We start from the raw sequence: 265059 nt of genomic DNA, 5'->3' as shown, positions 1-265059 counted from the left end.
AAACACGTACACATTTCCTTTCAATTTCTGACATGGATAAATAATGCATTTTTTATCATTTAGTTGTTATTTTTCTTTGCAATTAGGCTGTACACATTAATTAAAAATTGCAAACATAAAAACAAGTTTTGCTCTCCATTAATGAGCCAAGGATTTAAATGTGTGATTAAAATTTAAATGGATTAAGAGTTTTTTTTATCTCACTTTAACCTGGATAAAATAACATTAGATTGACCTACTTAAACAAGGCCCATCACAAACTGCAGGTGTTTCCCTGGCAATTAGCCAACAAAGAGTGTGTTGCTAGGTTACACTTTCAATTTCTGATAGTGGCAGAGATGGGAACAGATACAGGTCTAGTGAGACTGAATAAGCAAGTCTGTGCCTGAGCATGTATTTTACTTAATGTTCCTTGAAATGGGATGCTGTTCTCTGTAAGAAAGCAACAGGACTCAGGGTAACTCTTAATTTTAATATGAAACAAGCTGAATTCTATCCAGAAGCCAGTGATGATAATACTGTGACAACAGATCTGTAGAAATAACAGTGATTAACTCCTTAGATAAGTGACAAGATGTAACTTGCCAGTCAGAGCCTGTCCCTTGATAGAAGTCTAGCATCATTCTCAATTACTAATAATAAAATATATGAAAGAGACTGATATGTCATTTTTTTCAAGCTGGACTACTAAAAGGAAGAATTATACCGTAATTCCAAACAAATAATTTTTAAAAGGAAGTGTAGTGTCACGGACGTCCAAAGGGACAAACCGTGGGGAGCAGGAGAGCGGAAAAAGACCCATATGCGTAGCGGCGAGACGGGAAAAAGGCCCGGGCTCATAGTGCAAAGAGTTCAGGATTGCCGTATAGAAACCTATGCCCTCAGGGAGCGGACGTGGGGCGCCCTGGTGCTAGGCGGGTCTCAGGACATCCGAACGTCAAGGCTGAGCAAGGACAGAGTGCAAGACCCGGAAATATATAGCCCAAGGGAAAGAGAGGGACAGGAAGGACAGCAGACCGGAAACTAGGGACAGGACAGAGAAGGAGCGCCCTCTGGCTGCAGAGGGCGTGACATGTAGATTGCTACTGTGTGTTAATGTGGCTTTTGCAGAATTCTGCTGCTAGTCATAACTGTGTCTCCTGAAAATATATTTGCTCTAATTCAATGTAGAGAATCTGTAAGTAAGAGTCTGATGAAAATAAAAAGTGCTCAGAATTTGAGCTTAAAATGTCTTCTTAATTAATTGCAGTTTTATTTGCTTTGGTCGTGTTAGGTTTCTCGAACAAGGCTCGTTAACCCTGTGACCGGACAACACATTCAACTGCTTCACGTTTCTTAGTAGCATACATTGTCATTAAAAAGCAAGTGTTACAAGCCTGAAATATACAGTACAGCAGCATATAAAAATATTATTTCTATACAGATGATTAATTAAAAAATCTGTAATTCTTATTTTGCCATCTGCAGTTGCTGGAGGAACACGTTTCTACACACTTTGAAGGAAATATTGCCATTTCTCCAGCACCCAAGAGAAGCAGTGATTTAAGGACATCTTCCACTCTTCCAAAGCATATTAACATCTTGAAAGCAAATGCAATGAACACATAGGTTTATGCAGTGATCAGCATTGTGAGCAACAGACAGAACAATTACAGGCCCATTTCTGAAGTAGTTGAACCAACATATAGCGATGTACAAACCTTTCTTTTCCAGAAGGCTGCAACATTCTGAGCTGAGTGCCCACAGTAATGTAAACAAATTAGGAATTTAATCAGCAAACATATTAAATAATATTCTTCTATTCAATGACAGGAACTGCATGGTTAAGATCTTACAGTGCTGTGCTAAGCATATTGTTGTATTTTATAGATTTTGTTTTTCTTTTTGTAGATATATATTAAGAACACCAGGTTGAGTAATACAATATGTACAATATGTATGGGGAAAAAATGGGGAAAGAATGAAAATATATATTTGCAATAATATCTTTAATTGGAGTCTAAAATGCACAGTCTATCACAGGCTGTCATGAAGAAAATTATTGTTGTAACACCGATTTGAGAATAGAAAGTTTTATTCTACCAATCAAATCAAATCGAAATGGTTATATACAGTACATTTACAGTAAGTTATATATATGTAAGAGACATATTCTGGGCATTATTCTGTATTGATAAAATAAAAGTAACTTGAAAAAAACAGAAAAGTAAGCATTAAACTGAACACTAGTGTCTCTCTGACTTAAGAGGGCCAGAGAAGAGTTCAGTTTGCATGAAAATGACAAATGCACCACACCTCTTAGAAAGTGAGTTTTTCAGCTGCTGCCAAACACAGATCACACAATGACCACTTCTCAAGAAAACAACTATGATAGAAAAAAAAATCATATTGTATCACTTTTTTCATTTTTGAGTATGGTGTGTTCCCACATACCCGTAACAGTACACATTCACAGAAATAAGGTAGACATTATTCCAGACACACAAACAGAAATTAAATGGGAAATAAAATGGTCAAATGGTATCCTTTGGTAAAAATGTAGGGGTTGCTTCTGCAGCCTGGCAGTTTGTAACAGTACAACAGCTAAGAGAATGATAAGAAGGCTCTATTTTCAAGGATGGTTTGACTTCAGCCCCTCTAATTTCAGGGAAGTTTCAGAGCCATAACTGTATCAGACAGCATGTATAAAACTGAGGGGAAAGGAAGATTAAAAGCAGAAGAGTTTTTCCTTCAAGAGTGATCCTCTGCTACTGTTTTTTGTGTACTTCACCATCTTCCCAAATAGATCTTAAAAGTTCAAGGCCCAGAAAAAAAAAGATTTATTTTTGTTTTTATGACTATAGTAGCTCTTTCTCATGCTTCTGTGAGCCTGCAACATTGATTTGTCCATTGCTTCCAAATCTCTTGTATGTTACTCATTGTGTGCTATGATGCATTATGAGACAACTCGTGCTATCGAACAGAGCTGCACACAAACTCCTCTTCTTGGAAATGAACCCAATTTCAAATGTCTCCTGGAGAAACATTGGTTCTCCAGGGTTGTTTGTGTTTTTACACTCCCTGTGTAAGATAAAACCTGTAACAGATTCACCAGAAGTCTTACAGTGTATATGCACTTTCAATTTTATTTAAAGTAGACCTTCATAACATTGTTCTCTTGATACACTAGGGAAAGACACTGAATAATGCAAAGCCTCAGCTCCAATGACACCCCAGCATTAATAAAGGATTACTTTCCAGTGAGAAACACTGCTACATAAATTATGGACACTCTTATGAAAACCATTAAGATGTAAAAGGACCTACTCAGCAAAACATGGTACAGACCACTTAGGTAAAGAGAGTGAATTCTCTGCCTATGCACTTTCTTTAATACTCTTTTGTACTATAGTGTATTTTTTACTAGTTCTTGAAAATAATATACAGCACAAAACTGCTGATTCAACTTATTTTAATTACTTTTTAGAATAATATTCCAACTATACTGCATGCACACAAAGATTAAAACTGTTTGTCCAAATGTGTTGATTAAAAGTGCATAATTTAGGCAACAAGCATCCACTACAAAGCAAATGTTACCTAGATGTTTCACAAAATCTGTAGGAAAACAAGGAAAAAAGAACACACTGACATGTTTTAAGCAATAATTAGAAATGATAGCATCAAACATACAGTGATTAGTGGAGGTCTGTAAAACTACACCTTTGAACAGCTTTATTCCTTCAATCCCTTTCAGCAGAATCATCTGGGAAATCCAGCAGATAGGCTTTCTGTTCCTGGTGTAAGCCTTTAGCTTCATCAAGAAGCATCCCGTGACAGGTTTTGACAGCCTGTGACTTGGTTAAATTACTCTACAAAGCGACCACTGGAGATTGCTTCTGACAAGAGTTATTTTTACATAGAAAAAATGGCATTTGATTGAATAAAAAATACACATACGTGCATGAATATTTTATTTACAGCACAAGTATAGATCTGTATCTGTTTTTAGTTTGCAAAACACGCTTATTGTAGAAAAGCAATTACAGAAATAAACAGTTTACAGGAATGAAATACAACTCAGACTGGTATTACATTATCATTGCAGGTAAAATTAAATACTGCATAATAGGATAGTTCAGTCTGATAACTGAAATGCATGTGTGAGGGATGATTAAACAGTACCTGGTTATCCTATTTATACACACATACAGTTGTGTTGTGCTCTGCAAAGGATACTTGCCAATGTCCCTGCAATGTGAGCCAGCTGCCAGTGAGCTTTCAGTGGCAGGGTGAGAAGGAGCCCAGTGCCATGTACTTTTGCAGTCCTTTCAAAGGGTACCATCTCTAACAGTGACCAGGAGGGGAAGCTGCTTTTTCAGAGAGTCAATGGTGAGTTGAATATTATTAATTGGTACTGAAACATTGATCTTAGAATTAATTAAACAATTTGTGTAAACAACATTTGACACTGATCAACTTTAGCGTTATTTCGGCGAGACCTGCTAGTAAAACCCTCCTCCCTCTTTTCCAGCTTCATTAAAACAGTTCTTGAAACATTTCTTCTTGAGTTAATTAAAATATGGGCTTTCAATTTCAAAACATATACATAAGAACATGGAAAATATATGGGGAAAGCTATAGTGAATTGAAGCATTACAATATTAAATGAGAATGTTTAATTCATAAATGAATGACCTAATTTTTCCAAATTTAAACAGTATTAATGTTTTAATAGAAAAGGAAGGCTTTCCAGCTTGTAAATAAAAACAGTCCTGGGTAAATGCTGTCCCCAGCTGGTACACACAAGCTATTACAAAGTTCTAAGCTCGCTTTGTATACTGTATAAACCCATGCAAGTCCTGCAAAAGCTCACCGTCCTATCACAGAACTGTACTTCTTTGCAATGAACAGCATTTATTCTAAAATATATTGTCAGGATTTCAATGCTAATTCATATCTAGAGGTTTGCTATGAAGTCTTGAATAAAATAGTTTGTTCTAAGATTTTTATTCAGAGCAATCTCTTCTAAAGACATATGTCCTGTGCTCAACACCGACCGCAAACCAGACCCCCAACAAGGGCTATTCTTGCTCAGTCCAGAACTGAAAGTGGTCACTTTCATTTGTGAGGTTGCTGTGAGGCGACAACTCATAATCAGCCCGGAAAATTATTTTAAGTAATGATTGACCGGTTGGCTTTAAATTACATTATGATTGCCAGAGGCCTGGTTCACGTTTCATCCACCATATCTTGGTCTGAGTACTGAAAGGTGCAGCCAGACAAAACAGGAAACTACGATTCTCAAGTTCCGACACTGGATAGTTCTCATACTGAGGCGGGATGTCAGCTCTGTGTTATTACTGTGCTCGGCTCTATGTTATATAGTTGCAATATTTATATCATGTATAGTACAATATCTATTTATCCAGATATTGGTATATAATGATTGCATGCATAAAACTAAGCTTATTTAATTATATTTGCTTTTATTCATGCATCATTTATTTTAAAAATGATATTCCTGAAAGGATCACACTTTCTCTCAAATGAATATATGAGTTGGGACAGGAAGCAATCAGGAACTGTTCCTTAATGACACAAAATCATGAGTACAAATACCAGTATATGAGATAATGTATTAAAACTATGCTATGACCATCTATGTATTCACTGTTCAATTCTAATCCAGAGAGCCTCACACACTCATATAACACATACAGTATACACTATACTCAAAGTATAGTAAAATCCTTGTATCTGTTTATATATATTTTACATTTTACATTTCTTACTGAAAAAAGTAATTTCAGTTTTGCACTTGTATTCATAATAATGTATAAGATTGAATGGACTTGTTTTAAGGATATTTAGAGTGATATAATAAGAGTAACCACTGTAACCCTGCATCAGAGTTAAGGGAATTCAACAAATAAAAATACCAATTTAAAAAAAATGAGAGCATTTTTCTCTTTCAGAAATGTTGATTGGTTAGGGGTCAGATAATGGCTTTTCTCCTGGATGAGCTGTCAGTTCCAGTTGTAATTGGTCAGTTGGGGTAGCTCTGTGGGAGATTGAATTTGCTTACTAGAGAAAACAAAAAGGCTTTATGGCTCTTTACCACCAGCTGTTAGCAGTAAATTTTATGTTTTATTGTGTTTCATCTAACCTGCCAGACCAGCATTTTACATTATAAAGGAAATCTTATACAGTACCTTGAAAAGCAACTCTTAGAGAAATGCCAATTGCTTTATTTTTATTTTGATTCCAGATTTAGAAAACAGAAATAAATATACACCTGAAAAACCCACACACCTGAAATACTATCTTTCTTTTTTTTTACTTTTGAGCATGAAATTAAACTCTACTTGTTCAGCAGAAATAAATACTGGAGTAATTACCATATACTACTTTGATTACTTTTTTACAATGTACTGTACAATTAAAGGGAAGATGGACAGTAAAAATAATTCTATTGGTAATACAAGCACACTGATAATATGATGGTCAAAGGGAACACTCATGGGCACTGAAGTGAAGTATGCTGGCAAACACTTTATTAACATACAGTCAACACTATATGTCGTTTGAATTACCGATGAACAGATCAGAAAAATACGTCTACTGAAGAATTACAAGAAACTTTAGATGGTCTAAAACAAAATTACAAAAAAAGAGGTGAATTATTAGTGATCCAAAAGCCTAATAAAATACTTTAACAGAAGATCCTTAAGCAGCAATAGATTTATTTCTATTTCTCTGAGCTGATAGCTTCTAAATCAGAAAGTTAAAAATATTAAATGCTGTAAAAATGTCAAATTAAAACACAAATTTAATAAAAAACATATTAGATGAAAAGACAAATTTTATATATATTACCTAAATAAGACATTTGGGACAAAAAATGTTTTTATATGATTATTCACAGAAATGCTATTTACTATGAAGTCTTCTAAATTGCCTAACAATTAAAGCATTGTAGCACCAGTAAAGCATTAAATAAAGTGTTTTGACAGAACACTGAATTTGGTATTTTGTCTCCATATATAGCTTTTTTAAAGAATTGTTAAAAGTTAGTCTCTGGGGTATGCCAACGAGTGGTTGCAGATAGCCAGTTAATATACTGAGCGGTGCATCAGTGGAACTCAAGTGGATGAAAACCCTCCTGATAATGAGAAGAATCTTACAGGGAAGCACACCAAAGAACAAAATATTCACAAAGACAAATTAACTGAATGAGGGGCTTTAAGTATAAGGCTATGAGATTAACAAAATAGAAAAGACAGTAAGGGGCCCACCGGCCTGGATTCAAGAAAACCAAATCTGAAATAAATGAGGAATAGGAAAGACAGAGAGGCCTTAGCTTTTGATAGTATTTTTCACATACAGAAAAATGTCAGATAAAATCAAGACACTATTTGTTGTTTTCTACCCAAACACAACACTTTCACAGACAGTGTGATTTGAAACATACTTCACTTTCTTATTGAAGTGCATGTCTCAGATTTACCATTGAAGAAAACAAAATATAAAATGGCCTGGGGAACTAGTGAATCTGTAGACATAAAATGAGAAAATCAATAACAATTAAAAAAAAACTTTATAACTCTTTAGCTCAGGATAGAAATGAGCTAACCCTATACCCTGTACCTATACCCAGGTACAGTATATAGATGTGTCCATCTCTGGTTTAGAATTAGGTCTCTAAAGCTTAATCAAAGCAATATATCTACATACAACTGACAGAGAAAAGAGTGATATTACCATATGAACAGATCAAAACTGATCAATTAGTTGTGATGGATAGATACTCAAATTTTCTTAAAGTTATTATAGTTATTGTATTGTTTATTTTATAGTTATTTTAATCTTCAGAGCAATATCCAGATACAATACAGGAACTTATTGTACATTTCTTAATATCTTTATTGATCATCTCTTAAACTTTAACCATAGGGATTCTGGAAGGCTATTTTCTTTGCAACACATCACCCCAATACTATGATAATATCATGTCCTTAAATAATTAATGTTATTGGCTGAAGCGAGAGATAGTAATACATTATTAAGTCAAATCCTAACATCTTTGGAGTCTTCCAAGTTTCATTACAGCTCCGTCAAACTATCCAGGGATTTTTCCAGATTTATATTTCCACATAAATGAGCAAACACTGCAACTTCTTGTGACATGCCTAAGTGTGCTCACATTAAATGGTTTTGGTCTTTAGTTCTAGGAAGCCTTTTCCCAAAAGAATCTAGAACTCACCAGATAGAGAAAAATATTTTGCTCCTGTATAGACTTCAATGCAGGCAGCTCTTAGCTTACAAGACATAGTCTTGCCTTAGCAATCAGCCATACCAGGATAAGGGAAGAAATGCAAGGGAAGAAATGCAATTTTACATAAGCGAGAGTCTAAAAGAGAGTATCCCTGAACTCAAACTGAAGATTTCTCATTTAATATTACATTAAGGCACTTTCATGAGAAAAGAGTGGAGCCGAAGATTGTTTGGAATTAGAATCCATTATTGAGTTTGTGGAAACTTAACAAGCTTATCAAGCTTGTATGTGGACCAACCTCTCAGCGATAGGACTGGGAGGCTAGGACACCCATGCCAGGTGAAAAGGCAACCAAGAAGCAGCTGCAAAGGTGGAGATGGAGTGGAGGAGGGATGCAAAATGAGTGACAAAAAAGAGAGGCTGATATGTGGTATAAATGGGAATCTGAGAAATTACTGTGCATCAGGATGAGCTGTGGGTTGCAGCAGCTGAGCTTAATAAGTCCGGCTGCCCTCATCCCTCCAGAACTTTCAATGAAACTCCACTAATGACACTCTGATCACTAAAGTAGATTGCTCAAAAAAAATTCTACACAGATAGGATTTCTGTGGTAATCAGGATTTACAAGAATATGTAGACAGCAATAAAATGTTATGATTTATGTGCGCTTAAATGTGAAGAACAGGAAGAATATCAGCTGACACTAGACATTGTTAAAGCATTTCAGGTGGGGAGCTGCATCAGCATGTGTAGGCTGCAAAGGAACAAGTAATAGGTTTATTCCATGCTGAAAAGAGAAGAAAGAAAACACAACGTTTGGGCTGTGGAGCCTTCTTCAGGGGTCAACCGGGTGGGTCAACCTGTTACTTGTTCCAGTGTTAAAGCATTTTAACTGCTAATGACCATTCAAAGCTAATTTCCTTGGTTGTCGTCATGTGATCATTTCATAAAATACAACAGGTGGTTATAGTCCTTCAAGAACCATTGCTTAACAGACTGGAGCATTTCCTATATAAACAGTACACAGGATGCCCCTGTGTTGCTGCTTTTGTCTATTTCCCAAGAGAGTACTTCTGCCAATCAAACCTTTCTCAAAGCCGTACCAGCAGGGCCTACATATGAGTGAGCACATTGTCTTTATTTTATGAAAGATGACAAGAATTAAACTTAAAATTAATTTAAATGACAAATTCCAATTATTTTTTGTGTCCAGGATATAAATTCAGAGTGCTGCCAATATAAATACTGAATCATTGAAGATGCTTTCAATGGTCTGTTTTCCAGAGTATATTTTGGAGCATTAATTAAATTCAAAAAGGAAAACCAGCATAACATGCCACAATTAGTATAGTGTTAATTCTAATGTATATGTAAGAAAAAATTTTTTTACCAGTTGCACCATGTTTTCATGTGCTCTAGAGTCATGTAATAAAGACACTAGTAGCCAGGAGTATCCTACAACAAAGGTACTGCCAATTACTACTTTTTACCTCCCAATTGATCAAATCAGAGAAAAAATGTGCTGTTTAAATGAAAAATGCAGAGCATAAGAGAGAGGCAAGTTAAAAGCTTTGAACGACATCTCCACAAAGCAAACCACTATATAAAGCTGTCAGCAGTCACAAACTAGGGATTATGGCTTATCCAGAACTGTATGTATAGGTTTGTGCCCAGTTATCCAAGTTAAAAGCAGTATGACAGACTAATGCCGTTTTTCCAGAGCGCTTGAACTATTAGCTTGAACAAGCACCATGCCTTGGTAAGCTGGGCTAACATATTGCCTTATTAGATGGTATGTTTGATTTGATTTCTCCATCATGTAGTTATGCTTTACTCTACCTCCCTCTCTCCAAGGTCTAATCCCCTGGTGCCTATTGACTCCCTGGCTACGTGGTCCTTAGCTGCTGCAGGAGTAAGAAACCATTCAATCTGAAAGTCTCTGTACATTTTAATGCCATTTTCACACTATTCCCTAGGCTTTAATATGCAGCCTGCTCTTGGAAGAACAATAAATTAGCAGAGCATTACAACAAAAGATCCCATTAGCAATGAATAATAACCAGCAAAATGTATTCATTGTTTTTTTTTCAATAGCACAGTGCAATAAAAAGACTAAAACAGTCTCTCAAATTGGTTCATTTGAATTACATTATAGATGTGAAGTGCAGAAGAGTTGAATTACATACACCATGTATGACTGATGTCTGTAGATCAAACCTTTTTTTCAAACAAAAGACAATACAGGGATTATTTTGCAGATAGAAAATACCATTTCTCCTCAGCCACAATTACTTTGCTTTTTTGATCCAGATACTGTTAAACACAATAGAATACAGGAATAATGGGCATGTTTTCTTTCCGTAATAAAACCCAGATTATAGCCCATTTCCCTGCTCAAACAATGAAAACAGATATTTGCTTAAGAAGAATAATTCAAATACCACAACTTCCACTTGTGTTTATCACTTGCTTTCATTTCCATTTAGGATGCTAATTACTTATCAACTTAAGTGAAGTGTGCTTTTCTTTATGTATCAAGATGTCTTCTTAAACCTTGTCTTGTTTTCTAAAATAAATAATCATGTCTCTTGTGTAGTGAACGATAAAAAAACAGCATTATATCAATGTGCCCTGCTTCAAGAATGCAAAGGTCATCTCAGCTTATCTTTCCAATCTATATTGTATAGCCAAGCTGTAACCTAAACCCAAGCTCATAAAAGCTGGGTATTGTCCTTTCTAAGTGTATGATTTCAGGTTTGATGTAAAATGTCAAGCTCAATTTTTTATGAACTAAGAAAGCAACATAGCCCTATGGGGAACCATCCAGGTAAACATAGCCTACATGCAACATTTCTTCTTGGGTCATCTATCAGTAATCTATTTATATCACCCTTCCTTCCGCCTCTCAGCATCCAATTGACCTGTCTGAGTTCTGTACACTTCACAGAACTTCGTAAGAGACATCAGTTCTAATTAGATACTTCTGGAAATTTACTTCACACAAAAAAATCTGGGACACTGTTGACAGCTATTTGTCAAAGTTGAATGTTTTTTATCTTTCATGGCATGGTTAGTTATTGTTTGACACAGAAGCTTCCAGAATTTATCTTGAAAGGGCATACTTTTCCTGTCCTTATTGCCACTACAGAGGACAGCGAAGTTCACTGTTTATCACTGTTTATGATGTTTAAACTCATACAGAATGAAATCCAGTCCAAACTCATACTTTTGCATTGTCTCTAGAGTTCTGAACTATAGGTGAACTGAGAACACTTTGTAAATAACTAAATACATGTCTTACAATACGTATGTGTTTCTTGATTTGTTAATGAGCTCCACATAAGTTTAATAATATTAATAATAATTGCTTACACTTATATAGCGCTTTTCTGGACACTCCACTCAAAGCGCTTTACAGGTAATGGGGTCTCCCCTCCACCACCACCAATGTGCAGCATCCACCTGGATGATGCAACAGTAGCCATAGTGCGCCAGGATGCTCACCACACATCAGCTATCAGTGGGGAGGAGAGCAGAGTAATGAAGCCAATTCATAGATGGGGATGATTGGTAAAGCATGATTGGTAAGGGCCAATGGGAAATTTGGCCAGGACGCCAGGGTTACACCCCTACTCTTTTCGAGAAATGCCCTGGGATTTTTAATGACCACAGAGAGTCAAGACCTCGGTTTAACGTCTCATCCGAAGGACAGCACCTGTTTACAGTATAGTGTCCCCGTCACTATACTGGGGCATTAGGACCCACACAGACTGCAGGGTGAGCGCCCCCTGCTGGCCCCACTAACACCTCTTCCAGCAGCAACCTTAGTTTTTCCCAGGAGGTCTCCCATCCAGGTACTGACCAGGCTCACACCTGCTTAGTTTATTCACATAATCACCTCGGCATCACTACAGATAGTTTTATTGCCTCCGGTAGTCTTTAGATAACATAAATGTATGATTTATTAGATCATCAAGTGAATGAAGGAGAAACGTAACTTTTTTGAAATTCATTTCTCTTTAAAACCATACACTTCCTTTTTAAAACAAAGTTTTGACAATCTTAGTATCATCATTGATAATGTTAATAATTAGCACCCAATGGTGATGACTAAACTGATAATGTCAATCCTGTGTAAAGTTCTACAGCATAATACATTACATTACAGTTAGTATTCCACGTCTTTCCTGCTTTATCTGTAGTAAATGCTTACAAATGCTGGTATCAGACATCTAGATGGGCAAGTTCTCCCTTCTAGATAATTTATGCCTGTCAGCTTTTGAAGCCATTCATCCATAGCTTCACCCCCATTCTCCAATGCCAAAGAGTAGGCTCTCCACACAAGATGTCACTGACAATCCCACATGGTCCATTTCACGCCAGAGTTAACTCAGTGCCACTTGATTTAGTTTGTCTGCAAAGGCAGTTCAATTTCCTGGAGCATTAAAATACAAATGGGATCAAATCAGCATGAGGTTATTTTAAATTGAAACAATAGCAAATAAGTACAGCTGAGAATGCAGTAAGCACTTAAGAACTGCTTTATTCTAACAATGTCACGGAATTCCACAATATTTTGTCCTCCCTGTCTTTTTCCTAGGGGCTATGTGTCAATAAATGCACATTCGTCTAACTGCATTGAAATGAGGAAATCTATACCATATCCACTATCACTCATCTCTTACATTGAGATGGATAACTAAAGAGGGCAGAGGAGAGAGAATCTAAAATGACACACTGTGCTATGGAGCTTTAGTGCTAGTGCTCTAGGTACTTCATCAAAATATTCAGTCACTAAAACATGATGTACGAGGGATACATTCCAGCTGTCAAAAAGCATTTAAAAGAAACAAGTAAAACCATCTCTTTCTCTGATCTACCATGAACTACAACACAAGTATGTTCACATCTATTGGGTATTATCTCAGGATATATTTCCTGAGATGTGTGTTACAGAAATCAAGTGAATTGTAATCTTGTAAGTACTTATAAGAAATTGTAGTTGTTTTATTTTTCCAATTTCGGTGCTCTTGCGGATCACAGCTAAGGCGTTGTAATTCGTGGATATAATTAAACAACTGCCATAGTTTACCTTTACATCTGTGGAAGACAGCAACGTATTTACTTCCATTTTAGAAATAAAATTTCATTGTAGCCTGTAGACGTGTAAGGAATACTTCAAAATGAGTTTTAGAAAGGCTGTATATTTTATAAAATGAAATGCAACCCTTTATAATGTTAGTATAATTTGCCAGATTCATACAAGAAAACAAGTGATTTCCCACAACAACAAAAAAAACAATATGAAAAACGGGTTCAACATATAACAACAACATACAAAATGAACAGTGCAAAGCGTAAAGATTTTTGATACACTACCTGCCAGCATTTAATTGCATACAGCATTCAAAAAGCAATACTTCCACCTAGAAAATTACAATTATAATTTCTAATAATATCTAATGCATCTTCTGTGGGCAAAAAGTAAAGCAAACAGAGATATGCTTCACAGACGTATTGCATCAGTAAAGTCTGAGAACTGACATGTCTCAATAAATCTTATGCATTGGAATAGTCCAGCTAAGCTACCAGATTGTGTCAAGGTCATGCATTTCTGACCTGCTTCCCGGGTCTTTTTTGCCCTTGTTTCACAGTATTTTCAGGGTCTTGAATTAATATGTTCTAGCTCATTCTCAGATCCAGTATAATTGTGCTGGCCAGTCTCCATAATGCAAAGCCAACTAATATCTACCCAATTCAGAACACAGATGGCAAAGCACCATCAAAAGAAACAAAGGCAAATCTGAGATGTTGCTTTTCAAGTGGCACACTTGAGGAAACAAATATCAAATGTGAATTCACTGGTTATATGGATAATTGTTTGGAGAGACATTCGCTTTTTTGATACTCAGAAGTATTTAAAAAACAAATAAGTGTGAGCATGAAATATCTTATGGGTTTTTAAAACACTGATTCATCTTAATTGTTACTTTAATTAACATAAAAATCATAAATTGAATCTTAAATTTGAACACTTAAATCTTCTGAAGTTAATATTTTAGAAATGTAACAAAAATATGATCGTTTTAATAAGATGGTGTTCTGTTTTTCTGGCAAAACATAATGGCACTAATCTCCTGTCTTCACCTAAGGTAAGCATTTTTAGGCGCAACAAGCATTACACATTACACTGAACTTCTGTGTGTGGGATTGTACATAGATTTTATTTTAAAGTAAAGTTAAAATCTTCCTTCTGTAGTTCATGGTCTAAGGTCTGCAGTCACTTGTATTTTAATGTTTATTCAGAATCCTAACAAATATCTTTGTTAAACGCTAAACAATATGGCTAATACAGGCCATATTACCCCATGAATCTTGCATAGACAAGATTCCGCAAATACAGAAAATTATTGGAAAAATGTAGTGCATCCACCTTTTTGGCATTAACTGTCACAGAGGCCTAGAAGAAGCCACATTCAATCCGCATGTGTGTAATGCATCAAGGCCCTGAGTCAATAAGAGCATGTTGGCTCCTTGGAGCTTAAGTGGTTGACATTGCCCAAAGAGTAGACAGGCACCAAGGAAAGGCAGGTGAATACACAGTTGTTGTTGCCCATGGAAAAGGCTATTCAGAGATGACGCATTACAGTACATCTGAATGAAATGGATGCCAGTCAGCTTAGCACTGGGACATCCAGAGAAAATCTAAACATTTAAACTGGAATGGAAAGGGGAAGAATTCAAAGAAAATCTGAAAGGGAGATACACAGGGTCATAAAAAACACTATCCTTTGACAATAACCACATAAACGTTTTTTTTAATGTTATCGTAAAACATCTGTTAGGAAAAATAAATTAGCATTTGTCTACTGACAAAGAAAATGTACCATCGTAACTTTGTGCTCAAGAACCCAAAATAGAGCCTCTTAAAATAACCACAAATTATTTTCCAGCAACTTTTCAGATATAAAATGCAAATAAATTAAACTAGCGAAATAACAATTCTATAGACAATGCAGCCCTGGCCTTCATAAGTGTAAATAATCCAATTTAGCTTCATTCAGGAAGGAGTACTAAATATGCAAGTCTTTAATCCAGTGCAGTTTGACTCCATTTCACAATTAAGAATTTGTTGTGTTTAAGGATTAAATACCATGTCACTACGGCTTGATATGACCATTAATCTTTATTTCTTACAGAGGAAAGAAGTATAGTCTAAATTGCACTTAATGAAGCTTGCAGTCTGTAGAGACTTATGATAATAAAGGAAAGAAAGAAAGGGCTATATTGTACATAATCAATTATGAAATCTGCATCAAGGTCAACAAAGCCCTATCTATCACATAAATCTCGCCCACAAATCAAACTCCTGCAATAATAAGCATGTTCTATGGATGACTGCAGTATGGCAGATTAAAACAGAAATTCTTTCAATATTTTTTGAAAAAACGCTTTAATCTGAAAGTAGAGGCAAAATCTATTTTATTACATATTCAAATTAAAGTTATCCTTTCCTTATGGTTGTCAAAGGTTTGATAAATTAAAACTAGGTTCCACTGCAAGCAATGATGTACTTTAATTTGGCAGTAAATTGTATGCCAGGATCATAACTTATTCTCTTGTTCAATGGAAGATACAGAAATAAGTCTATATTAAAAAATCTAATGTTTTTTTTTTACCTACTGCAGAGCAAACTAAACTATATAAGCAAAGAGAATGCACAATTAAATTTGCTTTGGCTGTTATATATATATATACAGTATACGTATCTGGGCTTATTCAGTAAGCATGTTGCAGTTACAACCACAAGGACACCCAGTGGTGCTGACTTGTCTTGTGAAAGAGGGTCATCTCTTTGGAACGTACTTCTGTTTGGGCAGTTCACTTTGGGGTTTGGGGTCAGGAATTGTAAAAGCCACCTGTTACACATGTTATCTATCTGTGGAATAAACCAACTGCAGGACAATTGAAAAATAAAGCACTTAAAAACAATAATAATCAATACTTGTCAATTAATTATATGCTTGGTTTGATTTCATTTGGCTTGAAAATGGTGGTATGGATAAGGAATCTGCAAAACATTGCTGTTCTCTAAGCCTTTTTTTTTCCAATTCCTGTGACATAAAACAGTTATAATTTTTGTCATTTCCCATTATATGTAGCAGATTTTCATTGTGAATAAAGTTTCATTTTTGGACTGGTAGATGGTGATCCCCCACTGATTTAAGTGCTTAAGCACTTAAGAGCCGCTTTCTCTTGCTCCCTAGAGGGAGCATGTTAACTGTCCTTTTTTTTCTGAAGCCACCTTTTAAAACCCAAAGTAGGACACAGGCGTACTCACAACTAACACAGTTTTTAACACATATTTCTGGAGCCTCCTAGAGGGATGTATTGGAGATGCAGCAAGTGATCTTTTGACCTCAAATCTGTCTCAAAGCAAATAGAAGCATAACACAAGCCATGTGAGAACTTAAAAAACTGTGTTGCAGTCTGAAACTTTGAGACTTGTGTCTCAATTGTGTGTAATTGTACTACATTGTTCAGACAGTGGTGTTTGTCATTCCTTGATTGGCGTGTTCAAAGCTTTCCATTCAGAGAAGTATCATTCCTTCCTTCTTACCCTTGACAGCACTAGCACTAGTTGCAAAGATGCTGAGGAGACCACAACTCTTATAGATCTGCAAAGTCACAAATGTTGGAATATTATTATCCATTATAATAGAAGAGCTGAAAAGGAGCTGGTCTCAAAAACAAACTGAAAAGCCTGAATAGTCAGGATTTTCCAGCTTTCACTATTACTCGTTACATAAAAATGTAGCTTTATGCAGCTTATATAAGACACGATTTGTAAACAAGCATTTAACAAATGTTATTTTAAAACCATCGGCTTATTTTCGTAACATAAATGTGCAGGATACTTCAGAAGAGAAAAAACGTCTGTTGATGGTTTTGTTTGTATTAATTTAGTACAGCCTATACACTAAGAATGAGAATCTCAATTGTTGACTGCATATAAAAATGTGATTGCATTCAATACAGAGACTCCAGCAATTGAAACTAAACCACATGGCATGATATATTTCAATTTTTGCAACACTTCTGATAAGATCCTCAATAAGAAGTAATTCTCAAATTATAAACTGGAGGAACTCTAAATTCTAATCTTTTCTCTTGGAATTCTATGTTCTATCTATTCTCTTGGATGAGGAACTGGCTAACAAACAGGAAGCAGGTCATCATCTTAAAGAGTAAAACCTTTAATTGGGCAGGTGAAAGCAGAGAACATTTTAACATTCATTACTTTTTCCTGAACCTTAAAAATTATATGGATTTGGATACAGTTATCATACTAGTTAAATCTGCAGATAAGACAACAAAGGGCAATATAGCAAACAGAAACAGCACCAAGAGAAGTACAAAATGACTTAAGACTAAATTTTGAATTGGCAAATGACATTTAACATTGATAAGTGATCCACTTGATGAAGAGGGAACATACACTATACACATATATGTGATTCTAAGCTGCAGGAAGCTATGCATGAATAATGCCGCTCATAGAACTACTTCACACATAGTAGTGACACAAGGACTCTGAGTTCTAATAAGAAACTAGAAAGGAACTAAATTAGAACAAATAATAAGAAACAGTCTTTACACAAAGAGTTGCGCATATTTCAAACAGCTCTCCTAGTCAGGCAGTTGAACCCCAAACAAAGGGCTCTTTCAACAAACAACTGTATTAAATGAAGGTCATGGAGAGCAAACATTTTCAGCTGATTAGTTTGAAGGAAACAGGTGCATATCATTCTCTTGATAATTATGTGATTTGTGGGCTTCAGGCACCAGTGAAGACAACACATTAACTCATACCACAAACATTACAAGCAACATTTTGAAACCTTCTTTGGCAAAATAGGATATCTGCACAATTAATCTGAATATAGGCTTGTATTAGCTGATCTTGTACAAGCATCTGATCTCCAGAGACTGGTCAGAGATATATCATATACAGTAGGTGCTCATTTATTTTATCAGACAATGGTCAAAGGAGATACTGCTTTCTAACACATATGAATAAGTTCGACATCAAATCTTTCTGATGTGTGCAGACTTCTGCTATTCTCATGTAATTTAGTTACTCTCCTCTACTATTTATCTCAGCGAACAAGTGCAGTGAACAAAAGCCCCACCCTGCAGTCACAACAGTACAACCACTCTGGACAGGAGACCAGTTGATTGCCAATATAATATAATAAATAACAGAAATATGAATAATTGGTGTCAGGTCCAGGAGATATTATGCTTGTGTCTACTGTCTGCCAGGTTGTGACCCTGTATTAGATTAAACAGCTTCTGAAAATGGAGGGAAAGGTACGTAAAAATATAAGAAAGGTTCCATGTAACCTATCCAGTGTATTTGGCAGTACGAAGCTAACCACCTAACCACGTTTGTATAAAAATATTGTATAAAAATGTTTATCCAGATGTTTTAGCAATATATAATCTCAAATGGAGTCATTTCCATCTCCTGTTAATATGACATAAAATTATGTCCTACTGAATTTTTTCATTCTGTACAAATGATTGAGGTGGAATGGTTGTAATCACAGAACCTTATTCATATGCATAGTGCTACCTTGCTCACTATTCTCCAAATGAGGCTGCCTTCGTTTGAAAAACAGTCTCCATCATTAACATGTTCAATTTAACCACTTTGCAAAAGATGAAGGTACTATATAACTTTATATCCACCATCACAAACACTTAAATGATAAGATAATAAATTACAAAGATTTAGCAGCTTGGCTGATGAATTCAGTCAGGCGTGTTAAATTATATCATATGATCATAGATTATTACATTTTTAGATGTGAAAGCTATTTCATGCATCACCTTGTTGTATGGCTTAGTATCTCAGCAATATATATGACACATTAGATGTAATTATGGATATTTGTTTTTGTAATATGTGTAAATATTTATAAAGTAAATGCTCCATGAACAACAAACTCATTATGAAAATTTGAATAACAGCATTGAGTCCATGGTGATTCAGTACCAAAGTGAGAAATGAACATAGTTTATTTAGAATTGCACGTGTCCAGTTTCTTTTTCTTAAATAATGTTTCGAAACATAGCATGCTAAGATCCCATCCTTTTTAATTTAACATTACAAAGTACTCTGTCAAGAACAGTAAGTGAAGCTGAATATTAATGTTTATCACGGAAGTAATAAAGTAGAATTTATTATTTTTGTTGTGGACCTTATCGACATCCACTCTCATGTTATATCAAGAATAAATATTTGCAAAAACAAAAATCCAAAATATTCTAAAAAAAACTGAAATTGTGAAAATGCGAAGTTTGTTCTGTTAAGATTTTTTAGAAAATATACTAAAACAGTAAGAGGAGACGCCTTCGATTCACCGCTAGATGGCAGCAAAAGCAACAAATCTCATAACATTAATGTAAAGTATGCTGCAGGTAGAGGTATAAGACCTATGTGTTACTCTGTATTTAAAGACAGAGTCTGTCAATTTTAAAGTAAAAGAGAATGACAATCAGCATCTAAAGGCCACGCTTTGTGTCTCTTACTCCTAGCCGCAAAATAACAAAACAGCAACTAAAAGCGTAAAACCCAGCTTTCTCTCCTTATCTAAATGACGCACTATAAAGTGACGCAGACATGTCATTTGTTCTCGGTAAAAAAGAGTATTGCTGATAATACAATTACTTTGCATATATCCACTTTCGAACTCTTTCGCTAATCGTTTATGTTTCTCTGAAAGGTGTTCTGCAGGGTCCTCCCACAAATTGGATACCTGAAAGCGCACAGTGAAGGGTGCGAGTCAAGTGTACTCAAAGGCCATTTAGCCGATAAAAGGTTGCAAGTTATCTTTTTGTGAGGCGGGATGTTTTCATAGAGACTACTCTAAACAGCTAGATTACTATTTCTTACCAAAGTGTCAAAATGTTCTCAGGCATTTCGTCCGCTAACTTAATGTAAAAGTGTATTTTGATGATACGGAGTATATCCTGATCCCTCACACATGTGTTTCGGGATTTGTTTTAAGAAGATGGTTTATATAAAGAGAACGCTTTACCCTAAAGTGGCGTTGCAACACAGTCTGTAAGGAGTTGCTTTCTTTGTAGGGATATTTTCTCAATTGACAGTAAAACGTGCACACACGCACAAATGCTATTCGGGAAGACGACAGTGAAATCAATATTGAAGGAGCGCAATATACAATTAAACCACTAGGTGGCATCCTAAGAAGGTTACTGGAGAAACCAGTTTTCAACTCTCCCACAGATCCGTGAAGTTAACCCAAAGCCAACCCAAAGCTCAGAAACGTGGTAATGTCAACGATAACTGACAATACTTGGAACGATTTGATTATTCCTCTTGCAAAAAAAAGTTTGAAAACATCAAGAAACCTAACAAACCTACAGTAATTTAAAAATTGTAATTTATTAGTAGCTGGAGCTAATCAAGTTATTTCTCGTGTCAATGTTGTTAAAATTACGTACTTTGAAGCTCGGATACACCGAAAACCTGGTGCAGGCTAGAACGAGAACTGAAAACACATCATCTGAACCTTCACCTGAACCGGAACTTTAATTCCAGTCTGTTTGGATTAATAAAAATACACCGAAAAAATGAATGCGTCATTGTAAATTATTAATTGCGTGGCTATATGTATACATTTTTATCTAAAAAATTACACATACCGTAATTAGTTTCAAATGTGACCATCTTCCTTCTCTCAAAATTAATCCCAACAAATTGCTTGTAACAAACAAGTTGTAATACACATACAATGCACACATTACCATAGCACATCCCAACAATTTAGAGCCTGCTTTACACATTTACATATACACATAAATGTAGTAACCACTTAAGTATTTTTAGTTTTTAAAATAATGTAAAAGGTTTTACGTATCGACTTACTACTCCTGCTTTTGTATGTCAAGACGGTGAGCGACCAGAGTTTGTTTACTAGTTCTTAACACTACAGACGAGGTCTGCTTCAAGCATCATAAACAGTTTGATCTGCCATTGATGTGGGGTTGTGAAAAGATACAGGCAGACTACGTCTTTCAGTTTTTTGTTCTTTTTTTAGATAAAATCCACAAGAGAAAATAGTGACAAAAAGTAAATGTATAAAGTGGTCATAACTGTAAATGTACGGTTAAATAAAAATAATAGGATTATAGAACACTCAACTGTTTTTATAAAGTCGGAAGACGAATTTTACTGCATTGAATAAGTGCACTGCTTTACGCGACGCATCCAAAAGGCACTGGAGTAATGTGAAGTTGGTGTGGGAGTGGACTACTGGGCTGTTACTAACACGGAAAAAGACTTAAAAAGAGTTTCAATTAGACTGTAGGCAATCCTGACTGCTATACACGTTCCGGTCGTCAACTATTGCAATATTAGCATACCGAGGCTCACATTGTGCCAAATTATATGAATAGTTTTTAGAATTATTATATCATCATTAAAGCAGCATATTTTACATCGGGAATGTAGTCTACATTTGTTTTTTTTTAATTAAAAAACAATTAATGATTGTTGTACAAGTACTTAAAATAAGATCATTTTTTGTTTTGAGTTAGTATAAAGTAATCCTGTGTGGTTCTGGGTCCTTTTGGTTAAGACAATACAAGTGGAGTGTGACGGTGTAAGGGGGTGTTGCCAAATTATTCATTCAAGCTACCTGTTCTTGAAGCTCACTATCACAGTGCGTGGAGCCATTACTTAAATGCGCCTCTCCACAGCGTGAGGGCTTATTCTTCAGAGAGAACCAGACGAAGAAGGATACTAGGTCGCCCTGCCTGATGTTGAGAGACGCTGCCCCCTGTTTAATCGTCACTGATCAGAACGGATTATGAACGCTTTTGGACAGCAGCCATCGAACTCTCAGTCTGCCCCACTTCAGCATCACAACGCGCAGGAGCTCCTAGATATGGCCGTGTACTGTGACAACTTCAGCATGTACCAGCAGAACTTACACCACCACCACTCTCAGAGGCCATCCACGCACCCCACGAGTTACGGACTCGGAGAATACTCCTCGCCAACGACCAACCCATACCTTTGGCTAAACAGCCCGGGCATCAATTCGTCTCCTTATCTCCCCGGCACAAATGGGGCTTCATATATTCCATCAAGTTACGGGGCGAATCAGAGACAGTTCCTGCCACCGCCCACAGGGTTTGGAGGAGCAGATCTAGGGTGGCTCTCACTCTCCAGTCAACAAGAACTTTTTAAGATGGTCAGGCCTCCGTACTCTTACTCGGCCCTGATTGCCATGGCGATCCAAAATGCTCAGGATAAGAAGCTGACTCTTAGCCAGATCTACCAGTATGTTGCTGAAAACTTTCCATTTTACAAAAAGAGTAAAGCCGGGTGGCAAAACTCCATTCGTCACAATCTGTCTTTAAATGACTGTTTCAAAAAGGTAGCACGGGACGAGGATGATCCTGGTAAGTAGAACCCGTCATTTATACTAAAATAAGGGGTTACTTGTGTATTGAAAAGTTTCTTAAATATTAAAGAAAAGACGACCATCCCCGACAAGGTACTGTGATGAACATAAAGAAAACACGTTTTTGCATGAACGTTTACACAACCCGGAAAAAAGGAAAATGATGTAGGACACAAAACCAAACTTTGTGCTTTGCTCTAATAATGTGTAGTTATTCGTTGCTGAAGGAGAGACGTCATAACTATTCCCTGGTTTACTATATTGCACAAATGCACGTGTATAATCCATAATAAACAAGCTTTTAAGAAATGCACAAGTTAAACTTGGGCTGGATAGCAAAGGGGGTGAATATACGTTTTGAACTTCATGTTTGGGTCAAAATACTTGAAGGGGTACTTTGTTTGTTTACAGGAAAAGGCAACTACTGGACCCTGGATCCCAACTGCGAGAAAATGTTCGACAACGGTAACTTCAGGAGAAAGAGGAAAAGGAGAGCAGACGCCAACGCAGGCAGCAACAACGGAATTTCCGAAAAAGTCGAAGACAACAGTGGCTCACTTAAGATTGCAGATACAGCCAGTCTCCTGAGCTCTCCATCCCCGAGCCTACAGAACTCCCCGGACTCGGGCAGCGAATCCAAGTCTTCACCACCGCCGCCTGCCATTGAGCCGGCTCCCTGCTTTAACAACTTCGTTTCCAGCATGAACTCGATGCTTCTTGGAAACAATGGCAGTAGGCAGTTTGGTTCCGGACTTTTGGGCGATTTGACTCAACACAGAGAAAACCTCTCCGGACTAAGTACTTACTCGTCAACAAGCAATACGCTACCGAACTCTGATGCAAGTCATCAAACCCACAACCGACTTAGCTACTACCCGACAAGTCAAGGAAGTGGCACATTGGGCAGCCCCATGCCCAGTCACTTTAGTGTCAACAATTTAATTTACAGTCGAGAAGGAACAGAAGTTTAAAAAATGACATGAGTCAAAATGAAAACAATGGGAGAATTAGAGCAAGACCATCAATTCCTCAATTCACCCAGCATTAAGGTGAAGATTGTATCAAGTGCTGTCAAGAAGGTGCCTTAACTAATAAGAATTATGTACATTAATACATAATAATAAATCACTGATGCAAAATGCTGCGCGTTCCTGCTTGCGAAGAGCGCTGGATGTCAAGTAAAAACATTATGTAAAGCATTGTTTCTTATAGATGTTTTTACTGCAACGATAATGCACAACTTGCCTATAGTGTACGCATTTTGAGTGAAGAGGAACCTGTGACCCCAACAAGCTTAATCTTTAAAGCATTTTAGTGCAGCCTCATTTGATCCAGGCCACGTTAAACGTATAAAGTCTTTCTTATGCAGTGTAACTTAACAATGTAAAACTGAATTTCAGTGCCTTATTTTGTAGTAGGCTGTTTTGTATTCTAAGTGTATTTTACTGTTTGGTACTGCACTCGATTAATAAATTTATTTCATGGTTGGAATCAGCTTGTTTTTTAATTGTCGCAAAGTTTGTTCTCATATTTGTTTTTTTTTTCTATAATAGGAGGTGGAGCACGAATGATGTACAAATTGCATTGTAACATCTTACATTTTGTATCACAAAATACAATACAGATAATGTGTAGAGGGAAGTGTTGTTGAAAATACCCGAGGAGATTACAGCACGTTTCCCAGGCGTAACCAAGCGGGAAATATACAAGAAAAATGATTGCAAATAATAAAGAATAGCAACGATAGAACTTCTTTGTTCTTACATGGTCTTACTCATTGTTTTTGGAGTATCCTGTTCGTTCGTTTATTCAAAACTTATTAGTGTTCTGAAAATGTAGCAAACTAATGTAAACTTGATTTTCGTGTGTGTGTGTGGGGGGGGGGGATAAAAGATTGGTTTATATAATAATTTCATTATTTCAAGACCTTTACGATTAATGGAGGGATGATTGTGAACAGCAATACACTGACGGACTGACGGTCTACTTGTTTATATATTATTTCAAATATACATTTTAATCGGTGGTTCTGAAAAGAGGTCATCTTAACAGACTCCAAAAGAAAACCAAGAGTTCTGTTTAGACGTAAACACCTCTTTCTTCTCTTTCCGAGCAAAAGATAATATTTAGAAGCCGATGCTGCTGACTATATATGACGAATTTCAAGTTTAATCGAGCGTTTGAATTAATCCAAACCCCCGCTGAGCGCCCCTTTAATTACACCTTTCAAACCCTCAGGGACTTAAGTTTAACTCTTCAGTCCAGACATTATAACTCTTTCCTCTTCCCATCTTTGGTTCAGATGCTGCCTGCTTTACATTAACTAGACTATCGTTAATGCCCATTAACTAGGCGATGCGTTTTGTGACCGATGAAGTAACTGTGTACGAATAGCAAAGTACTCTAGAGTTGACGGTCAAAAGTACATTTCAAAATAGCTGTTCAATTATTGAAATTTAAATGATAGTATTACGAGTTGAAAGCTTCTTTAGTTTTTAATTATTGCGGCATATGTAGCTATAGCCTTAAAAAAGTCTAGGTTCATTAACTCAAGTGTCTCTTCACGACTAGTGGAAAACAGAAGGTGAGACTTGAAACATTTTCCGCTTGTCACTTTGAATAAACCCGATTTCAACAAGTCATCACAGCTTTATTTCTACAAAGTTCAAAAGTTCAGTTTTTCGTCTGGTCCACTTTATTTATTCTCTGCTTATTTTACGGTAGATAAAAATGGTCTTATCAGTGGGTTTTATCGGCTGTACCAGATACTGCAAGAGCGTAACTACGCAGCAGCTGTAGTTCACTTGCCAGCAGCATCAAAATGCAGAAGACGCACAAAAGACCTAGGAGAGATTTTCGTGTTCTGAAGTTTACACAGCAGTGTGAGAATGGCTGGTAACTCATTGTTAAATTACTTATGAACTGTACAACAAAACGTTTCGGAATAAATAAAGGCCTCCATTGAACTGAATTACTGGCGCCTTTAAAATAACATATCTGGCATTGATGTATATGGACAGTTGTCCTTCGAGTTACAAACCAAGCGAACTTGTGATTTAAAAAATAGGGAAAGCTCCCACAGGGAAATATACGGCATTTTCCGCAGAACGCTCATGTAGTATTTGGAAACAGTAAACTGCATGCAGAAATCAAAGCAAGTAAATAAAAGGAAACACCTCTTAATTGGTTTATAATTGAATGCACTCTGGCGTTCTGTTGTCTGGAGCAAAACAGAATTGACAAGACTTTCGTGCTCCTGGTCGTGACACAATGGATGCTGGCAGCAATAAGAGATTCCCTCCTGTGCCCGAACGAAAACACCGTGACCTCAGATCTGGGAACAAATTATATCACTCAGACCACATTTTCTTCTTCTTATGAAGCAGAGACCTTAATCTAACAAAGAAAGCATTTTCTGTAAAACCGAAGCACTTCACACAGCGGCAAGTTTCCAACCTCTATTGTGATCAGCCCGGTCCAAGGATACGCTCTGAAATACAATAATGAAGCAAAATATAGCACATGTTTCATAATGTGAGTTCCCTCTCTACCAATAGACTAGGAGTGTGTAAGGATGTAACATGCAACGATGGTTTTCCCTTGAGGTTTTGCTTTAGTATTTTACTAGAAATTAACTTTTTTTTTACAGCGTTGCTGTTCTGTGTTGAACCACTATCTATTGTATAATCACAGTCATTTTTATACTGTCTCATCAACACTAATCATACACCTTGTAATGTAATATATTCTTGAGTGGCTGAATTGTTTGAAAGGCGTAAGTGTGTTTTTGATATCTCATTTTTGTAACAATGTGATTTTTTTCGTTCTCTAAACTCACAGAACTATTGCACTCTATAGAACACACAAAACGTTCTTAAACAGAGCAAGCCTTTCAAATATACAGTATTGTGCTCGATTGGCTCTCAATGTATTGATCTGAGGATCTCATCCAGTAGGTATTTGAAGGGGAATTGGCTTTAGAAGCCAATAACATGGATTGGCAGCTTCTTCCCAACACCCACCACTTTTCTTGTAATACAGCGCTTCCTGTTCTTTTTCTTCAGTTGTCATTTTGTATACGTGTGCTATTTATTTTTGGGAAACAATCTGCCTTATGATAAAATGGTTTCCCACAAGCCCTTCTCATATTTCTATTTAGAATAAAATGATAATCCGTATATTGATCAGATGCTTTAGCAAACTTATATCTAAACATGATAAAAATGTTTTATATGATCTAAAATTAATTGCAAAGTTTAATTATGACTCAATTTATTATATGTTATATAAAACGAACTTACAGTGTCTCATATTAGCTCCGACCGTTCTCTAAAAGCGAGATTTTAATGGTTCCTTTGATCACTAATGCCATTAATGTGTTACAAAATAATCAGTAGAAATATGTGTTTTCCTAGACCCTGAATGAGTGGGAGAAACCTTCAATGTTTTTATTCAATCAAACATTGAATAACATTTCAGGTGGGTAGCTGCGTCACCATGCGTAGGCTGCAAAGGAACAAGTAATAGGTTGATTCCATGCTGAAAAAAAGAAGAAAGAGAACACAACGTTTCGGCCGTGGAGGCTTGTTACATTGAATAATATTGAATAAAACACCTAAAGAAACACCTGAAGTATTCATGTTTGTTTATTTTTAGAATTTATAATATTTCCTTCTTCCCTGTGATCGTTTATCAATGGGGTTCGGTCTTTTTATATCGCATAGACTGGTATGTTTTGTTTTCGGAGGTTGGAAGCTGTTTCTCAAAGTCATGAGTTTTCTAATCAGGCGCTAAAGTGAATCGAAATTCGTTAATAACGGTAATGTCCCATAATCCCATAATCAGGAAGATACAGTATATAGTATATAGAGCGGCACTTTGAACATTCTTTAATACATGTAATTTTGCCTTGAAAATTGAAATACAGCACTACAGAAAAAGTTAAATTAAAAACTAATACGCAGTTCACAAAGTTATACTTAATGGATATTATTTGCGGTAGTTTATTGCTTATAAGAATGGACTAGTATGTAAAGGCAGTCATGTGAAATTAGTACAATTACTGCTTCATAGGCTCAATAAGAAAAAAACATTAAATTCAAATCACCATCTCGATGAGAAAAGCAGACTCCATAGATAAATTACTCTCATATGTATTATTAATTTATTATATTTGCTAATATAGAATATAATCAATACAATTTATTTTTGTAGTTTTAGTTTAGGAGTAGCCCTTTTTTCCTCAAAATCGATCACATTTTTATAAATAATCTAAAATGAAATTAATATTGTTTTTTTTTTCCTCTGGATGTGTATGTGGGAGAGCAACACAATCTTGGTTGGTGCAAGTATCATGTCACACACTGCTTCAATTCATATGTTACTGGTGTTTAATACAGAAAGAGTTCGGTAATCCTAAAAAGTCAACATTAGATGTCTTATACAATAGAAATGGGTCGCTGAACTAATAGCACTGATTCATCATAAATTGAATCATAGAGATGAGTCTGAATCAGAGATGAATCTGGAAAGAATATATTAGATGCATTACCTTTATTTGGAGGATAATCAATGGAGACTCACATGCCATAAAAGACCATCTTAAAATATTATAGTGCAGTGGTCTAACACTACACTAATGGTCAAACAGGTGCTTTCTATAATACAGAGAAGGACACACCAATAAGTCTAAAGGCACTCATTTTTTGTCTTATATTTTGAAAATGTAAATTAATGGAAAAACACAGATAGTCCTCTGAATGAAATAAAGAAACTGGTGTGACTTTTAAGTTTAACTTGGACCCAATAAAGTTATATTATTAAGCATAAAAAGAATGTCAATTCACATTATAGAAAATAAATAATCAGTAAGTGAAATAAAATTGCATTTGTCCTTATTCCACACTTATTTCATTATGTGCTTAATTTCAACACTTACAACCTAACATAACCATATATCATAATATATCATGCAAACAGAGCCATAACCACCAAATCCCCATCAGAAAAGGGCATAGTTCCCGTACAGTAATTCATCAGCCTTACTTTAGTTTTGCGCTGTACATGCACCAGTGCCCTTCACCAGCCCAAGGCAAATATTTACTTTAGCACCGGAATATGTCAGTGTGGCGAGGCTGATTGAACCCAGGCTCCCCTGACTGACCCCGGCACAGAGTGACAAGCCCCAGGGGCAGGGACTGGTCAATGTGCCTGCAAAGGGGACGTGCCCCATTGAGAGTCTGATGCTCTAAGACTATAATGAGAGGTTTCAAGCTCACTGGGTCAGTCTAAGGATGGGGATTCTTAATTAGAAGGCCCAGTTGTCCGAAGTTTAGAACCAGATTAATTTAATCCTATTTGACACAGCAGAAAAAGGAAATATTCTCCCTTTTCACTATGTTCATCTGTCCCTTGGCCCCAGAGACAAGGGAAACAACATTTCCTTAAAACTTTCTTCTAGAAAGCAAGACATTGGTCAACTAATATTTTCCTAGTTTTCTGTTCACTGGTCCAGTGTGAGAAAAGGCTTGCTCACATCTTCAGTTCTTGTCCTTAATTCGGCAACTAGGATGGAATTACTGGAAAAATAAAGTAACTTTAGCCTGATGTAGGACTATCGTTATCCCTGTGGGAATTTAATTTATAATATGGAAATTTAATGTTCAGTATCATTTAAAGGCAGTAATGTACAGAGATCTGACTTGTAATGTGATCTTCTTGAAAAATATATAAAACAGGGTAACTTAATTATTTCTTAACATTTCCTAGATTACTGTGTTTGTACACAAAATTGAAATAATATCATTCACTAGAAGAAGGACAAAACAAAACACCCACGGAGTTCTCTTTAGTATCATATTGCCTTCAGAACTATTAAGAACTAAGCTTGTGCTTTAATGCCTTAAGGCAAACAGCCGCTCAGTGAGTGACACAGGACTCAAGTGATGAATCACTGGTGTATAAAGTTGCACTCAGTAAGGTGTGAAACATTACTTCCATTAGCGTTTCTGAAGACATGAAGATCCTTTTAACTGATAATAAAAAGAACCTGTACTATTCTTGCACAACTCATAGAACAGAAATTGGGCAGAGCTCAATGCCTATGGTTCACATCACTGCTGGAATCTGCTGCTTATAAGTTTCGATACTTTAATTCAATCATCTACTGTTGAAGTGCAATTCTTCATACATAACTAAGCATTTTATGAAATGTCCTATAAGAGTGATATTAGGCATATAGTGTTCCAGAAGTTGCACAACCATTTTTCATGTCTTCTCCCTTTATTCTATAACTTCCAATTGAATTCTGGTCATAAGCTCCTTCAATATAATCCATGTGAAGTGCAGGAAATATTGTATGTGTTATTGTCCTGTAACAGTAATGTTATTTTAAGTTGTCGCATCTCCCAGATATGTAGTTCAAGAGTTGTATTTGGTCTGACAGTTTTGTGGTGACATAAGATAGAGAACCACATTTCAGCAGTTGACCGTATGTAATGTATTGGACTTGTTTAAGAACTGAACATTGGATATAAAAACTATAAAAGCACTCTCAAAATACTCCTCGAGCAATCCCTGCTTTTGCAATTCAAGTCTTTCCTGAAGGGAACAACAAATAGTTTGAGCTTGTAAACAGTTCAGCTTGTAACAGCTTTTAAACAGCCTCTTCCTAACCACCATGATTTTATTTACAGTTTTATTTCAGGCAAAACAAAATCTAATTTCTTCCAACTATGCAGTGTACATAACTCCATAACCCTTATGTCGTTTTCATTGTGGAAGACATGGGTTGTGCATGGGGGGGGTTTATAGCCTGGGTGTTGGAACAAGGACAAGGGCAACATGACATGACATTGTGTGTAACACAACACACACAACACAAAGGTTTTCCTTTATTTCCTTTTTCAAATAAATAATCATAAGCTATATACATGTTTGAGTAGCCACTAATACTAGTCAGTACCAATGGAATGTAAATTACTATGCAACATAAAGTAAATAGCTTTTGTAGTAGGGTAACGATAGTGATAGGCTAAACATCTAGTATATTTTTAAAAGACAGGGAAATGCATTCTTCAATCTTTCTGCAATATTCTAGATGTCTATTTACCCTTGCCACCCTTACTGCCCTGCTACACTATGAGCTTCCAGGCTCTTTAAAAATAAGCTCACATTCTTCAATTAATGCATTCAAAAACTAGTGGATTTTTTTCTTCTTTTTTACATACTAAAATTCAGCTTACATAACATTTTATTTTGCAAATACAATTAATTTATTCAGGCCTTTTAATATTGAAATCCGAATGCTTTCAAATCTTTTTAAAGGTTCTGTTCAGGACCAAGGTGAAGAGTATAGAATGAAGGTGTCAGCACGTAGAGTAAGAACTGAAAGGAAGAGAAGGAATTCAATGATTGGTTTGATAGAAAGATGTTGGCTTTCAACAACAACAACAACAAAAAGAAAAGATTAGCTTTTGTCACAAAGTAGCTTTTAAAGACAGAAGCCTTTTTTTAAGGAAAGCTGTTAGGTCAAATGAGTCCAAAGCTATTTGGGTTGGTTCGCATGGAAAAATGCTGTCCTGCAACAGTAAAAATATACATAACCTGTTTAGTGTTAATATTGAAAATAAATTGAATATTGACATAAAAAAATCCTCTTTTTTTGCTGGTATTTCATATATACCAGCACACCTAGAAATATTATATTGGGACTGACATGCAACCAGATAATTATATTATATATACTTTGTCTCCTTTCTTTACAACAGGTGACTCCCAGCTTAGTCCCATAATGCATAACAGATATATAAAGTTAATGATGCCATGCACTAAATACCCTCAGATAGACTGGGGACTAAGTCACTTAAATGATAAATTATACACAAAAATACTTTTCTGTGGTATACTTTATCTGTTTGATTAAAACAAAAGCATATGCTTCTGTATCTCTCAAATACAATAAAAAAAGAATGTTTACTGCAATAATGTTCATGGTTTCTTTGTGTTTTATAGGACACTAAAGGCAGTTGAGGCAGCATCTATAATCAGACTTTTGATACATTCAATAAGTTATGCATTCTCTGCTTAAGACAATAAAAATGAATTAGAATTTGGTAGGCGCTCTGTCCAAGTTATCTGGCTCAGAAAAAGCCCACCCCTGATTTCAGACACACCTCCCAAAAGGAATATGAGGCTATTCTTATATGACAGGAGTTTATTGGATCTTGATTTACACATGGAATGCTTCACAGAAAGTCTGTATATATGGAAAACATAATTTCTATATTTCGTTTCATTTACACAGTCATTACTTTTACAAATCCATTGCTTTAGTCAGTGACTCCAAAGTACCTTATCTTAGTACAAAAATGACAATTTGTAGGACAAGAAAAAACAACACCTGACATGAGAATTTGTCAAAAATGTCATTTCATTTGAAAGATGTAGCTTTTGAAATAGGGAACGTGTTAAACTCATCAAATTAGTTGTTTTCAGCATTAGACAGATTAACAGTTAAGCAAATAATTTAAAGCCTTGTAGATAAAATAAGATTTTAGTGGCGGACATGTTTCCACCGTACAAATATTGATGGATTTAAAAAATGAAAATAAAGAGTACTTTGTCATAAGAGATGGTAGACACTTTCTGAAAATTTTAAAAACATAGACAGCTTTGTTCTTTAAAATCTTTCCTGTCTTTTTATACTATCAATAAAGTGGTAAATATCAAAATCCCCATTTAATACCTCTATAACCAGATATGAGAGATTCTTAAGTATTCTACCATGCCACAAGTATTCACTGAACATAAAATAGGGAGAAATATTTGAAAAATGATATTTTTAAATCCAGGGGAAAAGAAGCTGCTTGGCTGTTTGACCTATTGAAGAATATGATAGGAAAGCCACTGAAAGGCTGATTATAAAGTCCCCTTTACCCTGAAATTTCACATCTGTTTGTACTAGTCAGCGAGATGAATTACAGAGAAATATCTTATATTACAGCTCAATCTCTTGAGGAAGCTAAATATTTAAGACTACAATATGATGACAGCTAAGGGCAGCTTCTAGCTGCTCAGGGTGGAAGAGACACTTTACTTCACAGCACTGTAAAAAGATGAAGAGTACATATGATAGCTGAGGCTAATGTCTTTCTATAGGCATGACTTGTATCAGTTACATCATCCTCCATACTGTGCTCATAAAAAGTGTAATGTATGGGGTGACAATGGTATGATGAGATACCTTTCCTGGGAACCAGCCATGTGGATAATTTAATACAAAAAAATATTGATCTCACAAAATGCTACAGCAGTTTAACTACAGTGTGAAAACACAGGAAAAGGTACCTAGCCTGAAACGTTTGCTCTACATACAGTAAGTATAACTATTGCACATGTCCTAATGCCCAGTGTCTCTTAGAGTGTCTCAAATGTGGTCTTCATTCTCCTTTGAATCATTTTTCAGAAATAAGTATGACATGACAAATTAACATATCCGTTTCTTATCTTCTCATGAGCAGTTCCGCTTCAAGATGTAAAGCAGAAATTAGCTTTTTTGTATGCAGTGCTTACATTCAATGAAAATGAGTCTCCTTTACTTTGTGATATCTTGTTTAAAACTTTTATTAGTGTTTTAATGTTATATTCACTCCTCCATCTGAACAAAGTGACCTGAAGAGATGTTCTTGCCTTTAAGGCAGAGTGAGTGCTAAGATCCTCTTTGTCAAGCCAGTTGTCCTTTTAAACACAGTAAACTGTGGCAGATCTTTACTGATCTACTGATAAGCATTTAAAGGGCCAGAACAGTTGGTCTGATTTCTGTTCCCAGAGGTTCCCTTCCACAGCTTGCAGGTGCCTAATAAGAAATGAAGGAAAACATCAAAAAAGGAACAAAATACCAAATTTTATGCGATCACAGGTCTCCTTCTCAGATTCTCATAGACGTGTAACATAGCAGAGAGACTGAAATAATGCTGTTTAATAATTTTCAGGCTGTCCCAACACACTGATTGCAGAATGCACTGAGATCAGTTTAATGTTTATAATTATGGGTAAGTCTCTGGCACTAGTGTTTCTACACAACGCTCCTCTTCAATATCCTAACTGATACCAGAGGCATAACTCAAATTGTATGACACTTTAGTAATGCAAGGTTTTTTTTAATACAAGTTTCACAGAATTGATAATTGCAAAAGTATTGTGAAGACTTAAGACTGCAATTGAGATCATTATCAATTAAATATTTTGATGAGTATATATATATCAGTATTGTGTAAGAAGCAATAACATACAAAATGTGTATAATTAAATAATCTGAAAGTAGAACTGTGGGTTCAAGCAGACAAATTAGTGTATTGGATAACAGGAAAACAATAAACAGTGAGATGTAAGTAAGATGTGTTTAAGAAATGATAGAAATCTAGTCTGTAAGCATTATGGACCTCTGTAACAAAAAGCAGTGAATTTCTTCATTGTTTCTCAAGCTGAGATGTGCCTTCAGAACCACGCACACTCTCCTATACAATCCAGTACGGTTATGTATTGTGACAGTTTTTAAAAGGAAATGACTTTGTTTCCACATTATTACATGTAGGCCAGCCACCATCTCAGCTGAGGTTAGAGGTTGTCACAACATCTAGTGTTGAAGTTTTAAACAGTACTTGGGACCCCACTAGGTGACAGCACTCCTCATCATCACTGTAAACCAGTGAAGTTATAGTGTGGAGTTCAGGGTTAGCTAAATATAACTACTTATCACTCTCATTCTGGCATTTACAGCTTTCAGCCTGTAGGACAGCAGTAACCGAGGATACTCTGGCGACATCTTAATCTGCAGTGATGCCTCCATTTTGGTCATCAGTTCACAACAATTATTTCAAGAGGTTGTCTGCAGCATGAAATAAAAGGGATGTGATTGCCGTGGACGTATGAGTGAAGCTCATTACTTCCATGAATGGAATGTTTTTCACCATCTCTTCATTCAATGACTGCTGGTAAGGTAACTATTTCTTTTTTTTTGTTTTAAAGAAAATTACCACAAGGCTTGAGAAACAAAATCAATAGTTCCACCAATCTAGAAATGAATGTGATAGTGTTTCTGCATATGTTAGTGCATTGGCTGTATTTTATGGAGATGTTAAAGGCACATATCATTGTCTAAAGAGGGGATGCCCTGACAGTACAAGAGAACGGTGGTCTGATTTTATTATTCTCCATCAACTCCATTATTTACTCTGCCTCGGCATAAATTTGTCAAAACAGTTTACAATTCTACTAAATACAAGTTAATCAGCACTAGAACCATGGCACGCAGCACAGAAAGTCAAGCCCATCAACTAATAGCATCCTGTACTTCCACTTCTGTGCTTTCAGATTGTTATAGAGAAAACAACATTCAAAATGCAATAAAAATGTAGCAGAGTTGTGAAATGCTTCAAAATATTTGGTCAAAATAAAGGAATACTTTAAAATGTAATCATACAAAAATATCCTAAAGGTTACTAGTTGTGCACAACCATCCATGACAAAGGTTTTACACTGGTGGCATCAACTCAACCCAGATGAAAGACTTGACCCATAAGCTGCTTGGGAAATCAAAGAGAAATGAAGCTACAGCAGTATTGCCAGCTGGCTTCAGCTCTTGTCTTTAATCCCTGAGAAGATGAATTTGATTCCGTTGCACAAATGATTATGGAAGATCCTCAGAACTTACAGAGGCATTGATTAATAACACCCTGCATCAGCCACCTGTGTTCTGTCATTACGCTCCCATTACAGACAGGAAGTGATGACAGGCTGCAGAGGAAGTAGATACCCCAGGGAGTTTACTTCTCCCACACTGCAGCTGAAGTCGACAGAACCTTTGAGAAGATTTGGAAAGTTCACAGCAAAAGCTTCTAGATCATTTAATATAGCAGTGCCTACTGTTTGTCCTGTATTTCATTAAAGGGTACATTAATTGTTAGACTATTAAATTTTCATATTATTTTTAGCTTTTGAACACGAGTGCTTTGAAAATGCCATTTAAAATAAAAATTATTAGTTAAAAACATATTTGTTAAAAAAACAGTCTAGTGTCACACAGTATTTTTTATTGAAGTGCTGTTACAGAATTGTGTAATCCCAAGTGAACACCTATAAGCATCATCTAAGGTCTACAAAGGGCAGTATGATGACATGTTTTAGGTCAGCAGCCATATCACTCTGCAACTCACAACTGGCAACCCACTGGAGCTAAGCAGGTGTGAGCCTGGTCAGTACCTGGATGGGAGACTTCTGGAAGAGGTGTTAGTGAGACCAGCAGGGGGCACTCACCTGGGTCCATATGGGTCCCAGTATAGTGACGGGGGCAGTATACTGTAAACAGGCGCTGTCCTTCGGATGAGACATAAAACCGAGGTCCTGACTCTTTGTGGTCATTAAAAATCCCAGGGCGTTTCTCCCAGGGGTGTAACCCTGGCATCCTGGCCAAATTTCCCATTGGCCCTTACCAATCATGGCCTCCTAATAATCCCCATCTATGAATTGGCTACATTACTCTGCTCTCCTCCCCACTGATAGCTGATGTGTGGTGAGCGTTCTGGCGCACTATGGCTGCCATTGCATCATCCAGGTGGATGCTGCACATTGGTAGTGGTGGAGGGGAGTCCGCATTACCTGTAAAGCGCTTTGAGTGGAGTGTCCAGAAATGTTCTATATTCTACATTCTATATTAATTAATTAATTATGTTTGTTAACATTACTGCCACATTGCCCCACAGTTCTGAGTTTGATTCCAACATGGAGCAGATGCATGCATTGTGTTTGAATGTTTATCCTGTGTTCATGTGATCCATTATTTTTGCCATGCAAAACCATACAGGTAAGGTCAGTCTGGATATTTCAGGTTATTTATTTCCTTATTTTCTTGGCTCAAGGGATTTCAAACTTGGAGGAATTGCTTATAGGACAACTTTAGAGAAATAGAACCAAATGAGCTTGATGGACTGAAAGTTCACATTTGTGGCCTTTCTATTCTATTATGCATGTACTGTATATCACATAGAGTGCTTCAGAATGCAGCACAACATAATCAATTCTATAAATACATTTGATTACACATAATAAATTCGATATAATCAAATGTATATGGCCATATATACAAATATTTATGTAATATTATGTATAGTCACCACAAACTTTCCATGTCAAGCAGACTGAAAATTGATATATATATATATTTAAAATCAGTTATGACATTTGCAGTATACATAGTGAGTCAACACAATAACACAACACAAAATAATCAAAAGTCATTAAGAGTCAGAAATGCCTTTAAACTAATTAGGCGCACCATACCATTTTACAAAGGAAAGCAATGTTTCAAGAGTCCATTTAAGCATGATACGTCAAAACTAAACAGAGCTAGACTGTTTAGTATGTATGATATGTAGGGATATAAACTTGTAAGCCATCAGGGCTGGAGAGATAAAACAGTAGCCGATCGCCTGCCTCTCAACAGTGTTATTCTGAATTATAAAGGTGACCCCCATGAAGTCTGACTTGTAGGCCAAGATGCCTCAGCACTTTCTCTTGTTGCTCTCTGGCATGGTGATTGCCCTGTGAGAATAGCACTAAATATCTGCCTAAGAATGCTGCCCCCTCCCCACTTCTTTAATGATGCCCCTTCCCTATTGTTTGACATGCATACCAGTGGGAGGGTTGTGGCTCCCATCCCTGTGCTGACAGACCACCACATCTCAATTGACTGTCCTCAGATTTCCACGGCTCCTGCAATCCAACAGTACTGTTTGATGGACAGAGTGGGTCTGATAGAAATCTCGAACTCGCCCTCTGTAAGCTGAAGATGATCTACGGCTGAAGGGACTAAATGATACCCTTTCAAAAGGACAGACATTCCCCCCCAACCTTCTTTTGTAGTTCTTCTTAATCCAGCCTTGGTTTCAAGGCAGCTGCTTCTAATTTAGAATGAAAAAAAAAACTTAGGTGACCTGTCTTTTTATGATAAAGTGATGCGTCAATAAAATTACCTTCCCCTGCATGTGTCAGCAATTACCACTTGCTTGATGGCATTCTGTCTTTCTTGATTATACACATCAAAGACTTCCAACAGACTATTACAAAGGGGATTTTTTTGCAGTATAGAAATAATTAGACGTAATTTCAACCATTTTTTCCCCCAACCGTCGTTTTGAAGTTTTCCATTTCTTTCCCCTCCAGAAAACCACCTTGCATTCTATGGAAACGTTCCAAATGTATACATCGTGGAGTGCATACAACTAGGATTTGTATACTTTTCATCAGTCCACATGATGGTTTAAAATGTCATGTGGGTAAATAAAAAGAAAATAAGAATCCCAATGAGAGGGAGAAGGAGAAGGATGGTGAAAAGCCCCCATTTGTTTCACATGAAATATTTTCCATTTAAAACACATATCAGAGCGCAGACTTAATGTATGTTCATATCAGTACATGACAAAAATGTCACATTGCCAGCTGGCAGTGTGGAGGCTATAAAACCAAACCAGAGCGCTTGTGTTAACTGTAAACATGAGACATGCGTTTCGCCTAGCTGTCTGAGCCACGAGATCCATGTCCTAAGCAAGGCAAGTTTCACACTAGGAAATCTTCAGCTGTTTGTACTTTCAATAAAGTTAATTAGAAAAATTAGAATCTCTTTAGTTCTTATCAATGGCAAACATGATGTCAAAGGTTGAGATCAGTGTTTTCACCATTTCCTTACAAGAATTATTTGTAGCGTAACTAACCCAAATTAATTTCTGAGATGGAATTTAGCTCCGGCTGTTCTAATATATTACTAGCAGTGTGGTTTGTTGGTTTACACTGAAGTGAATGGATTAATTTTATTCAATGAGCTCACAATGTCAAAGACCTGGTCAATGGGGTCCATATGAGATACTTACTGTACCTGCCAATTCTAGTTAGAGGAGGTGTGAATCAAAGCTAGCTGTAGACCCCTAAAGTTTTGATAAACCTTGTGACAGTTAAAAAACATATTATAATAGCTTCTTAATTTCCATTAAATAGAATACACTGAACAGAAAAATACAGATAAGGCATTAGTTCAATACCTTAATACACTTACATGTTTAGTCTTCATTTGTTTGTTTTTTCTGGCAATAACTACATGAACCTCCAACAGAACCTCCCATTAAGACTTTCAAACAATATTTTTCCAATACGTTACATTTAAAATGCGTTACATATAGAATGTACAAGACTGGACAGTGAATGGCATGGGAGCAATCTGAGCATCACAACCTATCTCTATCCATTTCTTTTAAACGTCTGGAACTACCATGCACTGCATTCCGGTTACAAATATCAGACTGCTGATTCAGCATTCCTGCATTGACATCACAACTGCAACGGAAATGCAATTGGATTCACAATCTATAGGGTTGTGTGTAAAATGTGCAAAAAACCCAAAGCACTCGGTCCCCGTCTTTCATTTGAGTGGTCACTTAAATTTGAATCAGTGAACCAACAGGAGCTATCTACAGGGGAGCCTGATTGTTATTCTAACCCCTGCCACTCACAGCATGGAATGACATGTAAAACAGTGGTCATCTGGTCAGGAACACAAACTACAAATGGTTCTCTTAGGATCTAGTAGTTTAGCCTGGGTTAGAAGTGAGTTGTGATTAGATAAGCTTCTTTATTTTGGAAAGCTTTTCACAAAAGTAATAAAGCACAGTAACATTCAAGAAATAATTATTGAAGCATTATTTGCATATTAAAGATTTTTAAAACTGGGTTCAAAACTTTTAGGAATAATAGCCTGAAGACATGTTTTTGACATGTTTTTTGTAATTTTGTTTTCATTTCGACATTTAATGATTTAGAAAGGGAAAATTAGTTTCACACGCTAAATCCAAGGGTTCACTTTTTCAAGGAAACTCCTTGAAATCACAAAATATAAAATATACAATATTTGTATATCACCTATTTGCAAACATCAGTCATAAAAGTAGCCTAAATCTGTGTCTTCTCTGCTGGTTTGAGGGTCTCTGTCTCAAAGAAAGAACTAAGTGTTTGTTTGGTACAATTAACAGATGAAGTTTTACTTGAACATTGTTTATCTATATTTAAGTACCATTTAACTTTTCCCCTAAAGAAGAGTTAACCAGCATGATTTTTAAGAGAGATATGCAGAAGCACTCATTAACATGATGATAAGTGTCTTTGAAGAGGGCAGCTCATGAATTGAGTAATTATTGTTCTCATGTATTCAATGCACAAACAGGTTCATAGCTGCATTTTTTTGTCTTGGAAACACAGTAAAGACCCCTGAGAAAAAAATAAGGAGAAGGAGAATATAAACCAAACTAGGTTTTACAGAAATTTTGTTAATATTGTAACATATTTTTCTGTATTTCTGTATAATTCAGTTTTAGGAAGCAAAGTCAAAACTTGTACATTCTACATATGCTGAGATCTATGAATGTTTAAAGAGCCAATAATGCTATAATGCATAAATATAGATTAGGATTGATTTTGGGATTGAAACTCTAATCCCAGAAACAAAACCATCAGACATGGAACTAAACAGAGGTATTCCAAGACTAGCACATATTTTTGATTAGTCCCCCAAAGATACCAGATGAAAGCAATGGCTTCTGCCCCTCCCTTAATAGATAGTGTAATTAGGCCATTCATAAAGTGCTCTTTCCAGTCACCTAATTGATTTTAAACTAAGGTGTCACTATCTTATCATTATGTTAATGACACCTGTGGCCAGCAATTAAAAAACAATGGGGACAGAAACAGTAGCCATCAAGCTAGCCAGCCTGTCTACTGAGAAAGGCCTTGCAGGGCCCTGCCTGTCTCCTGGCTAATGGTGCATAACATGTAAATGGTCCCACTACTCCAATTGCAAAGGAGGGGAATGCAAGCAGTGAAACATGACTGAAGGCAAATTTCATCTACATAAATAGATTTGCTGCTTTTAGGTTTCAGATATCCATAAGGTTTGGAAGAACCTATATGGGTAACTGTATGTTGTGGATGCTTAAACTTCTCTGAACAGAAGCAAATTAAAGGTTTCATTTAATAATGATAGCAAACCTTTAATTAGCAAATATTTAATTTGCCATACTGTCACCATACTTCACAAAGGCCTTGCTATACACAATAGGAAAGTGATATTAGCAAATATGTTGAAACCTTTGAACAAAATTGAAAATTGAAAATGACTTTCATGCACTTACAGTGAAATTCACCCAGGGTTTAATTGAATTCCTTGCATATTTGTAACTCTTGTCATCTCAATGTATCTCAATGGGATTTACATACAAATGTACATATCCACTTCATCTACCACTGAAATGCAGCACCCCTCTAGGTGATGTGCAGCAGCAATTATACCCCCGCAACACATCAGATAGAGAAGTGAGAAATTGCTTCACCAATTGAGTTTAAGGGCAATTTATGGAGACCAGATTGTATAAATTGAGAGCGGAATCTAGCCAGGTTAACACCCCTACTCATAACACAAACAGTGTTTAAGGGATCTTTAAAGGCCAAGCTGTCAGATCCTTGGTTTAATGTCTAACCTGAAGGAAGGCATTTCCTTTAACAAAGTGTCCTTGGTTACCATACTGGAGGATCCACTTTGGGAATTCAGGACCAGAGAGAAGAGATATGCTTACTTGTCCACTTCAAGGCAGTTTCCTTTTGAGGTCTTAGATTGCACTACAGACCAGAGCCAGCTTGGTTTAGCTACTGAAATCTGATGAGATCGGTCTAGAAGGTTTTAAAACTAATTTGTAATTAATGATTAGTTAAGAAATCTAAACATTTCAGTGTGGAAAAACTAACTGACAGAATAACTAGTGATGCATCATTAATATAATGATAGTTAAAATGCCTCTAAATTATATACACAACTTTATATCTACTAGGTATTGGCTTAAAATTTACTGATAAACAAGTTTTCAAACTAATTGGTGTGTTAAGAGTTAAAGCTATAGAAAGGATTCAATGGCTTATTTACATTTTACATTTAGCAAATGACTATAGTAAGATTTTAACAATGGCTATGTAATCTTTACAGCTTTTATTTCTTCTTTTGTAGCTGGATACTCGGCTTATTAAGCTTCTAGCCAATACTGTGTGGTTGTTACATTTTTTTATTCAATTAAAAATGCAGAATTTATAGTCATTGTTTTTTTCTGTAATCTAAATATTTCCTAAGATGCTAAATATAATCAGCATGGAAGACAGCATTTTCTTTATACATGTATTGTTCAAGTTACTTTGGCATCATTTTTATTAACTGGTCATTAGTTAATACTGAACATGAAATGCTCAAGCAACTTGACTGTTGCATAAGCACTCAATGTGATCTTTTACACCGAAGAAGGCCCCACAGCCAAAACATTGTGTTTCTATTCATCACTTTTCAGCACTGAATAAACCTATACTTGTTCCTAAACACTCCATCACCTTATTAGTGAAAGAGTTGATTGGGCACAAGTGATTTACCCATTGAATGAAAATCAAGAAAAAAAAGCACAGTAAGAAACCAACTGTTCAATTATTCATCTACCAAACACCTTCATGCCATCAGTACGTTGCAGACTAAGTCAAAATCGTTTGCTTTCCGGGGTGCTCAAGCTAGCAGCTCGCCAGACACTTAGCTGTACACGTCTGGCCAGCTAATGCCTGGTCGCTAAAGCACTACAATTGAATGGAATGATGGCAGCCTGACTATGTGGCCTACATTGTTGAAGTCTTGGGACCTTACTCACTGCCCTTCCTACAGGCTCATTCTGACTTGACAATATTCCAGCAGGATAACACATAACCTCATGCTGCTTATGTTAAAATGCCTTTCTTGTGAGATGTAAATGTGACAGTTATGCCTTGAAAGCCCTCCTCGCAACATTTAAGTCCCATTGAACATTTGTGACATGAGCTGGGACAACATGTTGCCTTGAACCACGATGCTTCATCAAGATCATTGTGGAGGTCTAGGTGGATTCCACCAGTTGCACTAACTGATGGCAACCTAACCGTATGGTGTAACATTGACCAGGTCTTGGGACTTCATTTGCTACTTGTCCTGCGTGCTCAGTACCAGGCCTCATGTTGCTCAGTTAACAGTTTTCTTGTGGAATGAAAATTAGTCTTAGTTTTGCTGTGGATACCCTTATTGGCAGATTTTAGGTCCATTGAATATCTGGTAGATCAGCTGGGATGAAATGTAGCACCTAACGGCACCTAGGCTCTCAAAGTAGAATGAGAAAGCTCATGTGTGTCCTAACTCTATGAGAAGTGCAAGGTGATCTAACCATTATAATGAGGAATTGGTGTAAAAAATTACCTTCAATATTGTGATAAATAATTATTCTAAACATGACTTGACCATCTAATGTCTTTGAACTACAATACAAGTACAAAAAAATATGGAAGTTAAAAAGGTCCCACTAATATTACTGTAACTCATGCTCACAATATAATTCAACATCTCTCATTGAAAGCAGTATGGTGGCATTTCAAGCCCAAATCCTTCTTTAATTCTGTCTGAAGAGCTCCAACTCTCAGTGTCAGTTGTGAGTTTCATAGAAGGGACTATTTCAAAGACATAATGTGAAAATACTGTAACGCAATGGGGGCTCAGGCGGGCGCCCTTGCCGCATTAGGTCGGCCCCCCACCATCGGGGGCTCGAACCCGGGACTCCCACATCACTCAACAGGGACCCAGCCCGGTGAGCTAAAGAGAGATCTCTTCACAGCCCAGTAGCTGTAGTCCTGCTATGACAGGGACGGGCGGTGACGTCACCTGCTCTGGTATGCCGGCTCTTATACAGTGCCTGTCGGCCGTAAGCATTACAATACCATTTGTCAGCTATTAGGAACACTAGGAATATGTTTAATGAGTCAAATGGTTTCCTTTCAAAAGTAGCATTTCTGTTTTTTTCTATTGTGCAAATGATAGGACAGAAATAATCACAATCTAATAAGCTGATCTGATGATTATTTGTGTTCCCCGTTAAGGCAACACTACAAGATAACACTTTCACAATAATCTACAAAGCATCTACAGCCCTTATTATATTAACTCCATATAAGCTAAATTCCATATTTTAGTTTCAGTCTTCAGCTGATCAAAGATGTCAATAAAGTTGAGAAATTGAGACATTGGTTTTATAATTAATGGTGGTCTAGTTAACCCACTTTATATTATTGAATGGTTTTAAAAGTTGTAAAAGATGTGACTATTTAAAATGTAATGTTATTAGCGAACATACAGAGAATGAAATACTACTGGTGAAACATTTTTATTGGATTGCAATTTTCAGAACCTTGATCAGCACAAAGACAACTCAAACAACAGAAAAAGGACCTACCATTCTCAGCAAATCTCCTGGATGACTCACATTTCACAGAGCACATCAAATTGCATGTGCACACTTGCAGAAGGTGTTCTTAGTGTCTAATTTTCAGAACTTGTCACCAAACGGAATGTCTTTGATCATCATTAAATGTAGATCCAAAGTGTGTCAAACATCACATCATAAAATTGCTATATATCATACTTCATCTGCTTTAATATATAGGTACATAATCTTTCACAATAGCAGTTTACAAACCCTAAAACACTGTTTCACCATAACAGTTAATGAGCAATAAAACACTCTTTCACAATAACAGTTAATCAGCAATAAAGTACTCTCTATACAAGTCTAGAAAGCAGTACTAAAAAGCAACTTCAGAACAAAGTGAAAAAGTGGCATTCAGAGGTTCCTACCTTAGAGGAGACGTTTTTGAGCCAAAAGAGCATCAATCAGTCCTACATTTAATAAAATATAATGATTATAAATCAGTGCATTCTCTTGATTTAATGAGTACTAATGGTATCAGAACTGACAGCATAATAGCTCGAACTCTGGAACTCTCTTATTACTGCTATATAAGTTCATGAGCCACACTCTAGTTAGCTTTGCCTCTCTAATCATCTCAACTTTTAGATGAATGCCTGCAAGTTAGAAGCTGCGGTTTATATTTAATGAAGAAAGCAATCAAAAGTAATTTACTCTTAATAAAATATCCACCCCCTAAATCCATCTCTGTAAAATATATATTTTTAATGGGTAGGCTATCATTTCACAAGTATGCATCCTTCCAAAATGGGTGCTTTTTCAAAAAGTGTACTAGAAAGAGCTCAAAACAGAGTAATAACCTTGAGCACATTATGCAAGTATATGTTACAACCATTTCAATAATAAATCAGATGTAACAGTGCATAAACCTTATGTTGAGCAACATATTAGTTTTACAACTCAATCTTTCATTCATCATTGATAATTATTGAAGAACCTGTAGGATTGAAGATATTTCGTTGGCAAAATACATATTGTTTTTGTGTCCTACTAAAATGTTATAATTAAAGAGCTCTAGATTTAATCAAACAAGGCCATGAAATAACCATGTTTCTGCCTGTTAAAGTACTTGTTGCAATCTTTACATAAACGCATTAAAAGAAACATTTTTTGTCTGGAAAGGGGAAGAGAGTCATGGAAATGTAAGTTTAGTGGTAAATAAAAGTGAATGGAAAGAGAGCAGGCCACAAACTGAAATAATGCTGCAGTTGTACAGTAACTCCCTAAACAGGGATGGCTGCAGATGAGAGTTCTCGCGCCTTTAATGTTGATTCTGAGTAAATGCCAATCTAATGCCAGACCAAGAGCACTGTTATGGCATTAAGTATTGTGAAAGGTAAGTGAAGCTTCAGGAGCAAACAATGCATCATTTATCACACCGCCTCCAGCAAAGTCCATATCGTATAACTAGAAATTTTCTTACAAAGCAATTGACACGATGCGTCAAATCGAATAGCCATTTAACAGTTTGAAAAAACGGTAATGAAATATGAACTTCTTGTACTGGGAAAAAAGAAGAATTGCTCTTTATAAAAAGTAAAAAATTACCCTTGTGATATTGCTGAGCTGCCTCTTATTCAAGTCTCTCAAGCTGTTATAAGCTTGGATTCATCTCTTTTGTCAGAATGAGTATAAAATAGTGGGGTTAGGATTGTGTGAATCTCAGAACATTCTTTGTTAATGGCGAAACCGGCAATACTAAAGCAGATGTAATATTATCAGAATAGAATCCACACTATATCTGCTATTAAAAACACATGATAAAAAACACAATATCCTTGTTTTACCATGGAACATATTCACCAAGATATAGACTGTATCTCTATTCAGTCAAGCACATGATATAAATGTAATGTAAAGAAAAAAAATGGAAGGATGAATTACACTTACTGTACTTATTATTTTTGTCCATTCATCATATGTTTTCATCTTTGTTGCAAAGGCCGAAATTGTTTTGACATAATATAAATCACTAAACAACAAATTAAGTTTAAGCAGTGCACAGAAGGAGCTACATAAAACAGCAGGGTTGGATTATTATATTACCTCACAACAAGATATCTCACTTTCATTCTTTTAAGCACATTGCCATGGCTTGAAGTAGCAGCTCATTTCTGATTACAGTAAACAAGGGGCATAAAGATTTGTTTAGGCTGGTCCTTTCTGCACCTTGAATCGTCAAGAGAAAACACCTGCTTACTCATTTCTGACTATCAGGTGTAAAAACTCTTTCCAGTGTTTACTGTCAATACACACTGATGTTTGGTTTTGTGTTGTAAGGAACATGCAGTCACTTTCACCAAGCACAAAAATACTATGCCGACTGTCAGTGCTGAATCGCTATATACTTGTTGTAGACTGAATGAATAACAGAACGAGACTAGTTGAGTATCTGACAAAATCACATCTCATAGAACTCATTTTTGATAACCTGAGACTAATACTAAAAACTATCTATAATTTGAACCAAATGACAAAGGTCAAGGTTATTCCTTCAGTTTTGCAAATCTGTGCTTGCAATTCATATGACCTCTGGTGTTCATTTGGTGAACTGATTATTTTGATGCCTGATGGCATTAAATTGTCTACCTGCAGCAGGACACGTTTAAGCATGGTGAAGATGTGTTTTGGCACAAAATGCATATATTACTTTTGGATTAAAAAGTCATGCTGAATTCCTGTTTTCATTTTTGTTTCTAACAGAATATGCTTTCCTTAGAACCTTGAAATTATGATAACAAATGCACACTTAATAGATTCGCATTCTATATTAGATAAATATTTTATCTTTATTGTTTTTTTTGCCTATTAGCATTTTACCTATTTTTCCAATCTGTATTTTTGGCTACCTATTTTACTTATATATGTATTAGATTTCCTTATATACTTAATGTTCAGTATAGAATCATATTCAAAATGCTAGTTACAGTGCACTGAGGAGTCCTGCTTCACCTCTGAGAACAATGGTCAATTTAAGTATATTTAATTGCAGCTTCATTGATTGAGCAGGCAATGCACTTCCCAAGACAAAGTAAAACCTGTCCTCTTTCAGGATCAGCAGTGAAAAAATGGTTAGATCTAAGTAATCTGACAGATTTATTTCAACAGGGCCAATTCCCATACCTCTCCAATTTTACTATGTTTCCACAAATCCCTCGTAATATGACTACAGATAGCATGGGTCATAATGCTTTTGTTTCTGCCTTTGAAAGTAGACAGTATTAGTCAGGTGTGGGACAAGCACAAAATACAGACATCTGCTGGATGTTTCTTGCTACTGCAATTTAATATAAGAGGAAAAAGTCAGTGTGTTAATCTCTAAGATGTCTTAATACTTTTGTCGCCATTAAAATGTAACTAATGACATCAACGAATACAATTTTTAAACTTTTAAAATTTGTAATGCTTTCCCAATATCTATTAAATAAAAAAATGCAAGAAACTCATATTATCAGAAATATACACTTTACAGTGATAAATAGTTTATTGTGAGTGAAAATAAAAAGAAAGTATACAATGTCTATTCTAAAATCTGCACCAAGCAATTACTTTTAATTAATCAATGCGAAGGAGCCCTTTGAAGGTGTTCATAGCCCTCAGACTGAACACAAAGTGTCTGGAGACTTCATACAGCATTATTAAATTACACAGCCATGAAATTCCTTTGACTATCCTGTTGCTAACAACCACTGGCCCATTTGTTATTTGTGAAACCATGAAATCATTTTTAAAAATCGATCTACAGAAATATAGAACCTTGAGAAAAGAGCATCTGCCTCTGACATGCTCTCTGGTCCAAGAGAAAAAAGGATGTTATAATAAAGGAGTCAAAAAAAGAAAAGGACCTCAGGCCAAACATAGTTTCGTGACTTAAAATGTTTTCTTTGCCTTTCTGCCAAAATATGTGCCACTGCCATTCATACATTCTATTCACTCAAGTGCCACTAAAAGGCATTCCTTGTGCCTTTTGAAAATACAACCTGAAAGAGGAGAAAGGTGTTACACAGAAAACATTCTGAAGAAGTAATTCATAAAATGGTGATAGGGGATTCACTTCATCCTTTAGCCTTTAGCGCAAAGTAGCAATGCGCACAGCTTTTGTAACAAAACACAGTAGTTTGGCTATGTTTAGTGATTGACTTTTTCAAGTCACTTATTCAAACAATATGCAGCACCAGCCGAATGTTAACCTTGATCCCCTACAATTTTCAGTTTCCAACAAATACATTTTAAGAACTTTTTTTCACCAGATGGTTTATTGATATTATGGCAAAAAACTTCCAATATTGACATAATCATTAATTACACATATCTGGATTTTTTTGTTGTTTGTGCTGCTGTTACACAATGATATTAGCAGCTTTACGTTCTTATATATTTATTAAATTAAAAAATATTTGGTAGCAAAAACTGTGATGATTTATAAAAACAACATTGTGATTTCATACTGGATTGTTGTTTGAAAAATGGCTATATCATACAATATATGCTAAGACCTGGCCTTTTGCAAAGTCTTTCTGTTTTAATTTGCTCTAATAATTCAGACCTTGCTGGTGTTGAGGGACAGAAATAAACTGCGCTGGGCTATCTGTCCTCAAGGCTGAAATAATCTAGTTTATTTAGAAAAATCACTCATGCACCCAGATTTCTGCGAGCTCCTATTGATACAATATTTAGCTAACACTTTTTATGTCATACTGTAGTTTTATCAAAATTGTTTAAAGCGCTTAAGTATTTGTCCTTTTTGGTTCACAAATCTAAAATAACAAGTTTCAATATAATTAGACTTTCTATGCATTGTTCCAGTACATAAAGAACAGTTGTACATAAATTCAAAATTGAAGTATTGATTTTCTCTCATTAACATCACATAAACACCTCCTCTTTCTCCATTGTTCTATAGATTGAATCCATGGGAAACTGTTTACTTCTGTTAATTGTTTTTTTGGCCAATGACAGTGGTTCACAGCAGTTAATAACAGAGTAGAAAATAGGTGCAATTAGTACAATGTGAGAACATAGTCATAATTCTGATCACACTTCTAGCAGAGTTTTCATATAGTAGTAGGCCTTAACATAGCTCTTCTGCTAAAGACCAAATAGCTTTATATACAATGCTGAAACTAACAATAAAAAATACAGAATACAATACAATATGTGTACAGGTTTAAGAAGATTATTTGGCATGAGTTAAAATACAATTTTTTTCAAATGAAAATAATATTTTTCAACTACCTGCAGTAAAATAAAAAGGAAAACGTGGTGCATGACATGTGAAAGCATAGTACTATATCCCACAGGGGTGAATAAACTGTATTGTCTTTTTAAATAAGGAGTGTGTGTTTAATTTATTGGTGTGTGAAATGACCATATGAATATGAAATGGAAACTCTTTAAGTTTCTATACAATATTAAGCCCTGTTATTTGTTTTGTTTACACAATTTAGATTTTTGTACAATGGAGGTGCACTTTCCAATGCAGAATTCCAAGCTCACACTGGCTTCAAAAAAAATAATAATTTTCTCGTGCTTCCCATTGTGTCTGCTGGCAGTGGGACCACAACACCACATAAAAGTATCCATACTGTTCAGGGCATATATTGCATTCTAACAGAAACAGTATTCCCATATCCTCCTAAGTACAATGTGACCAATGCTCAATGTTACATTTCCACCTGCCACAATATAGCCATGTTATGGTAGGAGTACAAAAGTGCACTGACTGTGTGGTATCCGGTGCACCCTTCCAATGAGACATTGATATATCACCGGTCTGTGTACGAGAGTGATTCTGAGCTACACGAAACGGAACTCCCTTGCTATTTCCAGTGTAATGGAGTGAGCCTGAGAGAGTGCTTTATTTGAGAAAGAATGTTAAGGAAATGAGTTTCCTCCAGGCAAATTGTTCATCATGGAGCATAGACAGGCAGCTCACAATGGGGCCAGAACAGAATGTTGCCCCAGGTGCTCTATACCCAACCTGATTGTTGACTTGGGTGGATCACTAAGTGCATTAAACGCAATTCCCAAGAACAAATTCAGCAAAATGATCTCGTCTCATCATCCTCACCTGTTGAATTGCCGCCACACATGCAGCCATTAGGTGACGGATTGATGGGCGATAGAATGAGCCCTGGGAGGTCATTCCTCTACATTTCTGATACATCTGTATTTTAATCATCCAGATGAGGCCTGTCTGTGCCGAGAGTTTACATGTCAAGTGTCCTTTTTCCCCTCCACCTTCATTCACACTCACTGTAGCTCTTTTTCAAATCATCCCATCACTCCTGAGCAGTAGGGATCTTATATACACAATAGACATATATACACAAATGCACACTTAAATAATAATATAGCACTTGGATTTATTTGAATATTTTGCACTTTGTAGATTGTGCATATGGAACATTTTACAAGAGGTAACACCAACGTTGTAAAAACATAACCAGCATAAAACTGTAAAAAAAGATCAAAAAGGTAAAAAAATAACATTTAGATTTTTAAATGAAGTATAAAGCATTTATTGTACATGTTTACACAGTACAAAAACATTGTTGTTTAAAATTCCTTATTTCCCAAATCGTGAATCATACAGTGGTAATTTACTCCAGAAAAGGAAAATTGAGGACAGCATTGCTGTTTGACAAGATATTTTGCCTTAACCATAAGTGATGTTTACGTGTTTGTTTGTTGCTTCTTAACATTTCCCAGCTCACATTATAACGCCAGTTGTTTTGTCACTGATATCAATATAACTTAAATATCTGACACTGTGGATGAAAGAGAACAATAATAAAATCACATCTTTAAATCAGAAATACAAATTGAGTAATATTAATCTTACACATCTTCTTAGAGCAAAGTCCTGTTTCAAAATAAAATGAAAACTGAGAAATTAGACTGGAGGGTGATGTGTGTAGATGGGTGATTAAAGCCTAACATCATATCGTTATTCACTACTAATTGTAATTCTTCAGCTGTGACTGAAGCCTTTTTGTTTCCATAGCTTAAGGTGCTGGTTCAGTTTAACTCAGCAGTGGAAACTATGTTCTCCTGGTAAGAGAATTAGGATGCCCTGGGTAAATTGTAAGCTATACTTTGCAACAAACAAGGCAATGATTGACAGCTTCATTATGGTGCACTACAAAGCCTTTAATCCTACAGTAATGTTCAATAGTAGGCACTTGATGCACTTTTTCAAGAACCTTGTGATCTGGCATACAGCAAAGGTTAAAAGACACTTGATGCTGTCTGAACCTGTAAAACGTGAAAGCAGGTTTTGATAACGTACTTCAGATAGATTGTGTGCATGTAGAGAATGTGGATAGGCCATGAAAAGTGTACAATTCAAAAATAACAGAGCAGTTGCTATCATATAAATTGTTAAAATTTATTTGAAAAAAACCCTGTACAGAAATATGGATTTATCTTGATCTTCAGCATCACTACTCTGGAGATTTTCATTCTTGGATTAACCTTTTTTAAATTGTAATCAAATTCTGGGTATTTTTTATGGTGCTGCGTTTATTTTTCAACAACACAATTTTTTTTTTCTGTCCATGATTATCATACTTTTTTCTTTGAAGGAAGTTAAGATGCTTTTTAACCATAAAGGAACAAGTAAAGGTTTATTCCATGCTGAAAAGAGAAGAAAAGAAACAATGTTTCGGCTCTGGTTCCTTCTTCAGGTGTGAAGCCACAACTGAAGAAGGCTCCATAGTCGAAACGTTGTGTTTCTTTCCTTCTCTTTTCAGCATGCAACAAACCTTTACTTGTTACTTTGCAGCCTATGCATGCTGACACAGCTACAGTACCTACTTGAACTCCTTCAGCTTTTTAATTATGAAGAGTTATCTTTATAGCCAGACCCGAAGCTAACATCATCTGTGGTCTAAGGACTGTAGTAATCGGGCATGTTCAGAATAGACTACAACTGAAAGGTCTCTTGTGTTTCCTTAAGAGGGTTGCACTTTTTATGCAATGGAGTTAAGAGTGTGCTGTGAACATTATAGTGTAATATATAGTAAACAAATAGAAAAGGTAAGATTGACGCTGAAAGGTAGAAAAAAGAAAAAATGTTTTAGCTTCTTCAGGTGAGAGGCTCACCTTCTTCTTTCCATTTTCAGAATTTGGAATTAACCTTTGGTTGTTCCTTTGCAGCCAATGCATGGTGACACAGCTCCCCATTTGAACCTATACAGTAGATATGATATATACTGTATTATATGTATTGTGCACTATAATATGTGTATGGTTCTTGCCTATGGGAATGCATGATTTCTCCTTTACACCAGGCTCCACTGTATGCTAAGTAATTGTGCTGGGCTATTTCTACTGTATGAAGTCATCTGCCATGTTTGCTATAATAGAAGTGGCAGTCATTATTATACTATTATTATACTGCGCTTCAGTATAAATCTTCAAATTATTAATTCAGTGTAGATCAGCAAAGACTCTTATCTATTTATGTACTGTATGCATTTTTAGAAATATTAAACTATATAGATTTTGGATATTGATTAAGTGATTCTGGCCATCACTCAAGTGCCTGTTGAGTGATGACTATTGTACAAGCACTAAATCAAATTATCAGTTCTAAAGTTGATTGGACACGAAGTGATTTAGCCTGTTGAATGTCAAGCTTGGTAAAGATTGCTAAGGAGAAATAGAAATGAACCAATATGCCTCTTTTAGGCAGAACAATGCCTTCAAGTCATTGGTAATAAATATTATATGGTAATAAATATGGATTAAATCAGCACACTATTGCATGTGTTCACATCTAGCAATTTCTACACGGTAAGATTTTAGAGCCAAACACAGTCTGTCAAAGACGCCGATCTTGGATACCACAAGTCACACCTGGGCACGGTCAATGGGGAGGTCCAGTTCTGATGGTAATCTGATTGTACAGTGCCTCATGGATCAGGTTTGGGGATCTCACTTGTTGCCCTTCCTGTGGGCTCATCCTGACTTGACAATATTCAGGTCATCATCTGACCTTATTCTGCTCATTTCTTCCTCAGGCAGAAAAATTAGGGGACTTTACAGATTGCTGGATTCTGCAAGCCCGAAGTGAAATTTAGTTAGGACACCAGGATTAAATACAACTCTTGCAATGACTGCCTTGGGATCTTAATTGACCACATAATCAGGATCTTGGTTTAATTACTCTATCTCATCTGAAAGAAGACACCTTCTGCAGCACAGTGGTCCCTGTTGTTATACGGGGGAGGTCCAGGCATCAGCAACCTGCTTTGCCATTACAGTCCTGGCTGATGAGAGCCGGTTTTGCTTAGCTTCGAACATCTGACATGATCAGCCTAGCAGGTGGTAATGCTGCTGTCTACTTGATTAATTCAAATTTCTTTGTATGAATTCATGCTACATTCACAAGAAATTGTAGATTCTTGCCTTTTTGAAAACACAGTTGTAACTAATTTTCTTCACACAATTACATTTTTTTTTGGGGGGGGAGCTCTGTCAGTAGCCCTCCCATTTCACAAAATCAGAGAAAAAATCTTCTCACCTTTATAAAGGGTTTTCTGATTATCACCCCTGTGTCAACTTCAAGATTGAATTTAAGATATGCTTGAGCCCTTTCGTATCATTATGCTACACTACTATTCACAGCCTTGAAACTCAGCAGTAGGGCTACATTTTGTGAGCCTATGCTCAGATCAGGGATTTTTACTAATTATCATTTGATTTCACTGGTGCAACATATCGGGAGTGTTTTTATAAGAAATGACTGCAGTAAGAACACCCGACAGGAATAAGTCAGAGGTTTACTATGTTGAAAATATGTGATCTCAATGCCAGAACACCTTGACTTGTGTTAAGTTTACATGACTATTTTAAAGTTCCTTTTAACTCTGGCATTAATAACATATTGTAGTAGAATAATGCGTCTGAGCTGGAAAAAACGTCTTTAAGCATTGCTCTTAAGATTTTATTTTATGCCTATCTGGAAAAAAAAACATCTGTATTTGAAAACTGACAATAAATAAAAGAGTTACCACTCTGTCGATAAAAGTTTCCCTTGTCGAATTCTGCAAGTCTATCACAGATACGAACTAAGAAAATCACACGCACTATCGTTAGCGCCTAAAGCCAAGGTGAAGAAATATTGCTTTAAAAATTATGCGCTCTGCCCAGATCAGCGTGTCTCTGAAATACCTCCTTTACAGCCATGCGAATTGAAGATCAGTCTGGCTTTCCTATTAAATCGCCTTCTCAGTTACCCAATAAAGCCTGTGATCTCTGGAGCTGCGAGACGCTCCTGTGGAACTATCTGTATTAGATACACATTCTACAGCCCAACAGGAGCTCAATTCGTTTGAAGGCGCCTGTAGTTTTCTATGCTTGCTCAAGTCCCTAATGCGTCTTTAAACAGCGTGGGTTGGTTTTCAGCGAAGACACTGTAATCTGTCCTTTAGATCAGAGCGTTGAATGGATATCATAAAGGCGAAAATTGATAGTTAATTTCAAAAGTACAAAGTATTTGTTAATGTATTTTTTCATTAAATTCAGAGTTCTGAAAAAATACATACTTGTAAATTGCTTAAACTACAGCAATGAATAAATTAGGGTTTACTAAATATTTTGAAAAATATTATTTTGTTGCTTTTTTCAATATCATTGTTAACTACTCAGACTACAATATAATAGTCATCAGGTGGAAGCTCATTGTTATTCCATTCTGGGACATTTATTCTAGATCAAGTAGGGAGCTGCGTCAGCATGCGTAGGCTGTAAAGGAGCAAGTAAAGGTTTATTCCATGCTGAAAAAAGAAGAAAGGAAACACAACGTTTCGGCTCCACAGCACAAAAACACAGAAGGCTCCACAGCCGAAACGTTTTGTTTCCCTTTTCAGCATTTTTTGTAGAGTAATATTATTAAATCCGACGTTAGTCTGAAAAATTAATTGTGCCACCTGCTGGTGAGAAAGAGGTACGACGGTCAACTTTGAGAAACCCAATTACATAAAGCTCCCAAGGAGATGGCCATAAGTATTAAGTGAGCGATGTCGGCATCAAAATTAATATTTGCACAGCTAAGCTTTATATCACAGAAAGGGTGAGTCAGCTGTATGAATTGTAGTCATGATGGCTTAGTTAACATCGTAATATAATCTAGTATTTTGTTTCTTAAATTCATTGGTCATTGTTTATCCTTCCGTTAAGGTTTACAATCATTAATTAGCATACTGCTGTATATCTTATTTATCGAGGAAAAGAAGTTTACTCAAAGATGTTGTTCTTAAATCTTTCCTGCTATTGTGTTCATTACAAAAACAACTTGTTGTGAAGCAAACCAATGTGATCTCAGCAGTGTTAACACATAAAAATAGCAATTACTTGAATACATTTTGAAATGTGATAGTTTTTTTATGATTTGAACCTAAAATTTGCACATAGATTTAATTTATTGCCAATGATCCTGTGTCTTAATTCCTGGTTCTAAAACAATCATGTGAATCATCTTGCTTAAGTACTAAGTGGTTTGAGTTATCTACTAATGTGATTAATATTCTTTAGACTGAACACACATGGTCTCTGTTTGATTAGTTTGTCTGAAGTGTTTTTCCAAGGTAGCATGAAGTTTAAAGTCTCTGCTTAGTTGTACAATGAAATAGACTAATTAATTTTAATTGGAACATCCTGCTATAAGAGGTTTTAGAGGTACCTTTCTGTTTTTTTTTATAATCTCCAATCATTTTTGTTTAATCATTTTTAATAAACCTCAAGCTGCCTATAATAATAATAATTTCACTAAACTTTTACTCTAGTATACTTTATCAGTGCAAAATATTTCTTATTCATTGTGTATTACAATTTACAGGGTTTTTTATTTCCTTTGTAATAGTTCAACTGGTAATGAATGGCTGTGTCAACTGTAGGTAGCAGACACTTGTGATATGTCAATCACCTCATCTAGATGGGTAGGTCCAAGTCTTGTAGTCTTCCCTTTCAGTTAACCACTATAATAGCCCATCATTGTCTGTGTGTTTCAGACCATATTGATGCAAGGTACACATAAATCTTTTTGTCTAGAAATATGCAGAAACAGCAACAGTTGCACATCGGTCTACAGTCATTTTGGTAAAGGTTATACCATTTGGAGATGTCTTTGACCAGAGCCTGTGAATAACCTAAGTGAACAGGAGAGAATATTTCAAGACAAAGTAAAGTAGAAAAATGGCTGCAGGTAGTTTGGAGAAGATGTTATCGGCCATTAACAGTTGGAAGGTACTATAATGGAAGGGCAGGCTACAATTACTTCTCTAGCCTCTTTCGTCTCTCAGTGACAAATTAAGATTAATGAGGAAGATAAATCAGGTTCTTGCTTGCCTTCAGAGTTAGAAAATATTAAGTAAATGTCAGCCCTAGAATGTTTCAGTGACTGACAAGATGTGAACCTCCATGAATGCTTACAAAAACCATTAAGATTGTGTAAGTGTATAATACAATAGTAATATAAAGTGAAATAGTAGCAAACATTGCAACATCAGATGGACATTATTTGCTTAATATGATCAGTGGGAAACATTATCATTCCAGATACGATGCACATAAGATTTATAAGTGCATGTTTAGCATTATTTATTTATTATTTAATAATTAAATGAGATCAAGCACTGTACCCATGCATGCAAGAAGACACAGGTTGCAGTGCTTGACAGTAAAGGTTATACCATCTGGAAATCACATTTATGGCTCTTTACACCAGTGAGTGTTGTTGCTACCTGAGAGATTATAAAGGGATTTCTGGCTTATATCCAAAAGGATTAATGATACAAAATCCATTCCAAATCTGTATTCCTATATCCCAGTGGATATGGAGTGCTACATTATGTGTGAAATCATGGATAGAGATGCTTGACTCAGCTTTGACAAGTTGTTGTGCTTGTCAGCTTCCTCTAATGCACTACACAGCACTTGTGAGGATAAGATTAACTTTACTGCTGTGACAAGAGATTGTGCAGATTTAAAAATGCTTATTTTTTTATTAATACTTCATTTTTTCTTTGTTGTTTCAAATAAAGTGGACTGCTGAACACAAAGAGATCAAATTGGAAGAAACTATTAAATGAAACTGGTGTTCTATTTCTCAGAACCATTTTTTCTGGAAGAATGGTTTTATTATTTTTTAGAAACCCTCTATCATTCACAACAACCTTGTTTTTAAAAAAATGCTGACAGGCTGACAGGTGAAGAAATGAGCTCAGTCCAAGAAAAACTGACCGTTTCCATTGACAACATTTCAACACAGGTCATGCCTGATTGTATCATCTCATGAATCATTCTTTGTCGTTTATCTGACAATTGCCAGATGCTGCATTCTTTCAGTTCCTGTTCCAGAAAATAATGCACCACATCACCATAAAGTGTTATTTTATTTTCACAATAAATGTAATTCAGATTTGATCACTTTATGACTGTATTTAATGAGAGAACAAAGACAAATAAACAGAAAAAAATAATCTTGCATTGTCAAGTTTGAATTTTGCATAACATCTAAAGAAATTTTGGAAAACTGAGAATAAACTATTTGAATTGACCGTTTAATAATTTGCACTCATGGGGTGTGGTACTTTTTTGCTCTGTACTGTACTTTAGATAAGGTGTAAATAAATCAGGCAGTGCTTTGTTTTGTGGTCATTTACAGCAGGTGGTCCATACACATCACGGTATACTCTTCAAAGCTGCTTCCCTGATAAGGCATCAGCAGGCTATCAGTGCTGACAGGACACAGAATGGTTGTACCACCCCTGCTGTCCATACTTCCTTGGCAGACATGTTTACAATCCTGTTTATATAGTCTTGGTGTGTAGTGTACTCAAAAAATAAAATTAAATCGATACCTTTCACCACAATATCATGAAAGCTGAAAAATGGCATACAGGATTTTGTTTTTTCAGTTATTTATAAAATATAATATAAGTCAATTGCTCAAATGATGTATCACTATCATGAAAAGAAGATTAAGTCCCAAGTGGAAATAATACATTTCTGAGGGTTACATGAAGCCATCCAGCAGAATCCTGAATCTACTTTTCATGTGAAACAAAATAAGACTAAAAAGAAACAAAAGATGAATGTATAATTGTTACGCACATTTACCCTCCATTTGTTAAGAAATAATCCTAGATCAGTAACACCTTAAGAAAGGAGGGATGGCTTGAACCATTCAGAAATAAATCCAGTGCTACTCAGCCTTTGCAATACCCTGAGTTATTGAGAGTGATGAAAGGTTCTAAAGTCGCAGTTAAAATGTCCCTTGCAAGGCTGCATCGCAACTCAGAAATATTGGTAATAGTAAAAATAAAATAAGAGTAATAAAGTAGTCTGAGGTTTTTCCAAATGCTTTCCAATGCACTAGGGAGGATGTCCAAGTCGTGCCTAAGCTATGCAAAGCTGGGACCCAACACCTCTTTCTAGAGTAAGGAAGAAAGTACCTAAATGGTTTGAGGCTATTTTCTATGTCCTCTCCCAAGTGTTTACTATAAAGCCAATCAAAATAGCCAGGATAAGGAAGATGTCCCTAAAGAGTTTTGGAATCATTCACTTTTTTGCAATATAGTTCCCTGTGTTATGAATCTACTAAACTGAGCACCATTCTCTTTGATGTTAAAAGGTCTTGCGAATAGTTTTGGATTCACTGACCACCAATTTTGAAAAACACGAGTAACAGAAAATAACAGTTTGGCTCTTGATGTTATTTTAGCTTCATTTACAAGTCGTAGTATATGACAAGGCTATTCAATATACAGGAAACTGAAGTGATCTGATTAAATGAAGAGTAGATACAGCAAAAAACTATCTGCCAAATATCCCAACAAATGTGTCTTAACCCTTGAAGGACCCACAAAATTAGAAAGTGCTAGGAGATCAAAGTCATTTCCACACCTTGTTCATTTTAGGCCTGTCTTCTTTAAGTCACTTAAGAAGAAGACCAGAAAAATGGAGGAAACATTTCACAAGTCACTGATACAAGATTAATCCATCTGCCAGAACTGTTTTGTCATTGGCAGTTCTTTGACAATAAAGGACAAAGAATCATAATAGTTTCCTAGCAAATAGTTTAAGCTCCACGGGTTATACAAGTGCTAACATTTCAAAATGAGTTTCATAAGGGTTGACCCCAAGGCAGCTGCAAATGCTGCAATAATGGAAGACAAAGAATGTGGCCTGTCTGCATTTGTCCTTGGAGCTATGGACTGCAATACTGAGAGGCCACCTTAGGCCAAGCTGCCCATGTTTCTGCAGGTATTCAGGGGATTGTCATGGGGACAGGGTCACATGCTAGAGGGCAAAGGCTGGAGGCCAGAAGGTGTGATTGAATTCTTAAATATATCAGAGATCTGATTAAAGTTAGGTGGTCACGTCCTGCATGCACCACGGATGCAGAGATAACCTAGAGCTAAGGTGTCCCAATCTTGTACCTTTCCAAAACATATTTGACTGTTTTGTCTGAAGAAATGTGTTTTCCTCTGACATATTTAAATGCAACATTAGATAGGTCTAGTATACACTTGCATGACGAACATATCTTCATAAAAGTAAACCTAGCATTTGTTTCAGAATTGAAATGTCTCAACAACTTTGCATTCCTTCCAAAACCTTGGTTTAGCTTTGAATGTTCTGGGTTCAGTCCAGTATAAGGTCATTATATACCTATTCCCTAGAAGCAGATCCAAAACTGTTTAGGACATCACAATTTCCTATGCTAGTAGACAATTGATCATTCCATATTCCTTAAATATTAGAAAATTATAGACTGTAATTTGGTTACAGACTGTAATAACAGAATGTATTGGTCTTACAAACTGGCAGAAAAGAAAAAAAAATCAATAAAAGAAAGAAGAATACAGACGCCGCCTGGTGAGAATTTTCCCCAGAAAGGAAAACTATCAATTTCTCAATTATTAATGTCAAAATCATGATCTATCTACAGTATATATATATCCATCCATCTTCTAACCACCATCCAATTCAGGGTCTCATCAAGCAAGGGGCACAGGGCAGAGTCCACCCTGCATGGAAAACCAGATACTTACATAAATGGCATATAATGTAAAATAAAATATAATTTTCTCGAATGGAAGATCTTGCAGACCGTACACATAATATAAGCAGAAATCAATCATACTGTGTCTAGTTTTCAGCCTAGATTTCTTAAAACTGTTTTAAGGGGATCTCTCTGAATCAACTGTGCCACTGACTTCTAATGTTTAAGTAAAAGGGCACCCCCATTTTCTATGAGTAAAATCAGGTCTACTGTCCTCTGGTCTTGGAATCTCTGTTCAGTTTGAATATGTCCTGCCCCGAAGTCACGGGTGTCCATTTCAAACTACCCAGCAAAGCAGTGCCTGAGAAAATAGGATTCCACAGGTACAAAGACTTCCCCTTTAAACCCTGTCAAACACCCAGAACAGAAGTCCCCTTTAGCTTTGCCTAATCCCTGCATTATCTTCAACAGAACTGAAGGGAAAAGAGGAAGAGATTAGTGCAGTATTTTGATTTTATTCAGCTTTTGTTGACAAACTAAACCAAAGAAGAACACTTGGATTGTCATTTAAATTTGCTGACTGCACGCTTCATGACAACTCACTAATCTGGAAGTATTGTAAAAATTATCTGCTAATTATCTTTTTTAAGACTATGTAATTAAGATTTAACTTTTTGAAGGATTTCTTCATCTCATCCCAAGTCTGTTTGTGCCTGTTACTGTCTTTGTGCAAGTGTAGAGCAGTGTATTTGTGAGAGGAAAAAGTATTCAAAGAAAAACAGACATTCTTTATTTTGGAAGTTAATATGTAGATGACAGTGCTGTTGAACCTAATTAATTGATTTTAAATAACCTCCTCAATTCATGTTGTATATTGACAGTTATATTTTTTTCTGTACCACATTTTAATATGGTAAACTTCACAATTTTTCATATTGTAATTGTAAACTACATATGATTGAAAATCTAACATACCAGTATCCATGTCCATGTCATCTATAATATCAATCTTCTATTGATCTCCTCCACTAGGCATTACCTCAGCTTTAAACACATTTTAATTGAAAAGAAAACATTTTGATTCTAATGACACAAACCATTCAAAACAACAATGAAGTTCTGCACAGACAAACATACAATACAGGATACATGGAATTTAAATTAGACTCTCATTCACACATAATCTGATGACAAAGTAATGTGTATGTTATATGATACATTAACATAATTGACAGCAATGTACAGTATTAGAAAATATGAATTAAACTATTGCAAGTGAACTAGCTCACTTGTAACCACTACTATAAATAAACTTGGAACTTTTAAATATTCTTGAATACCTCTGTTTATATTCATATGAGAACAGTCCTTGATCTGACAGCTACAAATAACTTAGCATTTTATGTGAATATGGGTTATTTGCTTCACTTTTAATCTACAATTTCCCATTAGTACACCTGCAGTGGTTTTTACTTTTGTAAGACTGGCAAGAGAAAACTGTTAAATTGAATTTAAGAAAAGTCTTTGAGGCTGTCACAATGTCTCTGCCTTTGTCTGGTACACATTAACATACCTAATTTTTTTTTGCCCTGTGGGAATTTTTACACATTTTAAGGTGCCTCAATTAAATGCTAAATGACAGAGGACATGAAAATCAAATCTATGTCCAAATGTCTGTTTAGTATCTATTCCCTTCACAAAACACCAAACGTTTAGCTTTCCTTTCTACTTCAAGACTAGGAAGAGCTGTCATAAAATAGAGAGGGGATTATACCTCTGCTTGCAATTTTAAAATCCAGATTAAAAATGTACTACAACAAATTAATGCATTTTATTAATTGTTGTTTTATCCACTTCTACTGTATCTGTCCTTGTTTTTTTCTCTATTCCTTTTTAATACAAGGAGCTTTGCTGTTATTTATTGCTATATCAAATTAAGTTTATTATTATTATTTCTGCAATTATGTTTTTAGTTATTTTCTGATGAGTTGAGTTGCTTTTTAATTACTTTTTGGTCTTTTTGGTTTTCTGTATTGTAACTTTGAAATGAAAACTACAGTGGTAGATTCCTTGTCTTGTAGCAAGATGTGTTGTTACAGTGTATTTGACATGGAGTTGAAAGGGAGAATGTGTTCTCCGTAGGTTCTGAGGCTGACAGAAAGTGCGGAAACAATGGAACAGTTTGTCCCAGGCAAATCATATAAATATATCACGAGCAAGTCTATGTTGTGGTAAAGACTTAAGCAATAATTTGGATACAATTGTTCTACAGAAAGGGACGTTTATTTTCGCTGTTAAAGTATTAAGAGTGAAATGCTGTATTTAAAAGCTTTAAAGCTGAAGTCTTTATAACTTACAATTCTTCTCTTTGAAAAGACAGAATATTAAATTAAATAGAAAATACCAGGCTACCCATTCCTTAAGACAATGTGAAAACCCCAATACACACACAACCCACGCGTACACAGTTTTTTATATGAAGGGTAACAATTGTCTACACAGATAAATTACAGCCAGGAGACTGGAGGTACAGGAAGGGTAGGAGTGCACAACAGTCTCGGCGGACAGCTCTCAGGGCTGGGCTGGCCATGCTACCGTGTTTGTTTTCCTGGTGTGGAGGGAAGGGTGCTGTCAGAGGCTGCCAGTGAGAGGGCATGTGGAGAATAGCACTGCCTGTGGCAATTGCCTTCACAGGCCATGCCACCCACAGAGACAATCCCTCTGGCTCCTGGCCAGATACAGGACACTCAGCAAAGTTGTTGACAGGCAACCTTGTGGCAAGTCACTGACATTTTTTTTGCTTTTTGCCACAACATCCTGTGAGTACAGCGCGGCTAATTGCTGGTCTGTGACCGGGTTGGAGGAAGCTGCACGACACTCCCAGGAGACGAGGTGATGTGAGATTTTTTCTCGGCCAGGAATTGGAAAGGATGTCGACAGTGGCTGGTGTATTAGCCACGGAAGAAAAGCAAAAACCTTTATCTAGTTATAGAGCTATCCAGTTTCAGGATCTATTTCAGTCAAATTTACATAAAATTTGAACCCTCTAAAAGCTCTTAATTGTTTGAAAGGTGAAGGCATGTACCATAGAAAGTAACATCTGGAAACATACTAGATGTACCATGATATCTTGTCAAAAGTAATTCATTTTAATTTTTATGGCAATTTTGTAGAAAAAGCATAGTATTGGTGAGTGTTTAGCGTTTCAATTGCATTGTCAAATCGACTTATTAACACTATGTGTTAAAATATGTTTCAGTGGGCCACTTCCATAATTAAACTTTATTTCTGATGGATCAGAAATTAGACTGACAGAATCTTCTAATACACTGTTCTTGCACAATGATATTTATTACTAAATAATATTTATTTAGAACATCCATATATTTTGTAATCAACCTTTAATTTTAAGAACTGCATTGCATTTCTGTAGAATTCATTAATAAATATTCAAGTAGTCCTTTTACACTTCAGCTTTGAGGTGCAGTGACACAGGAGTCAGAAGGAATTAAACTAAATGAGTGCTAAATTAATTAAAAAGATATTTCCTATACAACTCAAGATTACCTGAAAGCCATACCAATTATACCAGTTTAAAGCATTTCATGCAAATTTTTGAACTTCCTCTGTGATTTGTGATTGATTTTTACTATTGCTGAATGAATTATCAAAATTAAACATTTAGATACTGATAGATTAAACCCTTTGGTGTTCTCCTCAATAATCCGTCTTCTGGGTCTGCTGTTGAGCTACATTTGGCTTCTGTCCTTCTATAGTTCATCACACCAGAAGGCACTAGCAAAGGGTAATTGATCCCCATTGTGGACTCCATACAAGAACACTGAATTAAAATCCTGATTACAAAAAATAATGGAACAAATACACTTTATTGTCATATACTGTAGGTGCCAAATATGAAAGATTGACTATTTTCGTCAGGGAAGTACCTTTTTACTATCTATTCTTTTTTTGTTGTTATTTACTCACTGATAAATAAAGGGAATGACTAACATACCTACAATATAGTGCTGTTTTTCTTGGCCTGTCTTCAGCCAGGCTTCTTCTGTCTTTAATTCACAAATAATGTGAGAATAAATATATCAAGAACTTGTTTTCTTTTATTCACTGGGAAAAAAGCGCCGCTTGACTGTCTAGGTTTCTCATTCCTTTGTTGTGGTGTTTAATTCTCAAAGGGAGAGTAAATCCTTTCAGGGGATCTGCAGGGTGTCTTTCCTGGGCAGGAAGATGTAGAGAGGAACCTGTACAAACAGACTTCTGCATGGGTGATGAAACATAGGATTACATGGCAGACACATCCTCTTAATCCACTTCTATACAAAATGTACAGGAGGTTTGCACAGGAGGACAGGGACCAGAGTAGAGACATTTGTGAATTCATGAAAAATCTGCAGAAACGTATGACTTAATGAGTGTACAATGTGGGCTTTCAAATACTTCAATGGCCTTCAAGAAAGATAATGCAGATCCCGCGTAAAACTCTGTCATTCTCTTCTGGCGGACTTCCCACTTTCACATGGCTTTAACATGAATAGACCCTTGGAAGGATTTGATATGGATAAGCTGACATGCACCACTTAAGAAGGTGACTGGTGGAGAAGTAGGCTTATCTTTGTAATGCACTGTGTCTAAGAATTGCCAGGGTTTCGATATGGTTAACTTACAACTGAAAGCAGCATCCATCGTGGGAATATGCCAGTGTGGTGTAAACATCATGTGTCATTGCACAAATTGATCCTTCTGCAGGTAATTGCCCGATAGTCTGTTTCCAGTGATTTCTCATTTTTTCTTGACAGATACAGTGCAGGAAAAATTTTAAAGGAAAATCCATTTGTGAGAGGAGCATCTGTTCCTACATTTAATCAAAGGGAAAAATGTGTTTTACCATATACATCTACTGAAAGCAAGGAATGTCCCATAAGCTGTAAGTCAGATGTGGTGCAGTTTAAAAATTGCTTACAATTGCGTATTATTGAAAAACTGCCAGGAATTACTCAATTCTGTGTACACTGTAAAACAACATTTACTTCCTTCTTAAGATTTCAGTTTGCTAATAATTAATTAATAATTAATAATAATCTTTTCTTGGAGAACATGAAAAAATTGTAAGAGAAGTTATGAGAAGTAGGTATAGTATGTTATTCTTCTGTAGAGATCTGTAATGTACTGTATATGGGCTGAGCTAAAACTAATTTATAATAATTCCTTACACTTACATAATACGTTTCTGGACACTCCACTCAAAGCGCTTTACAGGTAGTGGGGACTCCCCTCCACCAATGTTTAGCCCCACCTGGATGATGCAATGGCAGCCAAAGTCTTCCAGTTCACCACACATCAGCAATCAGTGGGGAGGAGAACTGAATAATAAAACCAAATCATAAATGCGGATTATTAGGAGGTCTTGATTCTTGATTGGTAAAAGCTATAGGGAAATTCAACCAGGATGCCAGGGTAACACCAGTACTCTTTTCAAGAAACACCATGGGATTTTTTAATGACCACTGAAAGTCAGGACCTCAGTTTTACATCTTATCCACAAGATGGCTCCTTTTTTACAGTATAATATCCCCATGACTATACTCGGGTATTATGACCCACACAGATCATCAAATTTAATGTTGAACATCCCCTACTGGTCCAAGTAACAACTCTTCCAGCAGTGACCTTTGCTTTCCCAGAAGGTCTCCCATCCAGGTCTCCCATGGTCTCCCATCCTCACACCAGCTTAGCTTCAGTGGGTTGCCAGTTGTGACTTGCAGGGTGATATACTGTAGCTGCTGACACATATCGCTATTACACATTTTGTAGAATATATTTATTGTTTCAATTTCAAATATTATTTTTACTTAAAAATAATAGGCTGTGGCAGTAAAAAGCTAGTAGAACCTTCCAATACTTTCTTAATTCTACACTTCAGTGCTGGACATCTTGCTCAATTGCATTTTGTACTCTGGATCATAAGCAAACACTAGGGTTCTGCCAGAAGAGGGCAGCAGATAATTTGTTTTTTTTATTTCCTGAAAGACCATTGGAGTTACTATTGCACCCTAGTAACATACCTTAGTTACAAGTATTGTGTAAGCTTACTGCCATAATACGAGGATAGTTGCCCAAAATGTTGGTGATTAAAGAATGTTTTTCAAGGCCTCAATAAGTCTGTAAAGTTTGTAGTTTTCACTTTTTACAAACTGTATTCAAAAGCAACATAGAGAAATTCATGTTCTGCACACACACTCATGTAATTTTGACTTAATTATAGTGATTAAATCACAAAATCCAAGGGTCTTTTGAAATAAGATCAATAACACTTGTTTTTGAAGAATGTCTGCATCATATTGAGTTGTATGAAGTTTGAATGTTATAGTGTGAAGTCATACTAAGAGGAAATTGGCTGCAGCCTTCAGTTCTAATTTAAAAAAAAAGATCTATTGACACATTTCACCTCTGCTAATGGTATACATAGTAAGATATACATAGTAAGTAGCTTACATTTCTTCAGAATCAAGAGTGAAACATGAATCAGAAGACACAAGTGGAAAATACGTAGGACTGCATTTAAAACTGAGAACAGGAGGCACTTTTTTATCCAAAGGGCAATGGATAAAAAATACATGCAGCTCAGCCTTTTTGTTGAAGTCATTGCCCTGACTTCTTTCAGGTATGAGGTCCTTGGATCAGTGAGATATTAACTACCAAATAGTGTCAATGGGCCACATGGGATCCTTTAATTTCTAAACTTTCTAATATTCTTATGTAATTGTTTACACTTAAAGGAAGCTCATATTTCCCCCCTTGTGTCACATTAATAAACCTCTTCACATGTTGTGGTGTTAAGCTGTTAATGCTGTATAAGAATGCCATTCTTCAGGGATTTAAACGGCTCCTATGTGCATGCTTCCTAGTTCCCAGTACTGTTTGAGAAACAGTTTGTTTCCTCGAGCTTATGAAAAAAAACAACTGAGTACAATTTTACATTGGTATCTATATAAAAAAGAACAGAAAAGGCTAATTGTACCAGACAAGTGTTAACTTATCTAGTATGTTTGATTAAATTCCATTTCCAATTAAATGTGGACTTCTTTATAAATTGGTTTCTAAGAATATGTGAATAATATTTAGTCTCATCAAAAGGTTTAACCTCTCAGCTGTTCAACGTTAATTTGCACCAGAGGAGCAAACATAATTAAATGGTATGTTTTGAACACAGATTTAAATTCTTATCCCAGTAGAGAACAAATATATTTTCCTGGCACAAAATAAGCACATCTTACAAAAACTGGAAGTCCAGTAGATATCTAATCCTTAATTTTACAGAAAGGGAAATATTCCTGTATTGTCCAGAGCAGCTAAATACTTTAAAGAAGATCACCATTTTTAAATTGTGATTCATTAAATTCCAAAAGGACAACAAATATTTTTTAAGGTAAAATATTTTTTTAGATTTATAGCAATCCTATCTTAAAAGCAGCAACCATTACACACATGCATACACATGTGGTATTTGAACATCAAATTTAATGGCTTTCTTCTATAAGTGTAGCTTTTATAGCAGGATAAGTATTTACCTTTATACTCCCAGCAGTCAGATCTTACACACAACTTACATAAGAAAGCAACCAATACAATTATCATATTATCCAAGACTTCTATGAAAATGTTAATCAAATAGCTTAATGTTAAACTTATCCAACAATAAAAGGTCAGAAAGTCAACAACTCTAATGTGCATTTTGAAAAATTGTATGACGCAGAACATATTCTCCTGCATTTTTCTGTCATGCCACAACAGAGTATTTTCATGATCAAAGTCTATAGTCCTGTTCCAGAGTTCTATAAGGTTATATTAGTATGAAAATAAACTTGTAATCCTTTGAAAAGTGGTATCTTTGGTAACTTGTAAAATGGATTTTGGGTTTGGATAATGCTTTATAATCTACTCTCATGCAGAGGTCAAAAAGGAAATGTGCATTTTCTATGTTTTAAGATGAATTTGCACAAGAAAGATTGGACATCATTTTATACAAAAGTGAAAGAAGCTGCATGGTTTTTCTTTTTCTCACTTTGAACTCATTTTACATGGAGAACATAAATGCCTAATTCTTAATATTATAACTTTAAGAAAACAGACCAAATTTTTAAACAGGTGAGTACAGTACACAATAAGTTATAAAATAATTATAATCTTATTTACAAGAGCAACGAACAAATGACAATAACAAGACTCTTAAGAACTACATCTAAATCTGCAAGACGCTACAGTATGTTCCAATATGATTAGCAGTTTTTTTTATTTTCTGCAATAGAATGGATAGTGCTTGACCATAGTTACAGTTATCTGAAGCAAAATGGAAAAATGGTTCCTTTCTATGTTGTTGTGATTCATTAATATACTGATCGAAAAAAGAAATGCAACATTTTCTGGAATGAGAATACTATAGTTATAGCTTATGTACTTTCACAAAAAGTTGTCAGTTTGTTTTAAGCCCTCTGACCAGCAATACAGCTTGTGCAGTGAGGCATTGCAACTTGCTAATTTCATGAAAGCTCGTTAGGTTCACTTTTGCCGAACAAGGTCTTGGTGGAACAATGCCTGATCAGGTCACTTTTAAAAAACCCTTAATTCACAGCTTAGGTCACTGCAAGAAAAAGGCTACACTTGGTCAGTTTTCTGTGCATTCCATAATGCCTTGAATGTCACCCGAAGCAAGGGAGAGGGCCACTGGCATGCTGCAGGCAGGCATGTCATGTGCCAGCGTTGCCAGACACTATGGAGTAAGCCACTCTACTGTGTCCCGACTGCAGAGAAAGTTTCAGCAGACCGGCAGGACAGATGACCGTCCAAGATCCGGTCACCCTCAAGTGACCACACCAGAGCAGCACTGACACATCAGACTGGTTCATCTAAGAGATCGTTTCAGATCTGCCACCCATACTGCTGCTGAAACTGCCAGCAGACACAATGCCTGCATCAGTGACAGGACAGTGATGCTCCATGCTGCTGCCCTTAGAGCAAGGTGACCCATCAGAGGCCCTCAGCTCACACCTCCTAGACGTTACACCCAACTGGCTTGGGCCAGACAGAGGCTGTGATGGACTTGTCAGCAGTGGCATCAGGACCTCTTCATGGATGGGTCACTCTTCAGCCTGTTCCACGCAGATGGGAGTGCCAGAGGATGAGGTGTTGCATTTCTTTTTTCTATCAGTATATATAGTTTACAGAATATTCTAAAGTGTGATGTTTGATTTATATAAGAAATTAATTTGAGAACATGTTCTGAAAGTATCATTTTCATTTTAAAAGGTGTGAATTAATGAGAAAAATGTACTTAGTTATTGTAGTTTTGTACATTAGTTTTCCCAGGACACAAGTTCGTCTCTACAGTCTGACACGAAGAGGGGATGTAGGTGCAAAAAGACTAATGTAAATTCACACAAGTCTCTGCAATGTTGAACAAAGTCAAGCCCACTAATACATCATCACTTCCTTAGGAGCTTCCTCTGTGGGCCTCTCCTGTTTCTTCTTCTCAGTGTAACTGGCATGAGCATAGACGAAAATGATAACGATGGCACACAGAGAGCTGAGAAAGGCAGGAATCAGGAGGTAAAACGGGAAGTTCAGATTGTTCCGAATATTATAAAGTGAAATTTCATTCCTGATACCTATAATGATGGCAGCAGATACATTCTGCACTTCAACGTTCACCACAAACAAGATGAGTGCCAAAAAAATGAGGATACCTGAAAGAAATAAGATGATTAAAGAATTAATTTTTTTTTAAAAATAAACAAACATTCTTTTTCATCAATATCTGAAATGATACTGAATTTCGTCTTGTCTGCCACTGCAAATGGGTTGCTAATTTGTGCCAAGTGCAGGGTCAGTAAAAAATAACTATAATTAGAATTCTTCAGCATCTACAGTATACAGGACATACTTTTTCAGGATATTGTTAATTAAACATTCTGAAAAATGAGCTTTAATGGAAATGAACAGGAACACGGGACAGAGTTAGACTATGGTAGTGCAGAGATTCAGTGAGCATAGAAGTCACTGTCACTCAGATAGCCCTAATAATATGACAACATCCAGCACCCAGCTAACAAAAAAACTAATTCTGGTACAATGTGCAGCTTTAGCTTTTTACACCTCAGCCAAAGCCAATCACATTAGCCTACAATTCCCACAAGAACATGGTAAATTTGAAATGTTTTAGAGAAGTACCAAAACAATTATTGTTTAACAAGTCTGTATTTCACTTTTAAATGAATCACCTCACCTCCATTCTACTCCCTTTCTTTCAAAGGGATTCAGAGCTTCTAAATCTGGTGTTTTGATTTGTGAGCCTTGTCATAAATAGTCAATCTGATTAACTGGCAGTACTGCGGAAAGGACTAGAAAGACATGACTCTCACCACTAATGGAGCTGCAGGTGTACAGTCCCAAGGGTCCCAAATATGTCTCATAGGGGTTGCTGACGGAGTTGTACATGGTGATAATAAAGCTGCCCGCTGTGCTAATCAAGCTGATGATTAGGAATGACACAACCATGCAGTGCAGGATGTGTGGAACACCCTTTTGTTTTTCTAGTGCTTCCAAAACTGAGGAAAAAATGAGAGACAAACAGAGGCTTTCATGTTAGTGCTTGTTACAAAGTGATTTAATCAGGCCATCTTCAGTGTGGTTCCCCAGGTGGATGAAATGGAACATGCTAAACAGATTTAGAGCTCTGCCATGTCTTGTGTACCACTAATTTAGCAAAATGTTTTGTCATGCTCTAAATGGTAACTTTACTATGGTTCAGAGCAGTGAGAAAGTTAGCTAAAGAAATATTAATAAATTAAAAATCTGTAAATGTGTATCCATGTCTCAGTTTATTACTATTGCTGTTTTTGCCACTTGTCCATTTTAGACAAAGCCACAATTTAGCAAGAAGTATTACAAAAAATAAATATATCTTTAAAAATGCATGCTTCTCACAATGAAAAACCATTATGTACAATGGCACCTAAATTGCATACTCATCATTCATGACAATAGATCAAATGAATGGAAAATATTATTTGTGATCTAAGATATTTTTTTCTCTGCTCATGACTAGGTAAGCTTAACCCAGCACTCATCTATACATGTTCATAAACATTTGAAACCAAGCCAAAGTTAACATTTTTATTTTCTCACCAAGTACAGGGAGAGAAAGATGCTTTACCAGTTATCTTTATCATTTTGTGTGAGCCCAGCACATTAATGTCACAACACTCAATACAGGCATTAGCATAAATACTATTGACCTTGTCTGGGAAAGAGAAGGTTTAAGGTGTCTGCCTGATGTTTTGAGCATACTGACTGCTGGAACAGACCCTAAAATGAAGACTGACAGACTGCTTCCTGGATTATTAATGATAGGCACCTCTCAGCATAGCTCCAACTGACAACAGAGCACAGTAAGGTTTTGCTTTTGCTTTGGTCCCTGTACAGTAGTTTATATAGATATGATGAAAGTGTTGTCGCATGTCAGCTGTAGAGGTATATCCTCCTGTTGTATGACCTGTTCATACTATAATACATTTAGCAGGAAGCAGGATTAGTGTGATTCCTGCAGAACCTAAGGTAAAAATGTGTAAGCCTTATGTAAGGGATTACCCATTGTGGTAGCAGGCTCACAAGTGCTGGGACTTTGCCTTTGGGTCCCAGAGCTGTATACACCTCCTCAGTGCCTGGCTGTTTTCTCAAAATTACCAGAAAACATGGCTTTTCTGAACACTAACACCTGGACTCCCCAAGTGTACTGTAAACTAAGAGCTGCTGGGGTAGAGTTGTGATTAGTCAGCCAGCTCTCTGAACCTCCGGAGAAACAGTGACCCCTGCATCTGTGACTTGCAACTCTAACTATCCTGTACATCACTGCGAGGCTTGTAGCATGAATTATTTATGGACTGCGGATCAGATGAGCCTGTCTGTTCCTCCTCATTCCTGTTGCTCTCAGCTGAGATGTAAAGAAATAATTAGTGATACCAGGTGGGGTTTTTGGGAGGGGGTATAAGATAAAACCATCAGTGATTAAAATTTTACAAAATCACTGTTGCTCTATTACACAGTACTAAAATAATTATGGCCTTCTAAAATTCATTAAAATTGCAAAACAGTTTTATTCTCCTCTAGTCTTAGTATTATTCTTAATAGTAGAAGCCATTGCACAGTAAATATCTTTTTTCCAAATTTAAACAACCACAAACGATTTTGACCTTTTGATATAGTAACTAAGATTCCAAGCTTCCTGAGCCTGGGAGCCTATAATGACTGTTAGGATTTTTTTTTGTATTTCTTTTTTTTTTAAATTTTTATTTTATAAAAAATTACCAAGCGATATGGACCACCTGAGTGGCTCACCTGGTAAAGGTGCTCACCTGGTAAAAGCACAGGATGAGCTCTGTGATCACGGGTTCAAGCCTTTGTCATGTGACTAACTATTGCGACTGGGATTCCCCAAGTGGTTGCAACCAACTGGCACCCAGTGTTGTGCAGGATTACTCAACTCCCAGTGACACAGTGACCTCTGCAGTCTCCCTGTCACTGAAGGATGTGTCTCTCCTTGATTGGTGCTGTGTATCCTGTGGTACAGGGCTGTATTGCCCGTGATGTGTGAAAAGACACATGACTGGAAGGTGGGGGCATCACAGTAGTCTACACTTCCTCGTTCTCCCCTGTGTGTGTCTGCAGATGCCACAGCATGTAGCATTGAAGTCCAAACACACCATTTCAGATTGGGAGGTCATACCATACACATTTTTTACATTTATAGAAGAAAATGACCAAAAGTAACCAAAGCAATTCCTTTGCAATCAGGCTAATATCATTAATAACTCACATCACGTAAAGTCTCCAAATCCTACATTGCTCCAACAAATATGGATACCAAAAAGGCAGCCTCAATATTATCAAAGCACATCACAGTCTTCAAACTTTTTTGTCCCAAAAGAACACTGTCACGCCCTCTGCAGCCAGAGGGTGCTCCTTCTCTGTCCTGTCCCTAGTTTCTGGTCTGCTATCCTTCCGGTCCCTCTCTTTCCCTTGGGCTATATATTTCCGGGTCTTGCACTCTGTCCTGGCTCAGCATTGACGTTCGGATGTCCTGAGACCCGCCTAGCACCCCCACGTCCGCTACCTGAGGGCATAGGTTTCTATACGGCATTCCCGAACTCTTTGCACTAATGAGCCAGGGTCTTTTTCCCGTCTCGCCGCTATGCATATGGGTCTTTTTCCGCTCTCCTGCTCCCCACGGTTAGTCCCTTTGGACGTCCATGACAAACACATCATTCCTGAGATAACCAAACTGAAACATGGGAAAATTTGCTGTACAAATCTGTGAGTGTCTGACCTCTTTCTTTTTCTTCTCAAAATCTGTACTTCTTCTTCATATTATGAAACTGCTATACTACAATATTATAGTATACTAGTATACATACTAGAAAAACACCTCAGGAGATCAATTCCAAACTTACCAAGCCATGGGGATAACAGAATTCAGCCTCCTAAAATGAATAGAATCTTTCTGACTAACATACTAGAACTTAACTTAGACAACAATTGTATAAAGGTTTTGTCAAAACCAACATGCTTTGTTTCTGACAAATCCATACACATGAGAACTTCATTAAGAACAGGCATTAATAAGTCATTTTTCACAAATATACAACCAAATAGAGGCTTCACCGACGTTTTTCTTCTAATTTTCTTCCAACCTTTCTTTCTTTTTCTTCTGATGTTCAATAGTGTTTTTGTGAATATACAGTACTTAGATGGTCACCAGATGAAAGGCAATACAACTTACAATTAATCTAAAATATTGTTATTTTTAAAAAGCTAAACAGGACTAATTAAAATAAATAAGTTGGAAAACATAATCAAGAGGAGAAAAAACATAAAAAAGAAAAAAACTGAAAAACTTTTATAAGCTTCACGAATTTCAAAAGAAAATAAATTACCTTGTACATTCTCAAGGGAAGAACCAAAAATTGGACAAAAAGATAGTAGTCCTTTAGCTGTAAAAAGCCCATAGGTGATAGACGCACTGCTGGTACCATTGGGATTGGTACTGTTACTATTTATGCCTGAACAGTCCATTTCAGAAGAGACCCACTCAGTAGAGGACAGTGTATAGCACACTATTGAAAAGCAAACAGTGCTGGCAAGAGCTCCCGACAAGAAACAAATAGTTTTCCTTCTCGAAGGCATTTTTGCAGGGTTATTCTTTCGATGGTTTCAATGTGATGTTCAATTGTTTTATATTTTGCCTTTAAATGTGTGGCACCTTCCAACAGCAAAGAAGTGTCAGTGTTTCTTCTGCTACAGACTCTCTTACAGCAGGAAATAATAAAAGATGATCATTAAACTGAGAAAGAGCAATAAAGGGCATAATCAAGCATGTGAACTTTGATCAGGTGAAAATCGGTTACCATAGTGTTCATTTATTATCTAACATCATAAATAGGATGTAAGAAATTGCCCTTTCAACTATTTTTAGTGAGTTGTTAAACCTTTTGTATGGCATATTTTTGTGATAGGATGATAATTAGTATGATTCCCATCTGCAAACTTAAATGGTTACCTTATTCCCTGCCTTGCTGTATTGGAGATCTCCAGAGGTAATTCATAAACCTCATTATATTCATAAGACTATGGTAAAAGTTTTCCGGCCTTTCAGAACTAAATTACATTCAAATTGAGAGCATGTTGCACACATTTTTTCATTGACAGTGAGGACATTTTTGGACCATAAATAATTTATTGTATTTACATATCCCTCGATTCAAGAAGCGTTTTCCTGAAAAGACATTTGTAATACATGAATGTAACCACTGCAACAATGACATCAGTATAATGATGGAAAACCTGACAGGCACTGAAGTTACCTTACGTACAGTATTTATGATCATTATTGTACTAGGACCAAAGTCCAGACTTTTCCCCGAGAAAGGGGAAATATTTAAATATTTAAATATTTATACATAGCTAATGTATGCTGATTGGTGAGTCCAGGCTGTCAGTGTAGAGCTGGGCTAGAAATAGTTTAAGAACTCTGTGAATAAAACCATTCTGACAAAGAAAGAACTTCCTTAAAAGATTTACAAAACAAAATTCAGTTAAATATGGGACAATACTGCAAGCAGGGGCAAAAATATTATAGTAGAAAGATTGCAATGGAGCAATAAATGATAAAAGTTCATCCCCAGCATTACAATAGTAAAAGAATAGTAAAGGATGAAGTTAAGTTTCTCAGAATTCATTAAGAATGCTTAGATAATGAAAAGGGAAATGGCTAATAAATAAAATTAAGATTTCCACCAAGACAGGGGGGGTAATACCCATTGACTGGAAACTTGTTAATATAGCACCATCCATAAAAAGGATGAGAAATGCTTTAATTATAGACCAATACATCCTGCTTCTAATAAGTGTGAGGTTATAGAGGTGATGATAAGAATTAAACTAGAGGAATCTTTGTATCGTAATAAGATTCTAGGGCATAGTCAACAATGATTTAGAAGAGATACATAAGGTTTTGCTTAACTAACTTGTTGTTTTAACAAGAAACAACAAAAATGGATACAAACAGAATGTATTTGAGTTTTCAGAAGACTTCTGATGAAGTTCTGCATAAAGGTTACTTTTATAATTGTTGGCTATAGGCATTTAAGGTTATATGCTTTTTAGGTTGAGAACAGGTTAATGGATAAAAAACAGACAGTACAGATAAGAAGTGAATGATTATGAATTATCTGAACTAGGACTAATGCTCTTTCTAAATATATTTGGTGTTTGCTGTCCTAAAGATTATTCTTTGTTCCAGCATGTAACATTGATCATATCTGAATGGAAATAAACAAAAACCTTGTAACAGGGCCATGAGCTGTTATTTCTTCATAACTACCTTTCTTTTTGATAGACCAGTTTCACAGGTTAATCCTTAATCTGTCCAAGGGCATTTATTATAGTTTCTAGGAACTGAAATTGTCTTCTTTGCAAAGGTTTTGTCTTTGTTAGCTAATATTCCAAGTCATATGCACTCTGATTCTCCAGAGTTAAAACCATCAATTTCCTGTAACACTGTAGGGTGGCAATGTGGCACAGTGTCATAGCATTGTTGCCTCACAGCACTGGAACCTGGGTTCAATTTGGGACCCAGATTCCTATCAGCGTGGAGTTTAGATGTTCTCTCTATGCTCACTTGGGTTTCCTCCAGGTTCTTTGGTTTCATGTCACAGTCCTAGGACATACTGGTGTGTTAATTGTCTCCTGGGAATATTGGCCCTGAGTGAATGTGTCTCAGAGCAGTGTCTGCACTGTGATGGACTGATGTCCTGTCCAGAGTGTACCCTGCCTTCTGCCCTTTGCTTGCTGCCTGTTACTACAACCCTGAATTGGAAGACACAGTTAGAAAACTGATGGATAGACATACTGTAAAACTCCACAGGTTATCAATAGAATGAGGCATAAAATCCAGAGTCAAACTGTAAAACCCACAGTTATCGGCATAATAAAAGCAGACTGCCCCTCCCTTTCATTACCAAGACTGACCTTTGCTTTTCAGAGGACTTTCACTCATACAAGTAGGCTGTATAATGTATGAACTGTTCCAGTGTCAGATCTTCATGCCTTGTTGACAGATCAGATTTACAGGGACAAAATGGGTGGATAAGCAGACATGAAGTGAGAGGTGCTCTGATTTTAACAGCCTTGACTGGGGGCAGTAAAAAGACTTGCCTCTATGCATATAAATAATACCTCGGAAACCTTTCGCTTCTTGCAATGCAAATCCAGAACGCAGTAATTTGAAATGACAACCTGCTAATGATCAGTTTATCATTTGCTATGCTCCAAAATGTTTTTTTTTTAAAAAACATATCACTCATTTCTGACAGGTAATTGCATAGAGCACTCAACACAGAAGATACTATAAATCAAATCAGTATAATCCACCGTTCTATATGTATGACTATTTCTACATCTAAATAAACAGCAAGAATAGCATTTTGTCTTCGGTTCTGCTGTTAAAGATAAATGTCAGTCTTTGTTAGCCGCTATTATTTAACTGACGTCTTATCAAAGTCGACATATTCAAAACAATGAAAAAAAAGGTGTATGAATTACGGCTTTTCTAGTTGTTTAAACATAAATAAACCAGTTCACAAGTTTGTCTTTCATAATCTTTGGAAGTGTTATAAGAAGACCTTGGAATTTCTTTTTAACATCCAACAGTGCAAATCTAATTACATAATTTCAATTCAAGACAAAAATGAAAATACTTATTATGAACTGAATTCATAAGTAAGGTGTGTTAATATGCATATGAACTGAAATTAATTCATAAGAATTGTGGGTTTCATATTACCGAGAAAGAACAGTCGAGGCTTATTTCTTTAATCACAGCAGCTCCACATCTCCCTTAATATATTCTAGCGGCACCAGCATAGGGGTCTTGTTGTCGTCCTGTAATTGTTTCTTCTTATTTGGTTAAAGATAAATAAATTGAGACATAAAACAGTCTTGAAATCCTCTAACGTCGGTGAAATAATCATGTGCCTGACAAATTGTTTTACACAAGGCGAAATAGTTTATTTCGATGTATTATATTCTTGGTCATCCGCCTAAACGTGGCCTGAAAATACTAAATGAAAACTGACAGCTGATAAACTGATGTATGTATTTAGAATGCTATACAGAATGCCAATTGATCACAGAAACTGCTGATCACAGAAGCACTGTTAGCACTGTTACGAGATGTTAAGTGGCTTGACTGAGCCTAACCCTTTCCACACCTGTTTAGGGTTTTTTGATGCTGAAAATTAACGGTGCCCTACGATGATCTGTCTTATTTTTAAACGGAACAAATGCATACAAATTAATTTTGAGGAATCTAGATCAGGCATGACTCGGTGACGTGGAATGTTCTGTTTTGCTTGAATTAATTTCATTTTAATATCTTCCATGTAAACGTTTTAAATGAACGTGACGTACACGCGGTGGTTATTTTCAACATTTTTTATTATCGTGTAGGATTAGGAGGAGACGCAGTTTCCTCTTCAGTTGGGCAACTCGGACTCATATTTCCTGTGCCCTGCGGTGCCACTAAATACGTTCCTGCTGTTTCGAACTACAGCGCCAGGCGGCTCCCTCTCTCCTCCGTTTTATGGAAAGAGAAATCCAGGAAAGGTTATTCTGACAGCAGGCACAGAAACAAAATTTCCTGCCTCTTTCCGATAAATACCACGCTGGTCAGAAGCCCGGTAAATCCTTTCTCTTGTTGAAAAACACCGTGTCCGGATTTTTTTTCTGCTGGGTACTGACAGAGGAAGACCTCTGAAAGTTGTTGTCTACAGTACAATCAAGAATACAGCGGTAAGATTAAAATACCTTCTATGTGTGTGTTTTGTGTTTAATTTATATATTGTAGGCTACTATGTCGCTTTTGCAGTTCTACAACATTAATATCTGGTGCAATTGCTACTGTACATGCTTTCGGATATCAGAAGCTGGGGTTTATAGAATCAAAGCGTTCATCGCAGGTAGCTGGACTTGGGAAAATCCGCTCCGAACGGAACGCGGAAGGAATCGGAATCGATTTTATTTTCGTGGTCAAAAGCGTTTATTATTGTGTGTTTTCTGGTCAGAAAAAAACATCCTTGAAACAGGCGGCTACATGATTTTGTAATCTTAGGATGAATCAGAAGTGATGCACGACATACTGTACGCGACGGCTAGAAGACTAGAATTTATGTGCCACCTCCAAAACCCTGTCCAGTGCATATTCGGTATGTAGGTTACTAGAGTAGGGTCTAGCGTTCTACGCCGTAGTAACGAACCATTTTCTTTTAATGCGATATCCTAATATTCATGTGTAACAACACGTAATATTCCAACAACAAATCTAAAAGATGTCGACATTAACACTGAAAGAGCAAGTAACCTGGCTATTTCGCTGCATACAGTATATGTCTTATTATATGCCTATATGAAATGAGATTGTTTAAATGAAAGTACAGTACAGGCAAATATTGAAAACTCCTTTCTTCTTCCTTTTAAAGGAAATAAATCCAGAATGATAACCATTTCAGAATCTTATATTTTTAATGCGAAGAGTACTATAGTCTGAATCGTAATGTTACAGTACATGAATGTGCTGATGTAATTAACGTTTGCAGAATACATTAAAAATAGTTTATTGTATCTGAAAGGAATAGTGTTATGACGAAAAACAAAATATTTGGTTTCCAACAATATCTAAGTTGTGGGTTGGTTGGACTGACATTAAAGCTGTGCTGCAATCTGAGGACATTTCTATGGTTTAGGTCACTTTATTGTGAGTTCGCATAGAGGGAGCAAGTGCTTTATGGACCCCAGATAGTTGTAGTGTTTAAAACAGGACTCTAATCCCAACATGGAAATTGATTTTTGTTTTCACATACAGTACATATGTTCGCAGTATACTATAAAGCTTTTTTTTCTGAAAAGATAGTTTTCAGAAAAATAATCAAGGAATTGGATATAGGCTTACCCTTATTAGTTCAGGTGGGTAGCTGCGTCAGCATGCATAGGCTGCAAAGGAACAGTAATAGGTTTATTCCATGTTGAAAAAAAGAGGAAAGAAAACACCTTATTACCCTTATTATATTTCATTGTAAATAAAGCTAGGTTCTTATTTGACCCTTGACTTGTAAGTTAATTGGCAGCTATAATGAGTTTGTTTTTGCAGTTCTACAATATGCTAAATTCATTTAAAACTACTGTCTAAAACTTGATTTAATGGCTGCATTTTGGGTTAGGGTTAGTGTGCAGGGGTTTGTCCAGTGAGAGCCTTAACGAATTGCAGTAGATTAAATTGGAGTGAGCCTGCACATGATTAGACTTTTGTTTTATACTCTTTCATATTTTTCCAGGAGTTGTATTAAATTAATTGCATTATAAAAGTGCTCTAGTTAAATTTTTAAAAGTTACAGTGCTGCAGGCACAACAAGCACTGGTGCAAGGATCTCTCCAGCTATCAAGTATCAGGCTGCCAGAGAAGGTTCTCTTTCTCACAGGTTAGGCAAGGCAGTCACATCAGAGCAGGCCAGAAGTCTTTCACTGACGTGGTAAAAGCAAACACAAAGAAATGTGACATCAGTATTGACTTGTGGGAGATTTTGGCGCTTAACTAAACCAGATGGAGGGAGAATATCTGGGAAGGATCCCAGCACTTTGAGGCCCAAAGATGTCAGAACAAGGAAACCAAGCCAGAGCGTGATGGAGTGGATGGCACAGTACATGACCTGATATCTGTCACGAAACAGTTCTTTCCGGGCCCTATGCAGATGACACGATCCGGAATTGTGAAGATACACTGGGGAAAAGGTGATGCGGGAGAGGGTCTGGAGACAGGGGGCGTGTCCAAGGGGTGCAGGTGTCCAGGGGAAGTGAGTTCGGGGCGAACAATCCAAAACCCAGGGTAATCAAAAACAGAGGCAAAAGTCCATGGCCAGGCGATCCATCCGGGGGGATAAGGAACAGGAACTGGGTCGGAACCGGCAGGGGGAATCAGCAACAGAAAGTTAAAATCATAACGGAGCCAGACGCTGCAGGACCCGGGCTCTCACGAAACAGGATTCAATGAGGAACCCCGAATGATGTCAGCATCTGGCTTTTAAGGGAGAACAGAAATAAGAAGCAGGTGCAGGTAATGGGGCTAAACAAGGAAGGGCTGGATCGCCCTTAAAAGGAGGAGTAGCGATTGTGACAATATCGTCCAGAACAGCACATGCTCCACCTGCCAGAGAGTGTTCGCTGGTCTTATCGGTCACCTTTTGTATTGTGGAAGACAATTATCCTCAATCATGAGGGATGAATGACCAATGAATGGCTCAAGTTAGAAAATTCGGGTTGATGAAAATTATTTTGAAAAAATAAACATAATGGAAAGGATTGTATCAGAAAGGCCACATCCAGAACATCTGGGTCATTTTCTCTAAAACGCATTTTCTAGCGCTGGTTGTGCTGAAACAACCCCCACCCTCCCCCAAACTGCTGGAAAGGAACAATTTAAGGAGTGTGTGTGGAAGCTGGATGGAAACTGGAGCACCCAGCCAAAACACATGAACACTGAGAGGGAGAGCATGCAAGCTTCACATAGACTGGCATCCCAGTCTGAAATCTCTGGAGCTGAGACTTAGTGGTGCAAACCAGCATGTCACCCCCATTTCCTATTACACAAAAGTAGGCAACTGTATTTTCAATCCACGATGATGTCTTGGAGACATGTTTATGGCACATACATTTATACTAAAGTGATATTACGTAGCCATACATATGAATTGTTTTCCATTATGTAGAAAAGAATTCATAGATTTGATGATGCCTGACATTCTTCGGTAAGGACGTGAGGCTGGAAGGTTGTGTAGAAATGCTTTTAACTGTCTAAATGTAGCCAAAGGGTGTAATTTTCAGCACTTACTATCTGCAGCTCATGCTTTTGTGTTTTGTAACATATAATAATCCAGGACTAGTATATCAAGAATTCTTCTTATGTTTTTGTAGTAGAACTGCTCTTTCCATTTTAACACAAGGGATGTCTCATGATTCAAACTGCAGTGAATTAAAAATCTCTACTATAATAATGTGGTGCTTTTTTGTGAGCTTTAGATTTAAGTTTTTGAGCAGAAAATGTATTCAAGGTGTACCAAACGTGAATAATAAATGTTAGATATTCTTTGGATAAGGGCCGATAATGTCATTTTGCTTTATTTACTTTGCAGATGACTACATTTCCAAAATCTCAGATAATTCTTGGAAGTATTTTTATCTTATTAATATGCAAACCTAAATAGGTATACGATTTATATGTAGAGTAAACATCATCTCCTGATTTGCATTTGAACTGAAGCAGTACATTTTTGTGGACTAAAAGCCAGCTCATTTAGTTATTTTTTTCAGTGATGGCTAAGGAGGGTTAAATTACATTTTATTACAACTTGAAAATAACTTCTTTGTTACTTAAAATATTCATATGTTTAATTAACCTTCCTAGTTTAGACATTTGCTTTTAAAGGCTGCTATTTATGTTTGTCTAAACAGTTTTTTCAATAAAAAATGCTTATTTCTTCTTGGATGGAAATTAATCATTAATCACCCCAAATTCTACCTTTAATTACTATTCTTGAAATTCCATTAATTCAGACCCTTTACAGCAGTTTACAAGTCTCCAGCACCAACAAGCTCCTTAGTCAAATTTTCGTGATAGAAACCTGTGATTCAAATTTCTGATCTGAGGGCTTTAAGATGAAAGTAATGAGAAAAGAAGAGATTATAAAAAGGGAAATTTCCATCACGGTGATAACAAACCCAATTTGTATTCATTGTGGGGCTTTGCACAAAGCATGGGAGAGTGAAGAGTGAAGAAAAAAAAGAAAAGGCTGATTCTTTTACATTTGTGTAAAATACCGCAAGGGATTAGAAATTGTGACATATATGAAAATATTTGTAATAAATTTAAAAGTTTTTGAGCTAAACTTTATTTCTGAGTTGGTTATTTTAGAAACAGCATGATCTTAGAATACAGTATAAAAAAAGGATATGACCTCTTTATCTTGTCCTCAGACACACACTTGTCCTTTGTGTCTGGCTGATGAAGTGTGGGGGTTTTTGCTGTGTCAGAAACCTCACTTGAAAGAGTATTGCAACTAGAAAAGAGAAGAGAGAAGTAGAACAGAGGCTCACATTAGCTGAGGCCTAGAGTAGGCTTTTAAGGTGGAATTTTCAAGGTGCTTTCATTTATGGTATTTTAACGTCGTTTTACACATTGGATGGGATCTGAAAGGAGATGGAGCCCATGCTGTGCTTCACTGTGTTGTAGGTTAGGCTGTGATTAAGAGACTGTTTGATTTTATCCAGTTGCCCCCCCCCCCCAAAACCTTCATTTTATAGTATTACAGTGAAAAGCTGAACAGTTAGTATGTCTGAAACAAGTCTCTTATTTTTTACAGAACACTACAATATGTTATACTTGTCTCTCTAGATGTACAATGATGAACCCACTATCAATTTATAAAGATAACTAATCTTTATAAATAAAAAATAAAATAAAGCAAATTACAAGTGTTTTTTTTTACTTTACATAGCTGAATGATGTTAAGAAATAAAAAGTTCCCCAGTGAGTCAGTGTCATAATCAAGTCTGTGGCCTGTGTCCAAATGCTCAGGCAGACACTATTGTATTGCAGTGTGCTTCTGTGGTCTGAGGGCACATTCCTTTGTTCTTGAAATGTTTTGTGACAGTTATTCCGAAAGGACAACAGAAAACAAATTAAAAAAACAAAAAAAAAGATGATGATTGTTATTATTAAATCAAAATAAGTTCATCAGTCCAAACATTTTAAGGATTCAAGAATGGTGAAGTTACAGGCAAATTGTGCTAGAGTATTTACCTAAAAAGGAAGTTTTTAGAAGGAAAATTAAAGTAAAGTAAAGTAAAGTACAAATTTAAAGCACAGCATCTTTTTGGGTAAACTATATGATTTAATACAAAACCTTATACTGTACGTTTTATTCACAAGGGAAAAGGATTTTGTCTTAAAACATTAAAAAACATGTTAAACAATTACTATTTATTGTATTCTCTTATAGGTGTTTGCATAAGCCTCAGTCATGAAAACATGAATGTTTCCTCTCTTCTTTCAAAGGGTTGGTTACATTTACTACTTTCAAGAGATAATCTGGCATAAATCCTACATCTTCCTGTGATGATCCAGATATTCCCACCTGTAACACTTAACGTTTCCTCAGAAGTGACCTAGACTACTGAGTGAGGTCTTCCGTTTATTAGTTTTTTTATCTAGACTGTTCTTGCACACTATTCAACTAGAATAATTGTCCTACATATTCTCTATCATCAACTCATTGAGTACAATTTTATTATAAAAATAGCATAAGTGGATGAAAAGAAGCAAGTCCTTTTTATCTTCACATGTTCTTGTTTTGAAGTCAGTTTAGCCTGTGTGTTGTAAATGTTGATTTACAACCAAACAACCTTCAGTGATCAGGAAGCTGTATATTTCAATTTCAGGAGATGTGGTTTGTTTAAAAAGGATCTTGTTTGGTTTTACTAAGCTGCAAGATCACTGTTTAAAGTATTACTGTGACTGTTGTTTTTGGCTGTGAAATGGGCTTCTCATATTTGAATTATTCTAGTGCATGAAGGTCCAAAAGGTCATGTTTATCAGCTATTGGCAGATGTTTTCACTGCAATAACAGGGAATTGTCTTTTTGCCATTTAGCATGGTTTTCTTTGCTCCTTGCGTGAACACAAAAACATTATTTTTTATATATTTTTTTAGAATTTAGAATGAACATCCTGCTACCCCTCCCCATGCCATTTGAAATAGATTCCTGACTCGGCACCAGAAACCTACACCACATGTGGACAGGATACACATACACTCTGAAGTGCATGGTTGTCAAAGTGCCCCCTTTTTGTGCACTAAAGAATTCTAATAACAGGACTGTTCTATCAGGGGTGATGAAAGGCATGGCCCTAGTTTGTAACACCAGACAGTTTTGCAGCTGAGGTTGTTGCTGCACAGTAGACTGAAGATTCCCTAGTTAGCTCAAGTAACACTGACAGTTATTTGAGGGAAATCAATAGTATCATAATATCATTTTTTTGTGTTTCAAGAGTTTAGTAGAGCTTTAAAACAAAGGTTGCTGTGCATAACTGGACTATTTTCTTTTTCCATGGCATTATAGGAAACATCTGATCTTTCCTTTCATACTGCAATAGCAGATTTGTATAAAAGGGAGTGCCACAGAGTACTGTGAAGGCTTCCTTTTGTCCATAGAATAAATGGTTGTTGAAGAAAATAGCATCTGTACAAATGCAAGTACCCTTCAATGTTTAAGCTTAGGTAAAAATCTATTAAAACGGTGTGCTTTTTTAGCATACCACACTTTTGATGTTTGTTTTATTCACATTGTCATTCTGTCAGTTCAGATGCTGGCAAAAGGCACAAAATGTTTTGTCAGAAGAAATCTTTACCTGGAACAGTTTTAAAATGAAGCCTCACAAAGATTTTGCAGATTTTTACATTTCATATAATATTATTTTGTGTTACTCAGCCTAACCAGTATGCATTACAAGAGGACAGTAGAATTACATTTATAAGCAAGGTGTTAATTTATTTGATCGTTTTCATAATCGAAAGTTATAGTTAAAGTTATAATAAAATATATTTATTATTATTTTTGGCTGCAAAGGGTGAAAATCTTCAGGTTAGCTTTAGTAGGATTAAAACTAATGAAACTGATCCTCTGAAAAAAATATTACTGGTAGAATAAACTGCAAATTACCAGTATCTGTGCCGATATAGAATCCTCAATGGGTAGCTACAGTATATTAAAACAGTAGCTTTATAATTTTAGTTTTGTTTATCAACCACTAATTGGACATTAGCTGGCTCATCTACAGCAAACAGCATGTTGTGAGAAACAAAGTGGTTACCAGCCATTTGTGTTGAACCAATTTTTTGTGTAAAACCGCTTTCATATTTTCTTTTTTTTAATTTCCATGTACTCTACATAAGATTCTAGCTCAACCATGTTCAGAGAAAATGTGTTGTTTAACAAATAATAGGTTTGTAGAGGTAAAGATTTAAGTAATGTCAAGAAGATGTGTTGAGTCTGAAGTTTTTAGTTTATATTTTTCTGCAAGACATTGTAATTGTCTCTGTGACATCAATTCATCACTAACACTAGTAATGTGTTTTATAGGGATGTAGTAGCCAAGGACTACTGTATATACCGTATCTCACTTTTAAAGATAAAGTTTAATATATTTATTTATTGCACTATTCTTTTGCTTTTTCTGTAACAAGATTAATTTTCTGAAGGAGACTGTACGTGCTGCATTAAATAAAACATAGTCAAGCACTACTGTAACATGGCTAATATTGGAAAAAATAAAGGCATTTTAATGAAATCTGTACTAATTCAGGGTGGAACAGCTATATCACAGTTAGCTACTTCTCACCACTCCAGCACAGAGTTTCGTTTCAGCTGCAGCTGTCTGTATGTGCTCTTTCCGTGTTTTCTTCGGGTTTTTGTTCGGTTTGTTGCTCTGGACATCCTTCCAGACATCCTGCCTAGGTCTTATTGGCTACTCTAGATTGTCCCTTTCGCTGAGATCTGTGACCCCAAAATGGACTTACATCTTGATTAGTGGAGAGCAGTGTGTTTTATATATGCATACAATTTGTTCATAAAACGTGCGTTTATGGTGACAGCTGCAAAAGTAGATCCAAGACCATGTTACATTGATTTTTACCTGATGCATTTATCCAAAGTAACTTGCAATTGTACAGGACATTCTGGAGTGAATTACTTTGCTCAGGGATACAGCAGCAATTGCCCCACCTGTGATTTGAGCTCAGAACTGTCACTTTCCCAACAACTACTCTGCCTGCCTCTTTTAAGACGTAGATATTGTAAGGCTATACACCTCTGTCAGAAAATGAAAATGAAACATTTCTGACTATAAACAAAAAAAATGATCTTCATTTAAACCTCCTTCAGAGATGTTTTGTCATATGAATTATAAATGGTTTACCATTTGAAGGTTGGTGATGGTCCTTTTTCAGGACGGAAATAATTAGAGCTTGATAACCCACAGGGGGATTGAATGTAGGGTGGTGGTCAAATTGATTTCCTGATTACTTTTTGCTTTTGCCCGATTTACAAGCAGCAGCTTTAATTTTCTTAGCATTCAAGCTATAGGAATTTCTATAAGGTATTGCCTTCATCTGAATGGCATTTTAGAAAATAATAACTTGTTTTATTATATTGGAATCTATTTTTATGGTTTTGTGTGGATATTTCTTGTTAGCAGTACAATAAAGAACAATACTGTGTGTAATTGTCCTTTTATTTATATTTTTGTAAGAAACTTCCACAATATGCTGAGTTCTGGAGTGATAGAACAATTATTAATTTACATGTACTGTGTAGACAATCTAAATTTGAAGATACTTTGCAAATAAACTGTTTTGTAAATCATAGTTGTATGAATTCTGCATTTCTCCAAAATGCTAACTGTAATTATGTAAAAGGAGAGTATTAAGGAATTAAAAATGTTCAACATCTATTTTATATATATATATTATATCTACTGTGTATTGCTTCTCTGAAAATGAGATAGTACATGGTATACCAATCAAATTTAAGCCTGGAAACAAAAAAAAATGGTTTGCAAAATCCAGTCATCTAGTTAAAATTACTGTCCCCTGGGCAATTCCTTAACTAACTGCCTATGAATTCAGGACTTGTCCCTTTCTTCATTAGAGAGGTTCTGTTGCACTGCATAATGTACAGTATTTACTACTGGCAGGGCTTCCACACAGCACAGCAAGACTGTCTCAGAGCTGAGTTTTATAGCTCCGATGAGAAGCCATTGTGGAAAACAGGAAGTTTCAGAGTATCATGCTAAGTATAACAGTCTGTGCTTGGTTAGAAAGAGAGAGAGAAAATGGCTTGCTAAATCACAACAAATTCATTTTTGGGGGGTAGGGTAAGAAATCTGCAATGGAGCAATCATTTGTGAATACCAAAAACAGCATAATGTTGTCTGGGTCCTAATGCTTCATATTTCTGTCATGCAGGAGCAGTGAACAGTGCATTATTTAGACTGTGGGCATACGGTATCTGTGGCATGTGGATAAGTTGTGTTCTTCTGAATTAAAATACAGTTGAGCCTTTGACATTTGCAGGAGAGCAATGGCAGATTCTCCATATTGCAGTAGGCTCTAATAATATGTTGAATATCAGTGAGTAAAAAAAAACTATTCTTTATTTTGAATTACAATAATAATTTCTTATAAATATGAATATGACTTCATCTAATTAATTACATTTCTGAAGTTCTTTTAGCTTTAATGCAGTATGAGATTGCAGCTTTAGGTTCTTGACAGACTGGCTTAAAATTAGTTCGGTAGAATATCAAACAGGCATCTCCATTACAGGATTTGAATTTCCATTGGGAAGGAAACTATCTTTGCCTTCCTTTATAGTTTTATGTAAGTCTGCAAACTATTGACTGATTATTGTCTTCAGAGGAAGTGTTTTCAGGCAGAGTAAAACTGAACAAACAATGGCTTGGCTGTGCTATTAATGGTACTGGTGATGTACAAAAGTATCTGCTAAATAATATATGTATCGTCACAGCACGCAGATGTTCTTTTTCAATCACACAGACATTAGGAAGAAAGCTTTAAGATACAGTATTTACGTAGACATATAATTGTATCACAATGCTTATGTTCACATTAATTATTTAATTGCATTTTGGACTCATCATAAAAATAAGAGGAAAGCACATAATTGCCATATAAAGATCAGGAGTATGCAGTACAATACTGCATTTCATAACAACAAGCAGTACTGCAGCAGAGTCTTTTATCACTGAATCCAATAAATTCAAACCCAAGAGAAAAAACAAAGCTTATTCTTAGGTAATTGTGTTTCAGGCAGCACTTTAATATCAGGTTTACTTATCAGTGTTTTTATTACACTTATTTTAAAAATATGTATTTTAGTTCACAGTTCATAATTCTGTTTTGTGTTTGTGATAATTCTGTGAAAAAAGGTGGTTTACATTTTGTATGAATATAAGTTAATTTGTAAGAGCAATGGTGAGGACATAGTTACTGAATGCTGCAAAAGTTAATCAACCTATTTAGAAAAACTGTTGCATTGTGACTTGAAGAACAGGCTGTGTCACTCAAAACTGTCTTAAATGGTACTGTAACATGGGACTTCTAAACAGACAAGGCACTTCAAAAGCTCGCTTTTTTAATGTTTCATTCTTTAGCAGGTGAAAAAGAAGGCATGGTATTCTAAAGATAATCCAGTGAAAGTTTGATTGCGTCATTGTGTTGCAACAGCAAAACATTCCCTTCATAATGTATGTTAATATAAAATGTGAACTAAAGCCTACACATTCCTAGTGACATTTCAAAGATGGGTTAGATGAAAGTACATTGGATCTTCAGAAGAATGTTTACATACACTGGTGTAAATACAGCAGCAAATGTAAAATTTGTAAGGCTTTGGCACAATGAAAAGTGACAGCTGCATTTATTGCTATAGCCATATTACCATGACATAGAGGCCATACTTACCACTACACAGTTTATATGACTACAAATTAACAATAGTTTTCTCTATACTCTATAATTTCTCTATAGAAAAGAAGATAGTACAGTATATAGTTTTCTATATAATTTACATAAAAAATATAAATAAATGTACTAGACTGAAGTGTATCTTATTATAAGTAGAATATCAAACAAAGTAGGTATGCCTTAATCCTATATACAATGCTTTTCTTTGCAGGGACAGAGCTTTTGTGTATACCTATGATTTTACACAGCAAAATAACAGGTTCCAAAGCACAATAGTCTTTTTGTGCTAGCAAACGGTCTTTGCTGTATTTCTAGGTGGACAGATCCAAATGAATGTGACCAGATGCTGTCACATTGCAGTCACCAGCCAGTGCTATCACTGAACAACTAGGAGGCATGCACTGCATTTTGATACAGAAGCTCAGATGATTTTCTTATGCTGTACTTCACAGTTCTGATTTGCAAGCATTTGGACATTTTCATAAGTGATGCATTATTTGCATTAATGCAAAGTTTTAATAAGTTCTGAAATATACAAGAATATACCAAAAATATACTGTATTATAACATCACTTTATCAGCCCTATACAATTTCTTACATTAGGAATTCATCTTTTTGCATACCCCAGCTTGCTCTCCATGAGACACATTGACACACAGACAGGGAGAAAAGCCTGGGGTCAGAACACAGGGTCAGCTATTGTACAGCACCCCCGGAGCAGTTGGGGTTAAGGGCCTTGATCAGATTCCTCTGCCGGCTGCAGGATTTGAACCGGCAACCTTCCAGCCACAGGCACAGATCCTTAGCCACATTATACATTATACAGTATACAGTATACAGTATACAGTATACAGTTATGCATTTTATATACACTGTATATGTACAGTATACTGTACAGTATGTGTGTTTGAGTTGTGTTCTCCCTATGTTTGTGGTGGTTTTATCTGGTCATTCTGTATTGTGTATTTTTCTGCATTGCGTTTTTCAGCATTGTGTACTATTGGTTTTGAATACAGTATGTTAACCTTGGCAGCAGTGTTTTGTAAAAATAATAGCTAATGAAATGCTCTGTAGTGTATAGCAATTAGTAATTGGCTAATGTTTGCAGTTTACAGTTTGTGACGTTGTTATTAGAACAGTTTGAATTGTAGGTAGTTTTGAATTCTCTTAGGAATTACTGGGATATATTGGTTCAATAATGCATTGCATTTTATAGATAGAATTTATTATTTTGAAGTTAAGGAATAAATATTCTATCATATAAAATTGAAAATATTTTGAATAACTTTGCCTATGTGTTTGTTGCCTATGATTGCCTGTGATTATGATTTTTAATGGGAGCTTTAGTGTAAGAATAATACATAGGCTTATGCATCTTAAATTGTGATATTTAAGGCTCATACAAATACAATACTCATACATTTCTTGTTCCTGTTTTGAAAACAGCTAATACAATAATTAAGTGCTATAGGAATGCAATTACCTGTGAAGTAACCTGTTTACTTCACAAAATCACAGCATTTAACTGCCTGAGGCAAACCACTGTGGAGTATAGTTGAATGCTGAACAAAAAATCATTGAGAAAATTTAGCTATTTTGGTTTAAGATTAGTATGTAATGTATGTGGTGTATGTTTTACTGTAGTTGACCTGCTAACTGAATTTATAGGAACTGAAATGGAGAATTAGGGTTGGAATTTAAGATAAATGTCAAAGAATTCCAAAGCCTTAGCAAAACAATTTAAATATGTTGTTTTTTCAAATAAACAGGCTTCTTGTGTGGGGGTTAGGAGGACTCATCAAAATTCCTCATTGCTTCTGCTTAATGTTCTGTGTCTGTTTCCAAACAATTTGTTTGCAGTCTGTAACTGGACTATCACCTGTATTAAAGTGTTAGTAACTTTTGGGTCCCATTTTTATTATTCATTAATCTACAATGTAGACTGGCACAGCAGTAACTAGCAGCTAAACCCTAGCCTTGTCAAAAAATAAATGAACAACCAACTGAATGTATAACAGAAGCAGAATGCAAATGAATGGGAATAAGAAAGAGTGAGATTTTGGTTTGATGATTCTTTGCTGAAGTGCTGGCTCAGTTCCATCTAAGACATACTGTATACAGTAGGGTGAGTACCAGGCACCTCCTCTTTGTTCTCAGAGGAGGCCTCTTGTTTGTTAAAGTGAGCTGCAAGAGTCTGTGTCATCTAATGAAAGGATGTGAGCGAAAACAATGAGTTAAGCATAGTTTTGCCCAATCCCCTAAGTCCTAAAGTTGTGGGAGGAGGATGGCGTGCCAGAAAAAGAGTAGCAACATACTTTCCCTGTAATCATAATAATAGACTGTTTTTGAAATAAATACACCAGTGTTCCCCCTCTGCACTGAGGGGGAGGGATTGAATTTTGACTTCCATCTTGCCCAGTTAGCTACACTAGGAATTGTTCCTTTTCGTTTTTTCAGAACATCTGGAACTTGATAAGAAGACAAATATGTACTGTGTATATTTTTATCAGTGGGAATCTGGTACTCTCTGTTTTTCCAGGCTGTTTTATACAGTTTATTATAGTACAGTGCTTACTATCACAACACATCTTTTTTTTTTCTTGTAACAGACTTTCATTTTTGTTCTTCCTACTTTTTAAAAGGCATGCAAATTGATACTATGACATCTCCTTACATACATACAGTGCCTACATATTACTACAGGTTTGTATTGACTCTTTTTGTCTTGTTTCTGAGTAAAACAAATAATTACAGTTCTCTCTAAATCCACACTAAAACACTAAACCAGGGCCACAGCCTCATCGTCAGTGAAAAAAGGAAAACTGAGTCACTTAGCCCAAGCAGTGAGGTATCTGAAGGAAGTGCTCTTTCTTTTTAATGAGCCACACATCCTCCTCAGCACAAAAGGCCCTTTTCTGTGATACCCATCTTTCTTGAATGTTTATCCTTCATGAAAGATATGTTTTGTGGGACATATTCTCTTCCTTGAGTTGTTCCAGTAGCAGTGGAGGGTGACTCATGGCATAGCCTAAATTGTGAAACAAGTCTGAATAAGGATCAATCATCCAAGCTGAAACAGCATTCAAATACCAGAATATCTAGCAGTCTTGGGTTCAGTCTCTAAATCAGTTTGCAGTGATGTGAGTGAATTGGAAGGGAATCGCTGTTATTGAAAATACTGTGAGATGAGGGGAGAAGATTGGGTTTGATTTTAGGATACTTTGCTTTACAGTGTAGTCTATAAGCATGTGGCAGTTTAAAGCTTTATAAACTAAAGTATTAGAAAATTAGAGAAACTGAAACCTAAATTAATGTGAGGTAGGATTTTTATACCTGTCTATATTCTATACCTGTCATTTAAAAAACAAGCATAAAGTAATGTAATTCAATATATAGTTTCAACAGCTTGTACATTTTATTAATTCACAGTGCATTTCTTGTTCATTTCAAGCTATTTCTTAAAATCCTGAAATGTATATATGTAGCTCTTAATATTTGCAGAAATTTCACAGGCTATTTAGAGGCCGTCCATAGCTGTCATAGTCTGGCATTTCGTTTTTTGTGTGATGTGTACTGCACCTGACCTTGACATGTCATGTAATCACGCTCTATTACGGTATATCAATTGCATTTTAAAGGGGATAACAGAGACAGTGGTGAGTAAGATATTGAAAAATATTTTCCTGCATTCTTAAAGAACTCAGGAAAGAATGCAGGAAAATATTTTTCCATATTGGAGGGCTGATTATTTTTATTGCTTATTAATGTTGTAAACAAAAATTAAATTAGATTTTTGTAATCAAAACCTTGAACGGGATTTGTCACTTCATATTCAAAACATCCAGCCCCACCAATCCAGTAACATTCCGAAGTTGGGAGCTAAAAGGACTCCTGCCAAAAGATATTTTCACATGATGAAATGGAATTTTAAATTCCTTAATTTGCGTGTGCCCAATTAATTTTCCCTCAGATTTTCTCCTGTGTGCTTGATTTCTCTCTAATAGAGCATATTTGCATGACTGAAATGATTAAAGTCAATGAAGAACTCTATATTTTGTTTTTGCTCTGGGCATAAGCAGTCTGTATATTTATGAATTAGATAACATTTTGTAGAATTAGATTTTTTGGTATCCACTTTAATTATACTTGGTAACTGTTGCCTACAAATATCCAGCTTAACAAAATTAAATTAAACAGAACTTAACAAGATAAAGGGTAAACAGGAACTACAGGATATAAATCCCTGTTATGTGTCTTTCAGGGATAATTTTATAATAAAAGTCAATAAGGTAGGTATGAATCAGTTTTGATTTTGGCAGTATTTCTCTTTGCAATCGAAATTCCTTGTAAATGATATTGCTAGATGTGTTGCGTTTGTAAGTAGGTCTCAGAAGCTAAGCAAGCCTGGACCTGGTTGGATGGGAGATGTGGTGTAGGCCGACCCTCAGGCCAGAGTGTGTAACCCAGAGTAGCATGTCACCAGAGTATGTACTGTATGCGTTTGGGTAGTCTGTCACTGCTGGCCTGCACAACCCCTTTTGGGCTCCTAGAATGTACTGGTGGTCCCTTTTAGGAGATCACAGAGGTATTAGTCAGCAAAAAAAAAAAATCAAATTCAAATAAAATAAAAATCAGTTTCTTTTCCCATGTGGAACAATTTTACAGTCCTCTACTCCACTGGAAGATCTGGAACAGACATATTCTCAATTTCTCTACTTAGCAAAACATAAAGTTTTACTTTTCATTCCCTGTTACTCCTGGAACACTCACCTGTGCTCACCCATCCATAGCCAGTCCTCCCTTCACTGGAAGATACACGTTCCCTGTGTCATAAGACCTTCTGGTACGCCATACCTGCCTTAACCACAGGAGTCCTCCAGGGAAAGCCTGGCTGCTGCTATAGGTGGTGTTGGTGGACCACTAGATGATGCTTATCTCTCTGGACCAAAATTTTCAAACCAATGCCCAGAATGGTGACTGGGGACATGGTGCTGTAGGGTTGTCATTTCCAGTATCCTGACTCTGGTCCACTTTAGCATGCCTTTATTCATATGGTGGAGCAGCTTCTCCACCTGCTCTGCTGTGTAGTGGGGCTGCTGGATCAGTTTGACTGCCCAGGTAGGTGTTGCACATGGGTGCTGAATTCTTGTTATATGAAAGGTGCTTCTTTGGTTCACTTCAAGATTCTACAAGAAGAAAAATGCTATATAAATTTGCTATGTAAATCATTTCATAGTATTATAAAACTACTTAACATCCTTTTCACAGAATTTAGTGTCTCATATTGAATAACTACCATTCATCAAGAGTGAATGATATATATTACACATGCTTGTTGCGTACTATTGTGTAACAAAAGAGTCATGTATCCTTTTGTAACAAGATATAAACCAACAAATACAAAGAATTTCTGATTTGTAAAGTTTTCTAATCAGTTCAACAATCAGATTTATGTAACTACAGTGCTGTGTGAGTTTTGATTTTGTGTCCCTTGACCTGAATGTGTTATTTGGGGTTTTCTTATGTACGGGAATATTTGTTCTTCAAAAGATTAAAATAAAACAAATCCATAGCACTTCCTCTTGTAATGTTTTCAAAATACAAAATGTGTCTACTGAAACTGTAGATCTTTTATATGAGATACAATTAGTAAGGCAAGTAACTAATATTTATGTTATATGCGTTTCTTTGCCATTATTGGGAAGAGCCAATGTTAATTCAAATACACCTGTGGTTATGGTATTCTTTTACATGATATAATTAGCATAATTCTCTTGAGAAATATGAAAACCAAATCAATTAAGTTAAATGTGTAGCAGTTCATGGCATGCCTCAACATTTCAGACCTCCAAATGTTCAAGAATAATGAGTTAAATGGTGCTTTTCAAATACTGCCAGGTGTGTGTAGTAATGTGTAGTTATTTCTAAAAGGTGTATTTGGCCTTTTGTCATTTCACAATGCACACAAAGATACTCTTAGCTCTCACTTACTTCTGTGGTTGCCTTAAATCATTTAAAGAATGAAACTCTTTAAAAGCAAATATTTTTATTTTTATCAGCGTAAATGTAATGACTCATGCTTATGACAGCGTCTTTTTTCAGAAAATACCCTAAAACATGTACTAGTTGCCCTCACAGTTTCTGACGCAGTCACATAGAAAGGTTTTAAATGTTTTTGAGATGCTCAAATATTAAGACACATCTCTATTAAATTAATTAGGGATCGCTATGATGTATCATTGATCCAAGTATGATTTTTTAAATTGAAAATATAGCATCAAATTCAAAAAAGTATTTTTTTTATTTAAGAGTGTAAAGAATATAGATTTGTGTGCTCTGTCTCACATCATATCTCATGAACTAAACAGGAGATGAAACATAAACACGAAATTCTTATTTTCGTTGTGTTCTTTTGGGAAAAAAGTGCATGGATTGTACTATATTTGATATTATTTCAGTATTGCATACAGACTTTATGAATTTATGGTTCAGATTGCAGAGAATAGCCTGGTACTGTTTGGTGAATGTTTAGACCAGGAAAATCGCCAGTCTAGATATTATAGATATGTGTCCTGTTTTCACTGAGATACCATTCCTAACTGAGACCCAGCAAGAATCGCTGTATTTGCTTGGGCAATCCCAACTCTCCTTTAACACAGACTGATTGATTTTGTGAGGTCAGGTGGACACGTATGGATTAATCTAGGCTTTCTGCATTCTGTGTTCAGTAACATGGAAGCATATGTCAGCAGGGGTAATTTATAAGGGAAGTATCTGAGCCATTATCATGAGTCCACTGATTGGAAAGTTTTCTCATCTCACATGATTGCTGGTAGTATGGATGTATCTTGAGACTGGATGTGAAAAGGTGAGCACATACTGTACACAGAGCCAACTGGTACTCTGAACTCTACTCTGCAATTTGGGCATGTAAAAATGGGCCCCAAAATTAGATGTGAAAAATGGATTTGAAAATTGATATGATTGTCAAAAATATAATTTGAAATAATTAAATAAAAATGTATTTGAACATGAAAAGTGAAAAAAGAATCTCCACTTTCAATCAGATGTAAATTCAGGGGGATTTCATAGGCTGGAGTATCTGTTCTTAATCACTATCACTGAATATTGGCCTGTCAGCTTTCTGTATTGAATCGGCTGCTTCCCAGCTACAGAAATAATCCTCTCTGCTGGTGAAAATGCAGGATGGTTGCAATTCATCTTGGTGAGAGCTTGGGCTTGGAAATGAGCGTGATCCTGGGGCTGATGTATGCTTTAAATTGACTGAAAACCTAGGGAAACGATTGCACTAATTTAAATAACGTTTGTTTTTATAGCAGTAACAAATGCCACTGACATAGTATTTATAGCCTCTAGAAAATGTGGCCGACCAGACAGTTAGGTAGCACTTTAAGAATGTAAGACCTAATTGGAGTCTGTGTGGTGTATAAAATGTGTGCTGGATTTAGCTTGCTAACATGCACTTTTGAAGATGGTACTGTATATGTCAAAGCGTCTTCTCAACCCCTTTATTAAAAAGTAACTTCTCAGGGGGCTGCATATGCAAAATGTTTATTCTGTAAAGATCATACATTTTCAAATATTTCATTGTATAAAATGTAACCATTCTAACCATATGTAACCATATCCATTCTTATGTATTTTCAAATGAATGTCACAACAGCTCTGGTAAAGTGTGCTCACTGGTATCTTTAGTGGTTTCCATTTCTTATGGCTGATTATTAATGATATACACCCTTGATACACACCCTTGCTTCTGTAGAGTCACTGATTTACACTCTTAATAGCAAATTTCACTGGGGCCATCATTTCAACTTCCCACCATGGAGACATTGGAATAATCTATCAGGCTGAGACACATTTGAAAGTCATTTGGGAGCATGTCTTTGATTAGTATTGATGTTGTGTACTGTTCAGATTGATCCTTTGTTAAAAAGTGCTGAAAATGAACTTCATTTTTATGTAACAGCAGAAATGAGTAGCACATTTTCAGCTGTTGTTTTACAAAATTGCTTCTGTATTGCAAAGCTCTAAAACAAGTGTTGAGCATCATTAGCGACTACTGAAATGACATCGTTCTCTTGAGCCCTGCTAGGAAATAGCTTTTGTCTTCCCGAATACATAGAAAAGATACATTCTCTAAAATCCTTTAGCATTTTACCTTTTAAAAAATATATAACCCTTTTTAAAATGTATTTCTTAATTACTTTAATTACCTAAGGCTAATACTATTATTATGCAGTAGAAATAAAAATTATCTCCTGTCTGAAAATCGAGACTTAATTCAGTTTTATCATTACTGAGGTCATTTAGGCAGGGATCCCTTTGAGTGTGCGTAGACACTGGTTTACTCAGAGCCATGTCCCCTGCCTATAGCAAGTCTAGCCATAGAACTAGAACTGCCTTTTATAGAAAGTCTTTGTTGAAGCAGATAGAGCTTTAACAGAAAGTGAAGTCTGTCCTGTAGTGTATTGATTAAAGTTGGATTTGTCCCAATAAGTTTAATAGAGGATAAACAATAAACATTTAATTCCAAAGTGAGAACATTACCTGCATCAAAAGATAACAGCAGAAACAACTTTCTAAAATTTGGGAAATGCAGTTTTTCAAGATTTTGCAGTTGAGTGACCATATGTATTGTAATATAAAAATTGTATAAATGACTGTGATAAAAGTATTCTGATCATTAAGGTTTAAGGTGTCTTGAATGGTTTTGTCTTAGATTATTTCTGAGTATTTTACCAAAGACCTTTTTCTATACAAAAAGGTCACAGAAGCCTGCTTATATTGGATTTTTTTATCAGCTCTCCAGATGAAGAGAAGGTCACTGCTGAAAGGTTTGGGAGCTGTGGTGTTCGAGTTTGATGCAGACTACTGTTGCATTGTTGCACTTCTGTTCATTTTCTCTCTAAAATTCTAAGACTGATAAGAAGTCTTCCTTTTCCACATTCCTTCTTTTGAGATAAGATAATGTGGCTCTTCATTACATTCAAGTACAGCACACTGAAAACCTTTTCCTTGAGATACAAGAATACATTATAGCAGCATCTTTCTTGTGGAATTATAGGGAGTATATCTGTGGAAATTCTTTTGTTTTTGACCTTTGTAAGTTGTATAGTTTGAAATGATTTTCTGTCACATCTCTGCTGACTGCTGTAAATCAGTAGGCCTTGAGCTGGAGAAAACGTTTTTTTATGTTCCTTATTTCTAACCATCTTTAGAACATAGTCACTTTCATTAATGCAAAGAAACTGATATTTATATTTATCTAAAGTGGCTTTTTCCTGGCAAATATATTATTTACATTTAATTTGTTCTCTTAAATTAGTTTAATGTAGCATAGTTAAAATGAAGCAGTAATGAACAGCCCATGTATGAAATTAATTAACTTCAATTACGATGTTTAATGGAGGGCAGCATAGTGTAGTGGGTAAGTCTCTTGACTTAAAAGTGGATGGTTGTGGGTTCATGTTCCATACATCAGCAGTGTGCATGTAGACACTGCTATTGTATTTTGAGTAAGGTGGCTGTCCTGTCCACCCAGGCGTATAAATGAACCAGTATTACTATGGGTAGGTATTACTGTGATGAACCTGCATCCTATCCAGGATGTGAGTCATGTGTTCTTTGATCGCTTCACGCCCTAATCTAGGTAAAGCTCTTGCCCGATGAGCCATTATGTGTGGCTTCAATGAAATTACCAGCCTCCATTCTTTAATGTGAACAATTATAGCTTTTTTATAATCCCCAGGTCAAAATATGCTCCCATTTTTCGGAAGGATCAAGGTACAGATCTAGTAAAGGACAATATAGATGCAAAAAAAAAATTCAATTAAAAATAGTTTTGGACATTTTTCAGTTATTTAAAAATAAGAAACGTTAGAAAAAGATGGGGTAATTTGGCCCATCTAGCTTGTTTGGTAACTAGTAATTAGTAGTAGCTAGTAGTTAGCTACTAGAATGGATCACATCCAGTGTTGACAATGTTGCTTTCTTGTGAGCTAGAATCAATATTTTATTGGTACATGAAGGTGCACGGTCTTGGGGCATACAGTGCCAGGTGTTTTTTTAATAATAGCAAGGAAATATGAACCTGTCCTATTTGTTCTACCACATGCTGATGGAGAAACCACTATTCAGCAGTTACTGCACTTGTACTAGATAGGTGTGCAGAGGCCTATTTCATTTTGTTCAAAAATAACTGTCACTAGCTTCCTGTCCACAACAGCTGAAGCTCTTGAGAGGGCAACATCGTTTGCCCAAAGAGCCTCTGAGCGTGTTGAAACAGCTGGGTCTCTCCAGCACTGAAAACTAACCCACAGATCACACTGACCCAGTATGAGTCATTATTGCTGATGGACAGGTTTACTGATATGATTTATTTTTGCATGAAAAAGCCAAGAGTCACCATGGTTAATGTTGTGTTTGTAACAGAATGGAGGAGAAAAGAAACAAGCTGTAAGCTGGTGATAGCAGATCATATATTAATTACATTCCTTTGCTTTCTGCGTCTTGGGGGATTGTAGTGGTATTATTTGAGACCTTATTAAAGGCAGGAGGGTAGCATGGCAATGAGTACTGCTGCCACAGAGCTCCAAGGTAGTGGGATTGATTTTTGCCTCAGGAATTTTCACAGACAGATCTCCCCAAGTTCATGTTGGCTTTTCCCGGGTGCTCTAGTGCATTTCAGATCCCAGTAATACATGTAATACATGTAAATATTAAATATTAAAAGGTAAATATTCACAAGTACTAATTAATTTGTAGAAATTACTAACTAGACATTTGAAGTTTAAACATTTGTGTGTGTGTGAGATATTGCATAATTACAATTAAGGAATAACATTTACAATGCCTTACAAAAGTTCTTTTGCACCAACAACCCCAATAGATGACCTATGTTATAAATGTGACACAGAAGCCCATTTTCTTTTATTTGCACTGTAGTCAATGTTTCACAATCTATTCAAAGCTAGTGAAATATTTAGTTTTCAAGACACTGTCTATGTTTATAGTTCAAACATTAAAAGTAATTAAACCATTTGCGGATATTTGCATTGTATATCTCTTTTGCCATCTGATTTTAAAAGGAACATATTTTGTTTGTGTAGCATACAAAAGCGCTGCACTGTGTGCTGACACACTGAACCCAGGGATTGAGAAAAGTAATAGGATTTAAATAGGATTTAAGAACCCTAGCTACTGTAGTGGTTCTAGTCTGATCCTTTTGTGCTTTGCTGTTCCTGATGTCCACATGGTCCTGTTTTAACAAATGGTGGTGAAATTACACATCTAATTTTTAAGAGTACTAGTACACATCTCATGAACTACATCCTTCAAGTCTGTTGTGTAGCACGTTTCCCAAGAAAACTAGCAACACGATGCCCTTTTTCCTCCTCTGGCCATGACAGAATCCGATAGCACTAATAGGCTAACTGGTATTCCTGAAGCCATAATCTCAAAATCCTGTTTTTTTCCCCACTTCGTTTTCTGATACAGCCTTCTCTGGGTCTACTGCTCACCTAATCACGACTGACCTTATTTAGGAATGAGTGGGTCATTGTTACCAGCTGATTTGGTCATTGTTTTAGAACAAAAATCTTCATTGTCTTTTCTGTTTTCTGTGCTTATCATGATTGTAATCCTGGCTATGGAGCTCCTTTCCATAATCCAGATTTGATGTTAACGACAGATTAATTCATGAATTTCTAACCCACATAGAAAATAATCGTCGGTGTTGGCTGCTATTGATTGCTGTCCTCTGCATTGGGCTTTCTGCTAGCTTGCATTTGTTTAATAAAATTGTTTGCTTTGTATTAATTCCACTTTTAATGTGAGGTGAACCATTTAAATGTGGACATGTTCCTGTAAAATTATTAAAACTCAATGAAATATAACAATTTGTAGTTTTTTCTCAATACAGTCTTTTCTTGAGGAGAGATGTGTAAAATCTCCCCTCAGAGATGGACGCTTGCTGTTCTGAGTTCACGCAATATACAGTTCATACAGTTAATCACACCAGTCTGATATGCGGCAGTGTAACATGAATGGAAAAGGAATGGCACAAGTTACATCTCTACATCCACTTGAAGTCTGTATTTTTACTAAAAAAGCCCTTTGCTAACTACAGGATAATGCTCTGCAAATAACGTTTTTTGAAAATTAAATACTGATCTAAACAGTATCACTTAAAATTGTCTAGCCAGTTATAGCCTTACAAAAATGACACAGAAGATTGCATACGAAACTTGGAAGTGTTTCTCAATGTGATTTCTCTTATTTATCAATAAAGGACAGTGTATACCACATGGGTCTTTGTTTTCAAAGATTGCAATACTCTATAGAAATCCCCCATTTTTAAATAAAATTAAATAGAGATGTAAAACAGAAATGTCATGGTTAATCCTCTCTAAAACACAAAAATGGCTTTGAACAGCCCAGGTCCGGCAAATTGAGAGTTTTGAAAAGCATATGGGCTTAACAAAAAAATAATCTGAAATGATTCTGCATATAGTGCAATAAACAAAATATAAACAGGCGTAGCACATTCCACTTTGTGCTTTAGTTAATTTGAATACAAATGACTGTTAGAAAATGCGTTAAATTGTGTTGTACTCAAGTATGCAGAGAGCCCTGTGTATTTAATGATGGATTAATGATTGGAGAAAGATAATCATAACCTGTAAAATAACATTTACTCAGTATGATATAATAGTTTGATGTATTTGTGCTTTTTTAGTGGGATATCAGTCTTGGTAACGTATTTTATTAAAAAAAAATCCTCATAAATCAAATTCCTTTTAACCATTCCGGTTACTATTAAGAGTTCATATTGAATAATACTAGCACACATTTAATGGACGTAGTAAAGAATTTCTGAAATATTAAATAAACCTTCATACAATTTAACATCAATGACCCACAGCTCCCTTCAGTAATGTGTTTTCAACCAAATCTCTGTATGTATCTGCAGTATGAACGTATTGATGTAGGCAGGGATATAAATTAATCTTCCACAGTTCCACATGTACTGTGTGTCTACAGTATGTCTTTCATTGTAGCCATACTGGGTTTCAAAACTCTGAGAGGATGTGGATGTTCTAGATCATAGTTTTTGGTTCCATATTTCAGTGGTTTCTTGTTACAGTAGGGAAATTCACAATGCTGGCTTTGTCAAGATGTCAAGAATTAAATCCAGAGACTCCTTATGGGTGTTGTTACCTAAAAAACCAACGTGCTGTGTTTTAGTAAGAAAAAAGGTAAGGTTTTAAAGTCCTGTAAATTTGTGCAGGCCTGCCCACCATGGCCCCAGAAAGTCACTGTTCTTCTGGATCCAACTGGTTTCCAACTCTCATTTACTTATTAAAGCAAATCTTGACTTAATTATTCAAAATAAATATGGTCTTTAGCTAGTGATTAAAGACACTTTGGTTTATTCATATAAATGGTTGTCATTATTTAGGTATGTCTTGGAGCTGAATGTATAGTGATAAGACATCCTTATGGTCATCAGCTATAAAATATATTTTACCTGTATTTCATATGGAATGGTATTTAAAGATTTCTAAATACTTTTTATGACCTGGAAAACTGAATGAATGCACCTGAAGTTTCAGACTAGTGTTTTTAATTTATGTCACTACTTCACACATGAGTAAAATACTCCTTTTAATGTTAGTGCTGAAGCTGAAGACTCTGAGTAATTTATTGTGTAATGTATTTCCACAGCTGAACACATTGCATATAAAGGGAAATTCTGTATCTTTAAGGCATTCAGAGAGTTGTAAAATCACCATAATCCTTGCAACACCAATATTCCTGCCATCATTTTAAAGTTCAGGGTCTTTCTCGAAAGCCAGCTGCTGAAAATGGGCCTTCACTGTAATAGGAAGCAACTGGTTCAGGTTTATGTAAAGCTCTCACTATAAGTCAGGAGATGTGTGTGATGGGGAGTACAGTGGCATCCCAAACCTGAGCCCACAAGCAATCCAAACCTCAGCCCAACTCCACAGATTGGGACACTGTTGTGTTTTTGCTTTTCTTGCTAAAAAGTTGTTGGAATGGATTGTGAATGGTTTAGGTCATCAGAAGACCCAGTCCATCTGCAGTTACATTACCTCCAAAATGAAGAGTTAACTACTCATGTGATTTTCCTCCCTTCTTGGTAAACAGGCTTTTGTGTAGACTAATTTCAATTCCTCTTTCCATCTTTCAGTGGTCCTGGTTAGTATTGTTTGTCTAGGACAAGGTGATCAAAACATTGGTTATTAAGGCTGTTTTAAGTTTAATTTTCTCATTAAAATTATGACATAACCTACAATGTAGTTATGCTGTATTAAAATAAGCCACAAATCTGTTTTGAGTATGTATATAAAAACTTTTTAAACATTTGTGGATGTTTATAGGTGAGGTTAGTAAGAAGTTTATTTTAATCTGAGACTAGCCTAATATAATGTTTTTTAGTCACACCCAGTAATAAACCTACAGGATACAGAGTAGTTTCACTGTAATTATGTTTTCTTCTTCTTCATAGTGATTTTAACCATTAATTTGGATTTTTTTTTTATCTGGCTGAATTTGTTTTTTACACATCAGTATTTTAAATGTAGAGTATGTGATTGGTCAATGTCTATATCTTGTTAGTCCGAATTCTGTCTTTAATGATGTAATTAAATATATCATAAACTTGACCTGTGGGGCCTTTTATATTCTGTGTTTCTCCGCAAGACTTGGTTTACTGAATTCACAAGTCTTTATACAGTACATCGAATGTCTAAAGGAAGTAGTGTGACCTCATATCTCAGGCAGGTTTGTAACACCACTTCACTTTGACAGCAGGACTACCACACACACAGGATGTGATCTAATTTTGTTTCCTTTTATATGGTGAAAGGTTGTTGGGAATCTCATTCAGCTTTACAACAGTGACTAAGACAAATGTTTCCTAATGATTAAGAGCCAAAGTATTTATTGCAAGAAACACATGATTTAAAATAACCTGATGTGAAAATGTGATGAGAAGAACATTTAGCCCATCCCAACGTGTTAGGCAGCATGTTTTTGCTGACTCAATAAGGTGGTAACATTTCTTTAATTATATATTCAGAAGTTAAAATTTGAAAATGAAAGCATAAACACACAAGCAGTTTTACAAGTTGGATTCTACATGATACTGTAGGTAACAACAGATGCACTGTAAAGCGTTTGTTATAAACTATGCATTTTGGGTCTTTTAATCCCTCATATGCACAAAACGACCAACTTAAGAATATAGAAAATAGAAAATCTTATTTTTTAAATAGAAAGTTCCTTATTTTTTACATAATGTAGATGTATATTATTAGAAGACTGCTTTATATAGAGCTTACTGTATGTGTTTTTTTCTGTTTTTGTAAATGTTCTTGTCTTTTTTTCCCAATACTCTTAAGTTTTGCGTTGAAACTTTTTCTGGAGGATACTTCCAGTCCTCTGCTCTCAACCGGTGCTGTGTGAAAAGCTTCCTCTACTAGTTTCATTTTTGCTCAGCAGTGCTCTGAATGACTAATGTAACACAGATGGCCTAAAGACAGCCGTAGTCAGCCTACTTGCGTTAACCAATGATGTATTGATGATTGTTTGCCTACTCTTCCCTTGGTCCATATTGATGAAGGCATGCTAATAGTATAGAATGTTCTGGTGGTACATCTCTTGGGTTATATTATCAACATTTGTTTTTGTTTGTGGCAGAAAAAAATGTTTTTTCAAAGTGGTTCCAATGAATAGTCTTTTTTAAGCTGGTGTAAAAGTACACCTTACTCTGCAGATGTCCAGAATTCTGTAGCAATGTATAAGGAACTAGAAGATGCTAATGCCACACTAAACAGGAAAAGAGATTGAGCTACAGAATGTGGGCAGTTGAAACTGTGAATTTTACACTTTTACTGTTCACTGTGGAATTGACCTCTGCTTGTTCATTCTTGCAGCCTGCACACTAACCCCCTAGCCTATACTGTGTGCACACTGTTTACATCTCATTCAGAACTTGTAGACATTTATTTAAAGTTGTTTTTACTGCTTTTCAAAGTTAAAATTTCCAGGCAGTTTTTATTGACAGGTTTGGTATTAATTAAGTTGATCATTTTTTGTTGTAAACATATTCTCATATTCTACATGTTCAGTATTTTCAGTGGGTTTTTTCTAAATAGGCTTGATTGGTTTCTTCCAAACTCAGCAGGTTCAGCTTCTTCTCTGCATAAAAAGGAAGGAAGTTTTGCATAGATAAGGAACCAAAAACTGTGGTAACATTTTTCAGTAAATTGAAAGATTTGTGAAATTGCTCCAAACACCCTTTGTGCAGATCTGCCTTTGTGTTTAGCTTTTCTTATACTGTGTACTTGTTTGCTTTATACCAGAGCAAGACATTGAGTTTAAACACTGAGTTTAAATATCCTTGAAATAGTGTGTCAGTCATAGTTCTGATTCTCTTTTAATCTTTGATAGTTACATGCTTTTTTGCAAAAACCTCAATGACAGCAGGAAAATAACACTGTAACTCTTGTCCTTCTGAATGGCAATCAGAAAAAGTGATTTCACTTATTAGTGCCATTCACTCTTTTCAGTCTGTTGTGCCATCATGAGTTCAAGATTGTAACCTGCCGATATTCATTCTGATACCTGAGCAGGTGGAGAAGGACTGTAGCAAGTCTCCCCAAATTGTAGCACAGAACCTTCAAGCATTGTTTTCCAAAAGACAGAAATCGGATTGCATTTAATTCACCAGGTACAACAAGAATTGAATGCTTTGTGAATGTTTGGAATACTTGGTGAAATAGGTTTGGCTTTAACGCGCTTGGTTAACGGGTAGCCTTTCATTCATAGGCCAAGGAGTCTTGAACCTCCTTCAGAAGGAATGGGCGAGCAGCAAGGTGAAGATGCAGTGGAGGGAGGATGCTTGAGGTGAAAGCAAGGGGATCTGTTTGTGTTTGATATTTGTATACTGTAGCTAAGTTTCTAATGATGGTGATTAAATACAGCTGTGTGAGATTGACGTGTTGTTGTTATCCCTGCAGTACTTCAATTAATAACTTCCATTTGACAAAAAACATGATCGTTGTGATTGACACAAAAACAAGCCATAGTTAAGAATAATCCATGTCCAGTAGATTATACACATGAACTGTGCAGTAAATGTATGACTTTTTAAATCAAACAAAAATATTAGGTTTTTTTTGTATAAAGTAAGATTAGACATTTTTCCTGCAAATATTTTTGTTTAAAATTGGTCAAGACACAAGTTTTGAGAACATTGTGAATTTCTTGATTAACTGGTATTTATGAAATTTAAGTATTTTTTAATCAAAAACTGTCCCCAGATTCAAGGATGTTGTTCAGAACAAATTTTGATTTTTTCAGACTGTTGAATCAGACTGCAAACATGACATCTAATTTAGAGTTTGATCTAATTCACTTCTTTTCTTTCTTTAAATACCATACTTTGGAAACTTATATTAACTTGTGTAAGTTACACCAGTGAATATACTTTATGTGCAGTGGCTGATTGTGGTCCTTCTTTTCTGCTTTGAATCATTTCTGTTGTGCTCATGGTTTACATTTCCTTCAATAGTCAGCCTGCCTGTCTTTTGTATGCTATTGATTTCTGTGGCTTGATTAGCACGCAGTGTACTGTACTGTATATTCATAAAGGTTTTAATTCCTCCACTCGCACTAACAGTTTGGGTTTTGCCTTGCCTGGGCAAACGCAATATTTAAAACAGAAAATCTGGAGAAAAAAAAATTATAATTGCATTTGTATTGCACAAATTTGGGTAGCCCATTAACTGTTTCAGGTTTTATAGCTTAATATGTTATGAAATCAGCCTCTTTGAATTGCTGTTTTTAGCGTTTTCTCTATTACTGAATACTGCTTACAGTCATCCTCCATTTATAGTTGCGGGTACATTAGTCAATGTTCAAACTGCAAATTTGCAGCAGTGTTTTTTCAGGGAGAGCATGTCATGTAAGAGGTAAGCTAACTTTCTATACAACCAGCTATATTGTACGTTTTCCTAAATATGTTGTGTACTGTATCCATGTATTAAAACGTTAAAAAATGACTTTTGTTTTTACAAGTATTTATTGTTCCTGTGTATTTTAGAGATGCAGAAGGTCCCTAAAACTTTTAATTTTAGTAACTGGTTTTTAAACATCACTTTAATGCATCAATTTAACTGGATGTCTTGTGATGACACTTAGAAATTTTTAGCTTCGACTTTTTGAAAGCATGTCACTTTTGCAGCTCCCATGAACTGATACGGCCAGTCAGTTTTAAACCTTAAACAGTTCATTAAATGGGTTCTCTTTGTTAGTATCTGATTTTATAATTGGCAAGAGTAATAGTAAATTGAAATTGTGTAATTGCGGAGTCATTTTCCCCAATTCCAGGACTTTTTTAATGCTAGGACGGTATCATTTATTATGCATCCTATGCAGTTACAGTAGGTCAAAACATGCAGCCCAAAAGCACTTTAATTCATACAATTGCATTAATTAATTTACATTAAGAATTTTTATTCTTTGTCAGTAGGTATGAAGCAAGAGAACTTTAGTTTTTTTTAATTCTCAAAAAATTAAACCTTTTACTGACACAGCTGCGCAGGTCATGATTCATAACATTTTGAAAGTTCCTTGGCTTCACCTTTTCTGCATAAGATTCAAGCTCTAATAATTTGCTTGATTGAAGGTCTCTTCAGTGTTTCTGATTAGAGCTAGATATTTATACAGCTAGAAGACAGACAATGTGATATTCCTTTTCCCAGCTAGGTCACGCATGACCTCTTTTTGAGTTTATCTCCTTGGAATGATTTTTATGGCAGGCACTACAGAAATGATTAATCTAAAATCCCATGGCTGCTTCCTACTTAACTACCCACAAATACTTTTTGGGATATTCGGTTATACGACACACTCCATTTACAATGACTCATGTTGTTTTTAACTATGTTACGGAACATTTTGAGGGTGTGGATTACAAGTTAATAGCACTTTGGAGATACTACATATGCAGGTGCTGATATGTATTTTTTAATATTTCATACTACATTTCCCTAGGAACTTCATAGTTTACACATTAACTAAGGAAAATGTTTTAAAAACACTACAATAAGAAATGGAAACTAACCAATCTTAAATCAATGTTATTGAATTAGTGATATATTTTCTTGCTTTAACTTCACCAGCCATAGTTATGTATCAATTCACATTACTTTAGGTGCATTGAACTTATAAAAAGTTAATGCAATTATTTAATTACTAAAGTAAAACCATTGAGACATTCTCAGCTCATAATGTTAGAAGGATACATACTGAAACTAATTTTTATTTTTTATTTGAATGTTAACATTTATAAATGTAAGAATTAGAACATTAAAATGAATTTGTGCTAATCCTGCCTAAATTAGATTTTATACAACTCCCTCCTTTTCAGGTGCTATGTAATCATCAGGCCAGAGACCTAAAGTAATCCCTTGAATAACAAAGTCAATGAAGGACTTTCAAAGTAGGTCACTAGAGATTTCTCCAGTCCTCATTTTATTTTCAGAGACGTTCTGCCCTGTCTCTCTCTGGGACTTGCATTAGCCATCCTGGAGAACATATTCTCTGGCCCTGTGGAACGCATGTTAGAACCTGTGTTCATCTGACTTGTCAAGAAGCATGCTCTGCTCATGTGTGCCATAATCTGGAAAGAAGTCCTGTTTATGTATTTCTACATAAGGTATACTATATGTAATACACATACATCTTATACCTATTTACAGCACAGTGTCCCCAGTCACTGAATTCTTGGTTTGTCAATTATGGTTCAGAGGGAAGAGCACCACCTACTGGTCCATCTAACCCACTTACAACTTACTGCAACAAACATACTTATTACTTGCTGCAGCTGGGCTTGGTCAATACCCGGAAGGGTGACCTTTGTTTCTCAGATCTGACAAGATCAGGTTACAAAAAAGTAATATTGCTTTTATTGTAATTATGCTCACAACATAAAAAAATAAATTAATATTTTGTCTGTTTCCATGTTTTATATTTTGCTTATAGAAATCATGCAGATATAAAAAGAGTTGTGCTTTAGTCCTGTTCTTTAAAGGACACATACTGTCCCCCCATCACAGTCTAGGCAGATCATTTCATGAGAATGCTAGCCTGTTTTCCAAAGCCACATTTTTGTTCTGAAATGTCTTGGGTCTGTAGGAAACAAATGTCTATAAAAATATTTTGACTAAAAAAGAGATAATGAAACAGTTAAAAAAACATACTGCATACAGTCAGAGAGTTCACACATTGAAACAGATAAGTAAGGGAAATGTTTTTAGTTCTTCTATGTCTGTGAAAACAAAAACATTGGAAAATGTATAGCTATTTCTTTCTGCACAAGCTACATTGCATACGCAGGTAGCTTCAAATTAAATTATAAATCTATTTTTAAATTTATTAAATTTATTAAATTTTTTAAATCTATTAAGGTCATGCGAGCTGAAAAGCATGAAAGTTTGTTACATAATTTACACTATATTAAATTTATGTAATACAGGTATTCTTAAGGTAAACCTTTCAAATTAAAAAAAATCTCCATAAATATCTGTCATTATGTTTGATTAACTGTGCATTCAATACTTTTTATTTGGTTATTCAAAGTAATTTTATTATATTATTCACATAACTTGTACGTTGTATTGTTAATCCTAATAATCACTGTGATATAGTCAATTATGCAGTTAGGCGTTTTCCTAACTAGATTGTTGTGACAAACTCATACAAAAATTTTATGAGAAATTAATGTGTGCTTCACTTACAGCCACATTTCCTAAAACAGATTCCTGAATCTAGGTCTTTGTGATCTACTTTTGGTAAAATGGTGACACTTGATTAGCTGTGATATTTATGGAACTATCTGGGGAGACTGTTATCTAGATACTGTACGTAATGATGAACACAGAATTGAGCAGTGTTGCGCAGTAGCAAGGGAGAATCTCCTGAAGGGATTAAATGAGCAGCATACAGGTGCCTTTAACAGTGATGTGAAATGCTGATTCTGATAAGTATTTCTAGCTAACTTTATGGTAGTCTGAAATCTGTTACTGACCTGAAGTTTCAAGGTGGAATTTTGTTTAGCTTTGTTCTGTACTTTACCACTTTGTGTTGCCATACACTGAGTAATTAAGTAAAAATGTATTCGTACGTGCTGCTGCTGTAGTGTAGTATTTATGTTTATGAAGCTGTTATTATTCATAGGAATGCATCAATGCTGCCTGTACAACATTGGATTATCAGAAAAATTATAATTAATTTGCCAAGACTGTTGCTCTAAAAATATCTTTGCATAATATATACTGAACATCAAAAGAAACCTGTCTAGAAAGGTTCAGAAAAGCATAACCAGTGAACAGGCATATGCTTTCCTAGACTGTACGAGGTACTATATGTGCAGCTGATATTATTTCCAGCTGTGACTTTCACTACAGACCACCTTTTGATGACAAATGTTAATCAGTATAATGAGTTTACCTTTGTAATGCTTGATTAATAAAATGTCAGTGTGCACTAGAAATCCAATCGAGTACTTTTCCTAAAGCATAAACTTTTGAATTTTTCATAGCAATAAATGCTAAGTTTCCTTTCATACTTACAATATATTCAGTGCTTGGGTCAGTTAAAAAAAGCTTTTAAAAAAGCTTGCTTGGCATAATTGCTGTAACTGTAACTATGCATTGTGAATACACTTGGGCAAGAGGTCAGAATGAAAAGTCCCAGTGGAGAATACCAGCCTTCCCCTCTGTGTTGTCAAGGTCAAAGCAACATGAGGTGTCAGGTGGAATATTGCAAGATGCCAGGACACACCACCTGCTCTCTATTGCCCTTCTCCCTGAAGTGTTAGCTCACACAATTAGAACACCAGGGGTAGAGGAGAAGTAGGTGACCCTTATAATTGGATCTGAGGTTGTTTTACATGTATAAGTACTGTACTGTATATATAACCAGATTTCATTCACAGAGCTCTCAGCCAGGACTTCATCTTTTGTTTAAAGGCTAGGCTGCTGTTCATTGTGATTAACCATTCTGATTACACCCAACTTTCTCTACTTAGGGGATAATATATATATATATTACTTTCTTAGGGTACTGTGATTAATTCTTAGTGTAGATACACTAATGTAACAGGCTTCCACTAAACTATATTCAGGAAATAATATTAAATCACACATACTGTACCACCGTATCAGGCCAAAGTATTGGTGACTATGTGACAAAAGTAGAGCTGTAAATCTTCAAATCTTTCCTTTCGTGGCTATAATTATTGACATGCAGTTGATCAATAAATAGCCTACAGCAAGCCTAAGAACATATTAATTGCTATTGGTTTAGAAGGACATTTTCATACATCAAAGCAATTTTAGGTGAAAAAATATTAAAGTAAAGCTAAAGCTTTCTCTTTACACAATGTGATGAATGTTGCAGCATTGAGTATAGGTCATTTGTGAGAGGTACTGTATATGTTGATGCCTAGTGACAGATACATCTGTTCAGGACTAAAGTGTTACTTCCTCTTTAGCATCTCCAGCAGAGCCTGCATGCTTGGTCAGTTATGAAAAGACATTGCATAACTTATTGGCATCTGTCAATGATTGAGACATTTATCAAATTTTAAAATGGATAAGATCTGCATTATTATGTTCTTTATATATTATATTAATTATATTATATTATATGAATGTACAATGTATATTATTATACATAATGTCTAATCATTAATGTCTAATATATGATTATTATTATTATTAGATTATTTTTCTAAGGCATGTTATAGCCCGCTTCATTATTGATATGGCTATACCACATCTTCTGAAAAGGTGACTGGGCTCAGCACAATGTCTTATTGTCAGCTGATCGTAAGTTTTAGACATTTAGCCATGACAATTAAAAGTATAGATTATGGATATTGAGAATACTGATTTGGCAAACTTCTGTTATATTAGACCCTCTCCTGTACAAAAATACCTATACTCTCCTTCCTTATCTAGGCAGATTACATGCTACTGACTAATTACAAACATACAGTACGTACTATACGTATGCATACATCCCAAAATTAGCTCTCAACCTTCCTGTACTGTACTGACAGGGCCCTGGTGTGAAGCTAAGCTTCTTGCTCTAGCATTGTCAGCTCCTCCACCCTTGTTTGCTATCAGCAGTGTCATGTTAGTTAGTGCTGAGAAGACAGATTAACCTGCTGTCTCTTGGCCATCTGGAGTGAACACTGCTCTTTGAGGCATGGTGATAGTGTATACCAAAGACACTAATTTCTTTTGCATTAAAACTTTGATTACAAAGAGATGTCTTTCCTAGGTAGCCAAGGTATGGGCTAAAATTGAATAATCATTTTCTTAGCAATTAGCATCTTTGTTGATTCAAAATATGTTGGCTTTAGTTTCACCTTAAACTAGGATTTCTTAAGCTATAGCTGAAATGGGATATCCAATTGTCTATTTTATTGTACTCTGCATTTTGCATTTAAGCCATCATCTTGCCATTAAAAGTCATTTAACAATATAATTCACTAGCCACAACACATAACTGTGTTTTTCCAGCAATGCATTTTTAGTGAATTATCAATTTACCACACATGCCAGGTTACAAAACAAAAGACACTTAAATTTGCACTAGCATTTAAATTTGTATTAGAAATTCCAGAATTACCAATTATTATTTGTAATATCCCTACCTAATTTGTTGTATATTTTTCACCTTTTGACAACCAGTTGTGAACCCTGCCAACAGGTGAGAATGAGATATTGTAGACAGACTTCCCCGATCAGTCCACATTCAAGGTGCTCGTCTGTGAGCATCACAGGCAGCACAGCCCCAAACTGTCGATTTATCACAGAGTGGATGAGCGGCCTGTCCCTTACAAACAGCACCATGATCCTGGAAGCCACTGGGGTCAATGTGTCGTTGGGACTCAAGGAAACCATGGCCAATCTAATCCTACCCTACATTCAGTGGTACTCATAAAGTTGTGCTCTGCCAATAGGGGAATCCCAGTCACACTCACAGTCGGGGATGGCATGGCTCAGGCTTGGACCTGCAACACTCAGGTGAGGGGCTTTGTCAGCTGAGCCACTTGGATTCCCTGAGACAGATCAATCTGCCAGACACAGTGCCTTGTAATGTTCTTTTTAGAAGGTTTTAAATCAGTTTCATTTAAGCTTTTATGTACAGTACATACCATAGAAATCCTAAAGCATGAAACCTCATTTTATAAGACGTCATACTGTAGATTCTTAGTGCAGTGGTTTATTCCTTGAAGCTTGACTTTACTGGACAGCTTGTACGTAACAAAAGGAATCTGCCAGTCTTAAATGTTACTTCATTACCACCACAGTGAAAGCCAGTGCAAGCCCATCTCAGCCATGCTACACCATCACCATAGCAACTGCTTGGAATGCATGAGGGCTTGGATTCTTCTGCTGCAGAGTATTCTCAGGTAGATACATTGTGCTTTTTTCCCCCTCTCTCACACACTCTTTCTCTTAAGGGGACTGCAGAGATTAGACAGAGTATTGAAAGAAAGAATCCATCCATTTATATACATTTTTAAGGCAGAAATTGAAAATATCCAGCATCTGGGGTGTATATCCCCCCAAACACATCTGTAATATCTTGTTTCCTCAGAGATTAAAAATGAGAATGTACAAATAGTAATTTCAGAATTAGATCTTTACACATGATGATACTGTTATTTATTTCATGTAATAAATTACATATTCAGATTTTGTGTACATTTTTGTATTTTAATAAAAGACAATATGTGAAATGATATATGTTCATTACCATTTACCTGTATCCTACTTTGAAAATAACAAATTCAAAGATCAGAACATCTGATCAGTTCAATGCATTATTAATGTATTTTGATTCTCATTTTTCATTGATCAATAAAATGCTTACAGTATTTAGGCATATTGGAATTCAGTTATTGATTAAGCAATGCTAGCAAATTTCTCTGTTTTGTAGCAGCGTGGTTAAATCGATGAAACATATGTCTTGCTGAACTACCAGGGTTACCGAACATTCAGTTTAATTTCAAAATGTGCTTATACCCTGTTTCACCAATTACACCTTGCTGCTTAGCGTGCCTTGCTAGAAACCGGAGCATTGTTTTATAGGACTGGCAGATGAGCACATTACTTGAATTTGAAAGAGTCTCCCAGGAGGACCAAGAATCATCTCAGTATCTTGGCTCATGCTCTTTCAGGTTTACTGATTCTGTTTCCTCAAGCTAAAGCCTGTTCTCCTAGCTTGAGTCTGTGTGAGCTGCCTCATTGCAGCCCTGCCCTCTGCGCTGAGGCTGTGGTTTCTGCTGAGCTGTGTGAGAGAAGGAGGACCACATGCTTACGTGTGATGTAATTCATTATATACAATTTTCCTTCTGTCGTTTCACAGGTGCCTAGAAACCCTGTAAGCAATCTGCTAAACCGAAGTGGAAGATGCCTCATGAAGTAAGCCCGAAACTGAAATAGAACTATCAAGTCTCAGCTGGTGAAGCACAAAAATCTGCAGTTCCTGTTTTCCTCCAGGATAAAAAAACCCCAAATACTCCCAGACGGAGAAGCTACAGAGAGAAATAACTATGTGAATACACCAGACTTTTTGCTGGTTTGCTGTGAACATCCTGGAAGATTCGACTGAAAATACCTGGTTAAAGTATGTAATGGACTACAAGGTTTGCCTGCACTGAATCACTGAAGCCTGCCCAGTAATTGTAAGTACTTAATGATAAAATTTTGCAATCCAAAATGGTAGTATAACTACCTCCAGTCTCCATATCTCTGACATAAAATGTTTAACTTAATACTATGAAACGTCAAAACACATCTTTTGGTTTGTTCTGGTCTTCATGTTTCTTACGGGTTCTGCTCATGTGCATATTAAATCATCATGGTTGAATATTTCTGAAAAGATTTGCCCACAACTTATTCATAACTTTAGGAAATATCTGAAATTTGAATTGAGGCTGTTTTTTTCTGTGTTACATTTTGTTCTTGCAATTTAGTTGCTTAGGTAAGTTCATATGAGTAATGAGTTTATATTTGCATCACATTATTGGGTATTGATATTGTTAAGGCTGCTTAGGAATTTCATAAACTACTCATTTGCTAAAATATGAATCTAACTACAAACTGAAATAATGTACTGACTAAATAATATTGTTGTTTTTCTAAATTAAGAAACACTAGTATCCACTTCCTTAAGAGTAATTTACATTTGCAATGGAGTGGCTCTAAATCAGGGCACAACTTCAACCACATATTTTGTGAAACCTTTATATGGATCAGTCTTAAACTACATCTATATCTTGCAGTTTCAGCTGGGAAGTTGGTTAGTGTATGGTTGTGAGTTCAAGCCTCACCGGGACCTGTGTTAACATCCATCTTAGCAATTCTATAGCTCAGGTCTCGTAAACTAGGGGTCTTGAGTTCAAAACCTAGTCCAACATTACAATGTTTATTTCTTGGCTTCTTTTAAGATATGGCTGGATGAGCTCCTTAGATTAATTAACTAATGTCTGCCAATTGGGCTAAATGGGCTGGATGGCCTCCTCTCATTGGTAACCTTTCTCAAATAAGTTCCTTATATGTAAGATAATAGGTGACACTCTGAGTGCGGGTCAACCCACAGTATAAGGGCTGAATTAACAGTATGTGAGAATGGTGATACAGTATATGTTTCAAGGTGAGGGAACACAGTTTATTCAAAACATTTAACTACAGCAGATTATTGAAGTAATTGGAGAATAAGCACATTATCTCTTACAAGTAATTGAGTTTAATGATGGATTCAAGAGGAAAGTATTTGATTCATTTATACTATTGAGAAAGTGAGAAAAATGTATTGTTGGCTATGTAATAGGTTGGCTGTCATAGGTTTTCCAATCTTCTTTATCTCTATGTTTGATGAGCCTTCTACTAACTAATTCTGAGCCAATTAATCAGTTCTTTTTATTTCATGATGTTTTGCAGACATAAGCTAAAGCCAGGTCCTTTTGTGCATACTGCTTAGTTTCAGTTATCACTTTGTGTTAGGTATAACGTAGCTGGAGAATTTACATAGTATTTGCTCTTCAGTGTATCAGTCTGTTTTTATTTGTACAAAGTGAAATTATCTGAAATTGAATAATAGTTTATCAAGACTTGTTTCAGTGTACTGTGACTTTACATTTGGCTTTTTTGTTGATTATATTTATTTGAGGAAGGGATGTGTAGTATTATTGGTAAGTGCTCCAGGATTAATCCGTGATGAATGAATAGGGTTAAAGTCTGTGTTAGTCTGTTGGAAAGGGTTTGATCTGGGACCTGTTTGAGGTCCCTCTGCAACGTTTCCCTGTGGCACAGCACAGGAAGACTATCTTACTCTGTTCAGGAAACAGTCAGCACCACTGAGCAGATGGAGAGAAGCATTTGCTTATGTTGCAGAAAAAAACGAAAAAGAAAACCTTGAAGGAAGAGTGGATATGACTCAATCAGATGTCCCCAAAGTGCGTAAAGCACTGGTGGTGGAAGGAGAGTTATCCCTAAGTAAGCCAGAAAAAGATAAGGAAAGGACCTTTTTCAAATGCTAGGAAGTTCTTCTTTAGCAAAACTGTGATTGCAACCTTTGGGTTGCAGAAAAATAAACACGGACACCAGGAAGTTAAGGATTTTGTCTAGCACTGCTACACTGGTGGGTATGAGCTGAAAATTCTATAGTATATCGAATAGCTTTAAGGATTGAGTTGAAGACTTGCAAATATTTTAATACATTGCAGTTTACCAAATTTCTACTGTATCTTTTTAATTTCAATGCATTATCAGAATTTATTAAATTGTTATCACTATGCAGAATTTAAACGAAAGGACTCTTGGTGGATGGCCTATTTTTTTATAAATCATCAGCTATATGCAGAAAAGTCTTGAAAACTGGTATGAATAAATTAAAAATAGCTTTATTTTAGAGTACCTCAAAGTTGGTCAGATAATCTTGTCGACTGCCTATAACATTCCAGGACTTAATTCCAGACTCTGTAACCAAGAGCAGAGAACTGTTCAATCTGAAATCAAAATGTGAATATTTTTTGCTTACTTTCTGAGGTGATCATAGTTTTTTTGAGCCTCTTCATATCCCATATGGTAGTACAGAAATAATACTATTGTGAATTTTGTGGTGAATAAAGTTAGAATTACAATTCAATATTGGCTCCGGCCTGGTTAATTCAATTTTAAACTGAAGAAAGTTCATGTCCCATAAATAATAATAATAATAATAATAATAATAATAATAATAATAATAATAATAATAATAATATCATTATCATAATTTCTAATAGAGGGGAGCAAATCTGGGATCTTAAAATCAGAGGGTGTGTCTGAAATGAGAGAGTGTGCCTATTTTCTATCTGCCATCAATAATTCATACATAGCGTGTGGGCAAATAAAAATCATTTACTGCTTTTCTTAGTTTCTCAACTGCAAATTTAAATTGTAGCTTTCTGCAGTGACATTTTTAAAACACGCTGAGAAAACCATCAGGGAAACCACTCGGACCTATTTCAGTGTTTCCTGTTAAAACTTCGCCAGCAAGACCAGCCCTCTCATAATCAGCCTTATAGCAAAGCCCAGGTGCTGATTTGTTTCTGCAGTTTTGCATTGCATTTTCTTTCCTTGTTTAGTTCCATATAACAATATATTGTGTAACGTGTAATGTCTAGAACTCTATGCTGTCTTCCCTTGAAGCTTTTATTGAGCTGAATTATATCAAACAAATTTGCCCTAAACTATCAACTATATAAGTTACACAAAGTGTAAAGTTAACAACATGTCAGCATGAATCCAGTTAAAGTGCAATGTACTGTATAAAGCCGTCATGAATCCAAAGCTCCATGCACACTGCAAAGGTGTATTTGCTTTTCGAAAGTTATAAGACAGGGAGAGACTTAAAATCATACTGCCTTAATAGAAATATTTCAATTTCTAATATATCTTTATGCAGTTGCACAATTGTTTATTTTAAATACATGCAAAGATTTAAATATCAGTATCAGAGAAAAATGCTGGAAATACTATTTCATAACTAAATTTGCCTTTCTAGACAAACGAAGGTTGACTGAATGAAAAATCCGTTTTCTTAGATGAATGTAAAAGTTGCTGATACCTTTGCATAGAACATTATGTTATCAAGTTACTTCACATGATAATTTTCTGTTTTCTGTTACATGGCCGTTTTTATCCAAACAGTGGGAAAATCAACCTTTTAGAGCAGAAAGGCCTCCTCATCTATAAACTTAAACTTGTCGCCACTCATTAGCATATTGTTTACTGTACAGGAGGCTGCTGTACCAAGCAGCTGGGGTATTTCAGAGGCTTTACTGGCATGAGTAGGGGGTGGATAGAGTACATCCTGTTTCCAGTAGGATCCTGTTTATAATGTTGCTGAGGAACACAATAGCCTCAGCTGGAAGCCAAACTTTAAGTTTAGGCCTACAATCACTCTGGTGCTCTGAGCGCACTTGCCATGTGTTCAGATGACTGGATGCCACATTAAAATTCTGAAAAAGATAAGCCAGTTAAATAAAAAGTAATGTCATATACTGTATGTATATATAATTATCATCCTTATTCATATTAAACTATGAATATTTTTAATTTAAGTCTGATTATATTTTATTGCTAACCTGAAGAAGAATTATTCAGAAGGTATTTATAATATTTTTAAGTACACTTATCTTTTCAACTACAACATCAGATTGAAAATATTAATGTGCTGCATCCTCCTAAAATTTCATTCTGCCAATAAATGTTTTTGACATTATTTATTGCGCACAGACATTATTTGCTGCATAAAATTACTTTCTTTTCAAGAGCATGTATTAAGCATGTGGTTCACTGCTTTCATATTTATTTCTCTCCAGATGGTGGTTGTAACATTCACCATTTGATTTGATTTATTTATATATAACTACATAATACTGAAAATCTTTCTTATTCTGGTTGTAGAATGTGCACACAGAAAATTCTGAAATATATAATTCTGCTTAAAACTCTCACACTACAGAGCTTTACTCCTCTGTCATAGCTATCAATAAGCAATCTATTAACACGCTATTAATGATGATATAAATAGTTATACTGTTATGATTCTGGCAATGGTCAGGAGAAGGGATTTGTTAATGGAATCCAACTGATCTGCAGCAGAGTTATTTATTATCACATTTATCACTCATAATAATTTAAAAATAAATTTCAGTTCTGAAGCATTAAAATGTATTACAATAAATTTGCACCCCTTAAACTAACATGTTACCATTGAAGCTGAGTTGCAGGTTTACACATGTACTCTAGAAAGTCTCAGAGAACTTATTTCCTCTTTCTCTTATACAAGCTGGGTTAAAGCTTGCATTTTAAACAAATCCAGCATCCGCAGCAGATACACCGTGATATCCCAACCATTCTGAAATGCCCTATATATCTCTGACCAAACCACTCTGGTGTGTAGTGTGAGGGCTAAACACAAGAAGACAAGATAAATAAGCTTTTGATTAAAGGCCTACAAGGCTAAGCAATTTAGTTGTTGATTCTCAACTGGTTTCAAGTGCTTTGATCTGAGCCTCTTAATCTTGCAGTGTCTGGTTCATCCAGGCTGTAACTAATAAGAAAATGACGTCAAGGGTCTGGTTTGTGAATAGAGATGAAGGCCTTTATAAAGAAGATATAACTAGGATTACATTTCTAGTTTGTTTTATATCCATCAATTATCATAGAGCATATCCTGGGCACACGGAGTGCAAGTTGGGATAGCTTCCTGGATGAATGCCTGTTCATTAAGCACACACACAGTGACAATTCAGAGACTTCTGTCAGCTTCTGTCATGTCTTTTGAAGGTGGAAAAAAACCAGAGTACTCAGAGAAATTGTTTCATATACATACAATACTGTAATTATAATAGAATGTACTTTCTCAATCCCAGGCGGTTATAATTTGTACAGTTTGTGATATGGGGAAAAATCTCAGTTCCTTGACGTGAAATCACCCACAGTGCATCATATTTCAGACGTGGACACATGTCCGCAATATCAGCAGTGTCAGGGTCCTCCAGCAGGTGGCGTTGTACACCTGTCAGGTAGCTACTAGCCACTTTGAGTGCAAAACCTATAACAACATAATTTTATTAAGAATCTTGCTTTATACAGTATGTGGCAGTTTTTTTAAATATTTCTATTCATGTGCATATTCTAATTGTATGGACAGGAATCCCATTCCCAGGGTATAGTCCTACCATGTAAATCAGGTTCTGACTCACCGTGATCCTCTAAGGAAAAAGCGATTACTGAAAATGGATGGATGATGTTCTGAAATATATGTTTTGAGGGATTTGCTTTTATTGTTTCTGTTTAGGTTAGCAAGTAACAGAAAAGAAACTGTAAACGGTGCCATGAAATGTGGCAAAACCTGAGCACCAGGTGTATATCGAGTTTACAAGATAGTATACAGGCATACTAACCCTTCACAGCACTTACAGTGTCTGTTTTTTAAAAATAGGCATCACAAAAGTCTATAAAGGGGACTCACTCACTTCTTTCATTTAGCTGTTTTCGCCTGGAAGAAATCAGTATTTGTACCTGAGGGTTTCTTGTTAAGAAAGGGTTTTTATTTCCTATCAGTAGTAAATGATGCATTATTTATTTTATTTTGCATAACGCATTTTCCATTATGCAAAAAATCACAGCAGTAGGAAATATCAGTATTTGATACCATTTCCCAAACCAGAATGGAGTTTCGCGAGAAGGATGGCTTGGTGGGACAGTGGTTAGCATTTCTGTCTTGCAGGGTTCAATTCCTGGGGTGTTACCTGTATATTCTATAGTTTTGTGTGGGTTTTGCTCTAAGTGTTCTTGATTTCTTTTTACAGTCCAAAGATATTTAATTCTCATTCCTAGTGTTAATCCCGCATCAGCAGGGTCCACTTGTCGGCACGCCCGTCTCCATTTGGTGGTTTGAACCAAATCTTTGAGCTGACGTTGCCATTAATTGCGACCGAGAAATACTCCAACCGGCGGGTCGCTCCGCCTGCCGTCGGAGTGGGGAAGGAGAACAAAGTAATGTAGCCAATTCATAGAGGGGGATTATTAGGAGGCATGGGAAATTTGACCAGGATGCCGGGGTTACACCCCTACTCTTTTCGAGAAACACCCTGGGATTTTTAATGACCACAGAGAGTCAGGACCTCGGTTTTACATCTCATCCGAAAGAAAGCGCTTGTTTTAGAGTATAGTGTCAGTCCAAAGATATTTCATTAACTTCTATAAAACTGGCCTTGGTGTGAGTGTGTTCGTGTTTGTGTGTTTGTGCCCTGCATGGGTGTATGGGTGTATCCCACCTTGCTCTCTGTGCTTGCCAGGGTAGGCTCTGGCTCCCCCATGACCCTGTATTAGATAAAGCACTTAAGAAATGGATGGATGGATTTTTAGAGAATTGTATTCTATTGCTAATAATGCATTACATATTATTTAATAACTGTATTTACACAGAAAGCTGTGTAGCTGGGCTGGCATTACAGTTAATAGAAATGACAGATTCCTAGAACTACGTCACCTTCATGTGAAGAAAGGCCCCTTCATATATAACTTCAAAAGCAATAGTGATACATCCTCCGTGTAAAAATCCTTTGTGTTTGCGTTCAAGTTCCAATTCCTGGACTGTATTTGGATTTACCTGTTTATCCAATACAGGGTTGTGGGGGAGCTGGAGTCGATCCCAGCAAGAAATGGGCACAGATCAGGATACATCCTGTACAGGATGCCAGCCAATCACAGGCCACACACAGATGCACACACATACCAGGCCAGTTTTGAACCCAGGACTGAAGCCCCAGCTGTAAAGCAACAATACGGACTACTGTGTCACTGTGTTGCCCTGTTTGGATTCACGGCAAACCAAAAAATAGACAATAGCTCCTGCCATTGAGATGTGTTGTCACAGAATATAAATGAAAATATGCATCCTTTCTCAGAAAAGCAGCCACGTCCTCCAGGAAATTGTTAATATCAGATATTGTTAAATAGGATTTGTAGAAATACATAATTGTATGTAATCTTGATTGCTACCTAATGTATACTGTAAGATCATGACAGATTTATGGCTACGATCCTTCTTGGAAAGAAATTGCCTATCATTCTGTGACATCTTGAATACAGGAGCCTGAGATTATGCTTTGTCTTAGTTTTTGTTTTGTTTATTCTGATTTTCATAAATAATTACCACCAGATTATTGGGAGATCCAAGCACATTTGGAAACCTGTGAGAAGAAACTCACTGACAATTAGTCCTTTTTTATGTTGTCATGATTAATGCATAAAAAATAAATTGACAGACACACAAATTCCCAGATAAATTAAATGTAATCTTAATTCACATACTTTTAATGGAAATGGAGAAGTGCACCACTGTGTGCAAAACGTTACATAGTATACAGTAGTTTCTAGTCAGACAGTGGAGAAAAAACCCATCTTTACTATTAAGTTAATCTTGATTGTCACTCTTTACTTCAAGTTAAAAAGGGTATCCTTGTGTCTTTCTGAAAGAAAGTTTTGTCCAGATGCCTTGCAATCTGCTTGGCATCTTCATTCTTGAAAAACACACAGTATCAGTTGATTTTGTGCTGCAAACAATAAAAGATGGATGTTTATAGTACATGGGACAATGTACTGTATGCTGCCTGCTTTACTTTTTCATGGAATTGTGACTTCATTCCACTTGACTGCCCATTTCGGGCTTCCACTGACAGTCAGTGGGTCACAGGGTTAGGAGAGCAACACAGCTCATAATTACCGACCTGCTGGGATTACACAAGAAGATTACACTTCCTCGGCTTTCTGTTTTGTTCTCCACCTCCGTGTTGGCTTTACCATATCTTTTTTTCTTACCTTTTTTATGTGAAGTGATTTCACATAATGAAGAAAGCTGTACAGATGCAATCAATTGAACTTTCACACAGTATTCTCTATCCTTGTTATGTCTAAGGTATAGAGCGAACAGCACACTATGCCCCCTTTACCTCATTTTGAATAGAAGGTGATTAAAGCCTTACATTTGTTGTTAAAGTTTAATCAAAAGCAGCTTATAAATGTTCCTGTGTGTATTTGTACAGGTGGGCATTTGATTGGAGCAATCTAAATTAAGCACTTTGTTCAAGGGTTAATCAGCAGGTCCCCATCAAGGATTTGAACCCAACAACCTTCCAGTTACAGAGCCCTAACCTCTAATCCACACTGCCAGCACTGCTGTTGTTATTCCTAACATTCTAGCTGCAGCACAGAATACTGTAAAGGCTAGATACTCTAAGAGGTTTTGTTTCTTAGAGTAAGCTTTTCAGAATCATAGTTGATTAGTCAGCTTGTTGGTTTACCATTAGGTTATGTAATAGATTTCCTAAATAAAACTTTTTTTATAAGTAACAGTGGAATTTTTCTTTCACCTGTGGTTATAACTGAGTTTTGTTTTCACTTAGCATTGTGACTCTGAATTCCCTTTCAACTAAAGAAAGATTAAAAAGGGGAAGAAAATGTTTCACAGCATATGACTGTGCATCTCAGATACAATCTTTAATGCTTCCTTATAAATGTTTTGATTTACAGATTCAGTTCAGTTCCTAAATCAGATGGACTGGTGCTTTGCATGCTAAAATCAGGAATGTAAGTTCAGAATGAGCCTGTAGAAAAACTTTCTCAGGACACATTGAATTAATCTCTGGCATCTTAATACTGAGCTTGAATGACTTGATGGTAATACATTTCAGATAAAAAGAATCTTTCTAGAACTGCCTTTTTAAGGAGTTTCTTCTTGCATGCGTCCTTTTTGAATTTTAGCTTCTGTTGTGAACTTCTCGAGAGGCATGCAACACTCTTGACAGCTCAGTGCAAAGTGATTGGGGTGAATGCTATTTTTTAGTCCTGACATTGCCTTTTCAGGAGGCCTTATCTAAGGATGATGGGTGCCTTTGTAACAAACCTTTGTGTGGCTTTGCTGAAAAAGTTTTTTAACCCAGCTGACAATTTCAATAACATGATTAAAATGGCACCATTATTGTAGCCCCAGAGAGCTATTTTCTTTGTATGAGAACAGTTCTTAATGCACACCTCCAATTCTACTTTATTGTTAAAAGCAAAAACTACAGGCATTCTTTACTTATAAAAAGAGTATTATTTAGATTGTCAAATCACTAATATTTTTGTAGAAATTAGCATTCTTGGTTTCATCTGAATTTTGTATACTATTTCTTTCCTTGGCCATGATAATTAATTTATCATTTATTTACAATTGACATATTTTTAATAAAATGTTTAAAACCTATAATAATTGCTTACACTTATATAGCGCTTTTCTGGACATTCCACTCAAAGCACTTTACAGGTAATGGGGACTCCCCTCCACCACCACCAATGTGTAGCCCCACCTGGCATCAGAACACTCACCACACATCAGCTATCAGTGGGGAGGAGAGCAGAGTAATGAAGCCAATTCATAGATGGGGATTATTAGGAGGCCATGATTGGTAAAGTCCAATGGGAAATTTGACCAGGACACCAGGGTTACACCCCCGCTCTTTTCGAGAAATGCCCTGGGATTTTTAATGACCACAGAGAGTCAGGACCTCGGTTTTATGTCTCATCCGAAGGACGGCGCCTGTTTACAGTATAGTGTCCCCATCACTATACTGGGGCACTAGGACCCACATGGACCGCAGGGTGAGCGCCCCCTGCTGGCCCCACTAACACCTCTTCCAGCAGCAACCTTAGTTTTTCCCAGGAGGTCTCTCACCTAGGTAATGACCAGGCTTACACCTACTTAGCTTCAGTGGGTTGCCAGTTGTGAGTTGCAGGGTGATATTGGTGCTGGCATATGAAAGAAACCAAAGATATACCAAAGAAAAATGGGTTATTTTAATAAAAGCAATCAGTACCAAAATTAAATGTATATATGTTGAAGGATGTTCATTTCAAAATGCTGAGGTGGAAGGGCATATTTGAAATGAAGATAAAAGATATTAAGATACAAAACGTTATTCTGTAACATTGAACTATTAGATCTTTACTTTAGATACTATCAGTCCGATTATCTTATCTAATATATCATCACCACCAAAATAATTTGTGATTTTCTCTTTTTCTGAAACATTACTGAGTATGTGTAAAAATGTACTGTGCCTTTTGAGACCATTTCGCTTTCACACTACAAACTGTTATAATGCTAAGACCACAAGTTCTCCTTTACAAGTACAGTAAGTGCACACTGGCAAGTTAAAACATATATAGATCATCAGAAACAATTCCGTTTTTCAATGTTATGTGGTTTATTTGTTTTTCTGTGATACACATAAACACTGCCAAAAGCAGCTTTTGGAAGAGTGATGGAATAGGATGAAATGGGTTGGTGAGGGGTGGGGGCAAACATAACAAAATGTAATCATTTTTGTTTAATTTAGTTTTTTTTTTGTTGAGCATACTTAAAATTTGTTGGAAAAATTATTTGCACACAAACAGCAATTCAATTTTGTGAATACAAGCAATGAGATTGCTTATAGTACTCAAGTAACAATTAGTTTGTTTTTTTTTAAGAAGCAAAACCACTGCTCTCTCTATATTGGTTGAAAATATAGAATTAACATGAGTACAGTATAAAGGTCCTCCTTACAAAACAAACAACATTATCATTGATTCACCAAAGATTATTTTCTCCTGTTATATACTCAAATTTGCCTTTTGTCTTTCTCCTGCAACAAAAAGGGGATTTAGTGATTTGATTTTTCATTATCAGTATTGTTAATTAGACTTACGTTTTAAAATTTGAACAGAGGGTCACATCATGTTCATTTTCATAATTGTTTTACCATTTACATGTGAATTTCTGTTAATGTGTCACAGTGTTCAGCAGGGTTTCAACACTCGCCAGGGTTCAGTACAGAGAACCATTGTGATTAGCCAGATTTGCATACAGTATAACCAAGTCCACTCCTATACTATCGCATAATGCATTATATAGTATGTATGCAAAGGAACAAGTAATAGGTTTATTCCATGCTGAAAAAAGAAGAAAAAGAACACAAAGTTTCGGCCGTGGAGCCTTCTCACCTGAAGAAGGCTCCACGGCCGAAAAGTTGTGTTCTCTTTCTTCTTTTTTTCAGCATGGAATAAACCTATTACTTGTTCCTTTGCAGCCTACGCATGCTGACGCAGCTACCCACCTGAACATATAGTATGTATGGTTTAAAGACATAAGTAACCCTCCCTTATATGGTAATTCAAGTGTAACATTGTCTTTAAGTTATATGAAACAACTTGATCAACTAAATGAAACAACAGTTAACACAAACTAGTTATCAGTTGAAATCAACAACATGAATCCCTCTTCTGCGTCCAGCAGATTCCTGCTCTTTTTTGTCTTTACCTCCATCATTAGCATACTCCATTGTAATAAAAAGGGCAAGGTTGTTTCAGTGAGCCTGTAAGGTCATTCACCATGCTGCCGACAGAACCAAATGCATTTGTTACAATACAAAAACAGGCCCATGCTGGGATGTGGATGCTGGCCAGTGGGTGCTTGGGCAGGGAGCAGGGAGCAGGGCTAGATTCGCTCACTGGCTAGATTCATCTCACAATTCTAGTTTGTTGCAGCACTGAATTGTAAAGTTGCGCATAACAGCCAGTTTAATCGTTTAATCTCTGCTTTTTTTTTCATCCAAGACCCTGTGGACAGACCAAATTGAGGATAAGCGAATTCACGAATGTTAAATTCACAAATGTCGAGACCATAATGTATTCAGAATGTGAATTCCTGAATACAGTAGAGTATTTATGTGAGAGGGACAAAGTAAATCTTTAGGATTTTTCTTAATTACAGAAGAATGTAGGTGAGAAGGAAAATATATAAGCAGGTATTACAACATAATATAGTGTGAATTGACAATGATAAAATTAATTATTCAGGGTTGGTATTGAGTTTAGTTTGCTTTCCCACTGAATGAAAAATAAATGTATTTTAACTGTACCTATGTGTAGCCATTCATACCAAACTGTAACAAACCATCCTTATCTAAAGAATATCATACCATGTTAAATCATTTTGCTAATGTGATTTAGGCTTAATGTAGCTTCTATGTCCCTGACTCAGTAGGAATACACGGAATCAGAAAAAGTTACCCATTGACAAAGATGTTTGAAAGTAGAAACGATCAAGACGGCTTTGATATCTCACAGACGAGATGTCGTGAGGTTCTTTAAATCAGTAAGACTGCAAAATGCTTTAAAATTAAATAATGCAAACCATGCAAGAATCTTTCCAGTAATGAAATGCTGTGTAATACGTCTTCATTTCTGATCCAGATTGAATTGCTGACCTTTATCTCTTAATTTCTGAGATGGCACACAGCACGCTCTGAAGATTTAATGTTGTTTATATTTCTTGCATGTTACAGTAATGAAGAGTCACAGGCATACAAATCACTCTGACTGCTTTAAATGGGCAGATCTGGAATCTCTGGGATGAACCCAAGGCTACATGACTTCTTAGGAAAGGTGTATGGTATAACTACACCATTCGTAACTCATTTCTCTAGCTCCACTTTGAAGTGATTTTCTCAAGCATGGAGAATGGTGTTGGGTTCTCAGTGTTATTAAATAACAGATATCAATTTTCTAAAAAGCGTTTTCTTTCAATTTCACAGGATTTGATTTGAGTGTTTATGGGACAGGTCCGTGCTTGAACATGGTTGTGTAACTGTCCATTATATTTTTAATTCATTTTAATTTTTTTTTTTATTTGTTAGTATAATGTCAATTTGAAGATGTACAATGAATAACATTACATTAATGTTTTTATAACGTTAATTAAAAATGCTATAAATAAAAGAAAACAGAAAATTATACTACTAAGATGTTAGCTTTAACTTGAATGAAAGTGTTTAGAGTATCTAACTTGTTTATTCACTTTGTTTATAGATTTTTAAGGGCTATTGTTTCTAGGAAAATATTATTTTTTATCTTTGTCTTTTAAAAATATACTGTAATTCTGATTTGGTAATGAGCCCTAATTACAGTGTATCCTATCTAATATTATGCAGTCATCACACAAACATGCACCTCAAAGCTTTAATTATTTGTCATTGTTATTGAAATTCATCAACAAAAAGCAATACAAAATGAGGTGGATTTGGAAGCAATCATTTATGATTTTCATAGATTTTTGGTAAATTAAAGTTATACTGTTTAAAAATAAACTCTGGCGTGCTTGGATTTGGAATAGAAAGTGCCTTGGCTGACACTGGAGTTGAAGTGCATAACTGAAGCATGAATTCATCATCACAATGTGCCTGCCTTAAATTTTTATAATTGTGTTTATTGGAGCAAATTAAACTTTTACTACATGTTTGCAAGATCACTTAAATGCTTTGTTCGTGTCTTTTAGCCATGGCTTCCTTCTTGTCACTCTGCCATGTAGGCCAGCTTTGTGAAGTGAGTGGGATATTGTTGACTCATGGACATATGCTCCTACAGTATCTCAGCCAGTTTTCTTCTTGCCTGGCTTCTCAGTTTGGTGGGATAGCCTGATCCAGGCAGTGTCTGGATGGGATGATAAAGCTTCCACTTCTTAATGGTCAGCTTCATTGTGCTCAAAGGGATTGTCAGTGTCTTTGAATTTAAGTTTTTATACCCTTCTCCTGACCTCTGCCTTTCAACAACTGTATTCCTGACTGGTTTTGAAAGCTACCTGTTTTTTGTGGCTGAATCTTTGGTTGAAATTTAATACCTGACTGAGGTACATTATGGAGACAAGTGTATTTGTTCTGAAATAATCTATTAACTTTGTATGTATTATTTATACATACAAAGTGGAGCAGTGGTTATGTAGCTAAGGATCTGTGCCTGTGGCTGGAAGGTTGCTGGTTGAAATCCTGCAGCTGGCAGAGGAATCCTACTCTGTTGGGTCCCTGAGCAAGGCCCTTAACCCCAACTGCTCCAGGGGCGCTGTACTCTGTACGCTGTGCTCTGACCCCAGGCTTCTCTCCCTGTCTGTGTGTCTCATGAAGAGCCAACTGTAGTATGCAAAAAGATGAATTCCTAATGCAAGAAATTGTGTAGGGCTAATAAAGTTATGTTATGCCACAACTTATTAAGATCTCCTTGGTTTCAGTATTAGATTATTATTTGAATCCTTTGAAATAGCCTGAAGGGTTCCCACTGTACTGGATATGGTCTTGAGGTCTTTCCAGTGCTTTGCAAAAAAACAAGAGATGCTTCACCAGCCTGCTCCAGGCTTATCAACCCTTCTGTCACAACAGCCCCTCTTGATAAAGTAGTTAAAGGTTTGGAGATGGCTTCTGAATCTGGTTCACTTTTAGATTCCTTTCCTTTTACTCTAGCCATTGACATTTCTAAACCTGAGAAAAACAGTCGAGCTTCTTATTCAGTGAAGGTGCTCTGCTCTAACTTAAAAATCTGCCAGTCTTCTTCTAAATGGCTGAATTTGAATAATATCCCTGAAAAATACTATTCACTTGATCTTTCTGTTTTGAATAAGAGAGTATACAGAAAAGACTCATTACAGAGTATACAGAGGACTCATTACTAGCCCTTCGGTGTTTGCACCAAAAAGTTGCTTCAGTTTGTCAGAATAGTAGTTTTTGAAACATTCACAATCTGTAAAACAAAACTGCAGCTGTTTCTTTTACTGTGTCCCCTTCTTCAGTTACTTCTGCTAGTAATGCTAATGTTAATGCTGCATTTGGTCTTTAGAACTATTATTATGATGGTACAGTAGATACTGGTTGATGTTGTGAATACCATCCTTGAGTCCTTAATTAGCTGCATTGAAATTAATATTTTTTAATTAAAATATACTTGAATATCAATAGCCGGGTAATGTCAGTCGGGTAATGCCGGGTAATGCTGATATCTAATATTTTATGTAACAGGACCTTCATTGTTCTGTTTGATTTTACAATATAATTATGCATGAGATCATGATAGAAGGTTACATTTTTGCAAGCTATTATAAATGCATAGAATGGTCTGTTTGGATGAGGTCATCAAGGGCAGAACATGTAGGTCATTCAAGAAGTAATTAGAGGCTGTCCCGGTGGGGACATTGTTATAAATGCATGAGCTTCAACGGGCCAGACAACAGCTTCATATTGCCAAACATGTCAAGTATAAAAAATCCTTTATGAAAGCAGTTCCAGTCTGATGTTTACAATTAAGTAAAACAAATGTTGTTCTCTTTTCAACCCACCAAGTGCTTAGACTAAATATTCACAAAGCCTGCATAGAGCTTTCAAGTGCCTTGGAGCAGAATTTCACTTAGAGTGTGCTTTCAGACAAGAGATCCAGATGATAATAAATTACCGTAAAGCCTTAAAGAAGGTCGGATACTGTCTGATACTGCCATTTTTAAAATGTTTACCTGCAGCGCAATGTCTACACAGCACTCTGCTCTGTGTTTTTATCATGAAATGATTGACTTCTGAATAACCAGGCCTGCAGCTGTATTCCCTGCGTGAATGGTGTGGTTAGGAGAATTTTATGTATTGTTCTAACGTTCTCTGCTTCAGATTACAGTCTTCCTGCTATTTCCCAGTAAACCTGATTTCTTGGACTTTGTTCAGATCATAATAATATTTCTTTTGGTTCTGTTTATACAAAGGATCGCTACAATTCACCTACTTAACATGACTTTCACACAAGACCTTCAAAGCATACAAAACAAAGAAATACAGAGAAAACAAATACAAAGAAATACAGAGAAAATAAGATCGTATTGCCTGTCTATCAATTTCACCATGGGCCTCCTAGAAAAGATAAGAAATGTAAGGCAAAGCAAAACTTCCCATGAGAAACTGATTAAACCCTTAATACATTTCTCCTCAATTCACAGCTGTACAGAAGCGATTAAATTAGAATAGTTGATTTTTTAAGAGACAAAAATAATAGGGTCCTGTGGTTACAAGATACATACATTCTAAGAACATCTTGACTTAATTTCAGAGTGAAAGGTGTTTATATAAATAAGAGGCATAAACAATGAGCTCTCTGCCTAACCTTACGAAACCATTATAAAAGATTGTTACGATATATTCCTTGAATACTTATGCCAGACAGCAGTTTACAACAAAATTCGCTCAATGTACAGAACCCACTGCTGCAGTTACCTCATTTGTGAGTTTTATGCGCCCTCTGGTGGACTCTTTATGTGATTTTTATTAACTGCATGCAGCATGGGTGATGAACGTGCGTATAAACATTAGATGTACTGCGCACATAAAACTTGCAACTTATTTATGCTGATTTAGTTATTTTATATAGAGACACGGAAAATATTACATGAGGAAAGCAATCATATTTCAAATTGAAATGCAATTAAATGCAAAAACTAAAAATAGGATTTTTTTGCAGTTGCTGATTGTGTCGCATACATTTTAGATGTAATTAATCTCAAATTTAGGAACTGTAAATACAAAATTAGCATTTCAAATATAGAAATAGAAACAGACCACTCCCCCAGAGTTTGAGATTATCTGGCGTCATTGCATTTTTTGATTTGCAAATATTTTGATTTGTATGATAAAAAGACCTTTTCTTGCATAATGAAAATCAAAGCTTTTTAACAGTTACAAAATATCTATAACTAACAACAGCAAGATGTAGTGAAGAAATTTAGGTGAAATAGTCTACAAAACACACAAAATGTTTGTGAATATAAAATATAGCAATCCTAGTTTGTTCTGTGAAGTGAGTCACAAATGTGGACAGTTCAAGGACGTTATATGTTTTATATATTGTTTTATGTATTAGTTCAACTCTAATTCCATTCTCATGATCAGTGTACTATACTCTGCCATCATGCTAGTAGGTAAACCTGAAGTTATATAAATCTGGATCTTCTGGCCAGATTTTCACTGGTGAAATAAATGAGCACCGAGAGCTTCTTCAGAAATTACACTGATATTATTAAGAGGAGGGAGTAAGGTATGTAATGTGGATCGTAATAATGTTCCCAAAGGTTCTTGGGGGGGGTGTTGTTTCAGCATACTTTGCATATTTGTAGTTTAGTGGCAAATTGATCTAATGGTGTCTTGTTGCCGTTTCTAAAATGGTTTGAGATTCCACAATGTGCATTCCTTTGCGTAAAGAAGTTTCTGTTCCCAATTTTGAATCCATATATCCATTGTTTCCACTTGCTCCCCCCGGTTCGTGTTTCAGCATTAATTGCGAAGCCCACTGGATGAACATTTTCCATGTCTTTGAGGATTTTGAATCACTGTCCCCTGTCTTCTCTGATCCAGACTGAAAATTCAGTTATCTTAGCCAGTCATTGTAGAGATGTTTGTATATTTTGTATTGTGGTAACATACTGTATATTCTAAACAAGTATTTCTCAATTTAAACATATATTCCTTGATCTGAAACTCCAAACTTTTAACTATATATTCCATGATTTTGTCACACCTTTTAATCACGTACTGTATCACCTACAGTATGTGTTTCCTGTATTGTAATACATTTAGTTCTGGTTAAAGCTTCCAGTCCTGACATTCCAGTCAGTAAAAAAACTTCACCTTAGGTGGGATTTCTGTAAGATAAAATAGAAAAATATGTATATTTGCATTTCTGTTTCTTGGGCCCCAGGTTTTTCAACAGGAAACAGTAGAGAGATCCACTGACACATTCAGATTATATTTATCGACTGTGAAGTTGTGGTTTTAGTGGCTGGGGTATGTATTAATCTTACAGGATGAAATGATAAAATGTTCTCTAATTTTATCAATAACATAGATGGTAAACCCCCTGTCAATAGAATTGTATACAAGTCTGTACAAAGGCCACATATTTCATACTAATCTGAAGGTATGTTTGGTGTTTATGTAACATATCTCTAGATCTCTTATTGTAATTCTGAAGAAGTATGAATTCAAAACATTTATAATGTTCTCATCCAGGAATACATAATTTCTAAATCATTTATTAACATAATCTTGTTCCATCTTTTTGCAGTCATGATGGTCCCAGTACTGCTTGCTTGGGGGATTTATACCATGACTTCACCAACAGCACCAAGTAACACTACAGGTAAGTGCATTACATTTGTCTAATGTGACAGTCTTTGTTGTGTTACATGGATATAACTTTTAAAGTCTTACCAACCGAGTAGTTTCAAAATAAGTACTGATCTTATTCACAGACTGTGTGTGACTGAGTGACAAATACAGGAATCGGGAAATGGTCAAATTTCCTAACTCTTAGATTAGTATAAATAACCACATGGTTAATCACCACAAATGTGGAAGTACACCAGCGAAGCAAAGTACTGTTGAGATCTACAGGCACTGGAGGCACCATTGTGCTGCAATACAATGCTTGTGAACAGGAAACGGACTGTACTAGACATTTAAAAACATATATACTATGTTTTATTTGATGGCTTCCTTGGTCATAAACATCTAACCTCTAGCCAGTCAAAAGCTGCCATCATTGACTGGTTTTGAAATTTGTCAGTGTCAAGAATTTAGCTTTATTTTTTTAATTTTGGCCTACATTAAGGCATCACTGGAGGGTAATGCAAACAAGCAACAATTTACCTATGGTTTAGAAGAGAAAAGCAGCAACTGAAGGCAGATCTCCCCCACCAAGAGTAAATGAGTTGTTGTGTATGTTTTTAATTATTTTCTCAATTTTTCAAGGTATTAGATTTTAGTGTTTTCATATTTTTTCATTAGTTAAAACATTTAAAAGGCATTTGCTGACTCCTGTTTCTTATTTAGCAAATCAATTTAAATAGCAACATATGTATATTTTTTATAAACCCATAAATTACAGTTACTGTGGTGAGGAGGTGTATATTCAGGTGGTTAAGGTTCCATTTAGTCTGAGTATTTATCCTAACATATAGTCATCCAGATCATTTAATGGCAGTGAAACCTGTTGTTTCCATGACAGAAAACTGTCAGTGTGAACTAAATGTGACGTGTAAGTATTATTTTTAAAGAACCCAAGGAGGCAAAAGAGATTTCATGCTCCAGAGAAAACAGAAAGAAAAGAAGTGTGATACATTGTGTGATAACCAGTGCTATTCAACAGACATAACATTGCTGCAGCGTCTAATTAAGTCAGGTCACTGCACAAACATGTAATCATTGGCCAAGAGTATTACTTTCCATGACTTACTTACTGTACATTTCATGGGCTTGTAGAGGTAACAAGAAGCAGAGGGTGGTTGGTGTTATTTCATATGTTATCTGCTAATGTCAGATTTTCTAGCGCATATCATTGTTTTTTATTGCCTTAGAACCTGCGACAGGGATGGGAAAGGACTATATCCTGCCATCAGTCTTGGTGATATTCCTTCTGCTCATGATCATCGTTCTTTTGGCAGTTTACTTTCTCAGGTAAGAGCTCCGGCTGCCTGTGATTACACGGCTGACAGCTAGCAGGGAGGAGCCCATGACGCAGCTTGCCGTGGGGTGGGGCAAACATTAGTAACAGCTGCATTGAGCAAAAGTGAAACCAAACTGGGAGGAAGAGTACTGTAGGGCACGTTCAGAGCTAAAGTGTGTCTTCTGGGTAAGGCTGTGTGCGACCTGAATAAACCTGGATTTCTGATGAAAAAGAACAAGTTCTCAAGTTTTAGATGGTACGTACTGCTTTTGATTGCATGCTTCTTATTTATTCTGGGAATGTATCTGAGTAAGTGATGCTTTAAATCTTAAAATGTTATTGTTTTTTTCTTTTCCTATATACCTGTCAGGTTTAGAAACCAAGGGAAGGCGGTTGTGACTACTGTCGACAAAAAAATACCAAATGGCATTTTGGAAGAACAAGGTAATTTTTGGTTGGTAGTGCACACGCAAAGTTTTAAAACTGGATGTTTTTAAACTGAGTATTTATATAATCTAAAAGCTCTTTATTCAAATAAGCAAAAGCTCAGTTGAAGTACTACCAAATCACTTCCTGTGGGGTCTAGCTTATGCTTTACAGTATCATATAGCTCGGTGAGATTCAGTACAGAGGACACTCAGTTATAGAAGATAAAATCCCATATAGAACTAGGATTTATTGTTAAATTTCAATACAGATCTTTTTATATCGGTTCTAAAACGGAAAGAGAAGTAAATATCATAATAAAAAATGGAGTGCTCTAAATATACTTAAATATAAACAGTGTAACACATTCTTAACAGCTTAAACAGTCAGGTTTAATGATCCCAGCAGCTTAATGATAATGTATGTCATGTCATCAGTGAGAGCAACATTTTAACCTGTATCCCCCCATTTAAATATAATTCAGGGGAAAATGTTTTTTTTCTGATACAGATAGATTTTAGAAAGATGTTTAAACTATAGCTTTTTTTAACACAATATATGAAACAGCAACATGCAAACATGTTGCAACTTCTCTTTTTTTTATGACTTTTTTGGATTGCGACTTGGATTGGTCAGTATCCCCTAGGTGGCAAGTGTTTTAAATCTATTAAAAATACATTACTTAAATACTAATTGAATATAACATGGGAACTGGTGAGCATGGAAAAGTCGCCAGAATAGTCTATGCAGTAAGGAGACATCCTCACTAGATAAACTCTGTTCTCACTTACGTGCTAAAAAATCCTTGGCTTCATTGTTTGTGTTATGTTGTAGACCACATTAAAGTGCATGGAGGCTGTGCTGGACTGTTGAGCACATCTTCCTCACAAGGTCAGGTATATGGTAAAGATTCAGCTTTCACTTTGCCACTGACAAACCCTCTAAAACTCCTCCTGCTTGTTCCTATTTGATTTTTAATCTACACTTTCTAACAAGGTAGGGACTGCTTTTAATTGGGTTGCATGAGTTTTAGTTCAACACAGAAGGGACAGGCCCACGTCAGTTCAACAGAAACCATTTCCTGTGTTCATGATTCACTCCAAGGCACTTGTTTAGCCTTACCTATTTTAAATTAAATGCTTGCACTATAAACAGACCAGCTACAATGGCTATCTTCGTGCCATCTTCAGCTCCTACCCAAGGAGCCAAACTTTGTTAGTTCTTGGTGGCTCTAACATGCATGAGCATACAGGCATTAATAATTTCTCTTGCTTTATTGTTTTCATTTTTGTTCAACAGAAGGTTTTGTACTTATAGAACTTGTGTAAATAATTCTTTATTTGTAATATTATTTTAGAGTTGCATTGCAGTATCCTATTTTTTATAAAAGTAAAATTTTACTCTCTACACTTTGAAATGTGTATAGACTTCTATATCAAATTTAAAACATGCTTTGTTTTTAATTGTTAAATTCTGAGTGTTCCCAGGAGGTATTGAAAAAACAAGAGTAGAAATCCAGAACCTTGGGAGTAATCGGATTTTACTAATACAGTGTTCATGTAATCACATCATCAACAAATCATTGTAAACTAAAACCTTATTTAGTCCCGCAGTGGTGAAATGTTAAAACAAATTATGTTTTCTTAACCATATCAAAGTGGATACTAAACCAAAACAATTAAATTATGGTATATTTGGTTAAACCTGTCAAACCTGATACAGCATGATTCATAGAAACCTTAACAATCCTGGTCACTGTGCAGTAGACGTGAATGGTACCATATGTGACCAGTTTTGCTTGCTGTACATTGTAGGTCCACAGCCCTTCAGATCTTTTAGATCTCTTTAAGAGTAGTGGCTGACATCATGTTTATCTTGATTAATAAACCAACAACCAATTGATCTGGCTAAATCAGTGAAAGCTGAGGCCTGTAGTCATGTAAAAGTAGTTGAATCTGTGTGGTCATGCCTTACAGAACAACAGACTGTGGTCCTCCTCCCAAGATCCCCCTCTGTCTCTAAGAAGTACTTGCCCATTCCTGTGGACAGCCTGGAGGAGGAGTACAGGATACGATCAGCAGATGACGGCAAATTCTTTCGGGAGGAATTCAATGTATGTTTTCCTTCTTGTACTATCTCACCGCTTTGTGTCTTTTATTATTAGTCATAAGAAGATTGACAAATCAGAGGATGCTATTTGGCCCAACTAGCCTATTGGTAATTTGCAGACAATTGGTACAAACATCTTATCTATTATCTATTCTTTTCTTGAATTAAGTCAGGGTATCAACAACATGGATTGGTAGCTTGTTCCATACTCTCGTCTTTTGGTAAAATAAGTTATTTGGTTTTTTAATACAGTTTCACTTAGTTTCCACTCTGATTCATGTTTCCCTGTTCATTCTGAAGAATGCCATTGGATTGACTTTGTCAATGCCTCTGAAAATTTTGAATATTTACATCAGGTCTCCTCATAATCTTCTCTGTTCAAGAATAAAAAATTAGCACAGTCAATGCAGGTTATGGTCGATAATGTTTAAATACTTACACTTGCATTTCCTTTGTTCATGTCTAAGTGGCTGTCACTGTTTTGCATTTAGGCCTGAAAGGAAACAGCAGCCTTATGGCTGCTGTGGTTGCTTTGATCTGATCTCAGTGGTGGGAGATACTACTTTGACAAACTGCATACTCTGTTTCTGTGTTAATGTACATAATGTAGAAATGTAGCCACCGCCCCTAAGAGTCTCTTGGTCAAAGATGATTAATGTAATCTTGCAATGTATCATAGTTGCTTCATAGGAAATATAGCTATTTATTGTCAGCTGCCTATGTCATCTCTTTTCTTCTAAGTTAGCAATAGAACACTGGGTCAAATAGAAGTGTATGAACTGGATATTTAGGATCAATGTGGAGGAAGCATTTTTTTACTCAATGGTTTGTAGTGAAGGACAGCACAAAATGGGACCTTAAAGGAAAAGCTGAATGCGATCGAGTATTCCTATACTGTAGGGACATGAATGAGCTGTAGTGGGCTTAAAGGCATGTTCACATTCTTGTTTATTCAATAGGTATCCGTGTAACTGCAACTGGAGACATGCAATTCCTTCTGCTTTTTATAACAATTGTATCTTCAGATGAAATCCTGAGTAATTTGGTTGATTCAATCATGAAATTAAAAGTATACTGCAGTAAATAAAATGTTTTTTACTGCTACTGAATAATTCTGTTGTTTACTGTTGAGATTTTATTCTGTTCTATATATATTAGAGAATTAAAAAGAACATTACTTTAGAGAAAAATTCTAGCACCTGTAGTGTAATTTTGAAACATTTAATGTCATGTAAGTTGATCCCTGAATTTCTACAATCGCAGCTTAGCTGTCATTAAAAATGACAGAAGTACCATATAGGTTTGAGAATATAAATTTCAATATGGCTACAGTGGTTTGTGATCGCTGGTCTTTTCCTTCTTTCTACTATAAAACAAATTTGACAAAGGTCGTTATTTCTCCTTGAGTGATCTGTGATGTCATGTTGTGTTTCAGTCATTGCCCAGTGGCAACAGTCAAGGCTCATGTGAGGAGGCAAACAAGGAAGATAACAAAGAGAAAAACAGATATCCTAACATCCTTCCCTGTGAGTTATTATACCAATTAAGACCATCCTGAGGTAACATAGTGTGCTCAAAGGGGTGAAGTACTTACACTTAAATGCTATTTAAACTTAAAACCTTAAAACCTAAATGTTCTGATTCCTAATGCTACCAAAAATAAAAAAACAGGCTGACCATACAAATGCTTTAGACACCTTTTGAAAAATGTACCTGTATCATTTTTTAAAGTTTATTCATCCATCAGTTTCAGGTGATCAATTTACAATTTCAATTAAAAATGCAATAACTGATAAGTATTAAAGGTGGATCTTGGGAAAACACCAGGCATTTTGATTCATAACAATGGATGTGTGTCTTACTTCACATGTTCTGAGGATCACTTTTTCCATATTGACATGTGACTATTGCTATTCTTATTGTTCCCATTTTGAAAAATTAATGCAAGGCCATTTCGTATACCGAGAACATTCTCTATTTATAGGTACAGTGCTTTGGCAAAGGAAATGCATTGCAAGAGACTTGACATGACTTGAAAATATCTTCCTCTCTTGATTTTATATACCCTAGTCATCCAGAAATTACGCAATTTATTTTATCCAAATAGCCTTCCTTTTAGAAAAGTACAAAGTTGACCTCTTCCTGTAGAAAAAAGTTACCTTAGAGATTTTAAATACAAGTGCCCATCATGTTAGATTATCTTTTCACATATATATTTATATTTTATTCTGAACAGATGACCACTCCAGGGTGGTTTTGTCACAAGTTGATGGAAATTCCTGTTCAGACTACATAAATGCCAGTTACATTGATGTAAGTATTTAACCATAATATAATTAATAAGGTTATTTTTGAAGGTAAACATTTGTGCAAGTTTCTGTAGAAAAAAAACGTTTCTGATTTTTTCTTTGTTCAACAGGGCTACAAAGAAAAGAACAAATTTATAGCAGCACAAGGTAGAGTTCAGTTTATTTGCATGTTTTGTTTGTTTTCCTAAAACTAAGAAAAAACACCTTAAACAGGTACAAAAAGATAAAATATTAATGTCCTGCGTGAATAGCACTTTAGGGTTCCAACATACAGTTGAGTCAAGTCTAGTTTTGTAACTTGAACTTTCTTAATTAAAAATGTGATAATTAATGTTACTGCTATCCATAAGGAATCTCCTTTCCAATTGTTTTTTTGAAACTATATATATATATTTTTTTATAAATAACTATAAGTATGGGTGTCACAACAGCCCAGTAGTTAACATTACGGCCTCACAGTGCTGGGGCCCTTGCTTTCATTCTGGCCCTGGGGTGCTATCTGCGTGGAGTTTGTATGTTCTCCCTTTGTTTGTGTAGTTTGCGTTCAGGTTATCCCATTTTCCTCCCACAGTCCAAAACCATACTGGCAGGTTAATTGGCTACATGCGTGTCTGTGTCTGTGCGTGCCCTGCGGGACTGGTGTCCTGTCCTGGGTGTATCTAGCCTTGCTCCCGTTGCTTGCCGGCTCCGGCTCCGGCTCCCCTGTGACCTTGTATTGGATAGAGTTGTTGGAAAATGGGAGAATGGACTGTAAGAATAACTTTTTCTGGAATTGTCATCGGCAGTGTCATTGTAGAGGGTGATGTCCTAGTGTGTTGCTTGTAGCCAGCATAATGCCAATTGTCTGGTATATATGCAGCCAACAGATTTAAAATGGGTGACTTATCCAAAGTTGTTTTTTTTAGGCCCAAAGCAAGAAACAGTAGCTGACTTCTGGAGGATGATATGGGAGCAGAAATCGGCAACTATTGTGATGTTGACTAACTTAAAAGAAAGAAAAGAAGTAAGTTTTTAATGTATAAGTGTGCATTACCTTCTTCAGCTTATTATTAGTAGTAACAGTAACACTGACAATTTTATTCAGTTCAAAGCAACTTGCATTTTTGCATTTGTACCCTGGACAACAAAGGCAGTATGAGTTGAGTATCTTATTCTGGGACATAACATCTTTTCCTCTTATCTTCTCCCCTAATTCTGAACCCTAATCACTAATAAAAGGTTTTTTAAATTTGTCTTTGTTACATCAACGTCCATAACAAAATTCTGGTAAATAATGCTTAGGAACTTCCTTGTTAATTTCAGCCCCACCTGCTTATCTGAGCTCCTCAGTTCATACTCAGGGTGGAAGAAGTCATCTCTTTCTGCTGCCTTTTCTCTCTATAAAGCATTGTGGTGCAGTGGTTAGGGCCCTGTATTCTAGACCAGAGGGTCATCTGTTCAAACCCCTGATGAGATGCTGCTGTTGTACCCTTGAGCAGAGTGCTTCACTCAGACAACTCCAGTAAATGTCCTGTTGTATACAGTAAATGGGTCTCCAGTTCACCCTAGAAAATGAAAGTTTAAATAAAATCAATGAACTAATGTAAGGAGTTGAAAGGCCTCCCAGTGAATTTCTTTTGAAATTACATTTCAAAACACAGTTTGGAGAAGCCTGGCAATCAATAAAAATAGAATTGAAGTCAGATTAGAATGAGCTTTGGGGAGACTTGAAATCAATAATTAAATAAAGCTTTATACAGCCCTCTTTAGTTTTAACATAATTAAAAGCTAGCAATTTCTCATTAAATGGATTTATCCCTGATTTTCATGAAATGCACTACAGATTGAGTGGACATGTAAAAAAGCCACCTTTCAGATGATAATTTATACTACTAGCCACATCTCCCTTTTCTTCATAATTTTACACTCGTGTGTAGTAAATGTGATAATAACGCTCACATTTCTTTGTGTATCTAGCTTCATAATTCTTTGATATAATTATTGGTTATAAATGTACCATTTGATTTTAAGAACAAACAGGCAAGAGGGGAGAAATACTTTTATTCCCTTCCAAAGACATGTCTATTACAATGTATTGTTGCTTTTTTATCCCTTAATAACTCTCACTTTTGCTAAGTCTAATGCATGTTTTTTTTTAAAATGCAGTTATCATAATATTTATTGAAAATCTCATGGATTACACTATTAACATCTTCTTTATCTCTATCAGAAAGTACGTTTTTTCAGCCCACAACTATGCTGTTACCCTAAATATGCCATTACGTTATAACGTCATTCAAGTGTATTTCTGTCATGGTTTATTTGCAAGAAGGAAATTGCAATTTGCGTAATGGGAATAGATTTAAAAAAGGCCTTTTTTTTCTCCACAGGACAAGTGTTATCAGTACTGGCCCGATCAAGGTTGCTGGACTTACGGGAATATCCGAGTTTCTGTGGAAGACTTCACTGTTCTCGTGGACTATACAATACGAAAGTTTTGTGTGCAATATGTAAGTATGCTCCATAGGTGCAAGAAGTATTTAAACTGTCAGCTTTGCTAAAAAATAAACCAGCAAATGCATATGTTATTCACTTAATAGATAGACAAAATGTATGCGAAGAAGCATACAGTCATTTGCCAGGTGGAACTGAGAGCATGCATCTGTAGTTTAAGCAGCTGCTGTAGCAGTATTCTGTCACAGTCAAGTTAAATTATAGGAGGATTTGAACACTAGTTCCATTGTTTGGCTTTTTTTATTTTATCAGCCTGAGCACTTCCTTTTTGGTTGAATCAAATTTTCTGTATCACTGCACACCACAACCTTAAGAACATCTCACAAAAATGTATTTCTGTTTTCTGTGTTTTATTCCACAAGAACAAATGTAGATATACAGTATGGCCTATTGTAAACTTAATTTGGTCCCTCCGTTCATTGACAGCTTTAGTCAGATGGTAAGCACAGGGAATATAGTTTCATGAGGTAAAATAACTTTGAAAGTGCCCTGTTTAACATGTAGTATAGGACTGGTTTAAAAGTACCCAGAGCACTTCTTTCCTCCACAGTTTTGTGAATTACTAATTTATTTGGCGGAGGCTTTTTCCAAAACAACTTACATTTGCACCAATTTATTGCAGCTAGGTATATTAGTGGAGCAATTCTGGTGAAGGGTAAAAAAAGCACCGTTTCCCCTGTCATTCGACTCCCCAAAACAACCATCTAGTTATGAGTCCAGAATCTTAGGAAAATAGATGATGCCTTTTAAACAATTAAATGAAAATACAGAGAATTTTACGTTTACATTACCCTGGCAGATGGCTGCTACAAGCTGAAGAAGGGTGGGGGAGGGTCACATTACCATGTTCATCACAAGAATGAAATTCTTTGTTTTATACCACATGCAAAGGCTGCGACAATTTTGTTTTCAGGTCAGGTGAAGGTGTGAAATCTCATACTGTCAATCCAATCTTCCAGCAGTCGAGCGATGGCTCCAAGGCCCCCAGACTGGTCACCCAACTGCATTTCACCAGCTGGCCAGATTTCGGCGTGCCCTTCACCCCCATTGGCATGCTGAAGTTCCTTAAGAAAGTCAAGACCGTCAACCCTTCTTTTGTGGGTCCTATCGTTGTGCATTGCAGGTACAGAGGGCTTTAATAACGAAAAGCATCTTCCCGACCGAGTGATGAGTGTCGCAGATAAGTAAAGCGCAGCCATGTGTACTCATTTTTATGCACATACTTTAAATTACTTATGATATTCTTATTGAAATGTGGAAATCGAACTAGACTTAGGAGATGGACCCCCAAATGCTTCTCTCAGATGTGCACATTTTTTGTAGATGTATGCTCTGACTACATCATTTTAAATGATCTGTTTCAAATTGTTTTAAAATATTTTATAATTCATCGTTTGGTCATTAGTAGCCCACTATTTCTCTTCTAATTAATGAAACAGGTGTTTGTTGCAAGTTGTATTTTTTCAAAAGACAAAATACTATTAAATATAAAATCCATAAATTATTGACTTGACGGTGGCAATAAAATAGTTTAGCAGGTGCCGCTGTCTAAGACATCTCGTTTTTAAATGCAGCCCTTGGTTTAGTAGTTAGCATCATGGGCAGGAATTCCAGACTTCCCAAATGAAGTTTGAATTGAATGGTTCCATTGACAAGACTAAATCTTTGGCTCATATCCATCTGGACCAGTAACACCTGCCTGGGCACTGTAAGTCTGTCAGTCAGGAGTAGCAAACCACTTGGAAAGGGAGTAAGCTACAGCAACGGAAATGGCAGAAATATATGTGTGCCAGAAGGAAACGCTCATAGAGCTCATGTCAGCTCATGTCAGCTGAATGGTTTTCTGAACATTTGTGTTTTCAATGAGATTACATGTATGAAGCAGATTAACAATATTTTACCACAATGAGCAACAAATCCTTCTTTATTGTACGGTAGTATGTTTGAACATACAGTAGTCAAAAAATAACCTGTAGTGTTAAGAAAATCAAGTAAAAGGTGAAATTGATTTTAACCACAGGCATCATGAATACGATGCTTTGAAACTAGTGTGAAAGTAATTGTTTTTTTCTTGGTGCAGTCCTCTGTTGTATTTTTTGTGAGTAAATGTGCTGTGACTGTTTCTACATCCCTTTTTAGTTCTAAAGTATTCCAAAAAATGAATGTATTTTTCCATTATAATAGCTCTTAAAACACAAGCCAAACAGTAGATGTGATCACACTGGTGTGAGCTTTTCTCTTATCCTTTCTTCTTCTGCAGTGCTGGTGTAGGCAGGACTGGCACCTTCATCGTTATTGATGCCATGATTGACATGATGCATGCAGAGCAGAGAGTTGACGTCTTTGGGTTTGTGTCCAGAATACGAGAGCAGCGTTCCCAGCTTGTTCAGACTGATGTGAGTGCATCTGCACTGACAAACTAACTTCAGTTTTTATCCATGCCCATTTTTCATGAATTAAATTTGCATTTAAGTTGCAGATAAGGAGGACAAGTGTCAATTTTTTACCAGATACCAGAAATAAATGATTCTTTAATTTAATAAACTCACAGCAGATAATGTGAACTGTGATGCATGTCAGTTTTTCTATGTGGCTCTCTTCTGTCACCTAGAATTACACAGCCTTTTTTCTAAAAATGTCATTTAAACAAAATGTATTGAATTTGTTCTGTGAAAAACCCACTTTGAAGTAAACAGTTTATGTCAATTTGATTTAATTTGTTTTATGGAAACGTGCTTATTCATTTACATTCCTGTAGGGTTTTACTTTTGCATTAATAAAATGTGGTGCTTTTGCTTCACCACAGATGCAGTATTCGTTTATTTATCAAGCTCTGCTGGAATACTATCTATATGGAGACACCGAGCTTGATGTTTCTTCTTTGGAGGGACACTTGCAGAAACTACATAACACAACAGCCCCATCTGACAGAATTGGACTCGAAGAAGAATTCAAAGTAAGATCAGCATACATGTATAGACTTGCTTTTAGGACAAATAAACTACAGTTCTAGAGTGGAACTGCACTCATGTACAATGCTGAATCTGTTATTTAACAACTTTTCTCACAATATCCTCTATCCTAATTTACTAATTTAATATTTAATCAGATTTGTATAGGAAATAAAATGTAATTGGAAATGAGATGATTTACATCAGTCTTACTCAACATGTGTCCAATCCATCTAATCATAGCAGTTTAACAGAAACCACTCTGTAAGAAAGGTGAATCAGATGGGCCATGGGATGGAAAGCTGTTTTACACCTTATATACTATATACTGATGTACCCTACTAGTTTTAATGAGTCTTCGTTCTCATGTTTCAAGTTTATTTTACATGTACCTGAGTACAATGAAATGCTTACTTGTGTTTTTCATCATAAAATGATCTTAAATTGGTGGAGCTTGCATACTAACAACATAGTGGAAAGCAATAGTATTAAATACTAATAGCAGCATTATGCATAAACTTATGGTTACCAGCAGTATGCATGAGATTAGGACAGAATGTTGGTTTGCATACAATAGCAGACGTATACATTAGAAGAGTAACAACTTTCTAATCGTTCTTATTATAACTTTACTCGCAGAAACTTACTAATGTCCGAATTATGAAAGAGAACATGAGAACAGGGAACTTGCCAGCCAACATGAAGAAAAACCGTGTGCTTCAGATAATTCCATGTAAGTGTGCTCTGTTGCCATAAGTTAAACCAGGCACTTGGAGTTCTGTTTTCTTTTTCTTAAGGGTTGACATTATGACCTCTGTTATGTTAATATGCAGTATATACATTTTTAAATAGTCAAGATGCCCTGTTAAAAAAATAAACTTGCATTTTTTTTTGCAAAAATAGATAAAACATATTTCTTACATTTCTAGGTACATTCGGGTAAAAGCAAAATATTTTTATTTATTGGGTTTATTTCTTTCCTGCAGTCTTCCTACTAGGTCAATATGATCTGTGTTGAACTGTCAACAATTCAATGGAATGAGGAATAGACCTGTGATACTGCAGATCTGTCAAGACATGCTTCTGTTAATGATTCGTATGCATGTCTTCTGAGTACTGAAAGAAATGAATGAAGTTATTTATGTCTTTTCACTTTCAAGTGAGGAGGCTAGGTGTAAACCAGACACATTCTGTGGCATTAATATTTATATCCTGAGATGGGGAAAGACAGTGTCTATATACAGTATCTGCCTTGTTTTATTATATATTCATGTATTAAAGAAGGCCTTGATATGCATATGGTAAATGACCTTTAATTAAATTGGGTATTCTTCATGTTAAATAGGCTTTCATTATGTTATTTCATGCTTGCTTCCAATAAAACAGGTTACTTTTGTAAATGGAATACTCTAATCTTATTATTCAATATCTCACACATCTAATAAAACTGTGTATTGCTAATATATACTATACTGTAATGCAGTATAATTTGAAAGATTATGTTTGTCACTTTTTCAGTTAATTTTCCATTTTTGTCTTTGCATGTTTTGAAATTATCTTTTTTTTTTTTACAGATGACTTTAACAGAGTAATTCTGTCCATGAAAAGGGGGCAGGAATTTACAGATTATATAAATGCGTCCTTTATAGATGTAAGCACTTATATTCTTTCCTAAATATAAAATATTTTTAGTTGAAGGCTTACATATACTTTAGGTTTACCATGAGGAGAACATTTTCACTACAAATTTGACTATTTCCTCTCATCCATCTGTAATCAGAGAATTGCTTATTCCTTGTAAGGGTTGCAGCATCCCAGACCCTACCCAGGTAAATGTACAGACACCAATTAACCCAACCAGCAAATCACCCAAAAAAAAACACACACACAATAACAATAACTTTCGAATCAAATACCTTCAAACTGAGGACCAAAGAGCTGCGGGGCAGCAGGATTAACTGCAACGTGAGATTGTGGCCCTGTATTCCACTTCTGCCTATCACAAATCACCTGGTAGGCAGGCACAGACACGTAAGCTTTCATCGAATTCCTCTCTGTGGTGGAACGACAGGAACTAAAAACATTCACGCCTTTGTTCTGTGTTTCATTTCAGATGGCATCAGCTCAGGCTGGTTCCAACTTCTTTGAACTGTTACCTGTATAGTTCATCTTTACAGTCGTACTTTGGAAAAACACAGAGTTTCTGGAATATAGACTTGAATTAAGCCTTTAAACAGAAGGAGGTTGAAAGCTTTCTTGTTTAGGTTACGAATTTCTTACAACTCCCTCTGCAAGTGCAACTTCCTGTTCTGCTGCTCCACTTCCTAAAAATTAATTCACTAATCGTTACAAATGTACTATGTTAAGCTATTTTCACCTCTGGAGTTATATCTTACTCTTTGGTACAGTACATGTACAGTTTTTTTTGCAACAGGAAAGTAAGGAATTAAATTTGGCACAACCGGTTCTTGCTAAAATAACTTTTTTAATTATACTATAATATTAATATTCTGAATGACTCATGATCAACACTGATCATTAGTCATTGCAGTGAGTGCACTGTGTGTGGTTTAAGTCACGTGCCTGGCTTGTCCATGACTGCGGAAAGCCCCTTGGAGAGAGAGCCGTTCTCAGAGGAAAGGAAGGAATAACAAGAGAGGATAGATTCAGTTGTTGACACCGCAGCACCAATAACTGGAATTCCCTCCACTAATTCTAAGCATTGAACACATTCATAGCACATGGGTATGATGCTTGTCAGACTGGACACTGCTCAGTGAAAAACAATTTACCACATTAAGAAATGAAACTTTCCAGGGAGAAGAAAAGTATTAACTGAATAATAATGATACTAATTTCAGAAATAAAAGTCACATTTCACGTGTAAGAAAATCTACTTGAAACTTTTTTTAGAATCCCGTTTTATTTAGCTTGAGTTAATCCATTTTATCTAGACACTCTGACATAAATGTGGAAGGGAAGACACATTTTTTGCTTTTCGTTTAGGGATATCGGCAAAAAGATTACTTCATTGCGACCCAGGGGCCTATAGCGCACACAGTGGATGATTTCTGGAGGATGGTGTGGGAGTGGAAGTCTCACTCCATTGTGATGCTGACAGAGCTGCAGGAGAGGGAGCAGGTACTTTACATTCCATCTTACAACAGGATCAAAGACATGTGCCATGTCACACACTCTAATTAATCAGTTATGGTTCTTTGATGTGAAAGACAGCTTCCAGGTAGGATAAATCCATGTCAGTTTCATTAAGGAGGTCACTACATTGCTGTAAATAGTTCTGGGTAGTACAAAAAATGTATGACTTTCAGTAAGAAAGAAGACAAAATAAAGGAGCATAGAAAAAGAAAGTCATAAAAAGATACAAAAGATCAGACTTGATAAACTCAATTACCTTTCCACTGCATTTTTCAAAATCGTCTTATGAATTTTGGTAACTATTACATTAGGAAACAATTTAGCATATTGTAGGTAGATAAAAAAAGACCAAGAAAGTGAATTAAGCTGATCATTTGCCTCAAATGTTGCAGGACAAGTGCTTCCAGTATTGGCCACCAGAGGGCTCTGTCACATATAGCGACTATACGGTGGAAATAAAGGGTGAAACGCTTGTTGACACTTTCAGCGTGCGAGACTTTGTGCTTACGTACAAACCGGTGAGTTTTTTTAAACAGTTTTCTACGTAAACACTTGTCTGGATTGCTGCTGAATAGCAGTATTGAAAGACTGAAGGGTAGATATCCTTTTAAAGATGACATTGACTGGATTCACACTTCACATAGGCTTTGACTAAGGTCACACGCGTGAATTCAGATACATACGGACTTTGTGTTACGGTTTAAAATAACCACTTTACAGAAGATACAGTATGTAACCATATTAGTGGAGCCTCAGCAGATGCTAAGCCTGTGTACAGACACATTTTGAAGAGCTCTAAGTTTGCCATTAATGGGAATAAAGGGCTGACAGATTGGCCAATGTAAAGGTGGTTGTTTTTTTTTACTTTCCTGTCGAGGAACAACCAGATGAAATGCAGTTTTATAACATCTGGGAAGGAATATAAAACAAAACAAACCTGCAGGTGCTTAAGGTCTTTCCCAGATAAATAATATTACATATGAATTCTTTACTTAGTGAAATTACAGTAACCTAACATTCAGAATATCAATATTTTGACAGTCACTCACATTTAATATTGTGATGAGGAGTGCTGGGTGCACATATTAATTAAAAGAGAATATATAAAGAATCTGTACAAGTGATGTGTCAGGATTCTATTTTATCTTAAGAAATCTGTCTCTGGGGTGTTCTGTATATATTATGAAAAAGATACTGCATATAATGGTATGTACAGTATATACTGTACAACCTAATTATGTATGAGAAAAATATTGTCTAATAAGTAACTTTTAAACATAAGTTCACTAAAATGCTTTGTTGTTCTCAGAAGGCAGTGTTATTTGTGAAACATGTTGGAAGTCTTCTGAGATCATTTTTTATATTTTAGGGGTTCTTGGTTTAGCTCATACATACTGTACCTCTTTCTCCTCATCCAGGACAACCAGACGCGGCTTGTCCGACATTTTCACTTCCACGGCTGGCCAGAGATTGGCATACCGGCTGAAGGCAAAGGAATGATTGACATAATTGCAGCGGTGCAGAAACAGCAGCAGCAATCTGGCAACCACCCCATTATAGTTCACTGCAGGTACAGCAGCCACAGCTGGTAATACACAAATACAATCCACCTGCTCCCGCTGTACATCAGAAAAGCACCCAGAGCTGCCAACACAAATAAGGGTTACGATGGAAGAGAATCTAACATAAAGTCCCATTTAATTTTTTATCAATTATGTTTGTATCTACTGTGTACTGAAGTCCAAGAGAGTACTTCCAGCAGTGAGAAATTTTATTTTTTAATAAAATCAAATTATCGTACTGCAAGACTTTTATATGATTTATAGAGTCTGTTGAGTCTTTGGACTGTACAGTATATATATTATTTTTGTAATCTGTTTTGCCAGAGCCTGACTCAGTGGAAATTGTAGCTAATCCTAGCTTCAGTCCTTTTATAAAGACTCTAATTTATTCTTAGAATATTGTAGTATGCCATAGAGAGAGCCTCTGATCCTTCAATGGCTCCATGTTAGGTATTTTTAATGCTGTGTGACCCACTGGGATTGATTTGATCCTGTGATTCAGAATCAATTAGCAGTAAATACATGTGAAATCGTATTCAGTTCTTCACTTAATCGGATAAAATGAGCTAACAGCAGGAAACTTCAGTTACCCTGTTTTACCTGTTCATTACTGCTAGCTAAGAGGCATTTAAGCCTTTCTATCATCCACTGGGATTAAACCCAGTTGCATCAACTATCCAATGACGTATCTAACTTCACTGACTCATCCCAAAGAAAGAGAAGCAATTACCTTGTTGAAATATGTGCCTGGATTAATAGAATTGGTTCCATTACTAAAACCATGGCATTTATTTCTGATTTGCCTCTTTTCATTTGTCAATATAAAACATATATTTAACAGTATTGTGATTAAAAAAGAAAAACAAATTAGATATGCTTAGAAATGAAGTGTGATGCATCTGTTCAATGTCCTCAAGTTGTACTTTTTTGATGTACTGTAGGAGCCTTGTTTATTGTTAAAGTATGTGGTGTTTTTGTTTGTAGTGCTGGTGCTGGGAGGACAGGCACTTTCATAGCACTAAGCAACATCTTGGAGCGAGTCAAGGCTGAAGGCCTTCTAGACGTATTCCAGACTGTGAAAAGTTTACGAATGCAGAGACCCCATATGGTGCAAACAATGGTATGTATGAGATATCATGTTAATAAAATTAAAATGAGTCATCATTTTAACTGGCCAAATTTCCCATTGGCCCTAACCAATCATGGCCTCCTAATCATCCCCATCTATGAATTGGCTTCATTACTCTGCTCTCCCCCCCACTGATAGCTGATGTGTGGTGAGCGTTCTGGCGCACTATGGCTGCCGTCGCATCATCCAGGTGGATGCTGCACATTGGTGGTGGTGGAGGGGAGACCCCATTACCTGTAAAGCGCTTTGAGTGGAGTGTCCAGAAAAGCGCTATATAAGTGTAAGCAATTATTATTATTATTATTAATCAGTTATTGCCTTTGGTTTTTGAAAGCTATTTCATATTAAAATAGAAAATATTAAAATTCAAGTTCTTTCTTTATGTGGAATTAAATATAAAAATATGCTCACAGACACATTTGAAGTCATGAAGTTATATCTCATATTGATCTAATTCATTAGGGGCTCTCCCTGCTATGATGCATAAATTAGACATTGGTGTTCTAAATAAAAACTCTTTTCCACTAATGTAAATGTTTTTCTTTTCCTAGGAACAATATGACTTCTGCTATAGGGTGGTACAAGACTTTGTCGACATTTTCTCTGATTACGCCAACTTTAAATGAAGTCTGCCTTAATCATGTTTTTTTTGTTTTAACTGCCAGTTAGAGAGGATGTATTTGTTTTATTAACTGGATTAAATTATCAAATATTTTGCTATGCACTTGTCCTTAATGTAACTAAAAAAACTGCATAATAGTTGTATCATATTGTCACATATGTACCTGTGCTTGTTTTCTCAGAAGATATCAATTGTAAATGCCAAAAACATTTTCTGATGTAAATTATACATTATGTAAATTAATTTTGTGATGAAATTTGACAGTATTATATATATTTGTGTTAGTAGTAATTTCATTGTTTTATACATAATTAGAATGTAGTTTTACCTGTGTTTTCACATTTTCAAAACTGAGATTAGTTATTTTTTGTAATAAAATTACTACACATGCAATATTTATAATGCCATTTTTCATTTGAACTTATGTATCTTCTGTTCTCACTGCATTCTGAACAGATCTTAAAGTGTATATACAAATTAAGTTTATTTGCTAGGTGAGATGTTACATTCTATGAAAACTACTTTAAATGGCACAAATACGTCTGTCTCTGTCATTTTATGAGCCTGAGATCACCTGAGAAGAAACTGAAAGATTTCAGAATGATTGTGAGTTTTTTAACTGTTTTTCCTGGACATGAACATAAATCCCAGAAAAAAGTGCCAATTGCAGCTTCACAGTTCGTTACAACTTAGAACAGTAATTAAAGCATTTCATAGTGGCTGTCCAATGAATTCTTTTTAAAAGTACTCAGGATGTTAAACTGAGAGAAAAGAAAATATTTTTAGTTTAATCATTTCAATAGCTGACCTAATCTGCATTGTATTAAAATATATCTTTTAGTCTTGAATTGCTGTTTTATTAAGAGAAGACATTTTTTATAAGTGAACACCCTGCCTCGTGCCAAAGTTTTGTGAAGCTAGACATCAAATTTTTGATGTGTGATTAATTATGAAGAAATAAACGCAGACACATTTATTGGTTTTACAATCAATTTGCAAAACTGTTTGTTTTTTGTTACAGTTAAGGCTAGATTTTCAACTGTATTATGCAATGAGTATAATTGAATAATACTGTATTATGCAGTACCCTTCTGTATTGGCACACTTGTCACCAGATGTTGAACTGAGTGACTCCACGTGTTTAAGCACACTAATTGACACACACTGCCATGTGTTGATGGATCTGTTCTTCCTAGTGAAACAGGCTATGTATGATATTACTGCAAAGATATGTTTGTAAATATTTTTTTTACATAAAGACGGATGCAACATCTCAGTTCCATGGTTTCAAACTGAAGATATATATTTTTAACTGTTGTTCATGATTGTACTTATTTTAAAATTTGTATGTTTGCATGGGCCAGTGCCATATATTGATTAGACAAATGTCTGATCGGTTCATAATGGTCACCAAGTGACTTCAACTACAATGAATGGTCTTTGTAATGGAATGCAAGTTTTTGCCTTCAAACACCAAAAATGGAATGCTAAAGTTAGACTATTTTTATGAGGGCTTAGAAATGCACAAGTGAAATGTGTCGGTGAAAACATAGGTGAAGCCCTGCTTTTAAGGCTCACACTTAAATGTTTAAGATTTTTTTAAAGATTTATTTGAGAAAATTAAAATAATGTTTCTTTTTGTAGCTGTTCCTGGCAAACTAGTTGGAAATTATTTTAATGAAATCCCTGTCCATATTTCATTGTTCAGAACTGACTTTGAAAAAGTATAATTTTAGATTGTGTGGCTTAACTGATGATCTTGGTTATATCTAATTATTTGCATTGTGTGCAGAGGCTGTGGTCGATGGTGGCTATTATTTGCTACATTCCAAAAGTAGCTTGCTCCTGTTGTTTTTCGCTTGTCATTGCTTGTCTTTATGAAGTTTACGATGTCTTTGTAAATGCAAATTGCAATATAAAATACATTCAGAAAAAATGTGTCTTTGTTTCAGCTCTACTTATTTCAGAATAAAAAAAAGAAAAATGGCAGTTGTAAATATAGACTAAATGATACATAAACATATTGTATATACAGTATAACATATAGTATAAATATACATGGATTGATGTATGGGTGAGTGTGTGGATGAATAGGAATTTATATTTTTAATATAGTAAATATCAAAGTTGATTTATCAATATTAATTTAATCAAAGTAAATGATCATTTTGATGGCTATGATTTGATTGTGATTTTCAGTACCATTTTTCTCAGGTAGCTTTTTTCAGTTTATATGTGGTTTATGATTCATTCAAACCTTCAGAGCTTAACTTATTTTTTTCTACTTTTACCCCATTAGACTCACCTAGGAATTACAAAACGTATAACCCGTTTCTCAACAAGGCTTTTTCAAAGGGAATTATATCTTAATGGCGCTGGGAGCTCATTATTCCCTGCCAGGGTCACACAGTGACACAGCAATGCAGTCATATAAAAGAGAAAAAGAAGCGCTGAGACTCACATCACATGCAGACATTGGCACCATACAGTATGTAACTTCACCAATGTATTCTCGTTGCACATAATGAAAGATGTATCTCTACTTGGTTTTAAGGAATTGATTTGCTGTGGAACCCTGGAGAATCTTCATTCAGTATGCATTTTAGTATAGCGCACTAAAGATCCGCCTTATTTATTGTTGCAGTAAATATATTTCAAAATGAAGCTAATTTTAGTCATGTTGCATTTCCTGGTTAGAGGTATATGCATGTGACATTATTGTATAGGTATTTTATTTATTTTTCAGTTTCAATGGAGTTTACAAGAAGAAGTATTGTGCACCTGTTGGTTCTGGCTTATGTGGTACAGATTACATGTTCCCAGCATTGGTCTTATGGATGGCTTCCTGGAGGGAAAAGGAGCATTTCAGACCTGGAAGTAACAGCAGAGGTATGTTTTGGAAAGAACAACAAGATTCATACTGTAGGTTTAATGGCACAATGTGTGATTTGTATTTCTCATGTGACATTTCTTAGTGAATGGCCTTGCTACAAATTAATCCCATGCTAATTGTAATTATTATTATAATAAATACTTTATATAGTGATATTAAAAGTATCTTCTTAAAGAAAAAAAGGTCAAACGAAAACAGTAACAAAGATGGGAGATAACTAAATTAGCACAAAGAAACACTTGGAATTAGAAATAGTTTAGAAGATGCAAGGAGCAGATACAGATACCAATTACACAAAAGTCTTTCTGAAGAAGAAGGCTTTGAGTCTGTATTTAAATGCGTTAAAGGTAGGTAACTCTCTAATATCCTTGCGGATAGAATTCCAGAACTTGGGGTCTTGGCAAGAGAAGGCCCTGTCACCCATAGAGTGTAAGAGAGCTTGGAGGACAACCAGATGAGAATCAGACAAACAAAGATTACAAGGCAGTGATTAGGAAGTTAATAAATTGGATAGATACTGAGGTGCCAAGCCATATAGAGTCTTTGAGGTGAGCATAAAGATTCTAAAGTCGACACAAAACCTGAAAGGAAGCCAGTGCAAGACTCAAGGATAGGAGTAATGTGATCACTTGCATGCAACCTGGTCAAGATTCTTGCTGCCAAATTGAGACATACTGAAGATTGTTTAGTGGGGATTTAGATACCCCAGTGAGAAGGGCACTCAGTAATCAATTCTGAGAAAAGACAGAAATGTTGTCCAGCTTTTCTGTTACAGTCAGAGACAACACAGATCATAGTCTAGGGGTGAGTTTGAAGAATTATGTTTTTACAATATTTTGGAATTTTGCACTTGTGAGTGAAATGTCAAGCTTGGATCAAATATCACCCCCATATTCTTTCATTTAGATTGAAATTCAAGTATAGTACCACCCACAGATAGGGCCATTGTATTGGCTTAAGATAGTTAATAGGAAGTGCCGAGAAGTGTGAGCTCTTGTCATAGTTTAAATTAAGAACATTTTTAAGTTATCTAGGATTTTATGTCAGAGGTGCAATTAGAGAGTCCAGAAACACCTACTTCAGTGTCAGGTTCATTATGGATGTAGATTTAAGTATGTGTGTTTAAATGACTGACCATTTACTAAACATGTAAATGTTGAATATTTGGGGGCCCAAGATCGAGCCCTGAGAAACACCAGATTTTACAAACTCAACATCCGAATTGAAATCCCCAAGAGAAACAAAGTGTTGGTGATCAGTAAAGTAAGAGTTGAACCATTTAAGAACAATGCTAGAAACTCCAAACACTATCTGAAGATGAGAAAGTAAGATGTCATGATTAACAGTGTCAAAAGCAGCACTGAGTTCAAGGAGAATAAGGCTAGATGGAGAACCAGAATCAGAAGCCATTAAAAGATCATTAGTAACTTAACAAAGGGCAGATACAATGCTGTGGAATTGTCTGTAACCGTATTGGAATCGTTCAAAGAGTTTGTTTACAATGAACTGGTTGTTTAATTGACTTTCAACACTACCTTCTAGAATTATGCAAGAGACTGGATAGTCCAGGGCCATAATTGTGTTTTTAAGCACAGTGTAATTGCAGCTGTTTGTACCACTCCAGTTCTCAAGAACACATTTATTAAGTTGAGGACGACAAGGTGGAGAGCAGACAAACAGAATAGAAATAACACAGTAGAAATGGGATCAAATAAACAGGTGGTGGATTTCATATGCGACACTAATTTACTAAGGTATGCAGTGTCAAGTTGAGAGAGATTAGAAAGAGAAGAACCAGGAAAAACAGACAGTGAGATGCTGGATGTTGTCGAACTTAGAAGTAAAAAAGTCTAAGTAATTGCTGCAAAATTGGGATGAAGCAGGTAAAGTAGTAGGGCAGTTTGGTTTATGTAGTCTATTAAAGATTGAGAAGAGGTATCTAGGATTGTTATGGTTATTTTCAATGATGTAGACGTAGCTGACTCTATAGCTCCTTGTACTGTACAAGTAAATTCACATACTTGCCAAAAATGCATCACTTACTTGGGGGATCTATAAACTATAACAATGGTAGCAGACTAGGGAACAGAGACATTTAAAACAAGACACTCAAAAGAAGACTGTAGAGGTACAGTAACTGGCACTCACTGTAAACTCTCTTTATCACCATTAGAGTAAGACTAATGATGATACAATAATTTAAGAGATCATGAAAAATAAACCTTTAATAATAAGCTTTTTAATTTTGTTTTCAATAACAGTACCTAATATCACTATACTGTAAGGTTGAAGTTAGGGTTTACTTTCAGCATTCGGTTAGTAACCTGTGTTTTAGTAATACAGGTTAGTAACCCTCCCATCATCTTTGTAATGCCAATCCTGTAACCCTGTCTGTGGATGGTACTGTACTTGAACTTCAGTCTAAATTGAAAAACCTTGGGGTGATATTTGATTCAGGCTTAACATTCGACATGTACACATGTGTAGCATATTGTTAAAACATCTTTCTTTCACCTCAGAAATATTGCTAGACTATGCCCTATGTTACCACTAACTGTGGCTGAAAAACTGATAAACACATTTGTCTTCTCCCGAATTGACTACTGTAATGTTCTAATTGCTGGGGTATCTAAAACCACATTGAACAAACTCCAATATGTCCAAAATTCATCAGCCAGAATCCTGACCAGGTTTAGTGCAAGTGATCACATTACTCCTATCCTGGAGTCCTTGCACTGGCTTCCTGTCAAGTTTGGTATTGACTTCAAAATCCTCATGCTCACCTCTAAGGCTCTGCATGGCTTGGCACCTCCGTACCTGTCCGAGTTCTTATCGCCCTACTAATCTTGCAACCTTCGCTCCTCTAATTCTGGTCTCCTGTCCCCCAAGCCTGTCTACATTGTATGGGTGACAGGGCCTTCTCCTGTTATGCTGTTAGCTCTGGAACTCTCTGCGCAAGGATATCAGAGAGTCACCTTCTCTAAACTCCTTCAAATCCAGTCTCAAAACCTTCTTCTTTAGAAGAGCCTTTACTTTACCAGTTTCAGTCTTTACTCTTCTGCTCCTGCTGTATTTAGTACCACCATCTACTGTCTCCTCTGTGTATTTTCATTGTGTTTATCTTGTGTATTTTTTATTGTTGTTGTTGCTGTTGTCACCCTGTAAAGAGCTTTGAGAAGCCACCTTTAAAGGTGCTATAAAAAATAACGTTTATTATTATTATTTTAAAATACCACCACATTAATTACCATTGTTACAATTCTAATTATTTTCAGTTCCTAAACTTGATTAAGGTTTCCTTTTAATTGCTGAATTTCATGAGAACTTTAAGATCTCCAACTTTTGAGAAGAAAAAAAACCTTACAAAAGTTGCACCTTGTTATTTTAGGTCAGTTAAGGATTTAGCGAAGTAAAAACCCCAGGTGGAATTAAAGTCAGTAGCTGTGGGTCTCCCACGACCACAGTTGGGAACCCCTAGTATAGAATAGTTCCAATAGGCTAAGTAAACGTCTTAAAAATAATTATTATAAATATTTCTGACTTCTACAACTTCATGCAAAAGCATGCTAAAAAAGTATTTTCTCAATTACAGGAAGCAATTAAAACTGTAGATTATTAATGATCAATCGAAGGAATTTGTGCTGAATTTAATTTTTAAAAACCATGTATAATCTTTTTCAGATGTTGGATAGAGAAGATTTAGTACGCTTTTCTAAGGAGCCCAGTCCTCAGTATGTGTTCGGCCCTTATGACTTAGTAAGTACGTACTTTACACTAAGCACAGAAGATAGGGATTGGATAAAAATAATGTTGTATTATTACATGACTACTTATCTGTGCGTGCATTATAGATCTTAATGTACTTACCGTAATAAAAAAAAATACTTGTATGCATTAAAATCAGTTGTTCTTCGATTATTTTAAATGCTCCTTTGTTATTCTGTGTACACTAATTAGTGCTGATTTTTTTTTATCTTTTCAGTCAAAAGCAGGGACAGGAGATTTTTCCAGGAAACGAAAATGGATATTTAACAAAAAATGAAACAAAAAAACAACGGACATGAATAATTACTTTCTTGTAAATGATTAATTTTTCATTCATTAACATGTGTCTGCAGAATATGTAACTAGCTCTAGTTACAAATTCAGAAAGTTACAAAGCTCGGTATCTCCTCGGTTTACCTGATTGTAATTCTATATACTCCAATACATTTACAAATGGCATTGTGCACAAGTGCCTTAATAAAATGTTATTTGCCTTAAATACGTTCTTGCTTATCTTCTGTCAACATACACACCTATATTTCTTTAAAAATTAACATTACTATGCATGCAAGAATATTGTTAACGTATTATCAACACATATGCACTATATCGTGTAATTTATTAGTGGGGGGTTTGGGGGAAACTGAAAGCTTTCTAATGTAACATTTTTTAAAGAACCCTCGGGTAAAATGACATTCCTGTTTAAAATAGCAAAAAAAAAATCAGTACTATGAGTATAAAGCAAGATGCTTTGTGCACATTTCTAACAACATTTGCAATTAAAAAATATATGACAAAAACATTTTCACCACCCTCCAAATAACCTTTACTTATTCTATATTTGTTTTTGTTTCAACCCCTCCTCTCGTCACCGCCAATAGGCCACCTGACCTGTCCGTTAAAACTTTCTTTTCTCGCTCTGTGTGAACCCGCGCAATAAGATGCCTGACAGCCAATAAGAATCCTTCGCGCGGAATTTCAAAACTTTTTCAAATAAGGGGCGGTTACTCGCCAACTACTCTTAACCCACAACTGCTAGAAAATAGTCCCTCGGATTTTCATCAGATAATTATTAAAGTGAAGCCAAGTAGGAGGCGATTAGTACAAAATAATCTATTTTGTGCAGGTTTTGGTGGAGTAAATCTATGTTTATATTAAATGTCATGCTTAATCTTGCATTTGGACTTTTATTTTAGACCGCGCAGGGATACAGTTAGGGTAAACAAAGGTTGTGGAACTAGTGCGCCTACTGTAATGCGCGGCAAGATTTTATTCAAGGAACCTAGCGTGTAGAGAGGTGTTGTAGAACACATCGGGTTTTATTTTGGATTTTAATTTTTAAAAGCATTTTATTTTCCAACTTTTAATGGACAAGAAGACATCTTAAAACTCCTTTCAACATTTGACAGGTATGACGTTGATCCCTTTTAAGTACTTTTCACTGATATTGCTGGTTGCGATATATATTTCTAGAAATGTAGCTCGTTTAAACTGTAGTTGCCCGCCAATTTCGATTACTTTTTGTAAAAGGACTTAAAGTTGAAAAACTAGTTCGTTTGAGAATATGGATAAGCTTTTGTGAAATGTAGTGCATGTTTAAGTTTTAGATTGTTTGCTTTTTAATGTTTCCGTATGTAGAAAACTGGAGATCAAGTTCCGATATTATTCTGATAATATACTTAGAAGTGCCGGACTTATACCCAATAGTGATTGTTTTTAGGAAGCAAAATGGCAGTTGTCACCAAAAGCTTCATGAAACAAGCATATGTATCGGTTTGGTTAGGTGTCTAACGCCGAACTTGTCTGTGTTATGGGCGATATCTTTATCCAAATTCAATACTTTCTTGTAATCTAAACCGCGTATGTATTCTATGTGTTCATGGCACATCGGGAATAGTCTCTTAGTAGCTATCTGTTCTGTGTAAGGCAGCGCAGTGGTGGCCCATTAGATTGGCTGAACTGGTTTGATTGCTGTTGTTTTTATTTTACTATTCTATTGCATATTTGCTTTATCGAATCAGCTAGTTAAAACGACGAATAGATGCTTGAATGCCGTTCATGGCCTGATCTGTTAGAAGAGCCGATCTTCCGAATAAGAGATGTCAGTAAGGGAGAAAGCAGAGTATCGGTTCAGAATCGTGACTCGGAGCAGAGAGGGACGCTGCACAGAAACTCGGCTCTTTCCGTCCCGGCAGAGAGAGCCGAGAGATGGGCTGACTGTTACACGTGGTTTGCATCGGCGAACTACTACTACTGTACCTGGGCACTTTTTTTTTATAAGCTTAAAATGCTGAACTTTGATGTGTGGTGTGTGTCGTAACCTCGAGGAAAGTATTAAAGCAGAGCTGTTTATTTTCCCAGCTCTTTTTCGTGCTTTGTGGGCGAGAGTTGTGCAGGTGACGATGCCGCTGCATGGGAAGATAGTGGTTATCAAGAGGAGTGGGGCAGACGGGACCGAGTTTCCGCTCACTGCGTCCTCCTGCCTGTTTGGAAGGTGAGTTTTCTTTTCTGAAGGATCCCCCTACGTTACAGATGGCAAAAATGCGCCCCGAGTTACTGAAGGTGTATTAAAGCGAAACATGGGTAACTGCTATCTTGAGGTTGTTGTGTCTGATGCTCAGAAGGAGGAATACAGTTGGAAATCTTACTTGTGCTTAGCATAATGTGTAGAACTTTTATTTTAAAGCTATCTCCCATTGCCCATTTTAAAATCTTGCTCTGCTCCGGCTATATGTCCGTACAGGCAAAATGACTTTCATGTGTTTTACTGAGGACATTGAAAACCTTTTGGTGCTTTATCTTTTCAAATTAGGAAACCAGATTGTGATATTCGGATTCAGCTGCCTCAGGTCTCTAAAGAACATTGTAGAGTTGAAGTGAACGAAAATAAAGAAGTAAGTAGATGCATTTTTGAAGGTAATGTAATTTGAAGTTTTTGTAAAAGCTACTGAAATATCTGCCTGTTATGATTGAAATGTTTTTCTTTGTTTCAGGTCATTGTGATAAATCTGAGTACGGTTAATCCCACGCTTTTAAATGGCGAAGCAGTAAAACAGTCGGCACTTCTAAAGCATGGAGATCTGATCACAATTATTGATCGTTCCTTTAGGTAAGTGTCTTTTCTGAAACTGATGCAAAGTCTGAAATCAAACCCTTGTTTTTGTTACTGGTGGCTACAGATTTAATGGGGAAAAAATCCTAATGTGACTTTTAACATGTCACTTGTTTTTTTTTAAACGTTTCTAAGGTCATATCAGATGAGAAGAGACAAAAATACAGGAAATAGCATACAATTTACCTTTTGTTTGTAATATAAAAATGAAAGTGGTGTTTTGTAAATGTAGATCCTCAAGTTATCTGTCTGCAATATCCAACTGAGAAGAAAATACTTGTATCTGTTAAAAGTGGTATTATTTCTTTCTTGTTTTATGGTTAGAAATACTATAATAAACATTTGTAAAACTAAAAACTCCTGTAAGTCCTAATGTACTTAATAGTATCTTCAGTTTTCTTTTTTGCTGACACTACTTTTTTTTAAACTTCAGGTTTGAGTATCCACCAGAACAAACTCCTAAAAAGAGGAATCAGTCTGCAGTAGAAAAAAATGAAAAGCTTCAGGTATTTACTATTCTTGTTTTTAAATATATAATTTCTTGTTAGTGCAATTTTCTTAAGAGGCAATATATGTTGTTTCAGCTAAGATGGTGACCATCTTTTAGGAAGATGACAGTTTGGCTAGAAATATGTGCGTAGTATGCTTTAACATTTAAAATGTAGTTCACACTTAGTGTGTGGTGCCCTTTTAAAGCAATGTGACATAAAACAGTTATATGGCAATGAAAAAAACTTAGTGATACAGAGTTTGTGTTGCCCCAGTGATGCACACTGTTTGTTGTGTCTGCATAAAATATAAAAAGGAAAACATGAGGGACTAGTTGTATATTAGTATAGTCCTATTAATTGATATTAGTCCTTTTCCTGGTCTATAATGTGCCCTCTAAATATTGGGATATCCTAAAATTTAACATTTGTTTTTCAATTTGTTGCATGATAAATTTACAGGTGCTTCATGTTCAGCAGGTGAAAGATGCAGGTCGTTTGTCTTCTGGAAATAGAAGAACGTCAGCACAGTTAACTTCAGGTTTGAAAAATTAACTGAACAACTCCCCTATTACTGTATCTTTTTTTGGCTTTTACACACTTATTTTCTCGTCCAAAAAAAGCAGTCTGTGAAAATATCATTCAAAGAGTAAGATCTTGCTCAATAGCATAACTGTTGATTGCATTTCTTGGTTTTCTCTCAAATTTCAGATCTCTGGAATTTGTTTGACCTCCTTTGTCAGCAATGAAAAGCAAGCTTTTCAAAGTTTACAGCAGCCTGGTTCCTTGATGCAAACCAAATCATATTATTGATGCTGTTCCAGTGTAATTATTGAATTCAACTTTAGTTTTTAATACCAGTCCGCTTTTGCTTCTCCTCTAGAAATCTTGTTCATTGAAAGGTGGCAAAGTTTGCTCCATGCACTGTTAACCCATTTTGTACTGTTAAGAAACTGGTGAAAATCAGGAATTGACCGAGTCAATCAGAGAAATAATTATTCATAAGCCCCAGCTTGTACGTGATTTCTAACGATGTACCCGAGCAGCTGGTAACCAGAGGCATGTGAATTCTTTATTCTCTGGCACAGCTTTGTTAAGAGGAGTAATTCAGGCACACTTGGTTAAAACAAAGATTTATTACAATAAACTACACAAAACATACAACACACAGTTACATTATATACAGTTTTTATTGACCAGGCGTTTCAGAGGCCTAACATTCTGGTCACCCAGAAAACCCCAGGCTGCAACTAAGCACTAAACTCTTAATATGCCTGCAGGGGCCTCACAAGAGATGAGCTGCCTTCAAACTAAATACAATGCAACCTGCAGTTAAATCTTTCTCTGCACCCCAGATGCCACAAAATAAATGGGAGCCTATATCCCTATCCATAATATGCACACTAATCAGGAAAGACATTTCTAACAGGTATCTTTTACCCAGAAAACCCAAGTTCCCTAAAAGCAGAATCACACACTCTAATAAGGTTCAAATTCAAAGGTTTGGTTTGGATAATCAATTAGTAGGGGCTCTCGCCTGGTGCAAGCTTGCAAGTCCCAACTCCTCTGGACTCCTCTCTCTTCTCCCTGCTTCTCCTTGTTTCTTCCTCCACTCCCTCTCTTATTGTGATGTTATATTGTCTCTTTCTGTGCTGCTCCTTGCTACTTATTAATCCACAACTTACCTAGGTATACTAAGAGACACTTCTGAGTCACCTAAAGCTGTAACAATATCTTTTACTGCATTTACGTGGTTCTGTTAACTCATTTTAATTAGTGTCTTGCTTGGGTGATCTTCAATTTATTTTTATATAGCGCATTTCACAAGGTTGCCCCAAGGCACTTGACAAAGCTGTGTGAAAATACATGACATTAAATTACAGAAAAAGAAAAAGCCAGAAGACAACGGAGGAGAGGAAACAAAAACTCCTCTGTAAGGAGTCTAAAAACCTCTAGGGGTCCAAGGTCAACTGGCTTCCCAACCCCTCTGGGCATGCTAAGATTATACAATTCTAAAAAAGTACTAAATATGGAGTATTGGGTCTTCCATCATGTCCTTCTGTGAGCCAGTACTCCATGCAGATCTCTGTAGACCAGCAAATCCTCCTAAATGATAGCTGTATTTGCGAAGATCTTAATCAGACATTGGAACTTATACTGTTTGTCCAAGTTCATTGGTTTGTAGAACAAGATTTTACACTTGCCAACAGATGGTGACTGCTTTTACAGTAATGTATAATGTTCAGCATGTGAAACTTGCATGATGTGGAGGGGGATCTTAGCTACATTTCAGACACTATTACACCTTTGCAAACTGATTTTTCACTGTTTTTTGGACCAGCAAAGTAATTGCTTTGTTGACTGGGTAGTATAGCTTTTTTTTTCAACAAACCTTTACACATTGCTATTTAGGAACTAAAGACCCTTAGGTTTCTAAATACCATTTGATGCACTGAAGGGATGATGGTTCTTTGTTTATTTAAATGATGAAAGATTTCATTTTTGCATAATTGACATATTTTTAACCTCCAGTGATCGCCCAGTTGCCCAAAATATTTTAGTTTTCTTTTTTTTTAATCCAGGTGCTTTTGTTTCCTCCCACTTCCCAAGTAATGTGGTTTAAATTTAATTGGCTTCACTAATTTAACCCTCCTGAAGGAGTATGGGAAACTTCATACTTGGAACTGTTATAGACCGTTCTGGCTTTGGAGCTGTGGAGAAACAACTGCATCAGTTTGGAGTTGCTTCTCATTAGATTCTGCTCTCATAGTCTAGCAATTATTCACCTAGGAATCCTTGTATCTGTTGATTTGTGGCATTTTATTTGTCCGTCTTTATAAAGACCATCACATATCTCATTAAACTTTTAGATTAGGGTACTTTACCCATCTTTGTCATGAATTGTAATAGCAATGTCAAAATAGAATTAGAAATTCTTAGTGACTTGTGAATTTATCATTACTGTCTCAAATTGTATACATATTAAGCTATTCAAAGTGATTTATTGATTATATACAACAAGTTTTACTTGAGATGGCACTCGCCTGAGTATGAAAAATGCTAAAATCTTAAATGAGTTACACAGGACTGGATGTCAACTAGCTCGTGTGCACACTGATCCCCTAAAAATTGAGTGCTCCTTGAGTGTGGGCTGAGCTCTGGTTTAACTCTCTCACCAAATGGGGTATAAAAGCCAACTGAAGAGTTCATTTATTTTCAAAAACACATAGAAAGAAATACCCAATATATGTTAATATTGTTGTAGTTAGTCTTCCTAGTTTTATTTTCATTAGTTCATTTGTTTTATAAAAAAATCAAATGTTATTGGGATCTTTTTCTCTACGTAGATTTTTTCAAAATGTTCTACTGCAAGTGTACATGTATCTTTAGGTTTAGCTAGAAATGTTAGTCTTGATTTAAGAGTGTTGAAAAGCATTGTCGTCAATTGATGTTTTAACATGACATGAAGTGCTACCATCTGGTTGCCACTTACCAATCTGTGAATTAAAAACATTAAGGGTATTACATGTACGATTTAGAGTCCCGTAGGAAGTTAAGGCATGGAGTTAGAAGATGAATAATGGATTGAGACATTACCTAGGTTAAGAAAGGGCAAAATATACTATACCAGTAAACTAGCTTAGCCTAATTTCAAAAGTTGATTGAGTTGGATTTTAATTTTAATATAGTACATGGTTGTAGAGACCATGATGGTTAGCTTTCAGCTCCTGTGCTTTCCACATAGTTATCAGATTTTATTTTTATACACTGTTCTTAAAATGTCTGTAGTGTAATAGTGTTTTTTGTTTTCTTTTACAGATGCTTCTTTTGATTTAAAAGAGGACCAGGACACTGGATGTGAACCTTCTAAAGATCAGGAGAGTGAAAATGCTGATTTGGGAGCAAAGGAACACAACCCGACTGAAAATAAGACAAAAAATTCTCCATTTTCTGAGCTTTATGAAATGGTCAAGCAAAATATTTTACCCCGTAATAGGAGAAGTTCTAAGAAATCTGAAAGATCACCATGGAAGGTATCCGGATGTGCAGATCCAAAGATACCATTGTCAGGATGTGAATCAAAGGAAAGTATGCACACCAAAGTGATAGAAATGGATAATCCTGTAGGTAAATCTGAAATTAATGAGGAGTTAAATGCTAAATGTGCCCCGTTACATGAAAGTACTAACGAAAAGACCCCAGCTAAAAACACACAGCCATTTGTTGGTAGTGAAACACTGGCTGAAAGGGAAACAAATCCTGCAGATTCCAGTGGAATAAGTATTGTATCTGCAGAAAGTTTAAATGGAAGGACACCTAAATCTACTCGAAAGAGTAGAAAACTGACATCTGAAACATCAGATATTGTTGCCAGTATTGAGGCTTCACTAAAAAACAAAGATGAAACAGCTGTAGAGATGCAGAAGGGTTCTTTCATGCCTTTCACAGGGTCCTCCATTGATGAAAAAAGTCCAAGAAGAAGTCGCCATATCCAGACTCCTGCAAAGTTGGCTGACATAGCGAACAAACTAGAAGAGAAGACCATTTGTGTTTCTCAAAAGAAATTAAAACCAGGTACTCCTCAAAGGTGTCTTAATGCTGAAGAAGTGGTTAGACAAATTATTACTCCTGAAAATAAAATAAAAGAAGAGGTTGGTAATGTAGAAGAACCCAAAATGCCCAAAGGAAGAAAAAGTACACAAAATGAAACTGCACCAGCTGTATCTCTGCGTTCTGTATCCCCCAAAAATCAAAGGAGAAACAAGGCAGCAGAAGTACCAAACCAAAACAGCCCTGAAATCATCCAAAATGCACCACAATTAAGAGTATCGCCTAGAGGTTCAGCTCGCAAATCTCCAAGGAAGTCATCTGGAAAAATACAGCAACCCCAAGATACAATTGAAATTGAACCAGCAGCTCCATCTAGTGGGAAAAAGTTAGCGGTGATCACAGGTATGTCCATTTTGTTTCGCTTTTGATTTTTATCAAAAATAGTGTTCCATATCTTTCTGAAACTTAAGTAGACTTTATACTGTGGGGTTTTTAGAATAGTTGCATTTTTGATACATGTTTGTTTTTTCTGATAAAACTGTCAGATGTAAAAAGAAACACAGATGCGTTCATTGTAAAGTATGTTTTATGTACTTGAGATTTCATTGGAAAATTCCAACATGATTGTACTTCAGATATGAAGATATGAAGGTTTGGTACTTCTTACAACTTAGTTCTGATCCAGATAGTACATATAAAAAGAAAATGTCGCTCAGGAATACTATAATAAAACCTTTGCAACTGCACTGCCGAGCCCAACTTAGCAGCAAAGGCCCTGTTGTCTTCAAACACCATGTCACTTACCATTGACATTACTAAATTATATCAGTATTTAGGAGAAAAGTATAAAAGGTTTTGTGAATGTTTTCTGTTTAGATAATCGGACATCTAGCAAGAAGCGCAAGAGTGGAGGATCCGAGGAGAAATCATTAGGGCCACCCCTGAAAAGAAAAAGGGTATCCTTTGGTGGCCACTTGAGTCCGGAACTTTTTGACAAACGCCTGCCTCCAAATTCCCCTTTGCGGAAAGGGGCCACACCACTGAGACGTGGACATTCCTTTGGCAGCAAACAACCTGCTTTGAGGAGGGCATCTACAGTTTGTGTTGTGAAACCTTTGATTAAGGTAGGTTTCTCTTTCTAGAATTCCTTTCCAAGATAACTTGTTGTTGTTCACCTATTTTTAACATAAAAGTGTTGACTTCACAGAAATGTTCTCAGATGTTGCAGAATTATTAATTGTTGTAGCTGCTTTTCTCTTCCATTCCTGTTTTCATCCTCAGTTTTTGGATGTTCAAAGAACATTCAACCATTGTGTAACACCCATCTTATTTTTGTGTAAGATAGTAAGCAGGTGAAATAGAGCTATAATACTGTACCAACTAGAATATTAAAAGATACTCAGTTTCAGAAATCTTGCATCATCACCAGGCTGTATAATTATTTCACTAAATTTTATTAACTTAATGTTTTTTACAGGAGTTAAATGAAGAAAAAATACGTTTGAAAAAACAGAGTCCAAGAAAATCTCAGAGTCCAAGAAAATCTCAGAGTCCAAGAAAATCTCAGAGTCCAAGAAAATCTCAGAGTCCAAGAAAATCTCAGAGTCCAAGAAAATCTCAGAGTCCAAGAAAATCTCAGAGTCCAAGAAAATCTCAGAGTCCAAGAAAATCTCAGAGTCCAAGAAAAAAGCCTACACCTGCTAAAAAGTCCACAGAATTAGATACTGGAACACCTTTGAAATCTGATTGCCTTTCTTCACCACAGACTGTTGCTCCTGAGTCTATCTCAACACGGCGCATGAAATCTGCCTCCCCTGCTCTGTCTGTTTCAAAGTCTCCTTCACCGGCCCAGTCTGTGGGTAGCCCACGTGGCAGGAAATCCCTCACAAATGCAGCAAGTTCAGCCTTCCCACCAAGTTCTTTGTCCAAGACTCCCTCGCCTAAGAGACGGTCTCGCTCTCCTGCTACTGAACAAATGTCTGCTGTTATTGCCAACATGTCTCATGGCCATGTATCTGGTGATATTCACTCACCCTCTTTTTCCAAGACCCCTTCTTCATCTAGAAAGGCAGCCAGCACACCTCATGAGAGAGCTGTCTCTAGCCCTGCCATGGCCAGCTCCCTTGACACCTCTTTATGCAGTTCAGGCACTCCTGCTGCTTCTACAGCATGGTCTCTCTCTCTTGCAGACTCTGTAGCCAGAACACCTCATGGTAGGAGATCTGGTAGTGGTGCTGTGAAGACACCCTCCCCAGCTAACTGTTCACTTGACACCACACAGAGCAAAAAGACTCTACGTAGTACTGGGAAAATGCATTCAGCAGCAAATGTCCATCATAGCACAGAATCTCTAACTGGTGCTTGCAAGACCAATCTTTCTGTAGAGTTGTCTGCAGGTTATGTCACAACACCAACCCCTCCTAGAAAGACTTCGACAGCTTCATCACCGAGCAAAAGTCCAACAGTAAGAGGCCGCTTCTCTGTTTCGCGCATCAGCACTCCTTCACCTGTTGCTGATCAGAAAGAGAATGTAGCTGAAAGCATTGTTTCTGAACAGCTGAGTAGCATAGTAACACCTAAAGTTGAACCAAGAAGGAAAAGTATGAGATCCACATCAAAGAAATCTTCCAGCTTCCGAAGAAAGAGTGCTGTGCTTGATGCTGTTCGCTCAAGACGAAGCGGAGCTTCTCAAGCTAATTTAAAAGGTAAAAATTTAAAGGATGAAATGTGAATGCAGTCTTAATTTGTCATGGATGTCAAGATGTATCTTTAACTAACTAACATTTTATTAGTGGCACTCACTGTACATTGATTGAAGTTCTTGGTTGATGTAACATACACCCAGAATAGTTTGCCAGTGAAATAGGAACAAAATTTAGTGAAATCTGGTGTAAAAGTGCAGACATTCAGGATATACAATCTTTTCTGTTCCCATTTTTCTGTGTTTTAGTTACGCATTCCTGGGCAGATATTGTAAAGCATGGTGCTGCTAAATGCCAGGTGGGCATTCCTGGTAAGAAACGCAGAGTGAAAGGCAGAACCATGAAGAAAGTTCCAGCACAGACACCAAAGGTAAAGTTACATGGTTATCTCAAACTTCAGTTGTGTGGATGTTTGTGAAAAATATTTAGTTTTCTTGATGGTTTAGTATCTGACAACTAGTGTCGCAGAGAAAGGCTGAATTAAAAAAAAAACTTGCTCAAATCTGTATAAAAATAATTAAATGCTCTGTATAAAAGACATTGAAAGAGATGCATACTGGGTTTACTTGTGTGTGTGATGCAATTACAATACATTTGTGGATGAACAGGACACAGAATACCTTTGCTGCAAATTTAGTGTAAACTGTCATTAAGATAAAAAGTAGTTGGTTGTGTGCATGACAAACTACAAACATCTAGAACAATGCCTCTGCTTTCTTTTGGGAAACAAATTGTGTTATGCTACTTTAGTAGGATAGTTCCTTAACCTTTTTCATTTAGAATAATTGGAGGAGCAAAGACTAGTCCAACTAGTGGCAGCAGTAAGGTGGTTGCTGGCACTTGTTAAAAGTGAAATGAAGGGCTGTCAATTTATTATACTGAATGCAGAGAGGGCACTTGCACAAGATGGCCACACAAGGTGGAAAATGGTATATTTGACTTTCATAGTCTTCCTTATTAAAAACAATAGATTCCCAACCAAACACATGTTGGATTTGTACATAGTTACATTAAAGGTGGGTAGCTGTGTCAGCATTCATAGGCTGCAAAGGAACAAGTAATAGGTTTAGGATATAGGAGCCCTGAAGAAGGCTCCACGGCCGAAACGTTGTTCTCTTTCTTCTTTTTTTCAGCATGGAATAAACCTATTACTTGTTAGTTACATTTAAGATTGTTGTAATTCCTATGTCTGTAGGAACATTTTTGCCATAATAAAAAATGCAGCCATTATCGCAGCCCTACATTCTTGTAAGAATTGTAGGTTCGCAAATGATTTTTGGCTGATTTTGTGTTCATAAATACCCAGTACCATCATGAGATTAACAAGTTTTTTTTGTACATTTATAAATTTTGGATTATAATTGCTTCAGTTTGAATAATGTTGGCTAAATGAACCATAACTTTAATGTTTCAATATTAATTTTTTTTTAATTTTTTTAGACTCCAGCTCAGAAGATACAACATTTTAGTACAGGACATGCAGATTCTCCGGTTACTATTGTCATTGGAAGAGCTCATACTAAAACTGTGCAGCAAGCTGGGTGTGTTCCAAAGCTGGTTCAGAACACTGCACTGATGAAAAAGACCATGGAAATGAATGAGAATTTAACAGGTTTGGTAACATTTTAAGAAACCCCAATTAGCACTCCAACTTCAGTGTTAACTGTTATTACATATTCCACATCGTAATTACCATTTATATCCCTTTAGAAAGAATTTTGGCATTATACATAAAAGTTATTTAAGCATTTTATGTGGGTTTTAGAATGTTCTTTTGGTACTAAAAAAAATACTTAATCTGAAGTTAAATTTAAATTTGATATGTATTCAGTTAAATTTAAGTTCATATGGAGTAATTTAAATTTCAAGATTAAGTGGAAAAGCAATTTACCCATGCAAGAATTACCTGGTTATTTTTAAAAATCCACTGAAGAGGCTTGTGATTTTTTTATCTTGAAGGCTTATGTTTGCATTTTGAAGGATGATAATAAATCATTAATTTAATTTAAGCATTGTAAAAAGCATCTGTACTGTTATTCTTAATAAGTTTGCAGTGGTATAAAATCAGATCTCTGGGATCAAAATTTAATTACTACAAAATGAATTTGTTTACAGGCATTGCAGAAATGTTCAGCACACCTGTGAATGACCTACCAAAGCAAACTGGGAAATCTGGTGCCTGTTCTTCACCTTTGAAAGAAGCATCTGTTATGACTACCCCTGAAGAGACAGGTATATCATTGTAGCCAGTAATGTATGAATTCAGGTTTGGCTAAGGAAGGCTGGGCTAGACTGTAGTTTTTTTTATGATTGGCGATTCTGTGAAGTTCGAGATTATTTTAAAGAAAATGTCAGTCATTATGGTAAAAAAAAAACCTCCAGAAATTGTTGTATATGCAAGAATGCTTAGTATTCACAACAAGTAATTTAAGTTTGGTATGACTAGTGGATGAGTGGTTATAAACCAAATTGATTCAGTGCCTGCCATCTTAATTTATACACCACCCAATGAAATGAAAACAAACAACATAATTGAATGAGTTGTGAAATTTGAAGCTTTGCTTAAGATTCTGAATTAGATGCTTCCATTATACTTCCAAAAAAGTAACATTTTTCTTGGATTTTTTTTAATGGGATATTGGAGGTGTAAATAAGCATGCCCTGCATGTTTTCTGGACATATGGGTACACTGCAATGCTATCAAGATGACCATATAATATTTTTAGATTTTAAGCAGCACATTATCCAATACGTCAGTCTGTGATGTTTGTGTTGCTGTTTTGCTTGGGGCAGACTAAAGGTTGAGGATTGTGCAGTAGACTTCTATTGGTATCCCTGGAACAATTCCCAGATCTTAGTGTGAGCTGAGAGTGGTCCTGCAGAAGAATTGGGTTTTACAGGACTTGCTGCTTGCAGAAGCCCGACATGCAGTGTGTAGGTGTAATATTTTTATCCGAGTATGACTGTTGTTCGTGCTGGTAATTATCAAATGCAAGGCCTCAGTTTATTTTAAAATGTCTTTTGCATATTACTCTCTATCAATGCAGGCATTTAGATATTTTTAGCTTGGATTTTATAGCCTGTTGAAGACCTGTTTGGCATAAAAAGACTGATGCGCGCCCCAAAGCAAAAGGGTGAGGCATGAATTTGGTATTGGCAGACTTGTAGAGTCCCCTAAGCAAAGGTTTCATTAGTTTGTGGTTGGTCACAGTAGTGGAAGTTTAAATGTTTATAATTCGTGCCATTCCTGTTACTAATCTGCACATTTACAATATTGTCAGTGTTTTTGTGGATTTATTAGTCTGTTCTTTTTACAGGTGAAATGGTTGTCTCCCCTTTAAGTCCTACTAGTACCATTAAGCGAGGAATGTACAACAAGGATGCTGTTTCTCGTCTTCTTCAACAAGAAAAGGATTGTAGTTTAGTTAGTATTGAGACTTATCATGAGAAGCTGTCCTTCTGTGATGCGTCTGTTCAGGATTTAGTGACAACTCCTAAGGAAAGGGTTGAGCATGTAGAAACGCTTCCTTTAGAAAGCGGTGAAAAAGCCACAAGACCAAAAAGGACTAGAACACCCAGCCAGAAGACAGAGCCGCTGATGCCTTTAACAGGAGTTAAGAGAATAATGAAAACTCCAAAAGAGAAGACAAAACAGGTTGAAGATCTAAGAGGTCTCAAGAGGCTACTGAAGACTCCCAGAATGCCAAAATCAGCTGTAGTTGAAGATCTTGTTGGAGTGAAGAGACTATTTAAGACACCCAGACAGAAGAGTGAACCAGTGGAGGACATAGCTGGAGAGCAAAGAATGATGAAAATGCCAAAAGTGAAGGGAGTCCCAGTGGATGATCTAGTTTGCCTGAAAAGATCGTTAGGTACTCCTAAGCAAAAGGGCGAGCCTGTTGAAGACATGGTTGCCGTAAAACGATTGTTGCGCACCCCTAAGCAAAAGGGCGAGCCTGTTGAAGACATGGTTGCCGTAAAACGATTGTTGCGCACCCCTAAGCTAAAGGGCGAGCCTGTTGAAGACATGGTCGGCGTAAAACGATTGTTGCGCACCCCTAAGCAAAAGGGCGAGCCTGTTGAAGACATGGTCGGCGTAAAACGATTGTTGCGTACCCCTAAGCAAAAGGGTGAGCCTGTTGAAGACATGGTCGGCGTAAAACGATTGTTGCGTACCCCTAAGCAAAAGGGCGAGCCTGTTGAGCATGATTTTGGTATCCGCAGACTTGTAAAGTCTCCTAAGCAAAGAAGTATCCCAGTTGAGGACTTCACAGGGCTACCAGAACTTATGCAAGAGCCATTGCAAAACACTGGCCGTGATGCAGACTTTGGTAGAACAGGGGAACCATCTAAAGCAAAGGCAAGTATATACAGGGTTTGAATAATTATGTAGTATTTGGGTCCATATGAGGCTGTTTTGCTATTCTTCAACTATGTTAACTATGTTTCAAAGTCATTACAGATTTTGAATTTGTCATGGCTTGAGTCCTGACATGGTTTCAAACCATATAAAATATTTAACTTTTCCATAATCTGGGCAGTTTTCTCATTACTGCTTAGTACATATTACTTAAATTTCTGAATTGCTTTTTTTCCCTTGGATTTATACTGTGATTATTTTCCACCCAGTATCTCTACCTTGTATTCTTTTACATAGGTCAACATTGGTCAGCAGTTGATGCAGTATCTACATTTTGGGAATTGCTTTCTTAAATGATGTAATCCGTGGTTGACAATATATTGCTGATGGTTTTACAAACGTAAAAAGCATACATTTGCTAATGACTTCTGACATTTCTGGTTGCTTTGAATAAATGAAAATAAGCTCTGAACTCATGCTGTTGTGTAAATATGTGTATTTAATGCAATAGAGATCTGTTTTTGTGTAAGAAATTGAAGGATGAATACTGTTTTAAGCTTCTGTTTATTTTCTACTGCTGGACATAATTTATCTTTATAAAAATTACTTTTTTGTCTTGTACTTTTTTTTTAGATATTGGAACAAGTCCTTTCTCCTAAAGAAGGCAAAACTTCAGGGAGACTTGCAAAGGGAGGTGTTGGTGAGTATTGAAGCTGTTTTTAAACTTTTTACTGGCCTTTCCTTCATTTTCACTGCAATTAATCAATTTCTCATTTATAAAAAGGGGTGGATGAAGAATATCAATATTGAATCTGATATTTCTGCTGAAAATCTTTCTTCAGTTCTTTCACTGCCAGACTACTTTGATACAGTGTCCCTAAAGATCTTTTATTTGACTGTTATGTATAGTAGATAGCATTGGTACTATTTTTAAAAGATGTCGCTCAATAGAAGCCGCTTTTCAAAAAATACCTGAATAAGTTGCGTACTGTCCATTTCCAAACTGTTTTGTGGTGGTCAATTATATCACAACATTGTGCCCAACCCCCATTTCTATTGTGTATACAGTATATACCCACGTTTGGGATGGTTACATCAGTGAAGTATGTTTTGAGTCAGGAGGACGTAACCATTTCTGAGTAAAAAACAACTTATAAGAAATGAAATGCAGAAAGACATCTTTCCATGGATTAATTTTCTTAACGTATCTACAGATGGTAACAGTATTCTCTTTAAAGTATTTCTGAAATTTGTCTAGAAGGGGGTGTACAAAGGCTCGTAACCTGAATGAGCTGTTTTAACTTGCAGGCTTCTGGCATAATTAGAAGTGTACTTTCGTCCACCCAAATTCTAATTGCCTCTTTCAATTCAGAGTCGTGGGGGTGCTAGAACCTATTCTAACAAGCAGCAGGTTAAAGACGGGGTTCACCTTGAATGCAAGTCCATCACAGGATAGACAGACAGACACAGACACCAGGGCCAGTTTTGCCAGAAGCCATAGGAGACCCACACAAACACGGGGAGAAAACACCCAGGTCTTGAATGTAACCCAGGGCCCCAGCACTATGAAGCAGAAATACTAACCACTGTGCAACCATGCTTCCAAAATTAACTTTGTCGAATATATGTGGTTTTGCAACAAACCACTTAAATTAGAATCTCCACATTTTCTGTTACTGTTTCATATATATTATTGAAGGAATTTAAGAAAACATGACTCTGCATCTTACATTAAGCTGTTTATTTTACAGAAACAAAAGAACCGCCTGCTAAAATTAACTGTGAGGAGCTTCAAGAGGATAGACACACTGAAATATCTGTGCCTTTGTCACCCAAAAAGCTTAGAAGGGGAAGGAAACCACGGCAAAATCTAGAAGCTCCTAATGAAAAGCTGGCAGGAAGTGATATCATGGAAAATAAGGCTGTATTATTTTCTCCTAAGACATCAAAAAGAGGAAGGAAAATAACTGTTGATCGGGCTGAAGTGTCAGTAGAAGATCCTTCTGGAAAAAACCCTTTTGTATCTAAAGAGAACAAAAATGCAGAAAAGGTTGATCAGCATGCTTCAGGTGCCCTTAGATCGGAAAGTGAAAATGTGATTGAAGTTGAACACACGGATGCAAGCAATTTAGAAGACATTCAGATGTCTCAGGTTCCTGGAAAGAGGCCCTGTCGTCGTAAAATCACAGGAAAAGCCGAAACCTCTGATAAGAAATCAAGAGGGAGGAAGCCGAAACAGAATGTCTGTCATCAAACCTCAGAAGAAGCTTCTCTTGAAAATCTTTCTGTAGATATTATGAAGACCTCTGAATTAAGAACATGTGAAATTACAAACTGTGCTGACAAAGCAACTACCACCTCCTCTGCTCCTGTTAAAATTTCTACAAGAGGTAGGAAGTCTAATAAAAGTACTGAACAGACTCAAAAAGTAGGGGCTACATCTCCCTCAGCAATAAGACGTGAAGGGACAAGTACTTCAGCTGTAGAGAAGGCTTCATCCCCTGTTCCGGTAAGAAAATCTCGAAGGGGGGGGAAGGCTAAACAAAATCTGGAGGACTTAGAAGAAATCAAACTGATGCATTCTGAGAAAAGCCTTGCTGAAACCTTGGTGACACCGCCAACACTGAAACGTTTAGGTTGTAATAACACTGTAGATGCTAATGAAATACTGGTAACTGCTTCCCCAGCTCCTGTAAAGAGAGGTAGAAGAGGAAGAAAGACTAAAGAGATTTTAAATCAAGATTTTAAATCCAGTGGAGTAGAGAACATATCTAAAACTGAAACCAGCACTTCAACTGAAAGTCTTTCTGAAAAGACTGAGGTTGAGATGACTGGTTCAACAAACAAGAAATCTGGAAGAGGGAGGAAGGCAGGTGGTTTTGTGCATGATAAAGATCAGACAAGGACAGTGATGCAGTCTAGCAAGGCTAAGAAGACATCAAATGATATAGACAAAACAGAAACTTCAGCCTCTGTGAAGAAACTTAAAACAGTTGCAGCACAGCCAACCCAAGAAAAGGCTGTTTCAGAAGTATCCTCTTCGGCCATTTCATCTTCCTCAGTGTGTGACTCGGTGGACTCTGCAGAATCTTCGGTTCCAAATATGCAAAATGCAAGAGGGAGAAAACGAAGGGCTACCACTCAAACAAACAAGGAAGCATTGCATAATATTGCTGAATCTACATCCCACAAAAATGGATCTGTCCAGGAAAACTTGATTTGTGACAACAAGTTGGAAAGTGAGGGGGAAAATAAATTCCAAAAAGATGAAATGAAAAGGATTTATCCAAAGAAAAATGTAAGTTGGAATTCTATCTTAACAGAAACTCCAAGTAAAGGAAAGTCTTGCAGAGGCAGGAAGCCAAACGCAAAATTATCTACCAAAATCCAACCTGGCGAGGTGGAGATAGCCAGTTTTTCCACTGATTCTTTCACCGCCTCAGAGTTAACTCCTGACCAGGCAGGTGGAAATCTAGACCAGAAACCTTCAGATAAAACATCTTCTGAAAGACAAGTAAGAGCATCACGAAGGCACATGGCTAAATCTGACATTACAAATGGAGATCTTGATTCTGTTAAAAAAAGAGGAATAAAAAGAAAACTGACAAGTGAACAGGTTGCTAAAGCAATCACAGAAGAGTCATTATCTGAAGCTTCAGATATGGGGGTCCCTCCAAAGAAGACCAGAAGTAGGATGACAAAGTCTAGTATTTCATCCATCCCTGTCCAAACTCAAGAGATCTGTGCTGTGCCTGAAAAAAAAGGAAGGGTGACAAAACTGTCAGCACAGGATAATGAAACAATGGCCAAAAAAAATGTTAAAGATCAGATTGTAGAAGAAAGGGAGGCTCAGCCCAAAGAAATAAAACTGAAACTTGCTGGAAAGCTAAAGACGCCGGTAGGAGTCGGAAACCCAGGTGATTTACCCAGGATAACCAGAGGGCGGCGTGCAGCTAAAGCAGATAATGCAGCAGTCAAAGAATGTAAAAGTAAGTATTGGCTCATGAGGAAATGTACTACAAGCCAGCTGCACATATTTAAATAAGTATAGGAGTTGAAAGGGTTGCAGCTAGTGATTTTGTTTGCCTTGAATTGCTTCTCCCAGTGATAATTGATAAAACTTTCAAGTTAATGCATGGAAAACTGTGCCTATAAAACCAATTGTATTTTATATTTAAACTGATGTACTTTCATCATTATTGATTCCTTAATATGTACTGAGATCAAAAAAGTTTCACTTAACACCTGCAACAAACTAATCAGAAAGATATTTTCATAGCAGATTCAGTATTTTATGGATATACATTGGTAACTTCATTATTCAGGTTAGCATTTACAAAACTACTGCACTGTATGAATTGTTTTGTATCTTTCACTATGCACTTTGATTTGGGGGACATGCTTCCAGATGTGGGGTGTGTTATAGTGTTTATGGCTGGGTGCTGTCAAAAGTGACATGCCAGTAAAGGATACGGCCATTGTTGTGAGCTGCAAGTGTACACTTTATTAGGTTGTAGATAGCTTGTTCAAGAAAGCATACGTTATTCCGTTTTCTTCCACAAATGTTCAAAGGGATTTGAATCTGAAAAGTAGACAGTCAACAGAAATCATTTCACATATCTCAAGAAAGAAGTCAGTTGCCATTACTGTACTTTATCGTGTGGACACCTGCTCAGATGATCAAACCCACTGACCTTCCTGTTGATTGGTCTTTTGTCCACAACAGTTCATGTTGTGCACATCTACATCACACCTCCATCAGAGCTTTATACAAATCCACTAATTCTTTGTTAAAAAGGACTTTTGTTAAAAAGGGACTTTTTGTAGTCTGCAACATGCTTATGGCACAAAACAATGCTCTCTTGACATGGAGGTAATGATGAGTTTTGTGCATACTTTCTTGGCTTACATAAGGTATAGAATTTAGTAGATTAAATCGCATATTGCCTTTATCTAATTAACTTGATAATTGGGTATATTTGTGTTAATGTAACAGTCATTTGGGTATATCCTGGTCAATCATGGATTAAAATGATGCCAGAACTGTTTAATATTTAAAATCAGTATGTTTTATTTTCCCTAAAACATACATATTTTCATTTTATCATTATAGCTACAATTCGTTTCAGATATGAAATTAACCCTGTCTTGATAGCTGTACTTTACATAAAATATTCACATATTCAGGTTTCAGCTTGTTGGAAATGGGAGTAGTTATTTAGGCCATATAAGACTACTGTGTGGAAATTTGGTTTGGAAATGCTTTTTTTACTTATATTCCTTTATCTCTTTTATTAGCAGATGTGGATGTTGCTGAAAGTACAATACGGGGAAGAAGAGCCGGGTTACAAAAAAAGGTGGAGAATGTAAAACAAGCTGAAGCCAAGACTGTCAGGCGTACAAGGAGAAAATAATTTAAGGACTTTTGTATATATTTCGGATTTAATTTTTTGCAGTTTTGTAAACTGTCTGCTTAATCATTCTTGAGCTGTAAATGCAATTTTCAATTTTAATAGATTTTTTTTTAATGTTGTCTCCTGTCTTTTCTTTGGGCTTTGTGCCAGGACAAGGTATTTTTGTATATTTGCAATGTTTTATGCAGTTGAGCATACAATATTTGCTTAAGTCTAGGGGTTTCCTACAGAACTTTATGAAATGCAGAAACTTATTTTGTTATGCTTAAGATGTCTAATGAAATTTAAGATTATGTATTTTAAACATTTTCAGAAATGTCATTTTCTACCATTATAAAATAAATTTTGTAGCTTTTTGTTAATTTCATACTGTTGCTTAATCTTGTTTAGGTCGCAAATGTCAGTAATAGTGCTCTCTAATTGTACAGACCAACGTTTGACTTGGATCATAATTTCAGATCATTCCCTGCAATGCCGTCAATAACTTCTTATCACATGTGAATACTATCAATATATTAAGCAATTCAGTGAAATGTATGGAACTTTTATTTAAAATAGTTCCTTAGAGAGTTGTACAAGAAGTGATTTACATTATTAATTTTTTGGATGGCTTTTGGGATCATTTTAGTAGTAGTTTGAAGTAGTTTTGTGCTTAGTCTGAACAGTTTTGTGGACATTGCATTCTTATTTTATCTGTATGAGCTTTGGAAACACTTTTAAAATTCAGAATTGTTAAAGACATTTTTCATTGGTTGTTTTGTATTTAAGCTAATGCACAGAATGACGAAAAACCATCCCATCATGAACCATATCCTACCTCCAGTAATCCATCATAAAGCAGTACAGTAGTAAAGTTGATAAATAAGTAACATTTTTAAACTTTGAAAATGAGCCATTTGGTGTTTCATCTAGCTAAGTTTGTTTCCATAACAAAATACCAATGTGTTCATTTGTGTTCTTTCACACATTAACTTGTTAGTGCTTGATGTGGCTTTAAGTAAAGTTTGCTTCATTTGAAGTTAGTTACCACTGATGACCTAGTCATAAAAAGATTTTAATCAAATTAAATTTGCCAAGACCATTTATCTGCTACAAAAGGTTGTGATCTTCAGCATTTTGTAGTGTGAAAGCTAGATGTATTTTAGGTCACCTGGGAATTCTTGACCAAGTTGTGAAAGTGTCACAAACTTTCATTTTTGTTCAGTATAGCATATTCTTAAAACAATACATAAAAATAATTTCACAAATACAGAACAGATGGATATTCACACAATACTTGTATGTAGTCACCCGAGCAGGCTGGTCTTCAAAAATAAAGTGGATAAAATGATCTGCCATTCTTCAATGTCATGTTTTTAACAGCAGCGTTATGTATTGCCCTTTGTGTTAAATTCACAATTTATCAAAATACAAAACTTCAGACATACATGAAATATAGACCTATACATATGTTTTCATTTACAGATGAGTTTTGATATTGCACAATTTGCTCTTAGGTGCTTGTCCAGGAAGATAATATGCTTACTTTGAATCCAGCTCCATTCAATCTAGTTTGTCACCTTCTGAAGGCAAGATACATGTAGTGTATAAACATTTGAAACATTTAAATAACACTTGGGTTCGTGTAAAATAATGGTGGATGATTACATTATACATTTTTTATATTAACTAAATAATGTTATATCTTTGGAAGGGTATGCTCTCTTAAGTATCTTTAAAAGATCATTTCAAGCTTGGCACTATGTTTTTGTTGGTTTTGTATTAAAATGTGTCTGTACCTTATTGTAATGTTATTTCACCCCTTTTTTTATCCTATACTTTGAAGTCAAGAAAGTAAAAGATCTTATATGTAGGCCTCTTATTTAATTGAAACTTGCAAAAAAAAATCAAAGCATTTTGTCTTAAATGTTGAAGGTGAGTATAAATTTGGTATCTTATTTCAACATTACTATATTTTGTTGCACAGAAAGATAGTTTTATGTGGTTTAAGCCTATTAAATTGTTCTTAAAAGGATTGTAGAAGTGCAGAGAAAGGTGACCAGTAATAGTAAAGTTGTTAATCAGTCTTATTTTTTTCATATTAGTAATTGCTTTTTTGATGATCTTTGGGTTGACGTTGATAAGCTGTTCTTCATAATGTTCTAATTAGACAATATGTAAACTTTGGCATTCAGTACTCTCCTAGTGGCTTTTTCAAATGATGTTTGTAAAATTTGTAATTTCATATTAGAGATTAAAAATTAAAAACTGCAGGAGACTAACATTAAAATGAGAATTCATTTCAGGCAAAGCCCTATAGACAAAATTCACCCTAATAGAATTGTGCATTAGGGGCTGTGAATCATGATCTATATTCACACAGGGGAAGACTTGTCAAAACCAGTATTGTTAGTCTGGAGTTGTATGCACACTACTAAGCCCATCAGAGAAGTCACTTTAGGGAGAATGTGAACATTATCAAAGAACAGTAAATTAGCAAGAAATTAAAGCATATACTCTTGCATTTCCAAAACAAAAGATTCCTTCATTAAAAACCTTTCATCAGTGGTTTAATATTCATAGCTGTAATTTACATAACGAAATCAGTTTTCACTGATGAGAGACGACTAAAGTTTTTTTTCTAATTTCTGTTTGAATGTGTGCTCTATTTTTGATTAAAAATTCTTTCCACCAGTTGCACATAGCTGAATGTATTTGGTAAGTTATCTTATTTCTGTGCATAATAAGGCTAACGAGTGTGAGTAGTTATCTGCAAAGGAGCTTGGGTCATAGAGAGGGGTGAGAATTTTCAGTGTACAATTAAAAACCAAATGCTTCTAGCTTTCATTCATTATGCAGAGACAAATTTATTAATTTAATTTAATTTTATTAATGGTAAGAATTTTATTGTCCTGAAGGTGTATATATATACCTTTCTTACCAAAGAAATTTTGTTTTCACATATTCTTTCTAAAGCTCTGTGTTGATATGTAAAACAATGAATAGGGATACAGCTGCTAAATGGATTAATTTAACATTTTTGGATTAAGTAACTAAATGACACCTTGAGCATGCTGTAGTCATTTAACTAGTATTAAAGACTAGTAAGGACAAATCACTTACGGGATATGTAAACCACTTTTATACTGTGGTTAATTAATATGGACAATGTAGAATCATCAGTTAAAGGTGCCAGGCTTAATCGTGGAGAAAGGTTTCACAGAATATTAATGGCAGCTTACATTAACAGCACCTGAGGTGTGTGCAAAGTTACATTTTACTAACTTCCTCACATTGATTATTATAAAATTCTTATTTTTGTTAAAGAATCTTATGTTGAATGTCTATTATTGTAGTGTCCATAATGATGACAAAAAATATAACATTTGATGCATTAAAATAAAACATTAAAAGTTTGCTAAATATTGTTTTGAACTTCATGTGTGGACTTCAGAGGAGACAAAATGCTTTATATTGGTTATGTTAATGAGTATACAAGGTTTTGTCAGTAAGAGTGGAATTTAATTATTCTAAACCTACCTGTTGAACAGATACAGTATGAGTGTGCCCCAGTTAATTTTAACACAAACCTCATGGCCATTCCTCCCTTATATAACCTGGCTTGTATTCCTAGTTTGGCTCTCAACACCTCTTATAAACCTAAAGTCCCCCAAAAGCTATCAGCTTATAATATCCTTCTTATAACTGTACTGAGCTGTTTCCAGGAATATTGCCCACAACTGGCATTTTCTTCATTAAGGACTTGGTTAATTGCATGGCTTAAACACAAAACAGCTTGTATCTTTATGTTTCCAAATTTAATTTAACCTTAGTTTCTCCTTTGGAGACCCCTGGTGTATCTTCACTTTGTTTACCACAAATTAAACTTTAGCTGATTGTTTACAAGACGCAGTGCCCCAGCGCATTTCTATAGTATTTTTTTAATAATTGCAGAGCAGGGATTCATATGCATGTGGCCCTCATCTGCATTAAAATTATACAATTAACTTTTGATTAACCAGCTCGTTCGTTTTTTTTTCTTTCCTTGCACTGGAGTGTATTGGATACTCTGCATTTCAATAAATACCTTTAAATTGGGAGCAGACCTTTCATTAAAAACCTTCGACTCGGGCTAAACAACAACATTGGCAGATAATCAGGGTCAAGACAATAGGAGAGGCTGCCAGGCTAGAATGTCATCTTTAAATATAACAGCAAAGATAAAAGCGTCCAGATTGTGCCTTATCAAAACACAAAAAAATCAAAGCTCTTGTGTCCGTGGCAAAATGCCAAGTGCTGGTGTCTTGGGTATCCATTGTTCAGGTTTTCGAGAGCAGTTAGATTTACAGAGAGGAAAAGAAGGGAAAAAAAATCCTACTAGAATGTTGCATCACGTAGTGCACTTATCTTGAAGTCTGACTATAATTATCAGGAACAATGTACTTAGAATGACTTTTTGTGGTATTTATGCATCCTAGACACCAGGAAAGGGAGATAATAGCATTAGGAAAAAAGGACTAATCTCTGAAGGCTCTGTCCATGACTGGAGCTTTCGATTCAATTTTCCCTGGTACTCTGGAGTGCCAAACAAGTGGAAAAAAAGAAAGGCTATACTTCCATTATTTAGTGTAATAATAGATCCCAACACGTTTTCTCCCAGAAAGATAAACTTCTTTGTGGGAACAAACAATGGCATCGGTATTAAACACTTCAAATAAATAAATATAAAGTTTGACATGTTTGTCTCCATTTATCAGTTACAGGGGACTAAAATATTGCATATAATTTATTCTGTAAACATGATCTACAGTATGCTGATTTAAAATGAGTATGTAATGGACAGGCTTCTTGCCTCTTAAGTATTTGATATTTTCTTAATTGTATTACTTTTGGCAATTATAATATACTCTTCTTGTGGTGTGATATCTGTAACTAAACCATTAATTTATCAGTGGTTATGTACAGTTCACTTTTGTATGGATAGTTTTTGAATGGAACCAATAGGTCAAAAACTGACAACTCAGTATGATACGTGTTCATGTAAAATGTCATTGTAAGACTACAAGTATAATAACCTAATGCCTAACCATTGCAAAACATTTATAGTACGCAAAGCAGAGGAACTGTTTTTGTTTTAAACATTTTAGTTAAATAACTGATTATATTAAATGATCCTTAATTCTACAATAATATTTAAAATATGGAACAGTAGATTAAATTTGGAGTCAGTATTATTGTCTCAAATACATAAGACATATAGTTGGAATTATTAATAATCATTTTGACTTGTTAGAATTACTGTAGTTTGTTAGAAACATGAAAGGAGAACTTATTACATCACACTGTTTATGACAAAAACAAATTAAGACAGTCATCATGATTTTAGAAAGCATTCAACAAAACAAACTGCTCTTCAGAATGTGTTATAACATTGTGCAATCACTGTATGCTCCAAAAATATCCATAGTGTCTCACTGCCAAGCTCAAAAAGTCAGTCTTCTCATGATGCTTTTTGAATCATGCTCAATCTGTCACCCAACACATTCCATCTTTTCCAAGAGGGGTGGCAGATTGTATACTACACCATATGTATCAACACTTACATTGGACATGACTATGCTGCTCCCCAAAGTTAAAGTAGATTGTGTGTATTGTGAGGCTTGCTGGCTGTTTGCAGACCACCACACATCCTTTCACGATAATAAAATGGGTCAAATAATTTGGAGAATGGGATCATTTTAATAGAGCTACTGTACACGAATTGTCTAAATGTACCTCTTCTGTTTATGAACAACAGAAACTTATAAAGTAAATTTCTAGAGACACATTTTGGATCATCTCATTAATATAACTTTTATTTTAGCTATGGGCTGTTTGCCTTTCAAGTGAAACTGGGATATTTTAGGACAAGCTGTTAATGGAAACGATTCTGTCTGTAGCTGAACTGCTAACAAACTAGAGATTTCTGAAAGAACATATCTTCTGACCCAGTTTATGAGCATGTTTGTTAGTGGTGGGGATCTATAATTAAAACCTGTTCTAGTGCAAGTGAAAATTCACAGCAACTGGTTTAGCAAGACACTACAATAAAAAGAAACTGTCAAATTCAAAGCTCAACCACTTTCCATATACTGTTTTAAACCAATCAATAGAATATATTGCATGTAACTGACAGGCATATTGAAGCTAGCACATAAGGATATTTTGTCTGGCTTGTCAGGTCATTTTCTTAGTCTGTCAAGCTGGTCAAGCAGTTTCTCACTTCTTCATGTGATCTGCTGTGTAGCAGGGCTGCTGGTACAGAACAGCAGTTGTGCCTCACCCTTTCATCCTTGGGGTGAATGGTGCTATACAATTGGAAACAACTCAGTCATATTTAATGTATATTTAGACCGACTCTTAAATTCTAATTTATATTTCACAGACGCAAATCTTATTAAGCAAGTGCTACTAAAGAAACAACTAATAAGTCTAAAACTGTTAAAGCCTCTCCAAAGATTTTAGATGTATTTTATTTTGACTCAGACAGCCTTCCATCGTTTCCATCCATGTTTTTACACTAAAGTTGTAATGCATTCATGGATGCTACATACCACAGTAAGATTGGTCCAAGTGCTAACGGTACATATAAAGATATTTGAATATAGTTTATAAGTTTGAACCAAGAAGACTGATCTTTCTGCTTGACACTACTAGATAAATGTAAGAAATATAAAAGTGACCCATTAAACCAATTTTCCTGATGTGTGAAGACAATGAAGATCCTTCTAAAAAGCTGCTGGAGTGATTGCCACTTTCCAGCATGATCAAGTTCCACTGCGTCAGCCACGAGTTCCCCAATACCCGATCTGAACTGATGGTTAAGTTGATGACAGTTTATTTATCAAATTACTGCTACAATTCCTGGACCAGAAAGAGAACAAAGACCTATTTCTGCACATCTCTGACATGTCCGCCTGTCAGAGCCGGAAGTCATGCCATGAGTTCGGAAGACCGCCATTTGCAGGTGCCTCCTAGACGGCATCGCTGTGTGGAAGAGCAGGAAATGCCCTGGCTGACTAAATCCCACTCAACCCAGGTGCTCTCAGCTAATTCCAGTATGTGCTACCTCTTGGGTGTCCTGGAAACATTTGGCAAACAACATAGTCCAGACAACTGCAACATCTGGGCCACAGTATTTAACCTGCAAGCCAAGCAAGAACCTTTAACAGTTGAGCCACTAGGAGGGCGTTGCATAGGACAACATTTGTCCAGATAGGAGAGCAGAATCTGAGGTGGTTATTTTATTCCAGGTTCTCCACATCTCCAAGTGTGATGGTATTCTTTAGTTTATCTTTTGAATGTGGGAATGACATTACCCTCTTTTCCACTTCATGGAAAAGACATACTCATTAAATATAGGTATTTGTTTGGTTTACATGGTTCAACTCATTTATTAATTAAATTCTCAATAAAATAAAGTGTTTTTTTTAAACTAATGAGCCTTTACTAATAAGAAAAGATAAGCTACCAACAGGATGTTTCAGTAATTTTGTTAACGAGGCCTTTCGTTTGTACAACAAATTTCCATCTTAAACAAAGTAGGAGATGCATGAATATTGAGGACAGTGTAACCTATTTTTCATACATTTTTCAAACTCTTATTACCTATATTGGTTTAGCTTACCACTGTTTTTTGCTAACCCTGCAGGCACAGGACTTTACAAGACCAGGGATGTGTAATACTGAAAAGGAAAATGTTGGAATCCCCCTGAGTCTACATAAATTTGCTACATCATTCCTGATGTTGAAATCCTAATTATATTTCTTTATTAAAAACCAACGACAATAAGAAAACATGAATGCAGCATATTTTCATTTCTGTTTAATGAATTATGAAAAAGTGCTTTAGTGACCTGTCTCCTGAGAGTGTCACCTGGTTAAACAACTTATTTGAAAAATGCATGTTGTAAAAGTGGATTTCATATAATCATGAACTGTAAAGTGTAGATGGTCTTTTGTGTATGTTGATCACTTAAGAGACCATTTGCAGTCAACAGCTTCTCTAAACAAATTCCTGCATTCCAAGTATTCAAGGATAGGCCGTTACTTTGTGACATTTGAAATCAGAGATTTAATAAATCAAATTTGATCTTCAAAATTTAATTTTTGAAGCCATAGTGTGGATTGTGAGGTTTCATTTTTACATTTTTACCTCAAGATTCAGGGGCAAGTGCTCTTTTTTTGTTGTATTGTGTAGTCTGTCAAGATGCAAGGTCTTCTGGCATCAAAACAGGATCAAAGCACCTCAGACTCGTGTTTCCTGTCAAGGAAACTGAAGATGATTTTCAGAATACTGTATAGGAAATGCAAATTGTTGGCAATTCTTTGTTTGGGTGAGATGACTAATTTATATCCACACACTTGAAAACTCCTTAAACTATGGATATATGCTGTACAGCATACAGTTGATTTAGTTTTTCTTTTCACACACACATCAACACATGCAATGCCATGTAGTTACACTAGCATAGCTGAGAGTTGCATTTAATTTCAAAAAGCTCTCCTTGTCAGAAGCTTGCCTGAAAAGATTTACAATGTCTTTATGCAAGAGGGTTTCATTGCTTTAGAAAAAAAAAACACAAGCTGTAGAAAAAAAGTGAGAATTGTCAGTTCTGAAGACACTGCTTGTTCCACTGGGTAAAGCTGAGAAAGCAATTGGCAAACGATCTTTAGAAAAAAAAGGACAGAACCAGCAGCAGAATGAAGATAAAAAGGGCTGCATGCTTTTTTCTCGCTGATGGCTGGCAACAAGAAATCAGCTGGAGAAGAAGAGGAATATCTGATAGGTCATCTGTTGTATAATGAAAGAACCGGAGACAGCAGACAAGTTGGAAAGGCAAGGTGATTTAAATTCTCAAGGGGAGGGGAGGGGAAGGAGGGGGAGCTCTTCGAGGTTCTTGAAAAAAACATGAGGTTGATCTATAGTTTATAAACTGACCAAAATAATTAGCATTCAAATGAGATTTGAAGACTTTTTTTGGTTTGACAGTGAAAGAGAAGTCAGTTATACTTTAGAGGTAGTTTAATAACCGGGGGAATAGAACTCTACTCTTTGACAGGTGGTCTACTTAGATTGCTAATAGCAGGATTAAAGCAGTATATTTTTTCCTGTAGAAGCTCTGTTTTTATTATTAAAATTATTATTAAGAATGTGATTGTGCTGACAGACTTACAATTGACACAAAAGTTAAGCATATCAAAATCCCATTTAAAGTGTACTTAAAAACCTTTTAGTCATACACTGAATTGAAAGTATAATCGAATTGCCTGAATAATGGAAGTTTTTATTTCCAGATACATTTGGTATTTCTATGTCTCGGTGTCAGGTCCTAGGTTTTTCAATTTTTTACTAAACGGTTTCCATGCATTAGATATAATATGTCATGAAAATGTAAGCACTAGAAAAGCTTATTAGGGCCATCAATAGGTTTATGAATATTCTGCATAATAATAAAAAAGGACTTAACATGAATATGTATTATATGATGTTATTCAAGGCTCTATTTCTTATTGCTGGAAAGTGGAAGACAGTGGTTGTCTTGGGCTGAAATCCAAGGGATACTGGGAATGAATTGTTAGAGAACAAGAGGCAGGGGTCTGGGAGGAAGATATGGAGGGATTTAGCGACATAAGTTGAGGAGTGCAAGCAGACAGGAGGAATTGGGGACTACAAGATTAGTAGTGTCAGCCTGGAAGGCTTGTAGCTACACTCATCAAGTTTATCTCATTCAGCATGGCAGGCAGCAACAAAGAGGATGGCATTAATGCTCAGGGCCATGAGGTAGAACCTGTAGAGCACACGTCTGAGGATAGAGATCTCCTTTGGCTTCTGTTCTTTAACTCCACACACACAGTGTCACACACAAAGGGTACATGCTGTCAATGCAGGCATGTCTACAGGGAAGACTCAAGGCACGGCTTGTAGAACTTTGATGTAAGCCCATAATCACAACATTACAGACTCAATCATAAAGTTAAGAAACACGAAGCAAAACTTCTCAGCTAACCACAACAACACCAGCAACAACAACAGAAGAACAAGCTTATATTGGAGGATAAGAACTTCAAAAAGCAACTTGAAAAACATGGGCAAGCCGTAAAAGAAAATGATTTGTCTATGTACAAGCTTTAACCATGTTATTTTTAAGTATGATTATGAATATATCAGTTTCTCAAGTTACACATTTATGGCCAATTCTTAACCTAGAAAGGTGAGCATTATATATGCAATTATAGCAGAACTAAGCGAAACAAAATGTAGATGTTTGTAATATTTCTTAACAAAATAGATATGGTATTGGATGCTTGAAATCACATTTAACACAAATGAGACAAATGATACAAATCACAAATGACAAAAATACAAGAAAACTAATTTTCCTGCATTGAAACATTTTTTTTGTGAGAATAAAATATTTTTAGCACATACTGTATAATATGCATATTATATACTGTAACTGTAATATGTATTCATAATTTGGAAGAATTGGTTTAATCTATGAATTCTATGTACATAATAGGTAGATACTGAATTAATTAAGAAAAAATATTAATATATGTAATTTAAACTGCTGATAATTGAGGACAGCTGTAATTTGGATTTACAGTAATACAAGGTAGATAAATAGTGCTGCAGTAAAAAGTGGAACTATATAGTTGCTACAGCTACAGAGTCACAGAAGATAATTAAAACAGTCTTGGCTTTATTTGTATTTGTGTGGTCTTGACCTTGACTGGGGTTTTCAAGCATTGCTGTACTTGAGTGCCAAAGGTCTTCTCATTTTTTTTTCAACTCAACTTTTAAATATTTATTAAATGAATGACACAACTTAATTTCATAATTAATATCCTTGGAAGCTGACAATATAGTAACAAATTACAAAATCGGCACATTATTGCCCTGAAGCCACTGAGCGGATATTTGGTATCATGGTTTCATTCTATACGGCATGAACTGAGAACCTGAGGCACTTCTCTACACAGATGTTTATGGTAATATAGAACACACTTCCAGTCCATGTTGCTGAAGCTGATATTCTGGCTTCCTTCAAGAAACAGCTGGATGAGACCAAACGGGCCAGATGGCCTCTCATTTCTAACATTTCTTATGTTCTTACGCACACTGTTATCTCTGTATGAACAACAATGATACACAAAAGATTAGAATTAAAAGTTCATGGTATATTTGAATGAAAATGCATTCCATTTGTACCATTCACAGTAAACATTCAAATACATGTAGCCTTCATTTATTGCCTTATCGATCTAGGGTTTGGTCTTAACATTAATGTCCAGTAGAATCACAATGCATCTCTTGTTCAGGGCAGTTAATATTCACATGCATAAAAAATCATAACCATGATTTAAAATATGACGATGCCTTGTGCTAACTACTGTAGTTATTACTGCAGTCCTATTAAAGTGTTAGTGTATGTTATTTTAATCAATGTATTGCAGATATTGAACATCCTGAATGTTGTGAGAGACTCCAATTCAATCCTGGATACTTAAATTTCTTTGTACGTTTTTTTCTTCAATAGGAATTAAGTCTGAACTACTTTGTTGAGCCTGACTCACTAAGTTTCCTACATGCTTTCCGAGGAATAGCAATGTTCAGTGTCTCTTCATGAGTTTCAGTCCTCAGTGGTGACTGGAAGTCCCTAGCTAGTTTTCATCTTAAGTGCAGAGCTGTGTTTATATAATAGAATAACAACACATGCCACCCCATCCTTTAGAATTTATCCATTGGGAAAATGCAATGATTGAATGTAATCACATTTGACATAAAAGTTTTTTAGAAACTGTGATCCCATGGGGTGTAACAAAATTCAGGTACAATTGTCATGCTTGCAGTTCATTACTACATACTCTACTACATACTCTGCAGGATTAAGTACTATTTCAAACTAAATGAAATTAAGTTTTTAATACAACCAAGTGATCTCGTTAGCTATTTTAAGCAATATTTCTATTTGTTACTAAAATGCATACAATGAAAGCAGAACACTACCATATTTATAGAGAATGTGTATCCATACTGAAATATAGTTTTCCTCTTGTACCATGTCTGCAGACCTCATACAGTAGAGTATATCTGTATACTATATACATCTAGTGTATATAAGTGGTATATTTGTTTAAAAATAATAAGGAAATGTAATTAACTTTTAAAACTATTTTTGATTCCAAATCAGATGTGTTATTGTCTTTAACATAAAATAAAAATAAGTTAATTCTAACACCTTTGATAACAGAGCAGATAATTTTCAGTTTAAAGATAATAATTGATATATGAGAACAATTTGCGTTTGCTCATCAAATTTCCAGATTGTCCTTTCAACGTAAGCTTCACTGGTTCCTATGCCTTCTGTTTGTTGTATGATTTACTTGACACAAGCATGATAAATAATGGATTCCTGACTGTAGTAATAGATTCAATGAAATGAGGTAGTGACCCCGTTCTCTCATTTTGATGCACAGATGTCAGAAACACAAAACCCATGCATTAGGACAGCAAACTGTTATTCTTATGTCTGTAAAACTGGAGGTTCCTGAAAATAAAATAGTAAAAATCTCTCATATATTAAATTCTTTTTCTAGTTTAAAATCTTGAAATGGCATGTGCACACTGTCACTGAACAGCTCTGTGTCTGAAGCTGAACATCTATGAATAGCAACTTGACACATTTTCTTTTTCAGACCTTAACAAAATTCAGGCAGCAAAGTGGAAAAGGTACTACTGAGGCAGGGTCTCAGACAAATATTGCTCTTACTTGTTTTTTATTAAAAAACATTCCTATAGAAAGACCTTGTAGATATGGATTACCTCATCATATCAACACTACAAATCAGGGACGCATCACATACGAATAACAAAGCATTAGATTAAACACATTCAAATACTGTTGCATTACTAATACAGTTCAATGTGGTCACTATTTTACTATGTTCTCTGTCAGTCACATATAACATCTTTGTTCAGGAAATTTTAGGCACTAGACTAATTAGGTTGGACACATGAAACCATGCAGAGCCATCACAGCTTTGTACATCCAGATTGTTTAAAACACTGAAAGTGAACAGGCTAAACAATTTCTCCCCAGCAATGTGCTGTGTTTGCTTATAATCTCTAAACATGTCGTGACACGAAGGACATTTTTATTTATTCATCTTTTTTAAAATGTGCAACAAACGCGTTGGCATGTCTGGACATACAGTATACACCATGGAATGTGGTTGTACATTTAATACAAGGTTTACTGACAAGTATCTCATGACATGTTGAGGAACAACTGTACAAGTTATCTCTGTTTAATGAGGACTTGTGCTTGTACAGCTATTTAAGTAAACGGTTGTGCAGCACATTACTTAAAAAAGATGTTTGGAGCGGAAAAACAAAAGGAAACAACCTTTGTCTAGTAAAAATATTGTTGTCATTAACTTCTTTTGTTTTAACACCATGAAATCTGAACTGTATATAGCTTTAAATTCTTAAGAATTTATTTGAAACAACAATAAAAAGAATTTCTGTGTCAAGTACTGTAAGTTGTGAAATGAAAACAAACACATTGCATGTTCATATACAACAGTCTTTAAAATAGTTTTGGCCGACAATATCTTGTACAGGTGTTTGTCCTTTGTTTTGACACTCCAAGAACGTAGAGATATTTATAATTATTTAGGAATATTGTCAAATTGTTCATTACATATTTTTTCAGCATTTGTTTTTTTATTTTTGCTTCTAGGAGACTACAAACTAAGCTTGTAGTCTTTTCTTTTACAGAACACCGAGGCCTTTAGATTTGCTTAGATCTAAGATGGCTACTCAGAAACATACATTACAGTATCTTTAGCATTTGAATCTGACACAGGATAGGAATTTTATTGCTGTCAAATGCACACATTTAATCCCTGTTTAATTTTAAGACCAAAATGTTGAACATCGTACAAGGCCAAAGGGGTTGAAACACTTCGTTTATAAGAAGTTCTGCTTTAAAAATCAATACATCACCAAAGAATACCCTAATGCAATCCTGAAGCCCGACTGATACTTCGCTTAATAGAAATCAGCTGCTCTTTCAACAGCAGGCAAAATCATGTAAAACTGAATCAGAGCACCTCGGGGGAGAAGGGGGTCTCAGGCAGAGGCTTAGGTGATGAAGATATATTGTTCTGGGTGTCATTTGCATCGCGCATTAGCCTAAGCAAATCGCTCGGCTAGTGTTAGAAAAACTATCAAAAAAATCGTATTACCACAGTATGACTGATGGCAATAGCAGCAGTCTAAGAACTGCATGTTCACCAGGCCCATGTCAGACCCTAAATGGCTTGCTGTTTCGACCTTCTTAAGTAGCCAAATCTTTATTGAGTGTTGGACCACTGGGACATTTTAGCCTTTGAGAAGGTTGTTCTAGTTACTATTGCTTTAGTGGATAAAACCCACAAGGACGCTCTTTTAACTTGTTTAGACTTTAACTGTTCTGTTTTATTTGATTTGGGCTCACTAGGGAGGTGGCTAATTTAAACATGTCTGGAGTGGCTTTCATTCTGGACTTTTTAACTTGAAGAATGCAGGCAGGTGATCTTTAAGCTTTCCCTATACCCTTGTAAATACAGACATTTTAGATTTGACTTGAAGTTGCCTTTTCTCCTTCAGTAAATGTGACTACTTGTATTTTTATAGACATTCACATGCACAAGCATTTTCTGAACTACACTCATCATTAAGAAATTGAAATCCTAGCAAAATTAACATACGTATATAGTCCATCATGATGTAAAAACATACTATTCTTCTTAAATAACATTTCTATTTTTTCTCAAACTTATGCAATCATATATAATCTAGTAATTTATTACATAATGTGCCTATTTAAATAAACAGTAGTAGATCCTTTCAGGATTTTGTAATACCTAAGAGAACAATTAAATAGAGGTGCTTTTATTACCATATCATTGTAATATACTGCTGCAATGATTTACAACACATTACCAAATTCCTTAATACTAAGTTACAATAAATATTACAGACCTCGTTAATGGGCGTATTATAGTACAGTATTAAATGTCTGTGAACTGTGGTTAACTGTTAAAACTTTTGTCTGATGAGGACCAGAATGAAAAGTGATGAAAAGATAGTTATGAGAAAGGTATGTAATGTATTCTGCAGGTCCCTATTATGGAACAAAAAATCCCTTTAACGTTCTGAACAGACACATGCTTATTTTCATTTTCTGAAGGGAGCTCAGTATGAAGGTCGCTAGCTGCTGTGTCTTTGACAATGACATCATCTGAGTAGTTTTCACAAACCCTTGTTTTACCACTTTGTAAGTCTGTGTAAGCATATGCTGTCAAAAACGATTGTTTCTATATATGGACTAGAGTTAGTCAAGCCTATCCCCTGCACATTCTATCCATAAAAGCAGAAAAGACAGGGTAAATGATGATCATACCTTATTGTTTTGCTGCTGTTCATGCACCCCGCTCATGGAAGCATTCTTCTTTATTAACAATAGTTTGCTAGGATGTTAAAGTTTGAGAAGAGAAAACTAAACACTAAAGGTTTGTAATAAAAAATGATTATATGCATGAAATACATAATCAAAGAAAAAATAAGAGAATGTTCAAGGTTTGTGCTTCACAAAATAAGACATGAGCACAAGTCCATGGGAGGGAGGGAAAGAGGGCGCAAAATTAAACCGAATGATCTATATGCGAAGATTTTGTTAAATATGCCCAAGATAAATAATAAAACACTTTACCAGTAAGCTAAACATCGAGACGCAAAACCTAACAAATATATATTTGTGCCGCTTACGTAAGCTAGCAGGGTTTACCTTACTGTGAAAGCTGCAAATATCCAAGTCCTTACGTTTTAAGTAATTGATTTTAAACTAAAGCATTCTCCTTATCTTTATCGTCACAGCTTCAACCGGCACATTCCTATAAACAGCATTTTAAAAGCAACATTGCTAGCCTAAAACTGACCAGGAAACAAATTGCTACTTTATACAGGCTTAGAAAACACCATTGTTGCCAGAAGAAGTACTCGGAAGAGTGTTCCGACTTTTCGAACCACCGGTGAGAACAAACAAAAGCTTGTTTACATTCGGACAATTCTTATTCTTAAGGGCAAATAAAACGGTAGTCATGAAATTATTAATCACATTTTTAAAAACACTGACACTGGTTGAAGTAATACCCAAACAGTACATAAATTAATACAACTAAACCTGCTTTATAATAGTAGTATTGGGTATAAGAAAAGGGGGCAGAACCGCAGATCACTCAAAAACTGCTCTTGGAAAGAGTGGATAAAAAATTTGGAAGGTATTTGGAATGTTTTAATGCAGAACTGCGTGGAATGAAGTGTGTCTGACTTGCTATGCTCTCCGATGCCCACATGGTGGTACTCTTAAGCTTTAAAACAGAAAAATTCAATTCAAAAGAAAAACATTCGCCAAAATGAGTAAAGGGATAAAACAGTTTCATGAGGTGTTATAAAGACGGACCTCAGTTAAAAACATTAATAATCTGAAACAACACTTTAACTTGGTTTTATAGTATCAATGTTTATTAGGGGTCTTACATTTTCTACCAGTATATATATATACACAGATAAATCAGACAGTTTAGTGCACCAAAATCTGCGTTTAACATTTTTTCAAATTATATGAAAAGGTGCAGGTTTTTCTACAGTATGTGAATAACATTTCTTTATTGGAAGAGCTATTTCACAACACTTTGAGTGCAATTTCTTTTCAATGACCCAGACGTGATATTACTTTTGCAATAAATACACCAAATGTTAAATGTCTTTTTATTTTTTAAACCTTATTTAAAATTAGTTTTATTTTTTAAAGCTTATTTAATTGGAAACTACAATAAGGGAAAGATAAAAACAATTAATGACTTTACAATTTGTTGGACTTTTAAACAAGTTTTAGAAACATAATACACGAGATTATAAGGAAATTTTACTTTTGTTTTTTTAGATGTTAATTGGAATAAATTGTTCTTAGGTTTCTTATATGCTCATTATTTAGCACATAACACTAATATTGTTTGTTATTTATCTAATATTTTAAAATAACCAAAAATCTGTGAATTAGGATAACCAATAAGAAGTAACATCAAATTTAATTAATCACAGTTGAAGTAGCTGTTCATACTCTTCTTTATTGCCAGTAATTAATCTTATTATACCTAATATGAATGTCTTAATGTTTTGAATACTGTTACACCTGTACAGTAATAGAACACACATCTTATATCTTATAACCTTTTTTTAGGTTCAGGACTTCTTATGAAATTGTGCTTGGTCCCACAAACAATTGAATATATAACAAAAACTGTAGTCTAAGAGTCAAAGAAAATCAGAAATTATTTTAATTAAATGACCAGGCTTAAAATGCCTTAAAAATCCTGTCTCTGGGTTAAGGTTATTTATTGATGTTCTATTTTCACTGTAATCATTTTTAGTGTGTTTATTAGTGAACCTGATAAAGTGTTCTTTTCATTTTAAAAAATGTTGAAAAAATACTCTGTCTGTTGTGGAAGATATGGAATCTCTACCCAGGACTTTAAATGTTAAAGACATTCAAAGCAATTTTGTGATCCCACTGTAAACTTGACTGCATTCACTTTTAGGGGTCAAAACTGACCCCTTTTAATGTTGCATCAAAGAGACTACAATATGTATGACAATGACAGGCTCCAGAACTCCCAAACCACTGCTCTTTACTTACTAATACCACAGGCAAAGGAGTCTCAACAGTCACGCTTATGAAAACAAACAAGGCAATGAAGTGCACTCAGTGTTGTTGAATACAAATAAAATTCTGCTTACTAATTGCCCATATACAGTATTCTTTGTTTCTTATTTTGTTGAATTTTGCTGCAGTGAGGGTTCAAAAGGTGAAGCACACGCTACTTCAAACATGCTCTTTTAAACATGTTTTAACATGTCAGATGTCAAACTTGGAAGAGTTCTAATAAAGACTTCTTAATTGCCATATGGATGTACAGGTCCTTTGTTTTTATCTATGAGTTCTTTGCAGTAGCAACTATCGATAAATGGAAAAGTGTCTTCTGACAATGAGAATCACATACAAGCACAAGGAAGAATGTCATTTTGTATTTCTGGTAAATGCGATCTGTAACATTTGTGTGTTTTATGCTGCTGTTTTGACCTGAATCTTCGTAAGTATTCTATATTATAAATAGTTTACCTCATGGAAGCATATGGTAGATAAACTAGCATATGCAGCATATGTTGTAAACAAATCTTCAAAGAAAATGGCCTATAAAAATGAGCTGTCACATCTTATGATTCAGGTTGTCAGAAGACGCTTTTTCCATCACCAGTAATTGGTTCTTTGGTACTGCAATAAGTATACTGAAAATGAAAGAATAGACAGAAAGTGTCATTTTACAATTAAGAAGTTTTTACCAATTTTCTTATACAGTAGTTTTAATTTATATTTGATGAGTTAAAGTTAGTTTAAATGGGAGAATAACTGAATATCCCTTTCAGGTAGCTAGTGTCTCACTTTTGCAAAACACCGGTGATCTATTAGGTGGTTTTACATGCAATTTTTACAGTTTTGCTCTCCCTTTTTTTGTAATTAAAGTGGCATGTGAAGTGTGGAGGTGACTGGAAATGACATACAAAAATGTTACTATGTGGTTTAAAAGTGAAAAGCATGTTTAATCTTGACTTGCACTTCAAACAGGTGTACATTTAGCATGGAGTGAAAAGTGAGTACAGTATATTGTCTCCCTGGAGCTGAGGTGACTACCATTATTGAAGGAGTAAAGATGGCACTTAATAAAAATGGTAGTAGACACAATTGTTGTTTTTCACATTGGGATAGACATCATTGGCATAAAAAGCATGCTTTTCCATATGAAAGTTTCAAATACCTTTGAAACCAACTGAAGGATATGATCAGTGGTTTTGTCAGAAATCTTGCTTGCAGCTGGAAATATGAATTATGGGACATATTAATCCATAAATACAATGTGTCCTGCTGAGGACATGATGTGCTGAAGAAGGCTTCAGCTTTCTTGGCCACTAGAAAGCTTTCTATGGAAAAGGCTATCTGTACAGAAATGATGGATTATTTCTGAATGCGTTGGTCACCAGTTGGCTTTAGGCAATGGTCTACAGAGAACTTCAGAATCATTTAAATATGAATGCGAGGTGGCAGAATCCATAGAAATTCTGCAAGGGACATAGCCAGTATAAAAGTCAAAAGGAGATCTAAAGGGCTAAACAAATCATCAAAGAACTAGGTAATTAAATGTTTTTACCTAAATGCACTGAATTAGGTGATGGTAACATACTGTATACAACATACTGTAAGTGGATGCACAGTGTTCCAGAGACACAGGAAAGTCTCTGGGAAGTGTAGCTCTATATATCAAAAAGAGCATTCAGGGATAGGAAGGTTATCTACAATTGACTAATCAAGGGCTTCAGAATTTATATGGGTCAGACTTATAAAAACATTCTAAAGACACTGTGTTATTAGTATGCAACAGACCACCTTTAGCCGTAAATTATAATGCAGTGTTATATATTGAAATTAGGGAGTGGTTATCATCGGAAGCTTTAATTTCCTCACATCAATTGAGAAAAATCAATTGGAATGTCATCAAATAAAACTAAAATGGTACATGGAGTGTTTTCTTAGTTTATCCGATCAGAACCTAACAGAGAGAACAATCAGCATAGAGGAGGAAAAACGTCTGTGATCCATTACGGAGCTGTGATTATATATTATATAAATATTGTATGTTCTGAAGTCTTTTTTGAAAATTTACAGGTAAAGTTAAAAGTTTTACAATTTCAGGAAAACAGACAAAGAAGTAATAAGACAGAAGAAAAATAGAATGAGACAGGATAAAATCAGTAGACAAGTAGCTCACACCTGAAGAAGGCTCAATAGCTGAAAAGCTGTCTCGCATTTCTGTTTTGGAAATTAAGTTTGACTAGTTTCATTGCAGTTAACAAATCTATTATAATAAATTATACTGTTAAGCTAATGTTAAGCTATATAAATTATAATTAGAACCAAAGTAGAGGGGCATCTGTATGGCAGTGAGATTTTATGTGATATTCATTCTGAAAGAGGTGGATTTGGCTCATTTAACTATATATCATAACAGTGTTTCTTTGCATTTTTGTCATTTTTCTGTTTGAAAATGAGTTGTCAACATAAGCACGTACATGGATATAAACTAGAATGAGTGATGATCCTAATACTTGTCCAGGTGGTATGCCACTTATTACATCACCACAATTAGATGATTTACCTGTTATTTGTACTCTCTGTTTTATATTAACCAACATCTTTAATCCAAATATATACAGTACTTTACTCTGAATGCCTTATCACACAGTTTGAAAAATTACCATTTATGAGTAGTTTATCAAAAGCCATATGAAAATCCAAACATATTGTTTTATATACCCTGTTTGTATCCATTACTGATGCTGTTTATTAAAAAAAACTCTTAACAGGTTAAATCAAGTAACATTATGTACCTATCGTGCAATGCAATTACAAGGCTGCAATTACAATATTGTGCACAATTGTGGTTGTTATACTACTATATTGTTGCTCTAGATTCTGTCCAGAGACGTGTTTACAGGATGCCAGAATGCCCCATCCCCAATGCAGGAATGCAGGAGAAATGCCCAATCTGACAGGCTAAAAGAACTCAGTTTTTAAAACATGACAAAAACACGGGGGAGGTGTTTGTGTATGTACTGTACTTCTCTGTTGAGAGTTTAATGCAGTGACAGGTCTTTGCTAGGGTGAAGCCTTGCAGGTGATACAGTATTTTCCTCCTCTGTTGAGATAAATATAAATACTGTATATAAATCCTATATGATCTTTATAGTTGCATGATTGGTGCATATAAATGTGTTACAAATCAGGTAAAGTCTTTTTTTGTAGACATACAAATAGATGGTTCAGAAGGATGGACCTTTAAAAGGGGGGCAATTGGATGTCAATAGAGGATAGCAGAAAATAAAAAAGAAAATAAGTCAGTCATTCTCTTTAAGAGAAGGCAAGAGACAACCATTTATCTCCTCTTCAACAAGCATAACCATGCGTTACAGGTATCTTGTACTGAAAGTAAGTGTTGAAACTGAACCCCAACAATGTTCATGTGCAAGTGGAAATGCAAATCATCAAATACTATTTCCTTCACATAGAATGTAATGCAATATCTCATTTAGTTACCCTACATTAGTTATTGCAAAAGGCAAAACAGTTTATCATGCTTTCCTTTCTGGTCAGACTCTTCCAGCCATCTATCCATCTCTTTTCCAATCCAGGGTTGTGGGAGCCTATCCCAGCCAGCAACAGGCATAAGGCATGCTACACCCTGGAAGGGACAACAGTCCTTCACAGGGCTGACACAGCTAAGGCCAATTTTCCTAGAAGCCAATTAACCTACCAGTTTGTTTTGGACTGTGGGAGGAAACCCACACAAACACAGGACGAACATACTGACTCCACACAGATTGCACCTTAGGTCAAACCCACGGCCCCAGTGCTGTGAGGTAGTAATATTAACCATTGTGCCACCATTCCACCCTGGTCAGACTCTTGCTTTCCACTAATACTTCTAACGCCTATAGTTGTCAAAAAGGGGGCATTTAGGATTGTGACCCTAGTACAAGATTTGTAAAACCATCTGCAAGCCAAGGTATCTGACAATATCTTGCACAAATGCAATTTTCTCCACTGGACTGAAAGGAAATTATTGCTCTGTATTTCAAAGGTTTCTAGATCTTCCTGTCATCTATCTAAAGAGATCGTTGTTTAAATGTTGGTGTTACAGTTGTCTGCAGGTGAGTGGAGCTTGATCACCAGCACAAAGCCCCAGGTTTACAGTATATCAGATAATAGTAGCTCTCTGTTTATAATGCTCAATATTGTATGTGTCTGAGAAAATACAGGATTAATATACAGTACATCCTCCAAGCATGAGACTATCATTTTGGAAATCAAGACATGCACTTTGAATAGTGAGTCATGAAATCCATTCCAGATAGGAAACATAGATTCAATTTTACAGGATGCTATTTTCTGCTTATTTTGACATTTCCTTTATTTTGAAAGATAACTTGTTTAGAATCTTCTGCTGAGATACAACCACAGTTCAATTCAAAGGAAAAAGATCAAAGAACGATGAATTAAAAAAGGGAAAGAACAAGCAAACATGAAATACAGATGAATACACCTCGGTTTTGATTAAGATTCCTATAAATATACCAGTCAGAAGCAGTTTGGGGCTATGAAATATTTTGTTATAGGAGTGGCATTTTCATTAGCTGCTAGATTGAAGCTACTCCCAGTGGCTTCACCTTGACTCTTCCTTAATTTTGCATTTCTGTATTTGCATATCTTAATTATTATGCTTTATGTAAAAGTTCAGAAGTAGGTTCATGTCATTTAAATTCATAAATCTTTAAATATACTTTAGAGGCGTCTTAATAATGAGTGTATCATTTCTGTGAAGAACCACTCTAAATTTCTAGGATCCAAAAAGGAAAAATAAAGAAAAAGGAAAGTGAAACCTGGGAATACCAGTTTGGCATATGTGTGATGGCATGAAAAAAGGGGGTATTTTAAATCTGAAAAGGAAACCAATTTTGGGAGTCAATTTGGAGGTTTGAACTGGCTGCTCCCCATAGGGTGCAGAAACTGTGATTGTTCTCTTTCTTCTTGGGCAGTCAAGGGGGGAGCTCTGTTTTATATAATGTGGAAGATGGCTGGTAAGAACCGAGCTCCCATTTATCTGATCACCTGGCTGAGAGTCATACGGCTTAAGCAATAATAAAATTAATTACTTTGCACTGTGAAACATGGGAACATATTTTTAAACCCCATGGTGGCTGCCTCAGGGTTGTTTTGTGCCCCTGCGGGTTTTCTTCCCCCCCGGCGTGACTTGGCTGTTCTGATCTGGTTCATCTGCAGGCTTGGGCCAGAATGTGACCTCAGAGTAGGAGCCAGTATTCAAGCACACCTGAGTTCCAGTAATAAAAAGTGTAAAGAAAATACTCTGCCCCTCCAGTTAATACATCAGAAATGTCATTTTATTGATTTTACAACCATAAATTGCATTAACTGAGAATTTCATTTTAAACATTCGCATTAACCTTTAACAAAAGTTTCAAAAAGAAAAAGAAATATATGTGTGGCTATAGAATAAAGTACTAGTAATCTTCATATTTTCAAAGCACTCCATGAGATTAACAGTTTTTTTCTGCTTTCTTTATTTGAACTTACAGTCCATTAAATACAGAAACTTTATGTTTAAGTCAGAGACATGCTGTGTATGTATTTTTTAAATATCAGCAGTGTGGGATATATTGCAGATACACAGAAATGTCAATTACAAACCAGAATGTACAGTCCAGATTTTTAAAAGTAATTTGTTGTTTTTAGACTACATATTCTTCCATGAACATAAGAGTTATTCATCATTAAACATTACATAAAAACCTATAATAACTGACTGGTGTCTGTAATGTTTTTAATTTAAAATAAAAACTTTATACTAATGTACTGTTTGGATATAGTCAGGTATCGACAGCAACAATTGGCCAACCCTTCCAGTCACGTTCACAGTTGCTCCTTTTTCGTTCGAAAGAGTCATCTCTTTGTGGGAAGCCACCCTTGCGGCAAGACGCACGGACACTTCACTTCCTCAGCTCCACCTCTTTGGGGAATTAGGGACAAAGTAATCGGACATACAGTATAAAAACACAACTACTGTACACAGTTATGTCTGCTCCTCTGGCGAAAGGTGGAGGTTTAGCTGAGGGACATTCATCCTGATTCCATGATCTCCCCAGTTAGAGCCTTGCCAGCAGGAGACACAGTACATTTTTTTTTTATCAGTTCATTAGGAAGATGGTATCGGCAGGGGCCGTGCTTAGTGGGGCCACCTTCGGCTTTGAGGAAGACCTCAGAAACAGTTGGGCCTGACTGCACAAGTTCGCCATAATCATCCCTGTTAGGGAGCCGTGGGGACACTTCTCCCCACGTCCAGTAGATCTACATGCCTTTGCCTCCCTCCTTCCCTGCTACTACCCCCTACCCCTTTCCTCTGTCCATGTTGGCTACTTTTGATCAGGCTGACTCGGCCTAGTTAAAGCAAGCAGCAGGGCCTGGCAGTAGTTAGTGGCAGTGCATGGCAGTGGGAAAGGCAGGTTACCTCTGCACATTACAATCCAATCCTGATCTACAACAAGACTTCAAGGGAAGACATGCTACTGATTCTCCAGTTTAATTAGAAGCAAAAAAGGATAATATTCTGGTAAAGAACAAAGACTCTCTGTAGAGGGGGCTGCTGGGGGGGAGGGGGTGTATGTGAAGGTAGTGGTGAGGGGGTGAAAATATGCAGAGCATATGAGACAAGATAAATAGGATTATTAAAAGTATTCATGGTGAAATGTTATATTTTGCAACTAATTACCAATTTGTTTTATCTCCAGACCAGCTGGGCGTTTTTTTTACATGCAAGACCTGCCTTCCTAGTGATCTTAAGATGTCAAACCAGCATTTACATCTTTTATTTCCAGAATTAAACAAGTTGGAAGTAGTACAGGCAGTTCCTCTGCTGAGAAGAAAGGCAAGTTTGCTGATTTCTTTCCAAATTGATGTTGCACTGCTAATGAACAGCTTTGGTTGGAGAATGATGAGCTTTTCCATTTCAGTAGAAACATACAAAATAATAATAAGACTCCTTTCTATTTATCTATTTATTTAATCAAAACAACAATGCTTTCAAGAGTATTGTTGATTACTTTTGAAAGATAGGGAATTTATTACATATTAATGTGTTTTATTTGCCTACATCTAAACGTTCTGTCATTATTTTACTTCTCTTACAGCATTTTACAGTGTCCTCTATCTCAATGTATGTAGGTCTTAGATTCCTTCTTAAGTTATGACTGACCTTCACAGGATTTCAGATGGACTAGTACATCAAGTCTTCATTCCGCTTTATAAATAAATATTTTGGAATTTGCTTTGAACCTGTGCCTTTTCCAAAATGTAGATTAACTTTTAGCTTTAATTCAAAAATGATTAAACTCAGCCTAAAATCACTGTGAAACCATGACATAAAATGATGCCTGAATTATAAGGCAGTAATTCAGAAGCTGGTACTGAAAGGCTTGTGTTAGGTGGTATAAAAGGATGCAAAGGTTCCTTTCATTTCTCTTGTACATACTGTAACATCTCTGAAATTCTGAAAATCACAGGAAAATGAGTTTCCTAGATTACTTTAAACATATACCTGTATTGGAAACAACTAGTTTGCAAATACTGTTAAATGAATTAAATACATTCTAATTTTAAAATGTATAAACATTTCTGGGGGGTGATTTGATTTGTACAAAGTAACTGAAGTAATCTAATTTGAAACAATACAAAGAGACATATTTAATTGTAGGGATCCAACCAAGGGATTAAAACTGAGAACAGGAGGCACTGTTCTCAAAGGGTCATAAGAGTACAGAACTGTACCATGTCATCATAGATGGTACCCCGATATCCTGTGGTCTTTAAGCTTCTAGATATCAGTTGAGCAAATATTTTCAACTGCTTTCTATTCTCTATAAGTTTTCCTATGTTCTTATAAAAAATGCTTCACAAAGTAAAACATTCGTGTTTATTTTGCCAAAAAGCAAAAAACATACCAATATCTGAATTATATTATTGGTAACCACCAACCTTTGTTAATCTTGTACTCAGAACATGGCAGCAGCTGCAAAGAACATATGTGTGCAACTTGTACCTCTCCTCTGAAGTCTGTTTTTTTCATTAAACTGCAGCCGCATGGAGGTTTGAAGGGATGGCCTGGTTTTTAATCTGTGGATTACTGCAATATGATCTGAAAGGTGTGAAATACTCTTAAATATTGCCTTATAATGGGTGCTTATCCAATTCCTAAATACAAGAGATTAAAAGCAATTATCTGCATAATCCTGTCAGTTATGGCCTCAATGGAAAGAACTAGCAAGGTAGAGTAAGGCATAGCTAATACAAACTAAGCTCTAAAAAAGCCAGGTATTGAAGTGGGCTTGGTGAAGGAGTCATGTCGATCTACTCACAACAACTGAACTTGACCCATCTTTAAAAAAAAAAACAACAATCTGACCCAGATCTTAACAGGTCACCCATTTTTACATGAAAGTGTGAGCCTAATGGTTGATTTTAAGGATCATCTTAAGTCTGAGGCTTTCTCTAGTGAGTGTGTGCTGCTGATACCATTTCAGATAAGTACAAACACATTTTAAACCTTGTCCCTAGAGAAATGAAAGCTATTCACTTTAATGTATATGTAGCAGAACACTATATTAGACTCATACAAGAACTAGGGAAATGACACAAAAAGGACTCATGTGGTCCCATGTAACTATTTACATATTTATTTTCATCTTCAGATTCTAAATGCAATTTCTAAAGTAAGAAATCATAAGTCTTAATAAAATAATACTACATCTTGAGAATCTGTTTGATTCATATGACAAAGAACAATTGGTCTTGATGGAAAGAATAGAATTCTTGAACAATAATTAGGTTAATCGGGTTATTGTAAATTCAGTTCATTATGTTGTTCTATGACAGTAATTTGTACTTTTCTTATCTGTACAGTAAAAGTTTTCAAAATTATTTACATTATTCAGAGTAATGATAATTAAAAGTGCTGATCTTATTTTTTTTTCTTGTATTGAGGGAAAAATAAAATTACATCTTCAACAAATTAAAAAAATATACAAAACTGAGAAAGATGGAGTCGTATTTGGAAACTAAAGACCATATTTAATTTTAGTATTTCTTAACTGCATTAATTATGCCAGGTAAACCTCTGTTCTTTCATTGATTTGAGATTTGTGTTTTTTTCTGAATTTATTAGTGAATGATTTTTGATTTGTCTAAATGTTTTATTTTTTCATATGCCACTGCTAATCCTTGAATATGTTAATACCATGTGATCAGTCTTGTTTCTTCTGATATGCCCAATGCTTTCAGAGAATGACAAGGAATACATTTTAATGGAACAATAAATATATCAAAATATGACCAATGACTCTGTTGCACTGCAAAATGTACATCATATATATTGGGTACAGTAAGTATAGTAAGTTTTCAAAGTGTTTTCATTTAACATTTTGTAAATTAATCCAAAATAAAAGTAGAATTACATCCTTCCAGTGGATACAGTAAAACCATATCAACAGCATTGCGGGTAAAATCCAGCAGGCTCTTCTGACAGTGAAGTTTATAAAGAATATTGTTGTGGTTGTTGTGCAAAATAGTGTTTTTCCCCTGAGTAAGAAAAACTTCATCTTGCTATAGTAATGCTGTGATATTCTGTTTATTCTTTGTACATTTTATTTTACTCCAAAGCAAACCTCCAGAGATGTATTATCTGAGTGCTGGAACAGGTGCACACTAATTTACTCCTATTGCTAAGAGAGCCCAGAGGCCCCAACAGTGAAAAAAGCAACAGCATCTACAGAACCAGGAAAGAACATTCAATCCTAATCGGGCCAAACTACAATATTGTTTAAAACCCCATCGCAGAGAAGAGCAGACACCTCAGAGAGGCCAATCGCCCCTCCTTTGGCGATTTTTAGGCCCTAACTTTTGCGTTATACAGTATTTCATTTGAAGACCACTAGTACCATCCAAATTCAAATTCTACAAGACATTTTTAATCAAGCACAATCCTCAAACACTAATTTTCTGGGAAACTATAACAATAACAAAAGATGTCTCCAGTTCATCTCTAAAAAAATAAAATGAAGACATTATGTAAGTTAAAGTAAGTACTGTAGCTGCGTCAGCATGCATAAGCTGCAAATGAACAAGTAAAGGTTTATTTCATGCTGAAAAATGAAGAAACACGCCTGAAGAAGGCTCCAAAGCCAAAAAGTATTTTCTTCTTCTTTCGACATGGAATAAATCTTTACTTGTACCTTATGATTTAAGTTATCCTATTTTCCTTGCTACAGTATATACTGTAGCTATTCATTTTCACTCTGTCATGGTTGATGTTTTTCATGATAACCGAGGTTTTTATTTTTCCAAAGATTGTTCCATCTGAATATTAAGTATACACAAGAATAGCAGACATCAGTAATGCCACTATTCTCATTTATCTTAAAAAAACATGTAATTGTCTTAATTAACTTGATTAATTTTTATTAATTTATCCAAAGTGACTTACGGTTGAACCCATTTATACTGCAGGCCATTTTATTAAAGCAGTATGACTGAGGTACAATACCTTGTTCAAGGATACGACAGGGGTACTGTACAGTTATAGGTACACAGCACTAGGCACTAACCAGCACTGCTGCCTATTAAAAGCAAAAGAAAAACAAAATCCTACTAAAGATTTCCTTTGTTATACTGTACATATAATCATCCATTTGAAGGTGAATGAGCATAACATCTCCCTTTTCTGTAGGTCAAATTCAGAACAAAATATATTCTAGGCAGAAATGTCTGATACTCTTTCTACTTTAAAAGAGCTTGCATTTTTATTTAGTCTTAGTCATAACCAGGGTTGCCTGACAACCTTGTTATTTGTGCACAAATTAGCTGCTGGACCCTAACTTTCCTTCTCCACCAAGGTTTGTAAAGTGCCTCAGTAACATTGCCAGCTGGAATTCAACGCCTTTGAATTAACATGTTGAACCAGGGCTCCTAAATATCTTCTTCCCATAGCAATGGCTGTCAGCTCTTCTGCTCAGAGTGGATTTGGCCTAAGAGTGCTGGTCAATCAAGTACTTTATCCTCTAGAGGAAGGGGAACGAAATCACTTGAAAATGACTGGAAAAAATCTTAGCTCCATAAGGACTTTTTGAAAAGGTGGGCTCAAGGTCAGCAAAGTGCTAAATGCTGTTCCTGGCTCTCTTGTCAATCCCATGGTGTTTCAGTTCTTAGTCCCAACTTGATTAGACCAAATAGACTTGACTACTTTTAAGATAACTCACACTGGGCCCGAGCGAGCCTGTTAGACTCATAAAAATATACACTTACGGCATGGCAAGAGCACATTTCACTACTTTGCTTCTTCAAGAAGAAAGATGTCCAATATCTGATCAGGACTCAGACTTGTGCCAGTTGTGTTTAAATGCTAAGTATTGTAAAATGAGTCTGAGCGGAAAATCCCTTTCCCAGAGGCATATGAAGCACTGCGTTACATCTTAGTGCAAACGAAATCAGGGTACAGTAAATGTCTGAACATACCTACATTTAAGTGATGTATTGCTATTTTTACAATTTAAGGATTTTACATTTCAAAATCATCTAGAGAATACTTTTCTCTTCTCCGGTTTTACAATGCTGCAAGGTTTTGCAAAACTCTTAGCATTTTGTCATTTTTTTTAAATGGGCAACAATGTTATTTATTCTTACACACTCCATACCATCACTGTACTGTATATGTCACAAAACAAAAGTTCAATTATCTATGGTTCTTTATCTGGCAGCCAGTAAATTCACTATGTACTGGCAGTGTTCTTTTTTAAATGACTCTTAAAGTTTTATTTTATAGCCTCAGAGGTTTTCATGTTCAGATTCTAAAATTTTTTAAACGTTTAAAAACAGTTATGACATATAATATTTTTGTTATGCTCAAATATTTTTTGTCTTTCTGCAGCATGGTTAGGGTTAAGGTGCTGTGCTCTAACGAGTTTGGTTTGAAACTCAGAGTCCAGTAGATACTCATCTGTTTGACTTGATGAAGGAAGCTGCACAACGTTGGGATTTCAGTTTTGACAATGAATATTACGTTATAGTGCAAAAATGACTCAGGAATGCACCAGTGTAATTCTGTTTTTGGATATCCACAACCTTGTGAACCACTTCTGAAGGACATTTGGTGGATAATTCACAAGTCTCTTGAGTGTGAATGTACAGTATGTGTGAGCTGAGAAAGAACAAAGACTAAACAGCTTTTCCTTGTGAGACCTATATTTTAAGCTTAGGTGGTTTGCAATCAGTATTTACACTGATGCCAACTTAAAACCCAGACACATGTACAAATCAAATGAGTAATTTTGGGTTTGAATAAAAGGCTTGTACATATCCACTTGGATCACTGAATGACAGTGTGATGCAGTGATGTCATAACAGAAGGCTGTGGTTTATACAGTATGTTTCTCTGTTCCTCTTATTTGTCTAGAGATAGGGAATGCTCTGCACCCAAGTCAATTCAGGAATTCTTTCCTTGACCTCTTGCCCATTGCTGTTTATGTCTGTCCTTTCAGACCAATCTAAGTAATGCAGGAAGCTATTTTAGTACATGCTAGTATTTTACAAATCTAATGAAAAAATAAAAAATGTGTTATATGGACAGCAGTAGACTGGCACCTCATCCAGGGTCTGTCCTGCCATGTGCCCATTGCTTGCTGGGAAAGGCTCCGACTTCCCCGCCACCCTGTATTGAATAAAGATGTTAGAAAATGGATGGATAGATGGTGTTTGTTCTCATCTAAAAATGGTTCCATTTTCCCACTAAGGCAAAGGATCTTCATCTGTTTCAAAATGAAAAACAGACACTGTGTTGGATGGCTCAGTTTTGAACTGGGATGATTTTTGGATCGCTCCTATAACAGATTTTATGGTGACCAAGTTCTCTGACGTGCTTGCAATAATATAACTTTTTTTTTAATGGAGCTTTACTAAAAAATAATAGGGAGCTGGGTCAAAGTCTTCTGGTTTGCCACTTTCCTCCCTAGTCCCTCTATGCTTCATAAACTACAAATACAAGATGGGAAGCACTGAGCTAGAAGGTTATCTATGAAAAAGATCTATGTATTTATGCTGACACACAATTTTCCTCCTCTAGATAATATGGGTAAGCAATAAAAAGTAAACAGAATGTTAGAATATAAACAGTAGTTAAAAGTATGGAATAAAATCAAGAGATTCATTTTCAAATTGTACAAAGCATTAGAGACCTCTAGTAAGACATTGTTTAGAATATTGTATATAATTTTGGTCACCATGTTACAAAATAGGCATTGCTGATCTGGAATCAGCAGAGAAGGGCCACCAATACATTCTGGAACCTTAAGGAATTTCCTTTTCTACCTTTGCAGACTAAATAAGACAAATCTTTTTAGTTTTTAACAGAGTAGACTACGAGGGGATCTCATTCAAGAATTCAAGACAATTTTATATACCATGAACGTCAACAGAATCAACAGTGAAACACAAGCCAGATAAAACAAGCCTCAGCAGGCCAGGGCCAAAACAGAATCTCAAAGTTTATTCAGTGATGTAGGCAGTACTGTGGGGGGTGTCTAAAATGTCCGACATTTTGTATGTTACAAGGGAGCAGATTTAAAACTGTACACAAAGTTTTGTGGGTGTTTGGAACAAACTGCCTGGCCATATTGTCAAAGCAAAAAGCCTAGATTTGTAAGAAAAAGCTGATTGAGTTCCTTGCATCAATTACCTAATGAAAACCAAGCATGCAAGATAGACGTAACCACCCTCAAATGAATATTCTTATGTACTAAATTTCACGGGAAGCTATAACAATTTACAGAGGACAGGAGTTATATGCTGATACAGTTTACTTTTAGTTATATCATTGAAGCCTATTGTGTGAGCCAAATGTCCATTTTTGTTTATAAAACTTTCTTTTTTATATTACCAATCTTGCAGCAGATCCATGTAGTGAAGGGTCGAATGATCCCTCAGCCTACCATGCCAGGGCCAAAACAATATCTCACAGTTTATTTGGTGATATAGTCAGTACTTTGTGGGTTGTCTGAAGTCTCCGACATTTTGTTTGTTAAAATGTATCTGAAAAAGCAATGAAAATAAACTTTGATATGCTTACAGTAACAGATTTTTCTGTTCCTGTGGTCTTGTTCATGCCAGATCAACACGAACCAAAAATAATTTTTATTATTTTATTCAAACTGAGCTGGGATGAAAGAAATGAAAGCTGGCTCATGCAGCTTGCAATTTTAATTTCAAAACAGTCAAATGTTCTTCAGAGCGCTGACAATTGCAGAGGGCCAAGCTAGTGTTCACTCCTATTATTACTGCTTTATAAAAGTTTCAGTTTTGTATTGTTGCATGTGTTTTACAATACTCATTAAAGCTAGAAGGCTTGCATTGATGTAGCAGTGTCTTTTAAGGTTTTCTCTGGGTGATACAATGCAATACATAAGCTGGTGGAACATTCATTTCACCATTTAAATATATTTGAAGGCAAAACTACTTTTATCATTAAAACAAGGAAAGAAAGCAACATTATTTTCTGTGATTACTTCTGAAAATCATGCTATATCTTACTTTAGATATATAGAGTATCATTGATGAAATTAACACATCTTTTGTAATTTAATGCAAAATCATATTCAGTAATGCTGATCTTAATCATTTGCAGCTTGCATTTCCTATGTACATACTAAGGGATGGCAAATTGGTAATAACATTTTTTCAGACATATTTTTAATCCGTCTGTCTATCTTTTATAAAAAGTGTAATGTTTCCTTTGATCTTCACTAGCTGTCCTACAATACCCCTCAGCATTTTTGTTCCCTGCTCTGTGTGGTCCAGATTTCTTTGAACTCAATATTTCATTAAAAAGCTCTCTGGTGTATAGGACGCACTATGCTAAAAATCTATACATCTAAATAAAACAATTAAAACCTAATTGTAGCCCACATGTCTTGTTTCAAGCATTATAAATGTCACATCTTTTTTTTTCTTTTTGCAATTCATGTTAAATTGTAAAAGTGGTATCTCAGGGTAACAGTAATCAGATTATTCATTTTAATTCAGATAGCAAATAAAGAATATATACTACAAAATGTAATTAGAATAACCATATTAAAGTGACATGACCCTCACCAGAAAGAGTGGACTGACAATGCATAGATGTATATCAATTAGAGTGGCACAGTAGTGCTGTACTGTAGTTAGAATTGCTATCTCACAGCTCTGGGGCCCTGGGTTCAATTTCTGGGGTGCTATCTGCATGGTGGTTGAATATTCTCCCTGTGTTCATGTGAGTTTCCTCTGGGTGCTCCAGTTTCCTCCTACAGTCAAAAGACATTATGGTAGGTTAATTGGCTTCTAGAAAAATTGGGCCTGGTGTGAGTAGGTGTGTGTTTGTCCCTTCCAAGGTATATCCTGCCTTGCGCCTGTTGATTGCCGGGATGGGCTACAGCTCCCTGCAAGCCTGTATTGGATTAAGTGGTTTAGAAAATGGATGGATATGAGTTAAAGGGTCCCTTACACAGTAGACAAGACAAGCAACCCCAATAACATAAAAATTGAATTGCCAATCCTGTTGCAAACCCTACTATCACAGCACAGTATGAGAAACTTGTGTGTAACTTGTGCACCATCCTGTTCCAGGTCCTGATCATTGTTTATTTATACACACCAATGTGCGGTTTGAAAAAAAGATTGAAGAGGTATTCTCTAAATCTGGAACTGCCAAAGATATAACAACCTCCTACATGCGTACATTGCAGCACTCTAGTACATAACTGTTCCATTACACAGCTGGAATCAAGAATATTAACGAGATATAATCACTTGGTTTATAAGTTGTGACTAAAGACAAACATCTCATGCACTAAATGAGGAATCTTGTAAGTATTTCATATTCATTTTTGTAAGACGTTTTCAATTACACTTTTCATGTGAGAGAAACTAGGAAGATTTTTTTTCTGTAATAGATTGCCAAAAAGCAGTCTGCAGACTCTAGTAATTTCCTGTTTTGGGTTTTATTGGGCAGAAATCAACTCATAACTTAAACAAGGTTTCACACGACTTCCATCAGGAAACTGGAAGAGCAGTGAGCCACAAGGTTCAGTGAAGGAAAATGTTTATTAATGATTAGTCTTTTAAGAATGACTATGAGTGATGTATCACAGATGGTACCAGGATTCTTAAGTAGGCTGCATCATTAACAAGACAGTCCTGCTTTGTTAAAGGAGAATTTCGTTTACTCTTTCCCACTTGTTTGCCCTGCTGTTATGCAGCAAAGAGTTAGAAACCCCAAAAAATCTTACTAAGATACAAAACACTTTGTAGCACTCAAGTATTCCATATCACACCTGACATTTTTCATCACATTTTGATAATCTAACTTTTTATTTTTCTTATTGAAATGAATAATAAGAAAAGTCAAGTAAGAATTCAGAGAATACATAAATACACAGGTGATCAATCAGACAACCCACACCTTTCTCAAAGTGAAAAAGTGAAAGAAGAACACTGGACTGGAGTCAGATCTACTGTAGATAACTTCCCAATCCAAGAAGCAGTTTTCTGCTCAGGCATATGTACTGTAGAAATCTATGAATCCAGGAATGGCAGAGAACAAGAATGAATAATACTGTTCTCTTCACCAGATTCATCGTACATAGAGTTTCCAAAGTTATTTATAAATGGTACACTTATTTTTAAATTAATAAGTATTGAATTTTAATCTCTACCTTTTTTGTTTCAAGCTGTTGTTTCTAAGAATATATATTTAGTGGTGAGTAAATATATACAGAATACCATCAAAACCTCTTGCTCCTCCATAAATAGTACATCAGAAATAATCTCTATGGAGCATGCAATAACCAAACTGTAATGCTCCATGTTCTGTTCCTGCTTAATACAGCTCTACCCAAACAGGTATCATGAACCTCCGCCATGAAAAACAGAAAGTGCCCTGGAGGACTGCTATAAAAAGGATCTCTTGTGAAGTTAAAGTGATTACCAGGAAAGGAGTTGAAACTGTAAAAATTTAAAGCAGTACAACCTACTTGCACTGTGTTTCAAGTCAATGGGATGAGCAAATAGACTACAATCAGTATCCATTTAGACACAGACAGAAATACAAATCTCTACACACTTTGAACACACAAATGTATATTTTAGGTCTTCTCTCAGACAGGTTGCACTGCTCTTTGTACATTTGCTCTATTTCCATATCAGTACTAACAATACAAAATTTAACAATACTAAACAATACACTACCATTGTGTTCTAAGCTGTTTGGAATTATCCTGTATTGCAATATTTCTACCTCAAGCCACAGTTTTTTTTACTTCCATTTTACAGGAATGTTGATAGCACTTTAGCCTATGCTTTTATGTTTTCAGACAAGTTTGACTTGTGTCTGCAATGTGATATGTTTCCACTGCAGAGATTTGTAGACTGGTCCTGATATCTACAGCTTTGTACTCCACCTGAGCTCTGGATCACTTAATCGGACCAATTATTTGCTTAACTGGTACAAATTAACATGCTTTCTAGATCTCCACTGATTGACGACAGAACCGGTGGGACTGTGGCTCTACAGGAGATTGCAAACCTTTGTTCTAATGACACAATACATGTGTCCACTAGTGGAGTCACCACTAGAGGGAGGACATGAGGCCCTTTGGGTTCATTTTATTCCCTGAGCAAAAGGGAACTCGGTGCAGGGAACAGTACAAGTGTGGAACTTAGAGCTGATGTGCATGCCCACATGTATAGGGCAATAGCGGAACAGTTAAATTTTCTACAGCAATTCTGAATGTATGTTAACATGAAAAGGAAGAAAACAAAAACAAATCCTGAATATGAAGTGGCTATCCACCAGATATGATGAAAAAGGCTTACAAGAGCAAGGCTGAAGGATTGAATTTTGGCTTATTCTTCACATTGTTTAATTACAACACCTCTACCTTTCCAGGTTTGGTCTCTGCTCCATTTCTGAGTCCAGAGTTTCTATGCTGTGGGTAAGAGTGATGAAATTTCCAGTGGATCTGAATTAGAAGTCAATATAGTCATTACAAATTCCAGGAGAGTGAGAGGGATATGTGTGTCCAATAATAAAGCCCAATAATCATCAGTTGTGTGCACAGAATTTTTTTTGAGACAGATGGAGAATGAAAGCCAAACGGCATCTCATTCAACCCCCTTACCACAAGCCCAGTTTCTAATCGCATTCCAGAAACATAACTTGCAGAAAGTTTGTGCTAGCCTGGTGGATTTTCATTTCAGATGTTGTCAACTCAAGGGCATTTGGACCAATCAATATCTGTCTGTCTTCTGGCACACACAAAGTTGGCTATTAGAAAAGAGCTTCTTATAGCAGGCTCAGCCAATACCATTAGCCCTAGCCTAAGGGCAGTTCTATCCATGAGACAGGGTAGGCACCTGCCCCCCCTCCCCTCCCCCACCATTAAGCAGATCTCAGGGGATGTCATTTGGACATATCGGGCAAAGAGCACTTCTTTATTCTTTCTCTTTTCTACACCCAGACTCCACCAAAAATCAATAAATCTGTTCTTTGCTTATTTTCAGAACTTTGCTTCAATATAAGCAAGGACTTACCTTCCAGCTACAAACTCATGCAACACCAGGTCAGTTTTTTTTCTTTTTTTTCCTGATTTCTCCAAAGCTCCAATTTAAAAGCAAATAAATTGGGAAACTATCTGCTCTTCATTTTGTTCTGTAGAGATTAAAAGACTCCTCTTAAAAGAGAAGAATGCTTACATCACTAGCATATACAGCGGCTCTTGTCTGTCTCTCTCTCTCTGTTTTTTAACAAGCAACATCTTAACGATTTAACGTTCACAGTGTTGAATAGAATCTGTCAGCTTCTAACAAAAAAGGCATGCGTGGATATATGATGATGAACAAAATGATCTTGTTAGATCCCACTGGTTTTTTAATTCACAGTTTTCTTCCCCATAATCCTTTACAACTTTGTCAATTTTCTTTTGTACTCAAAATGCACCTCTTGATGAAACATGAAACATATTACAGTATATCATGTGTATCCAAACATGTTAACTGTACTGTGGGCATACAATACATACAGTTCAAACATATTAATCTTAGTTATTGCTGCATGTCTATTAGAGCATTCCAATAAACATAATTGAAAGTGACAAATATTTCATATAAGCTGTTATCTAGGTTGTGTGGAGCATTCATAATACCTTCATAGGTTGAAGTTAGGTTGTATAGAAAGGTTTTGACATTAAATCCTTCACTGACTACTTCAAATTTTGTAGGGAAAGAAGTCTTTGCTACCTAATGTCTTTGATCCTCACAATGTTTCACGGTTCTATTAATGTGTCCCATAGCACAACAGATACACGGTATCATATGTTCAGCAGGGCTTGGAAATACAGACTAGGCAATTGCTAAAGTGTGCTGATTATAGGGGAGAGAAAATAAATAAACGTGTGTATACTCAGCCAATCTGATTAGTGGAGTGATTTTGAATTCTGAGTATATATGGTTCTAGTTTCAGAATTTTGCAAGGTGAAGGATCCTTGAAGTTAAAGGGACCCTTATACAATAACTCAGAAGAATAATAGCAGAAGGTGTAGTAGTAACGTTCCCTGTAGTAGCCTGTATTGATCGGTTCTAATGAGCACCAGTGGAGCTGTAGCTAATGGTGTTGTGTCTGGTGTTGACGGCAAATGTGGGAGAAGATTATCAACCCAAGGGGTTTCATAGTGGTTGGGCTGCCCTGAGCCCTCGGGGCAATGATGCACTTGAGAGGTCACTGTATCAAATGAAGGGAGCCAGTTTTGCCTTTTTCTACTTAAAGATTTTTTTTCACTCTTTCTTTTTCTTTTCACTTACACAGACACCAATCAAGCCATTCACAGTTAAGTTTATATACAGTATATATTTTTCTCTAGTCTACCTATGAGTCAATACCCAGTATCTATATTTGTCAGTAGATTCTGTGCTTCAGTTGCAGTGAAGACCTGTTACAGTTGGCTTTCTTTGTCTGCGTATTTGTGCTTTCCATATAACACGCTCTTTTTCTCTGTATGGATGAAATAGAAAAAATAGGATTATTTTTGGTTCGCCATAAATTATCTTTCCTGCTTATTTATTTCTGCAGTTTGTTTAACTCCATTTGGTCATTCTTAACTGCTTTGTTTATGTCTCTTCAAGACAGTAGGCACTACTGTATTACAAGTTTGAAATTAAACAAACCAGGGTTAATGTTTGATTTGGTTTGTTCGAGTAAAATCCAAATGCTGGTACTATAATCATAGTTTATTCAGTTTAGCTTAGTCAGTAAAGCTAAATTTATTTTAATTTACTTTAGGAAATACAACTGTAATGATATTGAGAAAAACAAAAATAAAATAGAGTCTCTTTATCTGTGGTGCTCTTTCTTTTTTCCAAATAGGAGTAACATTGTTTCTTAGCAGTACTACTGACCTTCTGATTTAATTCAAAGAATTGCTATATTGCTAATTTTTTGTTTTCTACAGTAGTTTAGTGTGTTTGATCTGTTATTGTCTGGACAGTAAAGGACTTGATTTTGGCCTTTCCTTAGGAATATCCCTAATAATTTTGCATCTCATGTTGTTGTTACCTAATCATAAGGACAGCTTTTTGCATGAGGGATGAATTCTGAATGCTTTGGTATTTGTTGAATAAGAAATGTTGATGATAAAATCACCAACAACATAATTCAAAGTAATTTCATAAGGACCAACAGCTCGGTCCATAACATGCAAGGTACTTTATGTCCGAATCCAATGGCAAGTGTTTGACTGTTAATACTCAAACAGCAACGTTTGAATGCTGTGTTTACTCAGAATCTTTGTCTGAATCAGCTCACTACTTCCAAAGGAGACACTGTCCTTTTGATGGTGAAAGTGATGGATCCAGGGGGAATTTGGATAGGACAGCTGGGTCGAAACCTCTGCTCCTCTTCAACAAGTGTCTTGGGAGGCTTGATAACCCAGGAGGTAGATAAGGCCTTGGCATATCCTCCCATATGAGAGGCAGCTTAAAGTTGAGGTTAATTAATATGTAATTATACATCAGTTACATTTTAACTGTGAAGTGACCCGTGAAAAACAACATCAATTAAACTAAAGTCAATGGCAGAAAACCATTGCTGACTGCAGGGTTAGTCAAGTTTAACAGCTGCTTTTTAAAATATTTACAGGGTGTTCATTACAAAGCTATGGACCTCAAGATGGTTTAATGTGGTTGAATGCAATATTAGCATTTGTGTAAATAACTGAATTATAAAGTTTCTTCTGCACATGTTTTCCTTGCATGACTGAATGACGTTTGTTGCAGCCACTTGTGATTTCTAATTGATTTCTTTTCATGTGGTTGAGTCTTTTACTAGGGCATTCTAGTGTTAAACAAGTTACAACACCTGTCCTCCAGAAGGACTGGGCAACAGAACCAAATGTGCCCTCCCTTGTAAAAATGAAATGTAAAAATGAAAGGGTGCTATACCAACAGCTATATTTTGAAATAAATAAAAAAAACAATGCTTCCAGGAACTGTGTGAGACTTAGAAAGCGCTCTCATGCTCTAATGTTTGTAGAAATACCAAAACAGCCAAAAGGAAATGTGAATGAATTCCTATTATAAATTTGTGTATCAGTAGATCTGACTTTCTACTCTTCTTCTTTTCCAGCTCAGTGAAGACACCTGAAGTAGACGGGGCAAACCCTGCTCTCACAGTGGAGCTGAGAGATGTTTTTGATTTACTGGGTTAAGGCAGCAAGTGTCCGGTGAGTCTGTTGGGATGCCTGCCTCCTGACCTCATGCAATTAGTAAGGTCACCTGATCCCTGAAGGAGACAGCTCCTGGCCCTGCAACCTCATACCTCATACCTTCCCTGCACACAGAGGCACAGCCCAGCTGAGGGTTCAGCTCTCCACTGCGTCTCACCTAGCGATTGGCTTCCCACTTTTCATTGTAAATCAAAATCCTAAAAAATAGAATCATATAAACTACACTAACATTTTGTAAGCTGCTCGGAAACGAGACTCTAGACTCTATTTTTAATTAACTGATATCACAATACATGTGTGCTTTATCATGTAGACCTTAAACAAGCTTTCCAGTAGGTCTATTTTTAGAACTTCAAAGACATTGTCTTTTGATTTCCTTTCCTAATACATTGGCCTGACTGTATTGTAGGAACTGTTAATTAGCTTGATTTTGTATATTGTAAAAGTTAACATTAGGCTCGGGTACCAGCAATTAGTTTTTACTACTGCAATGCTGTATAAAACAATTAATTGATATTCTGAATCATGAATGAAAATAGTTGCTTGTTAACGTAATGAGCTGAACGCTGTAATTATTATACCAGTAGCTATAAAATATTTGCATCAAGCTTAGCTCCATTGATTGAGGGAGCTTACCTAAACTAATTTGAAGCTTTGTGTAGCAAAAGCCATATTGAAGATTTTAACCAACTGTAAGGTTTTGCTGTGGCTACACTAAAGTGATGATGTTCATTTATTATCGGTCACCTCATTTCACAGTTGCATCATTCTACAGCTGTCATTTGTAGGGGTGAGATCACAGATCTGTGGCAAAATTTAATTTAGCCCTCCTGTCCCACTGGTCTAGCTACTTTCATACAATGAGTGCAAGTGTTAGCATGTTGGGCACTAATGGATGTAACAGCACATCACGCATTTGCCAATAGCTCTGCAAAGTAATGGCATTGTTGCCCTGGTTCCCCTCCGTTTTTACGATGTGTAACAATTAAGGGTGTTTGAGACGAGCAGGAGCAGCCCTGAGCAAAGATTGTGGCTTCACAGACTCACCAGCTGTGGAGCCCTTAAAGTGGACTAAACAGTTAATGTCACAGAAATGCAGATGGATTGCACCCATGTTATGCCATTCTGGAAGGACGAGACCTCGGAAACTTTGGAAAATAGTACAAGTTCACTTGAGTGCATTGATTTAGCTTTGTAACAGCCATGATGAGTAATATAAAGCTGAGAAAAACTATTGACTGAAGCATTGTAGGACTTCCTGCTTAATGTCACCACACAATCTTGCAAGTGTTTGTATTTTGGTGACATATTAAACATCAGAATTCAACTGTTTTTCTATCTCCTGTACTATCTACACTCTACCCATGAACTTCTGTGAGTTTATACAACATCATACTTGTGTTTAAAAACAATAACATTAATATTCATTATCAAGATGTTATGTCAAAATATAAATTGGTCATTGTTATTCCAGACATTTATAAATAACAAGTACACAAAACATTCTGTCACTTTTAAGTGACACAGTAGGAACCTAGGGAAATTGAACCAAAATTTAAAATGTAGAGCAATGACAGGACAGAGAAGAAAAATAAGAGTAAGTTTTTTTTTCTTTGGTGATGTTCCTGATAAAAGTAAAGATTGAAGTCCAAGGCTGGTAAGTGGAGTGTTTTCAGAGACAGAAACAAAATTATTTTCACAAAGTGAAGTTCAAGCTAAAATACAGAAACCTATCCACTATTGTACAGATTAACTTATCACCTAGTTAAATGGGCTGTCAGAGGGAGATGGCAGTGCTTGGCAGGGCGAATTCAAATGCATGTAAATTTCCCTCGTGGCTGACTAGCAAGTATGGTGGAGCTGTCAAATGATGACATGCGAAAATGCATTAACATGGTTAAAAATACATTTCAAGAGGATATCTCATGTTTTAATAACAGTTGCAGGGGCAAATAACATGAACTGAGCCTGAAAGGTTGGCCTTAGAATATTTTCATTATCGAAGATAAGAAAATAAAAATGCACAAAATAAAGAATGGCATTTAATTGTTTCTGGTAAAGTTGTCCTGTTTTCTTGGGTGCCCCTTTAGCAATTAACAATTAGCACACAAAATCCTGGTGGGATTCCCCTGTGCCAGCAGACAAACTCCACTTTAGAGAGGCAGTGTTCTGATAACCTGGCCTGTCAAGTTCATTTGATCTCACAACAAAGTGATTAAAAACATCAAAAGGACCAATTACACTATTCACTTAGTTGCAACGTACATGAAATCAGACAGTCTAAGGCAGTCCATCTTGCACAGGGAAAGAAAGGCCTGTTTATCTGCCTCTATATTTGCCACTGGTTAGTTTTAGAGACAATAAAGTTATGATCTAGACTCAAATACACATATTTAAGACAGAATTTAATGACAATTGAACCATAATTTAAAATGTGGTTTACTACACTTGATTTTAATTTTACAATATGAGCACACTTTTAAAACCTTGTTATGTGATAACAGTCATAAGATTGTTAAAAAGGGAGATTTTAGGCTCACTTTTCAGAACTAGCCGTGCTGTCACTGCATTAAATTATTTACAAATAAACATTTCCCCACATACACATTACTTACATTTTAATTTTAAGGTTTTATATTTAAGAGTAGGCTGCTGCTAGTATCCCATTTGGATCAAAGTTAGTGGACAAAAGATGAATGGGCAGCATTTAAAACAGACCGCTGGTTCTGAAGGAGTGCCCTCAAATTGTAGAATAGATAAAAAAGTATCTCAATTGCTCTAAATCACATCACATTTTTGACAAGTCCTTTGTTTTCCTTTGCCACAAAAATGGGTAAAATGAAGAAAATCACCTGGCTAAGAGACCTAGCAACAGTGGCACAAATAACTCTAAAGCTGCTTTGTGTATGTAGAACAGCGTTCAAACTTATTAAACACAAGTAAGAGATTGGGGAGAGTCAAGTAAGAAGCCAGGAGTCAAAGACATTCTGCCTTAGGCAGGTGGATAAAAGTGCTTTGAAGTCAAAGTGATGGCCTATCTGAGATCTGAGTTCACTGCAACCTATCTATTGCTCAGTCTCCATTCAGTGCCCCATCATATCCCTTCTCTGTGGGGAGCAAGGTGGTTTCTATAGAGCAAACAGAAGCAAATCTATTTCTTGCATGTTCTGACCCTTTCTTTCAATTCTTGATCACAGGTAGTTTGACTTCCATATGTAAAACACTTGGGTCCCTTGTTTATGTTGTGTATCAGTGTTGGGTATTTCCTACGTAAATCATCAGGGGCATGCTTTGCTTTCATCCTGGACCTTCTTGAGGAGGTTGAGAGTGGGCATGGGGAGTTTTCCTTTTGGAGCTGGGTTGTGGGGTGTCTTGGTTGAAGTGACAGAATTTGTGAGGGCTGCTGCTGTGGCTGCCATATTAAAAAGTTCCCATCATTGATTTACTCAGCAGGGTGTTCAATTAAACTGATTTAGGAAAAGTTAATAGATGACATTTTGATACTCCAAGAATGCTCTTACAAATAACAATAGGAGCCCAAACAACGCCTGATTAAAATGTATAATGAGACCCGGGAACTTAATCGTCAAGTTGCTTCCATCAACCTGTCAAAAGCTTGACAATTAAAACGGCTTCTTCTAAAACTTTAATGAGATACAATAAGGAGTGAGAGTTGGTGGGGGAACGAAAAGAAGCAAGAGTCTCATCCTTCTTGTAAGAGGCTACAAGAGAACAATCCATTATTTTTCCAACAAAAAAGCTCTCTATGCAAATTAAATCATAATACATTTTTAAATAAGACAATGAGTTATATTTAATTTATTACTTCTTATGCCCTTAGAATAAATATTTAATGTCTTTTTTAAACTGAGGAATGAAGTGTTTGGGACCTGAGAGCAGGTGCTGAGTTTTAGGCTTTCTTCCTTTACAACTTTGTGTTTGAAGTGAAAATCTCAAGCTTTCTAAGTGAAAAGTTAAGCAAAATAGCATCTGGCGGAGATCAGACAATATACCACGGAGTGTGCTGTCTTCTCTTGTGGAAGAAAAGATTCTCCTTGCAAGGGCTCTGGAAGGTGCTCTCATTTAAATAATTTCTTCCTTTCCGTGAAACTGCAGTCAATAAGTTTGTTTTAATTATGAAATTGAATCAATGTCTCTTACATTCTGTCAGCTGTGAATGACAGAAGCTTTGGATTCTTCTGAGTTGTAAGAAAACTTTTTTTTTCCTCGATAACTTGAAAAAATAAAGAAAAGAAAGATTGGGAAATTCCTTGATTATGAAGGTTTCTAAGCATGTTGTCGAATTTGTCCGACGTTTTATCCAGAGAGAACAGGTTCCTCCAAGAATATAATGATGTTTCTCTTTGAGGAATGGTCCTCGGTCCGTTTCTTCAATATTGTACTTCATGATTCACAACACTATGTCCATGCTAGTATCTCCAGTATGTAAATATCAATCAATGCCATATATTTCTTCTAGTAATATGTGCTTATTCACTGTAATTATGTAATAAACATACTTTCTCTATTTATAAACAAGCATCTAGCATCACAGGGAACTAATCTTAAGGGTAGGTGTGACCAGCCAACCACTGATCCTGGAGAGTGATAACTTCCGGGCACTTTTGTTTTTGCAGTCAAAGCGAAGGCAAATTGATTGTACATGTACTGCAGATCAGAGATCTGAAATTAAAATACTTTTAGGAAGGAAGTGATGATTAAGGTCTGGTGGTTTGGGCTTTCCAGGACCATCCGTGTCATAACTTTCTATGAACATTGGGATGGGCAAGGTATATATTTAACCTCCCTATCTTTAATTTAATATAAAACTTTTAATATAAGATTTATTTTGAAAACTGTTAAAATCCAATACTAATTTATTAAAGGTAGTCAGGCCACATGTCTTAATCTAATCCATTCCAGACAATGACCCTAGTTAATGTCAAAACGTTGAAAATCAAGAAGGGAGATAATTTTTAAATACATTGTTATTGCTACTAAATGTCATAATATAAAGGCAAAGCTTTGAGAGAGAAAGATTATTTAAACATTAAATGACACAAGTAGGTTAATAACGCTTTGTGACTAGGAATGACTTCAATTCCCAAGAAAATCCTGCTTTAACTTAATTTTGTAGTCATAGATGTATCATATAGGGGTATATGGAGCCTGGTAATGTTAGTAAAAAGCTGAAAACTGTTTTTTCACTTGTAGTTTAGTTTTTTTTTCACATTGATTTGTATATTTCTTGTATATAACTTGAACCCGTTCAATAAAATGTGTTTGGGCTATCACTACTGAAGAAACTAATTGGCTGATAAATATCACAAAGAGTTTTCATGTTCTTAAAATGTGTTCAGAGAAGTGCAAAAAATAATCGAATGTCACTTATGTCTTCTAAAGTACTTTGAAAAAAAAATGGCAAGATCAGTGGCAGGAAGTGAAGAGCAGGTATAACGGTGTGTAGAAGTAAAAGGGATTTTTTAAAATTCACTTCAATGCAGGATTTTGCTGACACCATTGATTTTGTAAGAAGATTAAGGTGCTGTATGGTTTTTTATTTTTAAATGAAAAAACAAGAAAGTACATCATTTATGGTTTTTAAGCAGATTTTTGTAATGGCATAGTTGATAATAGTATTAAATGGCTGTTGTAAAATATTTCTTGTTGACATTGCCATCTTGTTTTAATTGTCATAATTGCCTACTGTAGCGATGACACAAAGGCAGTGGCCTACGATGCAGTCAGTGCAACCTGACACTGTCTGAGATGGAGGAACGTGATAGACTGCATTATTTGAAAAGGGGTATACACTACCCAGGCTAGAAAGTTTGAAAACCCTTAAATTACAACAGGAACTTGACAAAGATTAAAAGGTAAAAATAAAGATTCCCTTGTGCTTCCTCGGAAAAACCCATTTAACTAATCCCAGCAGTTCTTATTCCCTTTGTCTCCCAATTTTAAACTACATTAGGCACCTGTGTATAGTATACAGCTCCCAAACACAGTGGCTGGACGTGCAGGATAAACGGCAGGTTAGTGGCAGGTCAAAGAAATAGATTTGATGGTGATGGACAGAAGGCGAGTAGACCTTGGACTGTGGAGTAAATGGGCAGAAACTGATTGCTGGAGTGCATGACTGACTGGCTGACTGATTGACTCCAGGCCTTGATGCCTGCTTTCCTCTTTGCTGCCTGTGAGGTTTTGTCAAGGCTTTGCCACTCAAAGTGACTGAACCTTGAGAAACTGTAGAAAGAGAAATACCAGTCAAGCTATCAGGTTAGGCCTACCAGAACACAGATGGGACAGTCTGTAGTAGTAAACAAACTATAAAAATCTCATTGCTCATGTCTTTTCTGTGCAATTGATCACCATACACTGTATATATACTGTATATACACTTACTGACTATGCACAAGATGTATTGTTTTGCCCTCCACTATTATGATGTTTTCATTATTCTTAGATATACATAGCCTGACTTGGGTTTTGTATTACATTTACTATATGATACAGTGATAAGTTTAAATGTACAGTATTTTCAACGTCTCTGTGACAAGTTCTTGAATGACATAACTTTGAAATACTGGGTAGGACGTAAATGGCAAAGCTTAACATTAAATGTGCTATTTGTTGTATAAATGAATAGGCCACTTGATGAAAACAATTTTAAGCCAGGCTTGTTTTATTATGTTATTACAGATGGTAATTTTAAAAGCAATTAATTTTAAAATAGGGTTTGTTCATAAGCAGAGAAAACTATAATGTTCATAATGAGAAAAATGAAAAGTACATTTTTTTCTAAAAGCATTTTTCCTCATTTTTTATTATTATTAATTTCCTGGTTTTATCCATCTAGAAGTCCAATCCAATAACCTCTTATTTTATGCTTGGATTTGAAATATAGCCCTTCCTTGAATAAAGTATGTTTTGCTGTGAAATACTATAAGAGTACTGATTTCTTCCACAGATGTGCAATATTATTAATGATTTTTTTTTCCTAAAACAACTGCACAGAATTTAATAAAAAGAAGAATAATAGGCACTTATGAAAAGTTAAGCACAATCAGGCACCATGCTTAGCTCTGGCTGGTTGAAGGGCAGACTTTTAAAAAATGAGTGGTGTCTAGCCAGGCAGTTGGCTTTCTACATGTCTTAGTACTACGGAGGCACAGTCATAAAACACAGCGACAACACACCTGTGATGCTATCTGTGCTTATTTTCCAGTTGGTAACCTTTGATTGTTTACAATTGTTAGTTGGCTTGACATGTGGCCTTGCCTGTTTAAAGCACTTACTGTTGCTTTCTTTTAGGCGTTCTGCTTCTCCTCCTTGCCTCTTTTTGTTTAGAGACATGCCTCCCGGAGAAATATATCAAAAGGCCTGTAGAGTTCAGAGACTCCAGGCCATGGTGTTTTGGCGAGTGCTGATTTTGTCTGGAAGTCAGGCTCTCCAGCAGGCATCAGCAGTGGCAAGCAGCAGTGAAGGAAGCTGCCCTAGGCGCTGTGTTTTCACAGTCTCTTGCTCTACAGTCCTGGCTCATTCCTTGGCTTCACAGCACTTCCTTTCTAATGTCTACACACCAGCAAACAAAACAGATGGGGCGGTGGAAAATGAATAATTAGCCTCTGCACCACTGAGTTCAAGCTAATACTCTAAACCAGGTATGACATCAAATCATCTCCAGTGGGACGACAAATGTCATGATGGGAGATGAGAATTTTTCAGATGCCTCTTGTCAGAAGTAAACAAGAGAAAGGTTTTAACTCTTCCACTAGTCTGCGGCAAGTCCCAGAGGTTGTGTTTGTTGGCTACAGAATAGAAATCTCCTCTTTTTCCTCTACAGCAGCAATGGCTGCCACCAGAAGGCCTAGCAGTCCCTTAAGGCCTAGCGTTTTCCATCTGAAGCCTGAAGACATTTTTATTCACCTCCCCCCAATCCCCACCCCCTCCTTTCCCCATCTTTCCATTTTTACAAGAACCGACATATAGTGTAAGATTATTTTGGAGTCTATTATTAAGGGAATATACACATGCTCTATAAAAGGATTTTTTCTATGATATGGAAATGCAGTTTCTCTCTTTACTGACCTGTGCAGCTTCTCAGTTACTCCAGTAGAACCTGTCCCCAAGGGCCTACTGTAGTTGTCCAACCTGAAGTCCTAAGACAAAATGTCTCATAAAAGAATAGAAAATGGAGCCTATTTGTGTCTATTACACAGAAAACTACCAATAACCTAGCCTCCTCTATAGTAGTAGTTGTCACTGGTACTGCCGTAATCCCTCTGGGCTGCTGAGGCTTTCCACCCGGGGCTGGATATGATTATTATGTTCTCTCTCCTGTTCTGTCTTCCCCTGTCTGCCATACAGAACAATATTTCAAGTCATGAAGGTTAATTTTAGATCCTGTTACAATTCTCTTCTCTTCTTCCAAATTAGACCGGGATTTGACTGTAACACTTATAAATGAACATTTCTAGAAGAAAAAGATGTTTGTTCCTCCACTGAAAGAGACCTTTCTTCTTTCTATATGGTGTTTTACACACACATTTCTTAAACATAAAAATATAGCTAACAGCTAAACATAATAACAGCTTGTTTAATTTCCTAGCTAATTTTAAACATGAAACCATAAGTGTTTCCTAATTATTTGATATTATTATAGATTGATACAACAGAGGTGTACTTTTAAGTGCCGTTAACACTTGACAGAAAATGCATTTTTTCTTCATTCTCATACAGTGCAGTGCTATTGTAGTACCACACATCACAGAATCAAACCTGAACGAGCATTGTACAGATGTGCAACAATACAGATGACTGCCGTGTAACACCTGTCACAACTTAAAATTTATTACATACAACTGACCCATATGGAAAATGCATTCATAATTATACATGAATTACTATTACTAAATATGTATGTAATAAAAACTGAAAGCTTCCTTATGGTTGTTTTTAAATATGCCATTTGAGATCTGTATCAAGCCTTTTCAAAATGTAGTCGAATGCTAGAAAGTACATAGAGATTACAATAAATTCAGTTCAGTACATTTCAGTAAATTTATTAGATAGAAAAAGATAACTAACCAGCGTTCTTTATGAGGATAAGAGCATCAATCTGCATGACCATAGAATTTATGTGTAACTGTGACTGAGACACAACATGAAATAACCTCTCAAGTTCAGTATTAGATTATTTATATAGAAAACATATTGCATCTATTCTTCACCTACCTGCCTTAAACTGGTTCTTTCTAAATTACTGTATAATGCCTTACTTAGTGTGTAATGTGCTTACATTACAACTAGCTTAAATACCAGTATATCACAATGCTTGAAAAATATACTGTATTTTTTTGTGAGTCATGATTATAGTTAATATAGTAGAGATATAACATAACTCAAAATCATTCTATATACCTTTAAAACAAGCTTGAGTTTTAAGTTATTACTACTGTGTATGTCAAGACAAAATGATGAGACTCTTTAAAAAAAGACAGCAAGTAGTTGGCAGAGAATTGTGAAAGCAGTTATGTACTGGCCACAGATACCTCCCTGGTCTTGAAGTTTTTATTGTTTGCAATCCCTGCAGTGCGACTATAAAACTTTTATAACTGTGTTAGGACTGTTTTCCATATTGTCTTCCAGGGCATGGTCCCATTGCTGTGCCATGCTCCTGTCCAAAACATTGGATACAGGACAGATTGATGTGCTGTCACTTAACATTAAAATTACTTAGCTGGCTTAGTTATGTTCAAAGTGAGATAGCCTATATACTGAATAAAATACTGAAAAAAAGAAATTGTGAACTATTCATTTATAAAATAAATAAATGATCAAATTAGCAAACAATGTTAAGTTTTCATTAATTAAAAACCAGGATGGATTCTTAATAAATGACATATAATTAATAATCAATAAATCTGGACATGGTGACAGTTTCCATTTCTATATATTCTACTTTATGTTGTTTTCTAAAAAAACATGAGCAGGAGATGTATACAAACCAATTTAATTTGTTCTAATTCAGGAAGCTCTTTTTCTTCAGCTGCAGGGTCTCCTGTTTTAGGCTGTCAAAAGGTTTTCTAAAACATTTTAAATCAGGAACTGTCGTGTGTTTTTATTGAAGGAGAAGCTGCCACAAAATACGCATCTCATTGTGATTCACAATATCAGTTTCTGAGTCTGGACATTTTACACTCAGCATCCTGTGACTCACTCCATAAATGCTTTATATAATACAATTGTATTGAACTGCCCTTTTGATAAATCGAAAGGTCTGACCACATTCAAATCAAACATTTATTATTATAATATAACAATATCTAACTCCCTTTACTACTTGCTTGCCACCACTGCTGTAAAAAATTCAATACTCTCATGTAGTCCTAGAAGTAAAATTGATAACAAAACACATGCTCATTCAGCCTCATAGTTTAGAAATTTAGTTTTCTACTCACGTGAATGATACTGTCTCCTTTTAGTCTGTGAAAAGAGAGATAACAGACATTTTGTGTTAAAACCTCAACTCACTTGTTATGAACCATGCAAGTAATTATTGCAAAATCATGACTGTTTGCTTCAGGTACCATAGCCTTGCTGCATCTGCTCACAGAGAATGACTACAAATGAGATGTCACATCTCAAAGGGCAATCTGCTATGAATACTCAAAATAAATTATATAAATTAATTTATTTAAAATTATTTTACAAAAGCAGCCACAACCGTAACAACATTCTGTGTTTTTCATGCACTGAAAAACTTCTCTTCATAGAGTTTCTTGGAGCATATGATTATACAAGTTACTGTTATTGAAAAACTTTAAGTGAATACAGGAACAAATAGAGTTAACAGCTGGAACAGCAAAACTATTTTTCAACAGGGACCAGTCAACTTGTAATGGCAGAACTATACACCAAAAAGTGTATTTAAAAAAACAGCTACTCTTATAAAAAAGTAATTTGGTTTATGTGGATCAGCATTTTATTGTCTGTATATCTGGTCTTTAAAGAAACAGATCTACAAGAAAACATCATATCAGTTTACCAAATTAGAAAACTCTTGGGTTCTGGATTTACTTGTTTTCTTCGTGTTTGAATGGACTAATCTACATAGTTTGGTTTCCTCTCACCTTCTCAAGTCATGTAGTCTAGATTAATTGGTGTCTCTAGATTGCTGCATGCATACTGTACATGTGTGTCCTGTGATGAACTGATGTCCCCTCCAGGGTGTAGTCTAATCATGTTCACCATGCACTCAGGATAAGCTCTGGGCTCCCGGAACCCTTACCAGGACCTGCTTCATGATAATTGAAGGATAGACCAAATCATTAGAGGTATTATTACTAGTAATGGAGGTGTTGATGAGGTAACAGGTGAAAGCAGGTGAAAGCAAGTTCATCTATACATGTATGCTAGACGTTATAGAGACGTTATAGAGATGTGTACAGTACTGTATGTTCACAAGCAGGCAATACAGTATATCCTGCTCAATATGTATGATTTTTGTTTTATCAGTGAGTACAGCTTTGCTACATGCATAGTTCAGTTGAAATTCAGAAAAGAAAACAGATTAATGTTTTATTAACACTCTAAAATAAATGCATTAATTTCTTAAATGACCTAGAAAGAAAAAAAAACTGTGAAATTTTAACCCAGTAACCAGAGCATGTTATCTGAATTATAAATTTTGTATCCTTCGTTTATTTATCCTAGTTTAATTAGTATCGTGAGTATTCAGGGTATATTCATTAGGCATTCTGCTTTGTTTAGCAATTAAGCAGGAATTTGTGTCTGTTTTAAAAGGTTCCCTTTATTCTGCATGATGTTGCAATTCTTGCAAATTCTTACGATCCTCTAAGATGTGAAAAATCTGCAGACTGCCTTTTCTGTTTACTATGTAGGTTTCTTTCCCTAGCTTGAATCATGCCATTTTTTCCTTACTACTGTAACACACATGGTTGTGAGCAGAATCTGCTGACCAGTGTCTTCCTTATGTCAGGCCAGATCCTCTTTTCCCTAGATAAAGCCAGTTGGCATGTGCAGTGCTCCCATACACTTGATCCCACAAGGTGGTTCTTGGCTCTGACCTCCAGGGCTGCTTTGTCTGCAGACCAGCAGAACCAAAGTTAGGGTCCATGATAGGCTTGGAATATATTTTTTCACCTCTTTTTTCACCTGGCTTTTATTAGCCAGGTGAACTACTTAGTCTCCTATTTTGGGAGTTCCTTGTGGCAGTGTATGAGCAACGATGTACAGTAGCTGTGTGTAAAGTCTCACACTGTAAATGACGACTTCCTTTTTTTGTAGTCCTGTCATCCCACTCACTTACTTGAGTACTACTAATAATCTAACACCTACACAACCGAGGCCTACCGGTATAAGACTGTTAGGCAAAAATGACCTAAATATTATGCTCACTTAAGAGCTTTGTTTTCAACTCCTTAGTGCCTAGGGGGGAAAAGGGAAGAAATAAAATGAAGAGAAGTGAAAAGAAAGCTTCTATCTGCCTCAGGTGAGAAACATGAGCTTCCCGATTCTTTCTCCAAGGTAGAGAATGGGTTACTGGAGGGTATATGTTTCTGCTATGTACAGCCAGAAGATGAATAAACGGAGGCATGACTGCCACTGAACCTGAGCCCCAAACACCTGGTGATGCATTGAAAGAAGAAACAACAACAATGTCTGACTGCTGTATTACCCAGAGCTACAGTCATAAATGGAGAATTATGTAGCAAATCATGTATTCATTTGTGTTACTTATTAAAAAGGGACCATACTGCATATCTGATAAGACGAGTAAAGCCTCAAAGGCTGACGGGTTCCCAGCATCCTCCACTGTTCTTTTTCTAGATTTTTTTTTGGAAAGCCGCTGACTCATTCCCTGAGCAATCAGTGTTATGTTCCATTACAAATTTGATGGTTAATAGGCCTGCATCCATTATCATTAGTGCATCTCAGCACGCAGGTACATGATGGGTCCTGCCAGCACGTTTGCACCAGCTCAGTGAGCCAGGGGCCATGCTCCACTGCAGATGAGGATGAGGAACACCTGCTCCAGGGTTTTGAGGCAGACCAGCGCCATCCTTCACATCTCATGCAACACTTGTTCTGTCAGAATGCAGGCCTGGTCCCAGCCAAACGCCCCTGACTACAGATCAACCTCCCCCATCATCCATCCCTTCCATTCCCTCTCCCCCTTCTCTCGCACTCCAGTGAAAGGCACAAAGAGCTAGGAGACAAAGCTAAACTTCTTGCCGACTGCAGATAAATCAATGTGAAAGGCCTGAGCTATGAAAAAGACAACTTTATTTTGCTTATTGTCTTTGTCGTGGGGTGCAAAGGATTCTTGTCTTTTTTTTCCCCATAGTCAAAGATGATACTGTCTATCTTTAGTGTTAAAAGATGGAGATGGGGTCAAGAAGTGCTACATTTTGATTAGACTGTACTGTACTTGTGTAACCCTGAGAAACCTTTGTCAAGTTTACCACTGTACTACAAAGCATTTGAAGACTTTTTTGTGGCATGTTAAATTTATGTTAACGATTTTAGAGGGATTTTGCCAGTATATACCTGGAAAAAGTGACTTGGTTTAATGTTCAAGTTGACTTAGTAATTGGGATTGAAATCCTATCAGGAATAATGAGTTATATAATCAAATTACAAAAGAACTAAAAATATAATTTTTAGTTAATTTAGTTAATATAAAAAATCTAAAACCCACAAAACATACTTTTGCAGCATGGAAGCACATAATTGCAGAAAATACGAGGGGAGCATCATAAAAAAAAACCTGTGAAAGAACCATGATTTTTTAAAAATTTAAACCAACATCTTTTATTCATCTCTACTAAGAACTTCAACATTTAAATTTCCTTCCAGAAGCTTGTTAAATGCCCTCTTTTCCCATCATAAACGCTCAGTGTGTTTTATATTAAAGCTTAAAAATTTACATACCTTGGTCATTTGCACTTTTCTGAGGGTTATTGTTTGAAGTTTGGCTCATACCTGGCAAATTTCTAAATATGACCTGATGGACTGTGGCACTCTTCCTATTGTGCCAAGGGTTTAGGAATAAAATATTTTGCTCAGAGCAGGACCATTCCTGGACAGCGTCAACCTTTGCAGTTGCACATGAGGCACATTTCTGACAGAGCACAGCTGCCTTTTCCCCTCTTGAGCATCCTCCTTGAAAGTTAATTTTCTACTCAGAACAAACGGAATAATAATAAAAAAGTTCCTTGGTTTTTATAGCATTTTGAAGCGCATAGGAAGGCACCCACACAAAATGCACCCTCTCACTTGGCAGCAATAGAGTAGTGTTTTCAGAAGCTATGGAATATTTAGATAAGTTCATTTAACCAGATTTGCCGAGCTACCACAAAAATATATTGTTCATAATTAAAGGTCAGTAACATTCGTTGACTTGTCAAAAAACAGTGACAGTGACATAGGTGTTGTTACCAAAGGATTGTATGATCTCAACAGAGTGATCTGAAATCAGGTACTGAACTCTTCAGACTTTTGTTCTCTGGAAAATACATTTATTATATCCACAGCTGTAAAAATAAAATTACTATTTTTATAGAACCTGTTTACTCTCCAGAAGTTATATTCTCCCATTTGTACCGAAAAAAGCCTGAGGAATGCAGGTTTTACATGTAATGTAACAACCTAAATGCCCACAGAGGTGATGCGGATCAATTAAGTCAATGATTTGTGAATTAACGTCAAATTAAATGAAACCTATGAAACTCATTGGTTCTTAAGGAGAAGTAGTATCACTGTTGCATTGTGTTCATTTTCTTCCTGATGACACATTTCATTCTGGACTCCCATTTTTAATGACCTACAGTATATGTTTCTCATACATTTTGAAGAATAATCTTTGTTAGAGCCACATGGAGCTCTTCTGAAAAAAAAAAAGGATTATTGATAAACAAATTATGTAACACAATAGTCTTGAATTCAACTATGTTGTTCAAAAGTCATATTATTTGCTTTGGAAATGGAAAAGTCACTAAATGCACATGTACTGTAGATAGAATGGTATCAGATATATTAAAATAAATTAAGAACTTACTCAGTTTTTGATACTTAAAAATGTAAACAAAGGAAACAGCTAAAGGAAAAGTGCCTAGCCATTTTGTTAACAAACACCATTAATGCATTAAAACATTTCTGGTGAATTTCAAATAGTTCTCTTACATAAATACCATTGTGGGCCTTCCTGTTTATCTCAAAAATGGGCTTCTGCCAGATTTGCGCTCTCTTAGCTTCCTAAAGTGGCAAACTTCCTAATTAGGTTATATAGCCTGCAGTCATATCTTCAAGAATCTTTTCTGCTCTTTTCTGTGTTCAGTTGAACACCAATTAGCACTGGAAGCTTCATGAGCATCACATAATGAGAACACTCAGTCCTGGCGGAAAGAAAATTCCAGGACTTTGCAAGAAGGAGCTTATTTTCTTCATCTTTCTGTTCAAGCCAGCTGGCTCTGAAAATTTATAGAATGAAAAAAAAGAAAAGTAAGGGTTTTAGAAGAATAAGCTGTCCATCTAGAAATATCTATAATCACTGCAAGATATTAAGTTAAACAGACAATATGTTTACAAGTGTTTTCAATTTGAATGGTGTAGGCATTATGCCTGACACTGGGAACATTCTTTTTATGATTCAACATGACTAAACTCACATTTGTAGGATTACTGTTTAGTGGACGTACAGTATTTATTTCTTTTGGTTTTAACATTATTTGGCATGTTCCATTGAAAACATCCTGGTAAAATCCACAAGTCTGCATTTCGTTGTGGGAGTTCAGGGTTATTTGAAACAGAATGATCTGTTTAAAATATCCATACCTCAATGACATGGCTTAATGAAGCCTGACTATGATGTCCTCCAGCCTCCCTTGAAAAAATTTGAATTTCCAGTTGTCCCTGTGCACTTTGATTACTTTTGCAGGGCTTCTTAGCTGCTTTTCAAATGTGTATGTAAGATGTATAAAGAAGAGAAAAACAGTCCGTAGAAATTTAAAAAAAATGTGGTTATAATCCATTTTCGTGAGCAGTTTCCAATACTCCATTATATAAACATTTACCATTGGTTTAGGGCTATGCATTAAATATTCATGTTTCTGGGTGATCCAGAGAGGTTAAAATTTGGACATTTTACCAACTAAAATAAACATGAGTGGGTCATCTTTGGGGAAGGATGGATTGCAAATTTCTACCTTTTGCCTGCCATTTGGATACATCACGGTTAAGTCATTTCTCCCTCAATTCAATAATGCAACACTGATTTCCACAGTTGTTCTGTAAGTGGAAGAAATTTTTAAAAAACTCTGACCCTCTGTGGGAGCATGATCATCTTTTATCCTTGTACAGATTTATTAAGCCAACTTTAAACAGGCCTGGCTGATATGTGAAACTGTCTGGAAATTAACTTAGCTTGGCATTCACATCAACAGCTAACACACTTTGACTGTTTTACAGCAGTGTATGAAAATTAGTATTAAAAATGTGATACTCAGGCTCCTTTCCAGGGACTACAATCTGCTTCCAATAAATCCTGATCGCTGATTGCAAGTGAAACTACCTTCCGGTTTTGCCTTCAGCTAATAGTAGCTCACATACCAGTGTGACACAGCTATTATTAATATTAAAGTTTGTCTGAGCCCATCTTGCACTTGGACACATTGTTATAATTACAACAACACGTCTGCTACAGATCATCATTATCATTATCATCACCAACTGTTCTGTCTATAGACAGGACAGAAGCAAAACCTCTTTCTCTAGTTTTCTCTTTCTTAATTTGTCCATAAGTTTTTCCTCTTTGGACTTCATATGGTCATTTTATCTTCTTGGTCTTTTTTATAGGAGTTTTCCCTTGATTGCTGCTTCCATCAAACTGTTCCCATCAGTCATGTGACCAGTCCAGACTTTCTCACATTTTATGATTAAGGAGATGAATTCTTGTTTCTCTGGCACTTGACATAGATTCTCTTCATTTGATTTCTCTTCCTCCAGCTTACTTTCATCACTCTTTACCAAATCAACATTTCAAAAGTTTCCAGTTACTTTATGTCTTTCTTTCTCATTGACCATGTCTCAGATGTTTCTGTTGCCAATGAGCTCCAGACATTTTTATCCTTCTTTCAGCTGTTTATCAAAGTGATTTGTGAGGAGGCCTTTTTCTTCTTTGTGAAGGCAGCTTTGACCATTCTGATGCTGATTTCCTTAGGGCATCGGACATCTGATGTTAAGTTAAGGTCACTGCCTCCAGCAGTTTACACTACTATATTTACAATGCAATACTATATTTCAAAACTGTTGAATTCTTTGCCATCGATTCTTGACAAGCTTATTATTTTTTTTTCATTTTTATTCACTTTTCAAATTCCATTGCTGTTTCACATACAGTAGTTTAGGATCTAAACCTGTTGTCCTTTGTGTTTGCCAGTACTGCTTTGTGATCATAGTCTACCTCCTCCAGTCATTAATTCCTCCCAATCTTCCTTTCTCACTGCTTTTATATATTCATAGAATAGTGTGGGTGATTTTATGCATCTTATACCTTTTCTGGTAACTGTTTTCTCTGATTGCCCTTTTGCTGTTTTCTATAGAGTATATAGTTATGTTGCTGTATATCCCATGCATGGTGTTGAGTCAGTTTTCTCTCCTACCAACCCACTCCAATTATTTTGAGTACTCTGAGTAAGGTGTTACAGGTGACTGTGTTTCTTGAAGTCAATGAATTAGCTGAATACTCCGTGATGAAGTCTCAAGCTCCTTTCACATATCGTTTGCATTACCCCAATGGCTTCTCATGTTCCACATCCTGTCTGAAATCCAAATTGGTCTTCTGCTTCAGATAAGAAACTTTATAATTTGATCCAGACAGGTCAAAATTTCAGTAGATGTGAACACTGAAAACTTATATTTTCTTCACCTTGTGAAGTAATCTGATGGATCACATAAGCCACATCTGACAGAACCCTACACAGTACTTTTCTGCAGGACAGTGTTGCTCTTGTTCAATGTCCAATAACCTTTTATACATTTTAATATTAATTCACTACTTTGGATTTCTTCAGGACATTTAATTTCCATATAACAACAATCTAACAGGTAAACATAAAAGCATATCATGATTCTTTTCTAATTAATATGCCTTTAGTAGTAAAGTGTTTAGTCTACAAATGCTTTAAGTTTGATTTTTCAATCCTAAATGTTCATTGTCATTTTCTTATATGATCTGGAGAAAAACACCTGTGTTGTATTTCATTGGTTACTATACTTTAATCAACAGAAATTGTTGATCTGGTGAGCAGTTGTGAAGCTGTGTTTTAATGCTTTCCTATTTTATTTGTCCTTAATAAGGGGAGTCATTATCTATTTTTCTGCCATTTATCGAAAGGTACACATCTACTTCCAAGGTTTATATCAGTCAGAATTGGCTAAATGGAAATACAGAGTTGAAGAGTTGGCAAAAAAAAAATGATCTTCATACCCTCGGGGGTGCCCCAGGGACTCCCCCTCTTTAAATCCAAAGAAAAGCATCAATATCAGCATCTGGGGCTTCTTTTCACCCCTTCCTCCTCCCTACAAACACAGCCAAGACAGCATCAAGACAAGAAACAGGGGAAGGGCTTCTAACTTCAGTTATTTATCTGTAGTAATTTAGAGCTTTGTAAGATTTCATCTACAGCATACAGAATTTTGCGAAATTATGTTCAGCTTCTGTTGAAATAAATTATTACACGTTGTAGTATTAGCACGCATAATAGCTGATGTAGCAACGACACTTTCAAAAGATCATCTAAATAAAGTATCATGGATGATTTTAGAGCCATTTTACATAGTTTAAATCATTTTAAATATGAGACGCTCAAAGTGCATCTTATTTGAAAAGGTAAAATGCTAGAAATACAAACAAAGGTAAATGAAAAAAATAATTGAAGAATTTGATAGTGCTTTTTGACAAATTAAAATGAATTAAAAATAAGCTATAAATACTCTGAGCACAATACAAAATATTGTCAGATATTTAAAGACTGGGCACAATGCCCTATTCCCTTATAAAAAGCACAATAAGGAAAAATGACAAAAAGCTGAAAAAAATCACTTCGGGCTTCCTAACAAAGCATTTACAGATCTTTTTTATGCTCGAGTGTGATGTAAAAAACATGCAAGGTTTCTTACAATGAGAGTGTCTATGGATAACATCACCACTTTGTTACATTTTAATAGTTTTACAAAACCCGATTTGTGGTGCTCCAAAACCTCAGAGGCAAGCTTTGCGAATTTGCCTTACAAAAATCTGATAGCTTGCAACACAAATGAGGGTTAAAAACAACCACAGCAGCCCCTCTCCTTTCTTGCCCTTTTTGCTCTAATCTCCTGTCAAAATTCACACGTCTGGAGACAGTTGACACGGGCTTTTCTACTTCCTCAGGAAGAAGGGCAGGAACAATGGGAAGACCTTCGGATGGCGCCTGTGGGTTGTGTTCCTGATCTTGACTGAGGGCAGCCAGGGTCAGTGGCCTGCGCCACAGGGGCTGACCTCCAGGGGGAGAGAGAACCACAGCAGCCCTTCTGCTGATATGCAGCCTGATTAGGGGCCTACCCTGGGAGACTGTGCCCAGAGGAAGCCCCGAGCCACCTTACTTCTCCACTCTCCATATTGAATTGCCACATCTGGGGAAGAAGAGGAAGACTGATCTGTGTGGGGCACGGAAGAAACTCAGAGTGTAAGGTCAAAAACAAACAAAATGAATCTCCTGGGATTTGGAATGCCAGCGTCCAGTATTACTTTCTGTCTGGGAAATTTCTACACATTTTTTTAAAGACAAAGATATGACTTTCTGTCAGTTTTAAGAAAGTGAGTAGTTTAACACTTTACAAGATGTCCACAATAGTTAAACTACATCTAAGTACTGATCTATGTTTAACATACAAACGCATATGTATGAATATGTGTTCACACTGGAGGTAAAAATTCGGTGCATTTCAATAAAATGTACAGGTGTTCCCATAAACATAACTGCTCTTGCTCTCTCTCCCCCTACTGTATATGTGTATGTACAGCATATATGATCCTGAAATCTCCGAGGCTTTGGTTTGTTTGCAATATGCTTTTCAACAGTGCGACCAGAAGGCTCCCCTCAGAGCCCCAGGGGGAGCTGTAATCCAGCCGGAGTGGATCATGCGGATTGAAGCTGACAGTTGTTAGCAGCGCACCTGAGCAATCCTACATTCCCTTTGTGATCATCTGGCCCTATGGATTAGGATTCGTGGCAGGGTTATGGAAGCATAGTCCTGGGACTGTTTTCGGGACTTGTGCTGAAAACCACCAAATGTGAAATATACTGTGTGTTTTCTTTTGTTTTCTGTCACATGGTGAAGCGTGAGTAAAAATATGCAAATTACAGGTTGAGGAAACTTCATTCGGTCAGCAGTTTCGGAAGTTAGGACTATCACGGTCACTTTGTCTTTAACAGAAAAAGCTGCTCAGTTCTCTTGGGCTCTGGGGGTATTTCTGAGAATTGTTCATATTCAGGTTTTTTATTCCATACTCGTATTTCAGATGTGCATTGTACATACTTTGGAGCGAGAATCTTGGCTTGCTTTATACTAGATTAAAACATACACTAGAGATCAATTTTAATACTTTGACACTGATATTTTTAAAAGAGCTAGTGCCAGTAAAAGTCTTTGGCTATTGCAGTGTTTTCCTAAAATAAACCTTGTACTAATGCAAGTCCCAGAATCTATCATCAGCTGACTGTTACTAAGAACAGTTGCTGGTCAAAGTTTAATATGAAAAAGACCCCAGGTTTTAACCAGTTATACCTCTCATTCATATTCAGAAAGTTCAGTAACTGTATTTTCTAAAATTAATTGGTGAGCACTTGTTTCCCTCATCTGTCTGTAATGAATTCTCCTAAACATCTGAAAGCACTTCTAAAGATGTCAGAGTTTAGTGCTCACTTAGCGTCAGGCCTGTTGTTAATGTGGTCTGACTCTTACACATTATCCTTGCGTCTACATTTCGACTCTGTAATTTAAAGCATAAAATTGTGTCATATCTTTTTTATTAGACAATTATACAACTGCTGCATCTTGGAGAATCCTACATGGGCCTGCAGTAATCAGGCTTGGCTTGTGAAATATCTCTTTTATGTTTTTTTATCATTTAAATTTTTTTAGGTTCCTTACAATTGCACTGTGAAATGGAGGCAGATGCCTTCTTAAAATCATATTATTGTCAAGGGCCTGCTCCTCTCAGCAGCACCTGTTCTGTGGCAATCTGCTTGTTTACAGTCTTAATCTGAAGGTGATAATTTATAGGAACGTATCTTTTGTTCCCAATCTACACAGAGTAGTTGTGCTTTTTTCCGTTTACAGCGCGGTATAAGCAGGAAACAGTTGCGGCTGTTGTTGGTGGCATTGCTAAAGGTGCGCACGCATGTGTTTTGAGAGTAAAAGAAGTGGGGGATGTGCAGGAGGGTAGGGGTTGGTCATGAGTTCACCTGTGATTTTTGCTTGACAGCTTCACCACGCACATCAGGCCCTGCCAAATGCTATGCCATTAATTTATGATTTAAAGTAATTAACTTTTGCTGATTAAAGTAATTATTTCAAGTGCATTGCACTCAGGCCCAAATGATGTGCAGTGCTGCTCTCCGCTGTACGAGCGAACAGCATGCCAAGTGCTTTAAAGCTGCATCAGGGATCTCATGGCAGCTTCTGCCAGTCTAACAAATCTGCCATCGTTTATGGCTGACTTGTACTAACTGCTCATTTTAATGCCCACTTCTGGCATCACCCTGTAGCTGCTCCACTTACCTCCTTGTAGTAAACAACACAGGGCTTCAGAAAAAAAAAAGTTCTTGTAAGGCTGTGGACAGCTGCAAAACTCTTTCAGACCTCATCCGGCCAGTTTTCATGAAATTTACGAAGGCGAACACATTTAATGCAAGAATGTGCACAATCGTCCAGCATGCACATACAAATTCAAAACTCAGCAGGCTGGAGTGCTGAATGTTTTCTTAATCTGCACAGAGAGGTGCAGATTGGGGATCATTTCCATTCCTAAAGGAGAACTGACCTTCACAGCTTCAGGGGTTTTAGGAAAACATAGCAAAAGGGCTTCTAGAAAAAGATTAAAAATAAAAAAGAAGTCATTGCACCATAAACAAAAACTGTTTTGGGAGATACAGTATGTTAACATATCCATCTTGTTTAAGGGGGGCAATATGATTCTAAAAGATGAAAATGAGGGTGATGATGATGGTTATTCTTTGTATTATTATTACATTTTGCATTCTTAAGACATAAACCTACCAGTTATAGCTCAGATGGTCAGTTGATAATTTTTGAAAGCCTATTTTAATTTGCTGAGGTAAGGCATTAGCCCAAGACTCTTTCATTAAAAGGACATTTCTTCAAATTGCTGAAAAAATATTTTTGTTTCTGTTATTCCACCCTCCTGTTTTCACAGCTCACTTCTGTTTCCAAACATGCTTGGCATTCTTTTTTCAATGGTTTAGATGTGGTTGATAGTACTTTACAAACGTTTCAATGGATCAGTGTTCTGCAGTAACAGAATGAGGTTCCAGGATAATTGGAGATACAGGTGCCAAGTTACCATGTGATATCTTACTGGCACAGGGACATACCACCTCAGGGACTGTGGTGGGTGTGTGTGCATCAGGTGCAATTGAATTGGCTCATTTGACACAGGCAGCATGTGCTCTGGACATGTTATAACCCTAACAGCATGATTCCAGTGTTTAATGAAGAAAAACTGGAGTTGGACACTTACAATTTCACTCAGCCTTATAGTTGTCCTACCAAAGGAGTCATTTACACATTCTTTTACTCTCTTTGCAAATGGTTTGTGAAATGATTTATATTTTATTCAGATTTTTAAATTAATAAAAATTAAAAACAACAATAATTTTACAATTATTTTAATTGTACAAAGATTATTTTGGTAATGATCTTAAATGGTTTTTAAATTGTCTAATTATACAAAGTGCTCAAACAAATAAAGTGTCTTGAATCAATACCGAGGTCCTGAGTTAGAGCTTCCTGAGTTAGGGAGTTTGGGGATCAAACGTTCTTATGGAGGAAGCTGTTTCCTTTATTGCTTAATTCTCTTGGCTACCTCGGTCCAGATCGTGGCAGGAGATTTTTTACTGCCAAAAACAGCAGAGAAGCAATTTCCTTTTCTTGTCATTAAACTAACCTGCCACATGTAAATACAAAACACAAACGTAAGAAAAATAAATAAAAGGATTCTAGACAATCCCAAACATAGGTTGCTCACCGACGGCTTTATTAGCCTATAGCCTGGATGCATTTTTCTGAATGTGTTTTTCACAAAAAGAATGGAAATAGAAGGGTGCTGGCAGCAGAACAACAATGGCCTAGCAGGCCGAGGTGACATAGCAGGCCCTGGAGAGCTTGCTGGGTTTAAATGGCTCCATTTTGTGGAAGGAAATTTTGTAATAACTGAAAATAATAAATAATGAGCCCATTTTGTGCTTGACTGTGGCCTGCAGTCTACAAGAGATATTAGAAGCAATTTGCAGTCAACGTGCAGGTCTGTTCCATCTAAAATATTATCAATGAGCTTGTCAGCCTGAGCCCTAACCTCCTTTTGTTATTTTCAGCTGCACTCTCCTCAGGTGCTTCTCTCTGTACCCTCGGCCCCCAAAGACTAGCAACAGGATGTCATACACCTGTTTTGCTTAAGGCTGGGACTTGGAGCCCCACGCGCCAGAGTGCCGGCATTGGCTCGCTAGCCTGCCTTGCTCAACGTATATGTCAGGATGTCAGATGATAGTTGTTGTATCTGCAGCTGTTGCATAAGAACAGTGCCAGGGGCGCGCGTTTCCTGCGGTGAGCTTTAATTTGCTCTCCCCTTCCCTGAAGAGCTCCCATCTCCTCACCTTGCTGATTCTGCTGCAGATGTAACAGGGCACAGTCCACGTGCAGCTGAGACTCAGCCGAGTGTGTACGTGTGTCAGGAGGAGCAAGGGGGAGGGGGTTTCTAGGACAAAACTTTCACTCCTGAGAGAGGCGCATACTCAAAGTGTTCGTGGGCTGATCGGGAGACGAGGGCAACCATTTAACCTTGCAACATCCAACATGTGCGTTTTGGGAAGCGATGGGTAGGAGAGTTGGAAAGAAAATTGTCACTGCTGACAGAAAAGAAGAATTCTATTCTCGTCGCATATTTAGACTTTTTAAGAGGCACTTGTTTTATAATATCAAACTTGTGCTGTTTTTTTAAAAAAAACATTTCATGAGTGCTTCCTAAGCATATTAATTTAGGTCAAAATAGCAGTACTCTTTCATGAAAAAACTTGACCTGTCAGTTGTGATCTTTACTTGGTTTTATAAAAATGGCCTGCTTTGCCATGAGAAATGTATTTAAAATCTTTCTGCATTTATTTATTACACAAAAAAAATAAAGCTATGTCCTTAGGAAAAAAAACGAATGCAATGGCAAGAATTTTGGCAGATGCTGGAACAGAGCTTCTTGTTCTCTGATCTCTTCAGTTTCCATTACATTGTTCCACTTTGGAATCATTATATTTGGTATTTTCCAGTGCGAAGGAGTCTTTTTGCTCTGTGGTCTGCAATTCTTCTGGCCTGTACAACTAAATTCAGTGAAATCTTCATTTGTTTAAGTCTGACTTGTGAATTTCTGGCCTGGAGAGATGGAAAAATCCTTCTCTGTGTGTTGACTCTGATATGAGGGCCCACTGCACTTTCTGCAGTCTAGCCAAAAGCCTGGTGTTTCATTTCTATTAAATCTTACAAAATCCAAAAATGTGAAGCTCTTAACATAACATGAGAACGCAAGAAAAGATAGTGACCATACATTATAGGCTGAAATAAACACTGAAGAAGGAGACCAATTTAGCTATAGTGTGTAATATACAGTAAGTGTACAATCAATCAATATTTTACAGAGAGACCTTTTGTGATACACACAGACTTTCTGAAGAGCCATGGTTTCAACAGCTGCATTTAAATCTGGAAGAACAATGATAGAAGGTGCCAGCGTTGCCACAAAGTAGCAGATCATTGATATTCTCCCTAATGCAGTTTCAGTGCTTTGATGTGACTGTGAAGTAGACTAGAGAACTTTATTTCATAATGTGCTGTAGGATCTTAATTGCAGAAGGTTTAGGTTTAATTGTATGCTGTTAGATAACAGGAAATACCGACCTTGTATTGAGAATGGGAGTGCTGCATTTTTTAAGAAAAGGAGTCAATCTAATTTTGTAAACCGAATTATAATAAAATACAAAACATTAGATTAGATTAAATGTCTTGCTATCAGTAATATACCTCTAGGATACCTTTGGGGATTATAGGTAAGTATGAGAACAGAAGTAGGCAGAACAGTGCTTAGAGGTATAAAATACTGTAAACTATATATACTGTATATACTGTAGACATGGGAGTTCCCCCAAATTGTGTTAGATCGCCTTATCTTGGAAAACATTTTTATTGCACATTTAAACAGTATATCATGTCTCTTGTAAAGGACCAACATTACTGATTTAATAACAATGCAAAAAAACACTAAATATTATATCAAAGCTTTAAAACTTTTACATACACTTGGTTAAAAATGCCTACCAATGTAATTACTGTATATGGTGGCTTTTTTACAGCCTACATCAAAAGCCAGTGTTGGCATTTTCTTTCAGTAATCATACATACAAAATGTACTTACTGGGAAGCATTTAAGTTACTGCAAAAGGTCACTTATTCTCAGTGGTATTTAACTCAAAACTCACTACAGGAGGCAGTTTGTGAAAATGTCTTCCATGTAGCCAATCAATACTGTGTGTTGTGGACGCAGTGTGCAGTTAAACAGCCTTACTTCAGATCTTTAGCAATTGAAAGTATGCAATAACAGAATTCTATACCTTGTTCAATGTTTCACAAATTAAAATTTATAACACAAAATAATATGCATAGAGCTGACCCACTATTTTATTTTTAATGCTACCTTCACCATTAATTAACCATTCTCTTAGCTTAAATATCCACAAAAATGATACATAGGACCAAAAACAGAGACAACACAGTTAACCTGGGTTTTTCACCAAAATGCAGGTTAATCTAGAATTATAAACAAGCAGTAATTATACAAATAGATTGGTGACTTTGATTGGAAAACATTGTGTTCTGTTTCAATACAAATTTTGTAACATATCAGTTATAAATCTGATATACTGTAACTGGTAGATTCTATAGAAAAAAATCACTCTATCAAAGAAGGGAACAAAATTCATAGATGTTAAAGTCTACAAGAAAATCTGAAAAAGTTAACTCAAGTGTTTTATACTGATACCAGGAAATGTTTACAGTATGTAGCCACACTTTAAAATACTGGGCAGTTCTGTTAGTGATATGGCGATTAGGAATTACTACCTGATCAACCTTATTTCTTACAAGAGACTTCAGAACCCAAATGATAAGCTTGACAGTAATGAGCTGGGATTAACACATTTTTGGCATTATTCAAAAGTGCACACAAATGTAAAGACACTGCTCATCTTTATTTAGTGTGGCTTTATAAATGTAAAGAGTAGCAAATTACTAATTTGTACAAATATTTTTGCCATATTTATTGTTTTTAAATGCCATTGAATAGACACGTAATATTGTGCATTTTGTGTACTGTAGTTACTTCTGTGAACATTCCTGTTTTCATTTGAACATGAGGTTCCAGCTGTATGTTTGTAGCTCTTTTATACCAGCCTCTGTGTTTATCTAGGAACAAAAAAGTCAGATGAACCCCAGCAACACAATTCTCACTGCACATTTCATGGCACAGATAAAGAGATTCAATTTTCACCTTCCTCAAGTCTTGTTCATTTTTCCATTTTTTCCCACGTCAAGACAGCTGCCTTTGATGTTGGCAACTAATACACAAGGATAAAAAAACACAGTTTGGAGAGAGCTGACAGATAAAACAAGAGCGGAGCACCATTACTCAACAATCCTGCATAATTAGAGTACCTTAGCACACTGTAGACAGCAGCCCAGTTGAATTATCCAGGTCCCATCCAAGGTGTGTATTTTCTGACAGGTTTAAAAGCAGCACAGAAAATTTCCATATCATCTCTGCTGTGAAGTGCTTGGAAAAACCTTTGATGGAAATATTACCAGGAACTTTTGTGAAACAACAAAGAACAAATGAGAACGAGATGCATAGAGTCAAGCTGAGCCTTGAAGCAAACAAATTACTAAACTTGTACACAGACACAAACAGTCTTGCAATGTACAACAGAATGCAACAGAACACTTTTTAACCAGTTCCCCTTAACTTGGACTTTGATTTTGATGTTGTAGTTGGAAGGAAATCTGCAACCAGTGTACTGTTTTTTTTTCAGTAACATACTTCAGAATCCATATTAGTCATCAACTTTCACTCATTTGTCAATCAGTCCCATTTTGTATGTAATCATGCAAGACAATTTAAAATATTAAAATGCTGTATAGTAATTCGTTATATGTTTGTAAGACTTCTGTGTTTCTTGTGTAAGTAAAAAAAAAGAAATAAATACTTTAAGTTATTGTGTCCAAAACTGCCATGTATTTCATCCAGTGCTGGGTTCTTCATGTATCAGTGCTTTGGTGTCCTTGACTAATCCTTGTATGTATTAACATTACTTTCACAAAGCCAAAAAAGGTTATTCAGAGATGGTAAATGTTTAACGTATCTGAAATTACTAATTTAATAAAAATATGTAATAAATAAAAAGATTGTCTTGGCATCATTTTAGAAGCATTGGGAAGATAAATATTTCAAAAAACATTTGTTTTTTAGACTGGGGAATTTTTGTCTCTGTATTTCACTCTATCAGCTATGGATACAGTGGTTGCTGGCTCTGTATCCTAATGTGAGACTAAACAGAAAAGACATTATTGCACCCTAGATAGGCCATTGCATTGCGGTAGCCAAGAGCTAAACTGAAAAAAGGGTTTTAAAGGGAGGAACAGGTGTGTCACACTGTGGGGGTTGGATGTGGACCAAAAGAAATGGCCCAATCGTCATCCCTCACGTTCATTATCTGCTTCATAATTAGGCCACAGCTTCGATAGAACTTAACTCATGCCATATGGGCTAATGTAGTAGCGAAAAAGACCCCCTACACAGGTGACAGTCTGTCAAAGTGAAGGCCTGTTAACATAAAACCAACAATACCACAGCTTTTATATCTACATGGCAAGGTGCAAAAATCCTTAGAAAAGAACTTCACTTTGATCCAAGTCTCAGAAGAACTTGTAGTGCCTACAGGTAAATAGCTAGCTTGCTGAGATTTGGTAAGGAACTTGGTATAGATACTGTCTTACAGAAGCAAACTTCAGAATTTAGATTTCCACGTACAGAACAAAGTAACAGAGGTTTATAAATAATGATATACAGTAATGTTAACATAGCAGTAATATTTTCTGTAAACATCATCAATGATGCTCTTTCATACCATTCACTGAAGGCATATGAAACAACCAACCAAGCAAAAAGTATTCAAACCTGACTTGGTACCGATACAGGGTATAAATACAAATATATTGCTTAGCATCACAAGAATGCCAGCTTGACTGTAGCGAAGACCTACTAACATTTTCTCTCTTACTGGAAGTTGTAATATTTTTAATTAGTAGAACTGGAGTTGTATAAAATGCATTAATTCAGTGAACACATACTGTAGCTAATACGTTCACACCCACGGCTCAGGCCAGCAGTTTTTCACCTTTTCTGCTCAGAGCCTCCAGGCTGTTCAACAAGCACTAAACCGCCAAACCAGAACTCCAGCACTGGACGTCAGGGGCTAGTAATGCTTAAGTCATTTTTAGTAGGGAAATTCTGTGATATCTGCGTGTCAGGCACTCATAAGATTTTGATCACCAAATCAAATCAAATCACCAAACACAATTATACCACAATGCTTTTTATAAATTTATCCTGAAAACTGAAGTACCTTTAAAAAGGGAATGTGGAGAATGTCTTTCTTTAAAGAACAATTTAAAGCATTATTCATCTTGGAAAAATATTTATTGTGAATTATAAGATAATAGTTCTAAAGAAAAACTGTTAAAACCAATTTTTAACTTATAACTTATTCTATAAGAAAGCAAAGGAAATGTATTACTTGAACTTCACAGTCACTTTTCTTTGGCTTGAAGACAGCAGTTTCTGTGTCAGAATGCAAAGCAAGGCATTATCCTCAGTATGGTAGCAAGGCAAACTTAATTGTCTCAAAGTGCTTGTGTGAATGTGTTGGTACAGAGGACTGCTTTGTAAAATTACAGCTTTTGGCACTACTTTATGCCTCTGGGTGGTGTTGGGTATGAGGGTAAGAAACAGAAAACAACAACATACTACTTAGTACTCTAAAAGACTCTCTAGTTGGAGATGCACAACAGTGTTGGGGTTAAGCACAATTTCCCCCCATTCAGCTGAGCTTTTGTTTTTGTAAGTTATTAAGTGAAGACAACAACAACAAAAAAACAACCAAAGCAGGACAGCCATTCAGTAACCAATTGTGCAGCAAGTAAGTGCTTCTGAAACTGAACATCTGTTATTATTAATCCACAATACAACACAAGTTCGCACTGGAGTCTAGTTTCTGTTCACAGATTATTTGTGGGGCAGTACTAATGTGTGACTTTAGCCTAACCAAGTCTCCTTATGGAAATGGCAAAAGAGAGATCTGTTGTTTTGTTTCACAGTTTGTGCTTATCATGTCAATAAACATTTGGAATTAAAAGCTCCTCAAATGCGATAATTCATTCAGCGTCAAATAGTGTGTGTTGATAATTATAGTTGCCAGGAAAATCCAGCACTGGAATATTCATTAGATGTCTTTACTGCAACGTCTGAGCTCTTGATTTAATGAATTTATTATAAAGGACTAGCATCCTAGTTAGATTGTAAAGAATTTATTGAGAAACACTCCTGCAATACAACAAAGAAACAACTGGATTTTAATAGAAAAGTTCAGATCTCATATTGTCATTTCTTATACTGTACAATACAGTATGTATAGAATGTATACAGTATTATGCTGTTCAGCAAAGGTATCTAAAAAAAACATATGAAGAAAATGAAACAGAAATAAAATGTTTTTTGTCTATATGTTAAAGTACTTAATTAATAAAACCATTGTAATACTGGCACAAACATATGTAAAACTTCCAGAGAAAATTATATTTAAATGAAAACAAAGGAATATTCCCATACTAACACAGCCTCATGACAGAAGTATGTACTGCAGCACCCTTTTATATTTGGGCTTGATATGCTAATGCTGACTGAAATATGCTTTGTGATAACTGGTATTCGTTTCAGATTATCGCTGGTACCTCAAGAGAATATTCCGGCTTCATGTGTTCCCTTTATAACATTCAATAGTTTTGATCCGTGAGATATCCAGTTGGGATGAACATAAGCTCAGACTCAGGAATTTGTGCTGAAGCGGGTTTTGGCATGCTAGCTATACAAGATTCTGTAGATAAGGGGTTGTCTCCATGAATGAATGTGAATAAATAACTTGTAGAAACAAAGAATGCATCAAAGAAAGTGTGAGTGGAAAAGTGGTTGGCAGAATGATACACTGTGTGGAGAGACAAAGACAAAGGGCTCTTTCATTCCACCCACCTCTGTACCACATTCTTAATATTGACCAACACTACACATAAAATCAAATATCCAACACACAGACATCTAAAAACATGGAACAGGCAGGGCAGAACCTGAAAGCATCTACTTTTATAGAACCTACTGACATTTGTTTAAAATTAAAATAAATGGAAGAATCCTTTTAAAATGTGCTGGGAAGACAGCTTTAATTAACAGACAAATCTAAAGTTACAAGCATGATTCTTTCAGCCCAAGAAGTGGAATCAATATTTATTCATTATCATGTGAAATATGTGGTAAACGGCTTGCCAGGGGTATTTGAAAAACTGTTACTGTGTTACGACACTGAGCTAAACCAATTGTACCAGCAGTGAAGGAGATATGGATTTTTAAAAAATTAGAAGATTTTTTTTAATCAAAGTATAGCTTTAACCAGAAACTCTATTAATAATTTGTAAAAACAATATAAAATATTAATTGTATTTTTCAGAGTGTTGGACGTCAGAGCTCCACCTGCTGTTTTTTTACAGGTATTACATAAAGACTTGCTCTACAGAACTGGCTGTGAATGCTTCTACAACTTAGATATTTATCAGCTACTATTGAAGAGTTATTAAACTATGCATAAGGTGCTACAGAGTGTTTCTGATACAAATACTATTTTGTGAGATTTCTAATGCAATGGAACTATATAGTCAGTTAAAATATACACCAACGCTGAATAATATCATGTATGCAAAAACCAGGACAATGTATTATTTTTAGAGTTTTAACTTTTGCTTTTTTTCAACACCAGTGTCAAAAAATGTTCCTCAAAACAGGTTTCTTAAAAAATGGTGAGAGAAAACTGGAGCACCCAGAGAAAACCCTCTTGAATCCAGAGCGGACATCAGAACTCCTCCCAGAAGACTGCATTCCCAAATCAAGCCCAGAACCCGAGAGCGTGAGGCAGCAGTGCTACTGTAACTACCACGCCACCATGCTGCCCTCTGCCTTTTCAGTTTTTGAAAAATCTCAGCTGTCTCAGTGGAGTTCAACTTGGTAAGCTTCAAACTGCATGACACTCAAAAGCATTAATGATTTCTGTTGCTGATGGTTTCCCTCACTTTTGCAAACCAATCCCTACCCTTTTCTATAATTTATCCCTGAATCGTCACAGTGGAGCTGTCTGTCTCTTTACACGTCTTTCAGTGCCAGTATGATGTACAAACTTCGCAGTCTTTTCTTCAGGTTTAAATTTCTTTGATGTTTTTTTTTCCTACTCGAATGACAACTCTCTTTTTTAGGGGGATTGTTTATAAAAGTGAAGTTTAGAACTTGTGCTGCTGCTGTGGAAATTCCTTAACCCTTTCTGCTTGGTTATTGTGAGAGGTTGATAAAAGCTTTGTCTGACATGGGGGTCTGAAATGGAGAAGCTTAAGAACATAGGAAAAGGAGATTTTGTAAGGCTTCTTTAAAGACATGCGCATACCTCGAAGGAAGAACTAGCCTGGATGGTGAATGTCTTTCAAGTAACATCAAGAAAACATGTTGTAACAAAAGAGTTATTAACATTCTTGATTTTCAAGTGACAGATATAGTCCATATTTTACAGTCAGTTGCAGAGAAAGTGAAGTAGCAGAGACGAGGCTGAGGAAATGCAAGGCCAATAGTACTAGAATGGCGATAAGATTAAACAGACTGACATACAGTACAATATAAATGGCACCACAATTGCAGGAATTACGATTTTATTTTTTCCAAGAACCATATATATTACATATATACACGCACTTGATCAGGGCTCCACAGCCTAAATGTTTTTTTTTCTTTTTACTTTTCAGCACGGAATTAAACTCTAACTGTGCCTTTGCAGCTCTAATGTTATCACAGCTCCCCAGCCTAACCTCTTTGGACTACACATATATGCATACATACTGCATAATATGCAAAACCTTGTGAGATTACACAGGCTTAGAATGAATGTAAAAGGCCTAATTTTTAGTTTTATCTGGTAGTATATGGTATACTTTGTATACAATATGTATACCAAAGAGAACATACAGTAATTAATAATCTTCTAAAAATAGGTTTGATATGCTTGGGATGATATGGGCATAAGCATTTCTACTGATACATAGCATAGTAAGTGTCAAGTACTGTAGTAGTAAGAGAGATGGGTCCTTTGTTAAAATAGATTTCACTGTATATATGGTATATTACTTATATAATTGCATTAAAATAACACAAATATGAGGTTAACATAATTATTGGTGCTGAAAATTCTTTTTAAATGTTTGTCTTTCAATGATTCATACTATATAAAAGAAAATACACAGAATTCATGAAAATATGCAATGGTAGTGTGGTTGATGGTGCTGTGTTTAAATCCAGGCTGGGAGGTCTTCTTTAGGGAATTTCTATGTTTAGGGAATTTCTATGTGCATGGGTTTTCTCCATGTACTCCAGTTTCCTCTTGCAGTGCAAAGACATGCTGTCCAGGATGTCATTTCTAAATTGCCTCAATGCCATCCTGTCCAAGGTGTAGTTCTGCCTTGTGCCCTGTGCCTGCTGAATTAAGCTCTGCTCACCAGAAACCTCTAAGGATAAAGAGGTTACTGAAAATGGATGGATTGATGCAATGAATTTGTCACAATTTGTTACTGTTTAATTAATCTACTTTTGTTTCCGTCATTCCCTAAAACTCTGATTCTCTGATGGTCTGAAGTGTGGAGGACTGATTGTTACTAAGAATCCTGCTGGTTTCTAGCCTTTCAGACTTGCCTGTTTGATCGTGACCAAACAGCCTTTCTCAAAAAGATGTTTGGAGAGATTGTGAAAGAACTGTTATGCTGTAGAGAAATATGACTGTCACAGATGAGGCTCACTGGATTCACTATAAGAGCAATTGGTTCAACTTGTCAGTGAGTGCACAGCCAGAGGCATTTTGGCTCCACTGCTATTAATCACATACTTTTCTTCAGGATGACATTCAACACCAAAACACGCACTGATTATGAAAAAAAAACATTAATATATTTGTATGCATACATGCAAACACATACTGTACATTTCCAGTATATATACTGTAGAAGTATGGAGTAGGTTAAACTGCAGAGCATGTATAAATGACTAAAAAGGATATGTTGCACACAGGATATAAATGATTAAAATACCATTGGTTTAGATGGTTAGAAAGAAATGTAACCACACAGTACGGGGAAACCTGTGAAAGAGACTTATACTGCACTATGGTTAAATTTCTTTCTAACCAACTAAAGAATAACTTGTTTTCCAAAATGTCTTAAAGCATTTTTTTTCTCAGTTATTTGAACCTCATGCTCAACATAAACAATTCCATTTCTATGTATAAATACATGTATTTACCTGTATATGTGTGTTTGTATGTCAATTATATAAAGTGTCTTGCAGCAGTATTCAGGCCCTTGCATAGTTTTCACAGTCATAACTCTTTGAAGTAGAAATTAAAATTTGATATATGCACAACCTACTTCACACATTCAAAACAAAAGGCCAAAAAGAAAGAAGTAAATAAATAATATGCCAAAAAAATGGAAAAGTCATGATTTGCTGTGGGAAACTTACATTTATTTAGGTGCGCAAAATATCTTTAACAAGCAACACAATTACATGATTTCAAAATAATGTGAATCAATGCCAAGCAAAGAGAAAACCGGTAAGGTTTGGAACTGCGAGGCCTACAGTGCCTTTAAAAAAGCTATCGATGCAGTGGCAGAGATGCGACCAGATTTGCTCAAATCAACAATATCCCAGTCAGTCTACAATGCTGGACTATAGCGGGGTAGAAAACCCATCTCGAATTTCATGGAATTTTAAGTGTTACAGCAAACATGAGGCAAAATGTTTTGTGGTGAGACAAAACTAAACTGGATCATTTTGGCCTAAATGCTAAGTGTTTCATCTGATAAAAACCCAAGATAATGCATCACTAAGTCAACACCTGTTGTCAAGCATTGGGGTGGCAACATTATGTTATAGTTCTGCTTCTCATTAACACGTACAGTATAGCTTGTCAAGACTGATGAGAACATGCTGTAGATGGATCAAAGTACTGGCAAATCTGCCAGCAGGAAAACCTGCTTCAGATGTAAAACTGGGACAAAAAAACACCTTTCGGCAGAACAATGATTCAAAGAATAAAGCCAAAGCAATCTAGGAGTGGCATAAGAATAAGAAAATGAATGTCCTTTAGTGGCACAGTCAAAATCCCGACTTGAATCTTATAAAGAATGTGTGGAAAGACTTAAAAATTGCTGTACATGAATGGCCACAGAAAAACTTGAGAAAGCTTGAGTAAATCTCCTAAGAAGAATGGGAAAATATCGTACTAAACTAGTGTGCAAAACCGGTAGAGACTCATGGCACTAAGATGCTTCCACCTAATATTGAGCTTGTGTCTGAATTAATATGAAATAAATAAATATATTTCATTTTTTTAGTTTTTGCCTACATTTACTGTGATTTGACTTATCCTTAGAAATATTCAGTTTGAGAATTTGGGTTTTAAATACAATATTAAAAATGTGTGAATGCATCATTTTGTAATTTCAGAAAAATTGGATGCTGTAGTAATGGTCTGAATACATTTTAAAGACACTGTACTGTATATACTGTATATCAGACTGCACATTGTTTATGTCATACAACACATAGAATCTAAAACAGAATAAAAATCTAGTATTAAGAAAAAGAACTAATTGCAGAGTGTCATTTCTCTTATCTTTTTACCAAAATCTTACTTTTTAACGAATACACCACCATTCCTTTTGGATATGTACTATTTTTGTAATTAAAAATTGGGAGAAAAAAATCAAGATATGATTTTGATAAATTTAAAATTAGTCTCTTTGGCTCAAAATACTCATCATTAGCTCCACAGTACTGTTCATGAAGAAATTCATGAGTTTAGATATGTTGCCAATATTTCAATTATAACTGAATTTTCTATTTTTCTTTGTGTTTATTTTTGACCTACTTCCCTTTTAATGCAATGAAGCCATCTGCAAATTAACTCAAAAACATTTAAAGTGTACCTATATGGGTTCTTGTATATAAATTCTGTACATCCTATTGTATACTTTTATATAAAAAACACACAAACACAGATAGATGGAACTAGATCAGAATAAAATGTACGTTTTCACTGTACAGTAGTCATTCCTCTTAGCTTTTTAATATAAAATACTTTTTGGAACATGAATACAGCACCATCCCTTAGCACTAGATACTGTATATATTAGTTTTGTAAATAAAAACATTTCTGATTGAATTAAATTAATCAGACTAATTAAATTAAATTTAACCATCTGCCACTAGACTTAAATGCCTTTAAAGGTGAGACAGATTTCATAAATATCTTACAATTGAACTTTGCAGATTTTTAGATGTAATCTCTGTATAGTTTTTTTAGGTTATAGATTTCAGTTGTTTCATTTACTTTTTAATTTATTCCCATTTGAAGTCCTTATTCCAAGTAAAATTATTTCATGTTTGTATTTTATAGGAAAACTAATATGAGTATATGTATATATTCTAGAGATGGCCATGATTGCTAAGTTTGGCTCATTGTCACAGTCAACTCACTTCACAAATATGTCAGATCTATTATACATTTTTTCAGCAGTTATTTTTTTCTATAAGTTACATGAAAGAATGTATTTGGCAGCCCTTTGATGTCTCTTCTTTATATGTTTACTGGATTATCAGAACTAGGACAATGCATTTACATAATTTTACAAATTGGCAAAATTATAGCTGACCACTTCAAAGCAAAGTCATGAGGTCACAAAACGCTGTATCACTATAATATTTCTCACTGTCAATCATTTGACTGTAATGTGTGAAATCTAGATAGAATTGTGTTGCTTGACAGTGCACGCCGACACGTGGAATACGTTGCAAATTAATTATTAATGACAAAAATAAGTTATTACAAATAGAGATGTCCAAAATCTAAAATTTGTCCATTACTAGATTGAAAATAATAATTCCAGTTACCAAAAATCTAAAAAATGGACATTCTGTATGTCTCTCTGTTCAGTTCTGAGGTGAGCAGACTTCCCAAATGCAAAGCTCTTTGAAGGCCAGAACATTTCCCTGACAACAGAGAGCAGTGCATCTGCACTAAAGCAAATAAGTTAAAGCACATAAACAAACAAACAGACAACATAATAAACAACATACCTTAGTGGATCCTCTCCAATTTTCTGCTGCCAGTCTGACTTCAACACATTTTTAGAACATCACAGGTAATTGAAACCGAATGTTCACACCAAAGATTTGCATCTATTTTGTAAGCTTGCATTTGATCCCAGTAGAACACCAGCTGGTACCAGTACAACTCCAGTTCAACCAGTCCCTCAAAGTTCACATATTTCACTTAATTGGTTCCCAAGGCAAGAATTAAATATTTACTTTAAAGCCCTTTAAAATTCAATTGATTTTGATCTGACAGCTGTGCGAACCTCAAGTGGAATGAATGCAGGCGGTCTCAGCTGAATCCCATGTGTCCATGCACACACACATCACAAAACCACCATAAATCACCACCACTTCTAGCCTTTATTTAAAAGAGGTCCAGCATTAAACAAGAATGGCCACTGAAGTAACCTCTCGCTACAATACCTGGCGGCCTGTTGATGAACCACTACAATGCGCAGTACAGTCAGAATGGGTCCAGCTGCAGAGCTGCACTGTGAGGAAGGGAGTGACAAAAGAGCAGCATTAACGTATTTTTTTAAACGTGAAAGATACTGTACTTCAGAAAGGAGGATCTTACTTGGGCAGCTTACTAAAAGGAAAATAAATATATTTGATACTACTGAAATAGGTCTAATTTTTACATTGATACTGTATGGCATTAAAAACATTACCGAAACATGGATGCTGTCCCAGAAGAGACCTAGCAAATGCAGTCCATTCTTGAGAGGTGCATATTTGAAGGAACATTTAGCACATAATGCACTACATTAGTGTCATAAACAGTTTACCCTCATCAAACATGTTACTTGGTGTGCATAACAGCAGAAGGAGCAAGAAGATGGTGTAAAAACATTTAGAAAAGTCCACTGTGACCTGCATTAGAGATATGGGAAGATCATAAATAAGTAAACCTGAAATCTGGTCGAGAGCACCCCATGTATCTTTGTCGTCTTTGAATGGAAAATGGCCCATCCATGGGAATTTGTGCCTTTCCTGAAACCTTTTTTCTCTCTTAAAGCCATAGGAGAGTTGTGACAGCCTGAGGGGGGATCAATCACAACAGGCGCAAGTTACATTAAAATGTCAGGTCTAATGTGAGCACCCCTTTTACTTAAGGACACAATGTAGACGAGCATGGATTTTGTCATATTCTGCATGTCTAGTGGCTGTTTCCTTGTTTGGAGCAACAAAAGAGCATCATAGCTAAGCTCAGCTACCATGAGATTTGACTGGGTTAGACAGCGGTGTAAATAAAACACACTCATGACTGATTATCGTAAGAGGGGACCAAACATACATCTCATACAGTGGCACATTTTAAACTGACTATATAGGGATGATAAAAAAAAACATTTTTCTATCCACACTTTTAAAGAAGAAACACCTCCTTACTTTTTTCAGTGATGAGTCACTGTATTCTCAGAAAGTGTATTCAGAATTAGGACATCTTGTTCTGCAATACAGGAGGCTCTATAACTGAACCTTTCCAGCAAATCTACAGAAAACTCTGAACAAGGTTTGGCAATGCTTAATTTTAAGAAGGCAATTTTATTAATGCTGGCATTTTACAAGTCCTTTGTGAACTTTATACTGATTTTTGTTGAACATTTTAAGTGTAGACTTACAGAAGCAAGACACAATATGCTGGTGGGATGTAGCACAGTATTTACAGCTCCAAAACGTAAGATTCACCCTGTTTCTTTTTACAGCATTTTTCTCAAGTGTTACAAATGGAAACAAATTTGAAATTAATCAGGGAAATAATTTGATACACGGTGTAAAACATTATTTTAATGGTTTTAATGGCATAGTTATTGTAATTATTTATTTAAAAGAAAAACTGCATTTTCTCCCTGCTTTATACCACTTACTTATACTGTATACTGTGTTGAGGGGTCTGTGTTGTGTTCTCTGATAGAAGAAAGAGCTTTTCTCCTGCATACAAGAATTTATCAGGCCAATTTTTCCATTGACTCAGAATCTTATTATTAACTGAAACTGGCATTCTCTATATTTTGGCAATGACCTGTTGAACTATGAAAACAGGCTGATGTCAAATAAGTTTAAAATCACTCTGGAATGAGTAACTTCCAAAAGTATAAAACTTCACATCAGTCTAAAAGAATGGAAAGTAAGAGTTTTTAATAACAGTTCATTACTTCTTATTGCCCTGCCAAATATTCTCAATGTTCATTGCGACAGAACTGAACATCTTAATCGTAACTGGAGATTTCTTTATTTCTGTTCTCCAAAAAACCTGCAAATGCTCTTGGTAATATAAAGCACTCCTTGAAAAAATGCTATATAAAATTCTTTTAATAATTGTAATATTCTTACAGGATGAATCTTTAAAAGGTGCTTTTTTATAGGTATGGGCAAATATATTTTGTTCTCCTTGCGTTATCGCAAGCAGTTATACGATTCTTTAGCATAGTACAACTGAATCAATTTCACATCTGTCTTTAAACTGTGATACGTATGACAAGATAAAGCTTCTTTCAGGATTCTCCAGGTTGTATGACTGGGTTGTCAAAGCTGAAACTATATGGATCTTATTAGGTCATTAAACCACTAATGTTTTTTTCTAAATGGGGAATTAATTGCCATCTCATTAACATCTCTAAATATGTCACCCAGCAAAATGGCCAGCAGTTTGTGTTACAGATGTTTTTACAGGACTTGATGTGACAGTATGTGAAGCACTTATGCAGTTTTTGAGAATTACTGAGAATATGGAAACAGGCAAGAGGTGAATATTTTGAGAGGTGAGTATTTTGAGAGCTACTGAAATAGCATGAGAAGGGACCTGTTAAACATTTAACCAGACATTACTGTGTATACATTTGGTATTATGAACATCTTGTATGTAAATACCTGTATAGAGTAGCATGATTAAAACAAAAGTCTGACTGACATGGTATTTAAGACTTTTTCAAATGTACTGCCCTCATAATACTATTATCATCTTCTCATTTACACTGTCTTGTCCTGCTTTCACACTTTTATCTTTTTTTTCTTCCAAGAGTACAACTGATTTAAGGATCTGGGATATCCGAGAGGTTAATTCACTAGTCTTTCAGACCTCACTGCTCTGGCCACTTGTGCTAAAAGCTGGCAAAAGGCAGGGTGAAGAAATGGATATTAACGCAAATCACAGAGCCACCACCAAATCTGTCATTGGTGTGTCAGGGAGCTGCAGGTCTGAACGACAGGGGTTGGCAGCATTAAGTTAGTTTGCATAGCTAACATAGGAATCTCTCATGACACTTTAGGTCATCACACTTGATGCCCAAACACTGTTTATGTGACCGCTAAAATCACAAATGCAAGATCATTAGCACTTCATTAAAAAAAAACCTACAAAAAGCGATGCAGCAGATTTATTTGCATCTGTAGCCAACTTGGCATACTGCCCCCACAGCATCCACAGAGTGGATTTACTTTCCATAATTCTATTTAAAAAATAACCAAATCTGTAATATTGATGGGAAAGTCAGTAGTTTACCTGAACACTTTATTTATTCTTTCTTCTCTTTTCAGCATGGAATAGACCTTTACTTGTTCCTTTGCAGCCTATGCAAGCTAACGCAGCTCCCCACCTGAGCTACGTCCACCATATTTATATAATATAATCCTTTGTGGAATTTAAAGACGCTTTTCACTCCCTATTCGCTTGTTTGTTTGATCGGCACTGAGTGAATGTAAATGTACCTACTGTTTTAAAATATTAAGATATTTAAGAGATTATTTTAGAGATTTATACATGTGGCTAAGAGCAATGACATCTAGAATTTTAAGAATTCAAAATGTTTTTTTAGGTTTATACACAATTTTAAGGTTCTATGCTTAAAAGCAACTACCCTGTCTTCTAACTGCATGGCAGGTTTCGTTGTTGTCCATTTAGTTATAAAACCATAAGGAACATTATATTCTGACAATAATAATAAAAGTAACAAAGAATCCTGATTAATCCATTGTATTGCTCCAATTATTCCTTAACATATAACTGTTTGAAAACACTTTAATAGTTTCCCTTCCTCTTTTGCCCCGGGTATCCCAGTTCCCTGTTTTACAGTTCCTGATGGGTTTATTTGTTCCTGTAGTTTTTCTCTACTTGTGGCAGATGTTTGTTGTCAGGTAATCGCAGTGGATGATGATCAGTAACCTCCTGAAATACTCCATGCTGCACTCTGTCTTCTCTATTTTTTGTAATTGTGCCCTATTGTTGTGAGCTGAGAGAAATTATATGATTCAGTGCTGCTACAATATGCTTAACATTAGGTTGCATTGTGCTGCATCGGAGTGTTTATGATTTTGATGCAGGCTGAATCCACTGTCATTTTCGGCATTCTAATGATTGTATTAGGTTCTTCTCATTTTGTTTAGTACTATATGGTATGTAACAATATTAAAAAGGAATCTGTGCTATAGACATCTGCTGTTCTGTGTGTTGTATTTTAATGTCTTTGACTGTTTAATGCCTTGTGTATTTCATTACAAAAATACCTTACAATTCTGCACTTTAAAAAAACGTTGATCATAACTATACATTTAACTTGGAACAACTGATGTTTTGCATTTACCTTAAATATTATGTTGCAATAATCATGTAGTTAGCTGTGTCAAAAGCAAGGCTCAGTATATCAAATCAAACTGTATTTCAGCTCTCTGTATCAACTGAAGGTAGGGTAGCACATACTGTAATATGCAAAGATGTTATAAAAAAATGACTGTACAACTTGGAAGAAGAAAAAAAGAAAAAACACCCTTTTGTAATTCAGTAGGCCAGACTGTAGAAATCAAAGAATTACATTTTTTTCAAACTTCTTTGTTGTTCTGGAGACAGTCATACTTTGTTACAGCTTCTTTTGCTACAACAGCAGTTTCACTTAAAATACATCTCTGCAGCTTTATAAAAAATAAAGCGTATTCACTCAGTAATATGTTGGAGTCATAATACATAAAAAACTTAATTTATATAAATAAATTAGAATTGTATTGTTAATTAAAACAAAATCTAAAAAAATTAAGGCAGGTTTAATTTTTCCCATACATTAACAGTCTAATCTAAATAACTTTATATTTGCCTTTGTTTTACTTTTTTTACACTTTCTATAATTTCCTGTAGACTACTGGATTGAATTAGCTCTCAACTATCATAATTGGGTTATGCAAATCAAAACTGTAGTCATGGCACAACTCAATAAAAAGGAATTGAAGAAACACAGAAATAAAAATCTTGAGGCTTCACTTCATGTAATATTACTCACTGATGTTAATTACATTTAAATGGGAGAGTACTATTTTCGTATCATTCATATGACCACAAAAGTACTTTCCAGTTTATCATACCTGTCAACCCCAGTGCATCACAGGCTAATACTTTATTAAGAAAAAATCATTAGGGAACTGCTGATCCCATTTAAGTACATTGGGCAGAATGTAAGACTAATTAAAAAGCATATTTTTACATTATTAATTTCTGAGTTTCATACTTAATGAATGTGAAATGACAGGGCTACTATTTTTATATACATGCACTCAGGGCTCTACAACCTTGGGAATTGAATTCTAGAGATTTTTGAGAAGGCACTGTTGTGGAAAGAAATTTTCAAAAGAAAGAAATGGTAATGCTTTTTTCCTAAAAATTATGAAGGTCTGTTATGATTATTGGTGTCTGGTTTGTCCTCCTGAAGCTGCATTACCAAAGCTTAGTTTTCAATAATACTGGCTTTAAATATTTTTCTACCCTTTAAAAATAGTGAGTAAAATCAATCTATTGATATATTTTGTTTCATTTGTTTCTTTCATTCTTTTCTTTTTTAAAAGTGAAACATACTGCAGATAAACATATAAATAAAATACCAATGGGGGTCAGTAATGCTACTGTAAATTGTATGGAAACCCACACACATGCGCTTTAAACACAAGTACCGTGCAGTTTTCAAAAGGTGTGTGTAACAAATTAACACAGCTCTCCCTCACCTACATAAGTAAGAAACAAACAAAAGGAAAGAGTAACAATGAATTTCAGGGGGTCACGCATGCTAAATTGACCGTCTGCAAATCTCCCCACAGTAGCCCCATCACTGCTCTCCCGTCAGTGAAGAGGAGTGTGGAAGGTGCTCTCTGTACTGCAGTGTTAATCTTAAGAGCTGACTCTCAGCAGAATGCAAGTAATCAAGTGTGCTGAAGATGATTTAGCATAAGAGCATGATGCAATATTCACTGACATTGTTTTCATTTTTATAATACAAAATTAAGAATAACATTTGATTTTTAAAAATTATTTAAAGAAATCAGCTTGCATAATCCATAAAAAAGCTAGATTTAAAAACACACAAAAATCTTACAAAAGACATTTTCCACAATTTTATGAAAAAAAGAAAACAAAGGGCTGAGGATTTAGTCAATAGCAGGTAGCAACAACAAAAACACCAATAATAATAATTAAAACAATCCATTAAACACACTTTCCACTTCAAAAACTGTACTGTACACTGTTTTTAAAAATGTGATTGCTGCCCCTCATTTATACGAGCTCTTTTACTGGTGATAAGGGGGCAGGGGCTACAGTTTTGAACAATGTTATGATTTGTGAGGATCTCTTTATCCATCCCAGATTCAAACACCATAGCTTGCAAAGAAGGCTTGCTACAGTATGTGTGCTTTTCTCCCCCCTTTTCCTGTCTTAAGGAGCCTTTAAGGCTGGAATATATCAAACTAACCTTATGTATCCATCTCTTTACAAGTTTTTGTTAAACGTCTTCAAAACAAATCACATTAGAATCTTATCAAGACAAGAATGTGCAAGAAAGAAATTCCTTTTTTTGAAAATGAATAAAATAGCTTGGAGTACAAGTTACACACAACATGCATTTTTGAAATTGTATTGCTTTTTGTCAGGGGGATCTTATCATATTATTCAGTACATTTCTCATGTAATAAAAACGTCTTTCTTTTTTCTTACCTTTACTGGTAGGCTTGCAATTCATTGTGTTTCTAAACTTCAAATTCCAATTGAGGGAAAGCTTGACAGCTAAGGCTTTCCTCAAGTAAATATTAGGAAATTACTTTCATTAGAACTGCAGTTCTTTGTAAATGGGGACTGGAGGGACTCCAAGACAAATTAATCAGGATAGTAGTTTCTCTATGTTAAACACGACCATCGTTTATTTTTTTAAAGTATTAATTTGTCAACAGCTTTCCTGCCTCTCACTGACTTATTGGAAAAGCACTGAAGGAAGACACAGACACAATCTTTGATGCTGTTCCTTGTGGTTCAAGCAGTGTTTACAGTTAATCACTGTGTAATTATGCCTAATTTTTCATTGTTTATTTTTATTACTGAACTCTAATATTAGGGAGGGTGGATGTGAACTTGCTTGAGTATTTGGTTTAACTGAATATTAATAAAATTAATCGGTGTAAGTTTAGACAGAAACCTCTTACATTCGTATGTGATATAAAAAGTCTTTTAGTTTTTGCACTGTTATTTTAAAAAAAGTGCTTTACACAGAGAAATGGATTATTTATAATTATTTACAAAGAAAAAAAATAGTGGGAAAATAGTTATTTTTCATTATTGTTTATGAATTGTTAAAACTGAAAGATAATTGCCTTTTTAGTTTAAAATTTGTTCAGTTGCATCATTACAATTAACATATTTATTATACTATTTCAAGAAAATGTTTATTCTTTGCACAAAGCTTTTTGGCTTTGTGCTGTACCTTGGTGGGTAACAACACAAAACAAAAATCATGTAAATATTTCCTAACTAAGAGAATACATTTTTATAATGCATTACATTTCAAAAACAATTTCCAATTATTTCACTCTAATGGCAACACTGCATCTTGTCAGAGAGCTGCACATCTGCATAGTATAGAACACAGTAAGACTGTAGCCGTGGTTATTAGAATAAGTCTGCCAACTTCAATATTCTTGCTTTGAGAGCACACGCTTATCAGTCCTCATTAGTTTATCATTCTGAATGGAGTCTGGTGCCAAATGTTAATCAATGTGTTTTGTGACTCTGTTAGGCAAGCTGTACGAAAATATTGTGCCCCTAGGGTTAATACAGTCAAGCACAGGGAAAGTGTTTTGGACATGTCCACAACATGTGGTTTACTATTATCATTAAATGAGGTGAGCTGGGACTACATACATATGGATTTTGAGTTGCATAAATTTAGATTGATACCATTTGAAAACAGGCTTTCAAAAGCTAGATGCTGTGAAAGACAATGCGCAGACATTTAAAAAAAAAACCATTAAATAATGTAAGGAAAAGTGAATAAAAAGAGAGGGGGCAGCTGTTTTTGAATAGCTAAAACATAACACTAATCCATACTTGTGAATCATGGAAAAAGGAGGTAGGAGATGTTGGCCTCTCATTGACTGTAAATTGTTCCAAATCTAGAGCAGTGGATCCCAGGGGTTACCACATCCACAAACAGTAGCCATCAAGAGCCCACTCTTCTCGTGAAGGAAAAGGAGAGGGATGACCAAGAAAAAAAAAAGTAAATGTTTTTCAAACATTCAGTCGCCATTGTGGACAAGCAGCCAGTAAGAGAATTTTCACAAATTCAGGAAACACTTCGGAGGTAAAACCAACATCCTGACACAGGAGACAGGACAGCTTTTGACACCAGGTTGGGGCTGTGAGACCTGGTGGAACCTTCAGACAGGAAGTGCCTGACAGAGGGGTCAAGGCTAGGGGGATTGTGCAGAAAAGGAAAAAAAAATACTTTCCTACAATGAAACGAACATGGATTTCCATAGGAAATTAGCTGTAAAGTTTTTGATTTGTGTTTTATGTTTTTGCACTTTGCTTTCTGTTGAATGTGTGCAAAATAAAAAAAACACCTTGATTTTATTCAACCATTATCATTTCTCACTGATTATTAATATAATTGAAGGTCTCCATGAAAAGCAGAACAAAAATAAAAATGAATACATGCTATTTATAATGAAAAAGAAGTGAAAAATTATTATTTAAAAAAATGCAAACATATATATATATACAGTATAATTAGAAACCATTGTACTCACACATATAAGATAAGAAGGGAAAATAAGATTTAAAAAAGTTTCTGCACATTTTCAAAAAATGTGCTATGCTACTCTCTAAGGTCCTTTTCATTTTAACCAAATCGGGGGAAACTTGTCCTTACTGCAGAGAGGCAGATGGAACAATAAATCACAGGAACCATTGACTGCCTGCAGAGCGCTCTCTGCAGCTGTCACTTTTTTTGTCTCTTTGGTTTTAGCTGACATGGTTTGAGGTCCACTGTGAACCAATCTGGACTTTTTTGTACAGTCATATCCATCAAAACGACTAGTAGCCATCAACCTACTGCAGCGATCGATTCGTGCACTTATTCTCACGCATAGCCAATGCTTGGCTCTCTAGGTGAAACTTGGGAGAAGCACCTCATTTTAGCTCTTTAGCCTCAAGCTACAGCTGTGATTTTCGAGCGATCTTGGCCCACGTTATTAAAGTTGCATTATGATGGATGCCACAGAATCCACATCTTGAGGGTTCCAAAGGAAAGAAAGACCAGGCATTGTTTTTATATCTTACTAAGCAGGC

The 265059-nt window shown here is 35.9% G+C and overlaps 4 protein-coding genes across 15 annotated transcripts; 3 read left to right on the top strand and 1 right to left on the bottom strand.

Annotated features, from left to right (window-relative positions):
• Nucleotides 1-21862: 21862 nt before the first annotated feature.
• On the top strand, nucleotides 21863-24249 carry foxi1 (forkhead box i1). The gene is made up of 2 exons (XM_006630407.3): nucleotides 21863-22756; nucleotides 23170-24249. The coding sequence occupies exons 1-2, from the start codon at nucleotides 22159-22161 to the stop codon at nucleotides 23727-23729; spliced, it is 1158 nt and encodes a 385-aa protein (XP_006630470.1). The 5' UTR covers nucleotides 21863-22158; the 3' UTR covers nucleotides 23730-24249.
• A 10409-nt stretch (nucleotides 24250-34658) lies between these two features.
• On the top strand, nucleotides 34659-153603 carry ptprea (protein tyrosine phosphatase receptor type Ea). Of its 9 annotated transcripts, XM_015347013.2 has the most exons (23): nucleotides 78368-78597; nucleotides 113836-113937; nucleotides 114897-115215; nucleotides 133529-133603; nucleotides 134820-134919; nucleotides 135279-135352; nucleotides 136169-136225; nucleotides 137311-137447; nucleotides 138879-138969; nucleotides 139680-139756; nucleotides 139863-139899; nucleotides 140658-140755; nucleotides 142122-142241; nucleotides 143205-143368; nucleotides 144506-144641; nucleotides 145052-145201; nucleotides 145836-145929; nucleotides 146771-146847; nucleotides 148203-148337; nucleotides 148745-148870; nucleotides 149771-149922; nucleotides 150899-151034; nucleotides 151595-153603. In XM_015347013.2, the coding sequence occupies exons 4-23, from the start codon at nucleotides 133531-133533 to the stop codon at nucleotides 151667-151669; spliced, it is 2109 nt and encodes a 702-aa protein (XP_015202499.1). In that variant the 5' UTR covers nucleotides 78368-78597; nucleotides 113836-113937; nucleotides 114897-115215; nucleotides 133529-133530; the 3' UTR covers nucleotides 151670-153603. The 9 variants fall into 9 exon arrangements, with proteins under 9 accessions (XP_069045096.1, XP_015202502.1, XP_015202499.1 ...); XM_069188995.1 differs by lacking the exons at nucleotides 78368-78597; nucleotides 113836-113937 and adding an exon at nucleotides 34659-34751; XM_015347016.2 differs by lacking the exon at nucleotides 113836-113937 and having other exon boundaries at nucleotides 78366-78597; nucleotides 143208-143368.
• Nucleotides 68472-74536, bottom strand: LOC102692885 (clarin-3). Its single transcript, XM_006630510.3, has 3 exons — nucleotides 74184-74536; nucleotides 70614-70799; nucleotides 68472-69938 (listed from the first exon to the last, which is right to left on the bottom strand). The coding sequence occupies exons 1-3, from the start codon at nucleotides 74431-74433 to the stop codon at nucleotides 69667-69669; spliced, it is 708 nt and encodes a 235-aa protein (XP_006630573.1). The 5' UTR covers nucleotides 74434-74536; the 3' UTR covers nucleotides 68472-69666.
• Nucleotides 153604-159424: 5821 nt separating the features above from the next.
• mki67 (marker of proliferation Ki-67) lies at nucleotides 159425-180802 on the top strand. Of its 4 annotated transcripts, none has more exons than XM_015346913.2 (16): nucleotides 159425-159732; nucleotides 160685-160817; nucleotides 161136-161217; nucleotides 161317-161432; nucleotides 161869-161941; nucleotides 162404-162464; nucleotides 165743-166876; nucleotides 167351-167598; nucleotides 167952-169179; nucleotides 169425-169546; nucleotides 170617-170788; nucleotides 171292-171408; nucleotides 172494-173536; nucleotides 174170-174236; nucleotides 175288-177525; nucleotides 178835-180802. In XM_015346913.2, the coding sequence occupies exons 2-16, from the start codon at nucleotides 160726-160728 to the stop codon at nucleotides 178948-178950; spliced, it is 6909 nt and encodes a 2302-aa protein (XP_015202399.2). In that variant the 5' UTR covers nucleotides 159425-159732; nucleotides 160685-160725; the 3' UTR covers nucleotides 178951-180802. The 4 variants fall into 4 exon arrangements, with proteins under 4 accessions (XP_015202399.2, XP_015202398.2, XP_015202397.2 ...); XM_015346912.2 differs by having other exon boundaries at nucleotides 162401-162464; XM_015346911.2 differs by having other exon boundaries at nucleotides 162386-162464; nucleotides 178838-180802.
• The last annotated feature ends 84257 nt before the right edge of the window (nucleotides 180803-265059 follow it).

The sequence above is a fragment of the Lepisosteus oculatus genome, chromosome 4 (genome assembly GCF_040954835.1).
Source record: "Lepisosteus oculatus isolate fLepOcu1 chromosome 4, fLepOcu1.hap2, whole genome shotgun sequence".
Taxonomy (NCBI): domain Eukaryota; kingdom Metazoa; phylum Chordata; class Actinopteri; order Semionotiformes; family Lepisosteidae; genus Lepisosteus; species Lepisosteus oculatus.
The sequence above is the reverse complement of the archived record's forward strand: the minus strand, read 5'-3'. Positions and strand labels throughout refer to the sequence as shown.

What these genes read in the sequence shown, in the direction of transcription:
- foxi1 (XM_006630407.3), top strand. Translation starts at nt 22,159, where the DNA reads ATGAACGCTTTTGGACAGCAGCCATCGAACTCTCAGTCTGCCCCACTT. An exon ending in ACGGGACGAGGATGATCCTG is followed by an intron (nt 22,757 to 23,169) that starts GTAAGTAGAACC and finishes GTTTGTTTACAG; the next exon opens with GAAAAGGCAACTACTGGACC.
- LOC102692885 (XM_006630510.3), bottom strand. Translation starts at nt 74,433, where the DNA reads ATGCCTTCGAGAAGGAAAACTATTTGTTTCTTGTCGGGAGCTCTTGCC. An exon ending in TTCCCTTGAGAATGTACAAG is followed by an intron (nt 70,800 to 74,183) that starts GTAATTTATTTT and finishes TTTTTTCCTCAG; the next exon opens with TTTTGGAAGCACTAGAAAAA. An exon ending in CACCTGCAGCTCCATTAGTG is followed by an intron (nt 69,939 to 70,613) that starts GTGAGAGTCATG and finishes TATTTCTTTCAG; the next exon opens with GTATCCTCATTTTTTTGGCA.
- ptprea (XM_069188995.1), top strand. Translation starts at nt 133,531, where the DNA reads ATGATGGTCCCAGTACTGCTTGCTTGGGGGATTTATACCATGACTTCA. An exon ending in TAAATGCCAGTTACATTGAT is followed by an intron (nt 139,757 to 139,862) that starts GTAAGTATTTAA and finishes TTTGTTCAACAG; the next exon opens with GGCTACAAAGAAAAGAACAA. An exon ending in CCCAGCTTGTTCAGACTGAT is followed by an intron (nt 144,642 to 145,051) that starts GTGAGTGCATCT and finishes GCTTCACCACAG; the next exon opens with ATGCAGTATTCGTTTATTTA.
- mki67 (XM_015346910.2), top strand. Translation starts at nt 160,726, where the DNA reads ATGCCGCTGCATGGGAAGATAGTGGTTATCAAGAGGAGTGGGGCAGAC. An exon ending in AAAGTTAGCGGTGATCACAG is followed by an intron (nt 166,877 to 167,350) that starts GTATGTCCATTT and finishes TTTTCTGTTTAG; the next exon opens with ATAATCGGACATCTAGCAAG. An exon ending in GGGAACCATCTAAAGCAAAG is followed by an intron (nt 173,537 to 174,169) that starts GCAAGTATATAC and finishes CTTTTTTTTTAG; the next exon opens with ATATTGGAACAAGTCCTTTC.